The sequence below is a fragment of the Aythya fuligula genome, chromosome 3 (genome assembly GCF_009819795.1).
Source record: "Aythya fuligula isolate bAytFul2 chromosome 3, bAytFul2.pri, whole genome shotgun sequence".
Classification (NCBI taxonomy): domain Eukaryota; kingdom Metazoa; phylum Chordata; class Aves; order Anseriformes; family Anatidae; genus Aythya; species Aythya fuligula.
The window spans coordinates 11,963,305-12,249,723 of record NC_045561.1 but is presented as its reverse complement, the minus strand read 5'-3'; the positions used below and the strand labels follow the sequence as shown (position 1 = coordinate 12,249,723).

General features: G+C 46.6%; 5 protein-coding genes across 7 annotated transcripts; 3 read left to right on the top strand and 2 right to left on the bottom strand.

The window, feature by feature from the left end:
• Nucleotides 1–124,046: 124,046 nt before the first annotated feature.
• SLC8A1 (solute carrier family 8 member A1) lies at nucleotides 124,047–197,989 on the top strand. 2 transcript variants are annotated; one of them, XM_032185875.1, is made up of 7 exons: nucleotides 124,047–125,871; nucleotides 186,554–186,657; nucleotides 189,394–189,411; nucleotides 190,778–190,908; nucleotides 191,698–191,797; nucleotides 194,878–195,153; nucleotides 196,730–197,989. In XM_032185875.1, exons 1-7 carry the CDS (start codon nucleotides 124,073–124,075, stop codon nucleotides 197,104–197,106), a joined length of 2,805 nt encoding a protein of 934 aa, XP_032041766.1. In that variant the 5' UTR covers nucleotides 124,047–124,072; the 3' UTR covers nucleotides 197,107–197,989. The 2 variants fall into 2 exon arrangements, with proteins under 2 accessions (XP_032041766.1, XP_032041765.1); XM_032185874.1 differs by lacking the exon at nucleotides 186,554–186,657 and adding an exon at nucleotides 186,152–186,258.
• Nucleotides 197,990–206,756: 8,767 nt separating this feature from the next.
• On the top strand, nucleotides 206,757–210,806 carry GINS1 (GINS complex subunit 1). The gene is made up of 7 exons (XM_032183549.1): nucleotides 206,757–206,831; nucleotides 206,927–206,991; nucleotides 207,072–207,167; nucleotides 207,459–207,549; nucleotides 208,067–208,183; nucleotides 209,003–209,077; nucleotides 209,239–210,806. The coding sequence occupies exons 1-7, from the start codon at nucleotides 206,757–206,759 to the stop codon at nucleotides 209,305–209,307; spliced, it is 588 nt and encodes a 195-aa protein (XP_032039440.1). The 3' UTR covers nucleotides 209,308–210,806.
• A 717-nt stretch (nucleotides 210,807–211,523) lies between these two features.
• LOC116487104 (ninein-like protein) lies at nucleotides 211,524–223,429 on the bottom strand. The gene is made up of 17 exons (XM_032183703.1): nucleotides 223,375–223,429; nucleotides 222,084–222,243; nucleotides 221,701–221,837; nucleotides 221,486–221,623; nucleotides 221,060–221,198; nucleotides 220,271–220,381; nucleotides 219,544–219,633; nucleotides 219,042–219,050; nucleotides 217,657–217,756; nucleotides 217,097–217,164; nucleotides 216,473–216,609; nucleotides 215,255–215,359; nucleotides 214,539–214,608; nucleotides 213,342–213,593; nucleotides 212,775–212,987; nucleotides 211,808–211,924; nucleotides 211,524–211,712 (listed from the first exon to the last, which is right to left on the bottom strand). Exons 3-17 carry the CDS (start codon nucleotides 221,766–221,768, stop codon nucleotides 211,524–211,526), a joined length of 1,806 nt encoding a protein of 601 aa, XP_032039594.1. The 5' UTR covers nucleotides 221,769–221,837; nucleotides 222,084–222,243; nucleotides 223,375–223,429.
• A 491-nt stretch (nucleotides 223,430–223,920) lies between these two features.
• EIF4A3 (eukaryotic translation initiation factor 4A3) lies at nucleotides 223,921–231,444 on the top strand. The gene is made up of 12 exons (XM_032185426.1): nucleotides 223,921–224,131; nucleotides 224,364–224,436; nucleotides 225,272–225,338; nucleotides 226,361–226,423; nucleotides 226,889–227,021; nucleotides 228,059–228,139; nucleotides 228,516–228,657; nucleotides 229,361–229,499; nucleotides 230,108–230,223; nucleotides 230,693–230,800; nucleotides 230,884–231,011; nucleotides 231,235–231,444. Exons 1-12 carry the CDS (start codon nucleotides 223,960–223,962, stop codon nucleotides 231,249–231,251), a joined length of 1,239 nt encoding a protein of 412 aa, XP_032041317.1. The 5' UTR covers nucleotides 223,921–223,959; the 3' UTR covers nucleotides 231,252–231,444.
• A 1,677-nt stretch (nucleotides 231,445–233,121) lies between these two features.
• Nucleotides 233,122–272,210, bottom strand: ATL2 (atlastin GTPase 2). Of its 2 annotated transcripts, XM_032184408.1 has the most exons (14): nucleotides 272,143–272,210; nucleotides 255,921–256,201; nucleotides 251,126–251,260; nucleotides 249,609–249,713; nucleotides 248,447–248,497; nucleotides 246,248–246,304; nucleotides 245,150–245,242; nucleotides 244,745–244,883; nucleotides 243,818–243,945; nucleotides 241,450–241,506; nucleotides 240,122–240,193; nucleotides 237,101–237,532; nucleotides 235,725–235,739; nucleotides 235,039–235,627 (listed from the first exon to the last, which is right to left on the bottom strand). In XM_032184408.1, exons 1-14 carry the CDS (start codon nucleotides 272,201–272,203, stop codon nucleotides 235,520–235,522), a joined length of 1,734 nt encoding a protein of 577 aa, XP_032040299.1. In that variant the 5' UTR covers nucleotides 272,204–272,210; the 3' UTR covers nucleotides 235,039–235,519. The 2 variants fall into 2 exon arrangements, with proteins under 2 accessions (XP_032040300.1, XP_032040299.1); XM_032184409.1 differs by lacking the exon at nucleotides 235,725–235,739 and having other exon boundaries at nucleotides 233,122–235,107.
• Between the last annotated feature and the right edge of the window lie 14,209 nt (nucleotides 272,211–286,419).

The following is a 286,419-nucleotide window of genomic DNA, read 5'->3' as shown; positions in this document are numbered from 1 at the left end:
TTATAAACGGCTACCGAGACACTGGGGATACCTGGAGGGGAAGGGCTGATTTAAAGTCCAGTTTCTGGTCCAATCTGTTCTTGGACCTTGGATCTCCAACTATGAAAGATATTTATGCTGCCAGATAAACCTCATCACAGCCTGTCTTCTGCCGTAATTGAGTTTCTGCCTCATCATCCAACAGAGAAATGACTCAGCGTCACTTATGGAAGGAAAACTTTGTTTGTCTTCTCAGTCACTTCTTCCAGGTAGTTTTTTGGGGGGGGGGGGGGTCGGGGAAAGAGGAAGAAAAAAAAGGAAATTTCTCTCACTCAGATCACCCCAATATTTTAATAATTAGCTTTGTTCTAAGTGCTCTATAGTCCAGGATGTATCACATCCTTCTAACCAGAGACAAGATATCATAGGAGATAACACTTGGTGCGTGAGCCTAGCCCACAGAACAGAATGTTTGTATTGTTTTCTCTATGTTTTCCACTTTTTTTTTTTTTTTTTTTTTTTTTTTAAACAGAAAGATCCCATGGGAAATACTGATTTTTTAAAGGTTGTTTTTTCCACCTCTCAGGAAGGCTAAACTATTCCCAACGAGCTCTGCTCAGAGTAGGATTTATGACCCTGCAGTTTTTCCACCTGGGTTTACCTATCAAAGCTTTGCCTTTTCTAATCAATTAAAAACATATCTTCTTTTATTATGCAGATGTGCGGGGATTAAAATGGCTTTAATATCTAAGAGCCATACCAAAAACACAGCCTACCAAATAATCTTTGTGTCTGCAAAGCAATGTACACTCCTCCACACATAGACATTTTTCTACGTTATGAACACAAGCCTACTCACGGCATCTTAATCTTTTGATTAAGAAACCTTTTCTTCTCATCTGCAGAGAAGAGCCAAGAGCATTTTGGAACCTTAACCACTGCTGAAAAGGAACATTCAATATAACGTTATCAGGTTAGCCAGCTATAGCCATTTACAACTTGCCTAAGATTCTGCTCGTTGCCTGGCTCCATAAGTGCAGTCATTTCAGACCCTCTGATCACTTTTTAGTCCATTAGCTGATTTCAGCCCAATCTGGCAGGGAAACCTGAAATAAAATTAATCTCCTATGTGTATATTAAAAATCATTGTCCAGACAGAAGAGAGGAACACTCAGCAGGGTCCCCACCGCCCTGGATCAGCCCCTGCTGTCTCTGCAGTAGCACAGCTGTCCCTCAGGCCATGATGGGGGGAGAATTTATTTTTGTGGAAGAGAAATCAGTTTTGCAATCGATCTGCTGCTGCCCGTGTGGAGCGAGACGGGAACAGATGGCCCAAACATGGGGTTAATGCTTGCTGATGAGGACCTGGGAGGTGGGGGGAAGTTCTGCCAGCAAGGAGATGGAAACCACTCTGACAGCCCAGTCCTGGGCCGGTGGTCAGCTGGTGAAGGAGAAGCATGTAAACAGGACCCAGAACATCACACACAGACACAGAGCTGCCCATGGGACTGCTGGACTAAACAAGGTCCCTCTCGTGAAGGAAAAGCTAGCAGGAAGGGGACTGAGCCGTGAGGATGGAAAGAAAACACCCAGAGCACACAAGAGCTGGAGCCCCTTGGTTTGGATTTCAGGTAGTGCCTTACTCCTCCTTTACACCAGGACAAGGGAGAGCAGAAAGAAAGGTTGCTGCCCACAAACACATTGCTCCCTGAGGGGTGGGAAGCATCAGCAAGCAGCACGTTCAGCAGAATAATTGCGTTGTCCAGATATGGCCTTTCCAGGAAGGATTGAATTCTCCCTCTACTCATCCTATTTGTAGCTACAAAAACGCTGCCCGTTTATGTAGGGGATAAAAAAAATGCATATTCTCCACTACCAGCTCTGCAGATATTCTCCCTCCTCCCTGACATTAGCTGCCTACCGTTCAAAAATCTGCGTAAGATACATCCATCCCTCTAGTCACATGCTGCCAGTCCCTAATGTAAAGCACGTATGTTCAGATACGAACTGAATTCTTTAGAACTGATCCCGTTCTTATGCTTTCACAGATATTTCATCCCTCCTCCAACTTGTCCACACTTCCCTCTCTCGCCCTCCCTCCCCCTCCCCAAAACAGTAAGCACAAAATCATAAGAAAAAAAGAAAAAAAAAACAACCACATTACGACATACAAAACAACAGAGCAACTTATCTGGACCAGATGGCACCCACGAAAAACTGAAATACAAGCACGCATCAATTACTGCAATATTCAGCCCTTATAAACTTTCAACAAATATGTTCGCATAAACAAGATCCTACATTCTGTATCCTAATTAATTTTCACATTTGTACAAAACCTCTTCCAAGAACAAGAAAAAAATATTAAAGGAACACTTGCTCAAAGTCTTTTTTTTTTTTTTTTTTTTTTTTTTTTGCACTTCTATTCCCAAAGTACCCAAAAGAAAATTCTGGTTTTTCTGTTTCAGAAGAATACATGTACATGAAACCCCTTCTTGATCTTTGTAATAACTTCAAAAGAGGGTTGATTTTTCCCATAGGTGTGCTTTTTTTTTTTTTCTCTTCAAGGGGGTTCTAGACATTTAGACAAACAGGAAATTTACTACTGGTTGAGATTAAAACCTGAAGTCAAGGAAGCAAAAGGGAACCTGAACGCAATGAGGTCCCAATCCAGTCTGCAGAAGTAAAACTGAATTTTCCAAATAACCAATTCTTGGACTCAGTAACTGAAATGGGGAGGTGGGAAGTAGGAAGACTTCCAGGAGCAAATCTAGGCTACTCTGCAAATCAAAGTGATTTTGGCTGGGCTGAACACAGCCTTTGCACTGGCGTTGCTTCCTGCCCCACCTTCAGTGGCTGGCATGCAGCCCACATGTGTAAATGACATTGGGTCTAATTTTCAGTGTCATAGATGGTCTTAAACTAGGAAAAGGTTGCAAGATCATTTGTTATCATATCTTAGCTGTCTGTCTTTAAGGCAAAAAAAAAAAATCTTTGAATGTTCCCTCTCCCCCATCAAATCTTTTCATGTGAAAAATTCTCTGATATTTCTTAGTTATTTTGTTCCTTCGTCCTCTACCTACCCAATACGTGAGAATATGAGCTGAATTTGAGAATTCCTGTAGGCCTTCTTGTACTGAATTTTTTTTTGGTGACTAAACAATGAAGATTTACAGCCTTCTGTTCTTCTGTGCCCCATCACTTACAAGAATTATAAAGCCATCCTGTTTATTTCAGGGGGATATAAGGGCTGGTATGGCATACGGTCTCTCTGAGCATGTCTGGACACCTTATACAAGGAAAATACTGAGAGGAAAAGTTGTGTCAGTCTGTCCTGACTGCTCCTCAGTCAGCCAGGGCATGAAGGTGTAGTTATTTTTCACAAAACTGAAGCCTTCCCAGCTGTCATTTCATGAAATACTTGCTCACAACCCATCACAAAGTCTGGAATTTTTTATGGGTTTAGAACCACACCTAAGGGGGAGGGGACTACTGTGTTTTGGCCTAAATGTTTAATATTTCTCTGTGCATTTCTGCTTTCTCTGAATGAATTAGCACCCTCCCACCCAGGGTCAAGAGCTCTGAGGAGCATCGAGAGCGAGGCAGTCTTGAACGTAGCAGAATGCATGAGCCAGACCGCAGGAGAGGCGTGCAGAAACAGGGGCTGCCTGGGTTGCTCCCAGTGTAGGCTGGGTAGCTGGCACAAAAATGTGGCACGAAAAATTAGAAAAAGTGGAAGAAAACAAGGATGGAAGCAGGCCAAGTCAGACAGTGCTGACAGCGTGCGTCCTGAGCTGCAAGGCTGTAGGAGCTGAATGCAAAGGGCCCTTTCTAACCATATTCTAAGGAAAGGGGATGGGGATTTGCTGTCCACTGTGGAGGTGACCCGTCCAGAGGCACTGGGCCCATAATCTGTCCTTCTCTGAGTGGGAGCTACCTTCCCAGCCCTACAGCAAGGCTGGGCGTGCAGCCCCCATCCAGGGCAGAAGCGTGGTCCTGGGCATCAATCTTCTCCCATAAAGGTGGTTCACACAGTGTCACTTGCTTTTGTGGTCTCTCCCTATTAAAAGGCATCACTGGTGGGCCCAAAATGTTTATTTTGTCCCTTTTTCATCCCTGGACAGCTACAATGGGCACATCCCTGTATCACCAAAGGCCAAACTACACGCAAGCAGCTATGATGGGGAAGGATTTCTCCATCTGACTGCATTATCCTAGCTGTGTCTGCACAGCCAAGACAAATAAAAAGAAATAATTTTGCAGTCTGGTTCAAAGCACATTGCTCTAGCATCCCCCAGAGCAAAACTAGCTCTTCCCCGTGGCCCCTACCACTATGTCTTTGTTTTACCTAACCAGCTTAGTGCAGCTCGTGGCTTCACAGCGTATATCAGATATAATGCACGTCTGTGTGCTTTATGGCTGTGTAGGAGTTTGCAAAATTACATGTTTCAGCTCCAATAAAGTCTTTTGTTACAGAAAAAGCCCAAAACGAAGCTAAGGGTTATGAGAGAGACAATGGTTCCTATTAATCACAGCAGAAACACCAAACCCTCTCATTTGCAAAGGAAAATATGGGTACGTTCATTTTGAGGAGGAATTGTCAAATGTGACCTGGCTGTCAAGGAAGATGAAAGCTGACGGATACGCAACATTTTGTGTGAAGGAGGTTGACAAAACTGGCATTCGTTCTCACAACGCCATGGAAGTGATTAGACAACTGTGTTTCTCTACAATAATTTACTCTTGGTGCTGTTGGGCTCTACTTTAAATACTGTGGAGTGATGCTGGATTAAGAGCTTTGATTTTATTTTTCCTCTATTTTTTTCCCCGTGCTGAAGGCCACTTGGATTTGCTCCAGTGCTGATGGCTCTACAGCTGAGTTGTAACACCAGACCATGCTTGTATCAGGCTTTTCCCCCCCTCACACGTGTGGGAATTCTTCCCAGAACATGTGACTGCTGAGCTCCTCTCCTTGTCTAAGCTACTGGCAGTCAGCTTGTTCAAATTTGCTGCAAAGCGGGAATGCCAATTTCTCTGACAGCAGGGTTACATTTTTGTTTAACTTTATTTTTTCCTTTCCATTTCTGGCAGTTCTGCCTTTATATTCCTTACAGCACCTCCTGTGCTAGACTCGGGGCACCAGTTCAGACCACAAGTACACCGAAGCACAGCATCCTGAGCATCCTACCAAGATTTACTTCAACGTTTTTTTTCTAGAGAAAGACTCTTCTCTAAGCAGAGACATCTTCCTGAAATGGGTAAGAAAAGGTGTTGGGAGAACCAAAGAAATGAAAGGTAAAATTGTTAAGATGAGTAAACCTATTTATCTAGCTGTAAATCCAGCTCCTGTGAAAATGGAAACTCCCACCAGCCTCTCAACGACCAAGGTATAAAACTAACATGTAGTTCACTAAATGGAAATGGACAGAGCATAACCAGGGGAACAGTAGGCAGACAGATTCCCAGTCGTTCCCAAATCTACAGGGAAGGGAGCACAAATTCCTGGGAAATTTGCAATAGCCTACACAGAGATGCTCTCCCCCCTAGAAACTTTGAGGAGATGACAAGTTGTGGACAGAAATACAGCAACTGTGGGGAGCAGATGACATGTTGAGGAGCTACGGCCTACATGGGAAGACACTTCTTTACACATCCATCCCCAAAACTTTGCTAGGGACGCTGCCTTGCTCTGCCAAACCTCTCCTTCAGGTTGGGGACATGGTTTTCTCTTCCAGCCTTCACCTCAGCATTCATAGCCACCAGTACAGGGAATAATGCAGCTGCAAAGCTTTTGTTGAGGCTCGTGGGCAGCAAACACCTCCGTCGCTTACCCTCTTTGCCAGCACACACTGAACCTGCAGCTGCTCCAATGATGACCCTCTCTCTTCAAGAGTGGAAAGCTCAGCCCTACAGCATCCTAGTCCTGACAGACCACACAGCTCAGGGCCCACAGCTACCTATGTATTAGCTCTATTAATTTTCACGTGCTCTGTTCTAACCAAACTGGGCTTACAGCGAGAGTTCAACAATACTGTGCTATTTTGGCAGTGCCACAGCTAGGGTATCAGCTGTGCAGAAAAGGATGGGAGACTTCCTTAAAGATAAGGCATATGCACTTTGGCACAATACCTATCTACAAGCATAGCTTTTCTGTGCAAGTGTCAGATTGTTCTGCATTTTAACACTGCAGGCTTTTTGTCCAAGTGGTGGGTTCTTTGGTGTCCAGGCAGCCCATAGGATGTAGAAGATGCCCCATCTTTCTAGCTGTTTGTGCACAGTGGATCAGTGTGCCTGTATCCATGATGTGTATCCATGATGTCCTGTCCAGGACTCCACAGCATGAACTGGGGCTGGGTCAGCTGGAAGCAACCTTAAGCACAAGGACAGAGGAGGTCCCAAACGGCCACACGCCTGCTAGACTTTGGGAGAGATATGAGGGGGGGACATTAACAGAGGACAGTTGTCTGCAGATGTAATTTCTCTGTAGTACAAAGTTAAAAGCTTTTTATTTATGAAACCACAACATAAGTTATGGTTTTTGTAGGCTGGGTCTTTCTTTGGGAAAGCCAAGCAGCATACCTGCCCAATCTGCTTGGAAAGGATCTGAGTGATATTACCTACACTTCTGATGGGGCTTTTGGGGGACAGAACTGACAAAGTGGGACAGTCACAGCCCATTGTGTCTTTTTTTCCCCCCCCCCCCAACTCCCATCATCCAAGCACCATCAGCTAGAAAATGCTTCACTTTCCCTTCTACTTATTTGCCTTTTAGCTACTAAAGCTTCCTATTGGCTTCCACCTGATCCTGGTGGGATCTCTCTTCATGGTCCCAAGGACAGGGACCACACTTTATGAACACAACCTCCACGCACACGTAGGCAAGCTTAGACTCCCCTTCTTCAAGGATTTGTGTGGATTCATGGCCCTGACATTCCTTTCCCAAGGAACAGCAAGACGACCCAGAGAAGAGGAAGATCCTTACAATTTACAGCTTCTTCTTCATTCTCCTCTCCCTTCTCTCAGCTAATGAATTGCAATTTCATTAGCTGAGCAAAGTTGCTCCCCATCTCTTCCACATCCAAAAAATCTCAGACTTCTCTTTTCCCTTTCCCAGCAGAGCCAGATGGTTTTGGGGGATGGCACACCACACATCTGGTACTTGTCAGGGTTGGACTACACAAAGCTCCCAGGCTCATTGCTTTCCAGGCAGAATTTAATCAAGGTTTAAGGTCTTTGAATGTGGAGCTAGTAACCTGAAAGATAAATGGGTCTTGAGGTAGTGAGTTGCACAAGCAGGCTGCAACAAGATGTATCATTTAGTTGCAAGAAGGTTTTACTTCAATGCTACCTTTGCCAGGGCCTGGTAATAATTTGGAAAAGCACACTCATCTAGAGCCAGCCAATGCAATTACAAATACAGGAAAAGACTGATTGTTTTTCCATGCATGAAACATTAAGAAAATTAAGGCATTTCCCTCCAGTCCAAGTATTGACTGTAATTATAGATAGCAGGCAGCCTTAGCTGTTATAAAATATTGAAGTGCTTTTATATTGCTACGGGTATAGTTTACTATTTAGGGCCAGGAGAAAGGTTGCCATTTAATGAAGTGCAGTTTCACAGAACAATGGAAAGGAGGGCCATTACTACATAATACCGCTGCCCTTTCCATTATTAGCATGAAAGCACTTGCCAGATGAATAGAAACAGGTTTAAGCTCACTCTATTATTTCAGTAATGTTAATTTGCCCCGAGCTGCTCACCCTCCAGGTAACCTCTGCTTGGAATAAAGATTCCTATCTGACAGGACTGTATTTAGCACATTTTAGTTGCTTAGAGTTTCAAGTTGCTCTCCTAGCATGGCCAGGGCAGTCACGGGTCAGGGAAAGCAGGTCCTCCTGTAAGTGTTTCCTCAGAGTCAGGCTTTGTCCTTCAGCTGCTGGCATCAGGCAGTACCCAAGAACTCTGCCACTGTCCAAAACCACTCTGCCTACTCTTAGTTTTGCAGGTGAAAGTCAGCCTTGGAGAGGTCTGTGACCCTGGACAAGTTAGGTGGACTGGAAACAGGTGTCCAGAGGCACCTGAGGAGAGACTCGACTCAGAAAGTGTTCTGTGTTCCAGATTTCCCAGCTGTGAAACAGCATCTCTTTACCTCATACTTCAGAATGAGGAGGCACAGTGAATAGGATGCTGCTCTGAGGCAAATAATGATAGTCCTGCCATACAGCATAGGCAGGGATTACTAATATTAGGAGCAGGTGAAGTTGCCCAGAAGTCTTGTAAAATTCTCCTGCATGCTACAACAGCAGGACATGGTAATGACAAAGGAACTGCTGGGCTAAGCAGTTTAAAACAATATTTGTTTGTGTGTGTAATAAAAAGAAGCAGAAACAAACCAAAGAAAGAAACAAGCAAATAAAGAAACCAAGCTCCACTGAAATTCAATGACTCAAACTCAAAAGCTACCATCAAACTCTGCTTCACTTCTAAAAGGTGCCAAACACTGCAGGTAGAGCAAACCTTTCGGCCCTACTCCAAAAAGGCTCAGAATGTGCAGCACTTTTCCAAGCCTACATTTTTGAGCAGGAGTTCCTTCAAAAACACCAGCTGGCAGCTTTCCTTCCTCATTCAGAGTCAGCAGCAAAATCTGATAGTTGGGCATCTCCTCTGCCCCAGGGAGTGATGGGGCAAGTGTGTGGCACTCGAGACCTACTTGGTGGAAAGATAAAAATAGGTCAGTAGTAGACAAGGAGTAGTTAGTAGTAGATTAACTATGATAGTCCCTAGGTTGCCGCGCCTACCACGTAAAGAAATGGGGTGGCTTCCTGTCCCAGATGTGTGGGCATAGGGCCAAAGAGAGCAGGAACCCTAAAAGAGAGCAGAAACCCTACACTCAAGGAGACTAAGCCAACTAGTTTGCAGGTAAGCATCCTATTTGTTTATTCAGATTCAACTGTTTCACTACATTGTGCTCCCCTGAATTGGCTAAACATTTTTGTTGTTGTTTTTTTTGCTTCCTTAGTTCACAAGACTTTAAATTTAAAATGAAAGAACAAGTTAAGATTCCTCAGGAGCAATACCTTCTGTCATATTTCAGTATGACTTTGGTTCCTATCTGTTATAGTAATTTAAAAACGTCAACCTCTGGAGTTCAGCAGTTTCAAGGGCTATCAGAGAACATAGCCTAGGCTAAGGTAAATATGAATGCAAGTTGTCCCAAGCCTTGAAGGCACAAACTTAAATACTAGGTTAAGACACCTTAGCTGACAATTAGATTAGCTCGAGGAGACAAGATCTGGCTACATTTATGATTTTTGCTCTACTACAATAAGTACAGAGTCACATGCAAAAAGCAGAAGGCACCATTAATATCCTTTGATTAGCAGGATTAAAGTACCATCCTGACAGCCCAGGGGATTGTTAGCTCTTCTGTACTCAGCCTCCTGCAGCAGGTAAAACAGACAGCCAAAACAAAGTAAAATTAATCTCATTTCCATGTATGCTTAAAGTGCAGCATACACATATCCCATGGGATATTCAGGGCACTATTTTCCACTGCTTCAACATTTCCACTTACCCTATTCACACAACAGTTACCTTAATGGGTAACAGCTTTCAGTTTTCAAAATCTCAGTATCAGGACAGTCCAGCCCAACAGCTGTCCTAACCCAAGCATTGTCTTCTTGCAGACACCCTAATTATTCAGTCACTACACATCTCAACACAAGCAATTAACACATCAAGGCTTTACTGCCATGCTATTCAATTAGCAAAACATAAAGACCGCCTTGGTGTCAAAAGAAAATCACTGCCACTTCTCTTTCTGCAAAGCTAATTACAAATAAATAAATAAAGCCACAGGTGGGCACAGCATTCAGGAGTCCAGTTTATTTCTGCTGCTTGAAGGGCCCAATGATTTTTATCAGATAAAACAACCCTGAGTTTGGGATGGTTTGTATCCCAGTTGATTTAACATGGTAAAATCAGATAAGCTAGCCCTGTATTGGAAAAGTCACTAAAACCAAATCTCTGTAAAACTCAAAAACTCTTAAATACAGAGTAATATTTTCAGAAATTCCAAGTTTTAGGGAGTGGGAGTTACAGACAACCACCTTAAGAGCTGCACAGGGAACTGTCCCAGTAAGAAAGTCACTGAGGAATATAAGGCTTGGCTGAGAAGTACCAGGTGATCTAAGTGCCTCGTGAACTATTTTATGCCCCATCCCTGTGCCTTTTTCACAAGGGTTTTGGAAGATACCTTCCTCTTTTCTACATGTTATGAAGTTGTTAACTTCCAGTCTAAAGAGCCTAAGGACTTTTTTTTTTTGCTGCACTCTTCTTGTAGTGCTCTGATGACCTCCTGCATCAGCACTTTTGCACCAATTTCTTTCTGGTGCCTTGAGCACCCAGAAGAACAAACCAAGCTGACTTACAAGTACTTTGGCCCAAAAAGAGAGAAAGTTATTTCTTGAAGATTATCTTTCTAGAAGGAAAGCAGTTGCCAGAGCAACTGGGTTTGCCACAGAAAGCGTTAACTTGTGGAGCAATCGTCTCTCCTGTAAAGAAGCAGATCTTTTGTAGTTGTCAAGAAAAAGAAAACAAAATGCTCTGAAATATCAAAATCATTAATAAAATAATTTCCACACTCCATTAGGGATGTAGCCATGGTAAATAATGAGTTTATTTTGTTTTCTCCTACTGGCAAATTGCCTTTTAAATTTTAATCACTTCTCTAGAGCAACTGCCAGAGTTCTTCTCTTTCTATAATGCATTTATATACTGTATATTAATTTCATTGCCAGTTTTGATACAAACAAAATGGCATTACATTAAAAATATAAATAAAGCACAGTGGTGTGCTTGCTGGAATACAAGACGCAGCAGTGATTTCATCAGTACATCAAAGGAGCTCTCAGTGTTCTCCGTCCTAGCAAGCATTTCTCCTGAGAAACCAAGGCAGGTTCAGTCATAGCTGAGCACAAGGAAAAAGTTTCTGTGCTGGACTTCAAATACTCAGCGAAACATTAAACAGAATTTTCTACTCTGGAAGGGTCTCACACTGTGCTTTGGGGAAGAAAAGACACACTGATATGTAGGAACACTGAAAACCTGCATGAAAGATTACATTTATCCCTCTGCTCCATAACAAATGTTCTCCTGAATGATTCGGTTGTCCTGGTAAAGCACATCACAAAAGCCTGACTTGACACTTTTCTGGGTAGCTTGCCTGGTAAATTCAGCAGGGGACATGCTGTCAGGGTGGCCAGGTAGTTATTAATACTAGCATCACCAGAGTTTGTGTCCCTGGAGTTTTATTTCCCAGTGTGCAGCAGATAGCATGAGAAAGGAAGCACACACACAGGGACAGAGCTGTTCAAACAAGCTTTCCAACATACAACATCCAAGCACCCACAGCTGATGCTCCAAAGGCAGCAGTTCAGCACATGTTTGCTGCCCGGGGACATGGTAGATAGCATAGATACAGGGAGGTGGCATTCAGAAGACAGCACGTGGACACGGAACAAGGCAGGTCTGCAGAGGCACGTGGCTTAATTAAAAATTGCAACTTTTCTATAGATTGCTTTTGGCAATTTACACGAGTTAAGGGAGAGACTGCTAAAAAAAAAAAAAAAAAGCTTCACAACTTCTACTTTGAGAGAAACTGCAAAAGCTAGAGGCGTCTAAGCATCCAACTTCAAAGACATAAGTAGGTTGTCTCCCCAGCTGCACAGGGGGTGGACTGGATTTGGGAGTGTTGAAGCCCCCTTTGCAGATGTTGGCTCAATGAGTTTGCCTGTTCTGGGTCTAGCTCCGTACCTCCTCTGTGCTTTGGTTGCCCACCTTTGCAGGACCATACACAATGAGTGTTTCTTCTGGCCCAGCATGAGTTCATTGAGTCGCACACTCCCCTCCTGGCCCCTGGTTTAAATTATGGAGACATCCTTCCCCGTGGACTTCCCAACATGCAGTATTTGTATGCTGGAGAGCAAAACCCATCTTGCCCAGCACTGGAAACCTCATAAAGTAGGGCTTCTGCATACAAGACATGGCAAATATGCAATGGCTGTAGTTGTTTCCCCACCTCTGTCACACCCCCAAAAAAGAAAAGGGGCTTTGAGTCTGGCAGGCAACTCCTTCCACACGCACACACTTCTCAAGGCAGCAGTGAAAGATCATTTTGTTGTAAGATCACAGTGCTATTAAAGAAGATGCTGTAAACTCCTGCAATATGGCCAACCACGTATCTGTGGAAGTGTCTCTCCATTCAAGAACAGTTTCTAAAAATGACAGCAAACACCTGCAACAGACACCCATACTCACAATGCCCTAAGAAGCCAGTGCTTATTGGAAATGGTGACAGACAGGTATATTTGGGGAACAAAGGGATGCCAGAGCTATTAGAGCCTCCAGATAAGTGACTGCCCTGCTGAGTGGGGGGAGGAAACAGCAGTCTGTGGAAAATTCCCTCATGGGAGAGGGTGCAAGTGATGCTTGTCTCAACATAAGAGGACAAGGCGAAGAGATAAAACAAGAATTTAAGGAAGCTCTTAGTGGGAAAAGAGTGAGGGTGAAGGAGGAGGCATCCGTACACAATCTTCTAAAGAAAGATCTTTATCTCTTCAGTGTCTGGGAGCCTGGACAGAGTCCTCCATCTGTGACAGCCAACAGAGGATGTCAGCATATCATACTCACTGAAGAAAGCATCACAGTGACAACATCAGTGTTAAGACCTTAGCATATTATCACTCAGACTCCCAGATTTGGGCTGGCAAGGACCCATCAAGGTGAAAGCAGCTGGCAAGAGAAGCCTTTCCCACCACTGAAAAACTCCTGCAACGCTTGCACAGAAGGATTCTTGCCCATCTCCCAGGTTTAAAGCAGGACTTTCTTCTGACAGCGCAGTGATAACAGAACTCACACAGCCTCTACCTCCCAGCAGCCCGGGGATGCTGCTCCTCTGAGCCCCTGGAGAATCACTGTTGATGTCATCTCAGGCAGGGCAAGAGTAGCAATATAGACAGTTCCGCAGCTAAGGCACTCTGCTCAGCAGTTGGCATGGTGTTTGAAGGAGATGCCAGCATATGTCCCTCTTCTCGCTTTCCTTTATTTTGTGATTCTCCAGGAATAAGCCTGCTTTACTCTTACTCCCGTGCTCTGCCCAAGGCATACGAGCAAGACTGGGGAAGCTCCGTGTGCTCCACGCTCAGAGCAACTGGTGCAAATGGAGAAGAGCAGAGGAGCAACTAGCTTTGCTCCTCATACAGGTGCAGTCAGACTGTCTGACCACTGCAAAACAACAGGGAGGGAAGCATGCACAGTTTTAGCAGTGACAGGGCAGCTCAGGGTGTCCTCCCTCACTATGAACATTGCATTTGCCCAGCACTGTTAGAAAAAAACTCAACCTAAGAAATTACAAAGAAGGATATAAGGGATCACCTGCTCTGATATTCACCATAAGGAAGGTATCTGGACACCAAATACAGAAGTTATCATGCCTAGAACTAACTCTGCAAGCTTCTTCTCTTAAGCCATCACTAATGGGATCAGAAAACCAGAATCTGCATACAACATGACCACCCGATATCTAGGTAAAGAGATGGCATTTCCACATCAAAGACTAGGATGCTTGTTTCTGCCAGCACACCTAGCTGGGGCACATCCCACTTTCTTTCTCCAGCAGGCATTATCATTCCCTTTAAACCAGCAAGAAAAAAAATCCCATTAAACCTATTCCCTGACCAGTCTGATAGATTCAACACAAGAGTACGGTTTGAAGAAAGCCTGAACATCTCCACTTCAACCTCCCACTAGAAACAGGACTATCACAAAGATCAGAAGAGAGCAGCCACAGCTTTGGAGGGAGACACAAAGTGGGGAGATGTCCCAGACAAGGGAGTGAAATAGCTTTTATATAATTAAATTGCATAATTTCCTTCCAAAATAACTTTTATGTAATTAGTCTGTCCAGGTTTAGTTTCCCTCCTGGACTGACTTCCTACTTTTACACCCTCCCAGAAAATCTCTGTTGTTTGGTTTTCTTTGCTTTCCTTTTCCAGGGCTTGCCTGTCCCCAGTTTCCCCAGGCATAGCGTCTCAGTCCCCAGTAGTTCCAGTGGGTTTGGATTAGGTACCAACCTTGTTCTTGTTCAAACCATCTGTCTTCCCTAGTGACTTGCAGTCTCCTGATGAGGCTCCTCCTCCTTAGATGCATAACTTTCTCCCAAAATTCTTCCTACTTTTTTTTTTTTTTTTTAAACACAGGACTTTCATTATTCTTACTGTCCTAAAAAAAAAAAAAAAAAATCACAGGAAACTGCTTCGGCATAAGACAAAGTGTGTGTGTGTAGTGGGGAGGTGCACCTTTTATTAGTTAAATGTAAAGGTGAAAAGAAAAAAATGCAGGGACAGTTCTTGAGCCTGAAAAAGGGGCTCCCCCAGAAATTCGACATGGAAGAGACAGCCATTTTTGAGCACAGTTCTGGCTTTTTCCTCTTTCAAACCTCATTTTCCCTGTATCCACAGAGGTAAGGCCACAGATGCTGCCAGGTTTCACCCCTGGCTGCTGCCTTTTCAAAACTGTTTGCTTTGGGCTTGCAGACTTCGATTAGTGAGCTGAAGTAATGGATATAAGACAGGTGTAGGAGTTGTTTGCTCCTCACTGCCATGCTGCTTCATTGCTCAGAGTCTACTTCTTGTTGTAATTGGGATATTAAACTGTTCAGTGGATAACTGTATGCTTGAAGAGGAGGCTCTGGAGAGGGTTGATGGTTTAACTACATGACACTACTGAATAACATTCACTTGTTATTTCTCTCCTGCTCCTTGTTCCCATCCTTACCTGGGAAACTCCTTGTCACATACATTTCTTTCTCTTTTGTCTCAAAAAAAAAAAAAAGAGTACTAATACACATGACACCTACTGTATTAAGCATGGATGATGTAACATCACAGAAAGGTCTAAGTGGGCAGAGATCTCTGGTCCAGCTCCTGCTCACAACATGAAAGTTAGGTCAGGCTGCTCATCTAAGTCAAGCTCTGAGTATTTGCAAAGATGGAGACCCCATGGCCTTCCTAGACTTGTTCCAGCACTGCACCTCTCTCAAGGAAAGTCTTTTTCTTCCTCCTCATGTTCAATACGAAACCCTCTTCCTAAAGCTAACGATTCCACAGTGAGCCTCAGAGCAGCCTGGCTCTGTCAAGAACCAGAAAATGAAAGCTTCCGAAAGGAGAAGACTTCAGTATGCAGAATACACGAGCCCCTTGCCTTTCCTGTACCAAGGCAGATTTTTTCCTTCCTCTCTTCCTTCAGTATTATCCTGAAACGGAGCTGCACAAAGCTCTTAGAGCACAGGGTGGCAGTTCTGAAAGGTGGAAGGATTCAGCTAGAAATAAAAGCAAAACAGAAAACCTGAACAGATTTTCCCCTCACTGAAATGCTTTCCAAATGTTGTCCTTCAATACACCATGAAAACTAACCTTTTCCTTTTGGAAAATGCCACTGAATAAAAAAGCATTAAGCCTTTGAACTTCAGAAAATGGAAACAACTGACTCACTTCCATTTGGTGATGTGTTTTAGCTGTTCTGATGGGAAGAGAATTAAGAAAGAACTTAAAGATTTCTGAAGGGCAAGAAATAATCAAAAAGTTATCAGTCATTTTAAACATCTAACTGCACTAATCCTGAACAACAAAACGATAGGAATACATTCCCAATTGCAAGAAGCTTCCTTAAAAATTGAGTTAACTATAACCAAAAGAGTAGTTGATTTCTTAATCGGGTATTTTAAACACACCTGTAAATGAGGCATGTGCTCTCAGAGGCCATCTCTGAAGCTTGCTGAAGAAAATATGTTATATTTTAAGACTTGCTATGTGCCTTAATTTCACCATCTGCTCTGCATGCTTTTTTTTTGTTTGTTATATCAAGGAACAGGTCAAAGCCTTTGTCTTTCCCTGAAGCACAAGGAACCCAAATATATTTTCTCCTAATTACTTACATCAGATTCTCTGGTCTTTGGATATTGAAGAAGGCCACTGACTGTGGTAAACAACTTTCCAGCAGCAGTGCACCTTACCCTGTGGACCTCTAACAACTAGCCCCAGCAGGGAGAAGACCGAAGACCCACAGTACTGCTCAGAAAAAGCATGGGGAGAAGAGAAAGGAAACTTGCCAGAGACAGGAGAGGATTCTAGGAGTTTTTAAAGGGCTCCTTGAGAACTTCTTTTCATAGGTAAAATGTCAAGTCCTCATTTCAGAGCAATTTTAGCATGAGTTTTGAAGAGCAAGAGTATGACCACTTTCAGCTCTGTGCCAAGTCAAAGGGTGTGGAGTGCTTTGTGCTGAGGCAAGGCTATCTTAGGAGGAGAAAAAAAGATTACCTGTGGACCCAGACATGCCCAGGGACTATAGCAAAGATTTGCCAAGGCAGACACATAGCTCGTGCTTCACTGACCCTTCAGAGAACAGTGGCCTTGTTCACAGGCTAGTCTCATGCCCAAGTGTTTTGCTGGATCTATACCTTTGTCATACAAATATTTGGGACAGGATGTTACACCTCTGTTTTGTCAACCTAATCTCCACAACTAAAGTCCTGTCAGTGCCAAAGGATAACAAGAATTTAACATCTACCCAGTGCTTGATGCTAAACCTTTAAGATAAGCAGGGATCTCTTCCTCTTTGAAGGAAGCGAAATAGAATACACACAAGTTTAATCGAGGCACCAGAAGCTCTATATCTACAAGGCCAGATGGGATTGCCTTTACATGATTAGAGATCAAACACGTATTTCACTATGTTTGTTGTCCCCTTAATGTGGGAACCAAAAAAGAGAAAACCAGATCACATTCTGGGGAGGTTCATTACTGAATTAAAAAAAGCCAAAAAAAAATCACTTAATAAAACTTTAGTAATATAGCCTCCCATAGACTCATTTGCCTCAACTTCCCCTTTAAATGAACTTTCTGTGAATAGAAACGTAGGATCAGATAGCACAATAAAGACCACCTTTATCAAGGGAGCTGGCGAGCTCCAGTATTTTACAGAAGATAACACTGAGCTTTCGTGGTAAAGATGAATAACTGCAGCAGGAGGTGGCAAAATACTGCATCACACTGTCCTAGTTAATACCAAACCTGACGCATCAATGGTGTGACAAATGGCAAGCTTTCCAATCATTCTGCAGCTGCCCGTGATTGTAGGCAGCTTAATACTGCTGCAAAAATTGTGCCAAAGCACACATTCAGCTGGCCTCTGCACCATGAACTACATAACAACCCTAATTAACAACTGCAATCCCCTTCTTTGGTGGGGCTTCTCTAAAAGCTTTTGCACTCTGTACCCCATTGTAACACATTGGAACATCTGTGAGAAGGAGAAAAGATTAGTATTTGGCCAAGGAAGAAGAAACAGAGGTATTCCCATTTTGAACCAAGAAGCAAGAGACAAGCTTACAAACTGAATTTAACTAGGCAAGAGGGAATCCCGAGCTCTACAGTGCTCTGAGCACTAAGCAGTTCAGAGAAACAGCCTAAATCCTAAAGAATGTAAAGCCTGGGCCTATTGGGCTACAGATTTCCTTCTGTTTGGTGAATCTAAGGACCAGCATTATCTTGCTGACTAAACAGCACTAGACCCGATGAAATTATTGTATGGAAGGTGACAAGACCATCACCTACCTAAGCCCTACATTTCATGTGTTTAGTGCCTGCCTATATGGTAAGTTCAGGCTGTACGTACAACCTACCCCATCCCTTTCAGGTTCACGTATATATCCTTGTAATGCTTGGGGCTACACCAGCTTGCAGACTGCTCTCATTCATAGACTGCACGTGATTCAGATAAGCCAAGTAGCCCGTGGGCTGAGGCTCTGAAGATTCTCAAGCCTGTTAACACTACATGCTCTATTAACACCTGGCACACAGCATAGCACACAGACTCATGCAAGCTGTTCATTTTTTCAGCAGGAGCAACCAGAAGAGCCATAGGCTGAGTACCATTAAGTTTTTTTCCCTCCTGTAGAATCATAGAACTACATAGGTTGGTATAGACCTTTAAGATCATCAAGTCCAACTATCACTTAACACTACCAAGTCCCGTCACTAAACCATCCCTAAGCATCACATCCACACATCTCTTTAAAATACCTCCAGGGATGGCAGCTCCATCACTTCCCTGGGCAGCATGTTCCAATATCTAACCAGTACTTCCACGAAGAAATCTTCCCGACACCTAATCTAAACATTCCCTGGCACAACTTGAGGGCCAGTAGCACAAACAGGTCTAAGAGGAAACATTACACAGAGAAGCAGTTGAAGGACATCAGAAAGAAGAGACAGAAATATCCCTCATATTAGACACCAGAGAAGCAACTAGAGAACAGAATGAGAAGCAGCGGGAGAGGAAATCAAGAAGCAGAGAGCCTAAGGGCCTCTGAAACAAAGAGCAAAAAAATTGAGGTGGATGAGAAACTGCATCAGAGAGGAGGAAAAAGCATTGGCTGTGCTCAGATAATGGCATGATACTTCACTGCAACAGCAGAGACTGCGTCTTCTTTCTCCTTTGCAACAGATGACCTCCAAAACATCCTTCACTTCTTGCACGGCAAGAGTTGCAAGAGATTAGAAATGGCAATACGAACATTTTAGGCAGATAACTTCTTTTCCAAGCATCCCACATGCAACGGATGAAATAGGAGGAAAGTAACAACAAAATTAGTAAGTAATGGAGAACAATAAAGATAACCCACTGTGCATAATAAGAAAAAACAAAGCAAAAAAAACATTTGCTGCATTACCACTGCGTGAAACGAGAAAGCTTCCTGTACCACTGAGAGCAGTCTTTTGAAAAATCAGCCGCACTCAGCTCTTTGATTTTGTATTTAATTCTATATCCCTACTTTGAGAAAAATACCTCGCTTCCGAGCACTACACAAGGCAGCGTGAATGCAATTCTCCCTATCAAAGGCGCAGATTGGTTGAAGAAGTCAGCTTGAGTTCATTGCTTTGAAGCACCAAGGTAAATTTAGTTACCCTGAGAAACTTTGCCGTAGAGCAATCAGGAGACAACTTCGAGTTGAAGGAGGGTCACTAAAAAATCATCCAGACTGAGAGGCACACACACACACAAAGAAGTGTCCTGCCTAACCCAGCACGCCCTCCTTTGTCAGCCCACCCCAAGAAAGAGAAGGAAGGGAGGCAGCAATTACAACTCCAGCTCCAGCGCTCTGGCACAAATACCATAATCATTCAGAACAAGGGGGATGTATTCAGTTCGCAAGCAGCCACTCCACCATAATTGCAGCAATAATTTTAAGGAACTTGGCCCCCATGTGTCACCTCCAGCAGCTTTGTTTAAAAAAAAAAAAAAAAAAAAAAAAAAAAATCAGTCTGAGCATTATGGGCCTCGTGCAACAATAGTTTTAAGAGCAAATGCAGAGTGATGATTAGCTGGGCACAAAAGCATCTGGGGACTCCCTGGTGGTGCTAATATACCACACCCCCCTACCCTGTAACAACAGGTCTCAAATGATTGATGGCTTAGAGAGACATTTAACACCCCCTCCCCTCCATTTCTAGAAATGACATTTCACTTAATCCTGTGAAGCAAAAGCTCCCATGCTGGGAGTGTGAGTAATCAGAGATGCTCTGGAGTCTGGGACTCAAACCGAACACTAGGGTAACAGAGTTCAAGCCAGCAGTTGCACTCAGGCTTGCAATCCCCTTCAAGACTCAGACTCCTTCAAATTGTCAGAGACCCCTCATCTCCAACTCTCCCCTTGAAAGTGTTATTTCTACAGAAGGGTGCATGCCCATGACCCCAGGGAAGGGCAATTTCCCCCTCCCAGCCACGTTTTTTTCTAGACCTGGAAGTGATAATCTGAGTGACAGCACCCTGCAGGTCTAGGGAAGTTTAGATGAAGGTGCCTGAGACAGAGAACAAGCTACAAACCAACCATTCAGCATCCCCCTTCTCTTCTACACACATGGTGGTGACACCCAGTATGCCCATCAGCATCAGCAAAGCCCAGGCCCTGGGTCACCAGGTTGCAGTGACACCCATCCCTATGCTTAGGGGCACCTCTTCCCCTGAGGACAGAGTGAATGACATGTTTTTTTAGGGGAAGTCTTGATCTTCTAGGTGATGATTACCACATGGCATGCTGGTTACAAAGAATTTGACCTGAACTACAGAGCTAAAGGCCAGTCCTCCTCCTGCCAGAGATCCCTCAAAGAACCTGTCTGTCCTCTGTAGCTTCAGGTGACAGCGAGATTTGATAATATCCAGCACATAGCCTGTGTTTTCAAACAGACTCCAACCTGTGAATGTAACGATTCAACAGAAGGGAGAGTTTTGGTTAATTTTCCCACCTGTTTCCAGCACGTGCAAAGTCATATAGTCCTCAGCAATGCCTGTCGTAACTGAAATTCCCTCAGGCTTCACCACCTTGCTCCTCTGGTCACCTGCTACAAAGTTTTGTGCCTCCAAGGTGTATAGCAGCCCCCCAGTATGGGTATTCTCACAATAAAAAGACCTTTTGGCAGAAAACAGAATATAAATGGATGAATAGTAAAATTTTCAGTTCAACATAACTACTGGTCAATGTCTGGAGTGCTTTATTTGTTCCTTTTGTTTCTCAGGGGAGATTTTAGAACTTTCTAGGTTTAATTTAAAAAGAAGACTACTCACATAGAATGCAAACAACTCCACTTTAATGTTGTTAATAAAAGCAGAGATTAATCTTTCATGAAAGCACTAGAAGGGAAATGCTAAAAGGAAAAAGAGACCAATGCTAATTAACGTTGTTTTTTACTCTCACTATTAAAACTTGAACAAAAACTCCTATTTTTCCATAAGATTTCATGCCAGAACAGAACAAGAGATTATCACATTTGACCTTGCCTTTAACAAACTAAGGCCATCACCAAACTGCACCTTGTGCTACAGCAGGTAACTTGACAGACTGAAGATATCCAGTTGTGATTTAAAGACATCAGAACTGAAGGAAGTATTGGAAGGATTTTTACTCCAACATTTACTCACTATGGAAAACATGTAGCCAGTGTCCAGTTCAAATCTGCATAGCTCTGATGTTAGTCTTTTGTGTACCAAATTGAAGCATTGCTATTTCTTTGCATTTTCTCTCCGTAACATGTATCCATACAATAAACAAATTTTAAGTGTTTGATCAGAAGGATTTCTGCAACCCTTGAAATTTCTTCACAAAACACCAAAAGACATCACCAAACAAATCCAAACCTGCTTTATGCATGAGTCATCCTTCTACTCCACCGCGTCCCAACGCTGGCAAACGCCTGCTGCATCCCACTACAATAAAGCAACAGAAGTGACCAGGGCTTGTGCAGCAGTCTCACCGCTGTGCCTTGTGCCTAACGCTGCATTTCCAGCCACGTTCCTCCAGTCACTGTGTTCCTCCCATATGGCCACCCGGGCATGTCTCCATCTTATCATACGCTCCCTAATCTATTCCCCACAGAGCATCTCCTGCTGGGGAAGGATTCCCCATGCCCACAGCTGGCAGAAGGGTTGCCCTCCTGAGTCTAACAACACCTTCACAGTCCCCTCCAGCTCTGCTCAGGTCGAGGTCCTGAGTCCTTATAGCTGGGTAAATTCCCACCGCCCTTCTGCCTACGCTCTGCCTTACATCAGGTAATTAGGTCAAGTTCAGCTCTGGGCAGCCTCCCAACATCCTTCTCAGTCACATACACACATACTTATTGGGGACAGCAAAAAATGGCCGTGCCAAGTCCCCACGCACCAAGCAGCTGCTGTGCTTGCACCAGAGGGGCCTGCAGTACGTCTGTCTTCTCTGGAGCTTGTAGTGACCCTGTGGCCATTTGAACCACGTGGAGCCAATCTCCAGCTCACTGCTGATAAAAAGAGATGCCTGTGAATACTTGCTAGGCACCATTTAGGGGCAAATCAGAAGGGCAGAGGGACCCTTGGTACATAAATGCAGTGAGGAGACTGTGGTGCAGAGCCCTTCACCCACCTGGAAGAACATCTGCAGCTTTCTCCCAGTGCAGCTTCAGTGATTTTGGCACTGTCAAAATGCTTTTTCAGTCCTTTTCCTGGGGCATGCTTCTCCAACAAAAATTCATTTTAACAGAATTTGGACGTGTTATGAAAGAGCAAGGATGGCTACAATAAAACTGATAGTGCAGGCTCACTTTCCTATAGGGCCAGCTTTCTACTACAGTTAATCATCTCTGGTGGCACCATGTCTGAGCAGATCTGAGCTGGATGCACAACTCAGAGCTCCTGACCAAAAGCCAGACCGCAGCCCTCACCAAAGCACTGCACCAAGCTGAAGGTGCCCAGCTGTGCTTCTGGGCTGCCCTTGCTGCCACCAGGCAGCCTGACACGGGCATAAGATTTTTTAGGATAGTGTTCCAGTGACTGCAGTCTGTCCTGAGACAGCAGGTGGAAAGGGTGTATTTGAAGGAAGAGAAAGTCACATACAACAGGGGCTAGCTGCACAACTTCACGCAGGAGTGGGAAGTACTTGGCCACTGCAGCAACAGGAAAAATACAAATGTTTCTTTGCAAACATCATTTTCCTGCCTTATCTAGTTCATTAATAAGCCAATTTTTTAACTATCGGAATTAATTCCAGCACATTTGCATCCTATTTTTTTTCTTTTCTACCATTCTGCACTGCATTACTCCCAGCTTCTCTTCATGTCTCCCAAGACGCTTGTTGCTGATCTCCCCTCACAGCTGGGACGGGCACAGCCTGCAGCTCCCCTGAATGCTGATCCCAGCCAGCCACCAGCTGACTCGAAACAGCACCAAAGTGCTGAGTCTATCAGGACTGTCTCTGGCCAGTAATCTTTCCAGTTTTCATAGGGAAAAAAAGTCATTAGCTTTGGGAACTCTGCTCATTTGTCTGATTGATCAAGTTTGTCAAACAAGATCAGGAATTATTGGGAGTGGATGAAAGACCAGACAACGATCACGCCAGCCTTATGTCTTTAGGAAAAGAGTCTGAAACAGTACTGCTAACACTAGAGAGCTGTGCTAATTTACACTAGCCCATTAATCCTCAGAGTCCCTCCAGACCACTGCTGGAAAGCACATGGCTTGCTTCTAGCAATGTGCTGGCACGAGTACCCATGGGTACCTGACTCAGCAGTCCTTCACCGAGTGTGTAAATTACGGAACAATCAGTCAATTTATTCAAGTGCGGAGAGTGGTGAAATACCCACTTATTCCTCTCTGTGTTATTGATCTTGTCATGCTGCCAAGCAGACTTGAAATGACAGCTGCGCAATCAGGACACGAAAACAAGAACTGCTGCATCAGACGTTCCTTCCAGAGGCGTATTTAGAAAAAGGAAAGCACAAAATTGCAGCAGCTGGGAGGTTACCAAGCACTCTCTCAAACCTGCTTAGCTTGGTTTGCCCATCGAGAGGGCACATGCTCTGCAGCAACAGACACATATCCATGGCTAATGTGGTGATCACATGCTGGGTTTAAGTCCTTCCACAAAACAGGCAGGAGGAATCTGTAGATGGAACAGGCTCTGTTCATTGTCCCCAAATGATCATTGTCCGGTTTTCCCTGATCATCCCAATTAAAAGCATTTCTAGATAGCAGAGATGTTGAACTGCAGGTTTTCATAAAGATAAATCCCGTCTACTTCGTGAGGACAGGAAAGAGTCAGAGAACTTTAGGATTTTCACTGGAAATTTGCCCTGGAAAGGCAATACTAGCTACTGGTTATGGTGCTGGCCTGCACCTTCAGACACTGCTACAGCTCTGTCAACCTCAGTCTGGGATGCTTGATGCAGGAAGACGTGTGTCTGAGGCACACAGCCTCCCCTGCTCCAGAACTGTTTCCTCGAGCATGTTCACCTGGGGCTCCATGTAGTGATCCTCTGGCTGATGGCATCAGAGGCCTGCATGGTCCTACCTGGAGAAGTATGTTTTACTGTGCAGGAAAAATAATATAAAGAAACAATTCCTTCATCCAGAGCTTCAGCTGTCAGAGTATTCCTGTACTCTAAAATCATTCTTCTGTATTTAACAAATATATTTATCCATTTTAATTGTTGCAGTGTGACAGGGTGCTCGGTCCTGGCTGATAACCTCAGTTTTCATCTCCAACTATTTTGTGCAACTGCACCACAGCCGAGAAAGGGACCAAAACTAATCCTCACGCACGAGTTCCACAGTATTCATTTTTGCTTCTCTATTATTTGTCCCCATTACAGAATTAGATCAGAAAGCCCAGTATTTCCACCTCCATAACCTTTCCAGATTGTAAAACATTTTCTATCTCATTGGAAAAACTGGAAGTTAGCTGGAGCATTAGGTTAATTAGGTAGTTCAACAGGGAGCAAGATCTGATCTTCTAGCATTTAAGCTCTTGATCTTGCAATAAGTACTACTTTTTAAAATTAAGGATCTTTTTATTATTTTTAATATTCCTTATCACCATAAAGTCCTGCAGTTAAAATGATTATTATGTATTCTGATACATGCTAGACTCACACAGCTCACTGGGAAGTGACAAAATTCTTGTTAAGAAGTTATCTAAATTCTGGAAGAGTGCCTAGAAGGACAGTTTAGTATGAAGAACATATAACTGCCAAACATTAACACCTTCCCCTCCCTCCCCCATTAACCCTGTTCATACTGAATCAATCAGGAAGCCGAACATGCAACTGCTCTACTTACCAGCAGCTAGATTTGAGAAAGGAGGGCAGCAGCCAGAAATTGAAAGCCAATTCAAACACAAATTGTGTGCCACACCAATCAGAAATCCCATACCACAACATCACAGCTATCCCAGGCTCGTGTTAAACCCCTGCACAGAAGTGAGCACCCAGAGGAGCAGACAGCTGTAATGGGAACAGGCCTTCTTCAGAGCAGAGAACTTGGCTACTCCCAGCTTTCGGACCACTACCTCAAAGCCTCCCAACTAAACACCTTGAGCTCTCCATGTCATCTTCTAGTCTACCCTACTGCTATCAAGAAATACTCAGATCTTTTCCCAACAACCTTCCTAAATACCTATTCTCCGTAAGTCATCCAACAGGTCACCCAGAAGTTGGAAATGTCCACGCATATATATGTTTTAAAAGCATCCTTTCTGCTGGAGGAAGATATATTCTACATGGAGGAAGACATCGCACTGCACAACAGCTGTTCTGGTCCACAGGGGTCTGCAGCACTTGCTTTATTTTCTAAGTTTAGCCTGATGCACATTCTACCGGGCAGGAGAGCTGCATAGACACAGCGTAAGATTTCAGCAGAAATTCTTTACCATGCAGATGGTGAGGCACTGGCACAGGTTGCCTAAAGAAGCTGTGGATGCCCCATCCCTGAAGCTCAGGTTGGATGGGGCTTTGGGCAGCCTGATCTAGTGGGAGGTGTCCCTGCCCACGGCAAGGGCTTGGAACCAGAAGGTCTTTAAGGTCCCTTCCAGCCTGAACCATTCTGTGACTCTACAGGACTCATACAATTGACCCCTGGCCCACACTCACCCAGATCCCCAAACCAGCTTGGCTTCACAACAGTTCTGTGGTGGTTTTCACAGAACTGATGAATCACAGAATCACAGAATTTCTAGGTTGGAAGAGACCTCAAGATCATCGAGTCCAACCTCTGACCTAACACTAACAGTCCCCACTAAACCATATCCCTAAGCTCTACATCTAAACGTCTTTTGAAGACTTCCAGGGATGGTGACTCCACCACTTCCCTGGGCAGCCTGTTCCAATGCCTCACAACCCTTTCAGTAAAGAAGTTCTTCCTAACATCTAACCTAAAACTCCCCTGGCTCAACTTAAGCCCATTCCCCCTCGTCCTGTCACCAGGCACGTGGGAGAACAGGCCAACCCCCACCTCGCTACAGCCTCCCTTGAGGTACCCATAGAGAGCGATAAGGTCGCCCCTGAGCCTCCTCTTCTCCAGGCTGAACAAGCCCAGCTCCCTCAGCCGCTCCTCGTAGGACTTGTTCTCCAGGCCCCTCACCAGCTCCGTCGCCCTTCTCTGCACCTGCTCAAGCACCTCGATGTCCTTCTTGTAGCGATGAGCTGGAAACAAAGCCTGCTGGAGGCAGCTTTAGTCCCTGACCTTGGACAGGATAAATCCCCTAAGATGACTGCTTTCCTAGCCCTAAAATAACATCTCACCATCCCCATTCATACTCTGTGAGACTCTATGATCTTGAGGTCTCTTCCAACCTAGAAATTCTGTGATTCTGTGAAGTCCTGATGAATAAAAAAAACCTCACCCTCTGAGGTTGGGTCTAGGCACTATTACTTACTGCTCACACTTACTTATCAATAATTAGGATAAAAAGCATAAATGCATCCACTCATATCAGAGATACATAATTTGGCAGCAGGGCAATAAGCAAATTAAATCAGACTGAAACATCCTTCAATTAATCTGGAGATCATCAAAACATTTGCAGTTCTGGATGTGCAAACACAACCTGCGCTTTTAGAAGTCTCATAGGACACTTAAAATTGCACTCTCGTTTTTCCTCAAGAGCTAATTTTGCCAATGTGAACTTTCTGAAGAGCAAGTTAACAGGACTAGCTCATTAGTCTGAGCTGCTAAAAAGCTCCCCGCCCCTTTGCACCACAGCCTGCCCTTGCTCTGCTTGTGCTGGTCCTGGAGGAAGGAGAGCCTTGCAGAGGGTGGGCACAGAGGAGAACAAGGAATCAACCTTGAGTAATGTTCTAGAATCTAGGTTCCTACATTCCCCCAAAACCCTTCCCAAACTACTATATTGCCTTCCCTTCTAGACGTTAGGAGGAGGGACTGTCCCTATTCCCACTGGCAGAATCCTATAGCTCCCTGTGAGATCCAAGCACTGCCAAGGGCTTCCTTCCTTCCCACCCAAACTGTGTGCTGCTAATAAAACCGGTTGTTCCCCATACACACCACCCCTACAACCCCCCTTAAAATCCTGAGGACCTTCTCAGTTTAGACCAAAGAATACAATCAATGGCACTTCGGGGGAAAAAAAAAAATAATCCTACAGCATGCATCTTCACAAGGACATGTCCCTAAGCGAGGAACGTGTCTGAATTTACATTTATTTATGTCCTTCTGGGGACAAGCAGTGAAGAGTCACTTTAATCAGGCCTGGCTGGATGATATATAAGCAGCTTACTTGCTAAGTGAAAGTGCTAGGGGTCTGAGTTTTCTCACTAGCACGAGATAACAAATCTAGCACGCACATGAGAGCACTGTGTTGATAGCACTGTCTCTACAGCATGAATAGGTTTAAGAAAGCTTTCGGCCTGTTTGTGGTCAACTACATGTGGATTTAGCAGCTGCCTATGTTCAGATTTACTACAAATTAAACTGCATGACAGAGGGTGTAAAATAAGGCAGCCTGCAATATTTCAGCATCAAGCTTTGTGCCACTATATTTAAGGCTGTGGCAGAACTGCTTTCACCAGCATCCTTGTTCTGTGTCTGAACCAGAGATATTCATGATACAGCCAACAAGCTCACGGAAGCTTACCAAGAGTTCATGCCTTCCTCCCAAAGGCTTTTGTTTTTTCCCCCCAAAGGTTTGCTTGGCAAACGCCAAAAATGCCACAAGCTATGCAGCAGGGCCTCTATCTGTTTACATCCCTTCTTTGCAGGTTGCCTCTGGATTAGGCTATGACAAGTTTTATGGAGCATAGTCTGAACAGTCTGAGCAGTTACCCCTTGCGTAGCTGGAAAACTGGCTCTTAACAGCGAAGCTGTCTGCAGAGATGCTGTACTGCTGGGGCACTGGCTGCAGCACACAGAGATGTCTCAGCGTGTCTTCTGATGAATGCTTTCTGAGGAAAAGGAAGCAAGCCCAGCAGGGCTGAAGCAAGACTGTAGTCCCACAGGGCAATTCCTTTCCTTCTCCAGCTTGTCTGGTGAGACTGAGCTGAGTCACTGGTGCACAGCACTGGAATGAGAATGCAACATCCCCTGCCAGGCTGCAGGCCTCACTCTAAGCTTGAGTTCAGCTTCACCTACCTGCTGAAATAACAGAGCAGACCCTGTCCCCCTTACAAATTCACACAGAAGTTCCCTCTCCCAGTGACTTGTCAGAGATCCCCACATTCCCAGGATGGACAACTCAAACCACATCTCTTCCTAATGTATCCTGAGCCAGGTACTTCCCCAGCCTTACCCCATCACCTCCAACACCTCCCCCAGGCACATTTGCTAGCAAAACTCAGAGTAGGATTGCTCCTTTCACACATGCTCTGGTTAAACCCCTGAGGTTGGGCACCACTGCTGCTATATTTGGCTGAACAGTGCTCTTTAAGATAGCAGAGATGAAGAACAATAGCGTTGTAGAAATAAACTGGGCTTCCTATCTCAACAGCTAATAATACCTCAGTCATCCCTGCAAAGCCATGAAGCACAGAGATCAAAGCAAGGTCCTGATAAGAGCATTTTCAGGAAAGACAGGAGTTTTCTAAGCCGTAGTTCTGGCTTGAGCAGACATTCCACTCTATCCCAAGCAGGACACTTGCTATTTAAATACACCTGACTCCTCACCCTTTAAAATATTCACAGAAATACAAAATGCACAGAACATTTCTGAGCACTTTCTTTAAATTTTCTGAAATATTTCAGATATGTTTGACAATTTAAGATCCTTATTGAAGCCATGTAGAATTCCCAAAGATCTGTTTGTAACAATTTCACTCAAATCTGCACGTTCATTGGTATTCAGTGCACATCACTATATTTAGTTTTCAGGAAATATGACATTCATTCCACAGCAAGACTGGGAAAGAAATAGAAGAGTACCCTATTTCTTTATAATAAACCTGTTGCTCAAGTATTTCCATTGATTTTCCTCTATATAATAGATTTCTAAAGCACTGTAGGAATAAATCTAGGATCCAAACCAAGAGGGAAAAAAGTTTTTTTTTCTAGCAAACCTGAGTTTGGTCAGTCCATCAACCATTATGAAGAAAACAAAAAAAAAATCCTTTTTACTGGCCTGATGAAGCGATGCACAGCAGTTCCTCAGATCTGTGTAGACCACCTGCAGGTTACACAAAATTCATCAGAAAGGCGTGAGAGTGGCTTCTTGGGAAGTGAAAACAATAAGACACTAAATGTTCACAACATCTGCTACCATTTGCCGTTAATCACAGGCTTTCCCACTTCCAAGCCATGCATGGCAAGGTCCAGGGAGCAAATCTGGAGTGACCTTTTCCTTTTCACCAGGGTGCTGGGTAGGAGGCATGAGTTACAGGAGAGGACACAACAGCAGCTCCAGCCTCCCATCAAACTTGGCCCAAGACAGCTCTGCACCATGCCAAGACTGACCCATGAGTACCTGACTGCAGGAGTGAGGTCTAAGCTCATCTGACACCTCAGGGCATGGAGGGAGAGGCCATCAGTTCTGCATAAATGCCTTTTTTTTTTTTTTTTTATGGATACCAAACCTTATTCAACAGTCTTATGCTGTATAGTTAAACACAGGCCTGCCTATATGGGTTAGAGAACTGCTCCAAGTACTCCCTGCCATTTCAATATGCAACACAAACACTTTCCAGCTCACATCTGCAGGTGCAATGCAGCACTAAGAAGAATCAGTGTTCTCAGTCTCCACTGGCTGCTTTTATTCTGTCCCCTTCAGTGGCCCTATAGAAAAGGTACACCTACAATTCATTCCCAAATCTGAATATATCACAAAAGCAAATGCAGGTGTTCCAGCTCATCCACATCTCATTTTTAATTAAATCACCTACTCTGAAAACATTCAAAAGGTTAAAAATAAAATTAAGCCCATCTTAATTTTACTTGGTGGAGATTAATCATATGTACTACAAACAGAGATCCTCATTAGTACTGTTTACAGTGCCCACCCATGACATGACAGAAGAGAGACAAGAAGTAATTTATTCTCACAAACACGCAAAAACACACACCTGAGTGTTCAGCAAAAAATCCTGACCTATGAAGCAAGCTCATTTAGAAATTACCACAACAAAAAGTTCTAATTTGACAAATCGCACAAGGTTTAGTTCTCTCACTGCACCATATTACAGCAACTTTGCCACCCCCCAGTTGGTTTACATGAGCAGCTTGCTTCTCTGTCTCTATCTGTGGCAGTGGTTTTCAACCTCAGCTCAAGGATTCACGGACTTCTAATGGAGTCCGGACGGAACTAAGAAAGCATGGACACATGGTCTTCATGGATCCAATTCTGGAGATCTCCTAAGTGGTCTGGCCTTCTGAGGAAAGACTTAGCATTTGAGAAACTAGGGTAGTTGAAAAATCACCTGCTCAGTTTACCAGCAGAGGTTGGAGAGGCTAAGAGCAGCACCCTTCCTCACAAGATTGCTGCTCAGAAGGCATCTCCCATGCTTCCCCTCAAGCCAGGATGGGCAGAGCTGTATTCAAATTTGATTCTCAAAAACACCTAAACAAAAAAATTGGGATGGCCAAGTCAGGCCTGCTGGAGCAGGTGCCTTGCTAAGCTACTGACTGCAGCACTTATTTCAACTATTCACCCATTCTTAATTACCTGGAGGCTGTACCCTTGCTCTCAACTCAAGCGAACCTCATAAATAACTCCATGCTTTAAAGCACCTCATTAAGACCTGGATCTCCTTTTAGCAGTACTCCTATAAATCAACAGGCTTTCTACTAGAGTCAATAAACCACATGAGCAGGGGGTTAGTTCTTAGCACCTGGCTCTAATCCACCACTATTCTGGCTAATTGATATCTCTAAGTGAATAACTGTGTAGACATGGCCTTTGATGAGAAAGGAAGCTTAAATCTCTGAAAAACATTCCCAATTTTACTAACTCAGGCACCAGCCTTCCCAGAAAAGTTAGTCTTTTCCAAGCAACAGAGCAGAGGTATCTTTTGACAAAGCTGTTTTCTGGTTCTTCTTTTTCTACCAAAGACTGGAAGCGAAAAAGGGCTGGAGAAAGTTAACTAGAGCTTTTCTTTGAACAAATCCTACTTACCATTGTGGTGGGAAAATAATTGTGGCAGTTAACAAGTCTGGGAGAGATGGAGACAAGGAGTCCATCTCTCCCAGGAGTGAATACTTGATCTTGTTAACATATGAGTGATAGTCTCATTCTTAGGTAGAATGGACTCCAGAAAGCCAGCACACCTGGCTGTATTAACATTGATTTTTTTTCCCCTTCACCTCTTTCATTTCTTTGAAACCATGTAAGTTGGGTCTCTGCAATCACCTGGCAGAAAACAGGGAAGCAGAGGGAAGAAACCTACCTGAGCATTCTCTCACTATTACTGTAGTTAATAAAGCTCCTCTCTGACCTGTCTTAAATCATGCTTGCATTATTACACGCTTGGAGTCCCAACATTTTCCAACACTATCAAGCCTGAAAACTCAGCAGCATCTTGCAAATGACCTTGAAAGGAAATGGTTTTACTTTGCCCGGCTCTGAGCAGAAAAGATTAACACTCTCTGCACACACCTCACAAAAGCTTTTTTAGCAGGCACAGCGGAGTTGAGTCCAATAAACAGCAAAGCCATGTTGTTGGCTTTTGTTGCAGACATCTATCAACTCCGTAAGACAGCAAGAACTTAAACTCTAGCCCCAGTCCTTCTCTCACAGATAACAGCAAACTTGAAAACACATCCCACCCGCAGCCATCTCTCACTCACTGTTTACAGTGTCCTAGAGAAAGGTAAGGCTGCTTTTTACACCCAGAAAATACAGTAATCAAGGAAGGTTCAGCCATCTCCTGGACTAAGATATCTCCAACTTCTCTTTTCCCTTTTCAAGGTTTCTTCAACTGTTTATCCAGGCTATCTAGGCATTGGGTGACTTCCAGCCCTGGGTAGCTGCAGCAATCATCTCCTGAGTGTTTAAACTCTGCCAACAATCGTTATTAGTTATTTATGCTCAAAATCGATTTATTCTCAACTAAACAGAAAGATACTGATGCCAGACATATTATTAACATACAAATGAAGCCTTATGCCTGGTGTCAAGCTTGGGATACTCTTGGGACACCACCTGATGCTAATAATCCAGAAGACAGCCTTGCAAGGCCCCACTTGAGCCACTGCACACAATGCATGTATGTGCAAGCCCGCCCAGCAGACGGCCTGTGAGCCTTTTCTCATTTAATAACAGTCTTTTAATAAAGAGTCATTTACTAAAACGGCCAATGAGTTATCTGACCACTATTTTTCATCTGCACAGCACTACAGAGAAGAAGAGAAACACCAACTCTCAGAATAATCTTGGTCCAAGAGAGACACGCAAAGCTGGAATCAAAGGCCACAAGCTGCAGTTTCCAATGAAAGTGAGAACCCTTGTCCCAGTGGACCATACCTGGGTGCCTTCCTTCTAGCAAAAAAATAAAAACAAACAAAAAACAACTCAGGGCCCCAAGGGAACAAGTGACAACCTAAACACAAGACACAGTCAGAACAGGTGATCTGAAAGTCTCTTTAGGCTCAAGGAAAGCTTCCTCTGGTAAGTAGGTAGTCATAAATCAATGGGCAGCTTTCTGACTAAGGAGAGAGAGCATCAACTTAAATGACACTGACAAACGAGTCTGTTAGTTGTGCTTTGCTACACTGCCTTGTGTTTAGCTTCCCCTGAAATTTAAATGCATAAGATACTATTAATAAAGAGAAGAAGCCAGGTGTGAAATGAAATAATTCAGATGCAATACTTGATCACAAAATTGTTGATACAATGCAGAGGAAAGCTTATTCAAACAAAAAGCCTAAGACCACCTATGCAAAGCTATATCTAGGTGCAATACAAATCAGCTTGCCTTGAGCCATGCCACATCCCCTGCAAAGAACAGATTCACCATATTGATTGTAAGCTTCCATGAAGGAGTCAAGAAATTTTCTGTGCCGCAGGTCTAGCCCCATGGCTACTAGTCATGGCTACTGGTGCTTACCTGGTACCTCCCAGTAGTGTCACCCACTGCTAGAACTCAATACTTCCTTTTGTGGTTTTAGCATATACAGCTGGTGTGGCTTCTTCCTGTAAATCCTTCTCATTGACTTCATCGTCGACTGCCAATACTTCATATCTGTTACTTGTTGGTACAGTTGAGGTAATAGATGGAAGAGAGTCATCCTGGTGCCACAAGTTACCAGAGACCACAATGCCTCCTTCCCCAAGCTGTTTTCTTTGCTGTTGATGCCCTTTGTCTGGTAGTCCTTGAAGGCCTCTGCCACAAAGCTCTAAATTTCTTCTTGCAACCTTAAGTAATACTCTACTTCTTGTCTCCCCTCCCTATTACAGCATAGTCTGATGACATTCTCCTGCAGCTCCTCCACCCCATTGCCTGAGTGACTCCACCTGAGCACACCTAGCACAGGTGGATCTCCCACCCTCCTCCACCAAGGAGCATATGGGCTATAGATGTCACAGCCCTCCACCAGACCTGCAGGAAGCTCAGGCTGGCTGGCTACCTTCATTTGTCCCAGACTGTCCTGGCCATGGAGACAGTTCTTGGCTGCTGCAGAGCAAGGCCCTCACCTGGTCTTAACCACTAAGTTTGCAGATGATACTACATTAGGAGCAGCTGTTGACCCCTCAGTGGGTGGAGAGGCCTTGCAGAGAGATCTGCCAAAGTTCAAGAAACATTTGGGCAATGAGCTTTAATTTTTAGGTAGTCCTGTGTGGAGCTAGGAGTTGGACTCAGTGGTCTTTGTGGGTCCTTTCCAACTTGGGATATTCTGTGATTCTGCAACCATGTTCCTAATGATCTCAAGGAACTAGTTGGTGTTGAAGCTGCTGGGCAGGTTTATACAATAAAGCAGGACAGATGCTCAGGACTGCAGCCTGAGGCCACCAGCAAACAGAGAAGATGGCCGCCCTTGTCACATACAAATCACCCCAGCACTCCCACAGGGCCAGCTCTGTGCAGCTCCCCACAGCTCGTACACAAGAGCCAGCACTGCCCAACTCTTATTAGACCTTCTGCCTGCAGCTACAGCCTCCATATGCACAGGGTGTGTGTGTTGGGGCCCAGAAGCCAGAAAACACGGCTGTGGCTGGAAACACAAGGAAAGCACTCCCTGTAACCTCACCAACATCTAGAGAAAGTAAACTGGATTCACAGCCTAAACTGTACCCTCTCAGATCTTCCCTGGTAGCAGAAATACCTGGCCATGATTTCTGATCTCATGGACAGCAAAATCCAACCTTACTTGCCTCACTGTCTTAGATTTGCATGGCTTTAATATTTTTTTTCTTTTTTTTTTTTCTTTTTTTTTTTTTTTATCTTACTTGGTAAATCAATCATCAGTCTGCCTGCAGAGGAAAGTTACAGGCTCATTGCTGGAATTACACCAATTTCTAAGTTCTTCATTATCTCAGTGGTGTCTATTTGGAGAGAGCGAGCAACTATTTTAATACTGTTGGCGTTCTCAGAAATCATTTCTGGAGAGAATTTCTATTTGCATTAGTGTTACTACTCTGCATGGTTACTTCCCACAAGAAATATGGACTGTTTTAACAATGAGCCAGTCACCAGTTTTCCACCCAAAATGTGGCATACAGTCATTCAAGGCTGATTCCTTTGGACCCATTTATTATCTGTGTTCTTTGCTTTGTAAGTGTTTCATTTTTCTTCCAGCTAAGCTCTGTGTTCCTTCTTGGCACTTTAAAAAGATCCTTTTTTTTTTTTTTTTTTTTTAAAAACAACAACGAAAAAAGTATCTTGTCACTGCACATACTAAATCAGTTTTTTAAAACAAAGACATGGAAAAATCCAACATGATCACTTTTGTTCCAGAGGTCCACAAAAGTTTCCAGCTCTGTCTTCTACAGTTGGACTCCACAGATCCTCTCCAGTTACTCTATGGTCTTTGTGGGTCCCTTCCACCTGGGGATATTCTAGGATTCCGTCGTCCAGGAAAACTCCTAAGGCAGTTCAGAGGGTCTTGAGCTGAGGGAAGAACGGCATTTTGTGGGGGAGCTAAGGGCTTGAACTCTGAAGGGTCAGAGCTTCAGCCTGCCTCCTCTCACGTGTCACATCCTCACCATCCTCCATGCCCACTCAAGGCTGGAGCTGGCAGGCCCTCTGCCCACTTCTGCTCCTGTCTGTGAGTCTGTACTGCCATGCACCTTCTCTGAGAGGCCCTCCTGCATTTGCTGACTTGATATCTGCTCCCAGAGGGAGAGAGATGCTTACCCCACCCTTCTGCATGCCACAGTCAAAGCTGGCAACTGTCTGATGACACTTAATGGAAATTTGCTCCCAAATACAGCATATCCCAGCAAGGCTGCTCAGAGGATAATTCAGAGTAAGAGCCCACACTCAAAAACCTTGGGGATGGGGATGTGTGCATTTCATAGCTTCCCCCTTCTTTGTTCAAGGGTGGAGGCATTGCCTGGAAAGACTCTTTCTGGAAGATACAAGGCAGTGAAAAAAGACAGGCAAGGGAAACACTTGCAGTCCCAGTTCTCTGCCCTATCCTTTCATATGAACACACTACTAACTAAGAAAACTAAATCAAACCATCCCTAAAACAATCAGAAAAATGGGAAAACATAAAAGTGATCCTGCAGAACAGAGCAATTATGGGACTTTCAGCAAGCTGATTATTGTTATAAAATCACCTCCCTGACAATACAGACGAGATGCATCTTGCTTTGATTCTGTGCTATCTTTAATTCACTGTTACACGACACAATAGTCCATCTCCAATGGAGAAAATTGCTGTGCATTCTGCAAACTCCCATGAACAATAAAATGCAGTTTAGTCTCGCTTGTTCATCATATCCCCATGACCTTGAGATATTTAAAAAGATAATGAAAACACCTGAGACCTCCAAGTCTGAAAAGCTTTATGTACATACAAATGGCTTATTTTTCATCATGATGGGCTTTGTTCAAAATTAACAAGATGCCTATGATGCATGCTGAAAAGTGAGAGCAACAAATAACTAATAAACATCATTTCCCAGCATAGAAAACTAGGTTACATCTACAGTAATTTCTTCCCAAACTTGAGGATCTTCTGTTCTGACTTTCTTGTCCAACCCTTTCTATAAATAAAATAAAATTCTAGAGAAGGCAAAGAGCTCTTTTTCTCCTTCAAATGAGGCAAATACCTTTCCCAGCCTGCCCTGTACCCCTGCAGTTTGTGGGAGCCCTGGAGTCCCCACTATCACAATACACACTGCTTCTGCATTATTTTATGGGTTCTGACAGTCCCTGAATCAGTGGTGATAGGCTGGTGGCATGCCAGTGCTGAAGAGCACCAGTACATCGCAGACAACATGCGAGGGCAATGGGATGATATATATCCCATCTACAGTTGGCCTTACTGCTCCTGGAGAGGAAAGGTGGTTCTGTCACGATGCAGCCCAGAGCATTATTTCATGTTTGTATTACAGGAGGCTGAGAAAGCACCAAAAGGACAAAGTCCAAATCCTCACTGATGAAGGATGGAGCAAAAAAAAGATGTTCCTCTGCGGCAGCAGAGGTGATATACATCATATTGCAGAAAAGCCTGGAAAGAGCTGTGCCCATTATCACTGGCAAGTTATTTAATTGCAATCAACTTGTCTATCCTCACCTTCAGCTCTGCAAACAGGCATCACCATTGCTGGAGAAGGAAGCTCATGAAGAGGGTGTCACAAGGAAGGCTCTCGCAAAGAGAGTTATATTCACATATGTGTTGTCCTTTCTATAAATATAAAGAGATGAAAGTTTGACTTTGAAAAAAAGGCCACGGAGTTAGCTGGCAAGTCCAGATTTTTTGTCACAGGTCATGTGGGAGCACCTGAAGCACTTGTGGTTGCTCCTGTGGCCTGCTGCTGTAGAGCAATAACGGATAGCTTCTTGCTAGTGACTGAGATGGATGGGAAAGCCTGTCATTTATGAGGTTATGTTAATTTAGCTCCACTAAACCTCTCTGGGGACCAATAATATTGGTATAGGATTTTGTTCTAATGACAGCTGAAAGGTGTGAGCCAGAAGAATTGTCTGTGCCTTGCCAACTGCTTCCCCCAATTACAACCTGCAACAGCAGCCTTGAGTTCTCGCTCCTTTTTCACCTTGAGCCTTAGGACAGGATACTGCAGGGAACTGAGATGCACCTCTGTTTCCTGCACCACGGCACCCAGTGCCACATTCTGGAGTGACGCTACACAGGGAAACTGCCTGCTGTGGGTACCACACTATGGTTTTTACATGCTCTGAAAGTCAAATTTGAGCTGCATCTTCAAGTGCAAGTCAGTCCTTAATAGAACCAAACAAAAACTTGCCACTTGGGGTCTGTAAAACCCATAGCTTTGTGAAGTACAGGTGTTAGGAAAGAAATAAAACAGACATAAAACAAAACAACAAAACAAAAAAGCCAGCCCTGAACCTAGCATTTCTCCTAAGGGTGCAGGGAACTTGTCCTGTGGGGAAGACTATCCAGGGGCACTATGTTTTAACAGGTCATGTTGAGGGATAACTGCTTGTACCAAATACAACTGCAAAATTTCCCTCTCTCCTCACAATTAAGGGGATTGATAGCTGTTTCCCTGCTATCTCTGAGCCTGATGGGCATTCTGGGTTATTCCCCCCTTGTCTGAGACAGCACTGCCTCAGCCTTCACATGGCTGGTACATTCTTGAATGGTCTAAGTGGTGTGTCCCACTGGGAAGGCACCTCTGACCTGAGCCTGAAGTGCCAAAACAGCTTCCCTTTTGTGGGCAAGGATGCCTTTATTTCTTAGCAATTTTTGTTTGTTTGTTTACCAGAGTGTGGTTTTATCCTGTTGTGTTTCAGCTTAATGGCTTAATTTGACATGTGAAATTGTTGCAGCAGGAGAACTGGACATGACACACCAGTTTTCCCTAATAAAAGGGACCATCAAAGCTCTTAAAATTTAATCCTTCATTTGTGGGAAGCTGGCTGAAAATAAAAACTCAGCAGAATTACAGTGAAACAAAGGATTATAGGCAAGCTACAACCATGTGTCCCACTTGTTTTACACTGTTTGACTTCTCACAGAACCCCCAAACCCCAGATAGCTGATCTTACAGCCAGCGTATCATCTGAGCAGCAGAAATAGCTACTGCACAGTCATATGGGGGGCTTGATGTTATAAATATTCTCCTTAGGATTTTTTCAGATTTGCAGTATCTTTTTCTTTCTGAAATCCCCGCCAAGGTGTTTGATGTTGTCTGCTACTTTTCCTGAAAACACATCACTTCTCTGAGAATAAGAAGTGTTAATCCCTTCTGCATGAGAAGAAAGTTTTCCAGACATTGAAATAAGTATAACTGGTGCAGAGCTACTTGGCTGATTCTGCAGAAAACCAGCAGCTGTGTCTTGCAGAGAATAAATGCTTCCCTTTCATCTCTACTCAGAGGTCTAATGCTGATTTCTTTAATACCACCATTGCTGACTGCTTTCTTGCTAGTGAAACCAGCTCATGGAGGAGAAAGGGAAATTTCCTTACGCAACATGCTGCCCACAGCACAGGTGGCCATCTCTGATCACACTTTGAAATTCTCCCTAACAGTTTGTGGGCAGCCCCTCTGATTTTAATACAAAATCTCTTCACCTCACCCTGCTTTGTCTCTTACTACTGCAAATAGGGAAGGACAAAAACTGGATTCATCTTGTCTTGTACAGCTGAGGACAGCAGGGTTATCCTTGTGCTCAGAGAGATCTTACTCCATAAGATTTTCTTTATCCAAACTACATTGACGATCACTTAATCACCTGAATTAATTGGTGGAAACTCACTTTGCTCCAGAGACCTCACCAGAGCTGTAGTGAACTACAGAGGAGGTGACTAGACTACGATCAAACCCCCTACAGGGAGTGTTATGAAGAACTTCCATGGCCAAAAAACACGCCAGGTTTTTTGTTGTCTTGCAGGGCTTAGTACACATTGCAGGGGCTATCAGCCAAGGAAGCTCTGAATCAGAGAAAAAAACAGTCATGTCTTGGCTAGGTAAAGAAGAGCTCATCCAAAGCCTGTAAGACTTCACAACCTTGAAAGCCTAGAAAATCCCTTTTTTTAATAGATGTAGCCTTACCTTCTTTAAGCAAGGCTCTGCATGGCTCAGCCCTGTGGAAAGAAGACACACTGTCCTGATAATGCTGGGCTCCATATCGCATTGCAGGTTTCAAGCTGCAAACAGAGATGCTTATGAGCAGCACTTTTTATTAAGGGTAACACCATCTCTTCCCAAAGAGGCACATTTGATCTGATATTCACGCAGCTGATTTTCATCCCTCATTTGTGCTTAGTTACTCAGATCTGCTACTAAAAACTGGTACAGCTGTGCCAGGTTTATAAGTCTGTACTTACACTGTGGTCTCTCAACACAGGGCTGCAATTTGGTAAAGCAGCAGAAAGAGATGGGAAGGCATTGACAAATGAGAAGGGGGAAATGGCACCGTGAGAATAGCTGGTAGGCTGGACTTATGGCAAGGAGGCTGTGCTGACCTCAGGTGTTTGAAGGAATTCAGGCTAGGAGGGCTGAAATACATCTCAGACTCACAGCAGACAGCAGGCAAGGGGTCTCAACTCCCAGCTTTTCCTCCCAGCTCAGACGTTGACCTGCAAGGACCTACAATTCGGGACTGAAAGCCAAAGATAAGCTTCAGTTTTCTCTTAGTGCCATGCAGAATGTTGTGATAATACTCCCAGCAGAATATTCTCAATGTTTCCTAAACTTAACACTTCATCCACAGTACAGTCTTGTGTCTCTTTGCCCCTTGCATTCCTTTGCCATCTCAGCATCTTGAGCACCCCAGCATTCTTGAAGCCCTTCACATTGCTCTCACTGGCTTTCTTAGAAGAAATCTTGAATGCGGTTCTTTGGGCTTGAGTATTTTAAAGCATTTAAAAGTCCCTTTGAAGCTGTGAACCTCAGGGTTTCACTGTGTAGCAGCAGAGATGAGATGGCCCATGCCAACATAGCTATTCAATCAGAGTAAGTATTAAATCAGCCTGAGGAGATGCAATGCCCAAGGCATCAGGCACATCTCACGCAGGGCCAAGTTCATTGCTGGCATGAAGAATCTTGCAGCCCTTGCACTTCCTTATAAACCTGAGATCCCCAATGTGTCCTGCTAGGAGGGCAGCTCAGAGCCATGGCAAAATTGAAAGAATGCAACTACAAAGCTAGGAAATTATAACCTGGAATATTCCTCTAGGCTATGGGTGCCTTTGTTTATCAATGCCATAAATGCAGGAGAAAGAGAAAGGGGAAATCTCACTTCATTTAGTTGACAAAATTCTGAGTAATTTAGTTTAATGTTGCATTTTGACAAATAACATGCCCATCTTGGCACAAGAGGCACAGTCACGCGTTGCAAGAGGAGGTCAAGACTCAATCAGCACGTGTGAGGCCAGCAGGGAAATGAACTACAAGGGATGCATTTTTTGTTGGCAATCCCAGTAAACGCCTGTCTTTATCTTTCCATCTGTAAATACCACCAAGCATCTAACCTCAGAGCATATTGTGCCAGGAAACAGGGGACAATACCAGCCTGAAGGTAAATATGGTAAAACTCAGGAGAATGCTAGGCTCCCAGACCCTAAGGTGGCTCCTGACAGCTGTGTTATCTTGCAGGGCCCTGCTCCCTTCCCCTGGGGTGCAGCCAGCCCTCAATGCTCCCTGGCAGCAGGAGTGGTTGGGAGATACTGATATAAACAGGGTTTGCACCATACCCAACTCTAAAAGCTTTGTGCAACCACAGTCCTCCAGAAGAGCCCTGGTTACTCCTCCTTGGCATGAAAGGGACACAAAGGTATTCCCATGCTCACACACAGTGATTTTTTAAGCATTTTTCCAGTGCATCCTGCAGTGTCCTGAGCAATCTTGCAATCTACAGCTGGCAGCAGCTCCATCAAAGGCATGGCTGAAGCATACTGGAGCCCTGCAGAAGGAGCAGATGAGATGTTTGAGGGCCTTAATTCCTGGGAGCCACGTCTTGGTCTACAGCCAGACCTGACAAGACACTCCCATCAGTGCTTGACCTGACAAGCATCAGTGGTTCTTGTCTGTGACCATTATCTCTTCAATATAAAACAGTGAGAAGATTAAATAACCTCCTGAAAATGCAGCCAGGTATGCTGCTAGGTCTTGGAACAGCCCTTATGGCGTTCTGGCTGGCTCTGCTTTTATTCCATTTCCTCTGCTGGCAGACAGCATGGCTCGTTGTGCATGTGAGCTCATTCAGAAGTGTGGCATAAATGAAATGCACTCAGCTTTATGGGATATACAAGAGCCCAGATGTGCCAGGACCTTCAGTCATTTTACAGGGTTCCAAGCAGATGGAGCAGGTGCCAGTAAAAAGCTTTGTTTTCCTCTCTGTCTCTCTCATTTCTCCCATTTTTCAGAGGTTTCTTGGGAAAAGAAGTAAGCAAAGCACCGAAGTTCCCTATTGGAGAGTCAGTCATCTCAAAGTCTGCAAAAAAGTGCAGAGAAATCCTCCTGCATACAGCTTTTTCCTCCATGGAAGCTTCTCCTCCTAAGCGAGCCCAGCTTAGTTCTGCTCTGACCAACATCGAGCACAAACACTGGGCCATCCCGCACCACTCTCTGCTCCATCCTCCCTCTTTGTGAGAAGCAAGCTGACAAGTGGCAGCACACGCTCAGCTTCTCTGCAAGCTTGCAGACCAGCACAGCATTTCTGTGGCTTGTTGAACTCCCATGGAGTGATGGATGTAAGTCACCTGCCAATCAATCCCGGCTGTAGCCAGGTAATGAAGCAGGAGGACAAGCTGCCGCAATGATCCAGGTGGGAAATGTTTAAGCTAAAGTATACTTCCCCAAAGCCATCATACTTCCAACGATTTATTCCTTTCTAGCAACCACAGGACTGTGAAATCAGCATGACCTAAATAAAGCACGCAGATAAAAAGAGGGGCAGAAAAGCTGATAAGGAGAACTGCCCAACCTTTTATTCACATTAGCAGCTATATGTAAATTCTCGTCACTCCAAGCCCAGCTCATTAGCTCATGCTGGTTGTACACGCTGCACATCAGCAATATGGTAACTCAGGCACAGAACAGGACTTTTTTCCAAGTAACTTTATTTGTTTGACATGGTCCAGAGCAACTCGTATGCACAAGGTGTGTTGCTTATATCTGGCAGGAGAGGACACAAGTGTCAGGTTATATTTATCAGGGAATGCAGTGCTACTGGAATATAGAGTGCTTGAGATGATAGGCAGTTTCGCTTCTTGTTAATGCTATTGAATACATTTTCCTAGTAACCAGCTTCTGGATAAAAACTTCATCTTGAAAGTTGTTGCAGAGCCAAGAGAAAAGGGTCTACAATGAAAAGGACTGCAAATGGAGCCTGTTTTTCAGTGTCTTTAAAATGCAGATTAGGATCCCGTTTCCCAATTACCCCCTCTGTCTTTCCTTATCACAACTGCTGCTCCAGTAAAAAAATCAACATCTTTTTCTATGATTGTGCAAATTTTTGTCAACAGTAAGGAACTGATGGCTTTGTGTGCCTAGTTATAAGAATAAAACACATCTTCCCCTCATGAAAACCTTCTGCTGGAATTGAAAACAACTGCAGATGGACCTGAATGCATACCTGCTTCTGTGAACAGAAACAGCATTAATGGTGGGTTCTCTTGCTTCAGTTCCAGCTGATTCAGTAATTTTTTCAGTTTAAAAATGTGTCATGGGAAAGAAACCTCCAACATCATAGCTTACCCCTAAGAGACGACAAAAACAGTTATTTACACACCTGAATCTCCAGGAATGCAAATGAGGGACTATCTGATATCTTATAGGGGCACTTCTCAGAACAGCTACCATATTGCAGAGGATGACGTGTACCAGCAGCAGACAAGTAGAAATATATGGGCATCAAGTCACTTTTACACCCTCTTTAGGGATTACTGTAAATGTGTTTCTGTATGTACAAACATACAAACAAAAATGTAAATGGACACATCTGTGCATGCTTACTATACGTCTACTTTTAAACCTCCCTTAAATGAAATATTGGACTTGATAGAAAAGAAGGTAAACTGCACAAAGATTTCTAATAAATAAACAATATGATTTTTTCTCCATGAAGTTGTGTATGATGTTGTATTTTGTTGACTAAATACCTCTTTCACCAGTTGTCTCTTGATGCTTTTAGCAGTTTTCAATGACTCATCCAAATTGACAAGGGGCATAGTATTCTTCCATCACTTTAAAAAGCTCGGGGTACAGTTCATAGAGTTCAATGGGGTGACCAGACTTCCCCGTTGGCCTTTATGCCTCCGACTTCGAGTTAGCAAAGAAATGAAGGAAACACTCAGCATTCAGTGAATTCAAGATAAGCAGGTATTCGAGTGCTACACACACCTAGACCCCTAACAACTTCCTTAGACATGGTCTTAGGCAGAGTTTCACATAACTGTATGGGCTGGCTTCCCCATGTGGCAGGGAAATTTTGACGAGTTGAAGTCTTCTACAGTCTCTATCTTTCCTTACTGTCTCCCCAGCTTGCTTGTCAGCAGTATTTTTGTGCTATGCTTGTGACAGGGATTCAAAATTGCTGTAAAGCACGGCAGCACAGTTATTTTATCTGTTAACCATGCAACAAAATTAAGCCTGTGACATTTTTGCTGGGGTAAGCTGGAGGAGATAGCAGTATCACCTCTGGCCTACTCTTCTTTCTCCTAACTCCTGCATTTCCTCTGATATTTTCTTCTAATGTTTTGCTCTCTGTGAAAAATAAAAATAAAATGTCTTTTTTTTTTTTTTTTTTTTTTTCATAAAATGCTCCTAACCTAAATCTATCAGTGTGGGATAGCTTGTGGGAACTTTTGTGGGAATTTCAGCTCATTTTTCATGTGGCCATTCTCCACTCTTAAGACAAAAAAGTTGTCCTGGGTACACATGAGACAGAAGGACTGGAGATTTGTCTGCAGAGGAGAAAGAGAGAAGTTATCTGGACTTGAAGTGCTGTGAGTCACAGAGGTAGTGTTTCCCAATCTTTCCATTTCCAAACCAGTTTGGGATCACAAATAACATCCCTGAAGATATCTTTTTAAAGCACATTTTCCCTCCTAAGGCATCTTTTTAAAGCACATTTTCCCCCTTGATCAGCTCTGCAGAGTCCAACCGATGAGCTGTTTTACTCTGCGTGACTCATGCACATCTAAGGAGATGCCCTCCAAACCCAGGCGAGACGTGGTTATGCTGTGCTGCTCCCAGTCACAAGCAGAAGGCAAAACTGGGAGAGAAAAGTGTTTTATGATTCGTCTCCAGAGAGAGTATCTGGTGTTTTACAGGAGATAGAGAACCGTAAGAAGCAATATGCACCCTAAATCATTCTTTTAACAGTTAACTGGCACCAGACAAAACAAAATGAGATAAGTATTACAGAGTTTCAAAGTTAGCCACAGAATTATCCAGAACAGCAGTTAGTTCACCTCTTCTGTAACAAGAAACAATGAAAATGGAAAAGAAACTGGGAACCACAGTTGGTTTTTAAAATGAGTTTCTACAAGGATCACTTAACTTATAAAGAAAGATGCAGTATAGGCATGTGCTTAATGTATTTTTATGTCTTAGCACCTAGCAAAGAGAAGGAAGAAAAATGAACTTTGCTTTTTTCCATCATTCTTTAAAACAAACCCATCCACGTTGAATGAGAACTAACAGTTGGGGTTAGTTGTCCGTAATTCCCTGGGAAGTGGCTGTACAGAAAGTCTTCTCACTATCTGTGAAGGCAAATGCCAGCTTCTCTGGGGCTGGGAAGCTGTAGCCTTTTCAATTCTGGATTAACCCACCCGATTTGGGGAAGACAAGGCATAGTTTCATATCTTAAATGGCACAGGCCTCCAAAGACTTTGCTCCTCTGAAAATGTCCTGACCAGCCGTGTCCCTGAGACCAAGTTTCTGTCTACTTTGATATCTCACAGGGGCTGATCTTACACTGGTGCCTTAATAAAGGCCGCTCTATCCCTGTCTACCTCGTTTCACAAAATTTCAAGGTATTTGGTATCTGTCAGACCACTGCCAAATCTGGCTAAGGTTGGTCAAGAGACTCGAGTGCTCTGAGGTGCAGCTGACTGACAGACAGTATGATCATACAAGCCTTGTTTCCTAGGAAACCATGCTAAAACCCAGCATATTAAGGCACTGCCTCTGAAACGCGTAGGCTGTGTCAGGAGCAGGCCAGAGATGTGTTTGCCTGTGACAATTCATGGGTACTGCCTGAGCCTGATTTTCAGCAGTTGAAAATCAGGCAGTGTCAGCTTTCAAGGCATCGGAGAGAGGCCCAAACATTGCTGTGCCGAAGGCACATTCTTAAAATCTGTTGTATTGCAGAGAAGTGTGAAAAATAAAAGCTGCTTAGCTGAGCTGAGGCTTTTCTTGGCCACTGAAGGAGATCTGCAGGTGTTATTGTTAGTAAATCTACCAGCCCCCTTTGCTGGAGCCCTCATGTCTCTGACATACAAGTGTAGGGCAACGTGGCCCACACCCTGTGCTGTAGGGTAGAAAGGAGTCATAAGGACAGGCCGTGTCTACAAAAGATGACCCCTCATGGAGCCTTGTTGGTCCCAAAGTCCCAATAAATAGCTCAGCTTTCACTGCCAGCTGGGGCCACAGTCCCTTTCCCATCCCACATCCCCACGGAGCAAGGACCACAGGAGAGGGATTTGTTTGTAGGGCTCTGCAAGAAGAGAGGGGCTGTGCCACTGCACTCTGTGTAAATGGAGCATGGCCAGAACTGTGAGGCAAATATTCAAGGCCCACGTGAGAGACTTACCAAGGCTGCAAAACCCATGAGGCTGGCAAAGCTCTTGCTGCATTTGCAGACAGACATGGTCATGAATCCGTGGGGTGTGCTGGATCATAGCCTGGAGGCTGCATCTTGTCTCCTGGAGCAACACCTTTTGTCTTACTCACCATCTTTTGACTGTGCAAAGGAGAAAGTGAAGGTCATCCAGGCTGCGATGCTGCAAGCATAATTTACTCAGAGCAGTGAATTACGCCACAGGGATGTGCATGTTGCTGCAGACACTTGAAAAATAAGCGTGTAGACATTGATTTAGGAGCCTTCTGTAAGGCTTCTGGTTTTTTGAACCTGTTGAAGCTGAGGCCCAGCTATGCAAACAAACAGTGGTATATTTAACTTACTGCTGATTACACAGTTTCATAAACATGACACTTCAACAGCTATGTGTGTAAATTGGGCCACTGTCCAGAACTAAGATTCATGGCTCCATATACTTCTTGCTCACAGGCATCTTTATGGAAGCAAATGTTTGTATAATGAGAAATGGAAACTAAATAGGGAAGATCAGGGTGAAATCACTGTGGGGCAGTGGGAAGTTAATTTTGGTGCTGCAGGTAGAAAATCTGATGTGTAAATGTACCTTAATGTATATGTTAGGCTTAGTGTCAGAGTGATATGGATAATTCCAAAATCTAATTTCACGATGTATTGCAGTCTGAAGAGTTCTGAAGGAAAGGAAAAAGATAAGTTGTTTCTTTGAGAATATAACAGCCTTAATGTGGAGATCTGTGTCGACACAAAGAATGAAAACAATGTATTTTTAACCTAAAACATGAAAGAGACGTGAAGAATAGTGATGAAAGTGAGAATATTCCAAATATTTCTCAATTTTAGTGAAATCCTACCCTACAGCTTTTTCCTGACCCTATATAATAATAATGACATGGGAGCTGTGTGCCTAACCCCTTTATGCTGCTCTTACATCGCAGTCGAAGTGCCTTAACATCTAATATTTTCCCAGGCCCACTGATCTGAAGAAAGTTGTCTGAAGACAACAAGATAGAATCCAAATCTGGTTAAATTGTTGTGACACTAATATAATTCCTTTGGAGGGAGGGGATTGGAATCTTTTAATGCTCAGCTTTTATAGGTTTGTGCGAAATACAGCATCAGTTTAGCTGGAGACATCTGGACTGTCTCTGATAAATGAATAAATGTTTTTTGTTTTATGCAGAGGATTCTCAGAGGAAATAAGTTCACTAGTGGGTGAATAAAACATGGAATAAATTTGAAATACTCGAGAGGGAATGAAAAACACTGCATAAAAATTGAAAAAAAAAAAAAAAAAGATCGAAGATCTTCGTAAAGAAAAATAACAGAATGCAACACATGTAAAAGGCTATGCAGCCATGAAAAATGACAAAATGTGATATTAAGCATTGCAGAACCCTGATTAGTTTTGTAATAGTGTGTAAACCTCTGAATGCACAACTTCAAAAAGAATCTTTAAATGTCCTTCTCTAAGCAGCTTACCAGAGCCCCGTTTTAAAAATCTGTTATTGTTTCTTGCTAATTTGTTGTTACTAGATTCTCCTACTATCTCCTGTGCACTGTGGTTATGAGGTGTTAAAAGGATTAGGAGTTCATGAATTTCAAGAGCAGTTGACCTTTTCCATGGGTTCTTGTTCCAGGAAAGAAAAAAAAAAAAAGAAAAAAAAGAAAAAAAAGAAAAAAAAAAAAAAAAAAAAAAACTTAACTGCTGACTTAAAATAAACTCAAAACTGAATAACAAGTAATGCTTTAAAAACACTTGGGGAGAAGATGCATGCAAATAGCTCTGTCTATTGCTGCTGACCCGTAGCTACTCTAGAATGGATAAAAAAGAAATCAGAGGTCTGCCTGAATTACCACTTCAGCAAAAATGCTGCCCTCATTTCAGAATTATTCTGAGGTCGTGATGCCCACCAGTACTACACAGTTGCTTGACCAAGAATGTCAGCAAGCAAAATCATTTTATTCTTGAAAAGTAAAATTTAAATGCCATATGCCCTTGCTCTAAAGCATGATGCCATTTGCACATCTCCAGTTGCTATGATCCCGTGATCTTAAGAACCAGTTCCAGTAGGTCCAGGTTTTTGTATCCAACCTCATGGCAATGAACACCATTTCCTACAGCACACTGAAATGACCTTCTAAGTGCACACATGGATTGAAGGGCTGCTCCATGTCTGCCTGTGCCTGGTTCTTGTGGCTTGTGTGCTGGGCTCCTCTCACCTTGCGTGTGCTCTGTGTACCCAGTACTTGGCAATTGGATGCTGCACAGTGGTGAGGTACACTTCTAAATCTTTATGCTATCACCAAAATGATTCAGGCCTGGCATGCATTAAATATAAGCCAAGGTAGAGGGTGATAGACTGGATTAATTTGGAAAAGCAGAAACCAAAGGGATATCTAATCACAGCCTACAGCTACTTGGATGGCAGATACCAAGACAACAGAGCCAAACTCCACTCTGCAGGTTCAGGTGGACAAAGGCAACAACCCCAGCTGCAGCCTGGGAAGTTCAGCTTGGGCATGGGGGAAAACTTTTTCCCAGGATGATGGCGAAGTCCTAGTCATTGGCAAGACAGGGAATCTCTATTCTTGGAGAGACTCAGGTAGACAAAACCATAGCAGCTTTGATCTAGTGCTTGCTGACGGTCCTGCTCTGAGCAGGTCCTCTGCAACAAGCACTTCTGTCTGTACCTCTATGAATAACTGTCTCTTTTTATTTCCTTCAAATAACATCTTTACCTCTTTATCCAAAACTGACAAACACCTTTTCTTCAAATCATCTAAGTGATGATCAGAATTCAGTTTAATTCACAATTTATTTCTTTGATGGTTTACTCTCTTCAACAACCTCTTCCTATGATTCTAAAGGTTTTTCCACCCTAGAATATGTCTTTAACATGTTAACAAAGAGCTCACAGACACAAAAATGACATGGGTTTACAATAACCATCCAGTAGTGTTTTTTTCTTTTCCATCCATCATAGAATCAGAGAATGGTTCAGCTTGGAAGGGACCTTAAAGATCACATGCTTCCAAACCCCCCTGCCAAGGGTAGGGATACCACCCGCTGACTGCCCAAAGCCCCATCCAGCCAGGCCTTGAACACCTCCAGGGATGGGACATCCACAGCTTCTCTGGACAACCTGTGCCAGTGCCTCACCACCCTTATAATGAAGATTTTCCTCCTAACATCTAATCCAATTCTCCTCTCTTTTAGTTTAAAAGCATTGCCCTTGTCCTATCGCTATCTGACTGTATAAAAAGTCACTCCATCTTTTTTATAAGCCCCCTAAAGGCTATATAATTGAATCTGAAAATGTCTTGTTGAATTTGAACATGTCACTTCACAAGCCCTTCTATCCAAGATTTCAAGTGATGGAAACCATCTAAACTCCTAAGAAAGTCATTACAGTATATAGCTATCCATCCCAAAACCATATATATATATATATATATATTAAAAAAAAAAAAAAAAAAAAACAAAAACAAAACAAAACACTACAACAACCACAACAAAAAAACTTTCTTACATTCTCCTCTGTAAGATGAGCAGGCTCATCTTGCTAGATGCTTCCTACATCTCTAGACTTCTACAAATCATGAATTTTAAAGGTGAAAGCAAAATCAGTTTTTCCTTAGGTACCAAATTTTCATTTGGTACCGGTGGGGAGGCGGGGGGTGAAGTGCAGCAGGAGGGCTGGACGTGCTCCACGCAGCAGCAGTTCCCCTGTGGCCTGTGGAGAGGCCCCTGGTGGAGCAGGCTGTCCCCCTGCAGCCCATGGGGTCCCACATGGAGCAGATCTCCACGCTGCAGCCCATGGAAAGCCCCCGCAGAAGCAGGCCCCAGGCCAGAGCTGCAGCCCGTGGGGGACCCGTGCTGGAGAATTTTGCTCCTGATGGATGGACCCAATGGTACAGATCCATTATGGGGAAGTTCCTGAAGAGCTGCCGCCTGTGGGCAGCCCCTGCAGGATCAATTCAGGAAGGACGGCATCCCATGGGAGGGACCCCACATGGAGCGGGGGCAGAGAGGGACTGTGAAGGAGCAGTGGAGACGAAGTGTCAGGGACTGACCACAGCCCCCATTTCCCATTCCCCTGCACCACTCATGGGGAGGAGGTAGAACAGCTTGGTTGAGGGGCAAGATGTTTTTAGTTTCCTTTTAGTTCTCACTGCTGTAGCATGTTATTATTTGGCAATAAATTAATTGAATCTTCCCCAAGCTCTTTTCCCTCTGACCCTAACCCTAAAATATAATCCTAACCCTAACCCCTAACAACTGACCCTAAGCCAAAACCTAATCCTAACACTTATCCCTAACCTCTAAACTTAATCTTAAACCTCAAATCTGACTATCATCCTAACCCCTAACGCTAAAGCTAACCTTAACCATAACCTAAACCCTAACCTTACTCCTAACCCCTAACCCTACTCCTAACCCCTAACACTAACCTTGACCCTAACTCCTAAACCAAAACCGTAACCCTAACCTCTAATATCTAACTCTAACCCTGAGAATTTTTTATGAGCAAAGTGAGTTTCCAGGGAAACATGCTCATCAGCAGGGCATGCATATGCACCTACAAGCATATATCTAAGATGGTCAGGGATGTGTGTTTAAGGTCAATGCACTGGGCTGCCTTTGCTGACTGCAAAGTCTGACAAGGGCTTGGAGAGCTGCCCAAAATTATAGGGATTTAGCTACTTGCCTGGTACAGAACAGACCTGCAGTTCATAGGAGTCAGAGCTGTTTTTATGGAGAAAGAAATGCTCCAGGAGTTTTATGAGTCTCAGAAGGGACAGCTGAAGATGTGGTGGAGCCTCTGATTGTGCATGGCTCTTCTTTGGACAGTACTAAACCAAGGGTACTGAGAGTCACTTTGTACTGTTGAATTATTCAGGAGTCCTTCACAAATGACTGCAAATCAAGGAGAATGGGAGGCCCCAGGGGAAGTTCAGCAGCAAATGTTCAGTATTCAAGGAGAAAGTTAAGCATACGCCAGGTTTTTGTAGGACTTTGGGCCAGAAAAGAATAATAGGAGACTCTCCTGATGGACACGTAGACTGCAGTCTGGGCAGTTTCACCTCACCACTGAAAATCTTTGCAAGTGGAACTTTAGGACAATGAAAGACCTTATCCATTGCTGTGCTTAACCCATCGGCAGCTAAGTACCACATGATTGCGCTTTTACTGCCCCACTTGGAATGGGGGAAGAGAACTGGAAGGGCAAAAGTCAGAAACTCATCGGTTGACATAGAGACGGTCTAATACATGTGGAAAAAAAAATGCAATTGTTCACCACCACCAGCCAACTGATGCCCATCCAGTCCCCAGGCAATGGCAATCCTGGCAAATTTCTCCCCAGTTCTTATCTGTGACCATGATGCCATATGGTATGGGATATCTATTTGATCCACTTGGGTCAGCTGTCCTGGCTGTGTCCCCTCCCAACTTCTTGAGCACCTCCAGCCTCCTCGCTGGCAGGACAACACGAGAAGCAAAGTCCTTGGTTCTCTGTAAGCATAACTAAAACATCAGTGTGTTATCAACACTGCTTTCATCACACATCCAAAGCATAGCACCATACTAGCCTCCATGAAGAAAAATAACTCTATCCCAGCCAAAACCACCCCATCCACAAATTCATCAAAATGAAGTAACAAGGTGGAAGAGATCAAGCACTGGTAATGTCACCTGAAAGCCACACACTGCATTGCAGCCTCTATGTGACACCTGCAGGGCTGTTCAGCCACCTTTGAAGAGATGGGATTTCTTTTCTTCATCAGTATATCAAAGCTTCCTTTCTACAAGTTGCAGCAGGCTGGACGTGCCATCTTCTGTCCTGTCAACCACTGGACACAGAGAAAACAAAACAAAACAAAACAGATTAAAATTGTCCATTTTTTTCCCCATATGTGTGAAAGAAGTAATGGTAATGTACTAAAGAGACATTCAACCTGCCACACAGACAAAGGCTTAGAGATGATGTTCCCAAAAGCTCTTCAGAGGTATCTTCTTGTTCAGTTTCCCAAGAGCTCATGCAGCTGTGAGGACACAAGAGCCCTCAGAGCTGCTGGGGAAGTACTTGTGCAGAGACAATGAGGAAAAATCATGGTGCTGTAGCCTCCAGAAAGCCATCTTTCCCAGCAGCAGCTCATCACCTTCCTCCTGGAAAGGTGTCCAATGCAGGCAGCTGCATTTTCTGCACAGTGGCAACTGAGACAGCCTCACACCAAAAAGTCCCAAGAGATGCAGCTCAGCAAGTCAGATGGCTGCGCTGAATAGCCTGGATTACTTCAGCAGGATGTTTCTGTGCCTTTTGAAATAACAGAGTTCCCTTCAAGGACGGTCAGCAGGTGTTTAATGATAAATCATATGTCAGAGACAACCTACAAGTAAGCACACAGTAGACAAAGGATGACCCTATCTATTTATCAAGATGTCTGTTCTCTGACAGGGAAGATTGGGGAATCTTTTTCCTTTCTTTTTTCTAGTGTGTTCTGCTTGGATTTTTTTTTTTCCTACCTCTCTTTTCAGCTCTACTGCACTCAAGAGTGGCAAGGCTTATGAAAAGCTGGCTTTGGGGACATTTCTGGTCATTGGGGCAGCAATCTTGAGGAAGGCAAACCATTTGTTGGATATTTGCTCTTAGGCCTTCAGGAAAGCAGCACCTCTGTGTTGCCAGTAGCAGAACTGCAAGCTGACTCCACAAGTGAGCTGAAAACTTCAGAAAAGTTTGTGCTTGTCTGTGATGCATAGGGCATTTCTTTGTGAAAAGACCAGTAAACATCTTCACACCAAATTTCAGTTTTGATGAACCATAGCATTTGCAGACAGTAGACACACCGTCTAAAAGTCATCAACCAGCACTAATTTTAGTTTTCTTTTGCTTAAACATCTGTGTTTTGTTTTTCTTTCTTTCTTTCTTTTTTTTTCTTTCTTTTTTTTTTTTTTTTTATGAAGCCTCAAAGAAAGTCACCCTATAACTGCGTTCCTGTGGTGAGTATAAATGTCCTTCTCGTTACCCAAATGGCAGGAAGTGTCAGAAATGACATCATGTTATCACTCACTAAGCCACAGAACTGCACTCTACTCTGCGTTATTTTTTTTTTTCCCCTGACAAATTGAAGTTCAGAGTTCCTACTACTTCTTATCTCAGTTATCGTTGGCTGTGAGCCAGAGCTCATTTTGCTCAGCTTTCCTTAAAATGTGAATCACGAGCCATCCAACAGCTTCCTGGAGCATCTTGTGTGAAAAGAAAGTGGATCTATAGACCTAAAAGAAGGAGCAAACTCATGGTCCCCTACAAATTGTCCTCAGCCAGCTTTGAAAATGCTGCTTAGTTGACCCACCCCCATGTCAGCCCATAAAAGGGTTGACATCAAGGAACAGCTCAATAAAGTTCAGCAGGGACTACGTAGATTTTAGAGAAGCCCCAGCCAAGATGAAAGCTTGGTGCTGTCAGAGGAGGATATACATGTATATGTGTATATATGAATGTGCAGGTTGGATCCTTCCTGCAGCTGGGCTTGGATACCCAGTCTTACCGGTAGCTGCCCTCAAATTCCGGTTCCCTAGCTGCTGGCGCTCTCACTAAATTTCCCTGGGAGATAAAACATAATTCCTCTGTGCAGTTTGCTTCTCTGGCACAGAATTTTTTTCTGGGTTTGTTGTTAAAAAGAGCTGAGCAAGGCTTTTGTTAGATTAACTGGCTGTCTCATAATAAAAGCCTTGAGTAGCTGTAATTGTATACTTGGCTTTGTTTACAACAATTATATCAGCTTCTCTTTTCTTTGTAATTTATTTTCCCAGTGTTGTTATCCAGTACACGTTTATGTATTCTTTTTCTCCAAATGGGCTGATTCTTCCCCAGATGCCTAAAGTTATTACTGTGCTAATTCCTTGACTCAACTTGCTGTGTTCTGTATCGTCTTTCTCATATCCCCCAGCAAAAAAAAATAAATAAAAATTCAAATGAAGAAGCTGAGGTATACTTTCTTCTGAGTAACAGTTTGGGACCAAATTCCCAGCACAGGGAATGCAGAGGATGGATTTCCCAGATTTTGTGCTGCTGTACAGAAGCTATATTCCTTTTTGCAGTCGAGATGAAACCATTTCTCAAGCTCTGACAGAAGGTTTCCCTGAGTACAATCCCCTGGGTACAACTCTGTTTCTGTTGTACCCACCAACACTGTGGCATCGCTTTTCACATCCTGCAGCCTGGAAATATGAAACCAACACTGGTTTCTTTATCTTGCCATTTCTCTTTTCTGGTCTTTTCACAATTAAGTGTCCAACTTGAATATTCAGGTGTTATTTGCATGTGTAGTTACATGTATGATATGCCTATATAGATAGGGACATCTGTAGATACAAATATTTAAATATATGATGTATGTTTTGGAAGAGGGGAAGGGAAGACACCAAAAACATTTTACTTTCAATTTTCAATCAGAGGAAAACCATAAGCCCATATTTTAAGCCTAGTGATCTGGAGAGCATCAGTTTGACTACAGAAATTAAATATGATGTGTGTATTTCAACCCTCAGTTCAAGCCCCTCAGAACACCACAGGTCTGCGCTCAGAATCAGCTCCTTGTACAATGGATGTCTTAAAAGCACAGATAACTACCAATGTAGGAGACAGGAGGAGGAAACCAAATCCTCCAGAATCAAGCAGGGGGCAACTTTTAACAGTCCAGATCAAAACCAGTATCTCAGTTACTAAGCTGAAATCAAGTATTCAGCTTACTTGAATTTGGGGGTTTTCTCACGTCTTCACTTCCTTCCTTCTACTCTCCTCCAAGTTACGCTTTTCTCCCAGTCACTCACTTCTCCTTTTCATGGATTTGGTTTTGTGAACACTAGCTTTAGTTCCGCACGAGTCCTTAAGTGGATGAGACGTCCTTGGCTCTCTGTATGCATGTGAGCACCTTGCTTCTCCCAGAGACCCTTCTACAGGCACACCTGATAGTGACTCTCCGAGCAGATCTCTCCTTCCCACCTTGTCTTGGCTCTGGCCACGCAGAGCTGATGGGATTCAGGTTTTGAGTTACTTTGGGTGTTTTTATAACATTAAAAGAATGCCTTTGAGCAACAACTTATTTTCACTAACTCTGATTTCCTGAAGAGCACATTCAGCAGCTGCTCTCATACATTCAACTTTCCCGGGCCTTAGAAATTAAATTGCCTTTTTTCATAGGCCACAAAAACAACATTTGAGTCAAAATTCACTCTTTTTTTTTTATTATTTTTTTTTTTTTTCACCTCCATCATGCTTTTGAAGTTTGGACTGAAAGTTACACTTTCCAGATCTTGAACACAAAAGCCATGGGAAGTTGAAGAACTCTTAGCACATCCAGTACTTTTCACTGCGAAACCTAAATTATCCTGCAGTGCCTTTGGCTAACCCAGTACCAAAGTGGGTCTGCTGCTTCTCCATCTACCTGAGGCACTCTTAGCCCTCCTAATCAAACAGTCCTACATCTAATGTTTGTTAACATGAAAAATTCACTAATATTAGCAGTTCTTAGTGTCTAGGTTCAATATCCCTTGCCACTTCTGAAAGATGTTCCTCATATCTTGTCCTATTCAAGATATGAACAACAGCTCATTGCCCTTCTAAAAGAACTTTTTTTTTTTTTTTTAATGAACATAAGGTTTTTACCATGCTCCTATTCACTGTTCCCTTTTCTAAACTGAATCTCCCTAGTCCTGCACAGATTGTTGTTCTCTAAGACCCCAAACGAGCACAGAACCTTAATAACTCCCCACAATTTCACAAAATGCTCCTCTCCAGCTTTCAGTTCTATAATCATTGCAACAGGCTGTGGTTAGAGGCCAATATTTCTCTTTGCTTTTGTTCTTGTTTTGGGTGAATATCCAGGCCAGAAGAGCCCAAACAGGCAAGAACCAGACTGAAGTGTCCCCTCTCTCACACAAGCCAGAGCCTCATTCTCCCAGATACAGCTATTGCCCACATCTCAGTCTAAAATGTGCTGCAAATGAGCTGATGGCCTTGTGGAGCTAGGAATGGGATATAAATCATTCCAGATGGCTGGGAACCATTGAGGCTCTGACAATCCTTAAGGAGCTGAAGAGCCTCTAAGGAAATTGGGAAATCAGCTAATGTTCCTCTGGGGCATTGAATCCTCTCCTGAACCCCATTCTGCTTGTGCCATTTATATCCTTTTTCCCCTCCAGCAGAGCATCCTTTTGCCTGCCTTTTGAGATAACAACCTTCCCCATGTGTTTAAACACTTCCAGACCTCCTACGTAATTAGTTCATTTTCTCATGCAGGCACATGCATGTGGTTTTGGGTGATGAACAGACGCATGTCACATCTGAGGGCAAGACCCAGACTTGAAGCTGGATTTGTAGGTTTAAGTGAAAATACCAGTCTGGAAAATAGATGAGAGACTGCACTGCTTCTCTCTCCTCAGTTTGGGACTTTTATGGCTTTGAAGCAAAGGATTCAGTATGTGAAAAAGTCCCAAAATTATAGTTGAGCAAGCTGTCACCCCTGTGAATGGTGCTTACATGTACAGGCTGTCCCAGAATATGTCTCTACCAACCTGAACTCTCATGGTAGAAAAAAGTACAAATAATCACTCATTTTCTGGAGAAAATGATAGGCAATAGAAACACTCCTAGGGTTCATAGCACACTATAAAATTGACAGATAAAAAAAATACACACTATTAATATGTCAAGCAGTTAGTGTTACAGCAGGGAGAAAACATCAAGCATGGGAACTAGTACCTCCAGGAGAAATGGCAAACATGAAAAACAGCAAGCTCAATTATTCTGCAGCTTGCGTGAAATTTGGGGGACTGTCAGACACACTAAACACAGCATAGGAGCAAAGCTAGGCAGTGGGACTGCAGCTTAATTTAGCTCCAAAATGTGTCTGAGCCTTAAGATATTTGTGTAGTTTTACCTCCTCGCCTGGAAAACTCCAGCGAACAAGTTATCCAGCCATATTTCCTGCTTTTAGTTTTCCTGGCAAGGCTGCAATCATAATAGAAATTTCCATGTCAGAAGGAATCCCAAAAGCAGCGAAGTATGCAAACAGGGGAAGAGAACAGTAATTCATGGGTTTATTTTTTTAAGTTCAAGAGTTCATTTACCTTTTTTTGGTAACAATTTTAACTATTCCCAATTTACTTGATCCCAAAACACATATGGTAGCAGAAATGCTATAAGAGAAAAAATCTGGATGATTTTAAGGGAAAAACTATTCAAATATTACTTTGTTTTTATAAGTGTGGCTGCAGTCGCCTTGTTAGCCCTAGGGAAGAGGTCCTTTTTCTTTCTCAGCCAGGCTGGGAAATGGTCAGAGGGGAAGCTTTGGAAGTGGTTGGGGTCCCCCCCATGCAAACACTCAGATCTCTCTGATCTCAAGGAAGCACTCTCTATAACAGATTCCAGGTGGTCAACAGAGCAATTTAAAAGCTGGCATCTCTAATTAGAAAGCACATATTTCTATGGAGGGCAGAAGGGTTGGAGGCTATGACAGGTCACGCTGACATGCTGGCTCTTCTTCTTTGGGCACCCACTTCCACATAAGCCCTGGCTTGCCATGACCTTAGTTTTAAGCTTGTGCCTCAGAGCTCCTGCAGACACTTGGGCACTTGAAGGATGTTATTTCAATGTGGGGCTGGCAATGACTTGCTTGGCTGTTCATAGAACATGATCACAGAATCATCTAGGTTGGAAAAGACCTTCAAGATCAAGTCCAATCACCAATTTGACCTACCAAGTCCCATCACTAAACCATGTACCTCAGTGCCACATCCGCAGCTCTCTTAAATACTTCTGGGGATGGGGACTCCAGCAGCGGCCTGAGCAGCCCCTTCCAATGCTTGGCCACCCTCTTCATGGTGCAACTTGGGATGGTTTCATTGTGCTCATGGCTGAACACACCAAGACGGGAAAAGAGGATCTGAAGTGAAGATTGGGAAAGACACAAGCTCACCCATCAGCTGCAAAAGATCCCACTTCAGCCTCTAGTGCTCATAAGGCAGAGTTTTCATCCTTCATTGCTGGAAATCACCTTTACTCCTTTTGGTCTGAGTTTGCCCTTCAACCTCTCTAACTCTCCTGGAATCCTCACACCCACAAGGGATGAACGAGCAAATCCATCACACAGTCCCCTCTCCAGAAGACACTCAGCAATGTCACCTTGTTCCTAGGTTCTGTTGGTGTCATTTCACACAGCACCACAGCTGATGCATCCATAGGGCTCATGCAACATGCAAACACAGCAGTGTTAACCTCCTTCCCTCTCCACATGGTACACGTGCCTACATGCAAATTGCTGTGTTTTGTGCTGAGCAGAGGAGTGACAATGTCATACAGCAGGACTCATTGGCTCTGTCCCACGCTCTGCTCCACAGATGATTCCAAGAAAGGAAAATAAATTCAAGTCAGCCTTTTCTAATCAAAGTGACTGTTTGAAGGAGGGCTCTGTTTTACTTTCATATTTCACATTCCACCTGAACAAACAACGTGCAATCTACAAAACAGAGGCTAACCCTGTGCAAGGTACTGCAGTAAGGATCCCCCCCATGTAACCAAGCTCTGGGAAAATCTCTCACCTGTTCAGCAAACAGATGAGATGCAGGCATCCAGCTCCCAGAAACTTGCAACATACAGCTCTGTCCACAATATCCCAAAAGCCAAGAACCACAAAGAAACACTAGAAAGGAGGACCAAGACCACTGGATGGGGAGGAAGCAGGGATCCAATTTGACTGCTATATGAATGACTGCTCCGCTGATATCAGTGACTCACATGCAGCACGTGCCTCCCAGGGTACACAAACACTGCTGTGGGACTGAACAGCCCACCTTGTCATGATCTGATACTGTTTTAAGCTGCCCTGACAGCTTCCTGGCTTCGGATTCTCTCTATTTTTGTTTTAGAGCATGTGCACATTAATAACAGTGGCTGAGATGTATGTTTTCATTATGAATGAAAATCTGTTCTCCAAAAAACTAATCAAGCAGCACACTCTTGCCTGAAGCAGTGCTTTAATAGAAGAAAAGCTTCATGTGATTGTTGCTAAAAGTCACCTCTTTGAAACACCAAAAGTTTCATACTGCTTCCATTAATAGACTTTCCTAACACTCAGCCATGCTGATAAATGTCGTTTTTCACTACAATAAGAAAGTCGGGAACCTTTGGATGGGTAGGGGTTGGTCTATTTCATATGCCATAAAATACATTTTTAAAAAAGGGAGGGGGCAGAATTCCTTCTATTTTTTATCACTTATTCTTGTCCATCCGTCACAGGATAGTGGATTTCCCAGGCTTGTACCTTCACAGCTGCAGATCTGCATCCTGAATACCAGTCAGAGAAGGGAAATGTGTAGTGATGAGGTGATGCTGCCCCCCAGAAGCTCTTGATCTAAGGAAACAGAAGATTGCTTTCTGTTGTGAATAGAATTAAATTGATCTCTTCTTCCTAAGACTAGCCTAAGTTGCTTGCTTAGCAGAGTAGCTTAGTTTATAACCATTCGTTACCTGTAATATGCTGAAAGACAGAAAGAAGAGTAAAAGCAAAATACTAAGTTGCCTTTATTAAAGCACTGATTTTGTTGCACTCCTGCTTGCCAGGAATGAGAGAGTTCATTTACTCTGCCACTGCCAATACACTATGCATCTTTCTAATCACGGTTATGGGTTTTCTCTCTTCCACATAAGTGGTTCCTGGCTCTGAGAGCCAAGTGTGAACTATGGAAGTGTGAAGATATGACCCATTGCATTCCCTCTTCTCCTCCAGCCCTCGGCTCACACCCAACCTACAGACACGGGCCAGAGCTAACCCAGAAGTTATTGATATGGGGTACACTTTTTCTTCCATGACCCAGTGGCCCACAATGAAATCCTGTATCTGTTGGTTCCATGTGTGGTGACAAAGTTCCAGGACACCACCAAGTTGTAGACTTGGTTGTGGCATACACAAGGAGAAAATAACTTGGTGTGGATTGGCTCACAAAGGCACATCTGACATCGAAAAAAACAGCTGTTAAGGGGAAATGGTTTTAATCTAACAGAGGGTAGATCTAGATTGGGTATCAGAAAGAAATTCTTCATTCAGAGGGTGGTGAGACACTTGTACAGTCTGCCCAGAGAAGCTGTGGATGCCCCATCCCTGGAGGTGTTCAAGACCAGGCTGGATGGGGCTTTGGGCCGCCTGAGCTAGTGGGAGGTGTCCCTTCCCATGGCAGGGGGGTTAGAATTAAGTGATCTTTAAGGTCCCTTCCAAACCATTCAGTGCCTCTAAGTGCTTAGAGCCACTTTTAGCTCTGCTGTGGGTCAAAAGAGCTGTGCTTCATTTAATTGTAGTGAAACACTCAATTTCTCCCACAGCTCGTCTGTGGTTATTCACTACGTGTTCTGATTTTGCATGGCATGAAACCAGCTTAAAGCACCGTCCAAGGGGAAGTATTCCATCACTTGTGGAAACTGTTTTCTCAGACAAGACCACTTACTAAATCCAGCCTGTGAATAGTTTCCATCTCTCTGAAATGCCTTTTCTCTGCTGGTTTACTACTGATCCAAGGTGCTTTGTTCAAATCCCCCAAACTGTTCTACAAGGATATTAAAACCTAAGATTTCTGCTTGACCTCACATTTTAAAAGAAAAGTACGTGTGCCAAACAGCAGCAAGACAGGAAGGAAATTCTTCCTTGGGCCTGTCCACAACAAAAGTTTACCTATTACTAGCAGAGACAATCCTCAAGCAGAAGAAAATCCACAAAGAACCCAACAGAAATGTGGGTCAATACAGGTGAATTTAAAGGCAGAGCCCACAGCCCTCCCCCACCTCCAGAATTGCAAACACAAATGGAGAAATATGGAGAAATATGCACCTTGGATTTTGCCCAGCCTTGATACAGATGCTAGCAAAGAGGAGGTTTGGTCAGGTAGAACATGTACTGTTGCCTGCTCGCCTGTTAGGGCACCACATGCTGCATTACTCAAGTTTTTCTCACATCACTATTTATTTTTTTTTCCAGAAAAAATAAAGAATTTGATAAAAAGCAGCTTCATGGTAAGCAATGCTCATGGGACATCACCACACAGTGCCAGCAGGCCTGGCACAACCATCCTGGTGTATCTGTTTTCCTCATTTCCAAGAAACACCCCCTAATTCTGTATCCTCAGCTGAAACTGCCCATGAGACGAGACACTCCAGATTTTGGATTTGTTTTCCTCACAGGGGAAATAAAATCAGCCAGAAGGGCAATGAACAAGCAGTGCTTATTGTAAAATCTCTTTCCACGGTGTTTGCCATTTCTGTGGTTTCACCTGCTGGCCACATGAAAGAAGACAATCCTCTCTGTGCAGCCAGAAGAATTACCCAGCAGACTACAAAAAAATCTTTCAGTAACATGCTTTTATCACTCCAGCAACAGCAGTTTATCTACAGCATAAATACTTGATACAAAGGCCAGGAAATGTCAGGGACACCACAAGGTAATCATCTAAAGAACCAAGAGCTGTTGCTGCTGCTGAATCCGGTGGCAAAACAAACAAACAAAAATCCTTTTCAAAAGAGGTATCTGCTGCGAATTAGATGTGAGAGATAAGGTTAAGGAGAAAAGAAGCAGAAAGAAACGAACACAGTCAATTATCAACCCCTTCAAATAAATTAAAAAAAAAAAAAAAAAAAAGGAAAAAACCTTCAGAGAACGACATCCAAAAAGGCTATTAAATTTTTTAAAACTTTGAAAACCAAACTAAAACTTACAGAAATCAATGCGTCATACTGAAAAATTTCATTTCGGTGCAGTTCATTTCCCATCTTTTAAAGGAAAGAGGCTGTCTGAGAAAATAAGTGATTCTGAGAGCAGAGGAATGAAGGGAGAGTTTGCAGAGATTCTGTGATATCCAATAAGTGCCAAATTTTTCTCCAGTCTGTCCTCGGAATTAATATTGGTAGGATTTCACCCTTCCTTTTAGCTATCTACTTTTATTATGTTTGTAGGGCCTTGTCGTCTCTTCATCTGCTTCTCCATTGCCAAATGTCACTGAGATGGTTCTAGTTTCAAAGTTCTGGCCCTTCCTTACATGAAAAAATAAAATAAAAAATGTAACCTTTCCCACCAAAGCTAGCCACCCTTCAAAAAGATCATTAAAATGTATAATGCTATTGTAATTAATGTCCCCTTCCTTCCAACCTCTTCCTGTCATTCTTTCAACCTGTACACTGGAAGAGCAAGTCCTTGACTGTAGAAGTCAAGTCAGGGGAGTTTTAGGTTAGATGTTAGGAAGAACTTCTTCACTGAAAGGGTTGTGAGGCACTGGAACAGGCTGCCCAGGGAAGTGGTGGAGTCACCATCCCTGGAAGTCTTCAAAAGACGCTTAGATGTAGAGCTTAGGGATATGGTTTAGTGGAGGGCTGTTAGCGTTAGGTTGGAGGTTGGACTCGATGACCTTGAGGTCTCTTCCAACCTAGAAAATTCTGTGATTCTGTGAAGTAACTAATAGCCACTCCACAAAGAAATCCTGTTCCATGGTCATTTATACACCTTCCTTTTCTGAAACAGATTGCAGGTATGTGCGTCTGAGCTTAGTATATTAATAGTGCCGGATTAGACACTGTGCAGTAGAAGGTGTGCTGCTGCCAAAAATGACTAACAGAAAAGCCAAGACATCAATTAAACTGTCGGGTGCTATTAGGAGGATCTTCCTGATTTAAAGCAATCCTGTCAGAATGCGTCCGCTATCATAACCAGAGCAAAACAAAAGAAGAAACACAGCTAAACATCAGGCTCCCAATACAATTTGCTGCCCCAAGTGCCTTTGGAGCATTTGAAATATTGTTCACTGGATTCCAAGGAGAAAGCTGAGGTCCAAATACGCAAATGTAGAGCTCATCTACGGGAGGATAAATAACCTATTTTGCTAATTTCTGTCAAGTATGAAACCTGATCTGATGTTGCATTGTTATTGGCAAATGACCTTTAAAAATAAAACAGAAGTGACTTTTCCAAGTCATTTGTAGTCTCTATGAAGTGGAAGGATTTGAGATGAATGACTGGTAACAGGAGATTGATTCGGGCACTAAGTAAACATAAGTGGATGGAAAAAAACAGCAAAATGAAAAGAAAAATGGATTATCAGGGAGCCTGACAGGAACAAGACAATGCCAAGAAAACAAATGAAATGTAATAATGAAATCAAGTTTTGCCTGTGATGCTTCAGTCTATGCCGAAACAAGGTTTATTGCACTTGGCAGTGAACTGCAGAAGAGGGGAAGTACAGCAGTTTGAGTGGAGCTTTTTCTGTTTTCTCTGGTCTCATATGAATTTGTCTTCAGCAGAGCATGACAAGGGAAATGTATTTCCTAGAAGCACCAGTATTTATTTTCAGCTAGAAGATGCACATGGAGAATTGCAAGCTCGTTTCTGATCAAAGTTCATTCAAAGTGCCTCCTGTTCCCTTACAGGCATAGCAACCAGCCTTGCAGGAGTGACTTCACTGTCTCGGCCAAGAAGGACAGCAGCTTTAGTTGGCTCATGCACCCTGCTAGCCCCAAGGAACACCATCATCTGCAACCACAAGGCTGCTTTCTCAGGCAACCACACTGGTGTCAAGAGGCCCTGACCACCTCTCCTCCCACCAAAGCGAAGACGATGTTAATGCCAGCATGAGGAAGAACTTGCCATTTCAAAGCTGATCGGGTCTGTGTCATGGCAGAAGCAAAACCATCCCACGGAAGCCGACCTGTCACCAGTCAGCTTTGAGATTTTGTCTGTGTTTGCCAGGAGACACAACCAAGTCAGACAAATTGACCATAACAATCTGCAGAAAGTGCCCTAGTGTGAAAGTACCCAGGGAAAGGCTGACCTTAAGAGGAATTATGCAGCAGGATTTCCAAGCTGAGAGTTGCAGCAGACACAACTGAGAACAGCCCCAGTTTGCTAGGTGAAGATCAGGAGCATGTTTTAAACACTGCACAGAAAGTCTGTGACCTTGTTATTGTGAGGAAACAGGGGTCTGATCCCAAACCCCTCAAAGTCAACAGAACAACCTGAGATGTTACAGGGCCATCAAAACGAAGGCAACTACAAGGCTTAGCTGTATCTTTCTTGCGCTCTGCCACTTCAAAACATGCAGAGGCTGTGACAAGACACCTACTCACAGAAGTTTGTAATCCTCATATTTATTACATATTAGATTGCTTATATAATTATATATAATACAAACGATTGCCTAATCCTCTGAGGATATGTCAACCCTATCTAAAGCAGGGTGAGCAAGCACCCTGTCTTTCACTTTTTTTTTTTTTTTTCAGAGAGAAATCTATTGCCTTGGCAAATCAAGTGCAAAAAGCTGCATGTCTTTTTTTTTTTTTGTAAGAAATATTTTCATATTTTCTCTTCTCAAAAATCAGTCTCAAAGTTCTTTCAGTGAGCACCGAGACATCTGTCTTGCGTAGGTTCAGCTGCCACCTTTGCAAATTACTTGTCATGTGTATCTGTTCTATAAGACGAATCATTAGAGGTTTTTGGTTAATGCTATATTTATCAGCACAGAAGGGAATCTCCCAGCTCTGTGAAAACTTCGTCATAAAGTAAATCTGAGCAACAGCACTGAAACATATCTTTCTTTCCCTTCTTGAGGCATGGACACCTTAAAATGAGAGCTTCCCAGCTTTGTTACAGATGTCAGCACAGCAATTCAGGTTTGCAGGAGACTTTCTCTCCCTCTAAGCACCCTGGATTATGGGATAAAAAGCTCACACGCTTCTCGATTGTTACCAAAGCTGTGACACACATTGGTTAACAATTCCAGATGCTTACAGTAAAAGAAGATTTTGCTTTGTCATTTGAAATAATTCAATAGAAAAATGAGTTGTTTTCCAGTAATGCCAGAAAGATACACATACTGCATTTTCCTCATTAAACAGTATGCAAACCTGCTCATCTCTCCTCTTTGTTCATGCCCTCTCACTGCTGTCCACATGCACATGGAGGGCTCTTGTACCACCCTTTTACTTTTGTTGAAATAATAAGGTTTTGACCTATTATGTTCCAATTAGACACTAACAGCACTTCAGAGACTGACGTACTTCATCATTTAAGATGTATTATAGCTGCATTCTTGCCTTTCATCCCAAAGGCACTCCACACGACAACCACTGATATTTATACACTCAGTTTACAAAATAAAACTCGAAAGTACATATTTCAAATAGAATCCAACTCAGAGGGAGGAGGCTGTTTTGTATGGCTTATTAATAAAACAGGACAAATGGTTTTATGTATGCTAGACTCCACAAGAGAGGTCTGAGAAGCCAAACACATTTCATGACCTTCAAGAAAGCTTGAAATTAAAGCAAAGAATAGAAGACACAAGAGTTTCAGGAAAGGGAAGAGGTTTGCATATTATTCAGAAAAAACAGAACTTAAACAGATTTTTTTTTTTCTGTCTTGGCACAAACCTTCCTGTTTTTCAGATGGGCTTACGAAGACACGGAGAGGAAATCTGATGACTTAGAAAACCACTTTGTTTATTCTGAACAGCAAGATGATCAGTGCAGCTCTGGCTATTAGACCAGGCTCCCTGCAGGGGAAGTCAAAGCATGGTGAGTGTTCTGAAGCCTACACTACTGGAAGGTAGAAATGAAGCTGCTCATTGGTTTTCTTTGCTCATTTCTTCTTTGCTACGTCACGTGCCATGTCTTAACTCAGGATTCAATCTTCTGTGCCACTCCATTTCATCAACACATCCTTCTGGCATGGCATTCTCTGCAAATCTTGGACTTGTCCAATAGTGAATTCCAGTTTGTAGCAACCAGGCAATTTGCAGAATTAAATGAAAATCAAACTCAAGAAAGACTCTGGATTTCACATGTGAAATTTGTGAGGCATCTTAACATTCACTGGGTGGCATCCATATCAGAGTGGAGCTGACTGGCTGCAGAGCATCATTATCTCTGATTCAGCTTTTATTACCATTCATTACTGTATTCTGAGCAGAACTTGCACTGAAAATTATTCAAAGAATAGCTGCAAACTCTGACATTTTGCTACAGAATGTCACTGCCATTTCAGGAGCCTGTGTCTGCCAGAAGTCAAAGGCAGTTTTTCCATTGGGATTATTATCGGGGAGAGGAATATCCTTTAGTGCCACAAAGCATAGATGGGATAAATACTAGCTAAATGCAGGTAGGTCAAGAGTAACGGGCAGCCTGGGATGATGTCCAGAGAGAACTAAGGTAGTGAGATGAGACTGACAGTCATGATCATGGGATATCATAATTCTGCTTTAGGAATGATGACGCACACAATGTATTTGGTTAAAATCAGGAAAGGAGCCCATACTTCCTGGAAGGGGCTTGATTCAAGAAGATATGCATGTAAGCTTTGAAAAGTTTGGTGATTTGGGGTTATGCCTAATATTGATGGTACAGAACACATGGAGGATGACATAAAAGAGGACAGGAGTCAGAACAGAGCTTGTCTAAGCTAGCCAGAATCCACCAGTTTGGGTCCAGAGGCTAAAAGGTGCATAAACTTGGTGCTGTATGCAAGTAAATGTGCCCCATGGACAGGCAATGACATGTGAGTGGATCAAATTATGAATGCCTTACATGGAAAAAGAGCCTTTAGACAAAGTAATCATACCAATTACAACTCACTATGTCCAGTGGAAGGATGGGATGGGATTTGCCATTCAACCCCTTAAAAGGAGCAAACATTTTTTATAGCTAGTTTTAAGTATCACTGCAAATAAACTCACTAAATGACAACAGTCTAAAGCTCAACATCTAGACCTTGATTAGCTAACAAAAATAACATTCTTTAAACCTCCAAAGAACATGTTCTTTGCTGTCCTGATAAAGTGAGATAACTTTTGTAACAGACACTGTATAGATTTGCAGGTCACTCACAAATGAAACCAACTTCAGCTCTGCTGTTGTATTTTAGAGAAGTTCAGAGCAAGGGGTCTTAACAAGCTAAAGCAGTTACACAATTCTTGCAGAGCATACATTTAAGATATTTTCTGCAGCAGGAGCAGTAACTGAAAATATTAAGTTAGATTCTGATTCCTCAACAAAGAATTACAGAATTTAAGCTGTAATACTTCTGATCTTCTGTAAAGGAATAAAAAGGGGGTGGGGAGGTGGGAAGAGATAAAGACACAAGAAATAACTCCTGATTGCTCATATAGTATTTGCTGCTTTTCCTTTTTGGCCTGATTCACTACAGCCATAATGTTTAAGAGATCAGATTATTCATGTACTTTTCAATCCTCCTCTAATAAATTTTAACTCGCCAATCAATCTCACTGAAGAGTTGATGTTTCCAGGATGTTAGATTGGTACAAGTTTTGTGAAAATTGGCATCTGGAGAGAGGAGAGCAGTCCAGAAAGTGTTCTTGCTGCCTGTTATAAGCTGTGCTTGGCAGCAGCTGGCGACCCATCAGCACAAGTGTGCTGGCTGGCTGACGAGCATGGATGCAGCTCATCATTACCTAAAGGCATCATAGATGACAGAGGGGAAGCTGCCTATAAAGGAAACAGGACATGAGCCAGGCTTTTTTAGGAAATGAGGTTTAATTAGCTCTGCTGTTTATTAAACACCTTGTTTTAGAGGACATGGAAGTACTTGTGGTGTGTCCTGTCATGGTCCTTCTAACACCAGGCAGCACAATTTGGAAAAAGAGGAGCATACAACGTGATAAGAGTCATGGAGGGCAAATGCGATTAACCAGGCCCAGTGACCAGTTCCTGCAGGATGGGAAATGACTCCTTCGATGAGGAAATAAGGAAAGAGCTAGCGGCTATTTGTTTTCCATTTGTTATGAGAATGAAGGTATATCAGGTAAATATCAGGACTGTACAGAAGCCAGATTTTATTTGGTTGTTGCAGTGTGGTTTGTTTTGTTTATTTATTTTTAATCCCTTAAGTGATCTGTTAACAGTGTGACTTCTTAGTTGCTTGCTTATCACAGTTAGATTGTGGTGACCAACCATTTCCATCAACAGGCACCCTGATGCTGACCTAGAATGAAACAGGGTGGAGGACAGCCTCACAGCAGCATAACTGCTCTTTCAGGGCAGAGCTTTCACACCTCACCTGTACCCCCAGAGTCTTAGTATCAAAACACAAAGTGTAAAATAAGTAACCAACCTGTAAAAGTGCCAGCCACAGGTCAAAAGTGGGGACAGATCAAATTCACTGGAGGGATTCAGAAGCATGTGGAGTAACTAGCAGTAATGTTTTTTCCACGTGAGCAGATCCTACAGAAAAAAAAAAAAAAAAAAAAAAAAAACACCACAACATTGTTGACTCAGTGAAACATTAGCTTTTAACAAAGGTTCTGGTGTGGGTGGTCAGAAATCCTGTGTATTTAGTTACATTATACTCCACCATTTGACTTAAAATTTATTTACATGCCTTATTTATTTACATGTCCATGCTCTCTTTAAAGCATCCCAAGTCAGACTCCACCCCTGTGATCACATGCAATAGAAAAGGGATAAAGTTGTCTCAGCAAGTGAACCAAGCATGCCCTGACCCAGCAACCAAATTCAGATAAAATATCTACATCCATACCATGGAATACAATCTTCCAAAACATGCTGGCCACATCCAAATTCACTTTTGGGATGGCAGGGAATTCTTTACCAGTACATACCACCATACCACCACAGCCAGCAGTACTCATTTCTCAACAGGACAGCAAAGAACAGCAACTCTTAGTGAAGAGCTCTTTCTGATGAGAAGTTAGGGGACCATGAGAGCAAGCAAGCACCTGTCATACCACCAGCAGTGACTCGCCCACACAGCAGTAAGCCACTAGTCTGTCTGCTGTGTTTGTATTTTCTCTGGGAAGTCTTCGTACCTCACTCGTGAAGATCCTAAATGTGCAGGTCCAGTGTGCAAGGGGTGGATTTTTCCTTTCACAATTTATCAGATTCTTCTCATAGATATAGCAGAAGGTCATTGGAAAAATCTGCCTTACTTCATTTGCAATTTTTTTTTTTTTTTTTAATTAATGTATATGTGCCAGAACATTCATTTATTTTGCACAGGTTGAGTAAGACCAATTTGATGTCTCTTAGGGAGAAAGGCTTATCTACCATCACTACATAGAGGCTTTTGATCTTTGCCCACACAGGTCCAGCAAGCAAATAATTGTTTAATAATCCACAGTGACCCAGAACCCTTGCTGAGGGACGAAGAACACGACTGCTCTAACTCCAAATATTACCAATGGACCAAGGACTGCAACTGAATTCCTTAGGGGCTGGGCCAAGCCTCCAGTTAGAAGCAGCATCCCACGCAGCCTTGGCTGTGTGGCATGCAAAGCAAGTCCTCTCTTGCCACAGGGCTGTAGAAATATCAGACACTGCTAGAAGCCAGAGCAGCCTCTGATGTAGACAAGACAGAAAGAATGTACAGAGCTTGGAAGAGGGAGCAGCAACACAACCAAATAACCAAGCTATAGCAGAGGCACCTGGGCATGTCACTAACCCCACTGGGTTACTTTTCAATCTTTAAAATGGAAAAACAAATGCCAGCCATCTGTTAGCAACTCCTCCAGCAAGGCAGAGCAGAGGGGTTCATTAAATCAGGCAATGGCTTAAAAAAAATAAATAAATAAACCCACCTAAACAGCCTAATACTGTACCAGAACAAACAAGATAATGATTTCAAAATGCCCAGCCAAAGGTTAATGGGCTGCACGCAAAAATCAAGGGAAGGCAGGGAACCGGGGAGGAGGTGAGGGAGATGAATACTGGCAAAGGCGTGGGTGTAGATCTCAGTGGAGAGCAGATAGCCCAGGAATGCATCTCTGTGTACCCAGATGAAAGGTCTGAAATGACCCACACGGTCTCCAGCTTTGCCACGTCAGAAATAAACCCGTGAATTGCAGCAGACACCTTCCAGCATTAGCCAGACAAGGCAGTCCTGCTGCAGAGCCAGTCCAAGTGCTCATACGTGCCCAGTCTGTAGGTTTCTCTGTAAGTTCTGGCACATGTTTGAAGTTGGGCATGTGTTTATGGATACTTACACCATGGATTTAAACCATTCTCCTCCAAAAGCTCCCTGGCCCACTCAGTGCTGCGACTGAGCTGACACCCTTATGCAATAACCAAGTTTGCATGCTGTGAAGGGGAACTGGAACTGAAACCAATTTGAGTCAAATTTGGGAACATTTAATTAAGCAAAATAGCAGTTTGGAAGGGCAGTTGGGAGAACAGCCTTCACCAGGGGCAGTGTCAAAACAAGTCTCACCCTGTTTCAGTGCATACAGTAACAGGTCAGCCGCACTGTGGCTTCCTTTCAGTTGCTGAAGCCCCAACCCACTCCATGCAACAGGGCTTTAGATTCACCCCCTGTATGAATAATCACAGATAGAGGGCCCTACATAGCAAAAATAATCTATGTAAAGTGCATTTGTAGTATCAAAAAAACATATGAATAAAATTTGCCAGTAGAACAGAAGTGCAAACAAGCCACCACGTTGGAGAGCTGGCAGCAGGAAGACAGGTCTTGAAGAGGAAAGGGTAGGATATGATTTTATAGTAAAGTAAGGCAGCAGGAAATACTTTACAAGATTTCCATTTAAGAAAATGTCTCCTTGCGTTGAAGGCTGGGCTTTAAGCTAGCTTAACTAGGCAGTGCCGCCCTGGCTTTGCCTCACACTATCCCTGGGTTTTAGTCAAGCAGGCCAGCTTGATCATAGTTAGCACATCAGGGATCATAAAATGGTCCAGGCTAGAGATGACCTTTAAGATTATCAAGCCCAGCCATCGACCTGACCTACCGAGTCCCATCACACAGAATCATTTAGGTTTGATGGCTCAAACTAAACTACTCTAGGGAAGAATTGTAGGGCACCCAATCCCTCAGAGGAAACATTCAAACCCACAATTTAATGCTGACAAGCCAAGACCTGGGGCACCCAATGTAACTGTCAAAGGGATTGACTGCCCTTTGCCCTTCCTTCTCAGCAGGGGAGCAGGTTAAACGAAGCTGGCTGTGAGATGACATCCCACTTTATATTTCCCATGTGCCTGCACCTAACGGAATCAGACCCAAGCGCATGCTTAAGATCTCCAGGCACAACTGCAATGTAAATAATGACTTAGCATAACAATTGCAATTACAGACACTGCTGTAGGCTCTAGCCAGCTAATAGGGCGAATGTGAATTTTTCATAAGATAACAATCCTGACAGTCTATAACATGCTTTTTTTTTTTTTTTTTTCTGAAAATGTATGAACATCTACAACTCATTTTCAATCATCATCACATTCTGAAGGAGTTTTTATTACCTCTAGTCATGACTCATAAGAGTGGGAAACAATATTGTTACTTCTACTCCAAGTATAAACAGTACTGACTTAAAAAGCCTTCAGTTTATGTATTCTGAACAGTCTGATTCTCAATCAATTGGAGGGTATCAGAACATATTTGCTCTGAAGAATAACAGATGTTTTCATCTTAAGTTAAATTTAAACTCAACATCAATCTCCCAGAGAGAAACGAGATAACACAGGATCCACAGGATCTCTTTCAGTCTTTCAGATATGCAAAACTATACCTAAAAAAAAAAAAAAAAACAACAATTCCGAGCTGAGCAGCAATTCTACCTAGCCAGTTGAACTAAATCCTTTCCACGGAGGGACTAGCAGCTACGTATCTTTTTTTTTTTTCCCTTCTAAACCATATATTCCCAGACAGATGTAGCACTGATCAGCTCAGATGATAAATGAATTAATAAGCTTTACCTGACTGAGGCAACATCTGCTCACATAAGCTCCTTTCTCCACCTTCCTCCCCCACATTTTGTGTACTCACCCTGCACCCATGCCCACACAAATGTTCGACACCCCAGGCCTTGTGCCATCTCCTTCTACAGAGACAGGAGCAATTCCTTCTGCCATTGCACATGAAGATGTCCTGATTCATAAATAGTCCAGTTTCATATTCCCAAAGTACTGCAACTGTGAATTTTGTAGCAAGAACTATATGAGATAAAAACATCTGAGTCCAGAAACTGTCTTTAAAAGCTTATGTTCTTGGTTCTTATCTAGGAGGTTTTTTGTTGTTGTTTTAATTTCAGTAATTTTTTTTATTTCAGTAGCATTATCCCTAACACAGGAGAAACTGAGGCACAAACTGCCAAACCCTGTACAAGCCTTTCTGCTCCATGGCAAATTTTACATCGCTAGCACAGCAAAAACAGATGTGGCAGTGGAGGGGTGGGGAGAAGTTAAGCATAGAAGACCAGAAACAAGACCTGGTAACTGCAGCACCTCGGTTGTTTGAGGAAGAAGCAAAACTTGGTGCAGAAAGTCAGACTTTGCAAACCTGTTTTCACATAATCCCAATGTTGTTTTGGGCTGGAAAGGACCTTAAAGATCATCTAGTTCCAACCCCCCTGCCACAGGCAGGAACACCTCCCACCAGACCAGGTTGCCCAAAGCTCCATCCAGCCTGGCCTTGAACACCTCCAGCTTCTTGGAGGCATCCTCCAGGCATCCACAGCTTCTCTAGGCAACCTGTGTCAGGGCCTCACCACCCTCTGAATAAAGAATTTTTTCCCTTTCCTGGCTTATTTCAGCACTGGAGCCCTGTACATAACATTTGTTTCTCACTCTTCTTCCAGTTCACCTATGTTCAACCTGAAAACTCTTCTGGTCAGGGGCAGCATCTCCTTAAGGCTGCTATGAGCTTACCCAGTGACGTGAGGAAATCCCCATGTGCAGGCATTGCCCTCACCATCAGCCAGAAGAAGGGACTTTGGAGCCAATGGTTGTAGGAAGCTGCTGCAAAACAATTAATTCCTGAAGCCACATCTGAAGTTCGCTCACATGAACGTTATTGATCATTTTGTGAGACAAGATCTCAAAACATAACACCATGTAAGGTGATAGGCACAGTCCTCGTGCACAACAGGCTTTGCAAGGACCACATCAATTTTGAAAGCAGGTTATCCAAAGACCCTCTATTGCAGAAATGGTGTGAGCACAAGGACAGTTTGTGACCTATCCTTCCTTTCATTTCACAAATAACTCCAATTTCTTTTTTACACAGTAACTGTGCTGCAGTCTTGTCTTCCTTTTCCACTCTGAAATCCCTCACAGCCTCTGCTCCCAGCCCCTGGTGCTCAGCTGCTAGGGGTGCTTTCACATACAAACAATTTAGACTGGGGATGGTCTGCACCACTAATGCAAGTGTTCCTATTTTCAGCCTCTCTTCTAGACTATGCCTAGCTATTGTTAGGAAATTAATGGTCAACACCTGGGGACAAGACTTTTCAGCAAGGTGAACAAATTTTCTTTGCTACTGTGAGCCACCCATTTGGCTCCATATTTCTCCCACTATTCCAGTGAGGCTGGGAAATGACCAGATCCAGTTTTAAGGTGGAGTGAATCAGAAAGATGAAAAAACACGGTTCCTGTTGCAAAATACTGGCTGCAGTAGGGGATTTATTCTCATCAGTGATAGCCCAGGTTTCCGTGACCACAAGTGCTGTTGTGAAGAGACATGTGAACATCTTGAGGGTGCATCTCCAGAAAAACAGAGGGTGTACTTTTGCAGGAAGGGGCACGTAGCATCCTCAGGCTTTGAAAAATTTTGTGCTCCCATAAGGATTTGTAAGGAATTTGGGGACTGACGTGCTCCTGAAAATCTTTTCAGTTCCGCTGAGGGATTGGTTACATAATTCAGATAAATGCCAAGCTCCCTTCTCTGCACTTTCAGGATTAAATGTATACCTTCAGTCATAACATATTTTCCTATATTTTTCATGCAACCTAATTGTTTCAAGTAAGGAAATCACCTGCTATCAAAGCAAAAAAAATGAAACTTTACAAGCACGGAATTATTTCAAGTTTTCTGTTTGCCAAATATTTTCCTTTTTACAGCTTCAGAATCTCCCTATTTGGGGAGATTTCCCACAGCTCTAGAAGGAACAAATGTGATTTTGCAATTGCACTTAACCACACCAGGCAAGATGAAAACTTTAATCAACAAAACTCTTCTTGCAAGGCATGCTGGAAATACTGTTTTAGATCATGTATCCGGGAGGAGAATAAATGCGTAACTGGTAGAGCTTTATTGCAGCTGCTGTTCAGTTACAGAGAGCGCCACAGCTCCCCTTGCAAAAACAGAGTGCAAAGATACCCGTGAATAATTCATTCTGGACTGTTTTCAGCATGAAAACTAGTGTTTGTGCTCCTAATGAACCAACCAGCACCTCCTGGTGTATAAACCATGTGCCAGTCTACCCAGCTTCAGCAGGCTTCTTATGGACACGTGTGGCTGCTACTCTCCTGGATAACCACAAGCAGCTCTGAGAGCTCAAGGGCAGGTCCCCTCTCCTCACAGGTCTTCTCCTACCTCCAACCCTTTCCATGCTATGGCAAAGCAAACCCCAAACAGAGAGATCAAAATAACATATTAAGAAATAAGCATGACTAACGTTTTCAAGGATTTAAAATATATATGTATCTTTAGCAACCATGAGAAAGTTGCCCTAGCAACATTATTTCCATTCCCTTTTTGCTCACTGTTTCCTTGCCTCTTTCTCTGACTTACAATACACTCAATGAATGAAGGTTTTGAAAGGGAAGAAAATCAGCATTCAGCCGAATAAAGGTCTTTCTTTCCCCTCATATCATCATGATGCAATCTATAATATCCTCGTATCATCATGGTGGAATCTACAATTCCCATCTACGATTAATACCAACAAATTACAAAAGCGAGTTCAGAAACTTTCAAGAACCGGAAAATCCTTAACATTCAGAAAAAAATTTTGGACTGGCTTCTGAAGGACAAATGACACAGCTTACATGGGAGGGGCAACTGCCACTCTTAACCTTTTTTCCAGCAGACACGAGCCCAAAATGGAGCTATTATCCCCATGTAAATGCCAATTTTCATTAAGCATACAGAATGTAATGCAGCAGTTGGAGCTAACTGGAATATAATTTAAGTTGACAGCTCTGAAATCTCTTCCCTTTGGTCAGATCTCATTGAATTTGGCAAATGGACTCAAGAGCTGAGAGCTTGCAAGGTAGACAGGTGAACAGGGGGGAAAAAATGACTGCATGTCCGCTTGCTGCTCTGACCAGAAACCACAAAAAAAAGTAAAACAGTTTCTAGAAAGGCCAACAACTCTCCCACTCCCAAGATTTCTTGAAATTTTTACATGTCATGAAAAGGTGGTATCAGTCATATAAACACAAAAATATATTTTAAATGTGACAAGAACACATCCTGAAACACCCATCTCTGCACAGCGCTGTTTTCTCTTACACCTCACGCAGTGCCCAGACTTCCATCTAATTCAAAACAAATATTTCTGACCACAGCACTATATTAGTACATTTACATGGTTATTTTAGTTAAAATTTCCATTTTGGCTTCCAAACAACTCTCTCCAGCATGCTTTCATCACCCATTTGCCCAGGGAGGCAGGAGGACACATCTCAGCATCACAGCCACCAGCTCCCTTACAAAACCTTCACCAAACCTGGGCTTTGCAACATGAAGGCATGCTATTTGCACAAAGCTTACAGCATCTTGGATGCACTATACTAATACGTGTCCTGACAGCTGAAGTGCCTGCCAGATGCATATCTTTCCAAGTCAGGAGATGGACAGCCTTTAACAACTTCAACTCTTTCTCCTTCTCCCCTTGATGTAGCCCACATCTAGGAGTTCAAAAATATTTATTGCTCTCTGTAATTACCTACCAGGAGGCAACTGACAGTGTGTTGACATCGTTTTGCCAGAATTAAAGCCTTTAGGTTTTCTGAGAAAGCATTTAAAACCTTAGTTATTGCTTAGAGATTAGCCAGACTGCCAAGTATCCCGGAGTTTTATATATATAAAACTCTATTTTATACAAAGTTTGAGGTGTTGAGTTTCCTTGCCTTGAAATTTTCCAATACCTTCATGTGACCTTGCCTCAGGGAAATAAAAAGAAATAGAAAGTTAATTCAAAACAGTCTCAGTGAGTGCAGATACGTTCATTTCCCTGCTTCCTTTAGCATTGCCAGACCTGGCAAAGTTCTCCATAAGAGCAAATAGAGTCATCACAGCATTTCATTTGTAATGTATAGCTCCAGACCTACCGTAGTTATCAGGAGCAGATCATCTGACTGTTTCTGTCAAACGGCAGAAAAAGCTTGTTCTTTTCTTGTGATGGATTAGACTACTGCAGCATCAGGCCACAGCCCTGAAAGGGGGGAGAAGCTGCTGGAGGTCTCTAGACTGACTCACACCTGATGCAGTATTTGGGTCTCATTGACTTCTGACCCCGTAATGTAAAATTCCCCTTAGAGCACACCCCATACCCTCAGGATACAACACTGACAACACCAGGGCCAACAGAAGAGCAACTTGTCTTGGAGAGAGGCAGGATTTTACATATCACATGGCATTTGTTTTGCAGGGCAATTCCTCTATTGTAATCTAACAAGGCTATGACAAGGTTTTGGTCAGCCCAATTAAAAGAAAAGAGAGGAGAAATAGCCAGAGGGATGCGGGTCTAGGTGGAAAAGAGCAGAACTGGAACATGATGAGCAGGTGAAAAAAATACAGAAAATGAGCCATTAAGAAAAAAAGTGATGCTGGACAAGAAAAATATATAGAAAATACCAACACTGCTGTGCCTCACCCTCTACTAACCCCTGAGGAACACTAGCTTGGACAGCTTCTAAGAGAGGATTTGCAACTATATATCAGCCCTGTTCTCCAGGCAATGCACATGGGGGAGTATATTCCTGGGAGAGCACTGCTGATCAGCAGCCCTCCCAGTCCTCATTTTTTCTAGAAGGGCACAGAAAGGCACTTCCTTGCCCAGGTGCTGTTGAGCTGGTGGGTTGCAAGAAGACTAGTGAGCACACTCCCTTCCTCACCACCCTTGATGCTCAGAGTAACTGGCCTTTTTGCAGCTCTTTGTTGTGAGAGTTTTGTTCTCCCATTCCACTCCTAGAGCAGCCTTCCTTGCGTCTTCAAATTATGACTCAAATCCTCCAGAATAGATGAAACACATCCCTTGACTGAGAGCAGTGTTTTTGCTTTCCATGAACATTCCTCATTACCCAAAATCTGGCAGGGAGTTTGCAGAGTGTCTTTGGTCTCCTTGGCTTGAGTCCACAGGTTTTATTTGCAAAATATCTGTGGATACTTCTGGTTAGCTTTGCAAAGCTTGAGTGGATGCAAATGAGTCAGAAGCTATTCAGCCTGCTGAGGAACCCTGTGGATCAAAAATGAAACAGGCAGAGTGGGACATCAGAAGTGCCTAGGCCAGGTACAATTAAATATTAAGTGATTTGCATTGAAGAATTGAGATTTCAGTTAAATGTTATTTTGCAATGCCAGATTCTAGTGAAACATAGGAAGCATTTATCCCAAGTCTAACATCTAAAAGCTGAACGGACAGCCAAAAATCAATAATAAAACACTGATGTTTGATTTGGTCAGATTGTACTGTGTACATGTTAAACTGTGACCTTCTGATTCCCAAGAGAAAGGTAACTTGGATGGCTTACGCCCCCCTCCAGGATATAATAAATTGTTATGTTTTATATATCCTCAGCAGGTTTTCCTGCTTGAGCAGGGCAGCCAGTTCCAGTTGCATCCACTCAACAAACCTTTGTGAGAAAGCAGTATTCCATGAGATGAGGCTTTTCAAATATTCAAAAGTACTCATGAGATCTACCACACAGTTCTCATCTTTGTCTGAAGCCCATTTTTGGGGTCTCTGTAGGTGCAGACACCTTTTCTGGTCACATGCAACATGTCCATAATACAAGACTCATTTTTCCTCATCAGCAAATCAACTTTATCACCTGTTTTGGGGAGATCCTTTCTGTTTGCACTTCTACTTCAAGATCTTTGATGACTGTGATGTCAATGGGCTCAGAAGAGTTTTAAAAGGTGCCCACTGATGTCCAAGCACCTGCAGGACTGCCAGACCTGTGTGTTCACAAGCAAGCTAGAACATGAGAAGAGCTTAGCTTCCATCACATTTCATGGATGTTTCCAGAATTCACAGAGGTTCTGGAGTCTTTCCCATAGACATTTCTTATTCTACACCTTCAGGACTCATTCACTCAACTCCTCTAGGAATCAAACGACAACAGTGCCCAAAACCACTGAAAATGCCTTGGTAAGAAGCACTCACTTCATTCCTCCACTGTCTGAAGGAGAAAACCATTAAAGAGAGGCTGTGGAAACATGAGAGAGCTGCTCCCTCAAGGAACCAGAAGCCATAGTCATTTGAAGACTGCCCTTTAGAAACTGGAAGTTGTCATTGTCTCTCTCAATCAACTGAGGGTTGCTTTCCCTGCAGTGTGAACGCCCATTTCAATTAATTTCCCAGCTTGTGCAGCAGATGAAAACCCTAAATCAAGGCAAATGGCTCTTATCCATTCATACCGGACATCTTTGCAACTTGATGAACCACAGCAAGAACTGGAGTGACTGCAGAATACATATATAGTATGAAAAATTAGATTTTATGTGACTGGATTTATTATTCAATTTAGGTTGATAATTATTTATTAGACATGCAGTCATTTAGTCACTTGCCCTCAAGGAGCTGGGATAACATAAAACCACTTAAAAGTCACATTTACCTTCAGCTTAATTCCACATGCTCTAACATCAGTGTTGTTCATTCTGCTGTAAGAGCACCTTTCACTGTCCTTAACAGACAAGTGTTTTCTCTCCTGCTAGGGTAGAGAGCAGTCCCAGCACATGCAGGACAGTTCAGCTTTTTGTTCTTCAAATACTTTCAGCTCGTTCTGAAGAAACAGCAAAAGCAGGGGTAGAGGTCTGAATCAATACAAAATTAAAGTTTTACATTGCAATGTTTGAAACAGTCCCAGCTTAAAAGTCAGGATCAAACAATAAGCTTTACATCTGTCTTAAGCCAACAGCATTAATGAAATCACTTACATTTTACCTCCACTAAGCTTTTACTGAGCTGACTTCAAATTACACCTGGAAGCAACATCTATTCTAGATCATCAGCCCCTGCAACTGGACACACGGTGACTGGCTACACAATTTGAGACTTTGAGCTGAATTTCACTGTCAGTTTAGGGACTGACCCTTACAAGCAGCAGTGTGAAATCCAACAACTGCAGGAAAAGGACAAAACACCCGGAGGAAGCAATACTCACCACCCTATCCATAGCAATGACAAAGCAGCACCTAATTCAGAAAAAAAAAAAAAAAAAAAAAAAGCATTGCAAAGTTATGTTTGCACAGTCAGTGAAGAGGAGGGTGAGGAGACATCAGCAGCTGACAGCTGCACGAAGGGAAGCTGGAGCAATGATGAGCAATGTTCTTGGGAGACGAGGCATCGGAGGGTATCCAGACAAATTTCTTCCCCAGAAAGTCCCCTGGGTGACCAAGGAAGCTGAGAGGAAAATCCCCAGCTGTGGTAAAGCTGCAGCTGCCCTGATCCAGAGTTTGCAATATGTGGTTAGATTGCAGATTGCCAGCAGTCCTTCCCACCAACACTTCTGTGAATCGGTGTGATAGCACCTAGCCTTAGCACCCTGCACACTCGCCAACAGGCAGTTTTATCACATCCTGGATCGCAGGGTAGATTTCTAGGTGTACGATACAGCCTGCACAACATCCGGTAACCGGAGATGGCAAACTGAAGTTATCTTATTCAAAATAACATTATGGAAAAAAACGCAGTTTGAAGAATAGAGGGGGCTGTTGGGAATTGGGAGCAAACATCAAAATTTTAAACAATGAGATTTTGTCGCTTTCCTATTCCCAATTAAAATTTTTCTTTTTTTTTTTTTTTTTTAGAAAAGACTTTAAAACAAAAAGACAAAGTTCACCCTTAAATATTTTTAAAAGCTTTATAAATGGATTATCCGAGCACAGCAGGCATTGCACTTTTGATAAGTGCAGGATGATATAAGCCTCAGGGAACTTTTGAAGATAGTTCATTCAATAATTCATTCACCTCCCTCTAATACTGCATCGAAGAAAAGTTAAACACTGACTCTGCTTTAATAAGTGAATGAAGGCTCCGAATGCAGATTCCTCACAGGATGAATTCAATTTACCATCTTCCTCAAAGTAATCCTCTGCATCGCAGTGTCAGGAAAAAGGCTCAGGAGCAAAGTACCATGCATGTACCAATAGATAGCTTTATCACCTAGCTCTAGTCCTTTCTGAAATACAGACTCTGAGTTTGAAGTGCAAGTACTACAGGTGGTGACTCTTTCATATTCTGAAACAGTCTCTAAAGCTCCCTTCTAGGCCAGATAATTGGGTAGAGGTGGTTTTCTGCACAGGGGGAAAGCCTTTCACAGAACTTTCGAGATTTTGAGGATTTTTGAGAATTTCTTGAGTGATTCCAGGCAACACTCAAGAGCACGATGTTGGCTGGAGGAACCCAGGGGTTTGAGGACAGGGCACTGCATTATCCCCTTATAGTTAAGTTTGCAACCCCTTGAACAAGGCAGCAGAGAGAGGGCAGGCAGAAAAGCATCCCAGGTCCCTGCTCTGGGAGACAGTGTACACATGTAAGAGATGCAAAAATGTGCAAATCACCTGAAAAACTAAGAGAAGTCAATACTAGTATTTCATAGGTGAAGTATTTCCAGAATAGCTCCTGAAGAAGAGCACCAAGAAAAAACTCCACAATACAGGCCTGTTTTGAGCCCTTTCAAGTGGCAGGAGAAAATAAATGAACCCATCCAGAATATTCAACAAATTGAAAGACCATTTTCCTTCCCTAATGGGCAGCTCTAGTTTTCAAGCCAATTGGGGAAGCAGTCATCTTTATACAGCGTGACTTATAACCTTGAATTTATTTAAGATTAAATGCTTTGAAAAAGTTATGGTTTGGTTATTTAATGACACTTGATCAACACTGGAAAGCAATCAGAGAGGCCACACAGAAAGAGGTGGCTGATTTTCAGAAACTGACGAAACAGTAAGTGTGAAGGGCTTTGAGGAAGCAACAGGAGGATGTCCCGTGATGCTCAGAGGTTGCTGGCTGCTCATCCTGTGCCTGGTTTTGAGGGCTTAGGCATGGTTCTGCTTTTGTTCCCACTGCACAGGCATCTGAGCCCTTGCCCGCACTTCAACATATTAACAAGGAACTTCTGACATTCAGCATATACCCTGCCTTAAAATGAACTTACACATCTCGGTTTTGTCAGTCTGATATAAATAGCCTGGAAATATACCAAGCCAGGCTGCACCCTTATGCCTCTGTCCTCAATCTCCAGACACTCTCCTGGGCCACGGGTGGACTCTTACCACTTGCTGCATAGTCCTGTGGACTGTAGATGTCCCAACACTGACTTTAGTGAACACTCACTGCTTTTAATCTTTACAGCACATCCTCTCCTTTGGTCCTGTGTGAGATTTTCAACAGTTTGGTGTATTTGGACACCATAATGTTTCCCCCGTTAAGACTGGAAATGCTGAGAAGTAAATTAGGCAAGTAAGGGTGTTGGTGAGCTCCTATACCTGTTGACATAAATTTGTTAGAGCTCCTGAAGTCAGTGTCACCACAAAGGACTTTGGCTCAGCCTTTCCTTCCTGTGGAGCAGCATGCCATGTGGCACACATCTGCTCAAATCTGCTCTCAGGCATTTTTACAGTCCCCCAGCGCAACCTCCAACAGATATTAAGACCTACTAAGATAAATTTGTGGATATTTATGAAGGAAGACTTTTGATGTCCAAGTCAAATTTTATATAAGTGGATGTTTATACATTCATTTCTTTTCCCATGTAGGAAAGCCCAGAATTAGTTCTCTCTTGGGACCGATTCTGATTTAGCTTTGACAACCCCATTATCGAATGTAACTCTGCTGACATACAGTTGAATAACATTTGCTATTACGGTTGCAATATATCTTGCTTGTGAGATCTGCAGATCCCTTGGAAGCAGGAGTGCTGCTGTTTTGATTCTGATCAGGGATTCTGCACAGTCTTTCACCACCAGGGCTCCATAATCCCTTTCAGTAAAGAAGTAGGATTATGAGCATCATACCCAAGCTTATTATTTCCTCAGCCTAGAACTAAGGTGAGCCTGGCTGAGATAGCTCCTGACCTTCTTCATTTCTGCCACCTCCAAGGCCATGACAATTTAAAAAAAAAAAAAATCTAGCTTGAGAACTTATTCAGGAAAATTTGCAGAATCACTGAGTAACACAGGAATCTCTAGTCCAACTTCATGCTCGAAGTAGGGCAGCTTCAGAGCTTGGGCATGGGTAACCTGCTCTGTCAAGTTTTGAAAATATCCAGTGATGAGTATTTCCCTCTCTTCATACTTTTTCCCTTTGTTTTGCCTGAATACAGAAATTTTTCAAGTGGTTCCTCATTGATACAGTGCAAACCACCAGAACAGGCAGTTGGAGGGTTCTTGCAATCCACAGCCATCCTACTGACCCTGTTAAAAGTGCTGATTCATTTGTCACTAGTCACATGCTTCCAAAGACAGCTCTCATTTCTCAATTTCTAAGACTGTTTAAGATTATCAAAATGGATGTTAAGAAAAAAAATATCATATCCAACTTTCAGCAAAGTAATGGCAATATTCCAATATAATTCAATGTGTCAGGCGAGTTTCCAACCCCAGAAAGCCAACATGGGCTAAAGAAATTCCTTAATAAATATCTCTATGCTACAGATTTTTTTGCAGCATACTAAGGAGAGCTCCAAGAAGTCTTAATGTCAGGCTACAGCACATCACTCTGGTGAGAAAATCACCATTTTCTTATTTGCAGTGTCTGTCCAATCTAACACCTGAACTCAGGGGGGTGATCCAAGGACAACAGATTCCAGCACAATTCATTTTGCTGAATTTGGCATATCAACAATGAAAAGCACCATCATCAAATAAAGTAAATGGTTAGAGCTTTACCAGCAACAGCAAGGAATCTGAGAATTAACACCACATTCTCCCAAGTCGGTCTCCAGTGCCAAACCCCAAATACACTGTCCTACTGAGACTTTTCCTTTTATCCCACAGGGAGGAGATAAATATTTCTGGCCTGAATAAAAATAAAGTGGCTTTAGCATAAGACAATACATTTTTGTCTTTTCAGGTTCAGCATTAGTCCCTGTACAGAAATCTCAGCCACACTCAAGATGTTCAGTGAAGAGCTGCAATTAGAAAAAAAAGAAAACGTGGACACAATGAGTGATGAACCAGCAACTGTGATGAATGCTCCTGTCCTAGAAACCTGGAAGCATCAGGAAAGACAGCCTGTGTGAAGTGGTTCCCACCCTCAAGATAATTGCTAGCTGGAAGTACCATCACCAGAAGACAGTGGGTACTAATGAGCTCTTTCTTCCAGCAGGTTAAAGGTCCTTCTTCCAAAAGAGAACTAGAAACTGGTGCTTTTTTCTTTGTAATTTTCTTTTTTCCTTGCTGTTATTGTGAGTACAGTCAGAGCACTGGACGAATCTACAGTGCTTGGCACTTCCAGAACAACCCAGCATGTCTCACTGGAGGCAGACCTGTTGGGAGCCCAGCATCTGGTAACAGGGTAAATTTTGGTGGCCCAGGTTGTGACATGTTTGATGTCACACTCAGACTCTGACATTTGAGTTTCTTGAGGTTTTATAACAAAATTAATACTCCTATTTCCCAAGTCTGCCTCCATCTTCTCTACCACCGTTTTTTCGTACTAGTTCCAATCCTGGAGCACTCCAACTCCAAACATGTCCAGACGCACTGAGAAGACTGAAATCACATGAGATCTTTCCACGATTTGGATAAAGGTATGATAATACGTACTAGCAAGAAAAATCTAGTAAGGTTATTAAAGGGCATAGATCTGGGAAATACTGCAGCTAGCTCGCTAAAGATGTCTGCTTGTTGTTCAGAGACAGCAGCATGACAAAGCATCAGGTTAAATATAGTATTTGAGAGAGAAAAATCTCACAGTGACAAGAGTAAGAAATCCATGCCAGCAAAATACAGTCGTTAAGCTGCACGCGTGCATTGCCAGGGACAGGACACGGCATCTCCCGCCTCTCACCGAGCTCTTCAGCAGCCAGTGCAAGAAAAAACCTCCCTCGCTGAGGCGAGAGCATGGTTTCTGTCTTCCCCGAGCAAGCCAAGGCAGCTCCTCGCCTGCCAAGCTCTGAGCCTCCCTCCAGCAGAGGGGAGTGCAGCCTGTTCAGCAGGAGCCGCCAGGAGCTCCAGGAGAAGGGGAGAGCTCGACATTTGCACTTGGGATGATGCTTTCCTCTTGCACTAATATTCTCTCACCTAACTCAGCGCTGGAGGGAGAGCAGGCTGAGGTTAGCAGGCTTTCAGAGACAGTGAACCTTGGAAAGAAGCTGGTGCTAGATGAGAAATCTGCTACAGGTCAGTTTTCCCAGCTCACAAAGGTTTGCAAAGAACTGGTCATGTATTTCGATTCTGAATTAGTTGTTTATAGAGCCAAATTAATATGTTTGCAAACTCCTTTACTAGATGCAGTGCATGGTTCAGCCTAACTCTGCCCATCTTGCTTTTCTGCAGAGCACCTGATCTCTACACTTCTGCTCACAAAATTTTGTGTGAGCAGCTTTTTTTTTTTTTTATATGTTCCCGTAATAGATTAACATTTTCCTCTTGCTACTGCTGAAAGTGTTCCAGAAAATTTTTACTTCCCTCTAAAAAGATATTAGACAGCAGCATATATACTTTAACTTACATCCTTTTGGTGTGAGCAGGTAAGCACATCTGTCACAGCGCAGCCTTCTCAGAGAGCAATAATCCACGTCAGTATGGCCGAGGTCACCGCTAAAAGTTTTGTGGAACAAAAAACAGACAAAAATGAGAGAGCCAAGTGCAAACAGACACACTTGCACAATCTACCTTGGTGTTCTCATTCTCAAAATGCATTTGAGATTTAGTATTGAGCTCTATTGTCTCATTAATGCTCTTTCAAGATCACATTTATCCATATCAATCACCATAATTGCCACACTGTAAAGAAATCCTATTAGAGTTATGGCTGCCTGGATTTCACAGTTCAGTGCTAGACAGAGCCTTTAACAAAGTGTACAAGTAGCCTAAAATTCAAATGCGTCTAGGAGGAATTGCCTTTGCCCTTGGGTTCATTTTGTTAACTCCAAATGGAACCTGAAGAACCCTTTTCCTCCATACCCATGGGGCTGGTCTCTCCTTTAAGTTTCTCCTTCACCATCCAGCATCACATTTCTGCCCTGCCTTGTCTGTTTTCCCTACATGGGCTCAGCTCTCCACCTCACAAGGCTCCATGTAGACTTTCTGATTAAGTAAACCAGGTTGTTCCCAAGGGAGTGCAGTGTCAGCAGATTTGGACACCAGCTGCAGTAACCTCAGTTTCGCTTTGCTCCGGAGGAGCTGGCAGCGGATCCAGCACATAAACATGTTTGCCAGACTCGTTCACTGGTGAGGGTAAGAGGAATTGACAGCTCTCACAAGAAATATACGTCAGGAAAGCAAGGATGCTATTAATATGGAAAAGGTAGTAAAAGTAATAAGCCATATGGAACAGCTACCAGACAGAAATCAGGGTCCATCAGCAGAAAAACAGAAGCAGCACAATTTGTTCCTCTGTCTCCAGATGCAGGCCTTGATGCTAAATTATTGTACCATGAAGAGAAGGGTTATTTAGCTATTCCAAAGGTGTTTAACCTTTCTTAAATTTACAGCACATTTTGAGTTATATTTCTCACACAGCTTATGGAAAGAGATGCTATGACTCCTGGAGTCTCTCCCAGCTCAAAGTAAAACTGCAAAAGTCCCCAGGAACGCATATGTAAGTCTGCCCATCACAAAGTTGCTTGTCTGTGTGTTCATTAGATGGGTTTTATTGTGTTCTTTGTATTGCTTTAATGAAATGTTCCCTTTGTCCACATGATGTCTGTCTTGTTCAGACCTGACAGATTAATGTCTCTCCTCTAGTTTAAAATTCAGCGTTCTGCACCCTCTGCAATATTGTAACGCTGCTTAGCACAAAGCTTACTGTGCAGGCAGATGTGCTCATTTCCCCCAACCTTACAGTAAGGTAGCAGAGAGAAACCGAGGCCAAATGCCTTAAACCAGCAGCAGTCAGGGACCACCGTCCACCAGGAAACTCTAGAGAATCCTATTTCAACCACTGCTCATCCAAGGGAGTAAAAGGGCACTTGTTTTCCTCAAAGGTACATGAGATCCCATCTTTTTGAAAGCCCTCCCCCAAAATTTGGCTTCTCATGGGAACTGGCCATGAGACACTTGCTGGAGTCCTTCCTCAACCTTGCTTTTGGAGCAGCTGCTAGTGGACACTGACAAGAGGCACATCACAACACAGCAACTCCTACGTGGTTCATTTGTGAGCCTGGCAGCCGGCTCCATCCTTCTTCCAATTTCCTCTCTAAGCAGTCAAATAACTCATCTGCTCTGCGTACACGCTCCTGGCTCATCTGCCACCCACCACACAGAGCAGGGACAATTTGGAGGACATCTGCTCTGAACATTCGCCTGATGCTGAATGATGGAGCTTAGCTTATACTGACAAAGACAGACTTTTTGAAACTTCCCAGGTTGGAGACTAGCAATCATACAAGAAGCAAAATTGTCCATATCCAGCAAAGGGATAAGAAAATAGCTGAGTGTTTTTTCTTCTTTGCACCACATTGGCAGCGAGCGAAACACACGCTAGGTTTGCTTCGCAAGTGAAACACTTCACAAAGCGGATCAAAGCACTTCCCAAATCTCAGCAATAGTATGGATCATTTCCGAGTAACACATCCCATGGAGCAAACTACTCCTTGCAGGGTTGCACCAGCCAAAACAGGATTAGCAAGCGGTAGAAATAAACAGAAATTTTCACACTTCTGAAAGCAATCACTGCTAGAATAACTCACAACGTGCAAAGTGCCTTCACTCCGGAAGATACCTACACTCAGGAAAAAAATGCACGCAATGGGATCCCACGCTGCCGAAATGCCATCGCTTTTGAGGACAACCACTAAAATTGTTAAATCACATTTTGCATTCTTGTTCCAACTCATTCAGGGGCACGCGGAAAAAGCTGACTGCAAGAGACCTTGTACCTGGGCTCTTGAGATTGTGTAGAACAAAATAGACTTCATTGTCTCAAATAATGCTGCAAATATCTCAGTGCCATCTGTCCTTGTAAGCTATTACCATCAGTACCCTTTGTAGGAATTACAGCAGGGAATCCAACAAAAAGGAGGGTACCAACATGCCTATTTCTGTAAATTCACATAATGACACAGCCCTCCTCTGAACAGCTTGAAACACAATAGCAGGAAGGAAAATGCAGAGAGAGAAAAGCTATTTTTTTAAGAGGTATACAGACCAGAGAGATTTATTATAAATCTGCCTGCATTATGTGATCACATGCTGCCAGTGACAAATTCGAGTGGGGATACCAGACTAGCACCTCTTTCTTACTATATTTGCCTGGCATCTTAGCCACAATAGCTATTATCATGTTAAATAACCTCTGACAGATTATCTCTGGATGAGGCTCCTAATTTATTGATTGAATGATTGATTGAAGCATCTTCTGTTGAGGAGTTTCACAGCTTCATTATGCAATGCATGGGAAAGGATCCTTCCTTCTGTCTATTTTAATGTGTTGTGTTTTTTTTTCCTTCAAGTATCTGAACATTTTTCAGTTATTTACTCAATCCCTGTTCCTATTGGTGAACAGAGAGGACTTGAGCACAGCCCTTTCAGTTGTTTTCTTCCCAACTGAATAATAGTAATTCTTTTTAATTCTTAATAATTCTTATTAATAATAATTGAAATTCTTCTTAAAAGAAGACTTGCCCAAATTTTGGCTCCCAGATCTCCTCTTTCCATCCCTCTATTGCTCCCATCATATTCTCCAAGAATGCAAAGGTTTGTGCCATGTCTAAGTCTGAGGCACAGGTGGGATTTGTACAGCAGTATTATGGTGTCACTTGGTTTCCTCTGTATATCTTTCCTAATAATTACATCCCATTTGCCTTTTTTGACCATGCTGAGATATGAACAGATGTTTTCAGAGCTATAACACAATACCTCAAATCCTTGGATCCTTTTTGTGAGTAGTGCCTGATAATTTAGATACTAACAATATATAAGCACACTGAAGATTTCACCCCCCCCCCCCCCCCCCCCCCAGAGATATCTTGCTGTTAAAGACATGCAGGAGATTCCACAACCAACCTCTCCCCATGGAGAAAATCAGTGCTCATTCCTCCTCTACCTTTTAAAACATTTATATGCAAAGGACTTTCCTTCTAGCTTCATCACAGCTCTATTTCTCATTCCCATGCCCCCACTAATTCTGTTCATAATTATGATTTCTGCTAATATGCCTGGGAATCCCCTGCAAAACACAGTGCTACCACAAAGCTTGGAGAACATCCCTGAGCCAAACTGAAGACTCTGGAGTCTTTAGAGGTTTATTCACCAACCTAGTGCAATTCCATCTAATTTTCCTCCTTTACCGGAGAACAGCGGTGTCATTTTAACAACCTGCCATCATGGAGCCCTTTCACAACATCGCTCAAATTACTGGTGTCTTTACTCTAATTTCCTTCTTAGATAGGACACAGAAATATGATTAGTTTCATCAGCAAAAGCTTCTGTCTCTTAGCATCTGCCCTTCCCCACCTCCAGAGATAAGGGAAAAATTTAAAATCTCTCAGAAAGTCAAAGTTCTTAATCAAGGGGGGGGGAAATATACAGTAAAAGTTAGCAAGGGAAGAGCAAATGAAGTGGCTGTACTGGAGAACATATGTTCCTTCTGAAGAGACACTCAGGCTGATGCCAACAGCACACCGGCTGCTCCCATGCTTGTCACAGCACAATTTGACTCGGTTCCAGGCAGATAGGAAGCTTTAGCAGGATCACACTGCAGATTAGCTCTGCAAACGGAGTTGAAATTATTAAGAATCTGTCACTGCTTCCAGATAAACTTGAAGCACAGATGTAAAATTGCTTGGATGTTTTTAAACCAGAATCCTTACACTTCTGGTAACCTTAAGAGCTCAGACCAGTATGAATAACTCTGTGGGCTTGAAAAGGCAAGGTTAATCCAGAAGGCCTCTCCAGACTTTAATCTAACACTAGGGTTTAGCTAAAAGCATAATGCCATTGCAAGAAGTGTATCTTTTTATGCAGATATTTTTAATCGCTAAATCTGAAGATATCACATCTTCTCATCTGAACTGGCAAGCATAATGCTGTAGAAAAAAAAAAAAAAAAAGACACAAGCTACACGATTACTTAAGTTTCCTGGTGGACTAACCCTCGGTCATAACATGTGTTCGTTACCTGCCCACTAACCCAATACATAGCACTGAATGAGATTTCCCTAAGAGATGGCTGGTCATCAAATACATGCTACAATAGGCCGCAACAGGATCTGCTGCACTTCTGTGGCTACAAGTAGCCGTAAAAGTTAGGAAAGGACAAATTCGGGAACAAAGTGTGCTTTGTATATATGGTCAATTTCCTCACTAAAGCACCCATTTGACTAGAAAGAGCACCAAAGCCACCCTTCCAACAGCACATCCAGACCACCTGCACCAAGCACCAGCTGCTACACAGCAGGGCAGCCAATAGCCTCCAGCTGACAGACCATCAAGAATTAAAAGGTGCCCACTAAAACCTTCAAAAAGATGGCCTTAAAATGACTGAAGTTATCCAAAAAGCCAGCTGTTCCAGCTTTGCTAGACAAGCCTCAGTATGCCACTATACTCAATAAACCATAAAAACTAATTCTTTCAGCTTTCGTTCTCTGGCGCCCATCCACATATCCTCAGCTGCTTGTGCTATTTAATCTCCTAAAGTCAGGAGATGACACCAAGGAGGCTGTGGCACAGCAACACTGTTAACCAAGGATAATTGTTGGGAGCGGGCAGGCAGGGAGTCAAACAGAAATTGCAAGTGCTTTGCCAGCAGAGAGCAAGGATATCAGCAAAGGTGCCATCTCAGCTAGCTAGGTTTTCCAGGCTGCAAGTGATCAGAAGCAGGCTTATTCAGAGTAAATCACTAAAAGAAGGTTAAGAGGAAGAAAAGTGCATGTGGTAAACTTTTACAAATGGCTTTTGTTAGGTAACATCACTTTCATTGGTGGCAGCAACATACTCAGGAAAAGTCAGGGTAGGATGCTGGAGTAAGAGCTTGTCTGGAGAGACCTCCAGGCCACAGACTTGATCTGTATGCACAGGCAGACTAGCATACAGGAAGACGTATGCTTAATTCCCCTTTTTGCACTACATCTTCAACAGTATTTGCAGCACAAGATCCCTGCCCCATGGCCTCACATTCTCTTGCCACAGAGCATCCATACCTACAGCATCTAGCAAATATAGCTTTGGAAAGCATCAGGTCTTCCCTTCACACCCTGTTCCATCCAGTGTAACATGGAACAACCAGGCAAAGGGTGGCAAGTCTAGAAACCCTGCTTCTTCCTTCCAAGAAGGAAGTTTCTCCAAAAACCCAACTTTTTTTTTCCTCAAGCATTGTGAAGAAGAGATGTCTACTCATAGTCTACAGTAAAACAACTCAATTTCAGAAAAAATAATTAGTATCACATGAGTCAATGGACTGCTTCAGGGAAGCCTGCATATAATATTGGTGCCAAGTAAGTGTGGCACTAGCATTGTCATCGGATGTATAGGCTCACCAGAACATCAGCATTATAAGCAAATTGCTACCACTATTTCTTTCCCTTGCATTCAAAGGTCTTTTTAACCATCCTTGGAAGAGTTGCTAGGATCCAACATGGGCAAACCACGGTTTTTCAAGTACATTTTTCTCATGACTCAACACTCATTCAGTGAAATTTTCTCCAGCAACCATCCTGGTGTGAAACAGCACACTCAGCCCTGCACACTGGATGAAGCAGAGGCCACGGGCATTTCCTGAAAGGCAGCATTCTGATCACACACCACTGCCTCTTTTATTGTACCTGACCTTTCTTCACCTCCCACAATGGTGCATGATTTGGGTGTAGTATTTGGATTTTAAATGGCATCAAAAAGCAGCAATATGATTCCTGCAGCTCCTGTGGGCCACACATGTTACCATAACCTTCAACAACTCCAAGTTGATTAGATGCTGTGCACTGTTACAACTACCCACATGAAAATTGAAAAAAAAAAAAAAAAAAACAACCTCCAGGGACAGATTAAAATCCTGCTATATTTGGGATAAATAAAAATCATGGGATGGTTGAGGTTGGAAGGGACCTCTGGAGGTCCTCTAGTCCAATCCCCTGCTCCAACAGGGACATGGAGACAATCCCATGCAGGGACACAGATAATTTCACTGGAAATTATCACAGTTATGCTCTGAGTGTAGAAGCACGAGGCAGCTCAGAAACTCAGAGGAGCTTTGGAAAAGCAAGTGTTACCTTGGTGACTGGCACGAGGTATTGTCCTTGACAATAGCATTTAAGGTAGGCTGTTGCATATTTAAAGCTTAGGCTGTCCTACTTAATGGTCAGAAAAGGCAAAGGGGATTTTTTTAATTCCAAATTTGCCAAGCTGCTGTTTCAATGAATAACCTGGCTAAAAGGCACACTAACCTTCCCAATTGCTATGCAGACCGCAGCACCTCCCAAAGCTCTGGCTCCAAACTGCCTAATTTTAGCAGTAAGATCACTCATAACATCGACAAGACTAGGAAAAGGAAGGACCAATTCTGGGACTTTTATGCTCTCTTACAGATGTCCCACCTCCTTCCCCACCCATCATCTCCTGGGGATGATGCCCAGCTGGGGAGTGGAGCAGCCCACAGGTAAGAGAGAATAGGCATTAGCTGTGCAGGGGTGGGAGTCTTGGTCTAGGGCTATACCCTACCACTTCCCATGCAATTCCTTAGTTCATGCTTGATTTAATATTTTTTCATGTGTTTGCAAGCCTGTTGCCACTAGCTCAGTTACAGCTTGTACCTGTCTCTTTAGTGAGAGTGAGGACTTAAATGCCACTTTCCATATGTTATCCAACTACCCTTGCCACAGGAAGGAGGAAGGGGAAAATGATGCCTCTGGTTGCCCTGGGCACTCTCCCCCCCAAAATACAGGATCTAAAGCCCCCCTCAGGCAGAGGCTCAGCATAGAAAATTTTAGCATCATAGGATGAGCGCCTCAGAAAGTTATAGGGAAATGAAAACAAAAGTGATTGAATGGAAAGTGGTTTATGACCTCAGTGCCAGTAGATACCACTGAAGCCCAGGGCAGGGATCACTTGTCATGGGGTGAAAGCAATCTTTCTTACACCACTCACAAACATTAATCAAAGACCTTGGAAAAGTTTGATTTATAGATCATGTATTCCCAACAAGCATGTATTTTTTATTATCCATCAGAAAACATCCATACAGATGACACACTGCCAAACTAGAGGTGTCAGATACTTATTTTTGCAGTCACTAGATGTAATGTTATTAAGCAATCCAAAGGCTGCCTTCAAGAACAAGAAAAATAAATTCTGAATTAGTTAAAATGAATGAATTCATAATAATCACCTCTAAAGTATCGAGTGATCAATCTCTGTCTCCTCTGCTTTTCAATCCTGAATATTAAATTAGCAGAAGAAAAAACACTGCACAGGACTCACTGGGGTAAGTCTGGAGCCAGCCCACTCCCATGACAGAAATGCTTGGCTCTGACTCTGCCCTGGGCCTGCCAGTAGGTGAGCAGTAGGTGTTAGTTCCAGAGATGTTCTCTGTCAAAATCCTGGTCTTGGAAATCACTAAATAATTGAGATGGGAAGGGGTTGTGGTCCAACTTGGGTAAGGTTGCTCAGGGCTGCATCCAGATGAGGTTTGAGTGGAACCAAGGGTGGATATCCTACAGCCCCTCCAGGCCATTCTTCCCGCAAAGGAACCACCCCCGTGGGGATAAAGGGTTTCCTAACATACCTTCTTAGTTCCCTCTGGCTGCTGGTAGCTTCCCCTTTTTTATGCTTCAAGAAAAGAGCAGGGTTGCTGGGGTCACTGCTGGCATGGTGAAGGCCTGAGCCGCCCATGGTGAGCATCTGGGTGTCGTGACTGGTTAGCAGTAGTGGGATGATGACAGCTGTCTCTGAGGGCTGAGATGCTCCTGAAATATCCTCCCTTGAGGAACATCTTCCCACCCACAAGTGCATGGTTGGTGGTAGGTGCAGTGGGGTCAGTTCTTCACCCAGAGCCAGGCAGCTCTTTCATTTCTGAGCGCCCAGAGGCCACCGTTTGCTCAACTCACCATGAAAACAGGGACAGAGGCATACCCAGACAGTACAAAAGGAAGCAGCAGCCAAAATCAGCTCCCTCTTTCCCCTTTCTGCCCTCTAAGAGTGAAGCAAACATTTTGAGCAAATGTTCCTGGGGAAGGCAGAAAAAATTAGGAAACTTGATCACTGAATGGACATGCTGCATGGGACTGCTGCCCTGACAGCCTGGGGTTGGTTCAGACCCCTGAGAGCATGCAGGAAATTATTAATGATAATCTAGCAATTATATTAATTGTATATTGCTCCATCCTGTGTTGTATGAACTGTATTAACAATATTAAGTGGCAATGTGTGAAGTATAAGCAGTATTATCCAGACGTAAGGAACTCTGTTTTCTCCTCCGCTTTCCTCACTCTTGCCAGAGAGGCGGCGAAGTAGGAAGCCACTCATGGAGACTGAAACAATTCTCACTTGTCCTGAGCTGGGGCAGGAAAACAGAGGCTCGGGGTGCCCCCGAGCTGTGTGCTTTCAGCTTTATGACATTTGTGCTGTGAGCCATTTAATGCTTTTCAGTGGGCAGTGATATGCTTAGGCTTTGCCTTTCGGTTTTATAGGCCACAAGATGCTTCTGAAATGCTTCACCCTTGTCAGGTTTATGGACAAATAGATCTCGTCCTCTAATATTCAGTCACATTCATACACAAATTACCTGATCCCAGCTACACTAGCGCTAACATTATGCCCTTGTGTAGCTCCCTGGATTTGAACATTTATCTGCTCCAGTTTGTACTGTTGTGACAGGAGGGAGTGAGAAAATGTCCCCTCTTCCAGTCCCTACATCTGAAGCTGCTGACTCCAGCAGGGCTTAAATGTGTTGAGAAAATATCCCAGCCAGAAGCACAGAGCTATGAGAGGGAAAACAGAGACAACCCCTTTCTCCAGGAAATCTCAGAATGGAAAGTATTAAGAGGGGGGTTCAGTTTTGCTATGTCTTCAAGCATACACAGTCTCATCATGTTCAGTCCCATGCTGGGAGTCACCAGCATGCCACATTGGGGCATTTCTTTTGACTGGGGTAAAAGCTGGATGAACAAAGCTGGGAAGGTGTCTCCCAGTTCCCATCCCCAGATGGAGCAGGGTGTGAGGCTGTTGGTGAAGTGGCAGCTGAGCAGTAAGGAGCTTAAGGAGGTGGGGAACAGGACCACAGGATATGCATAACATCACTGCAAATCTCTTCAACAACAAGGTCTGGGATGAATTTCTTCCAGCATGAACATGGGGCCAGGTTTTTTCTTTTTGCACTGTCTTCCTCTGGGAGCCAAAGCTGCTTGCTGTGAGTGTTTGGCTGGATGGGATGGTCAGGAGGGAGAGCACCGACACACCAAGGAGAGTACCACCAGGAAAATGTGAGCTGTGAGCAACATCTTTGCTGGGACTCCCACAGAGATGCCACCCCCTCCGACTGTGAGCATGCCTGGCTTTGTCAAGACAGCGTGGAGCTAGTGGATAACGGCGCCTACGGATAAAAATACATTTTCCCAGTGAAAGCAATTTTGCTGGATTTAGACTCTTTAATTTTAGCAATACTCATCAGTGTCTCTTCATTCTGATTACAATGTTCGTCTCTGAAAGCACTGTTTCCACAGAAGTGCTGATTAATGTTATCAGACCAACAAGCTGATGAACAGAAATGAAAACACTCTGGAGAAAGGTTGTCAAAATCCCATCATCCCAACAAGACTGCAGCAGCAAGGGAGCCCCTCAGACACACCTCTCCTCCCACAGCACGGAAAACTCCTTTCCTAATCCTAGAGGGCCAAAGATGGCCTCTGGGATTCCCAGGACAGCTCCTGAGATGGTGACACTTGGGTATGCCTGAAGGAAACCTGCCGTGGGGGGTCCCCAGGTGGCTTGCAGGCATCAGCAAAGCATAATTCTATGCCTTCTGCATTTCCCTTCCCTTCATTCAGCACCTTCTTCAGTGGTGCCCAGTGCCAGGACAAGAGGCAATGGGCACAAACTGAAACATGGGAGGTTTCCCCTGACCATCAAGAAGGACTTCTCCACCGTGTGGGTGATGGAGCCCTGGCACAGGGTGCCCAGAGAGGTTTTATTGAAGATCTTTAAAAGTCGTATGGACATCGTCCTGGGCAACCTGCTCTGGGCAGCTCTGCTCGAGCAGGAGGGTTGGACAAGATGATGTCCAAAGCTTCCCTCGCACAGCTCCCTGGGTGCGCTGGGTGCATCTGAGGCATATTGTGTTAAACAATTTAACACTGCAGGAATTGCACCCTCGCCTCCCTGTCCTCCGCTTTCGGCACACAGCAGCAATGTGATATGCACAGGAGACGTCACAGGGAACTCTGTACAGACTCATACAGTGTTTATCGAGTGAGTGACAGTGCTATCAGCATTGGGGCTGATCCTCATCAGGTGAAAACTGCTGGAGCCGCTTACGCCAGGACATTTCCAGGAAAACAAATAAATCAGGAAAAACAGCCGCAGCTTTTTTTTTTTTTTTCCCCTTGGCAACCAGCAGGTTTTTGTTTTTTTTTTTTTTTTTTTTTTTCCAGCTGTGGTTTTCAAATTCTGATGACAACCCAAATATGTTCACTGAAAACAAAACAAAACTTTCAGGGAAATCCTCTGTCCCTTTTACTTTGTTTCCAAAAAAACAAAACTTTCCTTCAGCAATACTGCAACCAGCCTTAACACACCTCCTGGATCCTCTGCTAGCTTCTGCTGGCTGGGAGTCTGGCCTGTTGAGATCTGAGGTTTCTTGCAGAGGATTTTCAAAATTGTCATCCCTCTGATGTTTTAAATAAATGAAGGCAGCTGTCCGAGCCATACATCTATCCTAGCCAAAATATTGTTCATTCCAAGTGGATTTGCTCCATTATAAATTGTCTACAAATAATTTAAAAAGTGACAGTGTTTCTTAAATTATCTTATCAAGCTCTTTAAATATTGAAATGCATCAAATATTAATGCTTGGCAATTCAGGGTATCCTTAGCCTTGGTTACTGCAGTACTCTGATCAGTGTTTGAGCCATCTTCTGCCAGCCCTAGGATCTGGAGAGAGGGTGCTAGCTGAACGAAGGGTCACTTCTATGCATCCTCAGCTCCAGAGGCATTTGTACAGGGGAAAAAAAAAAAAAAAAAAAAAAACAGAATACAAAGAGCTAGGAGGATTTCAGAAGGAGTGGGGCAAAGAAAGAGTTAGCAGAGCCAGGAGCAAGTATGCAGCAGGGCATGCACCACCTAAGCATGCTGCTGGTTACATGCATGGTCTCCTGGTCCTGCAGTGCAGGTGCAGGAGGTGCTGGTATCAGCTGAACCCTCTGACTGCCACCACAGGTGCACAGTGCTCAGTGCCAGTCTGGCCAGGGAGCTGTAAGTGTCCCAAGGGATGTGGAAATGGAGCCCCTGAGGCTGGTTTGGAGATTTGGATATCACAGGGACTGGGCTGGTGATAGTCACATCTCTAGCCTCAGAGGTGGCTCTGTTGGGAGGCAGGAAAGTGTGAGATGAAAGAAAAGCACTGCGTGATGGTTTTACACATCAGGGAAGGAGAGCACAGATAAGCTACACCTGTGGAAAACAGAGGCCAAGTAAACACAGCTAATATCAGGCTAGTTCCTCCTTCTCCTCCAGCAGAAATCCCAGAACAAAATCCAAGCCTCATCTTTCAGGAGCACATAAGTTCTGGTTGAAGCCACTGGAGTATCAAATTTGGAAACAGGGATGGGTCATTTTGCACAAATAAGGGAGCTGGGAAAACAAGCAGTCTCATTGACTTCTGTATTTAGTGCTGCCATCCAGGAACCAAGAGTTTTCAGGGCTCAGTCACCAGCACGTGGTCTGCATGGCAGATTGCCCCAAACGCCAGTCCCTACAGCTGCCATGAGGCCTGCAGCCAGGCAGATATGCTGGCAGGGGATTAACAAGAGGGTTTTGATGAGTTCCCTCATTCCTTACTCCCACCCCACCCTAGCCCACCATGCTGTATCAGGGATTCAGCGAGACCAACCCATTCTCCTGGAACTTTTCAACTTTGACTAATCGGGAGAGTTTCTGACAGGGAAATGTTCCACTGGAACATTTCTGACTAGCACTAATTAGCATTTTTTCTATTAGCTTTGTCCTGAAGGCGCCGTAATTTATGCCTTGGTGAAACACAATCACTTAATGATGGCTAAGAGTTGGACACTCCCCAGGTTTGAGGCATCCTTGCTTACCCTAAACAGAAAAAGGCTTACTCACTCGCAGAGCTTTACATACTTAACACAAGGAAAGAACGGCTGCCTGACTTTCTTCTGCTTTACCTGGGCACGGGCCCAACTGCGTTTTAATCAGTTTGCCGTAGGAAAAAGGGAGATTTTTCACTTGCAGGGCAGGAAAGTCCAAGTGACGTTGGAGACAAGCCCTGTGTATGACATGAGAGATGGACCACGCTCAAAGCGTTTGTAAGATAAATGGTAACAAAACAAGAAAAGAAGAAAAAAAAAAAAAAAAAAAAAGAGGAAGACAGAAATTGACCCAGGTGCCTTAAGTGTTCATATTTCTTTACTATGCCTCTGCCATATGTCTGTATTTTAAGCCGAGCTTCTCGCTGAATCACAGGATAATTTAGGTGGTGAGAGACCTCTGGAGGTCCAGCCCCTGCTTGGAGCTAGGCTGACTTCCACGTTAGATCAGGTTGCTCAGAGCTGTGTCCGGCCCTCACAGCGTGTAACGCTGCATAGGCGCACCTGAGCAGCACATCTGAATGTGTGAAATACGTCAGCTGCAGTCTGTCCCTCCATCCTTTCTCCCCGGCAAGCCTTTCTTTTGGAACAGCGTGCGAGCCAAGCACGGAATAACAAGTCCCTGGCGGTCTCTGAGAAGCGGCTGCGAATGCTGGGCATATGGTGCAGCTTTTGCTGCAGCGAGAATACTGCTACAGGGTCTCCCAGGAAAGCAAGCAGCTATATTTAAACCACGCTTGTGAAATTCACATTGATATTCAGAAGAGAGGCTTCAACACCTCTTTGGTGGCTTAAAACTGCAGCAGAGACAGGGTCAGGTTGGCGCTGGGGACCCAGGGTGGACAGAGGGTTGATATAGGGGGACTGGGGAGAAGGAAACAAGTCAATGGGCACCGAGGGCAGTGGGGATTTATTTCCACCTCCCTGTGCTCCACTGGGTACATGGTAACACCACCATCCATTTTTTCTTTTGCTTTAGGAAAATGTCTTTCACCTTATCACCCACATGCCCTGACACAAACTTCACCTCTCCTAGCAGGGACAAATGGAAAAGCTCTTGATGGAAAATATGAAAAGCTTTTTGGCCAATCTTGTGGAGGGCTGAGTTCAAAGAGGGTGGTGCTGTTCATCCGGAGGGTGACATGCAGTGGCTGTGCAGAAGGGCAGATCAAAGCCAGAAAACAGCCTGTCCCCCTTGGCCTTGTGGTTACCCAAACTCAGAGTGCTGCGTTATCATCTTTTTTTTTACAAGTACCCAAAGCCACATGTGTTTTTCCTAAGTTATGTATACCTGTGGTTTTCAACGTTGCCTTTATGATAAGGATGACACTTCTGCAATGAATTGAAACCAACAGTCTTGATTTTCTTATCTCATTTTGGTTAGCCCTAACACTTAGGTTAATATCACCTTTAATCAGGAAATTTGTAACATAACTCAACGCTTATCAGTAATTGTGGAGGTGGAGCTGCCGAGACCTTATCAAAACTTTTATTCTGCTAAGTGTTCAACAAATTTTTTTTAGGCAAAATCCCAAAGAAACAAGGTCATTCATATGGAGGAATATACCAGAGATTTCCTTCTGCAGTGAATCAAGCCCACCAGATTCAAGGGTGACTTTGTCAATACAAATGGCCTGGTTGTGTTCAACCTTCAATATCTAAGTGCCTGAATATGTCTTTCACTCATTTTCTGTCACCCAGAGAGTCTTGTCTGAAGCAGTCAGTTAGGTCCCCCATAATCTTCTTTGCTCGCAGTTGTCACCAGAATGCACAATAATAATTATATATATAATCAGTCCAGCTCTTTCAGTGGAGTCCTTAACATTCCGATTTGTACAGCAGAGGTAACAAAGGGCAGAGTTAAGGTTAATTATCTGACTAGTTTCCTGACTTGTGACACAGGACTCCCTGTGCAAAAAAAATAATAATAATAATTTTGCCCAATATCAGCCCTTTCTGAAACTGAAACCTAGAGAGAATGGAGGGGTGGAAAGGAGAATGAGGAGTGATTTATTCCCAAACACATCTGTGAGGAGCTTCCAAACTGCAGCTTCCACTCTTCAGTGTTTCAGGCACGTCCCACGGTGGCTACTGTAATATCAGAGGAATGCTTCCTTCTGCTACTGCTGCTAATCCGGGAGCAGTCACGTGGCTCTTCCATAATCTCTCTCTCTCCAAAAATTTGACTCTTAACCTTCCCTTGCTGCAGACATGATGTATATTCCATTGAAATGCTTCCAAGTCATAAACGCACAGAACCCTGACCTATAAGCAAAGCAACAACAGCAACAAAAAAGATATTTCTGAGAATAAAATTATGTGAGCTTGTAGAAAAGGGAAGAGAAAAATTGGACTTGGTCATATCTATTTGCCTCCACCTAGGAATTACTTTGGAAAAAAAAACAGCAAAAAGTTAATCTGGGGAGAAAAAAAAAAAAAGAAAAAGGGGTTCTGAGGTGCAAATCGGAGAGGGGAGCCATCAGAAAAGATCGTTATTTATTTATTTCTGCTCATTTATGTGTTGGATGAAGCTGAAAGCTGCCAGATAGCTTCTTTTCGACAGCTTGAAGTTACTGTTGGGAACAGATCCATGTATGGAAGCAAAAGCAGAAAAGCACAGATAAGCTGAGATCCAGCTATGCAAACCATCTTTAGAGACACTTAAAGGACAAGCACCCCAGCTCCTTTCTTTCTGGTAAATTTAGAGACACTATCATATGAGGGCTTTTTTCCATTCTGCTTTACCCACAACGGCTGAGACGCGGCTGGGGTAAGTGAAAATCAATTCAAGCTTTTCTCGGGAACACCTAGGTTTTTTGGTTAGAAAGGCATCCTGCGAAAACCCCGTAAATCTGGGGCTATGGGCTGGCTCTAACAGCGGCGTAGCAGTCGAGCTCTCAGAGCGAGGAACATGACATATAACAGCTTTGCCGCTGGAGGGACAGAAACTTTCCAAGTGTCTGAAAGAATCAAGAAAAAAAAAATCTTGGAAAACGGGTGTTTTATCACTCGTGATGCGGGCTCGCAGGCTGACCCATGCTGGAGCCTTGGTGCACAGAGGGGCAGAAGGGATCGGTGGTGGCGCCCAGTGCCTGAGCCTTTTTGTGTCACTACTTAGAAAAATCTTAAAAATAGTCAAGGGGCTTTTCTTCTCTAGTCTGCCCTACTTTCGCTTTGAGATGTCCTGCTTGACGTGTGGCTTGAGCTGAGTGGACATCGGGAAGAGCCTGTTGTAAACGGCTGTTGTTTTTCTTGGCACTCGGAGGCAGTTTCTCAATGTTTCTCTGCAGATTTGAGGTTGATTACATCCTGTGCAAGGATTTTTGGTACGGTTTTAACCATCATTACAGTGTTGTGAAAGTCGACCCCGGTGAAAACAGCTGTGTGCTATTGTGAATATTTCCAAAGCACAGAAGTAATCGCTCTCCTTCAAACTCACAGGGAAATATGTTCGGTCTGTGAGCCGGGCACTGACAAAAAAAAACAAAGTATACCCTTGGCAGAAAGGTTTTCTTCACTGAGGTGTTTTGTCACACAGAACACACACACTCACATCAAAAACCCTTTTTGTAGCCTTGGCTCCAAATCGTGTTGCTTTTGGATGGTACAGTTAAACACAAGATTTTTCTTTAAATGCTACAGCATGGCACTTGCATATCAGTTTGTGTGCTTTCAGGTGTTATAACACAGTACTCATACTCCCACTGCAAAGTGCTAGGTAAAGCTTTCTCATTTTTCAGGTGGTTAATAGACTGGAAAAAACAGTAGAGCAGGTGAAGTGAAATTACACAGAAAGAACTGAACATAATATCAGGAATATGACTGAAATTGTCAGAGATTTCCAGAGATATGATGATGGATGATTGTAAAGGGAAATTACTAGACCACAAATGTCATAAGCATTTCCATTCATGAATGAAAATGCTTTCCCTTGTCATTACATAAGGAGAACATAATGGGAGTATTTGCTTGTAACTCCGTAGTAGTCTGTGCATACTTTTTTTTTTTTTTTTTTTTTTCCCTTTTCCCCCTTATTTTGCAAGCATTTCCATGGATATTCCCACAATCCTTGTTTTCACACTCACTGAGCTGCACATCTTCCCTTTGCCTGGTGTCTTTTCATGTGGTAGAAAGGAAATACAATTATACTGAGATTTCTCTGTGCCAGGCTAACTTTTATTTTTTATGACAAGTACATATCACTTCTCTATTGACATGCGCATACAGAAATGAACCCTCAACTAATTGTGGCCAATAATTGCTACTAAGCCAATAGAAAACGATTTTTTTAATATATATCTTTTTGCTATTACAATAAAAGGACGCTTCTGTCTTCCTTGCTTACTGGGATTGCTTCCATTTTCTGTTTGGCAGAGCTGCCCAAGAGCCTTGCAAATGACCCCTCCTTTGTGTGCCACTCTGTGAAAATCAATATCAGGCGGGCTGTGTTATCCCTAAGGTTTATTACTGTTATCAGCACACTAGCTGTTATTAATATTTGCTGTTGATTAGTCGTGGGTATTGCTGGTATTCATTTGGTCCCTCGTGTGAAGCTGACAGGATCTCACTCCAAGGCACTAGGCATGAATATAAATAGTCAAATCGAGTGCTCGCAGTAGTATCACTAGCGTGTTTTTTGCAAGCAACTAGTCACGACGAGCGCTGCAGTCTCCGAGCATCCGCCACGAGGTCCTCCCACACAGCGCTCCTCGCTGGAGCAAGTGGAGGAGGAAGGGGGAGCCCTCCTCTTCCTCACCATCAGGCCCAGCTCGGTGCTCATCCTTGCAGGCCGCAGGCAAGGGGAAGCTGCCTCGGCCACGAGGGCACTTGGAGTGAGCAAGGACGTGCTGTCCTGGTGCCTGAGCACAGTTTCTTGTGTGAGGGGGAAAGTCGTGCTTGTGGTGTGAGGTATGCCCGAGGAGAGACAGTCCTCAGCATAAATCACGCAGAGGAGGGCTACAACGTGAAGTCACTTGGCAAAGATATTACAAACTGGCTCTGACTCGCAGCGATCCCAGTGTGCATTCTCCCCCCTCCAATGACTTCAACGTTTTTATGGTGATTCCTTGAAGGATGGAGTCTGGAAACCACCTCTGTCTTTTCTCTAATGAGTCAGAAGATTGGAGCAGATTCTGGGGACACATTGACAGACTGATCCACTTCCCTGGCCAGATACTTTTTATTGCCTTTGTTCTAGGACAAAGGGTTTATAGGATAGCCCTGCCTGTTCCCAGCCTTGACACTTGCAGACCCATTTGCCAATTCAAATCTGGTTTGCCTGAGGAACAGAGGCCTGAAAGAATGTAATGTTGCAAAAAACAGCCCATGAAAATGGGCAGCTGTCTTATTTGGCTTTCTTGTTCCCAAAACACTACCTCGCTTTTCTCTCCTCTTCATCTTCAGGATAAAGGACAATGATCAACCTGGGGAGGGTTTCACTAGGGGACTCACAAACCCAGGCACTCCTCCAGAAGGAAAGGTATTTTAGGAAAAGTTTGAGTTTGCAGGCTGTGAATATTGCCGTGTGTCCCATGGCACTCACTGCTTGCCATCTCATGCATGGCTGCACAAATCCACCCAGCATCTTTTATGCACATGTGGCCACAATCCTTTTGCATAACAGCAGAATTTCATGTGGAAAATGAGAATGCCTCTACATATCTGTGCTTTAGAGAAACTGCACTGCTGGTTTTTTATTTTTATTTTTTTGGTGTCGCAGTGCTAAACTGTGAGCAATTCAGCTTCACAGGCTTTTTTCTCTTTGTAAAACTTTGGTATAAAATAGCTGACTGCACAGTATGAAGAGGTGAGTAAATCAACCTCATCTGGTCTAAATCCAGTTGTCCGTTTTGGTCACTTAGAGACATGAATTACTCCTAACTTTCCATCCCATAACATGAGTTGCCCTTAATGCCTTTGAGTGACAGTGAGCTTTCAGGTCCTCAGGATCTCACCAACAAACTGAGTCATAGTGTTACGTGTGTGGATGCAGGATGTCACCTGGTAAAACAACTGCATTTCTAGGTCCTCCTCTGCCACACAACAAGGTTTTGGCTGAGGTTAAGGCATTTGAGGTCAGAGTTTTTCCATCTAAGGTGCACAGGTGGATTTTTCTAGAGAAAGGGGTGGGAGAACTCTCAGTTAAGAGGAAGGAAAAGCCAGAAGAAACCATGCACAGACACCTGCATGGTGGAAGGGCTTTGCCTACAGGTGGTGAGGTCACACACTTTGGAGAGGACCTTGCTGTCACCCAGCATTTAATCCTATGAACAGAAGGAGGTTTCATTATCGCCCCCTCTCATCCTCTGATCTTCCATGTACTGCTGTGGTAGGAGGCAGCAAAATGACAGTTTTACGCAGTGCTGGTGTTTTCTGCCAATTTACAAGCAAATCAGGCAATTTATGAGTTGACATTCATTTTTGAATTCATTCTTTAAGGAACTCAGTATTTTTCTGGCAATGCATGGGGGAAAAACATGGCAAAACAATGCAGTAAGTCTGGAGGTCTTCAAAACTCAGTTTATTCTTATCTAGGGCTCCAACCATTGCTGTGATCTAATCACAATTGTATTCTTATTGCATAGGGTCACTGCAGGGCAAAGAAGAAGTTGTTTTGGTTTCCATACTTTAACATATTTGGATTTCTTTTGCATTTAATGCTCAACTTCCTCCTGAGTTTGGGATGTTTGCTTTTAGGATCTTTCCCAAATCCCTGGAATGCTGAACTCTGACACTGCTAACATGAAGTGCAGGTTTCAGTTTCTGATGTCTCTAGCTGGGCCTTTTCCAAATGTGTGAGCAGAGAAGAGCCATGTGCTGCACTCCAGAAAACTCCGCGTGTTTCCTTCTGCAGAAAGGTGGGCAGAGGTAGGAGGGAGACACTCACAGAACTGGGATTCCAGAAAATGCCTGGATTTCAGGAAAAATACAGCATGAAGACACGTGCCCCTCACTTAACAGTGATTAATGGCTCATCCGTGAATACCCAATGAAGACAAACACTCCAGAGCTTCTTCTGCCAAGGAGTGCTGTTTGGGTATAGACTTTTTCAGTGCTTGGGTTGTTTTAATCCCCATGGGAATAGGCTATACGGAATGAGGTGTAAAGCCTTTTTCCTGCCCCCCAGTCTCCCGGTGCTTTCAAGCCCTTCATCCTGTTCAGGATGAGTTTCATCAGTTTTGTCCCTGGGATGTTTCCCAGGTTGTCCTGCAGACCGCAGCATGCCCTGGAGGTTGCAGACTAATCCCGTATGACACCAGCACACACCATTTCCTGCTCTCTCGCAGAGTTGTCCTTCCTTTCACTGGAACATCGACTTGGCTTGTTTTTCTTTTCCTCTTACATAAGCAAAAGCGGAGAGCTGGAGGAAAATGTGAAAATGGAAAAATAACGACATGCATTAAGGGCAGGAATGTGGCCTGCACAGCTACTGCTGCCTTTCTATCCCCACCACCAAGGCTTACCTGAGTCCCTGTTGGAAACCTTTGCACATTGGATGCTCCCCTTTTGCTTTCTTCTCTACTTTGGGATGTATTGGATACCCTTCTTCTGCAACATGACTGGTCTGGGGTCGTGGTGCCATCTTTGTCAGCTAGATAGATCCCTGCAGCAATGCCCAGGGGGAGAAGGGGAATTGCTGCCTTCCTGGGCTACCTGTGCAGCCCTCAACCCCATGGCAGGTGGGCTTGGATCTTCCACTGAAACCCACCTGAAAGTGTTCCTCCAGGCTGTGAGGTCCCCCAGGCTGCAGGAAGATCTGACAGACACCGAATTTGGTCTGAGAGATCCAACAAGCATTAGGAAGCAAGGGGCAGGGCAGGAGCCTGGTGGAGGTGATGGAGGGGGCTAAACCACCATGTTTCAAGCAGGGGCTCATGGTGTCAGGCCTCAGGCAGAAGCCTGCATGATTTCTGGAGCAGCCAAGGGATGTGGTTGGTCATCTGAGGCAGCTCTGGCCTCTCTTGGCTTTCTGCACAGGTCTAGGGTTTGAGGGACCACTCTTATCTCTTGCCCTGCAACCTCTTCACCCTTCCAAGTCAGTGTGCTTTGATGCCCGTGTCCAAAATTAGCAACCCGCAGCGAGGTTTGGGCCTTAGACAGGGAACACAAGGCCCATTCCTCTGGAACAGCCTGCTCCCATGCTGACTGCCAGCATTGGCGATCACCATATCCACACTTGGGAACAAGAAAGCAAAATAAAGGTGACATCTCCTCTCCTGGTGTCCAATTCACAGCCTATTGCTTTGGCTGCAGTTTGGTAAGCGTGACATTAAAAATGCCCCGCGTTTTCCCTTTGGCTTACAGAACGGCTCCAAGCAGAGAGGCCTTGTGCTTCTGCACTGGATGCGGCAATAAACATTTAGATTTGCTGCTAGTGCGCCGGGGCTGCCAACATGTACACAGCAAAAGTAAAACCCTTCCTGTGGCCGCAGACCGCAACATGCGAGCGATCCGTGGTATTATCCTGTTATTTAGTGAGTCATTGTCGCTGCTGAGAAATACACACAGTCAAATAAGTTGCTAACAATAACACTGGATGTGAGAGACAAGTGTTTGTTTTACTCTGGCGTAACTTATTCCATATGGTCCTTTAAAACATGTTAAATGTTAAGTCACTTCGGCCCGCCAAATATTATTCTAAGATGACCTCCTGGATTTAGCCAGCTCTTCAGAGCATAGCTATTTGAAGCGAGGCTCCGAAAGCATCTCCTGTCCAGGGTGAATGCCCAATTCAGGAGCAAGACAGATGTTATGGATTGCCCCATCTTGAGCTGGATAAGTAGGTCTTCATTCCTACTGACCGTCCATAATAACCATGTTTACTGCTGCTCTGCTGCCTGCTGTGAGAGCTTTCAGATGTCAGCCACGTGTTATACCCATGTTCTGGCACACGGCAGAAACCCCACCCTGACTAAGGGGTTAATATAGGTTTAACTTCCAGAATTTACCTCCCTTTTATGTCTTTCAAAATTGCAGCTCAGCCAAGTCTTTGTGGAAACATTCTAGCAGGCCTTCCAAATCTTCTTGGTAGTGTCAATTCATGCTGTAAAAAGACAGATATACAGCTGTGAAAGATGTTCTCCTCGAACTTTCTAGCTACTTTACCCAGAGGTTTAGCACCAAAGAAATGAGCCCCAGCACCACAGCAGACCCTTGCGTGATGTCCTGCGCTTATGTTGCTGCTGCAATCTGTGCTCGACCTAGTCCACAGCACAGCTTGGAAAGCAAATGGATTTTAAAAGTTTCTCTCGTTTTGAAAGAGAGAACTACTTTTTTTGCCACTGGTTCTGGAAACTAGATGCTCCAAGAAACAACATTTCCTTATCAAAGAAGATAAAGGCTTTTACTGTCTGTCAGTGAAAATGTGCTTAGCTGGCAATGGTTTGTCTGTTCAGCAAACAATCATTGAGTAAGATTCAGGACAAGTCATGAGTACTTCATAAAATGAATCGACACCTTTCTAGACACTTGAGAATCTCCATTTTAAAATCTCAAAGACCTACCTGAGGATCCATAATTTGGTCACAGTCCCTGGATTTTCAGAGGCCGGGACAAACCTGTCTGGATATGCACCTTGTGCCACATGTGCCTGTTATGAGCCTCAATGCATTAAAATGCCTGAAAATGTACCTCCATGGTGGGGCACTAGAAAACCTCTGGACCTTCCAGATGTAGAGATACCTAGTTTAAATCTTTGTACTTTAAAAATAGCCAAGCAGGCTGTTTTTAAGCGTGTTTTGATGCACAAACCTAGAGGAATGCTACAAAACAGGACAAGTCTGTAAGCATTTTGAGCTGTGCCACTGCTTGTGTTTGCTAGTCATTTTCTGTCCCTGTTGATAAAAACATACCCAACTTTAACATTCTTCTCTTTGAAACAGATAGTGTGATTATCTTGAAACGTGCCTTGATGTGTGCAGCCTATGGAAACTTACAGAACAAGACAGGATTCACTCCAACCTTAATAAAGCTGATGTTTCGCTGCCACAACTAAGCACAGGGCTGAACAACAGCCCTGGCCCAATAGGTCCTGAGTATGGTACTTACTTTACTTTGTCTTATTTACTTATTTATTTACTTATTTGCTTTACTTTGCCTTCTGTCTCTGTTTACTTCTGTCTTTGTCCCTCCTATTCTTCCCAGGTCCTGCTTCTTTACCAAGTTCATCTCCTTCCAGACAAGCCATCCACCCATATTTACACTTTCCTTGCTGGTCCCAGGTTTGCTGTCTGTATACACTTATTTCTTACACACCATATGGTTGCCTTGGTAATTTCTACTTTGGCCAGCAATTAAGCTAGTCCCTTGCTTTTCTTATATCCAATGTTTCTCTTTTCTGCCATTTTTCATGCTGTTATCTGGTTAGGATTGTAACTGTCCAGGGACAGTCAGCTTCATATATATTACCCTTCTGTTTGTTATCATCAGTGTCTGGTGGCACCATTTCATCGCAATGCATTTTAGGTAGCCCTAAGTCAAGGTTAGTCACCTGCGTGGATGTCACTTAGTCCCTGCTCTGGGAAATGTCCTGGTGCTGCAGTTTGGGCAGGGGCAGGCCATTTGTGTGCATTCCTCAGCTTGTAGCTGGCAGTGGGACAGGACAGAGAGTGAAGGATTTGAGAAGGACTGCTGTGGCCAGACAAATGTTCCCAACACAAGCCTTCCTGCGCCACCAGATCCTGAGAGCATCTGGGTAAGCTTCAAGATGTCTGTGTGTGCACACAAAAAGCTATCAGAAGAGGTTGCTAAGTGAGTTAATGACGCATGTCTCTTGCTCGTTCACCTGTCAGACACACCTTCCTGATGAGATGATGCTGGGAGCTGGGCCACTGACACTCTAATCTGGAAAGAGGTTTGCTCATCCAGGTCTTAAAGTCTTCCCGTGACTTCTCCCTCTCTGCAGACAATCCAGCTGGCCATGCCATTACTGATTAACCTACCCTCATGTCAAACTTCACGCTCCCTGGTTGTCATTTAACCTCCTGACTTCTTATCTTATAGATAGTAGGAGTGGGAAACACCTATTCCCTCAGCTTTGTGAGGATATATCTTCTCTTGATGTTACGGTCTGAGTTCCTGCAATGTTTCCTCTTGGATCAGGTCTTCTAGATCTCTCACTTCTCTTATTTCTTCCCACTGGTGGCTCTGCAGCTGTTGCCCTCCTTCCTGATGCCTCTGCTCATATAAACACAGATGTTAACTCTGGAGTCTACTGATGGCAAGTAAAATGCCAGACATTGTCAACAGCCCTGGCTCAAATTGACCAGAAATAGCACACTGGTGTCTTGAAGGAGCAGCATCCAGAAGCTTTCTTAGTGTGTGTGATGCATGTGGAAGGGAGTTAAATGAAGGAGGAAAGCCCTGGTGGGGCAGGAGGTGCGGCAGCAGCTCAGGTTCAGAGCCGGGGCACGTGTGAATCCCCAGGTCCCTGCTCTGTTCTGCTCCCTAGTCTCCAGCCTGCACATGCACGAGCACCGCAGCAGCCTGTGTTCCCGGGCTGACAGCTACGTGCAGGAAACTGTCTCACCCGCTGAGGAGATGGGGAGCGCTCGCAGGAGAGCAAGAGTTCATCTGAGTAAGCAGAAGCGCAGAGGGAAGAAGTTGGGGCTTGCACAATCTGCGTTAGGAAACATCTGCACGCATGCGCACGCTCACACACACACACACCCCCGTGGCCCTTCTGCACTCACAAACCCAGGAGCACAGCCTCACAACTCAGGCCGTTTCGCCAGGAGCACAGCTCCCCACACGAGCAGCAGATTTTCGCAAGAGACCTGGGGGTTTCTGACCAAGAGGTGGGTGGCAAAGTACCAGCTGCTGTTGTGTTGAGGCACCGCGCAATCTGGAAAGCTGTGCAAAAGCCTTTGGGCTCTAAACAGCTTAGGAAGAGGCCAGGTTTGAAATTCCAGGTGGGGAACAGGGCTGGCAAGTGGGGTTTGAACGGAGAACACAGCCTCACAAACAGTGCGGTTTCATTTCTCCAAAATCCTGGCTTTATCCCCACCCCACCCCAAAACAAACAAACAAACAAACAAAAAAAAAAACCATAGCCATTAGGTTATCTGGAAGTTAAATCTGCTCTTCTTCTCTTTCTCCCCTCTTTCTTTGAGACGAGGCAGGGCTGAGGCAGAGGAAGGCAGAGCTGGAGCAGCAAGGAGGAAAGGAAGATTTCAGGCTGTCCTGGCAGCGCAGCACCCGTTACAGCCCCTTAGAGGGAAAACCAGCCAGCTTCCCTTTAAGAATAGTCATTTCACATCCTCTTGTCTAATGGGATGGGTTTTTTGCAAGGTGCTCCAGCTGCTTTCTCAGCTCAGAATATATAAATAAAATATAAATAAGGTGCTCCAACGCAGCTGAGGTCAGTCCCTTCTCGCTTTTAATGAAAAGGTCTCTTCTCCCTGGAGCACCCAGCCTGGCTCGGGGCTGGCAGGCAGATGGTGCAGAGGAGGCCAAATTACCTGCACGACCAGGGGCCGCAGCCAGAGCCGTGCACCACGTCTGATTTACCCCTGGTTGCCAGCTGATAGCCATGGGAACATGGCATTAAAATCAAATGAGGGGTGTGGTGGCCTCATGTGACACTGGAGATGCCGAGGAAACATCACGCAGTCTTCAGCTGGCAATGCACAGCTTTCCAGGTCTTGCCACATCACCGTGGTATTTGTGCTTTGTTTTTTTCTTCGAGTCCCAGCTCCTAGAGGCACAGGGTTACATGCCAATATTTCATCTCTCTCATTATTTTTTTAACTCTCCTCTGGTTACCGAGTAAACTGGAAAACACGAAAACCTGGGGTTTCAAAAACAGAAGGCAAACCCGGAGAACACACCAATCAGTTACATTTTAATTACGTTTTTGTTTTATTTGGGGGAGAGGAGGGGATTTTTTTTTTCTTGTTGTTCAGCCAGGTTCTCTCCAGGCCAGGGCAGGCTTGGGGTGGCTGTGAAAAGAGCTGGTGCTTCAACCAGGGAGTGCTCGTGCCTGCTCCTTTGTAGTGGTGTCCCAGAGCTGGCACACTGCTCCTCCAGGGCCCCTTGCAGGATGCTCTTCTGGAGGCAGCTGAGTCCCCAGGCTATTGCTTTCACTGGGAAATTTATTTCAATTAATTGACCTTGCATCTGCATTTCTAGTTCCTGTATTCTGCAGTTTTGTAACAGCTAAAGATTTTTTTTTTTTTTTTTTTTTATTTTTGGTGGGAAAAGATGTTAAGGGACAGGCAGTCAAGCAGGGGACATCTGGTCCTTCGTTTTCCAGTGACTCAGGCTAGGAGGCGGTTTTGGCCTGTGGAACAGGGACGGGAGTGAGATATTGGTGCTGCTGAGACAAATGACAGCTGCCAGAAGGCTTTTGAGTTTCTACTCAAAGGAGAAGTGGGATTCTGGGGCTGCGTTCAAAGCGTGTGTCTTGTTTTGCGCACTAGACGTTTGCAAAATACTTGCAGCCCTGCCTGTTCCCAGGCTCCCTAAATCCATCCCCAGAATCTACAGCTAGTTCTGCTTTCAACCCAGCCAGGAGGTTTCCCGTGCAAAGACCTTCTTTGGTCTGCCACACATCAACCCTTCCTCCAGGAAAAAGCTCTCCCAAGCTGCTGAGTGCTCTGCCCACCGATGGATGCTCTGGATTTTTTATTTAAACCTCCGTGAAACACGGAGTAGAGCACTCGAGGGAAAGCTGGTGAGTGGCACTAGCAGAGTTTCTCAAGTTACCTCTGCAGCCTCCCAGAGCATCGCAGTGAGAGCAAAGCATAAGCTGCCAATTTTTCACAGACTTACCCAAATGCTCTCGCTGAATATTGCTTTCTCCCTGGGTCTTAGCACTCAGCTTTCCAGGGGTAAAAGACACATTCGACATCTAAGCCCTCTGCCTGGCCAGTGGACCACTGCTGCGTGTTCAGAGCTCCCCGGGATCGTCAGACCTCAGACTGTACCAGATACGGTGAAAAAGCTGGAGATCTTAAAGAGAAATAGAAGATGTACAGCACAGAGCTGCCCTTCCTACTCACCACTGTGTCCCACGCCACCCCTCACATTTCTAAGTGCCTGATTTATCCTCCAGCCAGCAAAGGCAGGTGTGAAGGTGACAGTGAAAGTGAATGCTCAGACTGCTGGAAACTATGTTTAGGAATATCTTTTTTGGAAATACAACTCACAGGGATCTCTAGGTCCCTGCCAAGAACATGCAGAGAGGAGCCAGCGAAGGTTCAGCGGGCGCGCGCTCAGGACTGCTGCAGCGAGGAGCGGTGACAGATGGATGGCAAGCCAGAGGTGACATCCCATATGCTCCTGCAGGATCTCCCTGGCATCTCCTGAGGGACTCAAGAAAAGCAAGGACGGAAATGACTAAGCACTAACCGACGAGGGCTCACTGGTTATCCTCCAGCATTATCCAAACCCAGAAAAGCTGGAGCAGAAACCCAAGCATCCCACTGAGGGGATGCTCCAGATAAGGCCAAGAAAGAGTGGTAGGATGGATGATTGTGCTGTGTTTGGGCCAAAGACTGCCCTTTCCCTGGCCACTCAACTCTTTTACAGGGAATTTAAGGCAGGAATTTCTCACACAAGGAGTACCTGGGGGGTTGTGTCCCCCTCCTCTAAAGCATGCAGGAGTTCATGTCTTCACAAAGTACTGAGTGGAGAGTTGGCCTGCACCACTCTGTCCTGTAGGCTCCGCAGCCCAGTGACTCCTGTATTCACAGGGAGGGATTGTCTTTCTGCTCTGTGTATGTAGACAATACCCAGAAACCTCCTCCAGCGACTGCAGAGAGATGCGGGCTGCTGTCGGAGAGAGCTGTGGGTGTGCATGAATGAATGAATGAATGAACCATTCGTTAGCACCAGCAGAAGAAGCTCCATGATTTTGTGACTGCTAATTAGTGGTTGTAAGTGTGTTTGCAATGGTAGGTGTTCGCTTGCATGGCTGCAAAGAGAGACAGGAAAGGAAAGGGAGATACTCCCCGAGTTAGACTCTTTCTTTCACAGCCCGGCTCCACCTTTCACTCGGGGGCTTTGAAAAACAAAGGTCTGCATGCGCCTGGAAAGATGTGTGTGAGGGTCTGGAGAGTGGGGAGATATCTTCTGCCAGCCCCTCAGCCTCACATCCCTCCTAATCAAGATCTTTCCAAGCAGATGAAGGCAGCTCTCTGGTACGGGTGGGATAACGCCACATCTCCTTTCACCTTTGCTGTCTCACATGGTTTAAGCTGGGTGATACAAGGCAGGGAACTGCATGGGCTAGCGAGCACCACCATGAATGCTGACAGGCTTTGGTTTTCTTCAGCCCCTGTTCCACAGATGTCCCAAAACAACCTTAGGCTGGAGCAGCCTTCCCGAGGGTCTGGGCAGGAGGCACTGGGAGAGAGGAGCATGCCTGGGGGCAGGCAGGGAGAGGTGGGCTGGGGAAGTGCCTGGCTTTTTGGGGAGCAGCTCGCCAGCTAGCAGAGCTAGCGTCCTGGTGCTCCCGAGGAGTTGTGCGCCGTGTTCAGCGAGACAGCTGGGAAGTAGGTCAGCAACACAACCGAGGGAAACGGGGAGCTTTCGGGAGAGCTTCACGGCTGACAGCTAATTAAAATCTGAGCTGCACTGCTTACCGTTGCAGCGATTAGATTTCAGCGTGCGGGGCGAGGAGCATCAGCAGGGATTGTGTTTGCTGCGGGCGAGCTGCTTTCCTTGTGCAGCGCCCTGCATCCCGCAGCCACTGCCAAACCAAGCACCAGGGAGACACAGCCAGGTCTGGAGCCGGGTCTGGTGCCCCGTTTAGTTGTGCTCCCTCTACATCAGTCACCCTGGTGGGAGAATCAAGTCCCATCCGATCACCACGCGTGGCCAGATGCAACTGTGCTCTTCCCCTGAAGAGTTTAAAAGAGGTGAGGCTGACAGTCAGAGTTAGCTGTTGGACACAAAAAAAGTGTCTTCTCTAAGCCAAGTGATTTGGAAATTATGTTCATCCAGCGTGTAGGCAATAAGCTCTTAAAGTGAGACCAGAACTACATACCGATTGCAGCTGTAACGCCAATAACAGCTAGCTGGCTTGCTGGTTCGTCACCTCATCACAAAGAGCTTTAAAAGAGGGTGTCGGGATGTTATCCGTGTCCGACACCAGATCCCAACCAAAGAAATGCAGTTTCCCATCCCCACTGGCAGAAAACAGTGATGTGGAAATGTCACCCTCCCCACCAGAAAAGAATAGAATAAAAATTTAAAAAAGGAAATAAATAAAAGCACAAATGAAGTCCACAAACAAGCCAGCAGTGGCATAAATTACAGGTGGACTGGATGAGGGGGAGAAGGTGTAGGACGGGGCAGGAGCTGCAGTAGTGGCTCTACTTCTCCCGGGTTCATGTTACACCTGAGCAGGAGGGCCACACAAGGTCGCCGGGTACTTGCGGCTACCAGTGCAAGGGTTATTAGCTTTGGTCCTATTTTAAGTTCCTAAACCCACAGTTTTGCCTGGAGGGCAGGACAACGGGTTCATCTGCTCCTCGCCGGAGCCAGCGGAGGGTGGAGGAGCCGCTCAGGCGCGGCGGCAGGGGAATTGCCCACAGGAAGGGTGCCTGGGCCAACCTGAGGTGCACCAAGTCCATCTCCTCCGGGCTGGCTGGGGCTGCTGGCTTCCTGCGGGGCCTCCCAAACCCACTGACCCTCTTGTGGGGACAGAAGGCTCGGAAGGTTCAGGGGCTGGCCTGGAGGTGGCCAGAAACAGGTCCTGGGAGGATGCTAAATGACCCACAGGCCCCTAGCCTGTCACCCCACAGCCCCACAGCACCCACAGCCCTGTGCAAACACCATGATGCTGGGGATGTGAAGGGGGGGGGTGAACCTCAAACCAGGGCCCTTTGGGACACCCCAAGCCCGCTGCCTCCCCACAATAGCAATGGGGACAACACGGGCACCCCTTGCACCATCCTTCCTGGGGCTTCCTAACCCAGGGCTGGGGGAAGGAGAGGGCGTACGGGGGGGGGCAGCGCCTGCCAGCAGCTCCCTCTGTCCTGCAGGGTGCAAATGGGGTCGGGCTCACCCCGGGAAGCTGCAAGGGGGCAGGATCGGGACCCGGGGTCAAGCGGGGCAGGGCTGGGGGCTGCCCCGGGCAGGGCGGGCAGGGCGGCCGGGGGTGGGTCCGCAGCCAGCCCTGCCTTTCAAAGTCCCTCGCTCCGAGGAGGAAATCGGGAAATATTTCCAGCAGCAGCAGCAGCAGCAGGAGGAGGAGGAGGAAGAGGAGGAGGGCCGGCGGTTTTCTCCCAGCCCCCGGAGGGATGCGGAGGGAGAGGAGGCTGCCTGCGGGGCGGGCTGGCTGAGTGCATCCCGGGGGCTGTGCGTGTGTGCGCTCCCTCCATCCCTCCCTCTCTCCCTCCCTCCCTCCCTCCCTTCATCCACCCTCCCTCCCTCCCTCCCTTCCTCCTCCTCCTCCTCCTCCCGCCCGCCCTCCCGCCGCCGCAGCCGCGCACCGGGGCTCCGCCACCCCGCGCCCCGCCGCGATGCCCCGCCGCTGCTGAACCGGCTCCGGCTGCTGCTCTCCCCCCCCCCCCCCCTTCTTCCCCTCCCCAAACCCCCCGACAGGTAGGTCCGCGACCCCCCGGCCCTCGCCCTGCCCTCCCCGGCATCGGGGGGGAGCTGTATGGGGGGGTCCCCGGGATGGGGGGAGGTGGGATGGGGATGGGGAGCCGCTGGGGGATGCTGCTGTCCCCCCCCCCACATCCCTTCCCCGAGCCGGGAATGCTTTTTGCAAGCCAGCCGCCTTACCTTTAGGCGAGGCGATTGGGGCTCGCCTCCCTCCCCCGCCGGCCAGTCGCGACATGTCGCGACGGGAGGCGCGCCCGCGGGGAGGGGGGTGCCTCCCTTCACCCCGAGGGTCGAGCGTGCGGGAGCGGGGAGGGGGCCGGAGAGAGCCGCCCCCCCCAGCCGGGGGTCTTACGGGCATCGTCCCCCGGGGGGAGCCGTGCCTCCGCCCGGCGGGGTGGCGGTGCCTGCAGCCGGGCTGCCTTGCCTCCAGCCCCGGGGGGGTTCTGCCTTGAAAGGGGTCCCGAGGCGAGTGGCCGGAGGCACCTGCAGCCCCGCCGAAAATCCCCGTTTTCTTTTCCCCGAGCGGCTGTGCCTTTCCCCGAAGGGCTGGCGCTCGGCAGCGCTCATCACGTAGGCTTTGTCTAGGTGGAAGCATGGCTGGGGCTCTTCCGTCATCGCGAGTTTAATTCTTTCATCGTAGCCTTGTTGCTTCCCTCCCCGCCGAGCCGTGCCCGCCGCTCGGCTCCGTCTCCGGGGCGAAAAGCGAGCGGCCGAGGCGTTGGAGAAATGCAGCAAGCACTAGGGAGAGGACCCGAGCCTGGAAAGGAAAGCCGTAGTAAAACCACAAGGTCACGGGCGTGTGGGTGCGAGCGGCTGATTTCGGGGGCTCCTCTCGCTGGCGCTTCTCTTGAAGCCGTTCCTCCCGTCCCGGGTGCTGGAAAACCGGGAGTCAGGCGATGGAAACGGGGGCCGAGGGAGGCTGGGGTCCTCTGGGTGCTCTCCCGGTGGTGTTCTCGTGCTCTTTCTCGCTGCCCCGAAGAGAAGAGGTGTGCTTTTGTTCGGATAGGGGAAGCTGGGATGCCCGCACGTTGGCATGGTGGTGGCAGCCGGGAGAAAACAGCTGGGCTGTGTGGCTGGGGCAGTGGGCATCGCCAAAGAGAGGCAGCTGTGCTGGCTTGGGTGCATCTGATACATGTCTCCTTCTCACCTTTTCCTTCCATCTGGTTCTTCAAGAGCAACTTTGCCCCTTTTCCAGCAATTAAACCAAATGGGGGCACAGCCAAGCTTTTCTAGAGCCAGAACCCACCAGTAAAGCCATGAATCCCCCCCCAGCACCTCCCCAGGAAAGTTGAACCCTCTCATACCCACCAGCCCTGTTTCTCTGGAAGCATAAACAACTCCAAAGCCAATGCTGGGGAAATGGGGAGCTCAAAGCTTCCCCTGAGCCAGGGTTTGCATTCAAGATGTTTGAGGATGCACTCACTCTATCCTCGCATCCCTGAATGCCAACACCAACTAGCAGAGATAAGCTGAGGAATTTTTCCCTGCTTCTTTACCCAACTCTCACTGAGCTTTTTGAGGTCTTCGGTTGTAAATTGCTCCTGAGATGTCTGATCTGGGTCTGGCCAGGCTGCAGCAGGTTTGCTCTCTTGGCACTGCTGTACCCAGCACAGCATGGACTTGGCTCGTGTCCTTGCTCTCAGGAGTCCCCACAGCACCGTGATGATGCCACAGAGGTACAGCCATTTCTCTGACTGTCCAACCCTTTCTTTCTCTGCTCAGGACCTTCAGGGTTGCAGTTTCCTGGCATCACATCTAGGACAGAAGTTGGTTTTCTGTTTTGTTGCTGGGTCCATACAGCCCTGCTGGCTTCTGGGGGAAAAGCCCCTCTTCTCCAGCATCCTAACGAAACTCACGCCTTGTAACAAAGCCCAGTGTCCTCCAAGGTATGGGCATCTCTAGAGGACCAACCCATTCCTCTTGGACAACACAAATGGCATGTGATACGGGCACTGTGGATAACCTAGAACAGCCCAAGTGCTGGATGCCATGATCCACATGTGTTCCTAGCTCACAAATGTCCTGGCTGTGCCTGGGTCTGCAGCGGGGTGCTCAGGGTGCTGTTGGGACTGTGGCATCCCACACGAGCTGAGCTCCTGGCCAGTGCATGAATGGTATCTCTCCAGCTCTTTTCAGGAAGCTCGTAGGGACTTGGCCTTCTCCACTATCTCTACCCCTTTGGCAAGTTTAGCTGAAACTGGGGGGAGGTGAGGGGAGCGAACAGACAGACAGACAGACATGGAAAGTGTGATTTCATACGCCTGGCTTCCTAAGGAAACCTGGCTACAAATAGAAGTGAGATTTGCTGCTGCGAAGAGCTGCTGGGGAGCCGCAGGAGGCAGATGAGGTGGGGGCTGGAGGGGTGGCTAACCCTGCTCTGCAGGCAGGTGGCCCAGGCCCTGCATGCCCGGGGGGCTCAGATTGTCTTTCCTGAGATCTGGCGGTCTAAAATCCTGTGTGTCTGCTCGGCACCGGCGTCCGGCTCCCTCTAGAGTCAGCGGTGTGAGCCTCTGGGCGATGACCACCCTCCACCAGCCTGGGCTGGACACCCAGCTGAGGGATGGAGACACACAGCTGATGGATGGAGCACACCGAGGTGGCCTCCAGCCCAAATTAAGCTGCCACAGCCCTTTCCCCATGCACGTGCCCAGGGACTTCTCCCACCTCTCCATCCCTGGATGTGTGCGGGGAGCTGGGGAAAGGGGGAGCTCTGCTCTCTCGAAGCCTTCTGCTCCTTCCCCCCATAGAACCCAGGAGCACATCCCACCATGTAGGTGACCCCCACAGAGCTACCAGCCCAAGGGACAAACGGGAACAGGCAGGCAGGGAGGAGAGCAAGCCCTGTCCTACAGAAACCCTTGGATCTGGGCAAATTCTTCCTTCCCAGCCTACCTGGGAGCACAAGGATTGTTAGCGGTGTTTTATCCTCCCAACAGTCATTTTACAGAAGAATTGGATGCTTCTCAATAAAGACAAGGCAAAAAAAAAAAAAAAAAAAAAAAAAAAAAAAGGTGGTAGGGATAGAGAAACGATCTGGAGACAGCAGCAACAAGGAGGAGAGATGTTAAAAAAAATACAGCACAAAGAATTAAGAATTAAGAATTTCTCCCTTGCTTCTCGTTTCCTGGCATTTTCGTCTCTGAGCTCGTGTATCGCAGGGAAAAGAGACAACTTGCCTCTCAGCCTCAATGCATTAAAAAGCAAAGCTGGAGACTCCCTGAAAAAAAAATACAATTCCAAGCTCAATCTCTACAAGCTGCCCCCAAATTCAACCAATCTGGCTGATTTTTTTTATGGGGGCTGATTTATTTTCTCTATTTATCTGTTTATTTTGGAAAGTTGCTGGGGAGATTGTGGGAGGGGATTGGATGCTGCATGCAAGAGAGAGATAGGATACTTGGAAAAATCAGTTGCGGACTGATAATTGTTCTAACTTTTTAATGTCCCTTACAGAAAACAGTGTGGCCTGGTGCGTATTTTACTCGATTGGCTTCATGGAGGGCTCATGCCTCTGACTATATTTGGAAAGGTTTTGATGGGTTTTGTACTGATGCAATCAGGATGCTGACGGCCTGGAAATCATTTTCCCGATGTGGAGATCCGGAGGGTCATGGGCAGGGGATGCCAACAGTTTCGGAGTGACAGAGCTGGGTGGAAGGGAGAAGGAGCAGGGCTGCAAGCCAAGGGCTTTCCAAGCTGCCTTTAAAGTGCCATCGTGCTCCTCAGCCCTGCGTGGCAACATGGCTTTTGGACACTCCAGCTTTCCTCCATGGATCCAGAGGTCCAGCCAGCGTGGCTTTTGGCTCTTCTCTTGCTTTCATGGGTAAAAATCACAGCTGGCAGGAGCTACTTTTTACCAAAGCTGCGCCACACAGCAGTGCCCAGATCAGGGCTGTTGGCATCCTCCTTGTGTGCCTCAGCTGCAGGAAGCTGCACCTAGACTCTTGGCTGATTTCCTGACTGATGGTCAGAGACCAGTTGATTTGTTGGGGCTTTTTTTTTTTTTTTTCCTACAGTCATCACATCTTTCCCCAGCGCAGGGTTTGCTCAAGCCGCCCTGCTGTGAGGCAGATTGCTGCTTTCAATGAGGCGCAGGTGTACCGGCTCCTGCATGGCCGGGAAGGGTCAGGAGGAGGTGGAGAGGTGTTAGCCCTCTGGAGAGAGGTCTTTGGGTACAAGTACACTCCTGCAGATGAGGTATGCAAAGCTTTCTGCAAGAAAACTACTCGCATTTAACTCTTAGGTGCTGCTCTCCTTCGAGAGAACCTGGGATAGGGGTGCAGGGATTCGGAGACCTCAGGTCTCAGAGGATGCTGCTCCCACCTCCCACACACCGGTGACACAGCCGTGGGGATACTTTCCCATACAGGCTGGCAGTAAATTCACCGTAACAATGCTTATTGTGGAGCTGATGTCGCAGTGGGGTAGGCACAGTCGGGTGGCTGTGACGGTGTGAAGGCTGCTGTGTTACAGCTGCTCTGCGTTGCAGAGTGCTTGCTGTCAAGTGATGGAGAGAGAATTCCCCACGGAAAGTCTCTCTTTTTGCGTGGCCACTCCTTCCTCGTGAGCCCAACCTTTCCTGCCCAAGCCCTGTAACGAAGGCAGCCAGGCTAGAGCTATTTTTTTTTCAGAGCTCTGAACAGCGATGCTGCTACCAGCCTGTTGCAAACGGCTGCGAACTTCATCACTCAAAGGTGCAGGAAAGCAGCGGGAAGGGTCTAAAAGTGGATACGGCCCGGGTGCCGTGCCCAGATGGGAGTGGGACTTTTGGGAGGCTGCTGCAAAGGAAAAGCTCTGTGCTGCTGAAGCACGGAGCAGCTCTCAGGCTGGCTTTGTTCGCAGCACGCAGCCAGCCTGGAGGAGCCTTCCTTCAGCCTGGAGGAGCTCATGGCAGAGCGGAGGCTAAAAGGCTGCTCTCTCCCCATCTGGCAGCTCCGGAGCTGGGGGGCCAGAGCACGAGCTGGCAGCAGGAGCTCTCTCCTACCAGCTTGTAAAGCCCAGTACTAGGGGAAAGCCTCGAGCTCCCTTCTCCAGGCAGAAGGCAAACATCTCTGCAACCCTCTTAGCCTTACTGCGGGCAAAAACTGGGGTTTTACAGCACTGAAGGCTGGAAGGAAGGCTGGCCAAATGTCCCTTGGCTGGGGTCTGGATCTAAACTGAGCTTGCCTCAAAGGGACCGTGCAGCCCCTTGCAGGCTTTCTCCTGTGACTGCAAAAGCAGCTGCTGGCACTTCGGGGAGCTTCTGGGGAGCGAGCTGGGGGCTGGCTCTGCTGGCTAGCTCCAGCTCTACCTGAAAGCCTCCAGGCAGCCGGATCCGGGGGAAAAAATGAGCTTTGGGTCTGCCCTGTGTTGTAGGGTTGATGCTTACGGGCAGGGCTGTGCTGATCCAGGGTGGTAGCTTGTGGTTCGTCACCACACGTGTACAGCCAGCTCGTGTGTTTGCTTTTCTTGTTGATGGCCTGGCTGGGAAATGCAATTGAGACACCTTAATGAAAAGCTAACAAAGTTGGCTTTGAAGGGAAGGCTGGCATTCTGGTAGCCTTGCTTCTCGTTAGAGAATAATATGAATGATTTGTCTGGGAATATTCCTACTGCTGGGTTTGCAGCAGCCTGCTGACCATGGGCCGAGACCCCATGCAAATGCCAAGCAAGAGGGTCTCCAGGGACTGAGTTGTTTATTTTGGACTGTGCAAATAAAGAAACGCTGCTAATTTTACAGCAGTTGCTTCTCAGAGAGATTTGGATTGTCAGGCTCTGGTTGTGTATGTGTAGCCAGCATGTTGTGACCAAGCATTTTCTAACCCTCCATAATTCCTGAGCCTGCTGCTAATAACGCTGATTATGAATTGGTTCCAGTAGGAAGAGTGGGGGGTACCCGAATCCTTTTTGATAACTGCACTGCAGAATGTTGGAGAAAGTCCAACATAGGGTTGCTGGATGCTATGGCCACTCAAAGAAGGTTGCCTGCACATTGCCAAGGCTGGTGTGTTTCTCCTTATTAAGCTCCAGCCCTTCTCCACCCATCTGGGCTCTCAAGAAAAGCTCCACGTCTCCTGTCTCCTGCTGTCTCAGGGAAAAATGTTGTTTGTACATGGAGAGCTGCATGGAAAGGCCAGAAAGATGGATTGCTCAGATGCAAGCCTCTAGGCTTTGTTCCTCCTGTTTAACGAAATATGGGACTTGATTAAAAATATATATATTTGTGTTAGAATGTTTGAAAGGGAAGAACATGGCAAATAAAGTTCAAGTGACTTATTAATCTGATTTAGTGAGTAGTTTTTTTTCTGGCTGAGACTTCCAGTGCTCAAATCCTTTTAAGACTGCAGAGTTGGTCCAAAGTATGATGGGACTCTTCTATTCTTTATGACCTAAATCAGTGACCCGAAGCATAATATTTTCTCTGGAACCATCTGTTTTCTCCTCTTGCCAAGGGGATTTCACAATGCCTGGTTGCTCTGAATAATTGTACATGTGCAAGGATATGACTTGCCACAGGGAGAAAATTAACTGAACAAGGGCAGGTGGATGCTTTGAGTTTTCTATTGATTGAAACTACTACCCTTTAGAAAGAGAGGGTGAAGAACCACAGAGCTGAGTAATATTTTATGCCCACACTACATTTTCCTTAAGCCTACATATTTTTGAAATTAATTAATTAATTAAATGCTTAGGAGTTATCTGGGATAAATAGAGTAGATACCAAGCCAGCTTGTGTTTTGACAGCCCCTTTATCAAGCATCTCCAAGAGTCGGTTTGAAGCAGGGTGAAACACGGTCAGGAATACAGATGTTGGGTGACTAATTAATGTTTCGGCTAAACTTCAATGACCATGAATGCACATCTGTTTCAACTTAGCTATCTGCAAAATGGCATACAACAAGGTACTCTTCTTTGTAAACATCATGTTTTCATTTATTTTTTACTTAAGATCTGTAAGTGACGACTAGAGCCTGCATTATTGGGAAGCAGAAGGTGTCTGGGGACTGTGACTTGGGGAGAAACGTTTGGGGTTTCTGACTCCAGCAGCAAGAGCTTCTCGTAACGTTAGCAGGATTTCCAATGTAAACAATTCCTGTATTTTAAATTGAGCTTCATACAGGAGACACGCTTTTTCTTGTTCCTCTTATCTGTTCGTATCACCCAGCTCTCTGAATTGCTCACTTCCTGCTCGGTGTATCTTTTGCCTTACTTAATTAGAAAATTGGGAGGGGGCTGCGGCAGAGAACAACAATTCCCGGTGAGGAGATGCCATTTACATATAACTGTCTTAATATATTTTCAGTATTATTCTTCCCTCCCAATAATCCCACTACAGCATTCTTCAATAAAAGCAAATCGAGCGGAGGGCGTTCATCCATCGTTACAACATCTCTGTAAGGAGTAGATCCCGTAACGTGGGTGCAAGATGGTACTCACTCCTCCAGACACTTCTTCCTTCGCACGCAGCCTGTCCCTGCATAACGAGCCCCTGCCCTGATGAGGAAGGGTGATTTCTGCATCATAAGGAGAGGGGTGGTGGTGATCAGGCGCTCCTTTTCGAGGAGGCGTTGGTGTGTCCCTGTTGGAGGGTAAATGCTTCTCCCTGGGAACGCCTGGCTGTACGCTTGCAGTCAGCAGTGCTGGCTGTGCTGAGAAACAAGCCCTCTTCGAGAAGGAAGAGGGAAGGTGAGCTTTGCCACCCCTGATGGGGTCACATCTAAGCACAGGTGACAGCTGGGACACTGTCACTGGATGCAGCCTTTAGCACAGATGGGCTGGTCTGCAGCTCCAAGCGCGTGCGGCTAAGCATCTGGCACTAAGGGACAGTGGTGGCACTGAGGGACAGGGTTTAGTGATGGGACTCCATAGGTCAGGTTGGTGGCTGGACTTGATGATCCTGAAGGTTGTTTCCAACCCAGATGATTCTGTGAGTCTATGATCTGTGGGACCCGGCACTGTGTTTACTGGGGAGCAGGCAGGTGGCAAATGGTGGGGTGAGACCTGCCAGGTATTATAGAGATGTTGTCTGTACCTCCTGCTCATGTCCGCATCTCTGGTATGGACCTGAGAACATTACCCCTCCCTTAAAAGCTGAAATCTTTCATGACTAGACTCTTGGTTTTGTTTCTGGGCTGTTGTTTTCTTTTTACGAGCAAAACCTGTTCAGCCTTCTGTAGTCTTCAGCAAGGTAAAGGTATCAACATGCTCATTTTCCTCTCTTCATAGAAGCATTTTTAAGTACTGTGTGATTAAATTAACTTGGAATGGAGAAATGTAGTATGGCAAAGGCTCTCCTTGAGGAGAAAATATAGCTTTAATAACAAGGAATCTGGCTTTTATTGCCTAGTAAAATTGAGAATTTAACACTGAGCATGCTCAGGTTTTTGCACTAAGCATCTCTATGTAATTTAAGGCATCTGCTCTGTAGGTTTATGCACTGTTAACTAACTGCAAACCTCTTTAACAGCTCCCCGACACTGCTGGAAAATCCTGAGGCAGGACAAGGGCAAGTACTGCTGTCATGCCTGATGACTGATGTTGTAAATGGAGTGAGAAAGGCCCTTGCAAGGGAAGCCGGCAAAGCTGACCTAGTGGGAAAAGAGCGTAGGGACAGGCTTCCTCTCGAAGCATGCCAAGAGAGCCATGCTTGGATGCATATGGGGCTCTTTCCAGTTTTGGGAAGGTGCAAAGTGATGCGCTGTGGAAGAAATGGCTCCAAAATCATTAATTAAAGACTGCCCTTCTGGTGCGCCGTATGACCGAGGTGCCGTTAAGAGCAAGGTTTTGCCAAGGCTTGAGCTTGCTTCGCGCAGATATGGAGTAGATGCTTGGGAAGGACTGTGAGCAAGAAAAGGCTATAAAATATGTCCTTTACAGTGAATAAAAATATTCCAAAAAATTATTGGACTATAGTAGATTTCCCTGTCCCCTCCTGCTCTTCCCTGAATTCCAGTGCAGGAGTGCTCCATCATTTTGAAACATGAAACACTTCTGCCAGCCATGAAGCAAAATAAAGAGTTTTAATTAGATGAGAAACAGGAAAATACAACTGAAGAAATAAGCTTTCAGCAAAGAGAGAGAAAATGGCATTAAACATCTGTGTAGCTGAAAGGGGTAGGTGCTAGCCCACTGGTATCATCTGACTCAGTCCTTGCTCGGATAGCTGAACTAAAGATTTGTATGTGGAAATCTGCAGTGGTCATAACACAGTTAGGGCTCATTAGATGGGTCTTCTTGAGGAACAGGGTAATTTGATTATACATTTGGGAAAGGTGAGAAATAAATTGGGTGGAAAAGAAGATCTGTTGTCTCTGGCCAGCCTCAGTGCATCTTTCCTTTTGTCTCTGCAGGTTGAGGACATTTGGGACCTGCTTGGTGGAAGCGGCCATGTCGCAAGCAACTCACCCACCCACCTTCCTGGTGAATTTCCAACTCCTGAGTGTTGTGGTGGTGCTGCTCGTCCATGCAGAAGGCATATATGCAGAAAGCCCCAGTGAAGTGCCTGCAAACAAGTCTGAGGAGTGCACGGGCTCGTACATCTGCAAAAAGGGTGTGATTTTACCAATATGGGAACCCCAAGACCCCTCGTTCGGTGACAAAATAGCTCGGGCAACAGTGTATTTTGTAGCGATGGTGTACATGTTCCTGGGAGTATCCATCATAGCCGACCGTTTCATGTCCTCCATCGAAGTCATTACATCCCAAGAGCGGGAAATAACCATCAAGAAGCCTAACGGCGAGACCAGCAAAACCACAGTGAGGATCTGGAATGAGACCGTTTCCAACCTCACGTTGATGGCCTTGGGCTCATCCGCTCCCGAGATCCTTCTGTCTGTTATCGAAGTGTGTGGTCACGGCTTCACAGCAGGGGACTTGGGGCCAAGCACAATTGTTGGAAGTGCTGCATTTAACATGTTTGTCATCATTGCGATCTGTGTTTATGTTGTCCCGGATGGAGAGATAAGGAAGATCAAGCACTTGCGAGTGTTTTTTGTTACAGCAGCCTGGAGCATCTTTGCCTACACTTGGCTTTACATTATTTTATCTGTGTCTTCTCCTGGTGTTGTGGAGGTTTGGGAAGGCTTGCTCACCTTCTTCTTCTTCCCTATCTGTGTGGTGTTTGCCTGGATAGCTGACAGGAGACTTTTATTTTACAAGTATGTCTACAAGAAATATCGAGCTGGCAAGCAGAGAGGCATGATTATTGAGCATGAGGGTGATCGGCCCTCCTCCAAAGCTGATATTGAGATGGACGGAAAGGTTGCTAATTCTCATGTGGAGAACTTTTTGGATGGGACACTGGTGTTGGAGGTGGATGAAAAAGACCAGGATGATGAGGAAGCCAGGAGAGAAATGGCTCGGATCCTGAAAGAGCTGAAACAAAAACATCCTGACAAGGAAATTGAGCAGCTTATAGAGTTGGCCAACTACCAGGTCCTAAGTCAGCAGCAGAAGAGCAGGGCCTTTTACCGCATCCAGGCCACTCGGCTCATGACTGGAGCTGGCAACATCTTGAAGAGACATGCTGCAGACCAGGCCCGCAAAGCTGTCAGCATGCATGAGGTCAACAGTGAGGTGGCAGAAAACGATCCCATCAGCAAGCTCTACTTTGAGCAAGGCACCTACCAGTGTCTGGAGAACTGTGGCACCGTCGCCCTGACCATCATTCGCCGGGGCGGCGACTTGACCAACACGGTGTACGTTGACTTCAGGACAGAGGATGGGACGGCCAATGCTGGCTCTGACTATGAATTCACTGAAGGGACTGTGGTCTTCAAGCCTGGAGAGACCCAGAAGGAGATCCGTGTTGGCATAATCGATGATGACATATTTGAGGAGGATGAGAATTTCCTGGTCCATCTCAGCAATGTCCGCGTGAGCACTGAGGCCTCAGACGAGGGCATTCTTGAGGCCACTCGTGTCTCAACGCTTGCCTGCCTGGGCTCACCGTCTACTGCCACTGTCACCATCTTTGACGATGACCATGCTGGCATCTTCACCTTTGAGGAACCAGTAACACATGTCAGCGAGAGCGTGGGGACCATGGAAGTGAAAGTGTTGCGAACCTCCGGCGCACGAGGAAATGTTATTGTGCCCTATAAAACCATTGAAGGCTCAGCCAAAGGTGGAGGAGAGGACTTTGAAGACACCTGCGGGGAGCTGGAATTCCAGAACGATGAGATAGTGTAAGTGAAGCTTTCATTTGTTACTTCCAATCTGTCATTCTCCTGAAATTAAATGCACATGGCTACCAGAGCTGCACTGGAGGTGTGTGGGTGCCAGTGAGTAGCAGCAAGCTGTGAATGGTCTTGTGTGCTTTAGGGAGCCTGAAATGCTGTGTTCCTGCCTTGTTAGCAGATCAGAGAGTGGCAGCTGCTCGGGGGCACTCCACCCTTCCAGCAGCTGGGAGATGGGACTGGTTTGTGAGGCCAGCCTCCCACCTTCTACCCAGGATCTGAGCAGATCTCTGTAGCCTTGACTCTACAGCGTAGGAGAGAACACCACTGAGCTGGCTGTTACCTCCATCCGCAGGCAGTCACCTGTCTAAATCAAGTGTGTGAATTGTGGTAACCACTTCCCCTTGACTGAGCTCACTTGGGACTGGAACGCAGTCTGTTCCACTGATACTTGCTTTCAGGTGGCTTTGGAGAAAGCCGCCTCTTCCTTCTCCTTTTCTAAGGTCCTGGGTGACTTTCTAATGCATGCCCTGATAAACTATTGTCATGCAAAGAAACTTCATGGTTAGAATGGAAGTAGAGCCATGTCTGTCTGTTTGTAAATAAAAAATAATAATAATTTAAAAAAGGGGGGGATGAAAGCTGTTGGAGGCTAGTCCTGAGTATTGCTAGGCAGCAGGTGGAAAAACTGTGCTGTAGCTTTGTTTATCACATTATGTGGAGAATGTCAATCAGCCCAGTAAATCACAGTTAAAAACATATATCCTTGGCTATGTTTTAAAGATATTTTCTTGCTCAGTTGTGGCTCTGCAAGAGCAAAAGCTGGGACTTGTGTTGCTTCAGCCTCAGGCTCTTCCTGCAGTGAGGTCTGTGCCTACAGACCAGGCCCTGCCAGCTGTAGACTTGGTAGCAAAAAAACGCTGAGTAGGACTTGGAGCAGTCCCTGATAAAGGTCACTCTGTGTCAAGAGACCTAAAAGGTGGCTTGGCTGTTGCATCTTTTACAGCTGGTCTCTCAGGAGCCAGAGCAAACCAAAGATGGGGGTGGAGAGTGGGCCTGATGTTCCTTCCTTTATCTGTACCTGCTCCACGTGAACAGGGAGAAACACAAAATTCCTGGAAGCAGCAAGATGTAATTCTTAGGCAGGATATTAGACCACTCGGTGCTTCAGATTCTCAGAAATAATTGAGCAAGAACTTCATAGCTCCGGCATTTTGGAGACCAGAACGTGCATGTTGCTCTTGCTAGGGTCAAGAGCACACAATGTGCTATTATTCCTGGTCTGCACTCCTGAACGATAACTGTAGTAGACAGGAACTCAGTTATTTGATTTGATTTTTTTTTCCTTGTGAGGGAAGCAGGAAGGTGTCTGTAGAGTTGCAATGAACTAGGCTATAAGGACATCCCCCGAAGGCTCTTTACTTTTTAACCAGGTCACTCACTGCTAGCAAAACTGGGCTGCCGTCAGGAAGACCTTGATGTTTGATTTCAGTTCCCCCGAGATGTGACGTGATTACGTGGCTTTGAGACAGTACTCAGTGGGGCTTGGGCTTCCCCCTTGTCCTGCAGCCAGCACTCTTGCTGAGATATCTGAGATATCTGATGTGGGGCTGGGCTGTGTGGCGGCGCTGCTTTCCCTCTGCCGGCACGGCGCCGGGTCCTGCCGTGCTGCTGCTGGTGGACTTTCCTCCACTGAACTCTTTGCTGTCAATGTTTGTCAGCAGCGTAGTAAGCAGGGGGTGTGCTGGAAGTGGGCTGGCCACATCCTGTCAGGGCTGGGCCCTGGCCTCTCGGGGAGTGCTGGTGTGCTCTCCCCGCTGCAAGCCTCTCCCTTCCTTTTCTAGCCGGCTATCTGCATGTGCACGCCAAGCAAGATATGGGGAAAACAGCTTTCTTAGAAAACTGAGCATGGTTTTTTGCATGCAGATGCCAGGGCATTGCCATCATATCTCTACTGTCTTTAAACCATCTCCCCCTGGTACTGCTGGGAGGGAGGGACAGTACATGGGAAGCACCAGCGTGCACTTCAGGACTTGGCAGCCTGGAGCAGAAGAGAGCTAGGTGGATGGAGTGAGAGGAGGTGGCAGCTGCAGGACCATGTGCTTACCAAGGGGCTTGTTCAATTCAGATGGGAGAAGACACACACATACATGCCTTAGTACTTTGGGAGAAGGATGGCAGTGATTTTACAATTTGCCATCTGCCCACGTGTCCAGCAGGTAGTAGGCACCCATCTAATAGGTACCTGCTACAGACCCTGTTCAGGTGTCGGATGGTGTGGGCTGACTTGCAGAAGAGTTCCCACAAGTCCATGTCTGCCTGGGTGCAAGTTCAGGACAGCCCTGCAGCACAAAGGCAACGTGGTCCTGAAGCTGAGGTGCTGCTTAGGGGCATCCTCACTTGCCTCCCTGCAACTGCCTCCTGTTCCTGATAGGAATAAAGATGTGCTAGCACAATATGTGGACTATAGAGTTAAAGCCTGTTTGCCACGTCATCGTTAGTGTTGTGCTTCAGCTAAATCTTAGCTATGTAGAATTGTGCAATTCTGCAGCATATTTGACTCAATAAAGTTCTAAAACTTCAATATTTCCCATGCTGTGGTGGCCAAGAGATTGCCTTGCTGCCCTTTCTAAAGGTCTTCAGTGCCTCTTCAGCTCTGCCATTCTAGGCTGTATTGATCAGCTCTATAAAATTGAGCAAGATATGTTTCTCTGGGACTCTAACAATGAAGGTAGGGCAAGTGCAGGAGGACAGAAACATGAAATAAAACTGTGCAAGTCTCTATTATTAGAGGGCTTGTTTGCTGGTAAGACCAGTAAAATTAGGAACTGCTGGGAGGATACCGATCTTCTGGAGACCTTCCTCCATTTCCTAAAAGGCCCAATTACATAACATGCTATTTGTTCACAGAGTCCAGAGAGAGTTTCCCATTTTGCAATCAATCTGTTGATGTCTCCTTTCCCAGAATACACAAAATAGCAATGTAAGTGCTGAAGAGATGTCCAAACAGAGATGTACAGTGGAGAAGATGTTGGTCCCCCTGTGGAATACTCTATCCTGACAGCTATGTGGGAAAGCTATAGATATCCAAATTGTGTCCCAGCAAGGTCAGCATCTTGGTGATGCTGCGCAGGCACCTGGGGCTCCAAGACATCCATAGGTGCTACAATGTAAGTTTAAGAGAGACCCTCTCCTCTAGGACCATCCTTAGCAAGGTGATTCTGGCTTTGCCTTGCATCTCTGTTAATGATTACAGATTTCTTGATGAGATGATGAACTACTAAGATGTTACAGGTGCTTCCTGCCCACCCATCTGCCCCAGGTGTCGTAATCATAAAAGAGGTCAGTGGTTTGTCTGGCCAGTGTGTTTTTGTCTCCTGATTGAACACCAAATAGCTCAAAAGGAGTCCATCTTCCTGTCTTGGAGGAGGAAGCAATCTTTACCCCAGCTGATGGTATCTCTTCTCCTTGCTGTCTTGAAACATCAGGAGGTGCATCTCTTACAGAGATGACTGCAAAGAGGTATGAAAACTGTGTGTTCTTTCGTGGTCAAGAAATAGCAGCTTCCCTCGAGCTGACATCACAGCTAGCAAGCTATTACAACCTGCACTCTGGATGTCTGCCCCCACACACCACGAGCACCAAAGTTTTTACTGCATTAAAAAGTCAGTGAGGAAGGTGTTATGTAAAATCATACAGCTAACAAATTGTATTGTTACTTCACCTATAAGGTTACACTTGTAAATGCATCGTCAATCTTACGTTAATCCATCTTGCTGTATTAATACATAAAACACATAGTTTAGCTGTTTTTATACAAGGTGTCTGCTGCAGGCTCAGGGAGTGAAATTGTTGGCCCGTCATATATGACTCGTCCGAGCCAGCTTTGGCATTTCTCGGGAAGCATAGTTCTAGGAGTCAAATGCTAGCAGTGACACAAACACCAGCTAAATCGTATGTTTTTTATGGAAAATGTCCCTGGAGATCACACAGCCTCCCTCCCAAGAGCTCTTTAAAAATGTCGATGTCAATAAATATAGATTGTGGCGGGGGGAACCAAGCAGTACTGCTTTTTTAAGTTCCCTTTTTCTTTTCCAGAAGAAGTTGGGTGAGGTATTTCTACAGAAATAGCAAAAAATAAAATCCTGACTCAGCCCTGGGACCTCTCTAGCTCTGTTTTGCATCCATGGCTTGCAGCTTCAAAGGAAAAATGAAACCTCCAGCACAGCCAGCCTTGTATTAGGACTCGGTCGAGGAGAGGGGAGCATCCCAATGTGGCAGAGAGACTGGTGTAAACTAGGCTGAAGGTGAAGCAAGCAAGCATTCCCCTTCCACCAAGAGCTGGTTGTCCCAGGAGGGAAAGGTGCAGCTGTAATGGGGTGTGCTCTCACTTCTATTTCTCCTCTCTGTTCACACAATGTTTAGTCTTTCCTGGACACTCCTAAACTTTCTTAATTAGTCTTAATGTCTTCCACCCATGGGTGTCTCTTTTAAACTGCTGTGCTCTTGTCTCAGTTGCATCCAGGGAAATAAGGCCTTCCCCTGCATCCAGCCGCCTGCAAGTGCTTAAAGGCTAATTCTTGGGTGCATAACTGAAGAATAACCACAAATGGTGACCCCACGCTGTGGTGTTCACTGCTTTGTACCTTATGGATTGATACCTCAATGCAAGAAGAAGAAATCAAACAGGCCTGAAATATTTTCTTCAGGGGGATTGACCTGAATTTTGGCTTCCTGTTGTGTTTAGGGCAGTCTGAGCCTTCCAACATCAAGCAGAAAAGCAAAGCAGTTTGGGGCTAGGGTGTTTGGCATGGGAAAAAAAAAAAAAAAAAAAAAAAAAAAAAAAAGGAAATTCACTACCACAAGATGAAAATGTGAGTGCCCACACTACCTACAGCTTCATCAGTTAGGAAGCCTGGTCTGGTCTGAGGATGGAAAATCCCTGAGGGTGGCAACTCGTCTTACTGTGCGTCACAGAAAAGACCGAGAAAGAAATGCTGCTTGGGGCCTCAAGCAACAGGGAGATGCTGCCTGCATCCGAAACCCTGTGATGTACAGGGCTGGGTGCTGGATTTCAGTTCTTCGGATGCCTCAGGAGAACCACTAAACGTCTGAGCTTGGAAATTGCATGTGCATGTGAGCCTCCAGCTGCACACTGGATGGCCACGTTTGGACCTGGCTTGCACTCACTATTGTCCTTTGCATGCAGGCCAGGCATGGAGTGATGTGGACATCATGTGTATATGCACGGGCTGATAAAAAAAAAAAAAAAACATTCCCACGTCTCAAGCCTGCAATGTACTTTCTCAGAACTGTGTCTCTATGTGTCTTAAGAGCTGATCTGGTCCTCCCCAGAGTAAAGCCAGTGGGTGTGCTCCTGCAGCAAGACATCACAGCCTTGTAGGACAAGCCCTGCCTGTGGCTTGCCTGGGGAGGGTGAGCGCGGGATGCAGTCTGTGCTGCTTGCCCAAATAAGTCATTCTGCGTGTGCATGAGATCTAGGAACTTGATTTGATGGCGTCCCCTGTGGAGGGGATTAGGCAGCGAGGCTGTGTTACTGGATGAAGCAAGTTGTGCCAGCACGTCACTTGGGGGGACATGGAGGAAGAGGGGTGAGGATAGGAGTGGTTAGCTGTAGAACTGATACGGTTTTTGTCCTTGAAAAAACAATGTTTCCTTATTTGTAATGAGCTGTTGTTGGCAATTTACCGCTGCCAGCTGCATCTCTGTGGTTGATTAAGGGAGCTTGGATCTTAAATATGTAATAACTCTCTGAAAGCCATTGAGAGGCAGTTATTAGCTTCATCAGGGCTTGCGTACACATCCGCTGTGCTCCTTTATGAAAAGGCTACCTATTAAATGCATTGTAGTAATTTATAAAACGCAGGATCTAGGCTTGTTTTAAGAAATTAAAGCAGCAATCCTACCAAAACCTGTTGGCGTGGGAAAGAGTTATCCTGGAGAACAGCACAGCTCCTTAGCACCTTGCTGGGGAGGTGAGAGCAGGGGGCAGGAGAAGCCCCGTCCCTCTCTGCAGTCTCCTTTCCTTCCCTGGCACATGCCTGAGTGCTGCTGGCAGTGGCACTGCACCAGCTGTGGCACGCAGGTTTTATTGACAGAGCAGGGACCCATCCCTCTCCCTCCTGTGCACACATGGCAAGTCCTCGAGCAACAAGAGGTAAATGCAACCCAAAAAAGTGTGCAGGACCCCAACACAAGCTCTGAGTTCAAGTTGTGCTTGGGAATCGGCCTTCTTCCCTCTGATACCTTGCCTCCAGGTCTGACCTCAGTGGGTGGCACTTAAGTAGTTTTGTGGGCTTAAAGCAAGACTGACAGAACAAAAAGCAGACAGCTGACCACATCCAAGTGTTCGTGCAGATGGGCAGAGAAGCACCTGCCACCATCTGAAGCTAAGCGAAGTGGAGAAGCTGGACCTGCAGACAAGCAACCAAGTCAGAAACAGACCCCCAGCCTGGTCTTGCTGAACCACCTTATCTCTACAGCACTGCCAGGTCAGGAACTTTGACTAAAGGTTAGTCTTTCACAGCCACGGTGTTGGTGAAGGTCTCTCTGCGCTGGAAGTGGTAGGTGTGCTCTCTGTTTTGTCATGGGCATGGTTGCAGTGAAGGTCAGCCCTCTCCATGTCAAACACCACTGAGCCTGAGGGCATCTGGGGAGATATCAAAAAATCTGCTAATAACGCTTCTGACACTGACATCGGTGGCACTGTGCTGGCTTCCAAGAATGGCGATGCTGGATGCTGGGCGACAACAAATAATAACGGCATTCTCCACTTTAAAAATATCCTAGTGTAAGGGAAAAAGTATTCCCACTGCTGTGCAAGTGAGAGGGTGACCAGCATGTGCCTCCGCCGTCCAGTCCCTATATGGCTCCATTTCCATAGTGTCTGGATGCCTTCCTACACAATCCAAGCGACAATTAAATGCGCCTGGCAGTGGGAAACAGAGCCCTGATGAAGAACCAGGGCATGGACTGGAATCCCCGCGATCAGAACAAAGCCCTTTCCAGAGGATGTCCTCCCAGTGCAGATGCTCTCAGCCCTTCGGTTTATGCCTGCCCTTTCTCCCCAGCACTTGCCCCCTGAGCACACAAGAGATAAGGGCAAGAAATGTGCCTGGAGACTGCAGATGCTGTGCTCCAAGATGCACTGGTTTCATTGGGAACAATGAAGATCTGAGATGAGATGTCTTTGGCTCGTGCAGGTGGGGAGCAGGGCTTGCCTGGCACCAGAGCCTGCAGAGGGCTTTGCATTCGCTTAGTTCAGTAGATCTGCATTCACACTTCAGGCCTGCTTGTTGAAATTTATGTTCCTCCTTAGTGACTGGATGTGTGATGGGACCTAGGGGGATAAGCTATCACTCCTACACAGGGAAAGAATAATATAAACAAAGTCAGTATTAATGGCCCAGGCACAAATGATCCTACCACAGGGGAAAGGGAGGGAAGTGTAACGGGAGATTTACCTGACTCACGAGCTCTCCAGTGACCTGGAACGTGGAAAGAATCATACCAAAAAAATAAAAACCACAGAAAATAGGTCGGCTGAGCAGGGAAGAGTGTAACGGAGCAGCGTGGGTGTGTCAGGTTGGAGTCAGGTTGGTCAGGAGCCGGCCAAGAATTAGAGGAGAAGATGTCCTGCCCACACCTTAGTGCAGAGGGAGAAGGGAAAGGGAGCTGAACATCACACCCCACTGAGAAGCATAATTCTCCTTGGATGTGCTTCAGTCTGTGCTCATGGAGGCATCAGGAGACAACCTCCAGGAAGCCTACAGGTGGAGGATGGAGATAATTTAACTCACCTGTCCCCAGAGCGAGTGTGGATAATGACATTGAGCCTCATGTTGGTAGGGGAATGCCCAAGGGAGAGCTGCTCACTGTCCCTTGAAAGTTTTCCTGGGTGAGAGATGAGATCTGCGGGCAAGCTCCAGAGCTGCCTTCAGCAGCAGTTCAGCCAGATTATGTCTGCTTCTGTACCTGGAGGAGCTTCGAATAAATCAACACATTATTTGTAAGTACCTTGAAGATAACGAGGAGATGAATAACAGCCAGCAGAGATTTGTCAAGAACAAATCTTATCAAGCCAACCTAATTTCCTTTTATGCCAGGTTTTTGGGTGCAGAAGAAGCAGCGGTTGTCATGTAATTCAGCTTCAGAAGAGCTTTTCATGTTGCCTAGCTTAGTGCTGCTGGGAGGAAGTGCGGGCTAAATGGGCCACTAGGGTGATGGGGTCAAACCTGCCTGAAAAGAGAAACGTGGCACTGGACAGGAGTGAAAAGACGTTCAGCGGGTGCTCGTCCTGAACTGGAGCTTGTTGGGAGCTGAAAGGAAAAGTTTGTTGTTGAAGTGTGCAGGTGGCGTGGACAGGTTGAAAGCATTATCAAAGCCAGCATGGGGATTTAGAGAGATGGGCCGAGAGGAAGCAGGATGCTGTGAAGACAAGCGCTTGTGCAAGAACTGCCCCAAGCACAAATTTAAGTGGGAGGGGAGTGACTGAGGCAGGGGCTGCCATCGTGACCCAGCAGCCAAATCTGAGCTCACCATGTCATGCTTTTGCAATGAATGAGGCCGACGTCATCCCGGAGATATTCACCAACTCCAGAAGAAGCTGGGGAGAGTCCAGAGGAAAGTGCAGAAAATGACTGGTGGTCTGAGAAATGTGACCCACAGAGAGAGGCTGCGAGAACTCAGACTGTTTAATTTAGACGGCAGCCTAGGGAAGAGCTAAGCCTTGAGCTATGTAAAGGGCAATCCATGTCTGCAGGGTCTTAAGGCAGCAGTGGAGGCGATTCAAATCAGACAGGAAGGAATTTCCTCCAAGTACATACGGGTCCACCCAGGCGTGGCTTGGGGGAGTGGGTAACCTCTGTCAACAGCAGAGGTCAACGTAGAGGCACTGGTTGAAGATTTACTGGAGATGCTCAGCGTGTTGTCTCTTTTAGGACAGGATTGGGTCAGACGAGGTCTTGGGAACTCTCTCTCTATCCTGTTTTTCTGTGATAGCCAGGCAAAAGCAACCATGGTGTGAGCTGCACTTCAGGCAGGTGGCTTCCGTCCTGCGTGGTCTTCTGCTGCAAACGGGTGGTGGGGTAACATGCAAAGCAACCTACAGATGGAGCAAAGACCGAACACGTCCACACACACGCAACCTTCAGAGCTTCCCTGTGGCCTCCCCATCTGGGCTCTTTGCTCACAACAACTATCTGGGACAGGGCCGGTGCTCACCTGCCAGCTCTCTCCTTTGCTAATAATTAGTCGCAATCCAGGCTTCCCTGCAGGAGAGCCCCGTCCCCGTGGGGGAAGAAGCAAGGCTGCACGGATTAAGGAAGCTAATTAGCAGGAAAGAGAGCGTTGGTGCTGAAGCCCCAACAGCCAACTTTGAAATCTAGATAAGGGAGCAGTATTTAATTATATACAATTAAAGCACCGCGTGTCAGCCCCCTGAGAACTGGCGGTCTTGGAGAGCCCTCCCGAAGGTGCTAATGAACAGATCTGAAGGTGGTGGTGGTGGATGAGGGGCTATGCATTTGAAACTTCACCTGGCCAGCATATCTGATTAGAAGACCTTGGAAAATTCCACTGGGATACCAGCTCCTTATTTCTGCTTGGCGTCCTCCCTTTGCCATAGCGGGTAATGGGAACCTGATCCCTTTGGGGGACTAAATGTGGGGATTGCTCTGCTCCTCTGACACCTAAACACTGAGCAATGGAAACATGATGAAGAGGAGACAAGGCTATTCTAAAAACATAATGGAAATTGGATAAGATCACAGGTATACTTGGCCTGAGGCAGAGAAACAGCCTTTGTGGCCTTTTCTCCAAATGCCCAGGAGAAACCAACCTGCAGGAGACAAAGCTCCTGCCCCTGTGCCTGCCAGCCAGGGCCTCCTGGCATCTCCAGGGAGCTCCATGCCGATGTTCCCCTTTGCTCCACAGTTCTACAAGGTTCTCTGAGGTTATTTTCCCACGAGTTTGCTCTAGCCACTAACACAGCTCCTTCCCCTCCCTGCTCCTTCACCTTCAGAGCACAAATAGCCCCTGACCTCTGATCCTTTACCTTGCCCTCTCCATGCTAGGAAGGCAGTTTGCATTCCCTGCAAAGTGCCTGCCTTGTGTTCAGATGTTTTTTGTTGTGCTCTGGGCTAGCAGAGCCTGCAAGCTTTGTGGGCGTCAAGAGTAGCTTTTATCCCAAAGGTGCTTCTGGGTATTAATGTAGTAAAAAAAGATGAGAACGGAAAGCTTGGATGAATCTGTATCATCTAGCAGAGAACTGCAGAGGCAACCTGAAGTTTTCTAAAAATCCTCTCCCTCAGCAACTACGTACAAACCCTTAAGAAAGGCTTTAGCTCAGCCTTGGGTGTGAAAGGAGGTGGTGCCTGCTTTAATTAGCAAATATAAAGTGCCTGAAGGCAGTAAGTTTGAAAAGCACAAGCAAAAGCCTTGAGCTCATTTTCCTGCATCCTTGTCTCCTGGTATTCCTCTCTCTGGCCTGGTCTTTATCCCCAGTTTCTTCCAGGTCCATGTGCAGAACCTGTGGGTCACATTTGCAATGCTGTCACAGACAGCTTTCCTGGTGGTTTGGTTGCTTAAATCTCACAAGAGCTGCAAGCGATGCCAATGCCATGAGGTTTGTTTTATTTGTCTGAGTGTTTCTGGTGCTGTTTTCCTTTGCAGTGCCAAGAGCTAAACCCTCAGGGGGTTCTTCACTCATTGTGTTTTAGGTGAAAATTAAATTTCTTGTTGAATCCCAGAGCTCCCAGGGTTGGGGTTTTAAGAAAAATGCTGAATAGAATCCAGAGAGCCCTGTCTGGCCCTTGCTGTGCCAGGGGAGAATTTGCTGTGTTTCTTGGGGGAGAATTGCTCTCTATTCTCCACCCTGCAGAGCTGAAAGGGAAGGTGAGAGGCTCCTCAGTGCCAGTTTTCCTGGGCCTAGAATGAATGAGTGCCTTGGTCTCTTGCGAATATACAAACAGATTTCTACAAAGCACTTGCTAATGAACTGAAACAGCAGTTTGTCCTCTCAGTGATTTGCAGGGAGTCAGTAAAAGACTTAACCTGGGGAGCTCGTTACGCTGCTGAAGCAGTGCATTTTTAGTGGAGATCCTGGGAAGCTGCTGGAGAGCTTTGGCAGCACAGGGAGGAGACCTGTGAGAGCAGACATCGATTGCCTCCGTGCCAGGCTGTGCTGGTGAGGGCGGCTTTGATTCTCAGCCCCGATCATCGTAACCTCATGGCCAGGCTAATTGCATGCTGATACCATGCTGGGACCATCTATGGCCGAGTCTCGGGTGCACAGTGGAGGAGAGGAGTGTCCCACACCAGGGTGAAGGCAGCACCACCGCAGCCTACCTGGACCCTTTGCCACACGCTTGGTACAACGCAGAGACCTGGAAAAGACATGATAAAAAAGGAAAAATTGCATTTGTATGAGTGCTTCCCCCACAGCTGCAAGCAAGTGCTTGCAGAGCTGTAATATGTTTGGGTTCATGCCCAAAAGCCTCTCGTCCCACTGAAGCCAAGAGCAAGGCTGGGGTGCTGGTGTTTGCGATGGCTAGTTGTGAAAGGCTGTTGGGCTCTTGCTACAGCATGAATTTGACATCCATGTCTTAAATTCACTGAGCTGGTATTGCACAAGTTTCAGCTTCAGTGTGCTTGCAGGGAGAGCCCTGGCTTGGCACTAGGCAGCCACGGTAAAAGCAATAAGGAAAAGAGAATTCTTCAGGCCTTGCCAAGAAAAATCACCGTCAAGGCCAACTCGATTTCAAATGGTGCATGGAGAAGGGAGAGCTAAAGTGGTCTGAACTGTCCTGTTAGTGATCAGCATTTTGGTGCCAAGGTAGCCGCACTTTGTGTGGGTGGCTATATCCATGTACCCGTAAGAGACAGAAAGGAGACAGGTAGCGTGAAAAGCTCCACATTTGTGATTGTGTCAATGTCTTCTGTCCCAGCGAGAGCAGAGGTTTAAAATTACTTTGCTGTAAATCAGGGAAAAAATACTGATTTTTGCGAATAGTGTTTACTTAGGGAAGAAAGCTCCACTTTTGAGGAAAGTTGCAAGTGCATAAATTAGTTTGGCAGTCTGGAGAAACCAACTGAAGTAGGAGTTGTGATTTATTTATTTATTTTTAATTTATTGCTTCACAGAAAATTCAAGTTACGGCTTGAACCAAACTTTCATTCACTGGTTCTGGAAACTTAAGCAGGGTCTGAATTTCAGGCAAATGCTTAAAACAAACAAACAAAAAAAAATGGCAGAAGTCAAAGCAATAACACTTCAGGATCACAACGTCTCTAAAAAAAAAAAAAAAAAAAAAAAAAAAAAAGCAGGTTGAAAAGGTAATATATTATGTTGTGCAGCTTGTGCAACAACTCTTTGCAAGCAGGGAGTTGCTTCTAGCACCCTCGTTATGTGACAGAAAATCCTGCAAAGGAGCATGGAGGAGTTGCAGAGCTGCTTTGCATCCAGAGCTGAGCGTGGTGATGTCCACCAGCAGCTGTGGGGAGCAGGGCACAGAGCCCTTTGGTTTGTGGCATGAGCTTTATTCGTTTATCTCTTCTTGAGCCTCAGCACATGTACTAATTAGAGGGGAACTGGTGAGCTCTGCTAACGCATTTGAATGCGGGTAGCTTTAGGCTTGCATTTGGATCATTAAAAATGAAGCAAAAATGATGTTCTCTTTGCACCAGCTGCTGTGAGCGGGGGCCTTGATTTGGCAGCAGTTAGCTCCCCGGCACAACGGTACTAATGACTGCTAACACGGAAAGAGACGTGTGGCATTAATGCGGTAGGGTGGTATGAGCCTACTGCGTGAAACGGGCATGCAGGGACCGAGCAGGTTGTGAGCTTTCCCCTCACCTGTGAGATATCTCTCCTCTCGCTGCCAGGCCTGGTAAATCCCCCAGGGAAGCCCACCTTGTGTCTCCTGAGGATCTTTTCTGCCTGCTGGTGTGTCCAGGCAGCCCAAGTGACACCTGAGCGAGGTTTAATTCTTCACGGTGGGATCAGGCTGCTGGCTGCAGGCAGGCCGTGTTGAGATGGAGGCCATCAGTTTTTTAAAGCCAGTGACAGCCTGCGAAGAAAGGCTTCATCTCACAGCTGATCTGCTGATCTAAGCCACGAACGTGTCACAGCTATGTGTGTGGAGGCTGCTCAAGGTGGCCTGCACAGGTCATTTCAGTTACGTCTCTGGGGGACAGGCATTGTACAGGCATGTAGGTTTTCAATCCTACAACAGCTGGGTCTGGGAAATGTTTGACTGTGGGTATTTCCTCAGAGGTCCCTGACTACAATTTCTCTTCTCAGTGAAAACGAGGAAAATTGGAGACTTATCACAGCTCACTTGTTTTTCATTTAAAAAAAAAAATCTAGAGAAAGAGGAATCACAGAGATTTTATGGGGGTATTTGGTTTGTTTTTAGAGAAGACAACCGGGGCAAAATAAAATGTCTACTCCTGTTTTCAGTGGGAGAAACCCACAGTGCAACACAGCCACCAGTGACTTGTAGGAATTTCCTGAGCTGGACAGGCCCCGTGCCAGGGTCCCGCTGTAGAGGTGAAGTCACACCGGCTGGGGTTCAAATGTGGTGGAGGAGGAGGTATGAGTTATGTCAGAGCTTTCATTATCTAATTCCTCATTGTCAACCACCTTCTCTCATCTCCGTACGTAATTGATGTGGTGGCAAATAGTTCTTGCCTGCTGGAAGCTGGCTGCCTTTTGAAATGCTCTCACCAGAGATGTGTTTTTTTCAGGCTTGTACTTCTTCTTCCTCATTATCTTGTCAGCTGGGAGCAGAGTGGAGGAAGGAGAACATATCGGCAGGGGAACAGGAGCCTGCTCGCTCTTTGCCCTGTACATGGGGGTGCCAGGGTTTCAGCTCCTGGCAGGTGATGAATTCCCATCCCTGGCAGAAGAGGTGTGAGGGTGGTGCAGCCTGGCAGGGGCCAGCCAGCTCAGTGACTGCCAGGGCTGCAAATGCCTTCAAGCAGGAAGGTTTGTGGCTTGTCTTGTGGCTGTTCTCATTTGTAGGCTCCACAGCTGCTCCTTCAGCAAAGGAGCTCTTTGGAAATCTCAATGCTATCAGCTGCAGACAAAGGCAGCTCATTTTTTAAACTCTAGTTGAGTATAAAAGAAGAGAAACCTGGGGATTTTTCTTTCCCCTGTAGCTAAACCCCCGGGTTTTCTCTGCTGAAATTTCAGAGAGAAAATCCAACAGCTACTAATTCAACCGGTGACCAGAGGTAACCAGGCTTCTGAGGAGTGCAGAAAAGATCACATCTGACAGCAAAATGGCTCTGGAGCAAGTGGGGAAGCTGGGAAGGGTCAGCAGGCATCAAGGTGTCACCACGCCATAACCCTATTTTTGCTCCTCTGGGGTTGGAAAACACTATTCTGCCGTCTTCCTATAGTCATCTCTTGCTTTTCCTCCTATTGACCTTGTGTCCAAACCCAGCTTCCCCTCTGTCCCTTCCACCCCCATTTCCCTTGCTCGTTTTTGGAGTTTCATGGCCTTGTGCCCCTCCCACGTCCTGGAGAAGCAAGGTAAGGTGAGAGGGGAGCTGCCAAACTATAAGCTCCCATCTGCAAACCTGTGGATATATAGAAGATGGGTATTTTTAGCAGCAAGAAGTGACTTGCAGACAGTCTGTCTCGAGGTGCGGCGGAGATGCCAGCACTTGAAGGCTGTGCACCCTGACCAGGTGGTTTCCTGGAAGATCTGCTGCAAGGTGCCAGGATAAATGCAGAACCCAGCAAGCAGGGGAACCTCACAGGGACATTGCCATATTGCAGGAGCTGGGAACAGCCCGGGGCCACTGTCAGGTGCTTTGCACCCTGCATGACCCCTCTATAGTATCCTGGGGAGGATGTAAGGGGCTGCCCCAAAGCTCCACTCTCATGCTCAGAACTAGACAAAAAGCAGCATATCAGAATTACTGTCTTCACCTTCATCATCTCAAGATGTTTCTGTGGCCAAATATGCACTGCGAGATACATCCCACATAATCATTACCAGCAAAAGCTGTGGTGGTTTATTTTTAATTTTTTAATTGTTATTTTAAACTGCAGCTCTCAAGCCAGCCTCTTCTCCCTCGCCGTCACTGCAGAGAGGCTCGTCGTGTTTGATGGTTGCTTCTGCCCCGTGAGCTCGCCGTTTGCTGTGGCAAAGCCAGTTGATTTTAGCGGCACTTTGGCATTGATTGAGAGCAAAACCTGGGTGGTTGGTGGTTTTGTGACTGTGCTCTGCTGAGATGCAGCATGAGTTACAGAAAGAGAAACAAAAGAGGGCTTGTGTTTAAATAGAAACGGTTCTCGTGGTTTTGTCACCACATATGGCAGGACATATGCAGAAATGAATTTGCTGCTGTTTGCCCAGTAACAATAAGCAGGTTGAGGCAGCATGTTAGGTCTCAGAAAAGGAAGAATGCATTTTCTTTTATAATCTCTGTTTCAGAAATTCAGATGTTCACTGCTGTTTTCTCAAAACGGAGTTACACAAAGTTAATTGGTAGCAGGGGAGGCATCCAGCCGCAGTGAAAAAGCAGCAGCCTGCCCCGGCGGGACTGGAGCTCATCTGCCTGTCGGGCTGCCTTGTGGGACGCCCTGTGCAGTCACTGATCTCTCAATGAGAATCAAGTGTCGTGGGCTCCAGCTCCAGATGAATGCACGCTGGCAAGCCCACTTGACTGGTTTACCATTAACGTTATGGGTGAGCTGTTGGAAGCCTCCACACAGCGGACTGAGAGCAGGGGTGCCAGCTTCTGAGCACAAAACCATCTCTGTGATGGAGTGCATGGGCTCAGCAGCGTGACGGGGAAAGCTGCTGATATCTCAGGCCAAAGCTAATGATTCTTCAAGGGCTATGGACCCGTTCTCTTCCCCCATGTCTGCCACGCTGGTTTTCAAGCCCATGTGTCTGCAGTCCTACCTGAGCACGCATCCCTACCCTGTGGTTCACCCAAGAGGTGATGGCCTTGCCCTCCCAGTGGCACAGCAAAGCCAAAATCAGCACCTCTTTCGGTGTCACACTAAGCCTAGAAGCTGGGAGGTAGGTAAAAATTTGCCAGCCAAAGGAAGGGAGGACAACGCTGACATCTGGGGTGTTACATTAGCAAAGCCTCAGCTAGGAGCAGAGGAGGGCAGCAAGAAACACCTCCATCCTGTTTCTGCAAACCTGAGCACCAGAAAAAAAAAAAAAAAAAAAAAAAAAAAAAAAAAAAAAAAAAAAAAAAAAACACCACCACTCCTTGCCAGTGAGCATCGTGCAAAATGCCCTGCCTCTGCTCAGCGGTGCTGCTCTTCCAGAGCCCTGTGGGTCCCCGATGACTTTGCAATAGTTAATAGAGCTTGATAATTCAGGACAGCATGAGGCAGGGGGGCGTCTCTGTGCATTTCCAGGCGCTGTTGCAGATATGGTGGTGAGCACAGCACGCTGAGACATCCCCGGGAAAGCAGAGCTCTTCGCGCACGCCGCGTGGCAATCATGCCTCAAAGCTGATTGACGATGCGGGCTTGTTAATTTTAACAGAGGTTAATGGATCTCATTGCTAGGAACTTAGCATCCTTTTCTTTGACCATATATAGCCAAGGTATCAACTTACAGGCCTGGGGATTTCAGCTTTCTGTTTAGATTTTAGATGAAAGGCTGCAGTTGGAAGTGATCATTATAAATATTTCCCGCTATCTGGTAGCAGGCTAACTTCAGCCCCTTCTAAGGAATTCACTGGCATTGTCTTTTACAACCGCTGCCCCTGGCAAAGGGCTTTCGAGGGGAGCGTGCCTTGGAGCTGCTTATCCCCAGGGTGTGCTGGAGGGATGGGGGCTGAGGCCCCGCATGGCCGTGGAGGACCTCTGCCCTCCGTGCCATGCCGCAGCTCTGTTGCTTTGCTGTGGGACTGCTGCTAGGGCAACGCACACGTCTGGCATCACGCGCTCCAGCAGTGCTCAGGAGCCAAAGAGAGACCATCAGCAGCGCTGCGAGGCTCCCTGTGAGCACCAGGAGAGGGGAAGCCACTGGGATCCAAAATTCTGGGCTTGCGAAGGAGATGGACGCATGCGATGAAAAGGGTCACATGCATCCTTCACTGGCTTCTCCCAGAGCTGGGGACGGGTTCTGTCCGTGCGATGGGAATCCAGGGATTCGTGGCTACTCCACGCGGAAGGGCTAAAAAGAATATAACTGCAGCAAGATCAGTTAGAAATCCTGACTCCCGGGGCCTCTGGAAATTTGTGCCACAGAAATGCCGTGCTCTTGTGCAATTTAGTGTCTCTGAAGAAGAATAAATCTGCTTTCAAAAAAATCCATCTGCATATTGCATGTATTTATAGTTTGCTGCAAGTCTTTCCAGTGAGAACTTTTAGAATTTATTTTAAATTAAAGTGACTAGCGTGACATACCACTACTTAGCCTTTTAACAAAAACATTTTAGTCTTATAAATACAGTTGCTATTATTAAACTCCAGGGAAAGCCAGCAAGCTGCTCCAAATAACATCCTTCTGGTTGCCTGCCTGAGCTCTTCTGATGCGCAGAACCAAGGCATTTGAACACCTTGTTGGAGGCCAGGATCTTATTTTCTGCTTCCATGATGGCTGTTGAAGTTGTTTAAAACTTTTTTTTTTTCCATTGCGTTATTCCTTTATATTGTTTTTCTCCTGGTGGCACTTTCTGGCCTTCTCCCTGGAAGCAGCCAGAGACCTGTCTGTACATCAGCTGCTGGGGCTGACTCTGAGGATGGCAGACATTATCATTTGGGTTAGCAGAAGATGGGGTAATTTCTGCAATTTTCTATGCCTGTAGAATGAGATTTTAGGAAATCTCAGTCCCTTTGTTCTGTCTGTGTCCATGGCTACCAAGTGATGAAGGAGCACCTCTCCTATGGGGGGAGCCTGAGTGAGCTGGGGCTCTTCAGCCTGGAGCATGGAGCTTGGGGGGATCTCATCAGTGTGTGTAAATCCCTGAAGGGAGGGTGCACAGAGGGCAGAGCTAGGCTCTGTGCAGCGGTGTCCAGTGCCAGGACAAGAGGCAGTGAGCACAAACTGGAACACGAAGTTCCCCCTGACCATCAGGCAGCTCTTCTTAACTGTGTGGGTGACAGAGCCCTGGCACAGGGTGCCACGGAGGCTGTGGGGTCTCCTCCTTAGGGATCTGGATGTGGTCCTGGGCGAGCAGCTCTGGGTGGCCCTGCTTGAGCAGGGGCCTCAACCAGAGGGCCTCAGAGGTCCCTTCCTACCTCAGCTATTCTGGGATTCTCCAATTCCAAGGAACCAAGAGGTTAAAAGGCAGAGAGCCAACAGCTTGGGTTAATCCCATCTCTTAAACACTGGTGTTTGCCCAGTTTGTTCCAAAACCAGAGCTGAGCAGCTCTTCCTCATGCAGCCTTTAAGTCTGTGTGGCTGCTAAGAGAGGGAGGAGGCAATAAATCACTTCAGCCAAAGGCATGGACCCATCCAGTCACTTAATTAACGAGGGGCTTTCTCCTTATTTGTAACCTCCTTTCAAAGCAAATGAGTGTGACTGGTAATGAAAGGAAACATATGCAATAGTTTAAAAATAGATGTCAGGGTAGTGAGGAAAATCATTGCCCTGCTGTGTGTAGCTCAAGACAGCATTCAGCATATCCCATTTGCCTGATGCTCTGTGAATGGGAGTGAACCAGAGTGCATGGGGGGTTCCTGCCCCAAAAGTGTCCTTCTGTGTGTTGCCTAAACATAAAAATAGATCCTGCCTTCCTGATCTTACAGGGTGGAAATTGAGGCACAGGGATCTGGGACCAGCCCATGGGAAGATGCTGGTGTGCATCGTTGCACCAGCTGGGGGGTTTTGGGGTTGGCCCTCTACTTTTCAGCTCCCCACTAGTGGGGCTGTCAAGCAAGAGAAGAGAAACAGCAGCCGTATCATGCCTCTTCCTGGTCAGCCCATATCTCTTAATGTGCATTATAAAGAGAAAAACAAGGCAGCCTCCAGTCAGGAGCTTGGTGACCCCAAACGATGTACCCAGGAGATATGGGGCTTTCCAGAAACTTGTGGATGTTTGTTTGCTGAGCCTCACAAGGATCCATCTTCATCAGACAGGACAGCCAGGGCACTGGGCAACAGAAACACAGTGACCCACAGCAGTGGGGACCCCTGGTGTCCCCTTTCAAAGCCAGGATTTTCTGCCCACAGAATCACAGAATGATCTAGGGTAGAGAAGACCTTCAATATCATCAAGTCCAACCATCAACCTGACCCACTGAGTCCCATCACTAAATTATGTCCCTTAGTGCCAGGTCCACACGTCTCTTAAATACCTCCAGGGGTGGGGATTCCACCACCTCCCTGGGCAGCTGGAAGTAGGAAGCATTAAGATTTTAGCTTTTATCTTTCTGTCTGGCATGGGACATTAAGAGGTATCAGGAGGCTTCTGTGGAAACCTTTTTTGTTTGCTTTGTCCTTATTCCAGGTTTCCCTTTCTTTCTATTTTCCTTCTTAATTCAGAGAGTTTAAAGGACTCGTAAATATTATGCTTCAGAATTAAAAGCAGACAAACTTATTCCGTCAAGTTCTGAAAATAGCCAGGAGTTGGCGATTCTGGGGTAGCATCCATCCCTATCTGAGCTCATGCACTTATCTCCGGTCCTTCCCTAAACGTCTGTGCCTGCATATAGGATCTGTCCCCAGGCAGTCACTCGCCTGCTGCTCCTCTTACCATACAAAACAGTGCCTGGCACTGGTACTGCCAGAACAATCGGGGCAATTCCATGTGCAAACCGGAAAAAAAGCAAACACTCAAGCACGTATGGAGGAAAAAATTAGTTAATCTCCGTGACAATTACTTTATTATTGTTTTCTAGCCCTGGAGGTTTTGTGATGGTTCGCGAGATAAGAAAAGTCTTTTTGCCGTATATGCAGCATTTACTAATCTGCCAAGTAATTGCATTGGTTGTAAAGACGGTGTGCTAATAAGCATGTGTGCAGCTGGGATGCAAAAACCAGAGCTAATCCAGCTGGGGGTGCCAAGCAATAGGCAGTGCAGAAGTAATGATTATTAATAGTGTGTGTTGACTTAGGCTGATAATGCCCCAGAGCCTTCGTTCTTCGTATCTCACCAGCGGTAAATGGATGCTTGGTGCGGAAGACAAATAGCATGTAACTAGGAAACTGCCCACCACTAGACTTCCTTCTTATATTTATATAAGGTAGTGTGTCCCAAGAGGCACAAGTTCACCAGGGTGGAGGCTTTGGGATGTTTTTGGAGCCGAGGACCACCAAAATACCAGGGCAGGGGATGGCACCCTGCTTCTAACGATTTTCATTGCAGAAAGGATTATGGAACTGTGTTCGGACGTGATAAATGTAGACACAATGCGATGTGTGGGCAGGAGCAAGGCAGGTTGCGTATGGGGAGGGCTCTTGTCTGAGTTAATTATTCCCAGAACCAGAAATAATTAGTGCTGAGCCTATTTTTGGAAGCAAATGCAAGATGAGCTAGAGAAATATTAAACAGGAAAAATTATTATGCAGTCTGAAGGATAGAGCTGGTTGAAAAGGGAGAAAAGAAAATTGAAAAAAATACAAAACCTCACAGTGTGGGAAAAAAAAAAAAAAGGCAAAAAAAAAAAGCTAGATTAACCCAAGAAAAATTCCTAAACCAACTTACAACCTAGATACTTCACATTTTCATTCTCTGGCTATTATTCCATCTTGCCAGACAGGATGATGGGTGACTGTTAAGTCACAGGGAAGGTTAGGGAAGAAATTCTTTGTTCTTTATTTTTTTGGTTTATTCTCATTCTTAAACTTTTTTTTTTCATTTTCTACCCTTCATCTGTTCCAGAATTCCTTGGGTTTGTGGGAAGAAATCTCTGATATGGCAAATGTAAAGTAAAACCATTCCTGTTGTAACTTTATATGGTTTCAGAATTTCTTCAGCTTTAGAAGGTCTCTAGCTATAAGAAGTGAGAGAGCACTTTTTCCTTTTTTTTCTCCCCATTATTGACAGTTTTAAAAAAATAATGAGAAGGTGGGAATAAAAGAAATGGGTAAGAAAGAGAAACAATGAGGACTTAGGGCAATGGAATAGGCAGCTAAAATGTGATTCTTAAACATTTTATTTCAAGGATGGTGAGGGCTTGAAATTTTTAGCCAAGAATTTCAAGATAACTTCCAATGGGGAAAAAAAAAAGTTTTTAACAAGACTTTTTTGGACAGCTCTGATAGTAACCTTATTCCTCTGAAGAAAATTTTGGACATTTAAAGGAAATGATGAATTTTTCCCTAAGCCAGAGCAGCAAGTGGATTTGACACAAATGCAGTGATCTACTCTGCCTTGCTTAAGGATCCAAGATCCCTTAGATTCAATATGAAAGCTGGGAAAAATGCCCTCCGTAAGGACAATTAGTACTTCAGAGAGAATATTTAAAGCCAGAACTGTCACAAGCAGAGGTATCTGATTGTAGGGCACTACTTCTCAGATGACACGAGCTGATACTTCAGTTGATAAAAGCAAGCAGCAGAAATGTGAAATGTGTATGTAGAAAACTGGCTTTATTGCTCTCTTGATCCGGTTTTGATTGCTTAGGAGACTTGGGCCTCTCTTGACCATAATATTAGCTTGTTATCAACAAGAAGTTCTCACCTTGTCCTGGGATTAGAGTTTGTTCCCCATACAATAGGGTGGACCTCCTCATTGCCACAGCCTGTTTAGGTTTGGGATGAAGGTAGCAGCTGAGCCAAACACCTTGTCCTCTCCTCTCACCCAGGAAGGAGCAGCCTAGGCTCCTTCTACAGATGCCCTAGGCCAGACTGACATCTCCATCACCACTCTTGCAGCCGTACCAGAGGTGTCCACAGCACAGCAGCAAGTTGTGTAGATGACCCCCTAGCTCATGCCAGCCCTGCTCCAGGCCACAGCAATACCTGCAAAGACACTGGTTATGCTGGAGAGAGCTTCTTTGCCTTCCTTGCTTGGAAGAGAAACATCCTCACTGAGATGTTTCTAGGATGGGAAACCAGGAAGAAATCACATTTGCAGGCCTGTCTCAGAGCACACGGATGTTCAGACAGAGTGATACACAAGGGATAAATGCAACCCTCACTTCCAAACTTGTCTGGGCTGTCTTTGTATGTGTTCCCCCACCAGACAAACTTTTTCTGACAACACTGGTTGGTCCGAGGGCCTTGGTAGCTGGGATCTCACAAACCTTGTCTGTACAAGATGGAGAACACAACCACAGACCACCACGAAGAACTGGGCCTCTTCCATTTGATATTTAATATGAACTGACTAAAATCTTGGGCGTAAATTGAGCGCAGCAGTGAGCAGCTTGAACTGCAGCTGTAATGGTGGAAGGAAGTGATTTTTTTATTACTTAGACTTGTGAATATGTCTCCCAGATCACATGCGTGCCCATGGAGAATGGAAATGAGGGACCATTTGGGGAGCTAGAGAACAACTGCACTCCTCTGAGAAACCTTTGTGTTTGAGGATGGGGGATTTTACCTGTGAGCCTGCATGCTTGGTCAAGCATCCATGGGACTTCTGTCATGGGAGGCCCTAGGAAGATGCATCATTGGTTTTCGCAAGTTGAAAACAACCAAAATTGCTTTTGTTCCCGAGTAAGTGGTTTGGATCTCATTTTCCCACTGCATATTGTACCTTGCAGACTAAAAAAGACATGAGAAATAGAAGTGACTGATTTTTCCATTCCTTAAGCTGCCTCCACGTGGGTTGATTGCTCAGGGGATTTCAAGGCAGACTGAAACACAGACAAATGCTGGCTTCATGTACACTCTTAAATATTGCTGTGTTTTGAATTTTGTTAGAAACTTGGCAGACTTTTGCTCAAGCTCTAACTTCCTTTTCTGCCTTCAGTTTATCAGCTGCCATAATTTCAGATGCACAACCACAGTGTGCAACCATTTAGCTCAGCACGCATGAGCAAGGGAAGCACTCTAAGAACATGTCTGGTTAAAGTACTCGTCATATTAGGAGCTGGCAGACAGGGCAAATTAGACCCAAATTGGTACATTGCACAACTGAGGAAACTCATTCTCTGGCATGTCTTATGCCATCAATCCTACTGTGCTTGGACAGGAAGCTTAACTGCTCGGGAAAAGGCCAGGATCTTCTCTCCGTTGTATTCTCTGAGCTCTGCCCAAGGAGACCTTGGGTGCATATATACTCAAGGGCATATGTATTCAAGGCAGAGGGTGTAATAAAATAGTGCCTCTGTCAGAAAGTAAATTCCGCCTTGTGATCTTTCTGAGCTGACTGCAGCCCTAAATCCTGCCGATGAGGCAGCCATAATTCCTTTTGCGAGGCACCGAAGACAGATGCGCAAATCCTAGTCCAGCATGGGAAATAGGTGTTTTTCCATTGCTCCAAAGAAGATTTTGACTTGTGAAGCCAGGGTTCTTCACTTGGTTTTGCTGCAGCATGTCCTGTTCAGAGTCAAAAATGTGGAATGTCAGAAATTGCTGGTTCTGGCCATAAACATTGGACAATTAGGTCTCACAAACCTTTGGGGATGGGGAAGAAGCAAGCAAGGTGCGGAGAAGAGATGGGTGCAAAACAGTTGTGCAAGGAAATTGGTCCCTCATGAGCAGCACCAGCCCTCAGCACTTTGATGACCTAAAGGCAGGATGGGAAAAAAAAAAAAAAAAAAAAAAAGGCTGACTGATAGCTGATGAAACTATTAATGTGACGGAATGGTTTTTTGAGCATGGTCCAGACCACAGCATGTTTGGGAGTCATTGGCAGCTTGCCATCTGCAAGGGAGATATTCGCGGTCTCCCTCAGTGCAAGAGGGAGAAATTCCCTGTTTGCTTTTTTGCTTCCCACACAAACAGATCCAGCTGGTGTTCAGACTCCAGCTGGGGAGAGTTTGGGATGCACCTCTCTGAAACAGCTTGGTTTTCTATGGGAAAGAAAGTTTTTACCACCGTAACTTTGAGCACTGCTGAGTGCAGCACGGCTCCAGAAAAGGCTGGCAATCAGGGTATGTGTGGCTGCTGAGCAGGGGAACACGATGGGCACTGCATCCTGAGGAGGTCCTGCAAGCTGGAAGAAGTGTTGATTACCGACCGTAGCAAAAGCTTCTTTCTTCTGCGGCACTGCAGGGGGTGTACTAAGTGGAGCAAGAAGCTGTGCAACCCGCTGTAACATCCCAAGCCGTCAGCCTGGAGTCACCGCCTGGGGACTTGTTACAGCCATGAGAACGGGCAGTCCTGCTGACCCCACGGCCACGCCAGCATCAGCCTCACAGGCAGGATGAAACCTTCCAGGAGGACAAAGCCTTCCAGGAGGGTGGTGTTGGTCTGTTCCTGGTCTGGCAGGTTCTGTCCTGGGCTCTTGTGAAGCCTGATTTCTCCATGGCCTTGGCATCCCCCTGCAATTCCCGCTGTTCCTGATGGCAGGGCATCCAGACAGAGCAGAAATATGTTAGCTCTCTGTTATCTTGACTGCTGATGTTGGTCAGCTGCTGGCACCTTCCAGGAAAGAAGGCAAGAGCAAGCCTGTGGGTGCCAGTGCAAATGGAGATCACCCAAAAGGTGAGGACACAGTTGTGCTTCAGAGACCTGCGGCACACACCTGCCTCAAGGAAAATGAGGGCTTTTCATTCATGTTCATTCCCTCGCTCTGCTTTCCTTTCTTTCAGCCTTCTAATTGCTGTTCCACAGCATGTTATTATCCTGGTTTATCACCCAGATGCTGGAAGCTGGGACAGCCTCCCAACCTGTCTCGGAGAGGAGTTACTCCAGAGCAAACCAGGCAATGCCTGGGAGAATAAACTAGGAAATAAAGAGAGCTGGAGAGCCTGACATGTTTGGGGTTTGATGGTGCAGGAATAGGAGGAGCCCTTGTGCCCCTGCCTCCCTTGCTGCTGGGACTGCCTCAAAGCTGAGAGCCCACAGAGAAACTAAAGCAAGTTCTGGGAAAGCAGACAGGAGCTGGAGACCTTGGGAGATGTGGCTCAGAATGGAAACGCCTTGGCTGTTTGGTCTTTGAGTCACACACACATCCCAGCCATGGCACCCACAGGAAAGCCCCAGCTCCCCTGGTGAGCTCCACGCATCTGTACGTTTTGCTGGAAATGCCATTCATTAATTAGGGCTGGCTTGATGAGCAAGGTTTGGGGGTGGCTGCACTCTGCTTGGTGTCTCGGTGTCTCAGACTGTGAGGGAGCAGGTGCCTGAGACTTAATGCACACGTGGGGCAGATCCTGCATGTGCAGCAGAAGTTTCCACGTAGCAAGCAAACACTTCAAAGATGCTGACCCAAATCCCGCGGGAGAACAAGGCAAGATTTTTGTTGGCTTATCCATGTGTCTGCATAATTCATGCAATTCAAAGTAGGGAGTAGGTTACGTGGGGACCCGTCTGCGACTGTGGCTCTTTCAAGATAAACCAGAGTGGAGATAGCCTGGGGAAAAATCCTGGGAGATGAGAGAAGCCGGGCGGACAGCCAGGGAGGCTCTGCTGAGGAAGCAGCACGGGTGGACTGGGGGTGGTGGCTGCATGGGGTCAGAGGAGGGGGTGCTTGAAGCTTCGGCACCCCACAGCATGTGGGTTCACACAGGGCCTTGTCGCACCACGGGACAAGTGCCGGAGCCCCTCTGCAGATGTTTTGTTCCCTGAATTTCAAGAGCATTGCACGGAATGTAAATCAACACGGCTTCACAAGGAGTAGGGCAGCACCTCAGGCTGAGTCTGTGTTCGAATTTGGGGGCACAACTATCCACAGTAGTGTGACCACTCAGGGTCCTGCATGTCTGCGCATATCTAATGCTCCCCAGTGACAGGCACGTAGAATAACTCCTCTCTTTCAGGAGTGAGTGAAAATTTTGCCTTGTGTCGCCAGGTTTTAGTAGCTATTCTCATCCTTTTATCTGCGTCCCCTGAGACACGAGGAGCAGGGATGGCTCCGCACAGATGCACTGCGGCACGAGCACAGGAATGAAATGATCCATCCAGTGTGTGATCGAGAGGCTTGGCTGGCTTACTCACCAGGCCCCTCGTAAAACACTTGGTAGACTTCTGCTGCTGGTTTTGGGGGTTAACCACACATTTTTTGGTCAAGAGGAGGCGCAGCCTCTGCAGGGTGTTTGGGGGCAGTTTGATTTCATTGTGTGTTTTCTGGAGCTGAGGTTTCTATTTGCACATCAGCAAGTGTAAGCCTGCATGTTCAGGAAGAGCTTAGAGGATGAGGACAGCCACGGTGCTGGTCTGAAACAGCGTGACCCAGCCTGGCCACGGCCCCGGGCCCCGCTCCATGGCCGTGACCTACATACACCCGCGCTGGCGGTGGATGTATTCCCAGACTTTTTTAAAGAGTTTGTTCCTCTTGGCCTCGCTGGGAGGAGCAAGGGAGGGTTTTTTGGGGCCAGGCTAGGCACATCTTTATCTTAGAGGCACTCCTTAGCATGCACTTTTTTGCTGCGTAAATAATAAATAGCAAGATTAATATTAAACAGCCTCTGCACTTACCAAGCCTCACTGAGCACGTGAGATCTGAAGAGCATGAAGGCCGTTTGTCCTTAAAGCCAGGCAGAATTTCTGGTGTGCCACTCTCCTTTGACAGAGGGAAGAAGCAAGTTTTACTCCCTTGCTATTCCCTCTGCTCCTTCTGCCACACCTCGCTGGATCCTCTCTTGCACTGGACTGCGCCCTTTCTGTGACCTGGAGCTCCTCCGTGCACCACGACCACCACCATCTCCTCCTTCTTCAGCAGCCTACATGGGGACAGCTCAGGGCACAGCTCTGCCGGACCCTGGCCGGGGGCACAAGCACGAAGAAAGCAGTGAAAAAATGGAAATGATGAGCGTGCAGAGCTTGGCAGAGCTGGGACAAGGTCGCTTTCTGGCAGGAGACCTAGGAGGATGCATGACAAGGACAATGGAGGCACTGTCAGTGCAGTGGGTGACACCTGATCGGCTAGCTCAGACTGCATGCCCATGCATGGGTGTGCACGTAGGCAAGGAGGGGGGCAGCAGGACGATGCAGTTGGCTTTTCCATCTCTGCTTTCTGCGACTCGATGGTCATTGATCATTTTGGAGAGCTAATCGCGTTACTCCGCGGTTCCAGGTGAATAAGGAGCGGGCGCGATCCCCGGGGATCTGACACGCTGCAAAGCAGGCATCCGTCTGCCAGGGCGTTATTGCATTAGCTAAGCATTTCTGTTCCTGTTGATGCATCCTCTGCTCTTGCATTGCTGCTGACAGCGCGTGGAGTAACACGCAGCAGCGCTGAGGCGAGGCCGGGCAGCCTGATTCAATTTCGTTGTTTGCTTGTGGAAGATTCATGGGAGATGGGAGGGAGGGGAAAAATCCAGATGAAGATGAAAAATGACGTTGCAGATAAAGGCTACTGATGAATATGCAGAGCTGGTCTTTAAATCAGCCTTCAGAGCCTGAAAGCAACACACACTCTCACAAACGCAAAGCCCAGGCTGCACATAATGGATTTTGAGAAAATGAGCCCTCGGCTCCCTCCTCCCAGCTTTACTTTTTAGAGAATGCCTTTCCTTCATTTTGGAAATGATTGCATTATCTCAAACTGCTTGTAAATCTTGTTAGCCAAGTAATATAGTTTGGACTAAATGTCTGTTCCTACATGGGCCCCAGGGGAATATGGAAAATAACCAACGCAGGCCTTTGTGAACTCCCACCATCTCTGTGAAGGAGACTCCTTTATTTTTTCTTTCTGATTAACCTCGGTTCTTTCTTTGGTGAGGCAGAAAGAGAAGCAGCAAGATTAATGAAAATTGGTTCTGTTAAAGCCAGTGTTTTCTAGCTGTGTGTGCAGCCTTGCCACTGAACTCCTCACCAAACACAGAATTAATCAAACTGGAGCGCAGGCACTTAGCTACCCTGTGTGCATGGACACACACGTGTGCGTGTGTGCAACAAGGCGCCTGCACCAGATGCATTTGCAATTGAAAGGAGCGGAGGAACAGAGACAACTTGTTAATTTTCCTATTTATTATTTATGCATTTGAGAGTTTGCACCAGCAAAGCTCATAGAGCTGCGACTGATGAGTTAATTGGACACCACAGCAGCATCGCTGGAAGAAACTGCAAGCCCGAGGACAGAAATAGCAGCTGGGGCTCTAGGAGAGCGTGTCCGATGCGTGTTGATGTGCTTAGGGATGCAAAGTTATAGCTGATGCTCCTGCCCCAAAGGGAGGAGAGGCAGGGGGCCTCCCCAGGCCCCACTGACCTGCACAGGGCCATGTTACAGGCATTATTTCTTCCCCAGTCGGGTGGCTGGACCGAAATGGCCCTGCCAAAGCCCTGGCTATTTTACTCTGGAAACACTCCCCTGCTATGACAAGCTGTTTCTTCAGGCTCTGAACCTGCTAGACATGGGTGTGAGCAGGTTTAGAGAGCACTTTCCCATAGGAAAGGCCAGGAAGACGTGACCTTTGTAAGCATGCCACGGGCTGCCTGCTTGCCCTCTGCAGCTTGCAAGTAATTTCTTTTCCAAACCAATCGCTTCTGGCTGAAATGCCCAGCCATAAAGCACAAGGTTGAGAGCAGTCAATCCAGGGAGGGAGGATAGGGAAATAGGGCTGCCATAGGTTAAAAAACACTGACGGTCGAAATCCTATCCACTGGGAGCCAGGGGAAACCCTCCTCAGAGGGTTATGCTGAGTCTTACACGGACCAGAGAAAGCAAATTCAGTCATTCCCCTTATCCAGCAAATTCAACACTTATTTTTTTTTTTTCTGTCTGCAGACATAGCAATTTTTTTTTCTTAATTATTTGCATGGATTTACAAATTGCAATCAGCATCTGGATTCCTCAGGCTTCTCTTAGAACAAATTCAGCTGTTGGCCATTGGGGTTAGATCAGCCTCTGCTAAATGAGCAGAGGAATTCCTCCTTCCTCTGGGTACAGTCTGCCAGGTGAGTTTTCCAGACCTTGACTTGCTTTCAGTTTTTATTGGGCACTGTAACAGCCACGCTTTTTTCTAAACTTGCATTTAAAGTAACTTCATTTTCCACCTAAACATCTAATTCTTTGTTTAATCCTACTAATCTGCTGACCTCAGAAATACTTTGTCAGTTATTGCCACACTTTTTCATGCTTTGAGTAAAAATAGAAAAATCCTTTTGTTGCTCATAAATCCGTCACTCTTTAATTTTTCCAGGAGATCACTTGCTCTTCTGTTAAGGAAGGATAAATGAGAAGTGTCAGGCAGACCTTTTATATATTGCTTTATCTTTAAGCTAAACAAATCCACTCTGTGCAGCCTGTCTTCCTATGGAAATGTCTACACCCCTTAATTAGCTGTCACCCTGATACTGCTGTTGTCCCTTTTTGGGGCAGAATGACAGAAAGTGAATATGTGCCCTCCCTGCAGATGTACCAAATGCCATCGTGCTGGTTTGATGCTATTTTTTTTTCAATCCACCGTTTCCATGTCCAAAGGTTTCTTTTCAGAGAGGAGCTCTTCACTGGGCTGACTGCTTTTCACTAGCGGTTACAGCTTATTTGCAATGTGGAGCATGAAGGTGCAGGGTTTTTTTTGTTTTGTTTTGTTTTGTTTCCATCAGTGTGTGCATTGCTTTGCATTAATTTCTGCAGACTTTGTCTTTCCACTTCCTTGCCCTTTGTGGGTACCTTTAAAGTTTCTCACAGACTTCTCTGACCTTAAGTCAAATCTGCATATATATGTACATATGCATGTGTAGGTATATATACATGTATATGGAGGTACATACATGTATATACATTTTGTTTTGTTTTTTCTCAAAATTTTAAAGAATTTATGAACCCCTCTATATCCTTCCACGCAACTGCATGGCACCCTGCTGTTGAGCATATCCTCTTGAACACTGACCATTTGTTCTTCCTCCTTCTTTTCTGCTTCCAAGCTATTTTTGAAACCTTGACCTCTCTCAGCTCTCTTTAACTATCGATCACTGCCTGTCATTGCCGCTATTTCGTACGGCCTGGACCAGGTTGAAGCTGTTTGAACCACACACCAGATAGTGCTGCACAGAGTGCTCTTAGATGTTTATCCTCAAATTTCCTGCTCTGACACCAGACGCCTCCAGTGATGGCTCACCCTCTCTCAAAACTTAATCCAGTTACTGCACAAAGCCACTTTGTACATTGAAAAAGCAATTGTTAGAAATTGTTGTGCAAGGAGGCAGGAGAGGAAGCCAAAACGTCGAAGGCCTGATACCGCTCTGCCAGAGAGCTCATGAGGCTAAGCAGATCCAGGGCTCAAGGTTGCACCATCGGCTGCCCATCCATCCCACAAACCAGCTGCCTAGCTTGATGCACTGGGCAAGTCTTAGCCTTGAGGCCACGTTTTCTAAAACCCAAACAAGCAAACATGCAAGCAGATCTAATTCCCCTCTGGTAACCCACCTGGGAGCAAAGAAGCAGCTTCTTTCAGGGTGTAAACCATTGCTGCCTGCTGAAGCCAGTGAAGCTGTTGATGGGCCAGCTCTTACTTTTCCAGGTGGACCATGAAATGATTCCACCACTGCAGATCCAGACAGCCTCCATCAGCAGAGGGTAGACAGCATATTAGGAAGTCCTTAAGGAGGCCAGAAACAACACCAGCAAGTTTTACGTGATGCAGCAGAGATGGCTGGCCACTGTTACACAACCTGAATTAAGATAAGTGGCAGCCCCTTCAGTGAACATGATGAGGACCACTGCCTTTGCTCGCCTTGTGTTGTAGCCTTTCAGCTTTAGACTTACCTTGAGAGGATCCAGGTTCCTTCATTTTATGAAGATTTCACAAAAAGTTTAAGCTAGCTTCATGTTCAGTGAGTGTCTTTGTGACAAATTATCTGATGACAAGGCAAGGGGGGGGGTGTTTTGCTCTAGCAAGGGCTGGTATCTCATTCAGCACGAGGAGCTGCTCTCTTAATGGTTCTGTAAATAAAAATCTGCTTTATGCTGCGAGAAATGGAGTGTATCATGCATGCTGTCACTGAGCCATTCTGAAACAATGTTAAATAGTGTAAAGGGGAAAGAGAACATAAAAACAGACTATGAGCTTTTTTTATCCCAAAGCAGCATTGCAATGTGTGTGTTGGGGGTGGAATTCAGAATTTCTACATTTCAGTATAGTCACAGTTCCCTTCAAACTGGGAGACCAGTCCCACTGAAAAGCACTAGGTATTCAGTGAAGCATTCACTTCAGGAAGCAGAAATTCTGGCAGCATCCTAAAGCGAGCTGGGCTGGTCAAGCCATGTATTGAAATGACATAGGAAAGGGACAGTGCAGTCTGCAGACAAATGAAGCCTGGGGACAGCTCTGCATGTAAAGTGATCCTGCTACAAGCACCCTCCAGCCCTGCCTGCCAGAGCTGTATTTACTTTCTCCATTGGGTGGCAGGCAGTTTTCCAGCTGCTCCCACAGGTCCCTGTCTCAGCAGGTCTAAAAAGAAAATAAGAACCCCTCTGAGTTTCTCTTGTGGGCACATAGGCGATGCTGCTTCGCAGGATCATAGGGATTTTGTCTTTGAGGGGTGACTACAGCATCTGGATTAGATCCAAAGTCTATATAAACCCTCACTTTCAGGGCGAAGTCCTGAGGCCATGCATTTCAAAGGCTGGTGGAGGCAGGTGTATTGTATGCTAGCACGTGGTTTAGCTTTTTGTGTTCTACTTGATGATTTAGGAGCTGAACCAATTCAAGAGTTTAAATGACTTTGAAGCCCAAATCTCCACAGGTTGCCACCAGAGTATAGATATGTGCATACATATACATTGTTCTAATGGCTGCAATGAGTGTTCGTCTTAGCATCCTGAGCAAGGGGACACAATTAACCTTGGCCAACACCACTGGGCAAATTTACCAAGGTCCACTCCTTTTTTAATCATCCTGCCAACTTCTCCAGCTGGGAGAGTGATGAAAGGCTTCATCTGCTGCCACAAGGCTAGGAGAATAAGGAGAAATATGGAGGTGTTCCTACAGGGGAGTCTCACACAACAGCTGCTTCAGCAAGGTTGAAGCAAAAGCAGCTCCTAGCAGAGGATGTGACAGCTCTGATCTATCATGCAAAAATGAGGGTTCAAAACCCTGGCAAAGGGTCCTTCTCCTGCATGATGGAGTGGCCTTTTGCATGTCCATACCTCCACAGGGAAGCTATGCTCTCACCTCTTTGCCCAAGCACTGTAAACAGCTCTGCAAAACTGCACATGAACTCTTCAGCCGTCCTCAGGAGTCCTGGCTTGACCACATCACAGAGCAGGACCACATTCCTGACCGATGCATGACTTTTCTTTCAGTGTCAGTAAGGCAGTGGGACTGCTAGCACTAACACTAGCATTTGGAAATGTCCTGTGGCTTAAGATCTGAGACGTCTGGTCTGAACTGTACTGAAATGAAGGACATTAAAAAACAGGAGGGGGAAACTTGGCCAAGATCCCGATGTGCCTCTATGTTTGTGTGAGTGCACATGCCAACAAAAAAGAAAAAAGAAAAAAAAAAAAAAACTGGGTATGATTCACCCAAATATTGTGTGGGGGAATCATTTTCCACCAAGGAGATAATTGCTAATTACATGAGTATGAAGCAATTTGATTTGCAAAGTTTTGTTCTTTGCAGTCTAAGAAACCTAATTTTGCAGGAACTGAGGTTACGGGTATTTAGGCAATGGAGGTATTGTTGTATCTGTCAGAGCCCTGAGCTAAAGTTTTCAGGAAAGCTGCTGCTCTTTAAAATAACTTAGCTTTATTTATTAGCTCAAAACTTTCCCAGAGCAAATGACAAATAAAGCCTGTGGTATTTTTCCAGGGCTTATTTTGAGATAAAAGTTATCTGGTATAAAGGGCTCCTCTGGCAGCTGGACAAGAAGACCATAAATCAGCGTCGGGGAGCGGGCAGAGCTGTCCGACAGATGCAGGATGTGCCGAAGTGTTTCTTTGCTCCAGACAAGCTGGGGGTGATGTGGTAGAGAGGTGAGGGCAGCTCCCTCCAGGCCCTGCTGTGGCCTAGCCGCCTGCTCTGGCCTGGGGGCCTTGTACCCTGTGAGACCTTTCATGCTCACAGCCCCTTTAACTTCTCCAGACGGTGTGTTGAGATGTCACAGAATCATAGGATGGCTTGGGTTGGAAGGGACCTTAAAGACCATAAGGTTTCCACCACTGTGCCATGGGCAGGGACACCTCCCACTAGACCAGGGTGCTCAAAGCCCCATTCAACCTGTTCAGCCTGACCAGCGTCATAGTGAAGAATTTCTTCGTTATATCTAAACCCTCTTCTAGTTTAAAACCATTACCCCTTGTCCTATCAGTACACTCCCCATTAAGCTACAAGCTTTCTTGTGGCCCCCTTTAGGTACTGGAAGGCCGCGATGAGGCCTCCCCAGGGCCTTCTCTTCTCCAGGCAGAACATCCTCAGCTCTCTCAGCTGTCTCTCTGCACATGGATTTTGCACCCTTCAAGCACCTGGACTGAACTCCCTGTGTTTTACATAGCATTGTTATCCTTCAAGTGCTTCTTCCCATCTTCATAGCAGGCTATGCTTCCCAAGGACACAAGGCCAGGTTTTGTGCAGAGTTAAACGAAGCTGAACACAGAGCAGGCATGTTTGTGGAAAGTGTAGCTGAACTGGGTTTAGATCAGCAGAGCTCAACTCACAAAAAAAATAGAGAAAAATCTTCAGGACAGATTTTAAATGTAGCCAGATCTTTACGAGGCACTGCTTTCAATCTGTCTTCTTAACTTTCCCCCTAAAATGCTGCTGGTTGCACAGGATCGTCCACTTTGTCTCCTAGCCCAGCAGCTCAGGTTTGCAGCTGCAGCCATGGGAGGGTGTCGTGTGGTTTTGTCACCCTCCTGCACCAGGGTGTCATCTCACCATGGATGGTCATAGAAACAACGAATCACAGAATTACCATTTCCTCTCATCCTATTGCTTGTCACCTGACAAAAGATTCTGTTGGTGTTCCTGTGAGCTGGCTCTGCAGGCTGCTGAGCACATGGAGCTGCAGCCCACCTGAGAGCTGGCTTTTACAGCTCAGGGTGGGAATATGAACTCAAGCAGACCTGGTTCTGCAAGAAAATTCCTGGGTCCAAGTGTTCCTTAACAGGACAGCTGGTTTGGTGACAAGAGCTGTAAATAGGGACTCTCCTGTATTGGCCATTGGGGCTGTTAGGTTGTACCTGGTTCACACCTTCAGTTTTTCTGCAAGTGTGTGAAACTTGGTTATGTTTTAAGAAGAATGTAAACTTTATCATAGCCTCCAAGCTCAAGGAGACCATACCTTTGGGTATCATCACCTAGCACCACACAGAGTCCTGCAAACAAAATTGTGAAAAAAAATAAATAAATCCTGTGCTGAGCACAAACATTTGCAACCTGGGACAGTCCACAGGTAACTTCTCAGTGGTCTGTGAAGATCATTCTGTGAGGACAGGAAGCTTGAATCTACCCCCTGAGGGTCAAAAATTTAATTGAAGTTTGAAGCTGCCTTCCTTAGAGGAAAAGAGAAAATGTGATATCATCTGCTAATGTTGCACAAGAGGCCATCAGCTGGTCCAGGTGCCTTACAGTTCTGTCATCCTGCCTTGGGGGGATGTGATGAGAAGCTCTAGGCTCAGTGCTGTGCTTATGCCTTATTTCCTTCATCACTGAGGCATTGTCTGCTCCATCTTTTTTGTTCTCCTTGGCTTTTTCTTTTTTTTCTCTTTCTCTCTCTTTTTTTTCTTTTCCTCCTGTCCTGTGCATTTTTAGTCTCAGGGCAGCTGCAGCATCCTGGCTTATTGCAGTTGCATGTCTGTGTATCATCCACATTTGATCTCCTCACAGCTGAAGAAGCTTTTCAAAATAAAAAATCACTCCCTCACAAGCACCTCACGGATGAAATATGCATTCCTTGGTAAAATATTAATACAAATCTCTTCCACACAGGCATAGCCCATGAAGATGTCTTTAAAACACACAGGGAGGCATGGATGCAATATTTACAATCTTCAGCAAAGCAATTTATATCTGCCTGAGCTCCCTGGTGCAATTGGAGCTTCTTTTTTTTTTTTTTTTTTTTTTTTTACTGGAGTGTATCAGAACAAATTAATCAACATTTTCCTTCCTAACTATATGCAAATGGGCTTTTGAAGTTTCTGGCTGTAGGTTGTAGCACTAATTGCTCACTGGGCTCATCCAAGCGGCTTGGATTTGATAAGCCGGAGAAAGCACCAGACACTTCAGTGAATTTCTAATGCAAACTGACCAGCCCATTTCCCCTTCTGCGATTATTAAAGGTCATCACAAAATGAACTGGAGAGGCAGAGTGATCTGCTCACCTTTTGCTTTGATGCTGGGCTCTCCTTTCTCTTTGTGGAGCTGGGGATGAGGGGGGGGGACATAGGGAAAAGGAGTGAACTGCCCCAGTCTCTGCTTGTACCCCCTTGTACTCCAGCATGAAGTACAAACAGTATTTGACAGTATAAATTCTGTCAAATTAACAGAAGGCTTGCAAAGCCCTGAGCCTGAACAGGGCTTCCTGATGGTGTGACCATTGGCATTTCAGAGCCAGGCTGTACCAGGGTTTGAGAGATCATCCCCTCTTGCTGTGATGCCAGCTTGCTCCTCGCCTTACCACTGAGCTCTTGGGTGCTTCACCTCTGCATAAACCATCACCAAAACTGCAGTGATAGGGCACCATCAGAGCTAGTTCTGGCTCCCAGGACTCGAAGAGGGTGAAAATTTTTCCCGTTGGGGTGTTTTTTCCCACTTGGGTGCACAGGGTCTGGTTCCTTAGCTTTAAGACACGCCGTCACTGGCTGGCCCTGATTAGATGGAGCTGCTGAGCTCCCACATCTCAGCAGCCTGGAGTGACCCAGGAATGTGCAAAGCTGTGAGGAGGCATCTCACAAACCAGGTCTGAAGCCAGAGCAAACCTGGATTGTGGCTGTCACGTCAGATCAGCACTTCTGCAGGCGGAGAGCGGCTGGGATTGCACCGGAGCAGGTGGCACTGCCTGCCTAGCCCCCTGGGGACAGAGGCTGCAGAAGTCCTGCCGTAGCTGTAAAGCCATCAGCACAAAACAAGCTGCTTTAGAGAGGTTCAGAGCCTGCTGAGTGCTGCTGGGAAAACTCTGCTCTTGTGCATGCAGCATTTTCCAGCAGGAAGTGCTACGCTCTTTACACCAAAACCGGGAAGGCAGTTTACAATTTGTCACCGTAAATGGTGACATAAATCCTGGTGTGGGGCCTGGGAGCGAGGTTCTCCCGAGGAGCTCAGCAGCTCTGTTGTAGGAAAGGCAGCAGGCAGGGAACGCAAGCAGGTGGAGCCTTTCCGAGCCTGGAGAGACCCCCCTCAAACCAAAAGCAGGACATCAGGGCACAGCTGAGCATCGGGAGAGGTTATTGCTGTCTGGGTGAAAGAGGATGGAAGTATTTATTGCAGATAAGGGCGCTCTGGGTGCTGCAGCAAATGATCCTGCAGCACCGAATGTGCAGCACAGCAGTGCAGCTCTTCAGAAACAACCACAGAAAACCTCTGAAGGAGGAAATTGCCTTTGTGTGTGTGGTGCCTGCCATTGAAACTGCATTTCTGACTGTGTGCACGTAACATGCCAAACCCTCCTTACTGCTATTGCTGACATCCCCCATAACTGCTGGGGATGCCAGGATGGGAGTCCAGGGCTTGCTGCATGGGCTGAGAGAGCAGAGACGTGGCTCAGGGGCTGCTGGAAGTCCTCAGAGCTTCCAAGAGGCATCGACAGGATGAGCGTCACTGATGTGCCTCTGCAGATCCGGCTGGGCACCTGCAGTGTTACGCTGTTAGCAGGGTTATTTCAGAAGCCTTGAGCAATGTATCGATGTGAATAATGCAAGAAACTGCCCCCCCCGAAACTCACTGTGGGGGCAAGATACCTGTGCAGGATGCCCAAGCTCAGTGATGATCGGGAGAATCAAGAGGTTGAGCAATTTGGTGAATTATTTATCCGTTATTCATTTATCCAATGTGCATATAATGCTGTGCAGCAAGTGAGCAAGCGCAAAATTAAAAACCAAAATGATGGATGCTGCCTTATGAAGGGCTCTTCATCCCTACTCTTGAGACTCATTCAGCTTTAAATATTGATGGCGGACCTTCTGTTGGCAAACAAATAGCGTGTAAACCCATCCTCCTCGGCTCACTGGTACTGTTCAGGAGGCAGAGGCTTTGTGCAGTTGTAGCCTCATGGGCTGAGGCCTGTGGCCTGTACTATCTGGGCTGAAAGCAGGGCTTATATACTCTTTAATTACTTCCAGAAGGTAGGCAATTAATCTATGCTTGAGGACTTGCCTACCTGGCAATGCAACATCAACGAGGTACGGTCCTTAATATGCTGATCCTTACAGCATCCCTCGGAAGCCGTCAGGAATTCGGGAAGGGGGTTGTGCGTAAAGAGCTGGGCTTTGTCCTCGCCTCAGCAGCTCCTCCGGGACCGAGGTGGCAGATGGATGGCCCAGAGGAGCAGCCAACAAAAGGCATGCTGGAAACATCTCTTTCGTCTCTCACGGGCTGTAGGCACGCAGAGAGGTGCCTCTCTGGAGACAGTGTCCTTGCACGACTCCCAGGCGAGCGTCACCGTGTGCTGCAGTGTGACTCCCACATGGCACACTGGGATGCTCCTGCCTGCTCCAGCAACACACATTTCAGGGCTTTCAGGCCAGCAGGTTTTCATCCCTCCCATGCCAGAGAGGGTGACGTTGGCTGCAACGTCCTGGCTTACTTTTGCTGAGCTTGTGATGATGCATTTCTCAGAGCTGGGACCACACACCGAGTTTGAAGGGCAGGGGGCAAGGTTCAGTGCTGCCTGCAAAGCTACGGTGTTCTTCAAAACCACTCATCCATGGTCAGCAGGGAGGTAGACGGGGCAGGACATGTTGCTTGCAGTATTTTGAGGGGGCTGTGCCCAACTTGGGGTGACGTTGGCCTCGCTTGGTTGCTCCACCCATCTCCAGGCTCATCCCCATGCCATCAGGAGCGTGGTTTGTCACCCCCTGAGGCCCTGCTGAACCAACTGGGGGAGCAAATCTGGCAGCCTGGTTAAAAAGGCTAAACCACCTAAACCTGATTAAAAAGACTAAACCCCTAAACGGCAGGGGTTAGGAAGGAGGATGCATTGGCCACCACGGGGAGCCTGCTCTGCTGGTAACATCTCCTTCCACCACAGCAGTGAGCCTGTCTCAACAGTGAGCTGTAACTCAGAGCAGGCAGGTAAGAACAACTGTTTCCCAGCGTGGAAGTCAGCTTTCAGCTGCCTTTACACATCATGCACTTATCTACCGGCTTGTCAGCTCCTTGTCGCTGCGTCCTCAGCAGCTTTAGGATATGTGAGCCTTCAAAGCCTGAGAAACAAATGCCATCAGCCCCTCTCTTCCCCGCTCTCTGGAAGAAAGACCTGATATTCTTTTCATATTTCAAACGCCCAAGACAAGTATCTTAAACATGGAGCAAGGCCAGTCCAATTACTTCTCTTGGTCCCATGCCCAGGGTTTATTCCGTGAAACATCTTAGTGACAAATGTTCTCATTGCGAGAAACTTTCTAGTACTTTTTTCCATTTCTTGATGCAATATAAACTTTTGCCAGAAGCTGCCCAGAACCAAGGTGTAATGCTGATCCATCCAGGCCTCTGAAAAGCGCGGCTGGAAAATATCTCAGCGAGGTGATAATCGCTACAGCCTTGAGAAATAGTTCTGTATAAATGAACTCAGTGATTTCTGTTGTGGGAATAAATTCCCCTTGGAGATATTATGTCCTTGTCCTCCTTTAATCTTTTCCCTGTGCTTTCCAGACCAGCACCCTAAGACCAAATCGGGCTGTGTTGCTCATTTTCTGTCCATTCCAGGCACAGATTGATTGCAGATACCCGCTTGGCTTGCTTCACCTCCTCTTTCCAAATCCTAGCTGTATGATAGCGTTAAGCTAAACCACTGCCAACCCAAGCACAGCGGACCAACTTCACTTCCAAGAGGAAAGGATCCTGGTGGCGATTCAGGCCTAGGCCCTTGCCTTGTGTAAAATCAGTGCCTGTCCGCTGAGCATGATGAATTTGGCCATTTTACACTGGCAGAGAGCTGACCCGTGGGTTATCACTCGCATGCATGTTGTTTCCATGGAAGAAACCAGCAGACCGCGATGCATTTCGGAGGGGAGAGGAGTGTGGCGGTGCCAAACCCCTGGCACGGCACGGCAGGGCGGTGAGGGGCAGCTGGCAGAGATCCCTGGCCGCTTCGCCCTGGCCGTGCCTCGCGTCTCGACGTCGGGGCTTATTATTCAGCGCAGGGCTCCACGCAGACGGCTCACCACTTCTGGCTGCTCAGCCAAATTAATCGTGCTGAGTGGGAACAAGGCGTACTGGCGAGCTTCCTTGGGACTGGGCGGATCGCCGCTGCTCCCCAACATGTCGCTTGGGGCTTTCTCATCCCCATCGCCACCCTCCAGCTATTTCTAGGCACAGCAAGCACCAAAATGCTCTTTTTTTTTTATTTCAGCAGCGGTCACTCTCTGTGCCTAGCTCAAGACAAACCCCAAGTCTGGTTTGACCATATGCTGCTTCCCTTTGGGCATCATAGGGCTGAATGGATGCCCAGGGGGCTCGCAGGACAGAAAATCAGCAATATCCAGGACAAAGTGATCACTTGCAGAGCCCTGTGTGACGTGTAACAACCTGACATACCGGCAGGCTGTTTGTCACTGCTTTCTCTTTCGTTTCCCCAGTGGAGCCCCATGTGTTGCACACAGTTTTTCCTGCCGAAGTTGCTTCATCTTCACAAATCCCTCCCTCCCCATGCCTCCTGTGAGGGCTCACTAGAAAGCCTGATATGTTGGCCATCCAAAGGAGCAAACAAATTGGGAATTGCCATTGTAAAACACCTGGCAGTCTGCTGGGGGCTCTGTTTGGTCATTAAATCACTAATGGTATCAGTGCAGAAGGTGAACAATATCCCCTCCAGCCCACATGCCCACCATGGCAATGGGATTCTGCTCAGACTCAACTCCGTAGGTGAAATCCAAAATGCAATGTTGAAATTTTTAACAAAACGCTCTCATTATCCTAAATAGAAAAAAATGTTTGATTCCAAACCATTTTTCATAGTAACATTAGACAAGAGTGGCTTGTTCTAAACGTGTCACTTTCAACAAAACCAGCATCTTTATGGCTGAAAGGAAATACTTTGAGAATAAATCTTTGTGCCAGTACTAGTGATAAGTCTTTCATTTCATGCTCTAATTGAACACTGGCTTTACAACTTAAAAGCAATCATCCTAAATTGCCTTTTGCTAATGTTAATGCTTCAGACAAAGGGTAACAGCCAGATTAGAGGTTCGTATATTATTCAGGCAAATCTGGGTTCTTCATACATCACTTTTTAAAAGAAAATTAATTTTTCCATGTGTCAAAAATGAAAATAGCAATAATGGATGATACACTTACATCATCCCGCATTGCTCAGATTGGCAAGAACATTGCCTCTGAACAAAGCAAGGCTTGGCCAGCTCGGATGCCCTCATGCCTAGCCAGCTGCTGGGCAATGAGTGTGCATTCTCCAAAACACCACTGCCTGTGACCCCTGCCCCTGCTTCCTCCTCTGGAGAGACCAGCTCAAGTCCTCTGCCCTAATTAGCAACATCATCACCATCTATTTGATAGATGCCACCCCTTTCTCTTCCTTGCTCTGTAGCTCGGCAATGAAGCCCCTTGATCTGAGCTGAGAGAAGAGCTGGGTATTCCTCCTGGAAGCCATCCCCAGGGCTTCCCTGTCTCCACTTTGCCCCCCATCCCAAACATGCTTCACCTCTCTGGCCCTATAAAACACACTCCTATAGGCCTCCTGTCTGCATGCCCCTGGGGGTGAAGGCAGGTTTGCACAGCAGCCCTGGTGCCGCTGTGCTCCCTGCTTTTTTGGCCGTGCCATGGGAATCCCGCTCTTTCCCAGGGCCGTGCTGAGAGTGGTGTATTTTTAGTTCTCCGTGCCGCGGCCGTGTGCCAGGTTTGTGGCCCTGGTAACGCTGGTGACAAATAAAGGTCCCCTCAAGCTGCTGGGGGGAGTGGATGCAGCGGGTGACGGAGGGCACCGCGTCCAAGCTGCGCCATCCCAGGGCTGCTCAAGCCCACGGGCTCCATCCGTCCTTCCCAGATGTGCCAACAGCTGCCCAGCAGATTGACGGCTCCTTGGGCTGAGCGGAAGGTCCTGAGATCTGCAGAAGGCACAAATAGCAACCCAGTTTAAAAAAAATAAAATAATTAAAATTAAAATTAAAATAATTAAGAAGTAGCTGCAGCTAGGAGCTGTGCCTGGCACTGGGGAGTGTGCCCCCCCAGGGAAGCATTGCCACGAGCAGGCGCTTCCAGGAGGGAGCAGTCCTTGCCCCCGGTGGGAGAGAAGGATGCAGGCAGCTCTCCAGGCCTTTTGTTGCAGGATCTGAGGCTCTGAGGAGAGCTGAGAGGGAAGGCTGTGCAGCTGGAGGCTTTCTTCTGGAGATGGAGATGGTTGGGCGAGCAGGGAGCAACGAGAGGCTGCAGCCCCCGGGAGCTCGCTGTGTGTGGAGACGAGCCTGGCGGAGGATTTCTCCTTGCTGACAGAGGGCAGCTGCTACCAACAGGGAGGAAATGGGCACGCAGGAAATCCAGGGCACGTTTAGGCTCTGAGGGCCAAATCCCAACTGGCCATGCTGCTGTCTGCCTCCTGTACTCATCCCGAGGAAGCCATCAGTGTAAATGTGCAGTAGCTCAGAAATTCAAAGCAATATCTGTGGTCTTATATAGCCCAGAGGTCCCCAGGTGCTTCACAAAGCCTTTGATATCATGCAGACAGGGGAAACCGAGGCAGGCAAAGGTGGAGGTAGAGGCAGTGTGTGCTGGGTCACACCACAGGGCTGCATCTTCCAGCATCTGGCTTGCCATCAGAGTGCTGCCCCGTGGCTTTGTGCAGACGGAGAAGCACTTGGGTTTTATCCGCTTTCTGTGATTTACTCTGCAGTTGTCAGTCTCCCGTTAAAGGTGGTACAGTCCAAAAGCACCTCTTGTTAATAGCTTGTTAGCAGGATTGGTGCCGCCGTGTACAAGCCGTATCGCCTTGATCCCATCTGTCTTGGGAAGCGTGGTCTGGAGGAGAGCAAGGATGGAGCCCAGGAGGGAGACCTGGGCACCCCCCGGTTGTGCTGCGACCGTCTCTAATTCATCTCCGCTCAGAGGAGCACTTAGAAATGTCACCGGGGAGCTGCAGCAGCAGTGATTGATCGCGTCTCCGCTGCACACTGACGGCGGAGAGCAACTTCAGCAAGAGGAGACCTTGGCTCCTGAGCCTCCCCTTGAAGTGCGGGAATGAATTATGCAAACTAATCCGTCCCTTGGCTCCTCCGACAGCTCCTGCTGCTTTCCCGAGGTCTCCTGCCTTTCCTTCTTTATCTCCAGGCAGTTTCAGAGCCATGGAGGCAAGGCATCCTTTTGTCTGGTGCTCACATGTGAGCACCCGTGGAGCAGGGGGCGATTCATCACCTCTTGTAGGATTTTGTCCAAAATCAGAGGATAAATTACTGAGCTAGTCTTGGCCACAGCTTGGTGCAAGCGTAGCTCCCCATGCATGCAGCATCTCAGTGCAGCACACCACCGAGGCGTGATGCTGTAAGGGTGCTCGCTTGAGGCAGGGCAGCACATGGGAAGGCTGCAGGGCTGGGAGGATGGGGAAGCAAGTCCCGCCAGCTCACGTCCTGGTACCCTGCACTTTTGCAACCAAAGCCTTCAAATACCCACAGCCCGCTCGTGCTGGGGATCTGCCAACAAGCCAACTGACCCCACAGAGATGGGTTTGGGCTGGCATTCTCCAGAACACCCTATTTCGGGCTCGCGTGTTGGAGATGCAGAGCTGGAATTTCTCCCCGTGCCTCAGCCGTCTGGAGTGCTAAGTCTTCTGCACGTGAGCTAATGAAATCCCGTGTGACTAGCGTTTGTGGTTTGCCACTGTTTGCAGAAGAAAATAATAGCGAGCTTAAATACCTATTAGTCACCCACAGCTCTGCATGTCTGCACCATGCATTTAGAGAGCAGATGCAATTTAGCCGGCCATGGGATTTTTTGAAAGAGTCTTTTAAATGTGCACTTGTGAAAAATCAGCGGTTAAGTACAGGAGATGTGATGCAGTTCGGCAGCTCTCGCCAGTTAAAAAGCCAGTGGCCAAAACCATTCCTAAAGTGCTTGCAGGCAGCAGGAATATTTCCTGGGTGAGTTCGGAACCCAGCTGAATACAAGCTCCAGGAAACAGATGCAAAATGCTGTGTGTAGTTTTATAGGGCTTTTTTTATTATTTTATTTTATTTTGTTTTATTTTATTTTGTTTTATTTTATTTTATTTTATTTTATTTTATTTTATTTTATTTTATTTTATTTTATTTTTTATTCTAGTTTTGTCTTGCTGGTCCAGGCAGGTTACTTAAAAACATGCCCAGTGTGCATGGATCTCCCACCTACCTCCCTGGTGTTGCTTCGTGATGCTTTGCAGGTGAAGGCATCTCCCTCTGAGCTAGGGAGCACATTCCTCTGCATGCAAGGGGAGGCAGAAGGGAGAGAGATAGGACATGAGGACAGGTACCTCCTCGTGCTCCTCGTCCTTGTCTGAAGCACCAGTGTGGTATGCAGGAGCTTTGGGGTTGGGGTGTATTGAAAACTGGGGTGAGGCTGATTTCACCGGGCTGGTCCCACATAGCACTGGCCTGCAGGGCAAAGGATGCCCTTGTTGCTGAGATCTAGGGAAAGCTGCAACTAATGGGTATCGATCAGAGGAGGAAAGACATCTGTGGGCACAAATTTATGCGCAATCTTGAAAGAAGTATGTTCCCTAAACGGGGAACAGCGTGAATAATTAGGCTTTGAGACAAATGCTAATCAGCATTACATTTTGCCTCTGAGTCTCCAGACAGAGTATTTAATCTCTGGAATTAAATATTTCCCTGGTGAGAAGTTAGACAACTCCAAGAGACTCCTGTTTGAAAAATTAAGCCCGGTGTACATTGCTTTTAGATCTCCCCGATTGTGCAGAGTTCAGTCTGTCCAGAAGCTGGCCAGCCTCTGAACATTCTGAACTTTATGTCTCCGAGCAAGACATAAAAACATTAATTCCTCCCCATTTTTATTGAGACACCAACAGAGAAACATTTATTAATCAAAGGCGACCCAAGACTGCTTGCAATCAGATGTAAAGGCACAGCATTTTCCATACAAGAGCTGTGACACAAACATAGAATCATAGAATCATAGAATCATAGAATATCCTGAGTTGGAAGGGACCCTTAAGGATCATCAAGTCCAACTCTCGACAACGCACAGGTCTACCCAAAAGTTCAGACCATGTGCCTAAGTTCACAGTCCAATCTCTTCTTAAATTCAGACAGGCTCGGTGCAGTGACCACTTCCCTGGGGAGCCTGTTCTAGTGTGCAACCACCCTCTCTGTGAAGAACCCCCTCCTGACGTCCAGCCTAAATTTCCCCTGCCTCAGCTTAACCCCGTTCCCGCGGGTCCTGTCACTAGTGTTAATGGAGAAAAGGTCTCCTGCCTCTTGACACCCCCTTACGAGGAAGTTGTAGACTGCGATGAGGTCTCCCCTCAGCCTCCTCTTCTCCAGGCTGAACAGGCCCATCTTCTTGAGGTGAAATATTTTATTAAAGATTAAAGCTCAGATATTTATTACCTAGAAAAATACCTCCCACAGGTTGCATCTCTGTTCCTTTTTTTTTCTTCCTTTTTTTTTTTCCTTTCTTTTTTTTCCTTTTGTAGTCCCTGGGGTTCCTTGGCATTAAGTACAGGAGCTGAGCCATAGGAAAAGGATGGATTTAGGGAGACACGAATTGAACCTTTGACAACTGTAGGCTCAGGCAGTTGAGGAATCAATAACTGGTATCCATCCCAGCTTTTGTTCTCAGTGGTGATGTCTGTTTTAAAGCAGTCTCAGATGGATTAAACTTATGTTATATTGTCTGGGCTTGCTTTTGGGAGTCTCAGAAATGTCTTAGATGATCTGCATGCACACACATCTATATGGGGACATACATGAGCACCCTGAGCTAGCTTTGGGGTTGGGTTTGAGGAGGGCATGGACCCTGCCCACCTAAACCCTCTACAACAGTGCATTTGTGATCAGACTTCAAGAGAGTGTGTATGCACTTTCCAAACCCCATCGGCCCAGATAGGTGTAGAAATGTATGTGTTAGTGGAGAAATATCATCTGAATGAAGCCTCTGCTTCACAAAGAAGCAAGAAGGAAAATTTTGCATTGTTAATTTAAAAAAAAAAAAAAAAAGAAAGAATGGGGGAAAAAAAATGCGTAAGGCAGGAAGAGAGGTATTTGTTCCTCTTAGGAATAAGAGTTCTGGTGTTACGGTACTTATTTTGGAAATTTCATGACAGTGATTTCATCCTTTGTAGCCACTTGTGGCTCAGTACATTTTTACCATGGTTGCCAAGTAACAATCACTAAGCGTTTTTGTATGTCGATCAGCAAAGGAGAGTGGAGGGAAGGGATAAAATCTATTTTCAGAGGCATAATCACTGGTGGCTCTTTGTAGGTTAACGGTTAAGTTTGCGCAGCAGTGACAGTATTTGGTTGAAGGCCTTGGGATTTACAAACAGGAAAACAAAGCAAAGAGACTAAAGAGGGTTTTTGATTATTGTTATTACTCTTTCTGAACGGAGTGGCTTATAAGCGATTAAGCAGGCATTAACTTAGCTGGACATCAGGTCCCACGCGCAACAGGCGTATGATAATCCCTCCTTGAGCCCCAGGTTTCGCTGTGCCAAACCTCCCGGCACCCAACTTCAGCCCCATTTCACTCACAGGGGTGCTGACAGCAGGTACAAGTGGAGAAGAGGCTTCCCTCACTGCAAAAAAGTATTAAAATTGTAAGGGAAATATGGGGAAAAGGAGAGAGATCTGGTGAAAAGTCACTCCGTGAGTTCTCCCAGCATGGCAGAAGCAGCTTGAAGCATAAAAATCCTCCAGGGCACCTCAAGGTCACCCACATCTTTCTGAAGGTGTCATGCCATGGATGGAGTTGCCGAGTCTTTCTGCAATTAGCTGGTGGAACTGAACCCCGTCTGCTTGGAAAAACTGCAACGAGCGGTGTGACACCTGTGGGAGTCCCACAGTTCGCCCTTGTCGTGGGGAAAGGCATTTGGATTTCATGGTTTTGGCCAGAAGGCCGAATAGCTTTGTGATCTGCTGGGCTCTTGGACTGGTGTGTGTTTAAACGGGGAGATAAGGACACCTTGATTTAGGCTACCAATCCCACCCTGAGATATTCTGTCCCTCAGCTGAGCCGGGGACAGAACTGAGCCTCACTGGTGGCCACAGTTCTCAGCCAGGCAACACCAGCCGTGTCCACACCAGGGGATGTGGGCTGTGCTATGGCTCATCAGCAAATTAAAGCAGGCAGCTTCCTGGAAACTGCGATGGAGATAAGGCTTAACGCTCGCATCTGCACAACCAGGCCGAATCTGGGTTCCGGGAAATACTGACCTTTAATAAGTGTTCATCTCTCACCTTCTGACTGAAAAGATAAAGAAGAAATCCCCAGTGAATTGCAGAATAATGTTTCTCCTTCTTCGTATAAAATCCAGTGGTTAGAAAGGAGCGGCTCTTTGGCAGGATTTCTAGCTCACATTCAAGGGATTTGAGGTGGGGGGGTTGAGTGTGGTTCCTTTTTTTACAAAAAAAAAAAAAAAAAAAAAAGAGAGAGAAAAAAAAAAAGAAAAGAAAAGAAATGACTTCCAGATCAAAACTTAATCATCCTCTTCTGATGGCCAGAGATCTGGGAAACAATAGAGCCAGAGCACTAATAACCACCTTTGTGTTTAAGGACCTCCTTAAGGTCTTCCTTTGAGGACCACAAGTGGGGGGAAAAAACCCGTGACATATTTTCCAGAGCCTCGCCTGGCTGCTGTCACGGAGCAGGCGAGATAAGGAGACCTGAAGGATCTCCGTTTCGAAACATGAGCTCAGTGCTGGTTTTCACACCTCCGTATCAGCCAGGTTCTGCCTTCTCCATGCCTTGCCTATCTGGGAAGAGGTATGTGGCACTGCTGCCCTGGAGGTGTCGAGAGAAAGGCAGACGGGGCCATATCTGCTTGGCTTCCACCCAGTGGGACACAAGTTTTCCAGCAGATCTGGATGTCCTGACGCACAAGCAACCCTCCCTGTGCCACCATCTGGCTGGGACGTTTCAGCCCGCACCTACCAGTGCTGCTGCTCAGTCACATCCAACGTGGCTGAGCCGTTTCTGACACCTGGCCAGCTTGACTCCTTTCCCCTCTGAGTGATTTTTAGAGAATCACAGAATCAGAGAACGATCCAGGCTGGAAACGACCTTCAGGATCATCGAGTCCAACCATCAACCTGACCTACCAAGTCCCATCACTAAACCATGTCCCTCAGTGCCACATCCACACGTCATGGATCAAAATTCATCCCAAAGCAGGAGTGATGTGGAAAGGGGTGAAAGACCAGCACCATGGGCCACTTGTGTCGAACCAGTTTCTGAGTCAAACCACGCTGGAAGGGCTCGCAAGCAGAGGGTGCTGGGCAGCCCATGGTCAGGCTATTTTTTGGAGATAAAAATAGCAGCAGAGTGGAGTAAGCCCATGGTTAATCTGGGTCTGTTAGGGCCAGGCATCCAAATCCAGTTCCGTACTTTCATTAAAAAGGCCGCATTATTTACAGAGCTGCCGAACTGGCCAGTTGCCCACTGGGGTGACACCGGCCACCGGGCACTGGGCCAGTTTGACTGGGTGACTTCAGTATCCTCCTTCAAAGGCTGCACTGAGATTGTTGGCCTAACTCGTCCTCCTGAGACCTCACACGGTGGGTCACGAGCGGAGCTGGGATTTCTCTGCTGAATGTCTCAGCCTCAGGATCACGAACGTCCACTTCTGTCTTACAGAAGCTCAGACACAGCGGGCTTCCCCGGGAGTTTCCTCGGTGGGTCAGAACCTCTCATCCTCTGTCTTGACCCAACAGCCAGCCTTTAAAAGGTGAATTAAACAGGTTTTGAGAGGTTTGGGGAGGAAAACCAGCCATTCTGCAAGAGCTGGCGTGAGCAGGGCCTGGTTTGCTATTCAGCTGTCTTGGTTTGCCCACACAGGACACCAGGCATGACCCTGCTGCAGAAAGAGCTGCACGTGGAGTTTGCACGTGGTTAAACACCAAAAAGCCCACTGGCAGGGTAAAATGATGGGTCAGGAGGAGAAGCTGCTGTTGAACTGCCTGTCACAGCTGTGACAGTTCATTCTTCACAGCGTCTGGCCTCCCCATGACCTGAACTGTGTCCTCTGCAGGCGTCTGTATCTCTGGTGACAGAGGGGGGCTGCTGAGAGCAAGCCCCTCAGTTTGGGCAGGTATGGGATGAGTCCTGTGCCTCAGTGCCTCCAGCTTCTGCTTGCAGGAATGACCTTGAAGATGCTGGTAGATCGTTGAAGTAAAAAAATTCATGGACAGCATGGAGAATCTTGCTTGGGTGGGTGGCACGGTGTCTTGGTGGCCCCAGGCTGGCAGCCTGGCTTGCCATGGCTATCTGAGCAGCAACGTTGCACCACTGCTGATGCTGTGGCTGGCTCCAAACTGTGAGTGAGGTTGCTTGGCTGGCCCACAGTCAGCTTATTAAAATGGTATTTTCCGCACATTTGTGCAGCGATTAGGGATGAAACGCAAATCACATGCAAATCGGTGCAAAGCTTTGCTGTGCACATTCAGCTCTGAAGTTGGGGACTTTTCTTTTCTGAGGCATTCAGGCTCTTTCCGTGCTCGTGTGGAGGAACAGGATGAACCTGCCTGAGATGCAAGCACGCAGCTGAACCCCAAAGCACAGAGAGGATGCTCTCTGCGAGGGCAAAATCCGCCTGGAAGCACACGCTGCCCAGCATCAGTTTGAGCTGCAGCGATACATGGAATCCAGCCCGTGCAAAGATCTTTGTTAAATAAACAGCTAGAAACCACACGAACAAGCCTTTCACAGAGCTTGCTTCCCAGCCTTGTTCCTCTTGTTTACCAGGGACTGTCTGGAGCCCAGTTTGTGAAATAGCCTGTCACACTGCAAATCAAAATGCCATCATGGTTGCTGGATATAGCAACAAAATATGTTTCCCTGAGTATCAGATCTGGAAAGAAGGTCTATAAACACAATGAAAGCAAGAAAACAAATTCCCAAACCCTTGCCACAAAGAATAATTGCGAATATATATGAATGTATATTTTTAACTTGGCTTCTGTTCCTCTTTGGCTTGCAGATCTGTAGCACTGTTTCAGCCTGAAACGCAGTGAGGCCATGTTTCCTCACTTCCAGGCAGCTTCATGGGGATGGCAGAGCCAAGACAAATAAATAAATAAGGGCTCGCAGAGTGAAATACTATATTTAATAAGGCTGACGAGTCCTCCTGAAACCCAGTTGTGAAAACTTTAAAAAGTGTCTGTTTCCTGTAGCTATCAACATGCTAGAAAAAAGGGAAGCCCTGTGGGCCAGTCAAATATTTCCCAACGGCTCCAGTGACTTTCGCAGCTGGTCTTGATTTGCCTGGATATTGCTAATTTTCCTAACACTCGTTACAGCCCTGGGATGGAAATCCTGTATCCCCTGAGACCGCCTGAAGGCAGTCAGGGCTGGAGCAGCCAGGCACTGCTGTGCCTGCATGGGCACTGCAATTCGGGCTGGGACCTCATCTGGATCAGCAGCCAAAGCCCTAAACCGAGGGGTGTGCACACGTCCAGCTTTGAGCATCGCCCTTTCCCGATGGAAAACCTCACTGAGCTTCTCCTTCTACTCCAGAGACAATCACTATCTGAGGGAGCAGCAGGCAGCAGGCAGGGAGCCGGCGCGAGCGCTCGGTGACAAAGCAGCCATCCCCAAATTACTCATCCCGATTAGCTCTTGGCTTGAGGAAACGAGGCTGAGTTCATGAATAATAGAGTGAATAACAGAGGCCTAATAAAGGACAAAATTCATGGTGGATATAGCTCCATCACGTCAGCAAACAGGTTTCCGCTGCTTGCGGCATCACCCTCTCAATGCGAGCCAGCATCGAGGCTGCAGCAGCTTTGCCTGCGTGCCTCTGGGCTCTGTGTATGTGTGTGTGTGTGTATGCAAGTGCCTATTAAATATACATGGCCCTGCTATTTGTGGGGCACCATATGTGTACCGGGGACATAACCCGGCTGGCTGGAGATTGGGTTTGTTCTCGGCTGCGCTGGCAGGGCCCCCTGCACATCAGTTGTCGCCCACTTGGAATAAATACACCTTGGGCATTTCTGCTTTCAGGCTCTCTGGAAGCCTGGAAGCATGCTTTTCTGAAGCCTGTCTGCTAGGCTTTGGACATGAAGCTGTTTATTTGAGGCATAGAAATGGAAAATCTCTTCTTCACAATTCACCCTGGAATTTTCCTGCAAAGATCAGTGAAAGCAATCATTAACATGGGGCATCATTTACAGCTCTGTGCAAAATAATCCTCCAGGCTCTCCAGCAGCTATCAATTGGAAAACAATAAGGACGATTACTAAGGATTCTTTTTATTTAAAAAAAAAAAGTGTTCTTCAATACATGCTGGGGCTGGAGGCTGCAGGCACGTGGCCAGAAACCCCAACCATGCTTGGGCCCTGCTGCAGTGATTGTGGTTAGGGCTTAAATTAACCTTAAACGCCTAAATAGCTTTATAAAGGTGATCTCCACTGAGAAAATAGAGCTGCAGGTGCGTGTGGCTATTAGAGGATCCCCACCTAGCAGTAACAAATAAACAGGTACACGGTCAGTCTGGGATCCTGATATTCAGTCAAAAAGCAGGTATCGAGATGAGGTAGTGTGAATTGGTGTGAATGCAAGTGCCATCACCAGCATGCCATCACTTCTGGTGCCAAAAGCAATTAAGGATAGCTTTGTTTCTCCCTGCCTGGGCCCCAGGCTTTACACTGGGAGGACTTTGGGCAGCCACCCCCTTAGCATCCCTCCTGCCCTCCTTCTACCCAGCAACTTCCAAACCATCCCTGTGGTTCCCACCTGGCCCAGGCTAGGTAGAAGCTCTCAAGGACACGCTTTAGGGGTGTTTCTGCCTTAAATACCTCTAGGTCTTCTTCTTTTAAACTGACCAGGTGTTTCCTGGGACCCAAAGGCAGCAGGCTCCTTCTGTAGCACCACTCCACCTGCAGCCACCCAGTGTGATGAGCCCTCTTCTGCCAGGGGCAGGCTGGAGCATGGTCCTACTCCAGGCTTTCACAGAGTTGAGCTCAGGATCAGGACAGCCAAAAAAAAAAAAAAATGAGTCAGAAAAGGAGAGCTGGTCACGGTCAGAGCTCCTCAGCAGCATCCAGGCACAGGGAAAGCCCTGCTGAGGGCACAGCATCTGCAACGTCAGGTTGGCACCGGGAGAGGATGGAGCGTTTCCAGAGCAGATGAAATCCTCCAAGACCTTGAGCTGCCAGTTCGAAGGAGCCTACGCATTTTGCAAGTTTTTTGAGTCTTAGAACTTGGTCTAATTTAAGCGAATTTTTATGGGATTGGCACATCCTAAGTGCTGGAGAGATCCTTCTGCTAAGTTTCATTCTCTGCAGCAAAGCATAAGGAAGAGAGAATTACTCAGCATGGTGTTTGGGGAAAAGAAGAAAAAAAAATCATGGGCAAGGCAGCATACTTTTTCCCTAAACCGAGTCTTTGGCGGATGAACCACTCAGCCAGATGGTGGGGGCTTCTTGTAACTCTCCCTGCAGTGGCCACCCCACCTGGAAAGTTTCCATCTCAATAGCTAAAGCCTGGCAAAGTTTCCGTGGAAAGTCCTGGGCAAGTTTAACGACAGGCGCTTCGACATGCTCTGCCTTTAATTCCAAGCCCTGAGGGCATCAGTAATCCAGATGAGCACGTGTAAGATACACGGATCAGCTGGAGAAACAGCATCTGGGAACTGTTCCCTTCCTGATGTCTGAGGCAGGGGATCGCGGCGGGATGGAAACCAACTCCTGGGCTCTGGTGTTTTTGTGTGGGAATCGCCGCTCCCACGTCATGTCGGCAGTTTCCAGCTGGAGCTGGGGGGTGTGATGTGGGGCTTGGAGGAGCCCTGCCTTCACACGAAGCGTGGTGGGCCTGTGGTTGGCACAGGAGCCAACCCAGCACGTGTGCCTCCACGGGGCTCCGCAGTAGGATTTTACATCCAGCATTTGATACGTCTATCAGCCCTCTGGGCATATGGATGGGGGCTGGAGGTGCAGAGATGGCCGTGAAGGGGAGGCTTTTTAGCAGCAGATGTAGCTGGATTTAACCTGCTCCCACAACGAGGCCTCCTCCGAGGGCCTCAACCAACAGGTCTCAGCTAATAGCACCGAATGATGCCTCCTGCTGCCACCATTGCTCTAAATGGCCCTGACACACAGCTGAGGCCTCTGTGGGCAAGGACTTTTCTCTATCACTGTTCTTAGCTGTTCCTTGCCACTTTCACCCAGGTGAAATGTGGATGTGTCCCCCCTGTAAGAGCCGCTGGCCGAGGTCAGGCCCGTCGCAGCGTGCAGCAGCAAGCTGTCACAGAGCGCTCAAGTGCTTCCCCACGCTCACGTTCCTCTCGGCCACTCCGTTCCTCTTATTTTAGCTTTGTTTAAACAATCTCCTTGGTAACAGGAGGGAGAAGCAGAATTTTTTCGTCCTTCTCCTGGGGCTGGTTTCCTGCCTATCTCAGCACCGGGAGGAAGCACGAAAGCTCTCCTGAACAAACGTCCTCATTAGCAAACACATGTTTGCATCTGTGCTCCCACCACAGGTTTTAACCCTGTGCATCTTTGGGGATTTCAGGAGCCCCCAGTGTCTCTTTCAAAGGGTTTCTCTACCCAGAGTTTCAGTGGAGAGGGCTGTATTTCACAACTTAATTTATCTGGCAGCAAATCAACAGTGTGTCGGTCAGTGAGTGGTAAGTGAAATTGTCCACATGCCCCTGACCTCGAGTCCAAGAAGACCGTGAGGATCCTCTGCTCTTCTTGGGACAGTTTCAGAAAGGCCCCTGTGAGGAGATCAGCATCAATTCTTAGCAGCTCCCAAAGTCCTGAAAATGTTTAAAAAGGCTGGGAAGCGATGGCGTTGCGCGGCACCAGGGTGTAGCTCACCAGCTGGGTTCTGGTCTTAAGAAATGAGTATCCCTGACGCTTCGAGCCTGCACAACAGCAGCATACCATATGGTGGCATCCAGAGGCTTCATGTTTTTTGTAGCCAGGTAGCACCCTGATGCTGGTCCAGCACAGGTGACTTGCCCAAGAGAGGCTGGAGCAGGGGGACACTCTGCAGCCAGCCATTTAAATTGCTAAAATGCGAGCTTTGTGCTGGAACATCCCTTGACAGATGATTACTTACAACTTCTCCTAATAAAAGTTCAATGTGACACTTAGTGACAAGCTAATAAAAGATCAAAAGGCTCTTCCGTAGCTTAGGAGCCTATTAGCATCTGCAGGGCCGCAGCAGGGAGAGGAGGCAGGGTGTGTGCTGTGTGCTGCACTTGCAGATACAGATCACATCTGCACACACGTGCACACACGACTGGTCAAGGCAGATGTTGTTTTGCTTGGCACTTTGACTGCAGTTTGCATGTGTGCACACGTGTTTTGGTAAGTGTGAAGCATTGTCAGGAGCAGCAGAGCACGCCGGTGTGAGCAGCACAGCAGAAAACGTTTCGGCTACAGGCACTTTCTGAGTCTCAAAGCAGTCACTTGATCCCTAGACAAAAGATGATAAAAGTAGTGATGGTGAAGTGCTTTTTTCTGTGGAGGCTCTGATCCTATATTTGGGTCTCCATTCCAAGATTTTGGGGGAGTCTCTCTACCTCCCATCTTGAAAAAAAGGGGCTGATTTTTGGGGCTGGCCACCAGATGCATCTCTCTGACTCAGTGCAGAGGTAAAATGAGGCAGGATACTGCTCCTGAAAGGCAGCTTGCACATTCAGTACGGATGTTTTTCCTCTGAATTTCTGCAGCATGCCCTCTGCTGTCACTGAGCATCCCTGCGTCCTCCCAGCAATTCTTTTCCCATATAGAGGGAAGGGCAGGGCGCAGCCAAGACCCCAATTGTAGCATTTTCCTGAACAAGGGAGAGCCTCCCTTGATCTGAAACCAATGCCAGGGGAGATTGAAATGTGTCTTCCTTTGGGAGGCACTGGAGCAGCTGATGCCATTGCACAGCAGACGTATTCTGGGCTTCCTTCAACCCTGATTCCTGAAGCTGAAGGCACACTGCTAGGTTTCACATGCTGTCCTCTGTTTTGTTTACTCAGCTTAAACTCAGCAAAGTTTGCTAAATAATTTACAAGGCTGCAGAAACGTCCCCTCTGCTGGCAGTAGCTTACTGCAATTCATTTTGGGAAGTGCCAAAGCCGTTTCAATAAGAGTGATGTGTTCTGTTTGAGGAGCATTGTCATGGCAACTATGTCAGGTGCACACAGAGAAGGGCAACTCGTACTTATTGGAAAGGTTGGAGCAATTATTCTCATAAAAGGGAACCTGTCTGTGAAGAAAAGCCATGTGCGTACTTGGGTGCGTGGAGAAGTGGGAAGCAATTGTATGAGTTTCCAGTTGTTTTCCCTTGGGGAAGATGTGTATGAGAACAACCAAGTAGATGGGCAGAGGAAGAGCAGAAATACCAGATTTTGGCTCCAGACTCTGCAGCTTCTTCATAATGGCATTTGCAAGGGTTTATATGCAGGAAGGGTCTTAGGCTGGGAAGAATCCCGGGCACTAAACCCCTTGCTTGCAGCACAGGCTGAATTTTTTGGGACTAACGGCAGTTTTGTGTGAAGCCACGGGATGAGTTATTTCTACTCTGTCAGCTTTCCCAGGCGCCTTAAGCAATTGCTGCTGGGGTGGTTTTGATCAAATTCACATCAAATGTGTTTTCCTTCCTAGCCGTCACTTGCATTGCACTGTTTATGCATGTTGTCCTTGGAGATCCAGACACTGATCTAGACTTAGTGACTCCTGTGTGATCCCTCCCTGCGATCCTGCCTCCAGCAGGCACTCGGTGAGCTTTCAGTGGTGGGTCACCACACCTGGATGTGCAGGGCAATGGGACTGGGAGAGAACAGCAAACACTGGTTTGTCCTGGTGTTACCATATCCAGAGCCAAGAGTCGGTCACACCTTCAGCTGTCCTGGCAAGGGGAAACTTTTAAGCATGACGAAGGGCTCAGGTCCTGTTTTGGGGCACTTCATGCATTTTTTGGCCAGCCAGCCCTTTGTGCAGTGTGACATTGGCAGATGAGTGAAGGCATGGATTAACCAGAGTGCAAAATTCACACTCAGCTCAGAGCAAACATCAGGGATTCCCCAGAAAAGCAGCATCTCTGGTCTGACAAATACTGCCCAACACAGCCTTCGTAAGGAGAGCGTCAAGCAGCATTCAGTCTAGCATTTGCAATATCTTACCTGGTGATTGTTGCTCCTCAGAAGTCTTTTCTGAAGCACTGAGCATCAGCTGTGCCTGTCATCTCCCAGCTATTCAAGCAGCAACAGCCCTCAGTCCTGCTGCCTCTGCAAACCACCTCCCACATCTTGCTTCTCCACAAGGCCAAGGAGGAGAGTGCTGGATAGACGAGGCTTTTCCAGGGCTCTCCTGGTAGCGATGCTCTGAAGCAAGACAAAGTTATGTATTTGAGCCGTGTGTTGTCATTTAAACTTAATGCATCCTGAGGCCAGAGGAGCAGTTGTTTCATGCTGCCACGGAGATGACAGCACGGCCCTGTGCTCTCACAGAGATTGATTCAGCAAGACTGATTTCTCTGAAAAAGAAGGAGAGGGCAACCAAGAAAATAAAAGCGACCAAGTTAATTTTGGCTCCAGTGGTGGAGAGAGAAGGACAATTTCCCCTCCCTTCCCAGTTTGCAGTGCCCAGGCTGGTGTGCTCAACATTTTGGCAGGCATTGGGCTGTGCAGCCCCATTCAGATTTGGGCTGCTGGGCCAGCAAACTGAGCTGCCGCATCAAATCTGCTTACGTTTACCCTTCCGAAAGCATGTGTCAGGCTTAGCTTCAGGCAGGTTTTCCTTTGCCCTCCATGTCATGTTGGCAGCATGCTTTAGGCGAAATTTTCATCAAGCACAGACATTTCACGTCAGCAAGCTTGGGATCTGCAAAGGGCCCTTTATGGGTGATTCACGGGGCATCTTACAAGCACGGGACCCCATCGGCACGGCGTTAAGGATGGCCAACACCACGGTCTCTCCTCTCACTCCCATTTCCATTTGACCATCATGTCCAGCCCATGGTGTCAGTAGTGCCAATTTATTCTCTACAGTGGACTAATTAACCAACTGCAAGGAAGTACATGTCACTCTGACAACTACCTGCAAACTTTGCACACCGATGCTCCTATTTGCTAGAGCCAAGTCTGTACCAAGCCAGAAACCTTCTCTGGTTCCCACAGCTCAGCCACTGTCTGTGTTGGGGAGGTTTGGTCTGCCCTTCTGCTTGTGCTTGGGGGTGTTGGGATATCTTCCCCTGTCTTTTATTGGATTTTAATGGTTATGCATCCGGAGAAGAGGCTGAATCTGAGCTCTCTGAGTCGCAGGGTCACCCAGAAGACATTTTATGGCCTTTATGCATCCTGAACTGCTGGCTGGGAGCTGGAAGTGAAATGAGATGCCCCCAGAGAAGGCATCTCCAGCCTGTTGGCATGAGTGGAGCCAAGACTGGGCCCCATGACCAGTGTCTTTCCACCTAGGCCCATTGCCTGCTACAGCTGCCATCCCCATACCCTTGGCTGGTAAAGGCCTCCAGAGAGCGTAGGCTGGGGCAGAAATCTTAATGAACCCTCTCCTCTCTCAGAGCCCGCTGTTTAACAGATAAAACTGTGCGTGACAAGGTCGTTTGCACAATCTAGCCCACGTTTGAGCATTTTCTGTCCCCGAGGAGGGAGTGACCCTGTGCTGGCAGGGCAGGCATCGCGTTGCCCTCCCGCTCGTCCCCCTGCCAGGCGCACGTCACCTGCAGCCGGGATGAGGGCTCCCAGCGCTGTCACCTCCCTGCTATCAGGTGCAATTTTCTTGTCAACTGGTCTAAGAAAAACCTCGTCTCCTCCTTTTCCTTCCCAGCAACAAGACAACTTCCCTCCTCGAGTAGCTGTCAGAAATTTGAGCAATGAAGCTGCTAAGTGCATAAAAGCACTCCCCGGTGCCCGGGTCTGAGGAGCTGCGTGCTGCAGAGGCAGGCACAGGAGCAGCTAGGGGTTTTTTGGCATCTCTAGGAGAAGGAACAGGGCTTTCAGTGGAAGTCGGATGGGTGACAAGCTGCATAAGAGCATTATTCCCTGAACTGATTCAGGAATAAATGTTTGTCTGTCCCGGCAGTGAAAGCATGCTATGGGCAAGCAACTCACTGACTGCTGTAGCAGCTGGTTGTGTGTTTAGAGATGTTCATTTTTGTGGCCCACTGGGCACGCCTTCGCTAGCTGCATGCAGGACTTGGTTATTTCAGCCCCAGCTCCTGTGTGATCTGGGCACAGCGATGAAAACCACCTTTCAAAAAATGCCTGGGTAGGTTGCCACCAGTCGCTCCTGGTGCTTCCTGAGCCTGCAAGAGAGCAAAGTCTGGCTGAGGTATCTCTTGCCCTTCCCAGGGATGTGTTCAGAAAGCGTGGGTGGGCTGGCATGCTTGTACCAGGTACACATCACCCCACGAGACCAGCAATTTGCTGCCCGTGACACCGAGCTGGCGTTAGCAAGCACGTTGCTCTCCCTGGCACCTGGGATACTGCAAATGCCAGAAGTTTACCCAAGTTCAGAGTGAAACGTGAGAAACCTGCAGAGCATGGCTAAATACATAGAAACCTGGGCTGGCTGGAAACCCTGAGACACGGATATCTGGGGGCTGGGAATGCTTCAGTTGGAAATACTGTCTGTATGCTCGTCCTGCTCATACATCCTCCTACGGGCAGGTGCTCTTGGCACTGGTCAGAAACTGTGCCGGGTGGCCCTTGGGCATGGTGGCTGTTCCCTCATTGCACCATCCTTGGAGCATCGCCCACCAAAGGGATTTCTCCATGGGTTCGAGAAACCAAAGGTTGTGTGGGGATGCTCTGCTGAAAGGTCTTTACACTGTGAGTGAAATGGTGTAGTTTGAAACGAAGACTATAACCCCGATGAAGAGCGTGGGTCTTGGAGCAAGGGCAGGAATTTGTACGCCGTGTTCAGGAAGATCCCCTTCTTTCCCTTGCTGCTGGGTGTCGGTGAGAGGAAAAGAGCTGGAGCTGCAATTCTGCAAGATTTGTTTTATTCTTTGATTGCTGGTACATGGAAATGAGCTGAAACTCATTCCCTCAGCGATTGCCTTGGCTACGGACTCGGGGACGAGCAGTTTCTGGTAGAGAAATGCAGACAGTTGGCTGCTTTCTCCTTGGCAACACTTTGCCCAACTTTTTGTCAGTGTGAGCACATGGGGGGAAGGGGGTGCCTGGAGCCAGGTGGTTCCCATGGGTGGTTGGCAGCTCTGAGTGGAGCCACCAAGCACATTCCCCCAGTATTTCATCCTCCCTGCCTGGACACAGGCAGGAGGAAAGTCCACGCACTAAATGCCCCTGACACATCGTGGCACCAGCTGGGCTGATGCCAGTGCTTTCTTTTACCAGCAAGAATGCATTGCTGCTCACAGCAATGGTCCCATATGACTAAATCAGAGCACAAAGCTGGGTAAGGCAATAGTTTGTCTCCCGCTAAGGACCCAAGACCTCTGCTGGTTTTTGAGGGAGTCTTGCTGTGCAGTGGGGGCGTTTCAGGGTGCTCTACAGGACCCAGCAGGAAAAAGGCAGTGCCACGGAGATCAGGCGTGCTCTAAGAATAAGCTGTGTTATTTCCACGCGCTTGTTTCTCAGGCAGATGTGGTCTCCAACACCATCAGAAGGAAATCCTTTTCTCTGGGATTGCAGCATCATCCCAGGGACTCATTTGCCTCAGCAATTTTTGCTGATTGGGAATTCATCTTGGAGAGCAGACTCGCTGGTTTTTCCTCCCACCCTTTGTCCCAGCAGCCTTGTTACAGCAAAAACCAGCAGTGCTCCTGTCTACCCAACACAGAGCACTCACTCGCACCCTGGGAAGACCACCTGGAAAGCTGCATTACAGCAGCACCTGCTGGCAGGGGCACTTTCAGTCCTGCGGCCCCATTGTTCTGGTCCTGTTTGTGTTGAGTCTGAGCATCGGGAGCTGCTTTTTGTATTTTATGGGCACCCAGGGTTCTTCTTGTAAGAGAGGATTATTGTGCGGAGCTTATAAATGCCGCACACAGAAAGCCAGAGCACGCCCATAGGCAGTTTGCATCTCGATTCCTCTGCTGCCCTCAGTATTGCTGAACGCAGCTTTTTTAATTAATTTTCCTGAGAAGGGCTTTTTTTTCATACGTGGAGGGGACGCGTGGGATGCAATTTAATGGGATTTGTCAGGAAAATTATTGATTTGGTTAGTAATATTTTTGAAATCGTGCCATTCTGTTAATACTGCCGGGCCCTCGGATAGCTTGGCTGTGAGCATTTTTGCATCCTTCATTAGTTTTTTAATACACAATAATTTCACCTAACTCATCAATGCAAAGCAAGATCGGCTGCGCGCTCGGTACCTATTTTTCCTTCGTACAAACCCGTTGCAGCAATAATTACCAACCGAAGAAATTATTACAGATATTCATTATAAAATACAATTACACCGAGCCGCGCTGTATTGTTACACTCTTCACAGCCATCACTCGCTCTTGAGTAAACGGTTTCATTATGAGCATGAAGGGCAAACTTAATACACCTCTGACTCATAGCGAACGGCACAAGGAATCATCCTGGCTGTTCCTCCGAGTGCTTGGCGGTGTTTGCTCCGAGTGAGAGTAAAATGTCGCCTCTGCTGCCAAATACTTGTCAGGGCACAGAGGGGCTTTGCCACGCAGCGTGCCGAGGAGCTGGGGATGGGACCGCAGCATCCCTTGCCAGTCGGAGCCCGTGAAGCCCATAGGGAGCAGCCGAGGGTTGTGTTGTGTGTGGATGTGCGGTGTCGGGATGAGGCAGAGCCCCCGGCAGGGGCTGGGTTAAGCGGGAGCAAGTTGTCGAGGGGCTGCGTTGCACCCTGGGTTTTGGGAGGCACCCTGACCCCACAGACTGTGCTCGTTGTCTCGGCCTCTCGGCTCCTGCCCTTTGCTTTCGGCTGTGCTGCCCCTCTGGCTGTGCCACCGAACCCACTGTTTTCTCTCCGCAGCCACCTCCTCCTGGCGTTTCCACCCTCCTCCTCCTCCTCTCCCTGTCTCCCTCCTCCCTCTTCCCCCCTTACTCTTGAATCTCTATTTCTTCTTCTCTGTTCCAGCAAAACGATATCAATCAAGGTGATAGATGATGAGGAGTATGAGAAAAACAAGACCTTCTACCTAGAGATCGGGGAGCCCCGGCTGGTGGAGATGAGTGAGAAGAAAGGTGGGGGACGTGCTCCGGGGCTGAGCCCAGCCTGTGTGTCCCTGTCTGGCTCACTCATGCCTGGCACCTGCAACACCGAGCTCACATCCCCAGCGCCTGCGGGAAAAGGCAGGAGCAGGGGCCCCCCAAAAACCCCAGGCTGGCTGGTGGGGATGCTCCTGCCCTTCCCCGTCCGCCACAGGGCGATGTGCAGCCGCTTCCCTTCCTCCCCGACCATCTCGGCACCACGGCGGACGTGAACTGCATGCGCGTGCGATGCCAATCATGTGTTTGCCTTTGTCTTGTGTTCCCACAGGAAATTCATTACCCTTAGAATACTTGACCGTGAGGAGTATGAGAAAGAGTGCAGTTTCTTCCTTGTGCTTGGGGACCCGGTGTGGCTACGACGAGGAGTGAAAGGTGTGAGAGTAACACCAGACCAGCTCTCGAGACGCTGCCGTCCGCTTTTCTCTGTGTCTCCCTACTCTCACACTCCTTTCTCCTCGCGCTCTGGCTCCCGGCCGTTTTGCCCTCCCTCCTTCGAAGCTTGGCCCCTTGCAGCTTTTTGCTCTGTTTTTCTTTTCTCTTTTGTTTCGGGGGCACCCCGTCTCGCTCACGAGGGCCCCCCTGGAAGACCCAGGCAGGGAATGATGAGCATCACCATCTCCTAGGGATGTTTTCAGCACACTGGCCTGCCACACCGCAGCCGCAGCTTCATTCAATCTCGTAGAAAATTCGGTCTCCAGAAGCAAGTGACACTGCATCATTTTTATCAGAAGATAAAATAGCCTCTGCTTGAAGTAAAATGCCTGGCCAGAGCAGTAATTTTAACCTTTCTTATGCTGGCACTAGGGTCTGGAAATAGCTGAGAAGCACGGCACAAGCAGGTAATGCCGTAAGATGCAATCAATCCAGGAGAAATCAGGTTACACTCAAATAAAGTTTCATGGCTCTGCACTGGATAATAGCTTCTCATAGGAATAATAAAAACAATTTCCTCTTTCATCACATAAAATAAAAACATTTCTAAACTAACTGAAAGCCTTCCCAAAAAGGCACGGCTCACTTAGTTTTCCAACAGTTTTTTTTTGTTGTGTTTTTTTTTTTTTTTTTTTTTCCCCAGGAAATTAACTAAAAATTAATGGCAACAGCTAATCCTGTGCCCTATTGGTGGCCGAGCAAGAAGCGGTTTTAGAGCTACTTAAGATAATTAGTTGCCCTACAACGGCCCCTTATTAAAGCCTTTGTAACAAATTGGTAGCAACATTTGTTCTGGCTTTCTCATTTCTGGGACAAAAGCTCTCCCTTCAGCAGACATGGGGCTGGCACATACTACTTGTGCAGGGCCAAGAGGGTCCCCAGCAGTCCCCATGCTGAGCAGGGAGGTGCCACTGCATTTCAGCCTCAAATCACATCCAGCAGCAATGCCACATTCCCCTTCAGAACAGGTGTCATGCAGGTCAGCTGCACCTTCCCCTCTGTCAGGTTTCCTGGTGGTTTTTGTGACTTGCTGGGTTATATGAATAGTTAGCAGGAGCCAGGCTTTTTTTTTTTTTAAAAAAAAAAAAAAAAGTTTCTCACCCTCCTGGTCACAAAGATAATTTAGAAAACCTGAGGGATGTTCAGCTTTGCAAACTCAGTAGCTGGAAGGCAAGTCAAGATTTTAAAGGATGCTATTTCTGCCTTGACCGTGCTGGGGTTTTTTGTGTGTTCGCCTTTTTTTTTTTTTTTTTTTTTAGTTAGGTTTTTGTGCTTGGTTTTTCACAAGAGGCTGTGAAGTGGGGTGGGCTGTGTGCTTGGTACCCTGCACATGGGAGCATCCCTGAAACGTCACCCTTGGGCCACACAGCCAAGGTGAGGTCCGTGCCTCAGGGGCCAGAGACCCACCATGCACCAAGGGAGAGCCTTTTTCTTTTGTTTCAGACACCTAAAATGCTGAGTGACCAGATCCCCAAGCCAAACCTTGCTCCAGAATTTTCTTCTCTCATTCCATGTCAGAAGTGCAGCCTTCAAGTGTAGTCATTGCTCCCCAAAAGGCAGCTGGAGGAGGTCAAAGCCAGTAGCCACTGCACGTGGGACGTATTGTGTCCTCCCCCGAGGCAGAACTGCCCCCGAGACCAATGGAAGATCTTGCACATATGATTCGAAGGGGAAAAATGAATTTTTGGAGTGTGCCTTTTAACTCATATCCACCCCATGTTTGCAATCATTTTTATTTTAAATCTGCAGTCCCATGAAATGTTTCTGTTCCTTTATTTTTAGTGCATCACTCTCAACACTAATGGTATCCTGCAGCTTTACAGATCTGAAATCTCTGCCCTGGGATCTGGAGTCTTTCTGTGGATATCCCTTTTGATTTCATTATTCATTTACTTTTCTTCTTCTGTGTTTGTCTCTGTCTGTCTCCTTCACAGCCCTGTTGTTGAATGAGCTTGGTAAGCGCGCATTCCTTTTTCTTTTCCATTTTTCCAGTTTGTCTACATATTTTTGGAAGACGATTGATTTTGTTTGACATTTTTCTTTGCTCACAATGTTCTCTTTTAGGGCGGTCAGCACTATTTAAGTAAGATCAGGTACCTGATGCCCCAACAGCCCTCGGATTAAAACCCCAAACTCATTACCTCTCATTAACGAGAAGTAACCCGCCATGGCGAGGAGCATTTTTTTGGGAGTGGTGTTGTTACAGCCGTAGCAAACCCACCGACATGCCGGGTTACAAAACCATGCTGTGCAGATTAACCCATCACCTCTTATGCTGGCATGGCGAAAAGAGGACAGGATAGTGACTTAGAGGTGGGACAGATGGCCAACCCAACTAGAAGAGGTGGTGCAAATGGTGCCTCCAGCATCTACAGCCAAACCCAGCCTCTGTGTTTTCAGGCCGGGGAGGGAAGCAGAATACCCTCAGCCTCCAGGTGGGCTCTGCAGCCTATGTTAGGTGCTGGGGGGTGGCTGATGTGGCTTGAAGAGCTCACATTTGGGCAGGGTGTCCCCACATCATCCCTAGGGTGCAGGTCAGGGACCAGCCCCCAGCCCCACATGGGGCAGGCAAGGACTTCCATGTCCCTGGGGGCTGCGGGGGGCTGCTGTGATGATGCTAACCCTCTCTTTCTCTCTTTCTCTTTCTCTTTTTCTCTCATTTTTGGTTTCATCTAGGTGGCTTCACCATCACAGGTATGGACCTCTGCTATCCCCCTGCCCACCCCCACCACCCCTTCTCCTCTTAACGGCTGTGTGCTCATCCTGCTCTTTCCTCTCTCTCGGTTTCCTCTTTGCTTTTGTTCCGCCCTGGAGGGAAACTCTGGAAGGGTAAGCAGGCGGCAGGGCCGCCCTCGCTGACACCGCGTCCTCTCACAGCACGCCCAGCCTGCTGCACACCCGTCATGGCCACTGCCCTCGGCGGGGCATGGCGGCCATGACACGGCCTGACGGGATGCAGAGCAGCCCCTCAGGAGCACTGCAAACGATCCTTGAGGCTGACGAGGTTCTGGCCGCGTGGCCGGACCCTTTGAGCAGCTCCCTGTGGTGGTGACAACTCTTCAGGCAGGGGGGCAGCCGGGCAGGAGCCACGCTAACCCCGTGTGCAGTAGGATGTAGAGTTTACTAATGGCACAACGAGGGTGTGCATGGGGTGTGCGGTGCCTCCTGCTGATCTCCTGCTGGTCGCTCTGATAGGAAAACCCATCTTCAGGAAGGTCCAGGCTAGAGAGCGTCCTCTTCCCCGCACCGTGGTCACCATCCGAGGTACCTGCAGCGTGGCACCCATGGGCCGTGGCGGTCTAACACGGACTGACCAGCGTGTTTACCTACTGACCCGGGCAAATTAACTCCTCTCTCCAGCAAACCCAGCCCCTCTCAACCCCAATGGTCTTCTGCTCATCCCCAAGGGTGGGCTGTCACACCAAGAGAGGGTGACAAAATGTCCCCCCACCCTGAGGTTGCACATACATTGGTGGAAGTGCAGAGCAGCTCCATGGCTCTTGTAGTCTTACTGTTGCCTCCTCTCTCAGGGTTTGGGGCCAAGCCATGCCCTGGGGACAGCTCCTGGCCATGCTTTTTCCTCCAGCCCCATGCTCTCCAGCTGCCAGCCCGATCCCCAAAAAGTAAAGCCCTGCTTAGGAGGGTCTCGTCCCTTCCTCAGCCCTGGGGCTGCTGACAGCTCTCTCTGCTTGTAATGGGGTGATGGAAATGTCCTAACCACACCTGGCTGCAGAACTGGAGGGCAGGGAATTGGAGCAGCCTTAGTGGTGATCTGTTCCCCACAGCAACCCTCTGGAAAAGGCAGCAGATACCAGGGATACTCCCCAGCCCTGAAGGTGAATTAGACTATTCCTGAGGTTGGACGAGCTGCAGACCTCTTTTGCCAGCATTCCCCAGCAAAATCACCTTGTCTATCGCTCCATGACCTCCTTCTTCTTCTCCTCTGCTCTGTCGCTCATGCTCCTGCCTGGAGGCTTCCTGACCTCCCCCTCCGATGGGAAGCCAATTCCAGAGAGTGACCGGCCGGACCTGGCTCACAGGTGGGCTCTTTGCTTTACAGAGGAGAACGAGGAGAAGCAGCCACTGACCAGCAAGGAGGAGGAAGAAAGACGAATTGCAGAGATGGGGCGCCCAGTCCTGGGGGAGCACACCAAGCTCGAAGTCATCATTGAGGAATCCTATGAGTTCAAGGTACCACCCGCATCCCCATCCTTCTACTCCTCTGCTTGGGGACCCACTTTTTGCATAGCATTGGCCAACGCACGCTAATGGCATCGCAGCAAAGTGGGGCAGCTACTGGCATCACAAGGTCTCAGACCATTGCCTGTGGTTATTACACACACACATCAACCAGGTGAGCCTGAGAGCTCACTGGGCTCCAAAATGCTGCACGTTACTTTCAGATATAAACTTGCTATCACAGTGATGCTTTATAGCCTACATAAAGGCAATTTTGAGTGAGCCCTGACCCTGGGATTCCTATGGCAAAGCTCTTATACCCTAAATGCAAGCAGCCATTGTGGCTTTGTGGTGAAGCCTGCCCAGGAGCACCCCCTGCCCGCTGCAGCCACAGTGCCTTCCCCACTAGCACTGAGCTTCAGCTCCTGAGCAGTGCACAGTGGCAGAGCCTCGCTCAAGTCCCAGTTATTTACAATGCTTTGAAGCAGCCCGGTAAAAATTCTTCCCAAGGCATTGTGAAAAACAGGAGCTGCAGCACCTCGGTGCTATTTGCTGTTAAACCTCCATCGAGACCACTCAAATTCCCATCATGAGCAGGTTTCAAAAGACTTTTTTGAGTGGTAATGAGGGGAATTGGAAATACTTACATTTGCTTTCACTTCCGAGACGCTTGACCTCAGCTTAGTGTCTGCTAAGCTTTTTCCATAAGCGAACGGCTGTAAGCACCAGTGCCAGTGGGTTTTAGCCCCGCATCTCCAGTCCGATAGCCCCTAATTCTCTCTTCTGCATCTCCATCTGCAGAACACAGTGGACAAGCTCATTAAGAAGACGAACCTGGCCCTGGTGGTTGGCACAAACAGCTGGAGGGAGCAGTTTATTGAGGCTATTACTGTCAGTGCGGGTGAGTTTAGACTGCTGCTCCAGGTGAATTATGATCAGCCTTGCTCGTGTCTCGGTTTGACCGTACCAGTAACACAGATCGTAGTGAGGCAGCAGGAGGAAAAACAGGTGGTGGAGTTATTTACAGCATCTGCATAAATAAGACAGCTGATTAAATCTTTTCGTGAGATCACCTTGTCTGATGCGTGGGAAACCTCTTGCAGTAAGTGTGTAGCGCCCGGCAGAGAAACGCTCTGGGTGCTACCAGATGGCAGAGGGGAAAATTCATTTCAGTGGGAAAGATCTGGGGGGAAATCGCAGTGTTTCAAGTCAGAAAGAACAGCATGGAAGGTGCTGGTGGGAAGTGGCAGTGCACGCCCTCTCTGGTGCTCCCTGCAGTGGGGACAGTGCTAGGCTGAGGGTGCCCAACCCTGAAGATAGTCAGTGTCCCCCCCTCAGATAGCCAAAATTTGCCCTTGACCCCTTGTGTTCGGGACAGGAATGCTCCTGTTCTTCCAGCCCTCTGTGGTTTTGGTTCAGCAGTAGATTATGGCTCAGCTGCCCAGTAGCTGCAGCACACATCCTATCTCTGCTCACATCAGATCATATCTGATCGTATCTCCCCCTCTCCTGAAGAACTGCCTTTCCCTCAGAAATACCCTCCTGTACTGCTCTCGCAGGGACCAGCACCACGTTTACCAGTATGCCCAGTATAGGATGTATTAGCACTCCCACTTCTGTTGTAGGTAGAATAAGGTCTCTCACAGATGTGGTTTTAACAGCTGGAGATGTTATAACTCACTGGCTGGATGTTGCAGCCTTACAGCTCAGCCTGGGCCCTGCATCTGCAAGCATTAGGGCAAAATCAACCAGCCTAGATTAAATTACCAGAGAAGGCAATAGGAGCCCACCCAGCTAATTTTGCATCGAAATGCATGAGGGAACACTCATACTTCCTACATCGAGCTCCTCTGTACATGGCAACCCCTACCCAGTACAAGTTAATTAAAAGTGACGGCTGTACCATTTACCCTTTGCATCTGAAAATGAGGACAGGACATTGCGCAGCAGCTATGCCCTCAAATTGCCATCCCTCTCTTTGTAGCATAGTTATTCTTAGAGCCTCCAGCCAAGAGCCTCCCATTATTTCGGATACAGCATGAACATATCAAGCAAGACAATCCTCGCTGCAGGTTTCATAGCTAATATGGATAAAATAATCTATGCCAGAATCAATTATTTAATTGGATCCCATATTAAAGCAAAGCTAATCACTGGTGCTTGGATCTCATCTCTGCGAAGTATGGAAAAGACTGCAGCTACATGAAAGCCCCATCACCACTACTCTTTGAATACACAACTACCATCAGTGCTAATAGGATGATTAACAGACATTTAATAAACGTGGCATAATTCAGTGGGCGTGAGCTGTCCCTTGCAGCTGGGGAAGATGAGTTTGTCTCTGAGCTCTGAACCTAAGTTTTTGCTAGGATTTAGCTCCTCAAGCAAGAACTTGCTGCAGTTTGTGAGCTTGTACCTGAATGGGTCGCTGTCCAACTTTGCTCTGCATTTCAATTCACCTTAACAGTATCTGGCCAGCTCTTGGAAAGAGGGCCATTATTCCTGCTTAACGAAATGATAGACAGATGTGGATGAGCATTATGACAGTGGTGCTCATGTTCATTTTTCAGTCTATTTTATCATCTCTGTAAAGATCTAGATCCACAGCAGTCCTGCTGCCAAGTAGCTTGGGAAGAGGATTAAAATACCTGCCTCAAAATTACGGTGTCAGCACAGTGTTTCCTGCCAGTACCAGCCTTTGTGCAAAAAGCAAAAGTCCAGCCTAGGCTTCCCAGGCTGAAAAAAATGTTCCTTATCTCCACCACAATGCACAGGAATGGGGCATCTATGTCTGCCAAAATAATAACACCATGCTTCCGATTAGCTACTGTTTCTGCCATAATGAGTGCAATGCCTTAAAGCCAACCAACACATCATTTTCCATCACGTTATTGTACAGACACCAAGTTTCCCACTGCCCCCATCCTATGTCTTGATCTGCAAAGGCTCTTCAAAGCCAAATGATACTTGTGCAACGTTGCACCCCAGCAGGGTGCTGAGTAGGACTTCCCCAAGGTTTATTCCCATAGCTTTATTTAGCCAAATGTTGAAAACACACAAAGATGGAAATGTCCACCACCCAGGGTAGGTGTCCCAGGGCTTCACCACCCTCCTGGAGGAGACATTTTCTCTGGCTCCATGCCCTGCTGTGCACCCCCCAGGATGCCAGCAAAGTTTACATGCACTGGAGCTGGAGCAAACCAAGAGCAGGTTGGCTCCCTTTACAGGTTACCAATGCCCTCGTGAAGGACTGAACTATCTGGGCTATTTCCTTTTCTTTCTCCCACATGTGTGTGCTCTCTGGGAGGGCACAAAGAGCTGAAACTTCAGTGCTCAGGGTTTGGCCACCTTCTTAGGAAGTATGCCATTTGGTCTCAAATTTGGCTTTTCATTGTCACCTTTGCATCAAGGCAGAAAGCAGTTGTTGTTAAGAGCAATAACGAAGCAAGCAGCACTCGAGCAGCTTTCCCCAGTAGCTCCACTGTCACAGCATGGAGCCCCCATTTAAATGTGGGGTTAATCAACACCTATGGATTGGTACATGGTATACAGCAAGACCACTTGTTATCCCTGAGGGAGACTCTATATGTTTTCTTATCCAATTAAATATCTGCGTTGTGGGGGAGGATGTGAAAAGGAAAGTAGCCTTTTCCCTTTTGGGGAAGGGGCTACTGAGCAGGGGCCAAGTCTCAGAAAGCATCTGGTGGTCAAACCCAGGCAGAGGTGCTGGCATGAGGCTCTGTATTTTCTGACATGCAGGTCAGTTTTCAAGACTGATGCTTCTGGAGGGTCTCTGTACAACAGAGAGGGGCCAGGAAGGGTCCTCGTGCCTCCCTGTACTTTGCCCAGAAAATGAGATATTTGGAAGTCAAGGTTTTGCAGAGCCCAAGCCATGAGAGGTGATGTTTGGGGGCTGCAGGAAGCACAAAGGCTTTGCCAAATTGAATGAGCAACTAACCAGGCACTGGTGGTTTTCTCCAGGGGAAGACGATGACGACGATGAATGTGGGGAGGAGAAGCTGCCCTCCTGCTTTGACTACGTGATGCACTTTCTGACCGTCTTCTGGAAGGTCCTTTTTGCCTTCGTGCCCCCGACAGACTACTGGAATGGCTGGGCTTGCTTCGTCGTCTCCATCCTCATGATCGGCATACTGACAGCTTTCATCGGCGACCTCGCGTCCCACTTTGGCTGCACCATTGGCTTGAAGGACTCAGTCACTGCCGTCGTGTTTGTCGCGCTGGGGACATCGGTGCCAGGTAAGGGCAACAGCAGTTTGTTGTAAAGGTCCATCTCTGCCCAGACTGTGCTGTATCTGTTTCTGTGGACAGCCTCCATGGCGTTTGTTCTCAGAGTCTTTGATTAAAATGCTGCCTGTGTTGGCACTTTCTGAAAGTCTTCTCCTTTGACATTGTCTCCCAGGTGAGGTAGGTGCTTGTTCACACTTAGGGTGCTCTACCCAGCACAGACACCTTTGTAGAAGTCCAGATTCAGCTTTGGTTCAGGTGGATCGAGATGCTATTGAGCCAGGGAAGCTGCTAGAAATGCCGCTTGTGGAGCTGCTGGAAGGCTGTGACCCTGCAGATATTTGGAGATGTGTCTATGAACTGAGCTTCAGAAGACAGCAGAGACTGAACACTGACCAGGGGGAGAAATAACATGAGTTTCCATTGCCACACACCACAGTGCTGACCAGGCACGGTCTAGATCCTGGAGATTGGGCTGTAACCCAACCTGACCACCTCCAGCTTCAGTCAGACATTTTCTCACCAGTCCCAAGCCTCCAGTGGTCAGCACTTGGGTGTGCAAAGGCCTTGAAACTGGCCTAACACTATAAGAGCCCCAAAAGGAAGCAACAGAACTAAAAGGGAGATCAGGTTCAGGCAAAAGAAGGAGCATTTTTTAGATTTCTGGCACTAGAACTTTCAGGTGCAAGTTTTGTAGCACTGTCTCATACCCTTGACAGCCAAAGTCTTCCCTTCTGTTTTTGTTGACAAAAGTTGACATTTCAGGGAACATTTAAGAGAAAAAAGAGAAAATCTTTTGGGATATATTTGGCTACTCCTGTTTCAACTGGGAGACACTCACAGATGGTGTAGTGTTATCTGGGCATTATCTGAGCTGCTGGGTTTGGATCTAAAGCCAACATTTCCCTATGGCAGAGGACAGCATCATGCTGGTCAACTAGCCACAAGATCAGCAGCGTAAAAGTCCAGGCATGTTTTATCACAGTTTTATCTTTTGTTGCTGGTCTTGAAGCTGTTGGAGTAGCTGGGCAAGTGTGCACGTACCTGCCCGGTTTTTCTCCCCTGTTAAATGGGTGAAAGTTGTGTGCTTCTTTCCCAAAGTGTCAGGGTCTTCAAAGGACACTGGACTTTAGTGAGGCACAAAGCATTGGTGAGAAATCATTAAAGCAAACACAGAAATGAAAATACAAAACTTAAGCAGAACTGATAGATGGAGACAGACCATTCCAGCTCCCACAAAACTCTCCCAATCTTCACTTCTTGTACAAGTCAGCATATTAGTGGATGTGGGGAAGGGGCCAGTACACTGTAGTACTGGGGAGAGCTGTCTCTGGCTTGAAGCACCATGGGGAATCTGCGAGCCATACTGGGGGAAGCCCCATATTTCAGGACTTTGAGATTTCCCTCCTGGGCATTCCTGGACCTTGACTTTCCTTCCTCAGGAGTGCCTGTAGGCAGAGCCTTGGGTACCTTTACCCAATTCTTCATTCCCCCAGTGATGCTTTTGATTTCTATCCCCACGCTGCCCGCCACCATCCCTCCTTACCTGCCTGTTCCCTGAGGGTTTCTCTCTGCCTTCCCCTTGCAGACACATTTGCCAGCAAAGTAGCAGCGACACAGGACCAGTACGCGGACGCCTCCATCGGGAACGTCACCGGGAGCAATGCCGTGAACGTTTTCTTGGGCATCGGGGTGGCCTGGTCCATCGCGGCCATCTACCACGCGGCACACGGACAAGCCTTCGAAGTTTCGCCCGGCACCCTGGCCTTCTCCGTCACCCTCTTCACCATTTTTGCTTTTATCAGTGTGGGTGTGCTGCTCTATCGGCGGAGACCCGAAATTGGAGGTGAGCTGGGCGGGCCGCGGACTTCCAAGCTGCTCACATCCTCACTCTTTATCCTCCTGTGGCTCTTGTACATATTCTTCTCATCTCTGGAAGCCTACTGCCACATAAAGGGCTTCTAAAGGAACAATCAGAGATAGTAAATATATATATATCTATATGTATCTATATAGAGCAATATATAGGTATAGATATAGATATAACGCTGTGTATAATGAACAGAGAAAGAATAAAAGAGATTTGCCATGTTCACACACCTGCTGACGGAAAGCGGCTTTGGAGCGTCCTTTGAACTAGGAGGGACCCCAAAGCTGGCCGGACCCCCTTCCCAGGGGTCCCCTCTTTGCAACTCTACCAGCGAGAGCAGCCGGCAGCGACCGAGCCCCGTCCCATCGCTCTCACCGCCCCCCCAGGAGGATGGATGGATGCGAAGGCGACCGGGGCGCGTTGGCACGGGGAAGGCCGGAGCGGCTGGTGAGAAACGGAGCCGGTGGGCAAGGGAAGGAGAGGCGAGCGAGGGTCCTGAACCTCCGAGCATCCTCCATCCGCCTTCACCACTTGGGAACGTCCCCTCTGGCCCTGGCAGAAAGAAGCGAGAGACCAGACTGAAGAAAAAGGGGAAACTGGGAGCTTTCTAAGGATAGAACACAACCATTTTCGTCATTCGATTTTTTTTTTCTCATTTTGATGTGTGTATAATTAGCATTTCTCCTCCCTTCCCCCCCCCATTTTCCCCTTTTCCCCCACCCTCCGTGCTTTGGGGACGCAGCCTCGTGTCCAGTGTCCTACGCTGAGGTCCCGCAGCGCCCGTCCTCTGCCCAGCCCATGGCCCCCGCCTCGTCCACCCCCCGGGCATGCTGTCGTGGTACTAGTAACATTTTGCATGACTGAAATGAACCCTACCTGTATATAGCATCCTATAGCGATAGTCCTTCCAGCCATGTGGGTTGAGCATTGCAGATACAAGTGTTTTCACCTGGTTTTATTTATTTTAGGTAGTTTAGTTTCTCCCATAGTTGTTTTTGTTTTGTTTTGTTTTGTTTTTTAATTTTTTCATTTGGTTGTTTGTTTCCTCTTCACGGGGAGGGTGGGGGAAAGGAGGGAAAGCTTTCACCATTCACTGCTTCGCACATGGGTCCCTGAGAAGCAATAACAGCCACGCGGGTGTTTCTGTGTCCTCGGGGGCCAAGAGACAGCCCCTGTTTCTGAGTCCTAAGCCATCGGGATCAGTCCTCAGGGCTGCTCCTTCCCCACAGCCGTTTGGAGGCAGAACAGTTCGGTGTGAGAGCTGAAGGGCCGTAACGGGGTCTCCCACACCTCTGAAGGTAGCCGTGAAGCATTCCCTGAGGAAAAAAAGGACACGTTTGCACCGCCAGCAGCGCTTAGCACTAGGCCCTGCCTCTGGGATCGATCATTCAGCATGCAGCGAGGGCGAGCTCGGTGCCGAGCAGGGCACAGCTCTGGCATGGAGGTGAGGTGGGGACCGGTGGCCTTGGCCAGGGTGACAGAGAGGAGGCAGAGCAAAGGGGATGCGTCCAGCACGGCATCTCCCCTCTGGAAAGGGTGAGACAGGGCAGGTGTCGCTCAGCACCACCCCATATCTCCAGGATAAGGTTGTGCATGGTGTTGGGTGTCTCCTCACCCTACACCACCCACCTGGTGGCCCAGCCAGGCAAACCCCCAGCCTGCACGTCACTGGCGAGCTCCTCTGACCCGGCTGAGAAGCACCTCTGTACCACAACCGGTTGGCTGGGGTATCTGTACTCATTTTGAACAAGCTGTGGAAACTTCAATTAACCTGTTGTAAGATTTTCTCCAAGAGTCTAAAGATATTTTTTTTTTCCCTTGTCAAAGCTTTTTTTTTTTTTTTTTTTTTTTTTCTTTTTTGAAGGGTTCTTGGGGTTTTCTTTTTGGTTTCTCATTGTTTTGGGGGAGGAATTGAACACAAATGCAGGTTGTTCAGGTCTGTGATTACCTTTATGTACAATGATTTCATTTTCGTTTTGTTTGGCTTCATTGATTTTTCTTTGTGTGTATTGCCCACCACTATAGGCAGTGAGTCCACTAATTGTGATGATCCTTATCAATGGTACACGATGCACAGACAAATAAAGTTTGTAATGATTCCTCATGGATCCAGTAGTGCTCCTGCATATTCTCTATGGAACCCCCCCCCCTCCCCTTCCCTCTCCTTTTCTCCCTTTACGTTGCACCCATTTCTTATTTATCCATCGCTTTGCCTTCGTTGTGTTTCTGCTGTTGGTGGGGGCGTCGGGGCCTCCAGGCACACCTTCCTGCCCCATCTCACAGCTTTCCTCTTGCTCCATCGCCGTCACGCCTCGGGCTCAGCGTGCTGGGGTGCAGCGGCGGCTCTCAGAGGGACGCAGGAAACCGCCCAAGGACAAAACTTGCAAGTAAAGCCCATTTGGGGCCAGATGCTGCTCCTGTGCTGAGCGCCCTGTCAGTGCTGGTTTGCCCCCAGACTCAGGGAGAGTCACGCAGCTGCCTGCGAGGAACTTAGCAGCCCTTTTTGTCCGTGCTCCCCAGCTGCACAGAACTGCTCCTGCTCTTGATCCAGCCTCGTGGTTCGGCTGGCAGGGCCCCCTCCAGGCAGTGCACATGTGTGGAGGGCTCCGCAGAGGGACGCTCAGAGCTGCAAAGAGCCCGGGTCCCCTCTGCACCATTAAAATGTGTCCCTTTGCAGGGGACCAGGCTCAGGTCTGTAGGCTCAGGATGGGGCTGCACAGTGAGGCCGGCAGCAGCAGCAGCGCCTGGCTTTGGAGCTCCAAAGCAGGTAAATGATGCTCCCCTACAGCCAGAGGATTTAATGCAATCACTGGGCTGCATGAGCCTGGTCTTTTCCCAAAAAAAAACTAAGCTGCTTTTTGCCATCTGAGCCACTGACCCTCGCCCTGCTCAGCATCCTCCAGGATGAGTGCAGCTCAGCCGCCAGCCTTTGTCAAGCCCCAGCCAAGCGCAGTCGGTCACGCCCGTGTGCCTCTCCCAAGCAGTGAATTGTGAGAGCGAAGCACTTCTCCTGATCTGGTAATTACATCTTCCGCAAGGTGATGCTGGTATTTCACTCTCATCATCCTTTTGCTTCTCCGGGATGAATCACAGTCGCCGAAGTCATTAACAAGTCAAACGGGACGCGTGTAGCGGCGCGGTTTAACAGGCAGTAAATAAGCGTTCTGCTCACAGAGCTTTCCAGCGGGAGTGATGGAGCACTGCTCGCTCAGGACAAGGCCTAAATCACACGGCTAACACCAGCCTTGTTTGTGCAATTATTCTCCGCCAGCCCCGTGCTTTTGGCATGTGCAATGAGCTTATGCAAAGAGTGATGCCCGTTTGCCTGTAAACTGCACTCCTCCTCGATACACACAGACTCTGGAGGTCCCCGGTGCCGGCATTTGTGGGTTTTTCTCCCCGTTTTCATCACTTCCTTCAAGGACAAGAGGGCAGAGGCAGGCTTTGGACCCTTTCTGGTAGCCACGTGCCTCAGATATGTCAGAAGTCTGGATGCGGTCTGTAAACTTGCCGTGCTATTTCTGCCGTGGGCGGGGAGGAGAGGAGCAGAGGCCGTGTGTTATTGTTAGGGTTATTTTTAAGTGCTTGGGTAAGAACTGCGCGCAGCGGTGTTGGGGACCTTATCCATACCTAGGGAGGAGCTGCCTTACTGAGGGGGAGCAACCAGAAAGTGTCGGTGTGACAGGGGCAGAGAAAAGAGGGAAAACTTCATGCCAGAGGGCGTTTGCATTGCTTTTCCATAAGCTTTGGCACCCGCGCCATCCAGGGAAACACGTTTGCAGAGCACGAGGAACCCCTCCGGCCTCTCCCGATGACCGACCACACGCACACGCACAGCTGCAGGAAAGCCTGTTTATCTTGTAAAAACTTGACTTGCGCAGGAAAGCATCCAGAGGCATCTGTATTCTTGCAAAATGCCCCCGGGGGACAATAAATACAGCCGGATTCCTCACCTTTTAAGGACTTGAGCCTCCCTCCTTTTGGAAGCCGAGGTGCCAAGAGCCTCTCGCCAGCCAGCGACAGCCCTCGTGAGAAGGGCCGGGAAAGCTGCCAAGGCGGGCGCTGCCGGTGGGATGTCCAGCATCAGGGAGCACGGGGATGGGGGGAGCACCAGGGGGTCCCACACAGAACTGGAAACCCCATTTTAGGTGCTGCCACAGCAGGCACCCCTGCCCTGACGGCTGTGGCTATGGGTCTTGGTGCAGCTGGTGGTGGGAAGCAGCATTGGCACCGCACCCCCGGCATCTCGGACTCAAGGCTGTGCAAGCAAAGGAACCTGCAAGTTTCCAGGTTGAGGAGGACAGAGGGTGGGCGTGCTGAGCCCTTCCTGCTCATTCTTATTGCCCTGCTCTCCCTCATTCACAAAGTCTGGAAGATTAATCATTTCTGATGAATTTCCACTGTTATCAAGGCCTACAGACACTCTAGTTCCCCCAAACCCTGGCTCTACACTTCAGAGCAAACTGCTTTAACGGGGGGTTCAAGGTCCGTCTCAACTCCTTTACCTCAAAACAGCGCCTGTTCTCAGTGCTCTGAAAAATATTCACCCCATTAAAGTGGGCAGAGTTTGATTAAGACCCTGCCCAGCTGTGTAGTGATGGCATGAGGATGTTCAAAGGAGGGCGCAGACAGGAGACAATGTCCTTCTTGCTGTGAAGCCTTCAGTCACGATGACTTGGGATGCTTAGCCACACTTAGAGTTCCTAAACCCTACCAGGGCATGGAGGAAAGCCACGGGGATCTCTCCCTGCACCTCTTGACCTCTCTGTAAAGGCCGGATTTAGTTCTTCTCTATTTCTAGTTCAGTCTGTGTCCCTAGCTGCTATCAGTGAGGGGTGATAACAAAAGCCTTTGGAAACTGGTGGCTTTGTGACTCCTAGGGATGCAGGGAGGTGCATGACTGGATCGCTCCTTGCCTTCAGCCCTAGCCTTTTGCGTTGGCTTGGTCTCGCTGAGCAATGAGAGCCACAATTAGATGCCCCATGGCTGGACTCCCCCCAAGCAGAAGGAAATGAACAGGCACCTGTTGTGCCTTCCTTTGTTGGCTCCGTGTGGCTCCCGTTGTCTGCACAGCTCGTGAGCAAACACATTCGTGCAGCGAGCCGGGCGGGAGCACTGCTCATCCTCCTTCCAGCAGCTCCAGAGAGCAAAAGGCTGCGATAACGCTTTGACATGATAGCTGCTGCGTTAGTGAGAAAGAAAACTCTCTGTATTTTTTTCCCTGATGACAACTCTGCTTCTGACAAGGCTTGTCCAGCTCGTCTTTTTTATTTATTTTATTTTTTTTCCACAATGCATTAAGCCCTCAGCTGTTGAGCAGGAGGCTCAGCTCTGCAGATAAACCAGCTTTTAAGCTTGCCCATTGAGGATGTGGCTCAGCAATCTGACAAAACAGTTTTGTTTGTGGATGTGCAGGGAAGTTGCCGAATTCCCCTAAACATCATAACTCTAGCGTGCTGCTACGTGGCGGTGAAAGCCACAAAATGCCGGGTTTGGTAGGACACAGCCCTCTGCTTCTTGGGTCTTTGTGATGAAGAGATGTGGCATGAGGTGTGCTGTCAAAACCAGGACTTCCCAATGGGCACCTTCATACCTCCCATAGCCCATGGGTTGCCTGGAGAGGTCCCTGTTGTCCACCAGGCCCAAATCTGCTCTTAGCCAAGCAAGAAGAGGGTGCAGAGGTTTGCTGTCTCCAGACAGAGGTACCTGCAGGCAGAGCCAAGGGTGAGGCCTGGGCTCCCCGTGCTCGCATCAGCCCTGATTTCAGCTGGAGAGGCCTGAGGGAATGACCATAATGTTCTGATAAAGTGGAAAATGAGACAGGAGCTAGGCGAAAAGCAGCTGTAGCAGGAATTTAAGAGTGATTTTCCCCTGTAACGGAGAGGTCCGGTTATCTCGATGCTCGAGTAACCACTCCAGCTCTCAAAAGCCATTCCGCACACTCGAAACACGGGGAAAGCAAAGCAACGGCTCCTCTTTCTGAAGCAGAAAACAGCCTCTTGCCACGAGCCTGCAGAGGACACAGCGGCGCAGCCCTCTTGGCCAAGGCCCAGCCAAGCCAGCAGCTTCTCCGTCCCGCTCTCATTTCCACCAGCGAGGCGGGCTCGGGCCTGATGTCAGGGCAGGAGAAACAGCTCAGAGAGACTTGGGGGCCCTCAAAAAGCCAGGGGAAGGGCTGACCCTGCGAGGTGGGCGCTTTCCTGCTCTCCCGTGACAGCCGCCCAGCACCCCCAGCACCCGGCACTGCCCTTGGGGGCTGATGGCTCCCGCCCAGCTCGCGCTTCCAGCCTCCCTCCCCACCATCTCTCTTCCTCTTCCTTGTGAGCTCAACGGCACAATGCAGCTACACTCTTTGAAAAGCCATACTATTTGTTGGTACGACTCTTTTATGACTGTCGATTTATATATATTTGTTGATAAAAGAGGCCATCTTGGGAGACGCTCGTAGTCGACTGGGAGATAATCACCCGGTGCTGTATATTCTGTACATGCTGTATAAACAAACAAACAAAAAAAAAAAAAGCAAAGTATTTAAACCTAAATGTTCGTGGAGAAGGGGTGGAGGGGAAGGTCGGGACTGAGTCATCCCATGGGGTGACTGGGGACGTGGGGACGGGGACCTGGCATCAAAACCAGGGCAGAGCCCGAATTGGGGTCGCCAGCACTGCTGCCATCCCCGCTCACGGCCGCTGCTCAGCCACCCAGCAGCGTGAGCTCCACAATCCCACTCCCTGCTGCCTTCGAGACCATCGGAGGCAGCCGTGGTAGCCCGGAAAGTCGTGCTAAGCTCATCTATTTTTATATATTCGTGGTGTTTTCCTATTGATAGAGAGTAGTGAACGAGTAACCCCGTAGCTGAAAGTGAAATGTTCCAAGTAACTATACGACTGCAGAAAATGTTTGTAATAATAATTTATTTGAAATATTCTGCCAAAGATAGCTCTCTAATGACCTGTACAATGTCGTTTCTCTCTTTTTGCTCTGAATGTCATTGTGAAAGCACCTTTCTCCCCGCTCTCTTTTGAAGATTTGCTTTTTTTTGTATATTTAAGGGCAATGAAAGACGCCAATGATTTTTTTTTTAATTATTTTATTTTAACCGGAGCAGTAAATGGCGTAGCAGGGAGGCACGAGATCACTTTTTAGCGGTCAAGTGAAGAACAGGACCCAGCAGAAGAAAGTGAGTTCAGGGACCCCCAAAAGCCATTCCCTGGGGATCCCAAAATCAACCCCAAAATCCCAGGAGGGGATTCCCAGGGGAGCCCCAGCCACTGCAGGACACAGGCAGGTGGTCTTTACCAGGGAGAAGCTGCCCAGATGGGTCTGTTCAGAAATTACAGAATTTTATTTTATTATTTTTGTGTAGGGAAAAGTCTTATTTCCCTTCTTCATAGTTTCCTCTTGAAAGAACTTTTTAACATTGGGAAAAAAAAAGAAAAAAAAGGCATTATCTTTAGTGATCCCTACACCTGTTGCACTGGAAATCCCTCCTCAGCTGCATCCTTTAGGCTCCACCACATCAGAGAGACTTTGGGCTCAGCTTTCTGTTATTTGGTCGTTTGGGTGTGGGTTTTTTTTGTTGTTGTTGTTGGTTTTGTTTTTTTTTTGCTTCTGAGCAGATTCGCAGTTTCTTATAATTCTTGGTGGTAAAGAGCCAGAGGAATTGATTGGTAATACGGAAACGGGATGCAGGCTGTGGGCATCGGGAGGCAGGGATGTTGCAGGAGCCAAGGCATGGGATTAAAGCCCCGGGCACAGTCTGCAGCCATGGGAGCTGCAAGTTTTTGGCTCCTGCGTGCAAAGCGCTCCCCTGAAGCCAGGGTTACGGTGCCACGGCATCGTGGAGACAGGTGAGCAAAGCAGGGATGGCAACCGTGAGAAGAATTGGGTTTCTGATCACTGTGCATTTTGTTAATTAGTGAATTCAAATAGTTTTATTTTTACCAAAAAAAAAAAAAGAAAAGAAAAAAAAAAAAAGAAGAAAAAAAAAGAAACCAGATAATCTTTATTCCAGTACAGACAACTGTTGACATATATATATTATTTGAATGGTTTATATCTTGTTGCTCTAACTGCATAAAATGGGAACCTGTTGCAAGGTGTGTCATTCCGATGTACAAAATAAATGACTTTCCCCTGCATGCTGCCTGGGTATGTTGTGATTTGACTTCCGAGTTACATTTGAATTGCCTTATTCAAGAGGTTGTATGTTACCTAACTGGGGAATGACCTGGCACTGTTCATCACATTACGTGTGTACTTGATGCTGTGTTGTGTCGAATCCAGATGAGCTGTCTGTCATCCGTGTACTTCGTGGGAGACCTTTTATCTTGTTAAACTGTGCTATGTAAACCTCTCATTGCCTGAAATAGTCAGAGTTGTATAAATCAGTGTCCTCAGCTGTTTTCCTAATTTTATCACATTTCCTAACACAAAATATAGATGTTTGTAAATTCTTCATTCATTTTGTCTATTTTTATGTACGAGGCCTGTTTAATCTGGCAGAGCAGTGAGGCGAGGCAGAGCCTGATGCTTTCACTTGGGCTCGGTTACATTTCCATCCCCAGCAAACCCCAGCAGCTGATTTGCAGCAGCTGCAGCTGGAATTAGGAACCGACACTTGCTGCCTTTATCACTTCTAGCTCAGATAGGCTGCTGGGTTTTCATTTCCATTTCCTAGGTGTCGGGGGCTAAAGGGTTCCCTGCCTCATCTGGAAACAGGCCTCGCATCTTTTCTTCCCCCACGTGCCCTGCAGTTTGGGCAAGCTTCAGGTTTGGAAGATGTGGGAGATGGAACAGGACGAGTTGGGGTAGCATGGGGAGGGGTCACCAGAGACAACCATGTGTAGCACCCTGGAGAAGACCCAAAGGAGGAGAGATGGAAACAGGCACGCCTCTCTTTAAAAAAAAAATATATATATATATATATATATATCTTTAATTGCATTGTTTCAAAATGCAATTTTAAAATACAGTTTTTAAAATGTGCTTTTAGAAAAGCAATTTTAAGAATGAATTAAAAATGCAGTTTAAAAAAATGGCATTTTAAAATGCAATTTAAGAAATGAAATTTCAAAAATGCACTTTAAAAAAGCAATTAAAAATGCAATTTTAAAAAGCGATTAAAAATGTAATTTAAAAAGCGATTAAAAATGTAATTAAAACAAAAATGCGATTTAAAAATTATACTTAAGCCAAAAGATGCAATTTTAAAGATGCATATTAAAAAAAAAAAAAAGGCAACTTAAAAAATGCAAGTTAAAAATGCAAATTAAAAAAGCAAACGAATGCGATTTTTAAAATGTAATTAAAAGACAAATACAAATTAAAAATACAATTTAAAAACAAAAGAATGCGATTTTAAAAACGCAATTAAAAAAAAAAAAAAAACAAAGTGCGATTTTAAAAATGCAATTTAATAACGCAATTTAAAAACGAAATAATGCAATTTTAAAAACGCAATTAAAAATCGATTTTAAAAAACGCAATTTAAAAATGCAATTAAAAATGGATTTTTAAAGTGCAATTAAAAAAAAAAAAAACAGCAGACACCATCAATGCCAAGGTGTCCCCCCCCAGCTCGGGGATAACGCGGGAACCCTCGGGTCGCTCTCAGCACGCCCCCGGCGCGCGCGCGCGCCCGGGCGGTCCCCGAGGGGGCGTGTCCTCTGCACCCCCCGCCCCCTCGGCCGCCTCCCATTGGCTGCGGGGCGGTGCGGCTTTCCCGCGCGCGCGCCGCGGCGGCATGGCGGGAGAGCGGGCGGTGGGGCTGGTGCGGGAGCTGCAGCGCGCCGCGGGCGGGCACCTCCCGCCCTTCCGGGTGAGCGGGGACCGGGAGGGGACACCGGGAGGGGACCGGGGCCGGGATGGGGCCCCCCGGGGCTCGTCCTCACCGAGTTGCCTCCGGTGCTGCAGGCGGAGGAGCTGCGGCAGGCGCTGGAGGAGATGCGGGCGCTGTACGAGCGGAACCAGGCGGATGTGTGAGTGCCGGGGGGGGGTCCAGGGGGTCCCGTCTCGTCCCATCGCGTCCCGTCCCGGTGTAACGCGGCTCTTCTCGCAGGTCCGAAGCGAAGGCGGGCCGGACGGATCTGATTTTCCTCATCCGCTTTCGCCACTGCTGCCTGCTGAGGAACCAGCGCTGCATCGTGGCCTATCTGTGAGTGCCTTAGGGAGCACGGGGAGGGGTGCTGGGGACCCCAAAAAGAGCGACCTGCCCTCGGTTCCTCTGTCCAGCCAACGGGGCTGCCTCTGTTCCCTGCTGGCATCACCAAAAACCAGGAGGAAGACCACTTGCTCCTGCACTTTGAAAGTTTTAATTAACAACGAGGCCAAAAATCCCTTCCTTTAGAGGGAGGAGGGTGGGGTAACCACAGCCTTTGCCGCCTGCTCTGAGGGCAGAGCCGGGTATGGTGAAGGTGCTGCTCGTGCCCCTTGGTTCTTGCCCCAGGTACGACCGGTTGCTGCGGATCCGAGCACTCAGGTGGGAGTACGGCAGCATCCTGCCCAACGCCATCCAGTTCCACATGTCGGCTGAAGAAGTGAGTCTGCCTCGTCTTGCACCGTTCCCCTCCTTCCACTTAATCTCCCCAGTGGATTGTTTAGTACAGTCAAAAATGGATGACCCTCCCCCGTCCCTACTAAAAAAATAAGGCACTTCATGTGCTTTTCTGTAAATGTCAGTCTGTTTCGAAATGTTCTAAGGGTGCAATCCTGAATGTACAATGAGTACAGGTAATGCCTGGCAATTCAAAGGATTGGGTGGCCTTCATTAGATCCCACTCGCAGCCAGCAGAACTCTGGCCTCTACGTGCTGTTCTCAAATTCTCTCTCAGGACTGAAGTACAGAGCTGCTCATGGTGTTCTCTGCATGTGTGCTAGCCTGAGTCCAGATTGCTCTGTGTCCTGGACAGTTATTCCCTTCAGACGAACTTGCATTCGCTGTTGGCTGCCAGGAAGAGAGGTCTGACAGCACAAACAAACTGCATCTCACTCCTCAGGCACCCGTCAGCATGAGCTGCATGGCTTTGCCTGAGGCACTGCTGTTGATGTCTGCAGGTGGAGTGGTTCAATCGGTACAAAAAGTCCCTGGCTACCTACATGAGGTCAGTAGGCGGAGAGGAGGGGCTGGACCTTACGCAGGACATAAAGCCTCCCAAGAGCCTGTACATCGAAGTAAGTGGAAGAATGGCAATTTCTGTCTGAACAAACAGTTTTTGCCCAGCTGTCTCTCCTTTTTCAGATATTTTTACCTCCCTCCCCATTAGGAAGTCCTTTGAGTAAAGCCTTCCAGAGCACCAAAGCTTCCACAAGCTCTGATGCTTTCCAGTTTAAACTCTTCCTGCCAGTATTTTATTTCTTCTCTTATGGAGGGCTCAAATTACATTGAAACATGAATTATATGCCTGCAGGGAACTGGTGTGGTAGGGGTGAAGAGTCTGAACCACAGTAAAAAGTTTAAGTGTTTATTTTGCAGAAACTTAACTCTTCCTTTCAAATAACTCTTTGGAGTGATTAGAAATCTTCCCACGTTATGGGTTGTGAACAAGGCGATGTTTATTGTTATTTTAAATGGACTTTGATAGGTGAGACTATAAATAATTTTACACAGTTGATGCAACCATCCAAGAGCACATGAAAAATTGTACCAGGCACCAGCTGAAGTGCTCTGTTCCTTTACTCTCTTACAAAGAACACATGGTGGCAGTCAGCCTGCTCTTTAAGACTGTTTCAGTGTTAACAGACAGGCAGTTCCTGCTGTGTGTGTGGGGAGGTCCTCCTGGAAATGCTGCTGCTATTCTGCAGGGCTGGTCTTTGGTTTCTGGAGAGCTGGGTCTGCTCACTGGTGCTTCTTGCTCCAGGCAAAGGCAGGAAGAGAACATCAGGTAGAGGGTACCTGGACTTCTGGAGCATGTGTTTTAAGTCAGCAGTGCTGTGGGGTATTTGCTGTGTGAGGTCTGTTGATCCAGAGACTGCTGCCCCTCTGCTCTGCAGGTGCGGTGCTTAAAGGACTACGGAGAATTTGAGATCGAAGATGGAACCACCGTCCTGTTGAAGAAGAACAGCCAGGTATTTGTGACAAAAGCATGTGGTCCTGCGGCCCTAACCCCTTTCCTGTTCTTTTCCTTTTTCTCTTTCACTCCTGTGACGTGCCCCAGGCCTGCAGTTCAGCCCTGCCTGATCTGGCACCCCTGGATTTCAGGGAAAAACATGTCTGTGTTTCCGTGCAGCACTTCTTGCCCCGCTGGAAATGCGAGCAGTTAATCAGACAAGGAGTCCTGGAGCACATCCTGTCCTGAGTGTGCAGGACAGGAGGGACAGCCTTTGCCTGATGCCCTGTGCATAATGGGGAGCGAACCCTGGTGCGTGCAGGACTTCAGCCACCTCAGCATTTCTGCACAGAGCACCTGCAGCTCCGTGTAACAGTTATTACTGCCTGACGTGAAGACCAGCTCCAAGTTTATAAACTGTGCAGACCATATTGGCCAGCGCTGCGTGACCAAAGGGTGCATACTGGTAATGTAGCAAGCCTGGGAATCCTGCCATTGTATCCACGCCCCACAGCTACATGCAGGTTCTGTGAATGCTGTCGGGCTTGGAGCAGCTCTTTGTTCACACCGTGCCTTCGGGAGAAAGAGGCTGACCAGCTGGGCTGGGGAAGCTGGGAGAACATCACAGCTGCAAAATGAAGAGCTGCTTCAGCCTTCAGTTTTTATAGTTCAAGAGTCAATGTTCTGTTCATTAAACACTCTCTGACCTGGATCTCTGGGCCAACCCATCTTGTCCCTGCAGGGCGCTGCTTCACTGGTTATTTAGGTGTTTCTGAACTCTTCCACACGTCAGGTCAGGCTGAAAGAGCTTTCCAGGACTAGACACAGCTTTGTCTCCCAGAGGCCTATAAATGTGCTTTCTTAAGGTGCTGAGTGAATGAGCACTGCAGACTGTGCCCCTTTCTTTATGGGGTCACCTTCCCCAGCACCCTGGTCTGGTAGGGCCTGGGGGCTATCGGGAGGAGGGGTGGGAGAGGGAGCAGAAGGTTTTAAGGATTTTAAGCATCAAAACAGTAAGATGGCAGAGCTGCTCTCCCTATAGTTTTCATAATGGAACTGCTCAGTTTTGAGTAGTGGCTGAGGAAACGCTTCTAAAAACATAAGTTCTGTGTAAGATCACAGGTTTCCCTAGCCAGAACCCAATACCTTAGGGAAGAACGTAGGTAGAGGATCAAGTGTTCAGGCCATTTTTGCACTGCTCTCCCAGCCTCAGCCAAGGAACATCCCTGAGCTAACCCTGGCTTGTTCTGCCACCCTGCATGAACTTCCCTCCTTGCCATCACAGTTTCCCTGGGAGCCCCTAGAATCAGGGCTGCCCCCGAGGCAAAGCAAGAGGAATCTCAGCTGTTCACTATGGTAGGAAGAGCACCCCTAGACCAGAGGCCTCAGTCAGTCTCCAGCCCTCTCCTCACATTGTCCCTGTCCTGTCCTGTCCCCCATGGCAAGGGGCTGCCCTGCCAAGCTGGGAATTAGAGGCAGTAGCTGAGTGTGGCTGTCATGCCAATTTATTCCCTTTTATTCTTATGCCAACAACAGCTTGATATTTAAGCCTTCTTGCTTGTAGTGAGTTAGCCTCTGCTTTACTACCCTGATGCAGTCAGGCTTGTCTCTCTCCTGCAGTAGTCACCACAGCCCAGAACCCCCGGAGTCCTTTCAACCCCCACCTAAACACCCTTGGCCCTGCACAAAGCAAGGCAGTGATGTAGTAGCAATGATGCATCCCTCCACGCAGAGGGTAACACCCCATGCCGATCAATAAAGCTGGTATTTGCTCACACGAGTGCTTTGTGGCCTTTTCAACAGCTTATTTTGTCAGTACTCGGTGTCAGTGTGTGAAGAGTAACAAGGAAGGCAAGGTGCTGCCCTTCACTTACCCTGCCTCCTGGTCTCCTTTGAGGAAGCGCAGTGAGGACGGCTTGTTGAAGTACAGTACAAAGCCACCAGTGCTGCCCCCAGCCTTGGAGTCTCAAACTGGAAGAGAAGCCCCTCTGGCCTGCTCACCACAGAGATGTTGGTTTGGATCCTAGGCTCAGGCTTTAGGAAGCTTCAGGCTCCGTCTCCTAGAGCCCAAGAGGAACTGTAGGGAATAAGAGAGTTCAGCATCAGTTTTAAGAGGTTCCTGAAATTCAGAGCAGGCAGGATGGCAGGAGTTGCTGCTAGCATTGCACACATTTTAGTGCCACGATGCAGCTTTCCTGCTCAGTGAGCCAGATGCAGGAACCTGCAGCTCTCCTGCCCTGGCTTTTCACATGTAACAGGGTGGCCCCAACAGCAACCCTCTGCAGAGGAGCGATTCAGGACCTTCCTTGAAGGACTCTGGTCTCAATTTTCTACTTTCTACCCAGGAAAATTCTGGCAATATCAGGGAGGACAAAGCTCATTTCCCAACCCAGCCAGATCTCTCCTTCCACACCTGACAAGTCCGGGCCAGGTCCAGCAGCACGGCTGCCACAGCAGGCGCCCCACTACACACTCAAAGACGCCGGTGTGATTTTTCCGATGAGCTGCTTCAGGGCCGAGGCCTGCTCCTCCAACACCTGGTTCTTCTCCTCGGTGCTCTTCTGCTTCAGCTCTGCCGCCTGCAGGGCCATGGCAAACCCCCTGTTCTCCTCACGGAGCTCTGCAATCAGCAGCTTGTTCCTGGAGAGCTGGGCCTGCGGCGAGGACGGGAAAGCTTTAAGGCTCAGCGTGCCCTCAGAGGGCTCCCAGCACGGCAGAGAAACGCAGCTCCATCCCCTCCTGCACCCACCTGTGTGTCCTTGAGGTGAGCTGCCCTGTCTGCCAGCACGGCCTCAGCGCTCCTCAGCTCGCTCTCCAGCCCCTCTGCCTGCTCCATGGCCGCCTGCAGCAGACGCTCGTGTTCCTCCTGCAGCGGGCAACGAAGCCGAACGTGGGGCTGTGCCAGCACCCACCCGGCCCCCAGCACCCCCACACCACACAGATCTTCACACTCTTCTCTTCCAGGTTGGAACTGGATGGTCTTTAAGGTCCCTTCCAACCTGAGCCATTCTATGAAGGGCGAACGGGGGATCAGCAGGATGCAAGAGCAGTGGGGGAGGGCCTAGAGCCCACAACCTTCCCTAAGTCAGCACCAACCTATTTTAAGACAAGACACAGCTCTCCCAGCAATGTTTTCTGTTAAAAATAAAAAAAAGTAAGCCAATAGTCTTCCTTCTCACAGCTGTGCCCAGAAAAACCCAGGGAGAGAGAAAATTAAATTTCCCTGGATGCAGTTTCTGTGTCCAGATGTTTAATTATGATTTGTTCCATCCGTGCCCAGGTCAGCTTGACTGAATCACAGTGTCCTGAAACAGAGGATGAACACACAAAACCCCAACACCTTGTTGACCCAATGCTCTACAGATAAAGCCACCCCACTCTGTGCAGGCTACGTCTCCACATAGAGGGCTCAAGTTCTCTTTCCCAGGCCTGAGCCAGCACAGCGTCTCCCTGCATGGCTCCTGCCCCACTAAGGGGGAAGGTATCTGGCCTGGGGTAGGTGGATTGGAGCGGGGAGGGCTCTTCCTCAAGCACAGGCTGGTGACTGGGTTCGTGAGGAATGAAAACTGCAGCTGGAATTTGAAGATCAAGTGCATTTTCTATCAGGGCTCTTGATGTGCAGCATCTTCCACCCAAACCTCTGGTGACCTCAGCCACCTCCCAGGCTGGCAGCGCTCCCTCTGGCACCCGTGACTGAGCTGCAAATCCTCGCTTACCTGCGTCCTGAGCAGCTGCCTGTGTGCCTGCTCAGCCTGCCGATGGAGGTTTTCCTGGAGCCACCGAGCCCTGCTCTGTTCCTCCCTCAAGCTGGCTTGCAGCTGCTCAAACTGTTTCTTTGGCACCATGTTGTTCATCTGCGCCTTGGCCTGCTGCAGCTGCAGCGCATGCCGAGTCTGGGCCAGGCTCAGGCTCGCTTTGGCTTCTAAAAGCTGCAACACAGAAAGGCAGAGAGCTGGTTACAGCTTTGTGCAAGCAAGGGGGCAGCCCCAGGGTGTGCTGCAGGTGAGAGGAGAGCTCAGGCAGCACCCCCAGCTCTCATGTCAGCACGCCCACAGCAGAGCAGCAGGACCATGGCAGAGGTGCTTGCCAGGCAGCCTGCAAAGCCAGGGATGGAGACTGCTGGGAGCTGCAGGAGGGAGTGTCCTTTGTCTACCCCAAAGAGGAAGAGGACAGTCCTTTCTGCCTGGGGAAGGTGCCCAGCACAGCCCTGAGCAGGGCAACACCAACCCCACAGGGGCTGTTCAGCAGCCTGCCACGCTGTTTTGATACCAAACAGCACCCACCTTCTCCTGCGAGGCCCTGAGCTGCTGCCAAAGCAGTTCCAGCTCCATCCAGCACGTTGCATGCTGCCCGTGGTGCTCTGGCCTTGCTGCCATCTCCGCTCCTTGCAGCTGCTCAGCTTCCACCAGCCTCTGGCTCTGCAGCTGGGCGGTGGCAGGGCCGGTACTGTGGCTGGCCTCATGCTCAGGGAGCTCGCAGCTCAGCTGACACAGCTTGGTGTTCAGCTGGGAGACCTCCCTTTTGCTCTTCTCACTCTGGAAAACATTCAGGAAAAAAAAAATGCAGAGGTTTAGAGAGGGATGAGCAGTAACAGAGACTTTACCTGTCCCTGCTGGGTCCTTAACCACAAACTCTGCTGTGACTGCAGGACCGCGTGTACACCTAGGACGTGTGCCCTCATTTCCCAACCCGACCAAATCCCAGCAGCTGTGTTCAGGAGCTGCATTCGTGGTTAAGAAAACCCACGCAGCTGATAACCCTGGAGGAGGCTGCCAGGAAAAGCAGCGAGGGGGACTAGGGTCTGACCGCAGAGATGCATAACAGAAATATTAAGGTTGGTGTGAACGCAGCACGAATGGAAAGGTAGGCAACGAGAATGGAACAAGGGCTACAAGAGCAGCCTCCAACACCAGAGGACACCAGCCCCCAGATGTTGTTCCCAGGGCACCATTCCCAACAGGTCTGACAGACCACAGCACAAATAACATATCAGCAGGAAGCCTGCACCTAACACCAGGGTAGCAATAAAGCCCACACACTGCCCCTGCTAGCCTCCCAGGAAAACAGGCAACCGCTTTCCTCCCAAAGAGGAAAACCAGACAGCAGATTTTAAATTTTGAGCCTGTGGCCTAAGGTTTATGGAAGCCGAACTCAGCAAGGGTCAGCAAAGGCCCTCCCTGTTGCAGGTGATGGCCCTGGAGGGTACAGAAGGTATTTCCACAAAGCAGTCTGCGGTTCAGAGTCACAAGGAATCCCAGGAATGGGAACGAACTTGACAGCATCCAACACTCATCCATGTTACACACAAGCAGTCCTGGCCAGGCCTTTTGCACGTTCAAGGGTTTGTGAGCTGGGTTCTAAAAGCAAAACTAGGTTTGGATGTTTGAAGCAAGCATTCCTGTTCTCCTCCACAGGCAGATGCAGATTTTGCCCTCCTAAACCCTCCAGCCAAGAGTCTGTCCGTGTTAATGGCTTCTTACCAACTCCATCAGCTCCGGTGTTTCAGCCAGCTCTTGCACCTCCTCTCTGCCCAACTCACTCACGTGTCTCCTGTCAGGGAGAGGGATATGATCAGCTTCAAGCCAGACAGCCACAAACGCGGCCCCCACTTCAGGGAGCCACACATCCAGTCTTGGCCCGCAAAACCAAGCAAAACCTGGCCAAAATGGTCCTGAACTGACTTTGGAGTGTGTTGGGTGCCTCAGCCTACTTCAGGGAAAACAACTGGGGACACCCAAAGTCCTGCAACATTGCCAGAGGCCTAAATGCCCTGATTAGGGGATGAAGTGCAGTGGGAAAACCAGCTTAAGAGACTCTTGAAACCAACCACAATGGAAACCCAGCTCCCTGATTTACAGTTCAGTGGGTGAACCCAGTCCCTATCCCAAGCTTCCTAAGGCAGCAGCCTGACCAGAAAGTTGATGTAACTGAGAATCCCACCCTCAGCATACCTCTGTCCCCAGTGCCTTCCCCAAACCTGAACCCTCTCCTCTGGCCTGCCCAAGCCAGGCCTGGCCCAGCACAAGCAGCTTTCATGTGGAATGAAGTGGGTGAGAATGCTGGTTTTTGGAAATGAGTAATCAAAAGGCAGGCTGAGACAGCAGAAATCTAGTAAATGCACCTGAGTGGCAGTCCCTTTTACAAGCATTAGCTGTCCACCCAACCGCCAGCCTCCCGTAGCTGGTTCCTCCCTTACTCATCATGTCTGCTGCCCTTCCTTGCCTCCCTCAGCTCTTGCTGGAGCCTCCCAAGCTGACTTTTCAGCAAGCTGTTCTCCTTCAGCAGCCAACACAGGTCTCCCCTGCAGGGAGAGACAGCAGAATGAGAAAAACCGTGCAGAAATCGTGCAAAGGCCCAGGTTGCTCTTGGCATCCTATGCAGGCTCCCTGCTCTATTCCCATTTGCAAGGACACCAAGAACTAAAGAAATCTGCCTGAGCTATTGGGTGGATGTTTCTCAAAATGTGTAGGGACAATCAGGAGATGCCAGAGGTAGAGAAGGAGCAGGTCTTCAAGGGAAGGGAAATAAAAGGGAGTAAGGACACACAGCATCAGAAGACAACAGCTGGAACAGCTGTGTCTGCTGGGTGAAGGCAAACCTAACTTTGCTCCCTCTGCTTCCTTCCCAAATGCAGCCCCTTGTGTACCAAGCTTTTGCTTCTCCACGACAAATGCCTTCAGCTCTGGTTCCAGCTTCTGTTATTCTCTATTATTTGGGCTTGTTCCTTTGCTCTGCCAGAAACTCTCCTATACCTACCCCATATCTCAGCTCCTCTTGCCCTACAACTGGGTTGGCAACCTAGCAAAATCCTCCTCTTGTGTGCTGCTGAAGCAGACTCTGGTCCTGGCAAGAGGCCATGAAGAATACGAAGGGACAGTGAGGCAAGTGGGGCAAGAGATAAAGTTGGGGGCAGTCATGGGGTGTGCTGAGAAGCAGGAGGGGAGAGGCACGAACAGTTTCCTGCCCAATTCCTCTGCAGTCTCCTCCACAAACCCATTCTGTCCCCTGGGGAGGTTACAGAATCAGAACCAGAAGCATACAAAGGATGATCATCCATTCAGTGATTACCTCACTCTTGTGCAAACCAATCTACATTGGCCAAATAAAGAAAATTAAGCCATTTTTTGCTGCTTTTAAGACAGCAGATGACAATGATCTAGGAAGTAGAGGCGAGTTTGCTGAAGAACAAAGCAAGAGAAAGATCATAAGAAAACATTGATGAAAAAAGAGAACAATACCAGACCCCAGGCCCTCTCTGTCCCTGCAATGTGTCCTCAGCTCTTCTCTTTCCTGGTGCAGCTGCTGCCTTGGACAGCCTACATCGTCAAGGAGCTGTGTTCCTACCCTGGCCTGCCCAATCTCAAGCTCCTCCTCCAGCTCCAGTCTCTGCACACATTTTTGAGTTGCCTCGTACCTTGCAACTGTTTCTTCCAGGTCTCTTTTCTGGCCTTCCACCTTGCTCATCTCAGCCTTGACGCTTTTTTTGCTGTCCTTCTTCTCTCTTTCAAAGTTTTGCCTTATCAACTCGATTTCCTTCTCGTAATAGTTTACCTGTTGGAGAGAGACAAAATTTGGGATATTAGCACCATTCTCCTGAGAGCTCCTCCTCTCCTCCAATAGCTCTAACTCAGACAGATTTAGTGGTTCCTGGTGCCTGCTGAACTTAGCAGCCTCTAACAAGCAGATATCAGCGGGTCCCAGCTTCCCCAGCAGCCAGCACTGCTCCCCTTTCTCCTTGTTTGCAGTACTGGGACCCTGGAGAGAAGGGAGAGGCGGGGGCATCATTATTTGCAGCTCCTCCATCCTTCCTCCACCCTGCAGAGCAATTCCTTGCCCAAGAGGTGGCAGTGAGGAGCTGCTGCTCCCACAGCTCCCAGCTGGATGCAAGGTGACAGGAGACATCCACAGAGCCTTTGCCAGCCAGCGAGGGCTCAACATCTTCCTACCAGCTGAAATGGGCAGGGGAAGACAGGTGTTCCCCCTCCATTCACCAAGCAGTCGTGCTGAGAAGTCAGACATCTGCTCCCACAGCTCTCACCTTGGTTTCCAGCTGCACCTTCAGGTCCTGAAGCTGTTCTCGGAGTTGCTCCGTTGTAAGTGATGTCTCTGTGCATGCAGAATTGGGAGCCAGAGCATTGGGAGAGAGGCACATAGAGAGAGAAGCTCTATGAGGATAGGTTTGCAGACAGGACTGAATCCACTGCCCCTGTGCTTGATGCTCAGGATGGGCACAGACCCCAGGACGTGCTGGAGTCTGGACCTCTGGCTCTCTAGTCCACCCTCCTGCTCAGACAAGGACTATCACCAAAGCTAGGTCAGGATGGCTACAGCTTCATCCAGTCAAATCCCAAAAGATCTCCCTTCTATCTCCCTTCTACATGGCAAGCAGTCCCAGTCCCGCGATGGCTACATCACCCCTCTGCGCAAAAACTTTTTTCCTAATGCTCAACCTGAACCTCCCAACCCCCAGCCCATTTCTCCTTCACTATATCACATATACCACATATCTACTACACACCACACTCCTGTGAAAGTCCCACCACCGGGAAACCTTGCTCTTGTCAAGACAGAGCTGCAGCAAACCCTCCCGTGTTTCACCTGCAGCCGGCAGCCCTCGCTCGGCCCTGCTCTCCTGCTGCAGCTGAAGACGCAGCGCTTCCAGCTCCCTCCGCAGCACGCCGTTCTGGTCCCACAGCACCTGAGGCAGAGACTGGTTATAGTACAGCTGTGAAGCTCTCCAGGGCCGTGAGTTGGGAGCACTGGGTCTCTCAGCAGCTGGGAGCACTAAGGATCTCTCACAGCATGAAGGGCAGAGCCCCTCCCTTGTCACCATGGGCAGAGAATGAGGCCGGGGGATTTTCTTCCTCTCCAGAGAGATGACAAATTTGGAAGGCCAGAAAAGAAATGAAAGTCAACACAGGGCCCACAAGGCAATGTTTCCTGGTGGCAGCAGGTGAGAGGGTGCTGATCTCATGGGAAGCACGGCATGGGGCAGGTCCCACCGCCCACTGAGGGCAGAGAGCTCTCCCATTCCTGAGCTGGCCTCTGTCCGGTCTCAGTGCCAACATCGCCCCACAGCAAGTCCCAGAGCTGAACACCACGCTGTGCAGTGAGCCACGTCCACGTGGATACCCGGAGCTGGGCACCTGCTTGAAGTAACAGCAGACAAGGGATCCTGCCTCCCTCCGCACTACCCACTTCGAGTGGGCGTCAAATTATGTCCCACATTCTGCCCCATCCAGAAAACTGATGGGCTGCAAGAGACTAAAGGGCTTCCACTGATCCCAATTTAAAAATATAACCAAGCAGATCTAGAGAAAAGCAGAGGCAGTTTGCTTAATCTCCATTCTAAACAAAAGAGCAGACAGAGGAGGAGGAGGAAGGCTGCCAGCATTCAGCAAAGGGAAAGGAGAAACCCAAACGGGTGCTTTCACGTGGGCGGATGAAACCCAAAGGCTTCATCTCCATCCAGCAGCACCTGCATGAACCACCCTGGGGCAGCTCAGCTGCAGGAACACTTCCAGCACCAAGCATCTCCAACATCTCCTACCCTCTGGTGCCACCTGGAGCACTGCTGTGCTGGATAGTGCTCCGGCATGTCTGCCTTTAACCACAGCTTCAGGAGGGGCTGTCTGCTCAATCCAAAGGGCTTTGCTGCAAACGCAGAGATCCCAGCCCCTGCTGCAGTGACTCAATAAGCCACCATCTCTGCTCGGTGGCGGTCCCCAGCCACACACAGAAGTTGGAAGCAAGGACAGTGCAGGAAGTGCTGGACTCTGCACGCTCAGGAGCCAACACAGAGAGCACCCAACAACTCACAACATGCAGAATATGCAAACCATTAACAATTACAGAAGGGCAACGGAGGCTGTGCTCACATCCCAGAGAGCCCAAAGCTCTGGGCACAGCGCCATGCAGGAGGTGCAGCGAGCACAGCACCAACGCCAGAAGCACACGCACACCAGGTAGCTGGACAGGCTCACCTTGACTCTCTAACAGAGTCCAGCAGCAAGGAGTTTTGGAGGCATTGTGAAATGGGGACCAGAAAGAGGAAGGGGAAGAACAAGAAAGGATTTAGCTGACAGCATCCCTTCCAGAGGAACACAGCCTCCTGTTTGTATTTAAGGGGAAATACCTTGCAACAGAGTGGTTTGGAGTGACACAGTCCCCAGACAACACAGCCCGTGGCTACAGAAAATTGGGAATTTACAGCCCATCCCCTCCCCTTTCCCAGTACCCCAGCAGAGGAACCAATCCACAGAGGATCACAAGCTGTGGGACAAGGCATCAGCCTGCTTTACCAGGGGCACGGCTGTGTCGTGCACCCTGCCAAAAGGTGCTGAGCAAGGCGAGAGGGACCCCCTGCCTCCACACTCTGATCACAGCTGCCCCCTACTCCTCTGCCCCAGGCTAAAGAGCCCCAGAGATGTGCAGATGACAGCTGTGCTGCCACAGCAGCTCTGCTGGAGAGCTGCCCGCCCGTACCTTGCACTGCCGCTCGTATTCCAGCACGATCTCCGCAAAGCGCTTGCTCGGGGTCAGGAGCTCCGGGCTGTGGGGCTCCACCTGCTCCAGCTGCACAAGGAAACACTTTTCATCAAGGAAACCAGCATCTCTACAAATGGAGAGCCAAAAGCTCTACAAAAATCATTGCTGTTTTGGTGCTAAGCCCTTAGATTCAGGAGAAGGGTTCCTCCTGACACCTGTACGATGGGTCAAATGCAGAAGGAGGGGGGAAATGCATCTTTCTTCGTGTCAGAGACACCAAATTACAGGCAGGCTGACCTTTCCAAACTGGCTCCTGAGAACACAGACTCATTTTTTCCCCCAGATCCATTTCACCAGGTTCTTCGTTGCAGTGGAACCCTTTACTACCAATTCTAACAAACAACTAACCCTTTACTTCAGTACTCGTGAAAAAGAAAGCTTTTCTTTTCTTAAAACCAAATTCTGAAGTTCTCACTTGAAAATTTTAAATTTGTCTAATTTTCTACACTTGCAAACTTTCTTCCTTCTTTTTCTTTCAGACTTTATGAGGCCTAAATCAAAAGTAATTTTTCTTTCCAGGCTGTCATTAATTTGCAAAATGAATTTGGGGTGGAGGGGAACCCACAACTGAGCTGTAATATACAAAATTTCACAGAAAAGGGTCAATCTTTTGACAAGTTCCTAAAAAAATCCTACTTAACCACAGTAGAGAAAGAAAGGCTACCTTGTCCTGCACAACGAGGTTGAGCTCTTTCTGCAGCTCCAGCACCAGCTTCTCAGAAGCCAGCAGTTTCTCAGTCATCTCCCTGACCTTGTTTTGCAGCTGTGTGTTCTCCTGCAGACAGAAGGGAGAAGATTCTCTTGATGTTGTGGGTGCTCACGTCGCAGGATGGGTTCATCAGTCATGGGCCTGCAACAGGGAGCTGTAAAACACTGGCACATCAGCAGGCTGAAAGCAGCACAGCTCACGGGAGACCCTGCTTTGGACGGCACGGTGCTGATACACACCACGTGGGCTGGGGTTTGGCTTGTCCCTCCAAAGGACAGATGCAGGAGTAGGTTTTGCAGAATAATAGCTAGGCAGCCCTGTAGGCTTGTCTCTTGTCTTTGCTTCACAAACCTATGGCTTCCCTCACAGCCAACAAGTGTCTAGTCCTGAGCTCTTTCTGCATGAGTACGTTGACCTGCACTGGGAACATCCCAAGCACAGGGACACGTTTGTCTGTGTTCCTGTCACGGTCCCTGGCACAATTTTAGCCTCAGCCATCAGCTGTTCAGGTGCTACTAAGGGCCAAATCATTCCCAACAGAAAACACAAGGCCTCAATAATGTTACAGCAAGGGAACGAGCTCTGTATTTTAATTCATTGTGACGTATGTGGCTAATTATATTTTCTCCATAAAACTCCTGCCATTCCCACCAAAAGCACGAAGAACTATCTGTCTTAATCACCACCTCCACTTTGCCTCCTCCTCTAGAGTGAGGACATTTCATCCAGGGCGGTTTTACTCACCCTCATCATGAGGTTCAGTCTTCCATGCAGGCTGGCCTCTTTGCCCTGGAGGAGCTGTGTATCAGCCTCCAGCTTTGCTTGATGGTTGAGTGCTTGCTGCAAAAGCAGCTCCTTTGCCTGCATCTCAGCTTGAACATCCCTGGAACAGACAAGCAACGTGACTGAAGCACATTCACAGATTACCCTGAGGTCCAGGCATCCCCGCTTGCCCCACAAAAAGCAGAAGACAAGAACTTGTTTGGGGAGGGATGTTGGAACCATAAATGATGTGCACATAGCATAAGAGGTCTTCAGGGACTTCTCTGCCATTGATACAACAGCCAAGCAAGTGAGGTATTCAGAAAGGAAAACTGGGACAGGGGGAAGAGGCTGTGGGCACCCACAGGAAAGCCATTTTCCCTGCCCAAACAAAAGAGCCCCTCCTACTTGAGCTTGCCCTGGCTGTGCTCGAGGGCAATGTACTGCTCGTCCAACTCCCTGCCAAGCTGCAGGCAGCGTCTCTCCGCTTTCTCCAGGTCCAGCTTTGCCTTGTCCCTCTCCCTGCAGATCTGCTTCACCTGGATCCTGCAGGCACAGCGAGCGAGGCATTCAGAGACACCCCATGCACCTCACACAGGGGCCCTCACAGCAGCCTTCCTTACCTGAGGCAATGGAGTTTGTTCGCGTAGGAGGTGACAGCCGCATGCTGAAGCCCACTCCTGGGGACCATGACCGCGCTGCCCAAGGCTGCGGGCACCTCTGCCAGGCTCCCCTGCTCCTCTGGGCTGCTGCTTGGCCTCTGGAAGAAAAACACAGACTGGAGTTGCTCTCCCCCCTCTTCCAACACTTCTACTGTTACACCAGCTGATCGCCCTCCAGTCTTAGAGACACTCCCCGTATCACAAATGGGCTTTGATCATATCCGTCCCAGATTTTCCCCAGCCCTGGGGTGGCCAAAGCCAGCCCCTGATCACAAACCTGCCTGCAAGTGCTTCTTCCACCCCAGATCTGTTTGCTGGAAGTCCTGGTTGCTCACTTCACTCACCACCACCAGAAAAGCCCGCACCAGGGACCTTGAGGATCTCCTTTAAGTTCTTCCAGGGCTCAGACAGCAACGACAAATTCAGGTTTGGTGAATCTAGTGCTGTTGCTGACGCTGGAGAGATGTGGGCTCACACAGCTTGGCAGGAAGGATGCTCACTCTCCTGTGATGTCAGGTAAAAAAGCAACAGAGGGAGGTCAGCGGGACAGAACAGGCAGAGAAACACCGACAGCTTTTAATACTGAAGCTCCAGGGATCCCATCAATGTTGGGGAAAGTTCCAAAAACAGCAAACTGTCAGGAGGGAGATGTCATGAACCACCTCTCAGGCAATGACAAGGAGCAAGTTGAAAGCAACAGACCATATACTTGGGTCTCCCTACACACCCGTGAAAATGCCGTATCCACAGAAAGGCCAACAAAAGTTATACAGCATGCAATGGTCTTTTGAAAACTGTCAGACAGGGACAGCCAGACAACATTTTGTTTGGCCTAGAAGTTAAAATCAGGCTGAGGTCAGCTTGGCCCTCCCTGACTCAAAGGTGAGATTCAGCCACATTGACTCAAAGAACAGGATCCATTGCCAGAAAGCCAAAACAGGGCTGGTGACATCTCCAAGAGCACCAATTTCATTCCAGGTTTGGAGAAGGCCTTTCCTCTTCCACCTTAATGCATTAAAGCAGCTACTTCAAAAGCATTTGCAACTGCACAGTCAATCCTTGGGATTAAAAGCACCAAGAAGAAAAAGTATATGACATTAAACAATGAAAATATGGATGAAATTCACTCCACGTGCTAAAAGGGTGACAACCTCAGTCACAAGTGGCACAGAGATGTCAGAGCTTTTGAAGCCAGTGTTAGAATTGGGGTGACTTTTTCCTTCTGCTAAGATATGCATCCCTCTCCCCTCTGTAAAAAGACCAGAGTTAAGAGCTCTGTTGTTCAGCTTTATTGTCTCATTCCACCTGTACAGGGCGTGCTCCTACCCAAGCAGCTCCCGAGGGAGCCATTCAGTCACCACGCAGCGGGTGAAGTCCAGACCATCCCCAAAAAATGACCAACATGTAGAAAACTCCCCAGGTCACCACCCTCAACTAACATCTATTAAATCACTCAATTGTGAAATGAAACATCTCTGCCTGAACTGCTCTCAGCAGGACCCGTTCTTTAGGAGTGTATTTTGGGGGGAATCAGAGGAACCCTTCTAGGTGCGATGGCTGGATTTGTGTCTGCAAGATGTTGTATAGATGTGATGTAGAAACAAAGCCCTGTGTAAGGAGCTGGCCACGACTTACAGATGCAGGGTTAGGGGGAAGCACCTGGGGGGGCTGCAGGTGAGGGTGACCAGTGGGATCCCTGATGGAGGAAACCTCCCTGCTTCCTGCATCCCATGGAGCACCAACAGCCTCGATGCTGGCATGCCGTGGGGCTGGGCCACCTGTGCTGCCCTGAAGCCTCCAAATTCCTAAAAAAACGAGGGTGGGAGAAGAGAAACTCAGCAGGCGCAGGAAGCGAGGCAGTCCCTTTAAGCACCAGCACCCCCCTCATTATCATTTTTTACACCACAAACACACCACGATTTCCAAACCTCCCCTGACACAGCTTCACCCCGCTCCCTCTCACCCTCCCGCCGCTCACCAGACGGATCGGTGCCAAAAAGGACCAAAAAAAAAAGGTGCGGGAAGAACAGAAAATGTCCGACGGGACCGGAGGGCGAAGAATAACACCCACCCCTCACGGGCACCACCGCCCGCCCTCCCTTCCCTCAACCGCGCATGCGCGTTCCCCCCTCTGGCTCCCTCAACGCCGCCCGTGCGCATGCGCAGTGCGCGCCGCGGCCTGGTCTCTCGTGTGAGGAGGCAGCGGGGGAGGCCGCGGCCATGTCGGGCTCGGCGGGCTCGGGCGGCGGCAGCGGCTCGGCCAGGAAGCGGCTGATGAAGGAGGAGGACATGACCAAGGTGGAGTTCGAGACCAGCGAGGAGGTGGACGTGACGCCCACCTTCGACACCATGGGGCTGCGGGAGGACCTGCTGCGGGGCATCTACGCCTACGGTGAGGGGGGGGGAGGGGAAAATGGGGAGGAGAGGGGGAGAAAAGGAGGGGGAGAAGAGGAAAGAAAGGGAAAAAAGGGAAGGAAAGGGAAAAAGGGGAGGGGAAGGGAAAGGGAAAATGGGGAGGGGAGAGGAAGGGAAGCGAAGGGAAGGGGAGAAGGGGAAGGGAAGGGAGCTGGGGGCCATGGGGGTGTTGGTGTGTGTTTTGGGGCCCCTAACGGCTGTTCCCACAGGGTTTGAGAAGCCGTCGGCCATCCAGCAGAGAGCCATCAAGCAGATCATCAAGGGCCGGGACGTGATCGCACAGTAGGTGGCCGTTCGTTGTCTGCAAGGTCTGCCAAGGGGGTGAATAGGCAGGGGTAAAGCCGGTGTGTTGTCTCTGGTGGTATAAAAACGGATGTGGTTGCCGTTGGGAAAGGTGTTGCTGGGTCACTAGTGGGAACTGGCGGCTTTCTGGGTTGTATTGGCTTAGCTGGTCCCAAGGAGGCCTTATAGCAGCCTTCCAGTACCTAAAGGGGTCTATGGGAAAATTGGAAGAGATGCTTTGGCAGGGAGTGGAGTGATAGGACAAGGGGTAATGGCTTTAAACTGAAAGAGGATAGGCTTTGATTGCATGTTAGGAAGAAATTTTTCACCGTGAGGGTGGTGAGGCACAGCAGCGCCTTGCCAGAGAAGCTGTGGATGCCCCATCCCTGGAGGTGCTCAAGGCCAGGCTGGATGGGGCTTCGGGCAGCCTGGCCTGGTGGGAGCTGTCCCTGCCCATGGCAGGGGATGGAACCAGGTGATCTCTGAGGTCCCATCCAACTTAAGCCACTGCTGGATTCTGTGATCTAACATTTCCTTTAAAAAAATTAAAGATCTTCCGAGACAGATGGCAGAAAGCTGAAGTACTGATCTGATAAAGAGTAACTATGCCAGAGCCAGGGAGCCTGGAATAGACAGTGCTTTGTCCCTGATGCTACAGTCTTTAAAGCTGTCTGTCTGCAAACCACACTGTGATCATAACAAAACTTTGTGGCAATGTTCACTTGTTTTCAACAAATGAATGGCAGTTCCTTTGGGCAGAGAGGTGGAATGTGTTGAAATTGCGTGTGTTGTTTATCCAGAAATGGAGAGCGTTCACCAAACATCTGTTCCTCAGGTCACAGTCCGGAACAGGAAAAACAGCAACGTTCTCCATCTCCGTTCTGCAGTGCTTGGATATACAGGTAACTTCACGTGCTGAAAGGTTGTTTGTTGTTTTTTAATTAATAGATTCATCATCATAAAAGCCTCTGTTTGTTAAGAGCAAAGAAATGAAGCATTCCATTGAACTCTTAGTTGTGGGCAGTAAAATTGAGGCAAAATTCTGACTGAAAATTTCATTAGTTTAGCTGTTAAACCCACCTTGACGAAATACATTCAGAAAAAAAATCTTACGAAGTTGGTTTTAATAGCTGACCTCATTCATACAGTTTTATTTTTGTTGTTAGAGGGCTAAGTTAATCTCTGAGCAGGCAGATTTGCCCTCAGCAGTCCTAACAGCATTGTCGACCCATCTGAACAGCTGCATACATTGCACAAAATCAAATGCAGACTGGTGACTGACATGTTTGCTTGTGTTTTACTCAGTGGTACCATGTCCATCTAATTGTTTTTGAAATATCCACTCAAGTGTGTAGATGATGAGTAAAATGATTTTCTGTGGGCTGTTACTCCTTTAAGTAAAGCCTAGATTGCCATTCACCTGTCACTGCCTGGGGTTGTAAAAATAAACGTTGCGTGTTGTGAATGAAAAGGTCGGCTTTTTGCTTTGTTTCTGTAAAGTGCTCACAGTAGTTTTCAAATCCAACACTTCAAAACATTATTTTTGTGCAGTGCAAGGTTTTTATCTGAACTGGAAATAGGAAATTTTGGTCGCTTAAGTTTCTTTCTAGTCTCCTGTAAGATGAGTACACACTTCTACAAGTAATTTCAGCAATTAGGTAGAAAAGCGAGCTGTCAACTGAAGAACCACCCAAAACCAGACTTGTCAAAAGCAACTTAATGTAAGAAGCTGTTACTGTGTAAGTGCTCTGTGTGGGAGCAGCTCTCTAGGTGCACTGACCCATGCAAACACTAGGTTTTAGCACAAAATTTTATGATGAATCCTTGAAGTGTGACGTTTCAGAGTACCATGACATCTGTTGCCTGTTACGCTTGGATGCTATCTGCCACGTGACCAACTGCCACCATTGCCTGTTCTTGTCAGGTTCGTGAGACCCAGGCCCTGATCTTAGCACCAACTCGGGAGCTGGCGGTACAGATTCAGAAGGTAGGAGCATCTCAATCACCATCCGTAAAGCACTTGCAAGGCCTGCTGCCAATTCCCAGGTGTTTCCCAGCAGAGCTAGGAGTGCAGCTTCTGCTTTTTCTTTCTGGAAGCATTTACATGTTTTCCTGAAAGGAATAAGAAATTATGCTATAGGGCTGTTTTTCCCATCTGTATTATATCCGTTCTTGGTTCCATGGCTGTGTTGTTTAAGGTATTACACCTTCCTACCTGAATTTTTAAGGACAGTATTTTTGTAAAGCAGTTATGATCCCCAGAGACTGAGTCCTCAGTGTTTGAAAGCCTGCCCTTGAGGAGGTTTGGGTAACAACTAAAACAAAATAGTATTTTTATTGAGCTTACATCTTCTGAAAAAAATACTGAATGGCCATGCAGCTTCAAAGCTCTTCACATATAACAAATTTCATGAGAGCTCAGTTGGTTAATCCATCCTTTGTGTCAAAACAGGGTCTTCTTGCTCTGGGAGACTACATGAACGTCCAGTGTCACGCCTGCATTGGAGGCACCAATGTGGGGGAAGACATTCGAAAGCTGGATTACGGGCAGCACGTTGTAGCTGGCACTCCAGGCCGGGTGTTCGGTAAGGAGCTCTGAGAGGCTGCAGCCCTCCAGGTTCAGATGAGTTGAGCCAGGGGAACACTGCAGATTTTGTGCACTTAGATTCGAAAGAGATAAGTCTGAATTTACTGGAGTAATATATGAAATCAGAGAAATCAGTGGGGAGAATATTGGGATTTTCTGTTTATATTTTGCATTTCATTGTTGAATGGTTCTTTACTCTTTTTTGTGCTAGCAGGTAATTTTTAACAGGGAAGATACTGCAATCCTAGGAAAGAGGTTAAAGTCTTAGAGGAGAGAGGAGCTGGGTCTGTTTGAATGTCAGAATTAGGCCCATATTTTCTGTGTACCAGCCCTCCCTAGCTCTTTCTTAAATCAGGTGTACACACAACTGTACTTCTTAGTTTCACGACATAAAGATTTTTATATTTATTGGTAATGGTGATTGCCCAGTGGTAGTGTTAGCCTTCAAGCTCACATCTTCTGTATCTCTGAGGAACAGGCAACACTTTCTTATGTGAATACCTGTCACTGGGAGAACACAGAGTTAGTCTCCGTAAGTGCAAGGACATAAAAATGCAAAAAACAATTTGGTGGCTGCCAAACTGTTGGCTTCGAACAGCACACTTTAGAGCAGGTACTTTTTTATGACAGTATGAAGGAGTTACACAAAGCAATGTGCTCCTTCGAACAGGAGGCAGATTTGCCCACTCTGTTGACACAAAGTTCAGGTAGCACTTTGCATTTTTCACATCCAGCTGCAGTTTCTTTGGGAGACTGGTTCACCTGTGTGCAGTTACCAAACAGCCTCCCACAGGTGAGGTTCTGAGAGCTTCCCTGCAATTCATGCTCCCTTAGCTGAATGGCAGAGATGTGCCCGTGGTTGTAGGGCATGCAGTGGCTCTTGGGTGTGCTTTTTTTCCCTCACCAAACACTAGTCCCTGTTGGCAGCAGGGGCAGTGCCTGTCCTCCTTCCAGCAAAATGCACTGACGGGCTGAGAGCAGTGTAGGCTCGCTTGCTGTCAGAGCCTTTTCATCTTACAAAATGAAATCTTACAGATATGATTCGGCGTCGAAGTTTAAGGACTCGAGCCATCAAAATGCTGGTTTTAGATGAAGCAGACGAAATGCTGAATAAAGGTAAAGCAATTCTTTCTACTCAACTCTGAGATTCCACTGTGTCCCAGGTGTTAGTCCCGCTCCTTAAAAAGAACTGGTTTTGCCAAAGCTAGGCAATTACATTACAGGCTGCACCAAACTACGTAACATGCCTAAATTGTCCAATTCAGGTGCTGTGTCATTTTCAGTAGTTAAAAATTCTTGAGTGCTGCCTTTTGTACTGTACTGCGCAACGCAGCCATGTCCAGGTGTGGGGAACTGGGGAGAGGTGAGCAATGGGTTATGCTGGCTGAGTTATTGATTCAGTCACTGTTCTCATAGCTCAGACTGTGAAAAAAGAGGATTTTAAGGCGAAAGACATGCTAAGTGTCCTGTGCTACCTGATTTGCTTTTGCAGGTTTTAAGGAGCAGATCTATGATGTGTACAGATACTTGCCTCCAGCTACGCAGGTGGTTCTGATCAGTGCCACTTTGCCTCATGAAATTCTGGAGATGACCAACAAATTCATGACCGACCCCATTCGCATCTTGGTCAAACGGTGAGTTTTCTTGGAATGTGAGAGAGACAAGTGTTCCTTCTCACCAGTGCAGTTTGACTCGGTATTTGCAGATGTCCTTGTGTCCCACTTTCAAGCAGCAGCAGACTTGTCTGACTTAATCCTCATCCGATTCTGTTCGCTGCTGTTCAGCCTGACTCCCCCATCCCTCCACATAGAGCAGTCTCTTCTGGAAATTCACCTCTCAGGCCTCCCTGCTTCCTGTGCTCCTCCAGAGGCATCCTCCATTAATTTGCTATTATATAGTATGGCTAGAAAGCTTAAAGCTGACTGATTCTGGAGGTAGAGCTTACATCTGGCATTGCCACAGATGTTACTGAACTCGCCAAGAATCAAGAGGAGTAAGTAGGCAGCCTGGCTAGGGAGGGCCTCCCTCTTGTCTGATCAGTCTCTTTTGCTAAGATGTTTGAACGTAAAAATAATGAGAACAGAAGCATTTCCCTTGGAAGCTGTCTAAAGCAGAGAGGGTGCCCAAGTTCATGTCTCTGTTGCACAGGTAATGTTTGAGGCCTTTCTTAGAGCAGACTTCTCCAGGGACTTCATAGAATAGTGTCTGCTTCAGTGCAACCCACTACACCCAGGGCAGAGATGTGAGCTCTGCTAAACCACAGCCACCCCTTTTACCTGTGTTATTGTCTGTATTCACTTCCTCATGGCATGTTACAGCTCTTCTTCTCCCCTACAGTGATGAGTTGACCCTTGAAGGAATCAAGCAGTTTTTCGTGGCTGTGGAGAGGGAGGAATGGAAGTTCGACACCTTGTGCGATCTCTACGACACACTCACCATCACCCAGGCTGTCATCTTCTGTAACACCAAGAGAAAGGTACGGTGGCCACCAGATGGATACATTATGTATTCCTCTCTCAAAGAGGAATTTATTCCTCAAAGAGGAATTTATTCCTCTTTGTGAGAGGAATAACAATATTTATTCCTCTCACAAAGAGGGTCTCCTCTGAGAGGATGACTAGGACAAACCCAGCTAAAAGGCCTAGTTGTTTCCCCTGTTGGGAATTGTTCAGTAAGAAGAGAGCTTAAATGTGTCTTTAGGATGTGCCTAACGTAAACAACAGGTTACAGGCAGCAGCACTGATGTAGTTGGTAGGAGCTGCCTTTTTGGACTAGTAGAACTCATTGGATAAGAATGTGCTTATTGTAGTTGTTTGTAAGCCCAAAAACAAAACCACCCTTTTTGAATAAACATCCTTAATTCCTTTCCTTTGGGAGTTCATGGAAGCCTGTCATAGAGCTGATGCTCTGTAAGGACTATTTACTTCCATAATGCTTAATGGAGCTTCCATTAGCTCCGTAATGCTTGTTAAAGTGTCTCTCACTCCTTACCAGCATGTGTGTTCAGACATTCTCCAAGCCCAGCTTGCGTAGTTGACTGCCATCAGCAAATAGCTAAGCCAGGCTGCTTGGCTGTACCCACAGGTAGACTGGCTGACAGAGAAGATGAGAGAAGCCAACTTCACAGTGTCATCCATGCATGGGGACATGCCACAGAAGGAGAGAGAATCCATCATGAAAGAGTTCAGATCTGGTGCAAGGTAAATCCCTTGAACAGTGTTTACATCATTGCTACATCAGGTCAGGATTTCTTCAATTGTCTCATAGGCTTCTAAGACTGGTTCCTTTAAACCTTTCTCTCAAGGCCTTGTTCCCACTCTAGCTTAAAATCAGAACTCTGATTCCCATCCATCTTCTTATGGTGTCTCAGGGGTGGGGGATAGTCACCCTCCAAGGAGGAATGCTCCTATTTGTAGGCATCGAATTGGCCTCTTCAGCAAGCTAGTACAGGCTGGGAGTTGCTGCATTTAAAATAAATCAAGGAAGATAGATGAAAGCTGGCTCTGCACTATCTGTCTCTCCCCTGAAGGCTGGCAATTCTGCATGGGACAGCAGCCTTGTGGATGCTGTCAGCATGCTGTGGGGAAGCCTAGTGCTGGAAAGACAACTCAGCACCTCACACACCATCAGAGGGGTGCAACAGGAGTCATTGTCCCCTTCTCTTTGCAGCCGAGTCCTCATCTCAACAGATGTTTGGGCTAGAGGCCTGGATGTGCCTCAGGTGTCCCTGATCATTAATTACGACTTGCCCAACAACAGAGAACTCTACATACACAGGTAAGCTTGTTCCCATGAGGGAATGCAGCTGGCTCACTCTTCCCTGAGGTGGCTCCAGTCTCTCTTTCCTTCCACCTCCACAGAATCGGCCGCTCAGGCAGATACGGGCGAAAAGGTGTAGCGATCAACTTCGTGAAGAACGATGACATCCGCATCCTGCGGGACATCGAGCAGTACTACTCCACCCAGATCGACGAGATGCCCATGAACGGTGAGCATGGGCCTGCCCCAGGGAGGCTGCTGGTGCGCTGCAGCTGGAAGGGATGGAGGCTTCGTTTTGCCACGTGCCTCATTCCCAACTACACCCTCTTTTCTCCCCCTAGAGAATCAGGGGAAAAAATTGGGAAAATCTGGGTGCACTTTGCTGCTGGGCTGTTGCTTTCAGCCCACTCAGTGCATACTTACATTTTCTTTTTCTTATTCTCTCATTTCAGTTGCTGATCTTATCTGAAGGTCCACGTTCATCAGGGAGTGGTACTCATCTAACCATTTGTTAGCCTCCATAATTATGTCTTGGACCCACCTCCTTTTATTCATACTGCTGGTCATATATTCCTGAGTTGGGCTGCAGTCAGGAACTTGTGTAAATAATGTCTTTACTCCTGCCCATGTTTTTCAATAAAAAAAAGGAAGTTTTACCATAATTTGTGCTTACTTACTCTAAACTAAGACAGTCACAGGCAGGAAGCTTTGAGATACTGCCACAATAGGGTAGCACAATCAAAAAAGCACTGGAGACCATAATAAAGTCATAAAATACCAGGCATCCTGTTCAGCCTCTTACACTTGCTGTGCTAGCTGCTAGACGTTTTAGATTTTAACTCATTCTTGCTTCTCAATGGATCAGCCTTACATAGAAAAAGCTTATGGCAAGCTTGTCATAAGCTGCTTTAAGAAAACTGAGTTACAAGATAGAAGGTTCCTGTCATTTATGACCTTTCAGAGTTGTTTTTTTTAATTATTCTGGATGAATATTTTCCCATCAGCAAGGAACCTGGGGACTTCAGCAGAAGTTTGTAAAGTTGAGTTCCTGTTTAACTTGATGCCAGCTGGGAGAACACAGTCTAACCACAGTAGAATAATCACTAACATTCATACGTTTCCTGAAGTAACCAAAAATATCTTTTATCTTGACACCTTTCCCACAACACACATGCACTCACCAGCACTGGCCTTTAAGGCACCAGTGCCTTTAAGGCACCAGTATCTCCAGTAACCAGCGTTCAGGGCCTCGTCTGTCTCCAGCTGCCTCCCGCAGAGGGCAGCACTCACACTACAGACGTGTCTCTTGGTCCCCCGTGCACCCCAAGGACCTTCCAGTCCCTCTCACAGGAGCTCTGGTCCCTGGTTGCCTAACAGACCTGTAAGTGCAGCCAGCCTGGCCTCGGGGCTGCTTCACCAGCTGGCTCCCACTTACCTGGCTAACCCAGACCCCTGTTCTACACTAACACATGCCCTGGCTCTACAGCTGCTGGCACACGCTTGCCATTTACTCCCATCTCCCCACACAGCCCCCATGGCCCAAGGTCCCACACCAGGTGGCACTCAGGCGTCTCTTGAGTCCCCCCACCCAGGGAGCAGGTTAGAAACAGAGTTAAAGGAGAGAACAGGTCAGAACACAGCAATCACACACAGACCCAGGACAGACAAGCACACTCACCAGCAGCCTGCTGACATACAACCAGCACCTTTCATGCCCTTGACTTTCCATTTCCCACACTTGTTCCTCTCCAAAATCACCTTGATCTTTTTCTTCCTGCCTTTGGTTCCTCCCACGTGCATCCCACAGCATGTTCTGCACAGTCCCCAAGGCCCCTTCCCCGCACCACTAACCTCCCTCACTCTGCAGTGAGCCCCTACTGTAACACCATGATAGGTTTCACATCCCTTCGGCCACAGCAGCAGGAGAATCCTGTGCTCTGTGTATGCATGCAGACAAGCCCCCTAACACTAAATGACTAACCTAAACCTTCAGAATGGGAACCTGGGGCAGTGGGGGAAGGATGACAATTGTCCCTACCATTCTCTGTGCCTTTAAGCATTCATTTCATAGCTTCCTGGCACAGGGTTCAGAATTCTCCCCTTCCCCACTCCCTTCCACCATCAGTCCTCTGATGCTGACAGGGTAGAGTCTGGGTCAAGTCTTGCAGCCTCACTAGGGTCACCCCTGGGCAGGGTTCTGCTCTCACCATCACTGCAGGGCACAGCGCAGCCTCACAGCTGACAAACTTCTTGCATTCTCCAGGAAGGTACAGGGCAAGCATCCTACACGCCTCCTCAGTCTTTTGACTAATAAGGAAAAGAGATTCAGCACCAAAGCATTAGATTGTTTAAATAACGGTATTTAATCTGTACAGTTTTAAAGATACCATAAAATGCAACATTCCTACCTCATCTTCAGCATCATTCACCTGGAGCTGAGCCCTAATCTCTGGAAATCAGGTAACAACCACCGCTCCCTAGAAGCTCCTTAGGGTACAAAAGTCACAGTGCAATTGCTTTAGTTCTAAACAGATGATTTCCCTCCCTGATGAGAGGGGAGCCTGATGAAGCTCAAACATTGATGGAAATTTTTACTACTGCGGAATGAAGAAAAAAATGAAATACAAGCTATTGCACACAGTCATTTCCAGCTGAAACTACAGCAGTTAACTCTTTAGCTGCCCTTGTACTCCACACATCTGAAAACGCCTTAGTTGATGCTTAGTCAAGAGTGAAAACAGATCCTGTAACAAGATTTCAGAACGATACAATTGTCGGAGGGCAGAAGCTGACACAACTCCACAAGTCAAGAAGCGTGCTTTAGAAGAGCAGAAAGTTTTCCTAAACAGGGAGGGGATATGAGCTAGACAAATGTCATCTTTCAGAGACAAGCATGAGAGAAACATCAGCTTCAATAGAAAGCTATGAAGTACAATAGACAATCTGTTTACATAATTGTCAGGATAAGTATTTGACATAGTTTATGTAGTAGAATACATACTTAAACATCTTTTAAAAATAAGCACGAATTTAATTTCATATATACACAACTGATTTTAATCATGTACTGAAAATAAATTACAGGAAATAACTTTAAAATGCAACAGAGGACAAGAGTTTCACAACAAACATTCCCACTGATTTTCCCAAGGGGGTGAGAGATTGCAGTGCTCAAGGCAGGTAAATATCACAAATATATCAAAAAACTTCAAATTGTTGATGCATTCACACATTTACATGAGCCACAAACATTCCTTTACAGGGACTGCACTTAGCTACCACAGAACCAGGTTTTGCCATAAACTACAAAACTTTGATACAAAATCGTATTTATATATTTATATTTCATATACATGCCCTATCTGTGATTTCTTAAAAAATAAAAACTAAACACACTGTACAGACAATCCTAACTCATTGCTTGGTAGCTGTAGGCAACGTTTTTGGATGGAATTTCTCCCCCAGTAGAATTAATGGCAATATTATATACATGAAGGCTAAACTGCAGAAAAAGACAGCTCAGTTCTGATATGCACCTCCCTCGGGACCAGGTCTGCAAGTTCAAGGCAAGACACCGTATGCTCTGACCCACCGCCTCCCTCACCAGCTACTCCTGCCATCCGCGGCGTGAGGAACCAATACATGCATTTGTGTAACACTGGTACAAAAGGCAGTAAAGCAAGATACATACTGCAACGGAGTGGCTCTAATGGCTTCACCAACTCGACACACAGAACAACTCCTGCCTTAGAGGTGGCAAGGGGACGTGGCAGAGCTAGGTACATCTGGTGACAGCACCCTTCAGGTGGGTCTGATTGCTACTTCCCTGAAATTACCTCCTGCAGAGGACAGGCTCCCCACTGTAAGCCAGAAACTGCATCAACTCAAACACCGGGGGAAAAAATGCCTCCCCCACACACTCCCCAAAACGCACACATGCACAGTTCACCAGGACTATACTTAAAAACACGCACCCCTCCCTCCCACCCCAGCGGTCTCCATGGCACCAGTTTGTCTCAGGAGCAGAGCACTGACAAACTTACTCTCCCCAGGTGATGGCAGCAATCTGTGAAGCCAGTCACACTAAACTACTTCTACAGTTGATTGTAAACTTTGGTTTATTTTTTATTTTTTTTTTATTGAGTTCTCATGGTACAGCAAGCATGTCTAAGATGAGAGGGCAGAGTTGAAGAGGAGATGAACTGTCAGTCTGTCTTTAGTCTGGCATGGTGAGACACCTGCTCGGTCAGGCCTGCTTTGATAGAGTTTTTAACAGACTGTCTCATATGATCCTCCACCAAATTATCACTCATGGGCTTCAACACCTGTGGAATGAGAAATGTGCAAAGAAACAAAAAAAATGATGTAACCAAGGAAAAGAAAATATAAACGCATACAAAAAGATGAGACTCAAAATAATGAAAAAACTTGGAATGCTGAAGTCTGAAACAAACTGACATGAACTGAAAGAGAAATGAGTTTTGCTGCTACGGTAATGAGGTTAAATCAGCCACATGCTATAAACACAAGTGATATCCCTCCTATACAGCAGTATTTCTCTGAATTCAAACCACTTTATAGTTCCTAGAAGATGGATGTGCAATTCCATACCCTATATGCAGCATCAGTCTGGTATGGTTACAGCATTTATGCAGACCGGCCCAGACGGTCCAGCTTATTGTCCTATATGTGTAAGTGTGAACACTTCAGATACAGAAAGAAAGTTAAAAACACTGGCTAGTTTTTCTTCTTGTTATTGTTGGATGAGAGTCGCTGTCGCGGCACTGATGTAAGAGCACGGCGAATCGTTCGGCATCTAAGGACTTCAAAGAGTTTGGAAAACACCTAAAACATGAATTGAGCTGTTAGGGAAACTGGCTCTTAGAAAGCAGCAGAAAAAGGCAGTCAAGGTCAGGAAAAAAGATCACCAGTAGCTTCTTACCTTCCTGGGATTCCTCTGAAGCATGGAAGGAAAAGAAAGAAAAATCAATAGCAAGAACAACAATGCAAGAGACTCGGACCAGAATCTGTAGCTGCTTTGCCCATTATCAGTGTGGTGTAACTGTAACAATACCACCAGCAAGCTCTTTTGGAGAACACCTTCCTCTGGCCCATAAGAAGCCATAACCAAGTTCTCCCTCATCTCAGGGAAGGCCAAAAATCAAATTAAACCCTACATGCTCCAGATATCCTACAGCAGTAGTGCTATCACAGTGAGCACTACACATCCAGCTGACACCTTCCATTTTTCTTGCAGTGCTCTTCAACCCCGAGATGCAAAGCAAGAAGCTACGGTGGTAAAGAAGAGCCTCAATTTTAACCACTAGTCAAGGGCTGCAACTCAAATTTTAGTACCTGATGCTCAATTTCTTATTATGAAATCCATTTTGTCTCTCCAGTTACTTTACATGGCAGTTCATAACCTTACACAGTCGTTCACAGACAAGTTTAGTGTACCACTGCCTAGAATTCATCTGGAACAAAGTCACTTTTCAGATGTGGAAGACTGTAGCAGTATAGAAGTCTCCAGTTAGTTATTTGCTTAACACCTTGTAGAACCTATTTTAGTGAGAAAAATGAAAAGCTACTCAGAAGAGTTGGTCAGGAGCTCTCCACACCGGCTGTACTAGGACAGCTACGTCACCTGGATTCAGGCAAAATCTTTGTACAGAGGCCTTCGGTTCTCTCACACTGAAGTCTTCTTTCAGGGGTTAACCTGACTGGCATGTGTTTCTTGTAACAGCAGTAGCACCAACTGCACCACTTGAAGGGTCACAGAATACACAAGTCTTCCCAGAGGAAGAAACTTGTTGCACATCCTCTCATAGCAGCTACTGCACGTTAGTCTGGTTACTCATCATCCAGTTTTCTTTGAGGCCTAATTAGTCCTCCAGTGTCACACTATCAGGTGAGGTGAAGAAGGGCAATGTTTCCACCTTCCACATTTCTTGAAGTACTTTACACACCACATCCATAGTGCAAGTTTGCCACTTTAAACTTACCTTTGAAAGCAGAATTCTCTGCCCCAAGAAGTAGTATGACTTCTAACAAATCCCTCCACTCTTACCATCCAAGCACCTAGCAAAGCTAGTGAAGCCTTTATGTAACACATACACACATGTATTTAAGTAACATTCCTGGTTTAACATTCCTTCTGTGGGACAACACTGCAGAGTGGTTGTACTCCTGACCTGATTTTCCCTGCAGCAGAACGAGTGTCCTCCCTTAACTCTAGACCAGCTTTTACTCACAACACTGAGCAGAAACTATTTGATATGTTTGCTCAAGGAAAGATTTTTCATGAAAACGAATACCAACCTGTTCCCATATAGCTTCAGCGATCTGATCAATGGCTGTTCCAACTTCTCTGAATTCCCCAGAGTACTTAACGTATGCCCAAGTACAAAAGGATATAAGAGCTATCCCCAGCACGAGATTACACAGGGTAGCTATGGAGTTCATACCAAGGAACCCAGTCAGTCCTGAGGTTATATACATGGCAAACATGACTGCAAATAGAGTGGCAGGGGTACGAGCAGCATAAAAGATGTTTTTGCCATCGTTGTGCTTCACAAAGTTTGCATAGATCTCGTCAATTTCCGTCTCGAGTTGTTCCTGGTAGCGCCGACAGAACTCCTCCCCTCCCATCTTCTTCACCGAGCAGAACTGCCTGACAGCCGATTCTCTGTAATCCTGGTGCTTCCGCTCGAGGTCCGCCGGGGCAATGTAAGGCTTATCTCCTCCACAGATCTGTAGGAACAATCAGAGGTGGTGTCAGCGCATCCCAAATATCTTGGGCTGTACTGAAAACAAACCTGCCCACCTCTCAAGCCAGCAGACTACCTCCTGCAACTTCCTTGGCTCTTTAAGGTCTAGAGTCCCATCCCAAGGGAAGCAGCCAAAGGTTCTGTGCATCACGGCTCAGCAAGAGCCTTATCTGTCTGTTAAGATATGAAGCCATAGCATATGACAGAACTAAAATTTTCAGTCCATCCCTTTGGGCAAGCCCAGGAGAGGAGAGCAACCACAACATATTTTCCTGTTATAAGGTGAAATAAGGAACACCAGAAGGCGGACAAAGCTTGGCTTGAGGAAGGTTAGATAGCGCTCTGAAGCCCTCCCCTCAGCTTTTCACACCATGTCACCCACCTCAGCACGAGGTTCACTGCTGAACTTGAACACCAGTGAGGTAGATTTTGCACACTCAGCAACTTCCTGCTTATTGCTGCCACTTGCAGGTCCCAGGGAACTTACCAGGTGATATGAATAAACAAGAACTAGCTGCTGACATCTTTAGCCTGTTCTTCCCTAGACTGTCCTCTAGGCTTGATTCAGCTCAACTTGTGAGAGAATGTTTCTGCTGAAGGGAAGAGACCATGGACTCAGATACCTGTGATGTGGACACCCACCATCTTCCTCTCCCTAAATCAGCATGGGTATGAAAATGGTTAGACTCCAATGATGACTTCTCTGTAACACTGATGTCTGACCTCTTATGGACTATGATTAGTGATTACCTAGGCCAAAGGTCCCAACTGCTCAGATCAGCTCCAACTCTGAGTCTGACTGTAAAGGTCCATGTCTAAAGACTGAAGATTCTTTCCATATGATGTCACACCACAGCCTTTCCTCTCCTGCCACAAGGCAGTGCTTGTCATCCTGTGTCTTGAGCACACCACCTTTAACCTCCTCCTGCTGCTTCCCCTTCAGCAGGGCACTGAAAAGATCGCTTTCTCAGAGCACAGGATACCCTTTCTGCCTCACAAGTTGCATGGCTTCACTGACTAGCTGCTTCAAAGCAACGGGATCCTGAAACCATCACCCCACCTGCTGCCCCCTGATGAAGTTTAACAAGCACCTGTCTGATTTTTCCTTATTACAGTTCTCTGTACCTGGCAAAACTCCCTGGAAAACAGGTCTCTCAACCTCCAAAACTGTTTTTGCACATTGGTCAGAGTACTGAAACACTAGGAGCTTCTGATGTATCAAGACCACCGCTTGCCACACAAATACTACCACTGTTCTCATGCTCTGTGCGCCTGCACCTGTTGTTCCTCACATTTAAGATCATCAGGGGAAGAGTATTTTGTTTATGCACACTCAGCAGAAGAGGGCTTTTGTTCACCAGTAGAACTCAGTACAGTAAGAAATACCCATACATAATCCAGTCTTAAGTGATGTTCCTAAAACAGAACTTTCAAAGTCATGTCACATTAAGAACACTGAGACATCTGGATAGAAGTTGATTTAAGACATTTGTGTTTTTATCTATGCTACACTCTACAGTGACACAAAAATATACACAATACTGGGGAAAATTACTATGGAAACAAAGTCTGTTTGAGAGCACGTCTGTTTCTGTTTATTCCTTACCCCATGTAAGAAGCCTTTTGAGTACAGTATCTCAACAGCCAGTAAAGAGTCAAGGTAGGAAACAATTCAGCCTTTTTTTTTTTTTAATAGAAGCAACCCATTAGTTATTTTAAAGAGATTTTCCAAAAATGGAAACAAATGAAGGAATCCCTCTACACCAGCATTCTCAAGTCAGCCTGCTAACAACTGAAGCTGGCTAGCCTGCCACTAGCATTAGGTCTTAATCTAACTTCAAAACTGAAAGCTACTTCAGTCATTAAGACCAGAATTAGCCCAGTTAATGGGGAGCTCTGTTTGTGGCATGTTATCACCCATGTGATTTCACATTTAAACCCACTGGTCCTGTTGTAGAGTTTCTAAATAAGCATAGTCTTGTTAAGCTCTGCAAGACATGCAACTGTTTCCAGAATTTGCCATGATAAAACATTGCTAACACCAGGAAGTCAAAGGGTGAAGTCCATCCAGGCATTCAGCTTGGAGTGGTGTAAGTCACTACCTTCAAGAGAAGAAGCGAGTAAGAAATCGCATATTTTTTTTCCAGACAAAATAGCTTTTGGATTAAAGTTTTTGTTTGTTTTTAAAAAGGGGTGATTTTAATCCACACATTGGACAGCTAGTGAATAACCACTATTCAAAAGTGTGAAGCCATCCTAGAACTCTACCCTTGGGTCTACCCTGACCCACCACGCATCTCCTCACCTGTCTGCACATTTCGCATTACAGGATCTTTAAGAGCAACAGGAGGAATTAGCAGGTGGTATATTGACCTCCCATTCCCACACCTCCTCACCAGTTTACATCTCAAAGAATCCTGGATTTTCTGCAGACACCTAACCTCAGTGCAGAGGACACAAAACACGTCCTGGAGCCTAAGCTACTTTTCCCCATCAATATGCTCACAGCCAACACCAAACATAACACTAAAACTGAAGGCCCGTATTCGCATGCAGACAGAAGTTATCATACCTGCTCCATGCCTTTGCTGTACAAGTCTTTTGCTCCTGCCACAGCAGCAAGATTGTTCGCCTCAGCTGTTGCCTAGAAAACATTGAGCACCACGTATCACTACAGCATCACCAGCAAGTTACACACATGTAGTTACACTGCCCAACACACCCCACAACCACCAAGGACTACCAAGGACTTCGATTGCCAAGAAAATGCCCCACATGAACAAAAGAAGGTTAATGATAGATACTAAAACAGAGCGACTAGAAGAAAGGGGGTTTGGGGCTTTCTAGGGCAGCTGCAGACAAAATCCCACGTGCTTGTACAGACTTGCCATCATGAGCAATCTCTTCTGAATGTTCTACTGTTAAAAAGCAAGTAAGGATCTCTAAATTACTAAATGTTAATCCTGATATGTCACTACCTGTGAAGAAAGAAGCGAGCCAATATTCCTGCATTATGTGCAGTTTTGGCGTCAGAATTTGTAAGGACTTAAGGCACCTTTCAACCTGTGTTGTGTCCAGGACAGTTATTCTAGCTCATCCTGCAAGATGGCATCTTCTGTATCTCACAGACACATCTATGGCATGTTAATTGGAAGAAATGATAGCAGCCTTTGTTTCACTGTGACAAGTTTTCTGAACCATTCCTCCTGCCAAAGTCTAAAGAATTGGTTCATTGACTCCATTCTGGCTGTTTATTCATCCTTCTTATCTTAATGAAGTGACACAGGAATCTTAATTTAAAGAGTCTTATAAATATGAAACCGTTAAAACCAGTCCTGGAGTCCACAGTTGGATGAAAATTCTTCAACCCAAGCAATTTAAGGATTCAACACAGAGCTTTGCACAATCAGTTTGTGTTCAGATCATTTTAAAGCTGATTTTTGGGTTGATCCAGAGAAGATGTAAAGAAGATACAGGCCTTAACTCAGTGTACTTATCCAACCTAACAACCCACACATGCAATAAAGGAGCCCAACACTTAGACAGTGATATTAGCTACATGACTTTACGCTTTTTCCTTTCTGTTTGCTGCACCAAAAGCCCTGCGAATAAAGTCTGAAAGATACTGACAGAAGAGCAAGTTACAGGAAACATGCTTGAAATTGAAGCAGTTAAAAAGAAAGCAATCGGTTATACCCTCTGCTCCATTTGGGGGATGGGACTGAGGAAAGAAATGTGTGCCCAGGCTACACAGTTCAGTCTGCTTTCACAGCACACAGCTCCTTCAAGAGCTACAGCTCTGTGCAGGAACTACAGACTCACAGCATTCATGACCTTCAACTGCACAGGGCTTATGAAATACACATTTTCTATCAGGTTATTTGAAAGAAAAGAAAATACCTGCAGCATAGACTTCGGGTGAGGTAGCTCCTCTCCTTGATAGATTTTAATGTAAGCCTAAATGGAATAAATAAGAAAAAAGAGGTTTCTTTTTCCTAAGCATTTATGATTGAGGAGAGGGAGAGAAAAGGGATAACATAACAAAGAGCTCAGAAGTCATTACTTTGTAATAATGGTAAGCATTCAATGAATCAAGTTTCTCCACACATACAGGTCTGGCATTCACCCATTTACCCCCAGTGTTTTAACTCCTTTACTTTCCCAAAGCCTAACATGAAATCCTTATTATCTCCAGTTTTAGTAAACAGAAGCAATACTTTCACAAAGCATTTCAATTAACGTGCTTCCATCAGTATTAAAATAAGTCGTTCATCCCTCTATCAAAGCGGTTCTCTTTCAATAGCTGCTGACAGGCTTGCTTTCTGTGCAGGCACCAATAAGCCACTGAGTTTGGTCTGTGCATGTGTTCACTTTCAGACTTTCTTCCACTTCAAAATACAAGTTTCCATGCCTTCCATAAGTAAGGGCTGTGCACTTGAGGCTGGGGCCTGGCAAAGTTGGGGAGTACCTTGAGGAGATGCAGCCACTATCTCAAAAAAGTGACAGGTTTGGCAACAGCCTTCCGCTCCCTCAAATGCATTAGAAGGTCTTTGCTAGGCAGGGAGCCCTCTTCCAAAACCATGAAGACAACCAACTTGCACAGACTTTCTGGCAAGAGGTCTGTCCAAACAGCCAAAAAGCATAATTTATTTCCCCATGCCTTGTTCCCTTGGAATTCCCTTGGAACATACACAGTGTTGAACTGCCAAAACACCACTGGAAGCCAAGTAGGCAGGCTGTCCCTCTGTTCCGCACCCTGCCAATCCTCGGGTGCTTTCTTTCACCATGGTTCCCCAAGGCTGGAAGAGAACATCCTTCATGTATCTCCTCCAGCCCACAAGATGGCCCACGTCCTACAGCACAGTTCTTGGGACAGGTTAAACCAACAAAGCCATGCCATGAACAGCCCCATAGAGACACTGCTACTGCTCTCCCCCCAGCTTGTCTACAAGCCTCTGTCCTGAAGATTTTCTCCCTAGAGGAGATGAGAACAAGGTCATCAGGATCCCTACATACCTTCTGCTCTAGGTGGTAGGACAACCTACAAAAACCATTAAACAGGACTCTGCTCCCAGGACACCCTCCTTGATTCTGTAGCTATTTCCTCTGAGTAAAAACCCTCCGGTTTCCAACTCAGGCTTCACGATCTCAGCTTTAGATCCACAGTCACAAGGGAGCAGTTCTCTTCAGTTATGCAACTACTGAGTTCCCACAGCACCCTGCTTAGCAGATCCCAGACTGGCTACTGCAACGTGAATCAGGCAGCTTTTCAATAGCTGCAATGTCACACTCAGTTTTAGGGTGCACTCCTTCCTAAACTGCTGTTGAACATGCACTCCCTGCACCATATGGGATCGAGCCTTACTACATAAGAAAATGGAACAAGAAGTGATATGCAGCCATGTAAATACAGAGACTGAGCATATGAGCTCCAGAGAGGATTTCATCCTTAGAGTAGCCACGACTTCTGCATCCCACATCATGCCTTTCATTTGCAAAATAAAGAAATCCTTTTACAAGTGTTAAGAGTTCTGGTCTCAGATTCACCCCTTGCATAACTACTTTCATAACATCAGCTCTGTCCTGCCTCCAACGCTCACACTCAGAAGAAGCAATGCAAAATTAATGCCTTGAGGAATGCTACTTTCTTGTACAGAACCAACTGTTTAAGCCATTCTAATTCAAAAAAAAAAAAAAAGGCTACACATCAGACCAATTCCTGGTGACATAGGGATTATGTTATCACGTTACTGCTGGTGTCACCATGATACCAGAACAGCTCAGGAGTTTAACAGCTGCAGGTATCCACAAATATTTTATAGCATGAAATGTTGTTACACATGCAAGTGTTTAAAAAGCATCTTCCTTACAAGTAAAAAAAAACTGGAGGGGAAGAAAAAATATCTGATGTTTTTACTGCATATCTAGAAGTTTAAGAGCTGGTTTACTATCTGTATACAAAAACCCTCTTAAAAAAAAAGAAAACAATTTCTAAAGAGTAAAAAAATCTCTAATAGAGCTTGAAGTATTTTTAGCTTATTTACAAACTAATAAAAAGCACTCTTTTGCCAATAGTAGTCTGGAAAAGAGCTACACTGTCAGGAAGCTGTGTGCCAGTTCTGGAAACAGTAATGAAATGAACACAAAATTGAGCTGATCAGTGAATGTCAGCCTAGATACCCTCATCTTCTCTGGGAAGAACATGCCCTAAAATTAGAATACTTTCTTTTAAGCCATTAACAAAAATAATTAGCATAAGTTTGCTTACCTTGAAGTATTCTACAAGATCTCTACAGGTCACCTTGGATCCACTAATCTCTTTTTCTACCAAGTTTTCAGGGGCAAGCAGTAACGGTACCAAATTCCGTAGTTCTTTCTTAAAATCCTCATCTATATCTAGTAAAAGTCAGAAAACAGTGGTTAGTATTTAATCTTTTGTTTCCCAAAGGAACACTGACAACCCATAACCCCTCAAAATACCATCACAAGCCTTAACTGCATTTTTAAAATATTTAAAGGCTTAAATACATACTATAGCTTCAGTAAATTCTATTTACTCTTGAAATATTAAATTCCAACAGAGAACAGAACTCTGTAGTCCTTGTAGTACTCAAAGTGCGTTTTCCCTATTACACCAACACCTTGCACAAACCCACAGATCTGTCCCACAGAACTTGTCAGTGGGAAACTGCTGCAAAAATCTTGTTTTCAGCCTTTGCCATTCTGATATATTCTCTCTATTGGGGGAAAGGCAGTAATTGTAAGAATCCCAACTGCTTCGCAATTTGCGGTGGCAGAAGCCTACAGCTATTTTATAGTCATTCTAGCTTTTGACCTTTGCTTTTGAGAGTTGTTACAGAAAAGCCTTTCAATAACAAGAAAGGAAAGTCTACATTTTATGAACGCTCACGTCTGAAACCTTTATTTTTCTTTAGAATCCTTATTATATGACCTTTAGGGATGTCTCAAGTTAATCAAGATTACAATCAACATCCAGATAAAGATATCCATTCCATCTTACCTTTAAACCAAGAACACACAATACGCATTTCTAGATTCTATCATTTCACCTTTTAGCCCTACACTTTTCTAATCAAGCATTTCAATGGCCAACTATTTCAGTGCTTAACTTCTATGATAAAAAGAAAATGAATTCAGTGATCTGAATCAAGAAACACAATGGAAAGCTTCCTACCATTCAACCTCCCATCGAAATTTGGATTTGTTGCAACTTTAAGACCAGGGTGGGGCAACAGGAAACAGCCAAGGTTACTGAAACAGGAGTGAATATGCTTTCTTACGTTCTGTAACTCTTCATGCTGGTTTTGCTTTACCTGAAGAAAAAAAGAGGTGTAAGAGCTGCTAATACAGATTTGCAGTACCTCAAGATTAAATACCAGCTTGAAAGCAGTAAGAGCACAAGTGTGTTTAGACTTACTTCTGAACCTAAAGATGTTAAAGATGTAGAGTTCTAAACCCAAGAACCCTGCATAAGTGAAACATCACAAGCATTTTAAGAGCTAGATCATTGTGCATCACTATCTTGACAATGAGGTGTCACTTAAGTTAGATCAGAGTAGGACTACTAGACATAACGTACCTGCAATCTTTTCTCTAGGAACTTTTTTCCTCCTTCCAAACCATATGCATGTTCATAGGGGTAACTCCAATCTCTAATTAAGAACATTAGTGTCTGTAAAAGGAAGAACAACAGGGGTGAATGGTTTGCATCATTCCTAAGGTCAAGAACTATCACACGTAGCTGTTTGAAATTTTTAAAAATTCTAAACTTGGCTATTCTAAATTAAGTAGCTTTGTAGTTTTGTGGTGCAAGTAGTTGCTAGTTTTAAGAAAAATACACCAATATACACACAAGTGCAACTTGCTCCTTATCTGAAAGGAAGTACTTCAGCATCTCAAAAAGAGAGCTTCCCTGTTCCATGGGTTTGCCTTTTACTACCCCAGAAGGATTAAACATGGTTGTTTCCTCCTGTCAGCTGAAGACAGAGAACAAACCTTGACATTAATCTTATCTGAGATGAGGTGCTTGAAGAAGACACCATCTTGCCTGGGCCAATCACAGGAACATAAAGGGCTCACAGTTGCAGGGTGAATATTCTAGAGACACGAGAGTCTCAAAAACTCACTGCTGGTAGCATTACAGGTTAAGAAGAATCATCTGATAATTCGGGTTTGGAGAAGTCTCAGTCCTTGTCTCCGCTAAGTAGAAGAAGCCTCAAACTCTCCTCTAGCCTAGGAAATAGTCAGGAGACGCTAGCAGTTCTGGAAAATTCAAATACTGTAGCCATTAATGCTTCAAATAATGAAAATGCAACGTCCCTCAATTTCTTCAAGGCCATATGACCTATATTCAGAACCACGCACCAAAGACCAACCACATCTCAAGAAGAAATGAGTTAGGAAGGGAAGGAAACATGAAACTTTCTCCTTGAATTCAGTGCATCACTTGACGCTTCCTTTGTGCTTAAAACCCAGGCACAAAGCTATAGTTGCCTAAAATATGATCATCTTAAGCATTCTTCTACTGTTTTTGCCAAGAAACATAGTGACAGAGAAGGAAAACCAGTCTCGTAAAAAACAGACTAACAGACTGGCTTCAGCCCAACTAAGTTCTCTTCATAATTATCCTGAGATAATTTTCTACACATTCAATTGCTTAGACTCAACACACAGTTACCTGAAACGGCTTTTGGTATATTTCTTCCATAGCTAGTCTTCCATATTCTGTAAACAACTGAAAAAAAAAAGAAGAGCGTAAGGGTGACACACAGAAAACAGTCTTCTACTGTAAGAATCCTTTATGTCACTAGATAACAATGCATTCAATCTTAAGTTGTATTACGGATCTAGAGTGGTCAGTGCAGCTCAAGAACAAGTACGCCAATGGTCAGTGAAATTCAAGGAGGAGACAATTCCCGCTGGTTTCACATTGCCACTCCAGAACTGGCACTACACCGGGGCTCTAAGTGGGTGGCCAGTGGGCTATTCTCAGAGGAAAGCTGACTGCGTCTCTCAGCCAGGCAGTTTCCAACACTCATCACCTCGGCTAAGGAGGTACGCCTGTCTAACACTTGCCCCCTTACTTCCTACAAAAAATTTATTCCCGGAAATCTCAAGGAACTTGGCTTGCGTTTCAATGCCTAGTACCTCAGCTCTAGCCAAGTTCAGCAGCTTCCCAGATCTCTGCTTCAGCCTGTGACCTTAACTCATAATTGTTCTTTCTCTTCAGCAGAAGAAAAGCGCTAGCTGTCTTTGCCTGGTTGCTTTCAGGCATCTTTAATGCTAAAAGCAGCATTCTTCCTCACTGGACTAAGTGGGCCAGCAAACCCATGAGAACAAAAAAATCACATGCTGGCTGTTTCAACCAGGTTTAACGCTGTCAGGTGAGGGTACCTCACAAGCCCCTTTATAAACTTTGGAGAGTGAGATGAAGGAAGCCCTCTAGAACAAGGTAACTGTTCCTTTGCATTAAAGCTCATCCCTCGACACCTCAGGAAAAAAAAGTCCGTGGCTGAAAGGACAGTTTCCCCTGTGTCAGTTACAAGAGCATCTGAAAACTTACAAGACTAATTTGACACAAGTTAACTTCCAAGCCCTTGTCACCCTGAGCACAAAGAAGCTCTGAAGAGGTCGAGCACACCCATGAGTGGCTTGTTCCTGAGATCTTAACTTACCACCTCACTCCATTCCCTCCTACATGGAAAATATGCAGCCAAAGAGTAAGAGTATTTCAGAATAATATCTCCTTCCCTCAGACCATGATTCCTTGTTCCCACCTTCAGTGGGCAGGGAACAAAAGCATTTACTTTTACTTATTGCCCTTCTCCTCCCTTTCTTCCCTCAAATCCCATCTACTATAAAAGAAAGGGAACACTCCATTCAGACTGCACTGAGATTGTTGAAGGATCAGGGTGATCAGGAAAGTCTACCTTTCAAATAATTTACTAAACCTTTTTTTTTTTTAAATGGTGTTTGTTTTCCCTGTATGCTTTGTTTGGTTTTGGTCCAGTGATACAATGCTGTTAACTGAGAACAGCATCACAAGATTATGTTGAGTTAGTGTATTTCTACTTCCAGTATTGGCAGCCAGTCTTTAGCAGCACTGAACAAGACAGAAGTCCTTTCAATCAGAGGACATGTAAAACAGTTTTAAGCTGTGACGAGGTCGTGGCCTGAGCACAGGCAGATATTTGTTAATACACAAGCTAGCCTTTGAAGCTACAGATTTTAACTTAAGGAGATAAGGCTCTTACACCATTCATATGAAGCCAGAATTGAGTGGCCTTTGATCACAATGTTCCATTAGAGGATGAAAACTCCACAGTAGTGAGAAGACAACTCTCATCTGCTCTTGTTTCTAGGCAAAAATGAGACTGTAAAAGTTTTTCAGATGAAAAACTAGAGAAGGTTCCTGAGTGGAAGATAATCTTCCTGCCATGACACAAGCTCCCAAATTTCTACAGAAGCTAGTTATGAAACACTATCTGTCTTCTTACGTTAGGGAAAAAGAAGAAACATGGGAAGTGTCTTATGTGCTTTCATAAATCATTTCCCATTCTAATCCTTTCAGGAATTTTGGAATTTCTTACATAGAGACCAGAGACTTTCTAATGTACAGACCAGACTAGACTTAAGATTTCACCAAATTAGGAGCTTATGCTATTTTACATCTACACTGGCAAAGAGGAAGCATCACAGATGTTGATGCAAATAACGTTTTAATAGGCCGAACTAGTTTTAGTATCAGGTCAGCTTTCATGTTTTATATTAAGTAGGAAGCTGCTCTCAAATCACAGTTACATTAGTAGTAAAATCAAGAACAATTTCCAGACTGTTAATTCAGAAACAGCTTAATATAAATTCAGCATATTCTTACCTGCAAGTGTTGAAGGTCATCTTCCTGAATATTCTGGGACAAGTTGTATACCTGTAAGAGACAGTAAAGGAATTAAAATGCAATTTGAAACCCTTATCTTCATGCAGCCTTTGTTAGGCATCTTGAGTGGTTTTTTTTTTTTTTTTTTTACCACCTCCAGAAATATTTAACTACCTGAAAGCCAGCCTCTAGAACAGTATCAAAGAAGGCATCTCAAAAAAGTCACTCCCTATACCAAGTGGAAGGGACAAAAATCACTGCTGGCCACCCTAATCCTTCCCAGATCATCCTTCCAAGGAAGCAAGCTGTAAAGAGATCTAGTAGTAATGCCGAGTGCTTCAAATCATCATATGGGTGTGAGAGGAGGACTGAGAAGGACATACCTATCTGTCATCCTCAAATCTAAATGCTCCAGGACTCAGTGATCTAGCAGCATCACCTCTGACACGGGAACAGCTGAGCAGGTAGTTCACCAGTTTTTTTGCTTCCAAATCTTCCTGGAGAAGTTGGGCTTTCCCCAGGGTGCTCACAACAGCTTCAATAAGTTCAACCAATACTGAACGGCAGTAAACTCAAAGATGTATCAATAACCCATAACTTGTCCTAATCACAGGAACAACAGGGGCAGGGGGACAGGGCAAGGCATAGGCAGTGTTCTACATACTAAAACATCACAGTTCACAGCAGTATGTCTGAACAAGGTCACTTGACATCCCTTAAAAACCTGCTTACTTCTTGCACATCAAGACACAAGCCTAAAAGGAGTACTGGGCATAGCACAAGAGAATCGTCAGGAGTTTAACAGTAGCAGCAGACGTACATTTAACAGATAAGTGTAGTTTCACCCTTAGTTTTGTCATCTAAAGTCTTCTAAAGCTTCTGTACTACATTTGCATAGAAGCAGTTGCTACTTTGCCATTTTTGTTTGGAATTCCCCAGTTCAGTCAGCAATTTAACCCAGCTTGGCCTTGAATGACCTTGATTCCAGAGAAACTTACCTATATAACACTGAAAACTGGGACATTAAATGTGAAATCTTCAGTAATAGCTGGAGGAAAATACGCAGGCGAACTTTCTAAGCATGGCTAGAGAGAGACTCTTTGCATACTTGAGCAAGAGGGTTCCTACAGCTGTCATTATTGGCCAGCACAGGTATTCTCACCTGGACAGAACTCGTCATGGTGCTCAGAGCAAAAACCGTTGCACAGTCTTTGATAGTGGATTGGCTATCAAAGGCACCTTGGGTATCCATGAGTAGTACAGCAACCTAGAGAGTTTTGAAGAGCAGCAACAGTTAACCAAGTTGTTACACTTTCAAACTCCAGGTCATTGGGTTAAATTCTGTTTCAAGTAGAGCATCTCTCTGCTTCCCTACCTATTTATTAAACCTTAGCCAGCTCCCTGCACACACATTTATGCACACCTACAGATTAGTAAGCAGCAATACAAAACCATATCAGCAGCCTTATGTCCTTGGCCTTGCTACATTAGTTACCCTCTCCCACAGAAATAGCATCCCTCAGCTCAACAAGGCACAGAGCAGAGTAGAAGGTAGTTCTTCCTCACTGGAGGAGCTTCAGTCTCAGCTCTAATAAGCTATACTGGATTGTTTTAAAATGTGTCTTAATTATTTCCAGAAAAGCAGTGACACTGACCATCTGCTAGAATGACACGGATGGATGAAGTCTTATCATTAAGACCACTTCATTTCTAATTGCCATCTTTGGAATCTACAATTCCCTTCTCTTTCAGTTAGGGCTGACTGATAAGCAAGAACAAATGAGTGATTTTATTTTCTCAAAAGCACAAACAGATCCTCACAACTGCTGTTTTTTAGCCAGATAACTGTTTGGTTAGGTATAAAGTTTAACAAAACCTTCTACAGGCCTCTAAACCACTAGCTGGTTAAGATCAGTGTCCCATATTAACCACCAGATATTTCCTTTTCATCTCAGCAATGCAGAGGCTATGAAAGTTAAATAATCAAGAGCTTACAGTTCAGGAGAACACAAATAGCTGAGAATACAGCACTGGTATTACAGAGCAAGTGTTTACTGACAACATTAGAAGTTGTTACAGCATGAAAATAGACACCCAAAATCAAAACTATGCAGTTAGGTTGATTTAGAGTTAAAATGCTCAACAGTTTTGATAGCGTAGAGTTTGTGCCATTTACCCTGCTGTTAGACATGCTTTTCTTTTTGCGGGCTACCTGTTAAACTACACAGAAGGACTGGCTTAAAGACACCAAAACTGTTTATAATACTCACAGCCATGTGCTGCATTTCACTAGAACAAAATCACAAGCTAGAGCACATACTCAATCCCAAAACCAACAGTGTTTGTTAGAACTGTTCTTATCACAACATTTGTCTATACATGGTATTTATAGCCAATGCAGTTCTAAAACATCCACAGGAAAACCCACCCATAAGCCTTGACAAAGTAGACTTTGCCAAAATAAAGTAATCTCAGAATGGGACTATTGTTGGAGACCGAATCTTTTAAACCAGCAGGAAGACTCACACCTGCACTGATAGAAGGTTTCCAAACAGATTACACAGCTACTGAACACACAGGAAAGCATCTTTGAACTGCTTCCATTAAAACCATGGCACTAAAGCTATCCACCCAGAGGCAAAAAATCACCACATACACCTATTTAAATCAAGTACTTACCTTTGTTCCGTTGGGCTTATCAATTACAAACACTTCGCTCCAGATCTGAATGCCAGTGGTTTCCCGTTCACATCCACCTCTCCATGTAAACCCAGTTAAAGGCTCAGTGTTTCCACCTATCCAGCAAGGAGAAGTCTACAAAACAAGAAGAAAAACTTATTAAATACCAAGGAGGAGATTTGCTGTGCTGTGTTTTTGCAGACTTCCATGGCACACCCTCATTTTCCTCCAAGCTGACTGACAACACTACATAAAGTATTAAAAGCCCAGTGCTACTCTGCTGTATGTTGTGGATGCTCCACAGGGAAGTTTTGCATCGGAGTCTACCCTATTTCAGCAGTTACACAACTCTTCAGCCTCTGAAGAGCACACGTGAACAGCATTCAGGTCTCAAGAACATCTCCAGAGAAGGAGACTCCACAACCTCCCTGGGCAGCCTGTTCCAGTGCTCCGTCACCCTCACTGTGAAGAAGTCTATTATTAAGTTCATTTATTTACACAAAGTTTATTTATTAATAACTTGGATGGTTTTGTAGTTAGAACTCCAAAAGGAACAAAAAACTAATCTTGACTTAATCCCTTCCCTCTCACAACTAGGTCAACCGCTGAACCTAGCATCTAAACCCCCACACTAGCAGAGACCAGCACAAGACTCACACTGCCAGCCTGCAGAAGCCAAAAAGAATAGGCAAGGACCAGACAATCCATAATCTCTCCTTCAGTCACAGACCAAATACTTCTTGGTGATTAGGATTCAAGGAAGAAGATCAAGTTGAGAGTTTGGTACACATCAGTCAACACACCCTACACATTACAAGTTTATGGGCAAGTCACCCACTTTGGGAAAAGCTGTCAGAGCCAAGTACAGTCTGCAGCTAACACTCCTCAAGGACAGGCAATACATGGAGCAGTGGCTCACAAAGAAGATCCCAGACATTATATGAACAGATATAACCCAGAAATACAGTTTATGTGCTGTGGAAGTAAGGAGCATGAATGGGCACTCCAGGGAACTTTCACTGTGATGCATCTGTTCTGTATACACACAAACACTGAAATCCTGGAAAAGCAGTAGACAGACAAAAGTTGAAGTAAAGAGAAGGTTTAGGGAAAAGCCTTTATTTTACAGGCTAGAGCACAGCACACTGACAGAAGAACAGAAACACTCTTAAAGAATTTGCCCCTGACCACCCAGGGAAGATTACCAGCCAGGAAAGTGTGCTTTTAAAGGAGGTCAAAGGAGAAGCTTCTCCATGCACTACGCTGTAATATATAACTTGCTAACTCAACACTGGAAGTTTTCAGAAGAGCTCAGGACAGACCTCTTCACATCTCTGAGAGCAGTGTGTGGCACCCAGAGGCTGCACAGAATAGAAATACTTACTGTGAATAAGTGAAACTGCTTATTTCAAAAATGGAGGGAGGAGAGGAATGATAACTGCATACACCCTCCATGCCCAGCAGCATTATTTGCTGCAAAGCAAGCCTATGCTAAGAGGAGAAAGTCAATTAAGCAGTTCTGCATCAGCATTCTCCCAAACTAAGAGCACACCATTCAGCTTTGCTACTTGGATGAACCATGGCAAAGGTGAAAAATAAGATGAGCACATACAAAATACAGGCACAGGCATCCAAGTGAAGAGAGGCACAGCTCCTTACAGGTAGTTTTTCTGTATTATGCACATACGCCTTCACCAGTGAAAATAAACACAACCTGAACGGCGTTCCCTTGCAGGTGTTTTTTCTTTGTTTTTGGGGGGCGTGTTTGTTGTTGGTTTTGGTTTTTAAATCATCCAGAGATGTTTACTCATCCACTGACCAGTGTAGAAACTGAAGCTCCAAGACTGCTTTGGGCTTCAGAACACTCCAAGATCCAGTTCTGCAATGCTGAATCAGCTCTCACGGGTATATGGTAGTGGAATCTTGTTTCTCAGTTCTTCAGAAGAAACTGTTAAGTTACGCAACAATATGATCCATTCTTAATTTATACAAATTTGGTCCAGAAATGTATTACCCTTACTTGAAGAAGCTCAGAACAAAACTAATTAAGTACCTCAATCACTGCAAATTATCACATTTATTTCCACATATGATGCATGTCACAGGGAACTTTGGTGTCTTAAGCACAAATTCAGCTCAGGCTGCTTCGTTCTGTGGACTATGCAGTTAACCCTGTCTCTGACTGAGCTTTACATCACACTGAAGTATTCCTAGCTTGTTACATCATTTTTTTTCCAAGAAACTCAGTGTTTTAAACTCCATCCATTAAGTTGACTTGAAAGACATTCAAGGGATGGGAGAAGTGAAACAGAAGGCTTTGTTCCTAGAAGAAATCAAGCTTTAAGTTGCACTGCAGTTCTATATCATAGCCCTTTTAAATATTCCATACCAAGGAAGTGACCAATGCAGCTTTATTTGCATAGTGCCATTAATATGCAGTACATCTAGAAAGGTCGCACCCCTGTAAGAAAAAGCTTTCAAATCTAAATTTACTAGTGTCTCCACACCTAGCTCTTAATAAGGCTCAAAATGAAACAGATCACAGGATCCTTGCAGCAGCTTTGCTGAACACACAACTGCTGCTATTTTGTGGCGAATTATTCTGTCCCCTTTCAAATAATGAACCTTAACACTAAGTATCAGTGCTTGAAATGAGATGCCACCCTTCTCCCTGAAGATACTAACTAGCTCCAGCCATTTCAAAATCCTACCTTTGACTTCAACTGGCACAAGAACAGTAACTTTTCAAATGACCCCTAGCTTTTCAGGTAAGACAAGAAAATAGGATTCTGACATATCTTGGCAAGTTCTTCATCACAGACTTTAATATCAACAGGACAGGATAGCCTGGAATTGCTTGATCGGTGTATAAAATGAACATAAATGCACTGGTATTTTGTGCAAGGGCCAACATTTAGTGCACGGTAAATACATACCTGAATTAAGCCTGAAGACAAAGATCAGACTTAAAAAATATATAAAACTATACCAAGGCCTCCCCTCCTGTACTAAAACCACTTGCATAAACATAGAGGACACCGTTTGACTTGATAAAATTCAGCAGGGCTCCAAAGAAGAGGCGTTGCACTCATCTTCTCTCATCCTCAACTCCTAACACTCAGTTTGCAGTGGCTCTGATGCTTGTCACGCTTTCCCTAAGCCAGTTTACGTCACTGAGCTGGCAGGAAAACAATTCAAAGTACAGTGTCTCTAAGGCATCAGTGAGTAGGATCAGCTCAGCTAAGGGCCTGCAAGCATTGTAGCTTGAGAACACAAATGCCTGGCCAGAAGCAGCAAATGGAGAGTAAGAAGCAGAGCCTTTTAGGCAAGTGATGTTGTTGCACTAGATAGCTGAGTTTGTCTTCTTCAGACAGTGAAACAAATGGTATTTTGAAGGACACCTAGAGAAAACTGAGAAATGTGGCTGTACGGTGCAGTGAACAGAGGCACACTGTTAAACAAGGCTGAAAGTGTCCCAATCTGTTTTGCTCTCTGAACTTGTTTTGCAATCTGTAAGTTCCAGTGTTTGCTTAAAGACCAAGCCTATTTTTGGCAAGAACTAGCACTGCTCTACCTAGCACCCGTTTAGCTCTAATTGCTATACTTCTTGGAAGTTTTGTTTGGTTTTGTTGGTTTTGCTCTAATATAAACAGGACACTGGAGAGGATTTAGACACATACAAAAGGTGACCCACTGAACAGCCATATCAATGTTTATTTCTCCCTAGACTCAAGAAGTTGGGAGCACCAGCTTGCTACTCTGTATTCCTCCTACCAACATCCTCAGTGGCTTTCTTACAGAGCTCTTGGCAGATCAGTGAGAACTCAATAGCAAGCATTACTTGGACTGAGAGAAAGGAAGTCTTCATCTGCCAACTACCAGCAGCTTCTTTACAATATTCCCGTATTTCCTGTAACTGCAGGGTTCATCTTCATTTCTCCTCAAGCCAGCTAGCACAAAAGCAAAATAGATGCAATCGTGGTTAATTTCTGCTACCAAGCATTCCAACTCCAAACAACCATGACCACAAAGGAATCCATTCTGTTCCTTAAGTGCTTCAAAAAAGCAGTAAAACACTGAACTGTTAATATTCACTGTGCAGATTAAACAAAACACGGCACAACCCATGACAGAAAGATGTATATGTTCACAGGAAGTCCTATGCCACCTTCTCCATAACAGCCAATAATTCAAAGTATAGTAGAGACTAAACAACAGCAGCCAAAAAACTACAAAGTAAGAAGGAATTAAGCTTCAGATTAGGCATTCATTAACCCATGACTTAAAAGGATCTAAGAAATTCTTGGACTATGTTCAGAGACACATTCCAAGCAGGCAACAGGAGACTTTCTCCCTTTTGCTGTATTTCAGTATCTCAGTAAACAGAATTAGTCCTCCAGGAGCTACCTGACAAATTTCTTTTTGCAGCAATTGATAAGCTAACGCTACAACTTGACTGCAGGAGGCTGAGTCAAAGCAAGATCTTCCCAAACCACCACCTCGGTAAGGCCTTGCACTACTAGAAGGCCCTCCTTGAATGCTCTCCTTATTCAAGTTCTTCTCAAATCCACTTATATCAGGACACCAGTAATTCACTTCATGGCTGCAGTAAATGTATGTTGTAAAATCGTCACTTAAGTACACTTCTTCACATAGTAGCAGTATACTTAGAGGGAGAGGAAGCCAGCTGCTGTAAGGAAAAAAAATACCTGCTATTTGTGTTCAAGTAAACAAATACAAATGTGAACAACTAAAACTATTTTTTTTCCTGCCAAGGAAAGTCCAAATTACTCACCCTGTTATACATGTATCTAAGCATGAAGTCCAGCAGAAAAGATTTTCCTTTGCGGAAAGCTCCTGCTACAGACACAACTACTATGTTAAGATCTTTGATGTGCTCCTGAAGCAAGATTTTTTCCAATGCTTCTTCATCTAATTCAAAGTTATGGTCATCTTCATGAGCAAGAACAATCTGGATGGGGCGCGGCTTCTCCAAATCCACCTCGTCATCCGAGTCTGGCAGGGCATCTGAGTCAGGTAGGGCATCCTCCTCTTCTTCCTCCTCATAATGCTTACCTGCAAATTGACAGGTTACACTACGTTAGTAAATCAGAGATTAGGACACTAGACGTTTTTGTGAAGTGAAAAATCAAACTGGGCTTGATGATGTAGTTGGGAACGTGTGCAGACAAGATCAAGAGCCGTTCCCTGTCCATTTTCAAACCTGGCATGTCATCTACACTTCAGATTTCAGCATTCCCCAAGTTTTAACAAATCACAGAAGAAAACTGATTTTACAGCATCAAAACCCATTTAAGGCTTCTTAGGTAAACTTGCATTAAAAACCTACAGGCCTTTTCTCATCTGGAAAAAAATAGTAGAAGTAAGCTTTTTTTGTCCTCTTTGGAACAGCGTATAGGAAGGTGATCGTCTACAATTGTGAAAAAACAAATGTTTTCTGTCAATTTTGGTAGCCAACACATACAAACAAGACCACTGATCCAGTACATTACCCCAGCACCACATCAGCAGAAGACTAAATTCCTAATTCCAACTCATTACACCTGTTTCAATTCTCAAATATGACACAGACTTCAGAGTGCCTGTTCACTGCTTGCAAGAGGAAAAAAGCTTGTTTGCACATGTAAGGCCTAACATCTTGGGGATTAAAAAAACAAGCACTGAAGCAGTTTCTGGCTTCATACTTTTCCTATGACACATTATTAAGCATGATTCAGTAAGAGTAAGTACCAACTGTTCCAACAGAGTTGAGAATATTAGGAGCTCGTTTTTTAGCTTTCAGTCTTTCGGGTCAACCCTTCAGAATCCATTCTTTCAGTAGCTGAAAGAACTACTACTCAGGTCAGATTTCATTATTGATGAATGATGAACTAAAACCAACATGGCCCTACAAACATATATCACAGTAGTAACAGTATTTTAATCTGACTTCCAGAAGTCAGGAGTTACTGGGTGAGAGGCCTTTAAAAAGCACAACCACACAAGTGTAACCTGAACTCTGCTCCTGTCCAAGTACCACAATAACAAAGTTTGTCCCAGAGAAAAAAGGAACTCCCCCACTGGCCTGATCCCAGTTTTGCTGTCGAGCTTCTGGAAGGGTTTTTGTGTGTACAGAATTGCCTCAAAACTCAGATTTACAGCTTGCCATGCTCTGTGAGAAGTCCACGTGCACAAACCTGACTGAGGCATCTTCCTAACAGTTACTCATCTGGGAACATCTCAGTTTCAGTCCATTGGACTGCTTGCCATGCCTACATTTCCAAGCATTGCTTCTGCCAAGAGAATGAAAAAGCCATTTCCAGTCACACGATGTACACAGGTGTGTTACATGGCCCCATGCTTTCTGCAGGAGCAGCTCAGGAGTAGCATTTTCTTGCACTGTGTGCCACAAGGCACCACGGAGCCCACCACGGTTGGATTCATCCATGGTAGAGACCCTGCCAGCACCCACAGGACCTGCACCAAGCCATTCCTGCCAGATCTTGCATCCCAGATCCCATCCTCAGCAAGACTTAGGAACAGTACTCAAACACAGCCTGTTTTGTGGATGTAATGAGACATTTGAGTCATTATCAGGGACTTGAAAGATTGGTAACACAGTGACCCTGGAGTTTTTCCAGAAGCTGTCTCTTTAGACAGTTCTGACAGCATTTCACTTTCTTGCAAATCAGAGGGGACGCTTCCAATCATCATGTTGGTGCTGCTTCAAAGGCCAGCAGCACTGAATCTTTTTTAAAAATACATATGTATTGGTTTGAACAAATAAAGCTAGTGGAGAACTTGGTTTGAACAGGACGTAAACTGGAGTGTAAGCCCTAAGGAGCTAGAACCACACTCTAGCATTATCCAAGTGGGCGTGCAAAACGGCTCTTAGCATCACCCTCACTCAGTCTGGTTGACAAAGCAGGCCAAAAAAAATTACACCAGCATGTCTGACAAACGGAAGGAATAACTTTAAGAGCAGCTGTCAGCAGGACATCAAGCTACACAAACTACATTGATAGAGTACGGGTTGCCATTTCAGAAGAAAAAAAAAAAAAAAAAAGATCTCACCTTCAGCTAACACTTTTCTATTCTCAGAAATTAAATAAGCCCTCTTTTGAAAAAAAGTTTACAAAGCAGGATTTGCCCCACATAGAAAGCATTCTTTGTAAGCCAGAAAACACAGGAGGCCCCAGCGAGGCACAAAGATTTTGACAGTAAAGAAAGCCTTTGGCATCACAGCTTGGAAACAAAGGGAATAATTCTATTAATAAAAACATTAAATAGCTCCAAGAAGAGACTTTTGAGTTATAGCAAAGTACACACACCTCCGCTTCTAAGTATTCCCCAGACAAGTTCAACTTGGTTACTTAAAACAGCCTTATATTCTTTTATTTAAATGTGTATTGCACTGATAGCGCTAAGGCATCAAGTTTGTAAGCTAAGGTAGACTGCAAAATAATCCAAAGCAACATCTGCAACTTCTCTGAATTGCAGCCAGACATTAACCACCTTTTCCTACCTGGAAATCATCAGATCCTTAGCAGACCTCAAAGCAGGAACTTTAGCAACGTCCTTTTGCCAACACAGAAGCCTCCTCACATCAAGATACTTTCCAGACAAACAAGCAGTGTGATCATTTATCATTAACGATTTCCAAACAAGCAGATTCTCCCTATCACAAGCTGATAGCACTATCAGGAGCCTGCACAGGATACATCCATCGAAAGTCCACATCTTGTTAATAGTCTTCTGCACCCCTGCAGCTTATATAACTCAGAGGGGATAAAAGATTCATCTCCAGTCCCGTTCAATTCCCTTTATATTTCACTCACCAGGAAAAATTTGAAAGTAAAATCCAATACATCTAGCTGTGGGGAGAAAAGGCTGGTTTGGGGTCTTTTTTGCTGTCTTTGGTTGGTGGATTTGTGTTGTACTAGGCTGGCTAGTCCAAAATAAAATCATCTGACAGCTCTCAACCTGCCTGCAGAAAACGCTATCGTAGACATGAATCAAGCACTTTGAGGTTGGAGAACCACAGCGTTGACAGCTGTAAAGGAAACTCGATCCATCCAGAAGAGCTGATTTCCTAACTTCATCCTCGAGCGTCACAGAGCAGCCTTCCCTTCAAGAGATTTTGGACAGGTTAGGTATTACCTGGACAGATATCACACGAGGTTAAGCATGTTAACTGTGGAATGAGCACTAATGCTCGTCCCAGCAATGCTGTCATTGTATGCTAACCTGTCACTGGCTCCAAGGCAGGCATCATAGCTCTTTTGGCTCTCCATGCACCTTCTGGCAGCTTACCCTGTTACTCTGGCTAGTTGCTGTGTCAGAGCACTGGAATATGCTGGAAGGCTTTCTAGAAGGCTTCAGTGTCCTGGGCAGAAGGATCACATTCCATTTCCAAGAACTACTTCCAGAGCAGTGTCTCAAACAATGATCAGGACAAGCAGTCCTACTTCACCTTTTTTTTTTTTTTTCCAGAAGCTGCAGAAGCATTACAGCAAGCCTGGATGTAGATCATATAAAAAAAAAAAAATCTCACAGCACTGTCAAGGAACTGATGAAATTCAGAACATTCTTATTGACCTATACCTGATTGTTAGTAGGGGTGGATTTTTTTTTGTTGTTGTTTCTCCTCCTTCCTCACCTGCCCCAGCAGTCATAGTACACTACTACAAATACAGAATTTAGGTGGATTTGTCCTAAAGCCCCACCTAAGGGCCACATGCCACTCTAGGTCATTCTAACAACCCAGTCCCAGCAAATTAAGTGTAAGAAAAACGAGGACAGAAGTGGCTTTCCAGCAGGATCACCCTACACCAGAGTGTTTCCAGCCAACTGGACGGTAATCTGGATTTGCACAGCTCGTGGCAGCCTCCCTCCACAGGTCTCCATGACAACACATCCAGGAAAGCTCAAGAGGCAACCAGAGCAGCACGATTCTGTTGCCTTGGGTGGGATTTTTGTTTGCTTTGCTGTTGGCCTTTTTTGTTTTGGACTTTCCCAAAGTGTTAAGTCTTCCAGTTCTATTCCAGGACTGGGGTTACAGCTCCAGCACATCCACTCACGAGGACTTGGTTGTTCCAGGGGTACGGCACAGAGCTGGTCCTGATGCTGGTGGAAATGCCCACGTGCACAGAAGACTGGCCCTCGGGCTTTCCGTACGCACAGAACAGCTCTCATCTATCACAACACATGGCGTTGGAGCTTGGAGAGCAGCGTGGCAGACCCAGAAAGCCATGGCTTTGTTTTTACAAGCTGCACAGCTGCCCTTTGAGACTCGTGCACTATTGAACGAATGCACTTCGGACTGCACTCACATACCCTGCTCCGGCCAAAGCTAATGCAGGAGGACTGTCGGCTGGACTCATCCCGAAGTCTGCCATCCGCTCAGTCCTCATCCTGTAGCTGTTTGCTCATCACTCCTTTCTCCATTTCAACCTCTTCCAGCCTGCATCCTTCATAGTAGCAGTAGAGCTGCTGCACAATTTCAATGGTGTGTAATCGCTTCCTGAGCCAGGGAAGCAGGCTAGGAGACACAGGAGAAGCAAAACCATGCAGCAAGGCACAGAAGCAGACAGACGGGAGCGGAAACAAATCCAGCCTCAGGAAGAAACCACTGGCCAGCTTCCCCAAGAGCTCTGCACTCCATCAGCAACTGCTACAGAAGGCGTGCTGCCGACACTCACCAGTTAAGTGTCCAGAACAAGCAGCATTTGTTGAAACGCTAAGCCAGGTTTTGGGAACAGTAACTGTCTGTGTAGGTACAGGGAATATTTTATCTGAACAAACCCAACTGAATCAGCCGCTTCTTAAAGTAAGAGGTGAAATGAACAGAAGCTAATGCCTGCTTCCCCCAAAGGGCACAGAAGCAGCTGATGACCTATTTGCCCTGCAGTGTAAGAACATGGGAGTGAGAGCAGTCAGCTCAACTTGCATGCTATGAGATAAGAGACACAACCTGCTTTAAATGCAAGTTTCTCCCCCTAACCACATTCATTGAAACCAAATACCAACAGAGCTACCTTCAAGTTTCAACCCAAATACAGCCTGAGCTGGTTAAACACCTCATTCACATTCCTTCATAAGAGGAAAGACACTAATTGCTGAACTCTGTTTTAAGATACAGTGTGTGTTTCCAATCAACAAGCCCCAAATGCCATCTAGTAATTGCTTCTCTGGACACTGGGGTTGACCCAGATAACTGCACACAGATGCAGCACAACACAGAAGTAAATTTAAGCCACTAAAAAGCAAATGGGATTGAAGACTCGCATTATAAACAGGCAGCTAAAGAAGTCACTTTCATTTAGGGTAGATGGCTCACCAGTGTTCCTTCCATTTGCTCTGTCACCAGGAGTTAAGAGAGACATGGGAAAGTCCAAGTCTTCCAGCTCGTAGTCTTAATAACCCTGCTTATATGGAAAGCTGCACTTTGCTAGATGTCCATTGTAAATCAGAAGTTCTGTCACAACTTGCTACATCAGCACTCGGCATCCCTCAACTCTTTTTCCCAATGCTCTACAGAAATAACACATCTGCATCCTTACAAAGTGACCCAAATCCACCCCAAACACACCCCACTCCACCCACAGTTCAGTCCAGGTCCCCCCACACTTGAATGGGGAAGCAAGCTGAGGCAGACTGCACCAACTCTCACCTATCTGGCTTGAAATCCTGCTGTACCTCCACACCCCGAGGGAGTTCACAGCTTCAAGTAAAAGCTTAAAATAAGTTATCGTGAAGAAGTCACTGCACCACATCTAAATGCGATGCTTTCTCTCGGAGCCTCACCTAGGAAATCTTCATTAGGCAGGAAGACAAATTATTTAAATGTTTCTCATTTCGATGTAGTGAACCAAGGGGAGTGTAGGCATGTGTGAATTCAATTCCAGAGCAGAGAAAAAAAATAGGTTAACCTTCAAGCCTTATTTGGACAAGGTAAAAAATCTGGCACATCCGATGTAAAAAAAAAAAAAAAGTAGGTTTAAGCCACAAAATTGTCCTCTCCTTTCTCCAGCAGTCCACCTCCAAGCAATTAACTCCCAGCAAGACCCGTATGAAAGTTACGGGGCTGCTGCATATCTTAATGCATCGCTGCTTCCCTATTGCTGCCTAGCAAATACTGCCAAGTAGCTCATTTTAAGGCCAGAAATAATTAAATGTTTTGAATACTTCAGCTATAAATAGGACTGATGAGCTAAGTTCCAAAGACTTATTGGATATCCAAACAAGAGTGGCAGAGGAGAAGGGGGGAGAAAGGCACATTTAACTCTCTCTGCTCCTTCAGGGCAATGGGATGTTAAGGGACAGATCTGGAACTGTTACATAAACTACTAGCAGAAGCAAAAAACCTGAAGCTACAGTTCTGCCAGGAAAAAGGAAAAAAGATATTCTGATGACCTAGATACCTACGAAGCATCATAACTGATCAGACAATAGGTCTGTCTACTCCCGAAGTGCTTTAAATTGCTTTCTCTGTTGAAGGGTCTGCATGCAGGAGCAGAGAGCTCTCCCACAGCCATGCAAAACACTACGCTGGCATTTTGCATTCTCCATTAAAATGAAGCCTCCCTCCAGCTTTTCTCTCCCCTTCAATGAAGAGGTGCGGCAAGAAAGTTAACCTTCAAATTCGGCTGTTTTCAGTAAATGCACGCAAGCAAGAGCACACCGATGAGCAGATGCTAAGGCAGGAGCAGCACAAACTGTGACCCAGCCCCGGAAAGCAAGCAGCAAAAAGAGTTTTTTATATAAAAGGACTGCTTTCCCGAAAGCACATCGTGAACTTAGAAGGATGTTTCTCCATAGCTACAAGGGAAAACTTGGAGGGTAGGGATAGTGACAAAGCACGCTCCTCATCCTTCCACTCTGCTGAAAAACCACAGCTATTATTAGCATACTCACTGAAGAGCCTACCAGGATCTCTACCCACAATAAGGTTTACCAGTACTTTTCCAGCCCCCTCAAAGAATGCTGCTTTAAAATATGAAGACGAAGGTAGATGGAAGTACTACAAGGCCTTCTCCTCACCCTTAAGGTCGTTGCTCACCCAAGAAAATCCAGCTGGTATTTCCTAATTGTTTTAGTGCATAACTGCAGCTTACATACTTTGTATGCACTTCCCACATGTCAGCAACCAAGAGAATGACCAGCTATCCCAAACCATGGTTTGGAGTGAGGAGAACAGGGAGATAGGAACAAGGTGGGAGATGCCAACTGCAATTATCCCACGTTTGATCTTTAGATTAGTAGCCAGAACAGCTTTAGACACCCTGCTGCATCTGTTCTGTGGCCACAGGCTCAAGCAAGTGCTGAGTTTTGCTACACAGGGAGACATGCTGGAGGGCAAGTTTCCGTATTCACTTCCAGGATAAACAAGCTGTCAGTCAGGAACATCAACAGGTTTAAGGAAAAGAGCAAGTCAGGAGGCTTCTTCTGGATCAGGCCATGCTCTCATCTGAAGCCTCCAAGCAAAGTGCTCTTCTAGCCCAGCCTTCAGCCTGCATCCAGTTTCCTGCCTCCCCTGAAATACCTGCAGCTTAGACAGCCTCCATCCAGCTTTTCCAGCACTGTACTCCATAATTTTATTAGTTTTCCAGATTTAATTTCAGAGGTAAGAGCAGTGCAGGGAGAGATTGTGTTTCCATTAAGAAACTGCCTTCTCTAGATCATGTAACCAGCAGACCTGACACAGTAACTACCTGCAGACATCTTCATGGATGATTTTGGTCCCTCCCTCCTCTCTCTTCTGAGGAAAATGGTTAGCCTGGCAGTGTCAGTAACACACACACAGTGTTTTCCTCGGTCATGCTTCCCTTTCACATGCACAGCAGAGGGAAACACAGCACATACAAACAAAACAGCGCCCAGAACACCGAGAAGCAAAACAGGAAGAGGCAAAGCCGACCACACAAATCACATCTCGGGGATAACTGAAACAAAAACAAAGTCACACCTTGTGTGCAGTGCTTTCATAGGGGCTGAAGGAAGAAATTGTTTTCATGGGGTTACACCACGAGCAGTTTTCCCCGCAGTCCCTGCTGCTAACCACTAACCTGCAACTGACCCACACAACACCTAACCGAGCCCACACCATTCACAACCCCACACCTGCTCTCCATCATTTCCACATCTCTGCCAGGCAGAAGTCCCTTGCAAAGACACCAGCTCAAAGTGCATCTTTTCTGCCAATGGGACAGTGCCAAGAACTGCCTCCTCCCTCCCCTGCTGCCTCTCCAAGGCTGCTCCAGCAGCACAGCCGAGGTTTAAGCTCCCCCTCACACAAGGGCTCTCCCACTCCTTCCCATTCGCAGCCCCACGCAGCACCACGCTGCCTTCCCTGCTAATTTTGCAACGCACCCAGCGCTGCTGAGAGCCAAGCCAATTAAAAAAAAAAAAAAAAAAAAAAAAAAAACACCCCAGCAGAAAAAGCAATCCAATACGAATCGTTTTCTACGAGCTCTATCAGTTCTGTAAGAGTCCAACAAGCACCAGAGGTGAAGACAGGCAAAGTGGAGCCACGCAACTGCATTATCTGACCTCAGGGCATAGGGTAAATTCATCTGTACTGCTGAACAGCACAGGACTGCTGCCCTCTGCGTTGGCACCACTGTCCTTGGTCCAGGCACAAACTTATCTTGAACAAACACGCACACGAGGTGATGTGGTGTGCACCCCGCAGCCTCTGAAACAGCTGCACCAGCACAAACGAGGGGGAGGCACAAGATGCTTGACTCAGCACCGGTGCCAAAAGAAATGTTTGGCTTTGTTAACTACCAGCCAGGCAAGCTGGAAAACTTCTCCAGAGCCCCCGAACACACAAGTACAGCTAAGGAGTGCGTTCATGTGGGGACTGACCGAGCGATATGTGATAACTCTGTGAAGATGGGGAGACAACTGGGCTGTAACTGGATCGGACAGTGTGTTGCCAAGGATTTGTCTAGATGTGAAAGAGCTCAGATTTAGGTAGGGTTAGCCAGCACACTTGTTAACCTTCACTTAACAAGGTCTCCTTCTTCTACAAATGCAGGTTAACACCAGCTTTAGTTTTGTCAGGAGTGGGTAACTGGTGGCAAGACCTTGAGCTTAGCGCAGGCCCTCCTGCGCTAGAGGAGAGTTCCCTTGGACACTCCTACTGAAAATACTGTACCTATTCAGAGATCTCTGCTGAGTCTTGGTTTCAAAAATCACAGCAGTTAATTTGTCACATGGGCGCTGTAAAACTCTCCCACTTCAGTAGCTCGGTTCCACGCTACAAGCACCTTTGCATCAGTCCAAAGGGCTCAACGCTTACCTAGTCTTCTTTAGCATCATTCACGGCCCTTGTTAATACAGCAGCCTCAAACAGCATTAATAAGTCTTCACTTTTTTTTTTTAGCCAGCACTTTCCTGGAACAGCGAATGCCATTGTTACCGGTGTGCTAACAGTCTAGCCTTGTGGGGAGCACAGCACTGAGGAAAAGAGGGAATAATCCCAGATTTAAGGAGCAGAGAGAAGGGAAACAGGTTACTACTGGTATTTACCTCAAGCTCTCAGTGCCAATCCAACTACTTTTCTGCAGGACAGCACATCGTATGCTTAATCTACAAGTGCTTTAATTGCCACCTCACACTTGGGTACAGGAAGAAAATAGGCAACTGTCTGAAGACTATGTTTAATCCTCCTGCAGCCAACAGATTTGTCTTTGTAGACCCCATGCAGTGATCTCAGTCTGTGGGTGCCAGAAGTCTTTCTTCTCAGTGTATTGAGGATAAACCCTGGGGATAAGGCCAAGTTTACAAGATGAACCCAAACAAAGATAGCGGTGTGCTGCTTTGTAAAGCTCCCCAAAGCTTAACCTGGTCAGTTCTAGGGCACTACAGAAATGAGAAGTCAACAAGGGTTTAGACCAAACGGCTCGGTTTGATATTTGCTTAATGCAACGGTGATATGTCTGCAACTCAAAGTACTTACACCCAATGTTATTCTTAGTCTCAGTGTAGCACAAGCCAACTTCCAACCTCTTTAAATGTAGCAGACTGCATTTTAAGGGTCTTCCAAATAAGCGGGACTCTCAGTAGCACCTGAAGGTTCCACAAGGAGTTATTCACATCTGCTATCCAAGCGTTCACAGTGAACAGCATTTATTCTTCTATTGCTATTTAACTTCATTTTTTTCAGAAGTTGCTTCTTTTAATGCTCCTATCACCATTATTTTATTTGGAAAGATTCTTTCCCTTTTTAAATCTCAGAACAGGATGTACAATAGATTTCCAATAGCCACTTATTTCTACAGTACTATTAGATGTAGAAAATACCCCAGTTCCGTGCCCCAACACCCGAAAGCACTGCTTACTGCACTTTTCCAAACAATTTCCGTACTAAGAAGCCTGACACGGTAGCATTTAGAAACATTTCCTTTTAAGTATTTTGTGCTGCATTCCCGCCCTTATCCCCATGACAAGCTTAAGACTTCGTTGCTTGGAAGATATGTGATAACGCCTCAAGGGCAGCTTTCAGCCCTTGTTTGGAGTCACACTGCTGTCATTACCAAGAACAATCCCCTAGTATTAGTTTAGAACTGCAAAGCATTCAAGAAAACACTCCAATTAAAAGCAAGATGACTTCTGAAATTATTTTTCTTGTATCAAGAACCTTTAAGGTAGCTTTCTACACCAGTATTTTCCCTGCTATTCTATGTTTGTGCAATAGAAGTAAAGGAAGCCGAGCTGCCGCCTCCATGCCCAGCAGTTCAAGTGAATGCTCCTCTCCTGAAATCACTACAGTAATGACTGCCATATTAGGCAGAGGATTTACACATGCTTTCGTTTCTCCCCATTATTTAAGGTTCTGCACGTAGATCACAGCACAGAGATCAAGGTAAACAAAGAGCCACAAGCCAAAACCAGAAGACCCTTACACCTACCTCTGTGGCTGGAAATGCAGAAAGGGGTGGGGAAGGGAGGGAAACAGGACAAAGCATACAAGTTTGCAGGAGTGGTATCGCAGGATTGGGCTTACAGAGACAGTTAAAATAACCACAGTCACTCTTCCACTCAGCAGTACCATCCTGTTCAAGAAGATAAGAGGTGAGAACAACTTTTCCAAGCACACACAATGTACGAGGATTAGTCCTAACACATCAGTACAAGCAGTTAATATACTCTCCAACAGGCTTCTATACGATTTTCAAACCAAGGAGAAAAAAAGCCTTGTCCTAGAATCATTACACAATTTATTGCTCAAGAGACACTTCAAATATTTTACCGATAGCCACAAAAGCTTACAAATCCAACATGCCTGTATTGTGCTCTGACACTACCTACAGACTGGAACCTGATTCTCATCTCAATCAAGCAACAACTTGCATAAGACCAAACCACATTCTGCTTTCCAGAATCAATTTACTGATAATTATATTCTAAACCCTATGCCTGTAATCTGTATTTTATTAGTTAAACATTTTATTAGTTCAAGTCTCCAACTCTGCCACCTTCCAGGTTTTAGCTTCTTTCAGTCTAAGAGAAACCTGCCAAGGCTTAAGTAGCACCAAAAAAAAAAAAAAAAAAAAAAAAACCACCTTGCCATGCAAAAGCCACTGTCATGTGAGCCCACAAATACAACCAATTAGTTCATTCTCTACACTGAAAGTAAAGCTAGAAGAAAAAATTAGATGTGAACAACATGAACAAGACACCTCAGAAAATTCTTCCTACAGCACCCAATCTGTAAATCAGAGGCCCAGTGACCAAGCTGTAAGCTGAGTCCTTTCTCAAAAGGCACCCTGTGCACTCTTACAGCCTTGACACTTCTTACCCATTCCTGTAAGACAGAGAAAAGCAGGGCGAAAGACTTTTCAATATCAGCCTTTCGAGAATCATTTCTGCATTTTGTTTTCAAATGAACTTCTCTTTTGCATTAAATTTGCTAAGAAAATAACGCATCATTATTTCAGCCTCTTAGCTCTGCTCATGCATTCACCAAGCCATCCTGTAACTCAGTTACTTGCATCCAGTCGGGGAGTTTTTGTCAGGCCACCCTGGACGCTGCGTGGCTCAGTAATGCCATCTTTGGTGTCAACCATTCCACTTTAAGCTCTTCCAGCCATTAAGAGGAGCCAGCTAGTAACCACTATAAAATTAGCATAGCTATTTTTTCCTCTGTTTACTTAATGGGAAAGGGAGAAAAGACCTATTTAGCTTCAGAGATCATACTAAGCACTAAGACCTACTATTCACACACCAGAACGTGGAACAAACCAGCCTTGTTACCTTAAGGAGTAACAACCCCACGTAGTAGCAAGGGTTTGCAGTAGCTGACTCCAGGCAAAGCAATTGGATAGCTTCAGGATATGCAAGCACACGAATAACCTGCCATGGAGGCAATTCATTAAGTGAACTTACCCTCCATGGTGCTCTAATGGCATGCGTATGCTCGCTCCCAAAAGGAAAAGGAAGGGTGAGCTCCTTGCTTTGCTGCAGAGCAAGAACTCCGGTCCGACACCAGCAGGTAGTTACTTGCTCAGCATTACTTTCTGCTTTAGGTCACCTCACAGCAACTTGTTTGTACAGCTACAGGAGATAATGGGCGTGATAATGGGCGTAACCTTCCAGTCTTGGGAGATAAAATTCAGTCAACTAAGAACTACCAGTGGAAAGAAGACAGACAGATCCTCAAAATCCCCCAGATTTCATTTCGAGTTTGCTAAGTGGATAGAGAAAAGACTTCCAAAGTTTAAACACCTTCTGAGTTCCTCAGATTTTTTATAGTGAATGTGTTACAAAACATGTCTTTACTATACAAAAAAAATCTTGCTTTCCTGGAAATGAAAGCTACACAAAATATATTAATATCTTTCTGATATAAACAGAAGTTAGAAGCCAAGCCAAGTTAGCCATCAATGCCCCGAGAAAATCAGTTCCTTTTACATATTAATTTGTTGCTAGTAATGACTTGATTACCATCCTTACTCTAATAGGCAGTACTTGTTTTGTATCGATCATCTCTTCGCAGTTAAGCAAAGTAGCAGACATCAATCTTAGCCAAGTTTTCACATGTATTTCAAACTTGCTCATGAAACATATGTTTGTTCTGGTGTTCATAACAAACCCCCACCCTGCAAATATACTCAGATGTAAATCAACTTTACAGCACTACAGCGTCAAAGTCAGCTCTAGGATAAATTAATATTCTTAATGTCAAGAACAACCTTCAGCAAATAAGTAAAGCTGCTTTCATCTTTCCTCCTGGACAGCTCAACATTAAAGTTCAGGTTGCTGGAAGTGTTTTGAGAAATAGTCCCAAGTGTTTTGAGAAATAGACCACTCATTTTCCAGTAAGAATAAAGTCTTCAGAACCAATGCCTATAATTACTTCTGAAAGTTTCTAGTGGCTCATGAATGACAAACACAGCAAGCCTACGCAGATACCTATAAAATATTTGTGTCTTGTTCACTTTCCATAGTTGAGATTAAAGACAAAACCTTGAAACGCTAGTGTAGAAAGTTTGAGATGTTACCACAGGATTTAGCAAAAAGGTGGAAAACAGCACTCAAACTGGCAAGTTGAAGATCCCACTGTGGGCACAGCACACAGCAAGAACAAGGAAACAAGTCGAACTTTAAAGATTAAAACTTCCCATTAGAAGACTGCCATATCAGAACCTCAAAAATCATCCCCCGGATAGAGTTCGTTTTGTAACTACAGTGCAGTTACAAAAAACAACTTCAAACTTTACTGAAAGACAGATTTTAGTGAAACTTGGCAGCTTTCCTCATGAATGTCCTTGGAGCTGTTAAAACCTTTTACAGGCTGTGCTGAGATGTACAACATTCTACTAATGACAGGCACAAAGTTGAAACAAGTTACAGTGCTGAATAAAACCTGTGATCCAACTTGTGCTAAGAGATTAGCACACCAAGACATGGTTCACTACCAAAGCAAAAACAGAGTCATTTACCTGCACTTCAGTCTGCTCGTTACATCTGTTCTCACAGTTGGGCAACCCTCAGAGCTGGAGAGGTTGTGACACTGCCATCAGGAGCTAAGCGCTTTGCTATTGCAGAGAAAAATCCCCATCCCTCCTTCTCTCCAACACACCTGCATTTATCCACAGTCCAGGCAGCTCGAGGCAGTGCTCCTGTTCTTACTAGGACACGGGGAGAGCACAGACACTCAGGTATCACCGTATCTTGCTCCAGTCAGTAGCACTTCATTAGTCTAGTCAGTAACGAAACATTAATCACGGATATTGAACTGGAACACAGGGACCACAGTCACCACACGGCACCTGAGACGTATCAGCCCCCCTATGAGATCTGGCTCACGCACTCCAGCCCACCTGACCCAAACAGGAGCAGCCTCCTGAACAAGGAGAGGGCAACATATCTAAAAGAATGCTTTCTGGGTAGTTCCAGCACAGAACAGTTTTTACATGAACTATTTCAGAAGTGCCTATAAGCTGCCAGCAAGGGAACAACATGAGAAGGGAAGAATCCAGCCTTCTGCAACACCCCTCTCCCTGCTTTCAAAAGATTTCCAGTTGAAACACCAGAGAGCTGTGGCTATTATTTAAGGAGGGATTATAACATCATTAGTGACTTTACTGTAAGCTGGAACAGAACAGCTGTTAAGCAACACTTGGTAGTGGTACAAGAGAAGTTCTAAGCCTCTCCTGTTACATTCCTCTTCTTCCAACTATTCCAGTCTACCACACTCCTTTATTTCATTATACAGAAAGCTCTTCTGCAGGCAAGCACAGATCACCCACAGCTGTACAGGCAGACCCTGTCAATTAAGCTGCTCCATGCCTAAAATACCTAAGCAACTTAATAGTGACATGCTCTTGTTTCCATCGCTAGTGATGACATAGCTACCTTAAAGGCCACTTATTACAGGTGTGCTGGTGCTTACTCTGACCCCAAGAAAGTTAAGCAATGGTCTAAACACTTTATCTAAGATTATTAAGCCACATACTGCTGAGAGCAGAGAACCACCAAAGAAAATTCAGCAGCGCTAGCAGGGGAGGGAGTAAAAAGAAACCAATACTCAAGCAATTATATCCTCGATTTCAATCTCTGGACTGCTTTAAGTCATTAAAATTGCAGCACTGCCAAACATACCCAGCCACTTCCACACGCTCAGTAGTTTTTGCCTTTTCCTCCCTATAAGAAAGTCAGCAGAGTGGCTGCCCTGCACCTGCCAGTTTACAGCGCTGTTAGACTTCCCCATTCCTCACTGGCTGGCAGATGAAGCCACTCAAACCAACAACGCCACATGGCACCTGCTGGCTTTTGTTTTAACCGTGCCCAGTTCAACCACTCCAACAAATTAAGCGAGAGTTGTATGGAGATGTGAGAACAGTTCGGTGCTAAAACCTGATGCAATTCGGATTTAGTCTGGTAGTCTGGTTTAGTGTGGTAGCCTGGTTAAGTCTGGCAGTCCCTCTGCAAGCCCTGGGTCCTCCATAAAATGGAATTACGGTGGGTACAGCTGTACAGACGAAGCTTTTGAGCTATCCTGGTGGGATATCCTGGAGAAACGAACCCGTACAAAGGCACATATATGGCTGTAGAGATGAGGCGTTTGAGCAGCGCTGGTAAGACCCCCTAAGGGAGACGACCTCGCGCAGAGGCCCTGTGCAAACTCCGGCCGCAGAGCCGCCCCCCCCCGGCCCAGGAGGCCGCATTCCGGCCGCCAGCCCCGTGCCAGCCGCCTCCTTCCCCGCACCGAGGTGGGAAAGCGGCTCCCCGGGGCCTGCCCCGGCTCCCCCAGCGCCACAGACCGAGCCCAAAACCCCCGGAGCCCCCCGGATCCCCCCTCCCGCCATTTTGAGGAGGACCGGGGGGGGGAAAGGAGAACACCCGGGGCCTCCCCCCACACACACACACACCACCGGGACGCGGCCCCGCGCCTCGCCTCGCCGCCGGGAGCCGCGCGGGCGGCCCCGCTGCCGTTAGCGGGCGCCTGAGGGCCGCGGCGGGGCCGTTGGCGGGGCCGTTGGCGGGGGGGGGGGGGGGCGCGTTACCTGCGGGCTCGGGCCGTTGGCGGGCCGGACCCCTGCGCCGCGCCGCGTCCCTGGCCGCCATCTTGTGCGGGTTTAAAATTAACTCGCCGTGACGTCAGAGCTCCGCCGCCCAGGCCTCGCGCGGCCGCTGGCGGCGCGCGCGCGCTTCAAGGAGCGGGCGCGCCGGGTCCTAGCGCCGCCCGCTGCTGGCAAGGGGCGGCCATGAGGTGTTCCCCCCCACACCCCCCCGGCTGTGCCCCAGCAGCTCTCATAGAGGCACCTAGGTTGGAAGAGACCTCCACGATCACCCGGTCCAACCTCTGACCTAGCACTAATAGTCCTCCACTAAACCATATCCCTAAGCTCTACATCTTATACGCCTTTTAAAGACCTTCAGGGATGGCGACTCCACCACTTCCACCCACCCCAATGCCTCACAACCCTTTCAGTGAAGGATTTCTTCCTAACATCCAACATAAACCTCCCCTGGCGCACCTTCAGCCCCTTTTCCCTCATCCTGTCACCAGGCATGTGGGAGAACAGACCAACCCCACCTCCCTACAGCCTCCTTTAAGGTATCCATAGTGTTTCATTAATCTATAGAAGGGTGTTAGGCTTGTTATTAAAGACCTAAACATTATTCCTGCTCAGTCTGAGCGATCACCACACCATGGCTTCTTCCCCTGGTCAATGTGAGGTGGGAGCAGCTTTGCAGAAAGCTGGCTCGCCACAGCCACATACCCACTCCCTCTCTGTGGAGGTCCTGAGTTACGCTGCCTTATCCCCGAGACACAGCTCCCGAGTGACAGCAACCACAAGTTTTAATTAGTCTGGCCTAAGTGGAGGTGGAAGGAGAAGTCAGATCAAAAGCCAACACACTCTCTGTTGTGGCCTCACAGTTATTTCTAAACCACCTGAAAATCCTTCTTTTGGTAGCACCTTGGGCCTTCATCACGTTGGGATCCATCCCACTTGGTGACAGTCCCTGCCTGAGGGACCTTAACATCCAAAAGAGCCAGCACAACCAGAGCAGGTAACTGCAGGACGATACAGCGGCCAAACTAATCTCACACATTCAGTTATTCCACTTTTAATAGTTAAAATATACAATACCATAAAACCATCAAGAAGAATTTCACTGAGCTAGACTTAAGTCAGTATAAACAGCAGCAGAATGCCACCCCTTCGTAGAGAAGGGCAGAGAAAAATCTTGCCATAGGCCTCCTGCAGTTTAATATCCCTGGCTTATTTGTGGCAGCGTGCTATGGAAAGTGAGTGCGTCACTGCCCGTCCTTCTAGCCTCATCCCAAGTCAACAGCAAAACTTTCCTTGACATCAGAAAGGACCGAGAACACACTCTACTTTACTTATTTGTGACATTTAGGAAAGGAAAGATTCAGGAATATTTCAGGCATGTATAGAAGATCAGGCAACAGAAATACCTTGAAGTAAAACACATTGAAAGCCAGAAACTCTGGTAGCTATGATGGAGTAAAGATTCAGCAGCTCAGTATGAAAACTAAAGAGCTGGTGAGAATAAATAAATAAATCTTAAGACGTTTCCCAGTTCAGTTGTTAGTAAACAACCTTATTTCTGATCAAGTCAGGAACAGTTTACGTGGAGAAGTGTTTGAAATACTGCGTGTACAGATGGATAGATTTCTACCCCATGCAGTAGGATTTGCTGCTGCTGTAACGTGAGAACAGAAGTCAAGAACTTAGAGGTCAGAAGGCTCCAGCTTCATTCTGTCCTGTTCCCATGAAGAAAGGAGATGTTCTCTGAGCTAAGAATTTTGCCCCCAAAATGTTAACTCCTGGCAGTGAAGGTCCCCATCTCCACTACCCTCCCAGCTGCTTGCCACTTTCCTCGGAGGCAGGCTAGCAAAGAGTTGGTGTTAGGACTGCTTAAGCCAAGCATTGACTTGACACTAAAAAAATAAATACTGGATCAGACTCAGATTTTTCACACTTTTCTGTGTAAAGCACTTCTCTATCCCTGTCTCTAACCTTTGTGATGCTGCTGGGTTTGCTTAAGGTGACCTTCAGGGCGACAAATCAGCAAGCCCAACACCCACCTGAGTCACACTGAACACCACGCCAGGGCTGGGGAATGGAGCAGTCTCCCATCCTAAAGGGCAGCGGGTCCTGGGATGAGCTGGAGAGGCCTCTAGCAGAAGTATTGCACTTACCAGTGTCTCTCCTCATCTGTTCAGGGCTGTGGAGTCCAAACAAATGACAGGGCCGGTCTCGCTCTTCCCTCCAGGCTGTGCAGGGCTGTAGGCAAAGCTGAGAACAGCCAGCAGTGAGATAAAGGTGGTTCTTCTGGCAAACCCCCCTGTCCTCAGCAAGAAGACATCCCTGCTGCTGGCTCTGGGAGCAGCTGGGGGGGAGCTGCTACCCGACCAGACACCGCCGAGGCAGCCACGTCACTCAGCCAAGCCTGAGATTTCCTAACAGCCTCCCATTGAGAAATCCACCCGGCTCTCAGGCTTGCTCACAGAGCCAAACGCATGCCCCTTAGAGCTAGGACAAACCCCACAAGGCCTCTCATCTTGCTTTTCCCACTGAGACTCACCCAGGCTACAGAAGACTCTATAGCAAACCTTGTTCCCTGCCCACACACTGGGGCCTGCCCGGGCTGGCTGGCATTTACCTCACCACCATTGTGAGGACCCCAGCCCCACAAACAAGCTCGGTTTCCTTGCTTTTTTCCCTCACTTATGTTCTCCGCTCCCCACAAGCGCCTCTCTCAGATGTGTACATCACACAGGTGATCCCAAACTCATCACATCACCAAAGAGCACTCAGCACAGCCCTGAGCTTGTAGCTACGTGCGTGTTTGCTGTGGTGTGGAGCAAGCATATGACTTAAGGTTTGCCCAGGCAAAGCTAAAGTAGAGCTGAGATCATATCCATGCCAGGTTGGATACCTTCAGCCCTGCATGAGCACAGAAATACGGGGCACCACCCCTACCTGGGCAAAGCAGCTTACCTGCAGAGAGCTCTGAGGAAGCAGAGAGGCTGTTGGGAGCCAAACGAGAGTTGGGAAGAGGAGGAAAAAAACAATTTACCAAATCTCCTGAACCTACAGCTGTCCTGCATGCCTAAAGGAGAGGCCGTTTCAGCTGGCAGCAGCACATGTGCTCAAGAGACACCGAGCAGCCCCTCGCATACCACTCATTTATAGCAAGCTGAGTGGGAGACACGTCCCATCTCCCCCGGTGATGACTCAAGAGCTGCTCCTCTGGGGAGGAAGGATGAAATATCGTTGAATTTTAGCTGTTGTCGGAGCAGCTCAGAGCGTGTTGCTAGGCACCAGCTGCAGGAATTGCCTGCAGGTGCTTTCGCATGAGGGGCTGGGCCAGTTTACTGCCACCCCCCCCCCCAACACAAAACTGGGATTGCAGCCCCAGTGCCAAACACCTTTGAAGCGGGGCGTAATCCGTTCTCAGCCCGAAAGAGTCGTTGCACAATCTCCCCAGGATTAAGGGGTTTAAATCAAGGGGCTGTAGCACAACCAGGGGAAGGGCAGTGGGCAGGCTCCAGGGCGATGCTCTGCACCGTGGTAGTGCTTTGGGACGCTCTGCTCCCTTCTCTGGGGTGGTGGCAATCCCGCAGGTGCAAATGGGGAGGAAGTCTTCTCCTCTGCCCTGCCTTATCAGGGTGATTGTCTTCCCTTATCAGGGTGATTGAAGTTTTCAGAGGATTGAATAACTAAGTGGTTTACTTCTGCTGCTGGAAACGAAGAGCTCTAACCAGCTGAAGCTTTCATGTGCAAACATTTACTCAAACTAATGCCTATCATTTGGCTCTGTATAAACACGGTGCAATCTCCATCTTGCTGTTATGCAACAGCATAATGAGATGTGGCCACCTCCAAAGCCTGGGCTCCATGCTGACTCTTACAGAGGGTGCAGCGCTGCTAACAGAGCACTAACGCACCTGCAACCCCCCGGGGCCCACGGCCCACAGCAGAAGGAGATGTCTCAGTCTACAGGCAGCACACTGCCCCTGGCCTTGCCCAGAGGCTGCGTCTGCCTGCAGCTCTGTGACCTGCCTCTGTGCAGGTCAGCGACACCAGCCTGGGGGTGGGGAGTGTGTACACATGTGTCAAATGGCAGCATGATGAAATGTTTTTCCACAAAAGTTTAATTTTTTTTTCACCTATCCTGGACCTTTCTATGTACCTAGGGGTTCAGGTCTCTTTGGTGGCCTTTCTGAATGGCTCCTCAGCCCAGCAAAGCCACCAGAGAGAAAAGACTTATCCATCTGCCTGGACTCTAGCTCCCAAACCTCTTGTCCTAGAAAAAGAGGGATTGCTCCAGCTGTCACTGCAATGCCCGTCAAACAGAAATAATCACTGAACCAGTAGGGCCTCCCCCCAGGGCACGGAGCTGTTGTGCTCTGCTGCTACAAACAGCGAGGCTCTTGGCTCAAGAAGAGGAGAGCTCAGTGGTGCCCACACGATTGGTGATACCATGCTTCAGTCCACATTGCTGGTGCTTCTTCAGCATAAAAAGGTCACGTTACCAGAGCCGATTTGGGATGAAAGCATCAATTTAGGGTCTCGTTTGGGAAAAATGCTGAGTAGACGTTTTATTATTTAATGTAGTGGAGTGAGACTGACTGCTTGGCGTGCTGCCCTTGGAGCTTACCTGAGCTTTCGCATCGCAAGCTAACTCCTCCTCCCCAGGGCCAGGCATCGCTGGCTTGTACTGATTTGAGTAAAGCGGTGCAGCTCTACACCCGGGGAGGGTGTTTTGCATTGAGCCCTGTGCAGGCAGACCTGGCTCCTGGTTGTTTGCAGGGCTGAATGTGATTGCCCCGGTGTACAAAGGGTGCTCATTACCCAGCGGAGTTTATTTGCATCCTTCACAGCTACGTGACTGGGGCTCTGCTGGGCAAGATTTACAGGTCCCACAAGGAGGCTGGTGGTTCATTCCCAGGGTTTCAGACGGTTTCTTCCAGTGCAGGTCCAGACTAGCTGTGGGAGAGATGAGTTTTGCTTAAAAGAGGGGTTCTGCTGTGAGTTCCCACGGCCCAAAAAAAAGCTGAGGTGCAGCTCAGCCACAGCCCACCCTGCCCTGCTTGGCTTCTCCCCTGAATGGGAGAAGATTTGGGCTATCTTGAGCCTTACCAAGGACACAGGTAGCAAAGCCCAAGCTCAAAGAGTCATCAGCAGGAGCTGGTGTGAGACCCTGTAGTGGCTTCTGGGTCTCTGGGGATCAGAGCTTCATCCACCAGCACGATGGCCTTAGGAAAGGAAAGGGCTGGCTCGCATGTTCTGCTCTGAGCCAGGCTTGGTTTGGGGGCACAATCCTTAACACAGTGCTGAAGCTGCCTGGATTCAACCTCTGGCATCAAATCCAAGCCTGGGGCTGAGCCTAGACGTGAAGCACCAGCCCATCTCTGCCTCCTGCATTTCCAGATTCAGGCCAACCTAGGCCAAGCCTAGGACACAAAGCAGAATGTGCTGCTTAAATCCGCCTGGATTAACGTGTGAATTTAATTAGATCGAATCTACTCTCAGTAAAAACTAGATTACGCTCTAGAAAATGGTGTTTGGTCTTTCTCCAAGCCCCTTTCAATGCACCTGAGCAGGGGGCCTGCACCACGGCCGTGGGTAACTGCAGTGAAACAGGCGGTCGAGCTTTAGCAGTACCCAGAGGATGGAGTGAGAGCAAGGTCCTGTTGCCTTTGGCTTTATGCCAGACTGACACAGAGGTTGTCCTGCCCCAAAACTCCTCCATAACATGGGAGAGAGTGGGGAGGGCAGAGCATGGGCAAGGCACAGTCACAGGAGCTGGTACCTGCCCGCCCCAGACCTGCTCCCAAGCTTGCTCCAATGCCACCAAAGCGCACGTGTCCTCGCAGAAGAGCACAGTGCAAGTTTTTTTGCCGAGAACTGCTCATTGAGAGTGTGTCTGGGTCCTCCAGGAAGACAACTTTTCCAGAAGTAAAATGCACTCAGGCGCTGTCCTTGCTCTGTGCACCAGGTCAGCCACAAAAGGCCAGTGTGACAGCGGCTTTCGGCACATCGAGGCAGTTTGACAGGAGAAGGCTCCGATGGCTTATCACAGGAAAAAAAACATAGGAAGATTTGGAAATAATAGTCAGGGGGATGTCATCTGTTTTGAGCAGATAAGTAACGTTAGCTTGGGAGAAAGAGAAATACAGAAATGAAGCTTTTTACTCCTTACCTGGTTCTCCCCACCTTGGGTAAATGCAGCCTGGGTGTAGTAGAGGGTTGGCTGCCCAAACTCAAATTCGTTGGAGATCCCAGGATGAAGTTACAATCATTTGTTCTCAGTTTAAACAGTGGGTGAGCACCACAAAGGATAGCTTAAGATGTTTGGAAAGGTGTTAAAAGGAAAGCAAGCAGGATTAAACAACAAAATAGCTGCGTTAAGCCAGAATGCCTCCCTGGATCGCACGAAGCCGGGCACCGAAGGACCTGCCAGCAGAGAGAGATGAGGACACGACGTGCTGCAGCTTTGCAGCACCTGGGCTGTGAGCAGTGCACCGTAAAGGAAAAGCAGGGCAGCCTGCTGTGGGGGCAGGTGAGCCGTGTGTGTGGCACGAGTGATCTGCCCCACAGCAGCCTCCGGGATGGAGCAGAAGGGACCGCAGGGAACCCATCCCGTGACCCCCCCTCTGCTTTGTGAGCATCGTTCCTACACCACCCCGACACTGCTCTGTGCCTGTCGGAGCAGGATTTGGGGGCACAACGCAACTGAGGGATAACTCGAGCTCCCTTCATGCCATCCCGTCACCCCCCCGCTGTCTCCATTTCCCCTCTACCCTCTGAGCTGGAAACAAGAAGAGCTCACCCTGCCCTGTGCCAGTTTGTTGAGCTGTTCTCCCTCACCCTCAGGGGAGCACGGCCACCTGCCAAATCTCCTTATTAGGAAGAAAATACCCAGCAAAAATAGGCTAACTAGCTGTAAATGCGTGCTCAAGGAAGGCAACCCCAAGGCAGCAAGGCTCACAGCACGGCATGGCCTCTCCCCAGCTTTGTTTGCAACAAGGATCACCCCTCGCCCTTCCTACAGCGCTCCCGGTGTCCTCCACGTGCTTTTTTTCAGCTGCTTTGTTCTGCAGCATCTTTGAAATCATTTGCACAGGGCTGTTATCCGGTCCCAGGTGGGCAGCAGTGCCCAAAATCGGCGACTTGAGAGTGTGAGGGTGGCCCAGCCCCAGTTTTTGCTTCACCACAGCTTTGAGAGATGCAGAGAGCAGCTCCCTGCTGCAAACAGCGCGACGCTGGGTTTGCAGATAGCTCGTGCCCTTGTGAGCCTGCTGTGCCAAAAGCAGCTGGCAATGGGGAAGCCCAGAGCAGCAGCGAGGACGGGACAAAGCACGGGATGCCCCAAAGTATGTAATTGCTTTTCCTGCTTCTTGCCTGGGGTATGGCAGCCCTGCAAAGCACAGCCTGTTTTCCAGGCAGCTCCACCGCCAGCTGCAGCCACCCGGCAGGCACAGTGGCCCCGGACGATTATTTAACAGGGGATTGTATAACACACGTTACATTTCTGTCCCTGACCTCAGCCCTGGGACATCTCCCACCCGGAAAACTTCCAGGCTAATCTTTCAGACCTTGGGGGGGAGCAGCCTCGGGCATCTGACACCATCCCGCAGATGATCGGGGGGGACCGGCTGGCTCCGGGCTGCCTGGCACACCCCAGATGCAAGGGAAGGAGGAGAGGAGGGAACTTAACACCCCACCACAGGCCTAGTGGTGGAGATTGCTGGTTTAGACCCATCTCAGCCAGGAGCAGTGAAGATGCCCGGCTGTTAGTAGAAGGAGAGGGGCTTGGGAGGATTTAGCAAGAGCCCGTGGTTCTTTGGGAGGCAGGTACAGGGAGGATGGGGCCAGTCTTCCCGAGAGGTCAAGGCAGTATAACATAAATTACAGCCCGGCTGGTTCAGGCAAGGCATGAGGAAAACTTCCCCAGAAGGATGGCGCAGACCTGGGACATGTGCCCGGAGAGGAGGGGTCTCCATCCTTGACATTTTAAGCCCCAGCTGCCCAAAGCCCCCGCTGCTCTGCCCCAGCCCTGCTCTAAGGGTGGGCTGGATGAGAGATGTCAATGAGCCCCTTCCCACCAGCACTGCTAAAAAAAAAAAACAGCCCCAGAAAATTAAAAAAAAGGTTCAAAAGGCAAAATCTGTTACTTAAAATCCCTGACTCTTTCCACAGCTGGGCAAGGGAGCCAGCTGCTGCAATGTAATTAAGTCCAAGCATTAATCGATGGGCCTAAAAGGCACGATGCTGTCTGAGAAGCAGGGATCTGAGCCCGAGGGCTGTGCCTGTCAGCTCCAGGAGATGCCACAGAGGTAGGCAGCACAAACCATGCGTGCTTTCAGAGAATCGTGGTGGTTCTTTAACCCAGAAAACTTTCTGGCTGTTTCAAAGCCGAACTGCCCTCACCCCTTGGGTTAAATCTCGGTTGGCAGAAGCAGCAGCGCCTTGCTCAGAGGGGTTTGATCGTGCAGAGCTGGTTTGTTTCATTTACAGGCCACGGGGAACTGCTGGCAGCTTCCCTTCCCCTTTCTGCTCGCTCCTGTCCCCGGCCAGGCAGCTCCAAAGCACCAGGGCAGCTTGTGCAAGAGTTAACGCAGAGCCTGGAGGTGGAGGACGGTGCTAGAAATGCCAAACTGAGCTGCCCTCCCCCAGGAATTACAAAATCCATGGCCAAGGTTAAGTGCCGTGAAAGACCTCTGGACTGGGGCTGCCTCTTCGGGAACACGTGCCCTGGTCCGCACAGGCAAAAGGAAAACAAAATACAGCACCAAATACAGCAAATGCAGAAGGAAAGGAGAGCAGGGGAGAGCCCAGGCTGAAGGCAGGGAGGGTGATGGCTCAGCCAGACCAAGGTGCTGAGGTATTCACCGCGTTACGGAGTTGCTGCGTGACCAACACCACTCACCTTCTGAAACCCTGTCTGAGGCCAGTTTCTGTTACCTTTAACGAGGACAGAATCCAAAAGGAAGGCAGACACCTTCCCCAAATAACCAACGGGGGTTATGTCACGCCCAATTGTTTTCGTTTGGCCACGCGCTACCTGGCTCCAACGTTGCAGCTGGCCCTGGGCTGTGCCAGGAGCGAAGGCAGTACAAAGGAAGCCAGGGAAGGGGCCAGAGCTCGGCAGCAAACAGCTGCTGAGACCGAGCCTTGGCCGGGCTCCTGCTGTGACCCAAGGCAGCCTCCAGCAGCATTCACATTCCTCCCTCGCCAGCCTCTCCGTCTACAGCCCGTCGTGATGGTGCAGCCTAATGTTCCCTCGCTAAACCTCTTTGCGTTTATTTAACAAATTCTTTTCTGAGGCCCCACACCACTGCATCTGGTCACTGGGTCTTTTTCCATTCTGTCCCCCCGTGGAAGTGAACCCATTTATTCTTCCCAAGGCAGGCTGACGTTTAGCCACTTTCCCTGAAGCATCAAGGGCATTTGCACATGTCTGGAAGCGTATCAGCTCCCCCAAGGAAAAGGGATGAAACCTCCTCCCTCGCCTGGTAGATTAAGTTGCTTACACAAGTGGAATCAAAGCCAGGTTTCTGGGTTATCTAGGGGAGCTCTTTTGCAACGCTGCTTTTTAGGAGAGGGGTTGCAGAGACGCCTTCCCTCACGCCCCGGAGCTGGCAAGGCTGCAGCAGAGATTCAGACATCGAGTTTTCCAAGGCGGGGGTTTCTGGATAACCCAGAGAGGATTCCCAGGGCGAGGATGGGTTTCTGCAGGAACAACCGTACACACACCACCCTCTCCAAAGCGTAGCCATGATGGGCAAGGCGTGGGCTTGCTGCCCTTGGCACACTCCTGCAGTCTCTCTTCGCTCACAGATGTCTCGGCAAACTGCCCCACACGAGCCCGAGGGGCTGTCCTGGCAAATAACAGAGTGCTCGGGCAGCTGGGAGCTCCTGCACACGTCTGGCTTCGTACATCCCTGCGGTGATACAGCACAGGGACTGCAGGAGAGCATCCTGTGACCTCGAGCAGCCTACGAGCACAAAGCAAAGGCAGAGTAAAAGCTACCTAAGACAGGGCTTGTGTAAGGTGTTACCATCCCCAGCCCAACCACCAGCCTTTGGCTGCAGACCCTGCCCACAGCTGAAGTGCTGGGAGAGGTGGGCACAAAGGGACCCGAATTCCTTGCTGCCACCTGCTGTCCCCTGCCAGCAGGGCAGGGCCCTCCACAAGGCACTAAAGACCCCAAAGCCTGGCCTAGAGACCCAGAGACACAAAACCAGGAGCTTTCCTTCCTAATCCTCCTGGTCACACGCTCCAAAAGTGCATCTGATGGAGTTGTCAGGTTTGAACGTTGTGTCAAGATTGCCACAAAGGCTGCCAGACCCAAAAGAGGCAATTTATTTGCAATTCCTCAGGCAAAGGAGGATGAGAAGACGCCGTACGTGTGTATGTAACTCAGAAGCAACATCCAGTCATGTAGATGGTATGAGCTGGGCTGTGCCTAGCACACAGGGAATCCAGGACTATACATAGAGAGCCATTTTTCCATCTTCTTTATTAAATATGGTATCATTTATTTGTAAGTAGAACTAGAGGCCCTGAAAGCAGCCAGGAGAGGGATGAGAGGCACAAATCCATAATGGGAGGCCTGTAGAGAAGTAGCCACAAAATGTCACTGTGGCAACAGCCCCCCCCATCCTTCACTGCCCTCCTGTACTCACTTTTACCAGATTCCTGGCAGAAATCAGCAAGTCCTCACCCACACAGCCCATGCAGGGACAGGTTCAGGCTGCGCCTGCTCCCCACACCAGCACGACCAGTCCAGTAGCATTCCCTGAGGTGCCCTGGGCCTCCCTGACCCGAGATAATTGTAGTGCCAGGAGGGCAAGCAGCCCGGCTGTGCCCGTGAGGACCAGCACGCTTGTGAAGCAAGCTGAAGGGGCAAGCTGCTCCTTCACTAGCAAACCAGGTGTTGGCACTGCACAGCCCCAGCTACGAGGCTGGCTCAGGGTTAGTGGTGGCGTTTGGCTAAACAGACTCCTCGCAGAGCTGCGAGGACAGGCGTGGACAAGTTCCTGCACTACTGGTGAAACTGGGAGCTCTGGGCCATCTGTTGTTATGGCTCTGCTGCGCCCTTTTTGGCTCATGAGCTAACCAGGCCTCAGCCCAGCCCTTGCACATGACTCAACACAGGAATGGAAGAGGCTGACGCTGTTGGAAACACTGATTTTCATGGTGTTTAATAGGAATCCAGCCGATACAGGGCTACAGGCAGCCACACTACCACTGGGGAGGTGGTAAACATTAACACCTGAAGAGGAGAATAAGAGAAGTAGCCCAAGTGCTTGCAAAATGCTCCCTGTGAAAGGTTTATCCTTACCGGGATGCTCACTAGAAAGGTCCGCAAGGGAGAGTTCCTGGAAAGCTCAGGCTGTTTTCAGCAGTGAGAAATGGAGGTTGTGCTGGTGGTCCTGGGACTAGTGCCACTGCTCACTCTCTGCCAGTCTAAAAGAGTAAGGTTAGCTTTTACTGTCCCTGCATACTCCAATGTGCCTGCTCTATTTCCTAAGAAGCTTCAGAATATGCGGAAAGCAAAGACAGATGAACAGTCTTTGCTTGAAAGCTTTGGGAGATAAAAAGGAAGAGCTCTCTTTATTTTTAATGACATGGTCATCAAGGATACAGACAGCTGGGGCAGGTGAATGCAACGCTCGAGCATAAATAGTTTGTCATGGCCTATGCTAGAAAAGCCATGGGGTCACACCTAACTGTGAACTTGGGGTCCATATCCCAAAAGACACGGGGAAGTATCACCTCATTTGTCTTCATGGAGGGAAACTCATCTTTTTGGGTGTTAGGGTAGGTTTTCATTATTATTAGATAAAAGCTGTAGCTGTTAAAAGCAAGACTAGAGAGGATGTTACTCTGAAATGCTTTGAAATAAATCAATAGCAGAGTCCTAACCTAAATCCTGTCATTAGTTCTTACTGCTTCATATTAAGAAAAAAAAAAAAAAACACACACAAAAGAAAGCGTTAGAGGCAAAAGAAAGATCTTTAAAAAGGCAGACAACTTTAGCAAAAAGAAGATGAAAAACCTGCAGAGAATTATTGGGCGAGATGAACGTACTTAAGTATAACTAAAATATTCTGGTTTGAGCTATATCCTCAGAGCTCAAGAATTTATTTCTAATTTTAAAAGCTCCTCCCAAAAGAATAGGTAAGTAAGAAGTGAAAGCTCAGTGAGTGGGATTCCTGCCCTAAACTAGTGAAGAGTTTCAGGTGCCCATGGTTCAGCCAGCAGCTACACAGTAACTTCAAGACAGATTACCCAGGCCAGTGTCTGACGGGGCTGTTTCTCAGCCTCCTGAAGCCTCTGGTGAGGGTGCTTATCTGGAGCTCACTGATTTAATCTGATTTAGCAGTTTCAGTGCTGTGGTTAACAGAAGAGAAAATAGAAGCATAATCTATATTACATTCAAATCCCTGCATCAGCACTGTAAATTTAAAAAGGCCAGAAGTTTACACTTAGATTACAGGGAAATCATCAACTAACACGAATTGTGCTTCCTAAAACATCCAAAGCCTGCTGTTTTAAAAGCCTATGGGAGAGAAAATGAGTCCCACAGAGAGGAGTTTTAGTAGGCAAGCACCTCAACTAATAACTTCTAGGGGCTTAATTGATTGCTACGGACTTCAATTTGCATGGAGCACAGATATTTGCAACCTACTTTTCTTACTAGGTTAAAGAAGGATGAGCTCACTAATGGAGAGAGGAAACGGTGGCAGGAGAAAATAAACAGGTAATGGCTTACATGAAATTAAATAATTACATCTTGTACTCTGCAGCAACTGCTAACCTCAGCCATCCCCCACGCTACAAACCCACTGTAGTGCTATGGTCTGATGAATTCTGCTATATGGCCCCTGCCAGGACCAATTGATATTCCTGGATGCTTTGGAAAAGAGGGTTAATTATCTTGCTTTTTAATGTACCACGTAGCTGCTGGCTCCCTGTTGCATTTCTGCAGTACTCATTCCCGTGTGTGAAGGCCCATTCAGGCTGCAGCTGCTCTACAAACACCAGAGAAGGAAAAAGTTAAATAAATCATGCCAGAAATGAAGACCTCACATCAGCAGCTGCAACGTTCAAAAGGAAGAGGAGAGAACCTATCTAAATTAATGCGTGGCTCTAGCCCAGGGAGCTGGCAGTGAAAAGCCAGCCCAGGAAGGCTTGGCATAGGACAGACACCAAGGCTTTCTGAACGCAAGAAAGGGGACTGAAGTTATTTCCCTTAGAGGAACGCAGCCAAAGCACTACTAATCCGGCTGTGCTAGGTTCCTCCACATCCTGTGGGAATCACAGTCCGTGGAGAAAGAACCCTTTTATTTTTAACGGGGAAAGAGCATTATGCATTAGGAGACTTAAAAGCACAGAATATTTCTGTTCCATTCACTTGCTTATACAACTGTCTAGGAATGGGAGCTCTTTACCTTTTACAAATCAGCTGCCGGACTCGGGGCCCTCATCATCCCCACTCCTGAACAGCTATTTGCTTCAGCTTACCTTCATCGCAGACTTTGTCCCCTGCCAGCTTTAGCAAAGAACCTGAACGGCACGCTAGAAATAATGCCTTGCCACGTGAACACATCTGATCACCCCTCTCCACAAGTGCCAGTTTTCATGGTGCAACTGAGAGCACGGTATTATTTTACTGGCTACCTGGTGCGTCTAGGGTGAAACAGGTGAGGCAAAAAGAAAAAAAAAGCAAATCCCTTGGTTTACAGGTGAAGAATGACACCAAGAGTTTCTCAGCTCAGCCTTCCTTTGTGAATATTAGCATTTTTCACAGTTCAGTTGACTCCCAGACAACTTATTATGGAAGCAGAGGTGGGCTGGGATGAGGGTAGATTAGTTTAAAACATGTGCTCTTAACAGTTGAGAGGAAAAAATGGCATAAGCTAGAAGAAGTGAAAGAAGTGCAAATAACCTCACTTCTAAGACAGAATGGCCTTTAAACATGTGCAGCCGCTTCATCTGGCTGCAGTTTAACATCCACCTCTCATCCTTGCCAGCACCCGAACCAGGAGACAAATGCAGGTCCAGTGAACTGTGCTCACCCCTTGTTCCTTTGCGCCTCCTTTCCAAGGGTCTCACAGCAGCTCTTGTCTCTTGCTTAGACCGGATTAGTCCACACACTCATGAATTCCACGACAAACCAGGTGAGACAATTTACTTCTAGCATGCTTTTATTCACTGAGGCCTTTCTCAGTCTTGGAGCAATGCAACCTACAATATAGAACAGCATTGGCAGCGAACCAACACACCTG

Excerpts from the sequence above, each read along its gene's own strand:
- EIF4A3 (XM_032185426.1), top strand. The coding sequence starts at position 223,960 with ATGTCGGGCTCGGCGGGCTCGGGCGGCGGCAGCGGCTCGGCCAGGAAG. Across the intron at positions 224,132-224,363 it reads GCGGGGCATCTACGCCTACG|GGTTTGAGAAGCCGTCGGCC; the intron begins GTGAGGGGGGGG and ends CTGTTCCCACAG. Across the intron at positions 230,224-230,692 it reads GAGTTCAGATCTGGTGCAAG|CCGAGTCCTCATCTCAACAG; the intron begins GTAAATCCCTTG and ends TTCTCTTTGCAG.
- ATL2 (XM_032184408.1), bottom strand. The coding sequence starts at position 272,203 with ATGGCGGCCAGGGACGCGGCGCGGCGCAGGGGTCCGGCCCGCCAACGG. Across the intron at positions 244,884-245,149 it reads TCCTAGAGAAAAGATTGCAG|GTAAAGCAAAACCAGCATGA; the intron begins GTACGTTATGTC and ends TTTTTTCTTCAG. Across the intron at positions 243,946-244,744 it reads TTTCGATGGGAGGTTGAATG|ATATAGATGAGGATTTTAAG; the intron begins GTAGGAAGCTTT and ends GACTTTTACTAG.
- SLC8A1 (XM_032185874.1), top strand. The coding sequence starts at position 124,073 with ATGTCGCAAGCAACTCACCCACCCACCTTCCTGGTGAATTTCCAACTC. Across the intron at positions 190,909-191,697 it reads AGGAATCCTATGAGTTCAAG|AACACAGTGGACAAGCTCAT; the intron begins GTACCACCCGCA and ends CTCCATCTGCAG. Across the intron at positions 191,798-194,877 it reads GGCTATTACTGTCAGTGCGG|GGGAAGACGATGACGACGAT; the intron begins GTGAGTTTAGAC and ends GGTTTTCTCCAG.
- GINS1 (XM_032183549.1), top strand. The coding sequence starts at position 206,757 with ATGGCGGGAGAGCGGGCGGTGGGGCTGGTGCGGGAGCTGCAGCGCGCC. Across the intron at positions 206,992-207,071 it reads GAGCGGAACCAGGCGGATGT|GTCCGAAGCGAAGGCGGGCC; the intron begins GTGAGTGCCGGG and ends CTCTTCTCGCAG. Across the intron at positions 207,168-207,458 it reads CGCTGCATCGTGGCCTATCT|GTACGACCGGTTGCTGCGGA; the intron begins GTGAGTGCCTTA and ends TTCTTGCCCCAG.
- LOC116487104 (XM_032183703.1), bottom strand. The coding sequence starts at position 221,768 with ATGGTCCCCAGGAGTGGGCTTCAGCATGCGGCTGTCACCTCCTACGCG. Across the intron at positions 221,199-221,485 it reads CACAGCCAGGGCAAGCTCAA|GGATGTTCAAGCTGAGATGC; the intron begins GTAGGAGGGGCT and ends TGTCTGTTCCAG. Across the intron at positions 214,609-215,254 it reads AAGGGCAGCAGACATGATGA|GAGACACGTGAGTGAGTTGG; the intron begins GTAAGGGAGGAA and ends TCTCCCTGACAG.